This window comes from Pristiophorus japonicus, chromosome 19 (genome assembly GCF_044704955.1).
Source record: "Pristiophorus japonicus isolate sPriJap1 chromosome 19, sPriJap1.hap1, whole genome shotgun sequence".
NCBI lineage: Eukaryota > Metazoa > Chordata > Chondrichthyes > Pristiophoridae > Pristiophorus > Pristiophorus japonicus.
Window position 1 is genome coordinate 16,491,407 of NC_091995.1, and position 278,898 is coordinate 16,770,304.

The 278,898-nt window shown below is 46.6% G+C and overlaps 2 protein-coding genes across 6 annotated transcripts; one reads left to right on the forward strand and one right to left on the reverse strand.

Annotated features, from left to right (window-relative positions):
• The first annotated feature begins 26,147 nt into the window (after positions 1-26,147).
• LOC139229752 (protein PRRC2A-like) lies at positions 26,148-208,479 on the forward strand. Of its 5 annotated transcripts, none has more exons than XM_070861308.1 (35): positions 26,148-26,304; positions 84,094-84,269; positions 109,474-109,651; positions 113,625-113,745; positions 115,155-115,227; positions 125,641-125,784; positions 127,986-128,224; positions 131,029-131,114; positions 136,787-136,926; positions 141,858-141,948; positions 143,735-143,930; positions 145,631-145,726; positions 146,943-147,300; positions 147,888-148,060; positions 149,005-149,338; positions 151,141-151,327; positions 155,069-157,336; positions 161,183-161,397; positions 164,191-164,339; positions 165,465-165,633; positions 167,202-167,287; positions 168,418-168,654; positions 172,461-172,694; positions 177,637-177,723; positions 185,623-185,724; positions 189,051-189,222; positions 192,626-192,741; positions 194,089-194,225; positions 197,095-197,341; positions 199,082-199,189; positions 200,602-200,781; positions 200,898-200,995; positions 201,857-201,950; positions 204,971-205,174; positions 208,014-208,479. In XM_070861308.1, exons 2-35 carry the CDS (start codon positions 84,155-84,157, stop codon positions 208,230-208,232), a joined length of 7,653 nt encoding a protein of 2,550 aa, XP_070717409.1. In that variant the 5' UTR covers positions 26,148-26,304; positions 84,094-84,154; the 3' UTR covers positions 208,233-208,479. The 5 variants fall into 5 exon arrangements, with proteins under 5 accessions (XP_070717409.1, XP_070717410.1, XP_070717412.1 ...); XM_070861309.1 differs by having other exon boundaries at positions 84,097-84,269; XM_070861311.1 differs by lacking the exon at positions 204,971-205,174.
• Positions 208,480-223,098: 14,619 nt separating this feature from the next.
• On the reverse strand, positions 223,099-244,867 carry c19h6orf47 (chromosome 19 C6orf47 homolog). The gene is made up of 2 exons (XM_070862207.1): positions 243,979-244,867; positions 223,099-223,156 (listed from the first exon to the last, which is right to left on the reverse strand). Exon 1 carries the CDS (start codon positions 244,843-244,845, stop codon positions 244,087-244,089), a length of 759 nt encoding a protein of 252 aa, XP_070718308.1. The 5' UTR covers positions 244,846-244,867; the 3' UTR covers positions 223,099-223,156; positions 243,979-244,086.
• Positions 244,868-278,898: the final 34,031 nt, after the last annotated feature.

Consider the following 278,898-nt stretch of genomic DNA (forward strand, 5'->3'; position numbering starts at 1 on the left):
TTTTTGAGGGGGGGGGAGCAACCTGCGGCCATCTCAATTGAGATGGAAGAGGCACCGGGACCAAGTGGTGTACAGGTGGCGACGCCAAGGCGTAACATTTTGCCAACGCCGACCCCATGGAGGTCAGGTCAGCGGGGTGGGCAATCACCTACCATGGAGGGCCAGACTGAGAGCTTGCTATCCCTGTGCAGGGAGACAGCCGCAGTCGGTCGCGACCTTATCCTGGCTTTCGCGGGTTCCTCCGCAAACTGGAACCAGTTCTCCGCAAGCTGGAGCAAGTTCTCTGAGAACTGGAGCCAGTTTCCGAAAACCGGGAGCGAGTTCAGCACGAATTTCTCCAACTGGTCTTCTGTGCGATCACAGACAGCACGGGAGATGTCGGAGGCAATTCGTGAGCAACCAATACGCTCCGGCATGCGTTGTTGGCCGCACAGGGCGCTGCACCCCAAGGTGTCGTGTCAGCTCGCAGCGAGACCCCGAGCACGTACGCGAGTGCAGAGGACACTGTTCCTCCGGACTCGGAAGTCGAGCCTCAGGCTTCAACTTCCTCTCCTTCACCTCCACTATGGCAGGAAGTCTTGCCGTCCCACACTGCACAATGTCTTGGTGTTGGTCAGCGTCGATCAAAACGGGCGGGTGGGGTAAGAACATGGGGCGGGAAAGGACCTGGAGGGAAACGTGGCCACAGGTAGGGTGGGGGGGTTTGTTTAGCATTGTTTACTTGTTTAATTTTTGCATTGTTATTGTTAATTGTTATCGTTGTGTTATTGTTAATTGTTATCGTTATCACTATCGTTGTGTTCAATTCATTGGGATTTGAAGGGAAGGGTAGATTTGGGGCTGGGGGTGGTGGGTGGGGGGGGAGGGTGTTAGTTTTAAAGAAAATAGTTTTCTTCTTTGTTAAAAAAAAACCTTTAATTCAACAAATTTTTTTGTGCCTTCTCTCTTAGTTACATTAGTTAACAAATTTACAGTTGTCCATCCTTATTTGTTGATTCTTTTACTGTTGCAGTATTTTTCTTAAACTTTACTTAAAGTAACATTAATGCCGATGATAGACCAGTACAGGCAAGACAACAATGAGAACCCCACACAAATGAAACTTTTGATTAACCATAACTATAAATGAACATTTGAAAATCCACAATGATAGTTCATGCAAAGGGTTTATTAATTAGCTGCTGACGCAACAGCTTAGCGGCCATGTTACTGCCCCTGGCTACTGGTCTTCGGGAGGCAGGTGGTGGTTCCTGTGCTAGATCGCCAGGCTGATTGCGCTCCCCTAGTTCCTTGCCTGTGCCGTCTTCCGCCTCTTCCTCCTCTTCATCCTCGCCGGCTGGTTCTTCTGTCGCCCCTCCTTCTGGAGGTGGATCTGCAGCCCGATCTGGCATTACTTGTCCTCTTGTCCTCTTCTTATAGCTAGGTTATGCAGCATGCAACACACCACCATAAACTCTGCGACCTGGTCAGGATGGTGTTGTAGGCTGCCTCCAGAATGATCCAGGCATCTGACACGCTGCTTTAGGACTCCAATTGTCTTTTCAATGATGTTGCGAGTCGCTATGTGACTTTCATTATAACGTTTCTGTGCTTCAGTGACGGGATTACGCAGACGGGTCATCAGCCAACTGGCAAGGCCATATCCTTTATCCCCCAGCATCCAACCGTGACCTTCTGGCTAATTGACAAACAGGTCAGCGATAGCACTTTCACGAAGGATGTGCGCATCATGGATGCTGCCAGGAAATGTAGCATTTACTGTCAGAATTGTTTGATTGTGGTCGACAACAAGCTGCACATTTAGTGAGTGGAATCCCTCTCTGTTATGAAACACCTCCGCATTCTTTAAGGGTGTTTTCAGGGCAATGTGCATGCAGTCTATTGCTCCCTGCACCTTGGGGAAGTCTGCTATTCTCGAGAAACCCAAAGCCCTCTCAGTCTGTGCTTCCCTGGCCATTGGGAAGCTTATGAAGTCCATCCTGCGAACATAAAGGGCTTCAGTCACCTGTTGAATGCAGCAGTGTGTAGCGTGCTGAGAGATATGGCAGATGTCACCAGCTGAAGCCTGAAAAGATCCTGATGCGTAGAAGGCTAGGGCAGCAGTAACCTTCACCTCAACGGACAGTGTGGTTCTGATGGTGCTGGAAGATCACCCTTGACAAATTGGTATATCTCATCGATAACCTCCTTCCGGAATCACAGCCTCCTAAGACAAGCATTTTCAGACAAGTTAAGGTAAGATTGCTTTTCCAAGTTCCTTCGTTGGCTGTACGGTCTCCTCCACTGTCTTCGTCTCCGTCTACGCATTATTCTGCCACCTCTTCGATTGACCCTTTCAGTAGCCAGTGTGTGAGCAATTAATGGCAGGGAAAGCATAGGCCCCATATCACTATCAATAATTACTTTCACTAATTTAATATAATCTCTATACTCTATAATCACTGTATTCTGCACTCTCTGTACTCTCTACGCTGCATACCAGTCAATTTAATTGGCCCCAACAATATCAGTAAATCATTTCACTATGTAAAAGCTATTTCCAAAATAATGTCAATATATAAAACCTCTTTCCAAAATAACTTGATCATACCTCTTTATATACCCTGTTCCAATATTCTGAGTACAATTATCTTTAAATTAACTCTCTAAATAACTCACAACTATGCCTCCACCCTTCCTCCGATCTTCAAATTGGCGTCCGTAGTGCCCATTCTGACGGGACTGGACAGGATAGATGCAGGAAGAATGTTCCCGATGTTGGGGAAGTCCAGAACCAGGGGACATAGTCTTAGGATAAGGGATAGGCCATTTAGGACTGAGATGAGGAAAAACTTCTTCACTCAGAGAGTTGTTAACCTGTGGAATTCCCTGCCGCAGAGAGTTGTTGATGCCAGTTCACTGGATATAGTCAAGAGGGAGTTAGATATGGCCCTTACGGTTAAGGGGATCTAGGGGTATTGAGAGAAAGCAGGAAAGAGGTATGGAAGGAATGATCAGCCATGATCTTATTGAATGGCGGTGCAGGCTCGAAGGGCTGAATGGTCTACTCCTGCACCTATTTTCTATGTTTCTATGTTTCTATTTCCTTCTCTTAAGCCCAGTAAAAGCAACTATTTCTCAGCACTCTTTTGGGCCTTGCATCGGCCCAGCGAAGTGCATGCTAGGTGCCGAAACTTGGGTTGGGTGATCATTTGGACGATCATTTCACTGATCAAAGTGAAAACTTAGGCACCTGTTTTTCCAGCGATATATCTGGCCTAGTTTCCACTTTTTAGTCAAAATGGGCGATAGGGGTCCGTTTTGGGCGATAGATGGGCCATAGATGGGCGATGTGAAGTGGAAAGTCTAGCCCCTGTGTTTATCCTGAATTACGGTCATGGTACCAAGTGGGTTGCTGGCACTGTTTTGGCCAAGGGTTAAGGGAATAGGGTGTTTATAGTCAAACTGTTAATTGGCCAAACGTGCAGAAAGCATTTAGATCAGATTTACTGACAACCAGGAACGACCTGAAGAGGACATCACCAGCGACGATCCACCAACACACACCCAACCAGCAATCGACCTCGCTGTCAATCACGAGGATGAACCTACCATTCCTGACAGTCCGGTCAGACCAGTCACGGTGCAGTGCAGCAATGGTCCGGCCAACTCACACATGCCAGGGTTTGAACTTAGACAATCAACCAGGGAGCGAAGGGCTCCAGACCACCTCAACTTGTAAATAACTTGTACCGAAGACTTTGGGGCGGGGGGGCGGGGGGCGGGAGTGATGTTATGTATGTGACTATGTAATACTTGCCACCAGAGGGCGCGACTGTTGGAGTCGTAATGGTCACCTGCACATATGGGCAGGGCCAATGTCAAAGGTTGGCTGCCATGTTGTTTAGGCACCCTGGAGTTGTAATAAAGAAGACGAAGGTCACACTAAGTTTAGCTCACAGTACTCGGCCTCGTGGAGTTCTTCTGTACACAACAATGACCTCAGGACATCGCAAAGCACTTTACAGCCAACAAATTACTTTTTCGGAATGCAGTCACTGATGTAATGTGGGAAACGCAGCAGCCAATTTGCGCACAGCAAGCTCCCACAAACAGCAAGATGATAGTAACCAGGTCTTCTGTTTTTGTTATGTTGATTGAGGGATAAATATTGTCCCAGGACATTGGGAAGAACTCCTTCGAAATAGTAGCCGCGGGTTCTTTTCCGAACGCAGCCTCGGTTCAAAATCTCATCCAAAAAGCAGTACCTCCGACAGTGCAGCGCTGCCTCAGTGCTACGCTGGGAGATAAATTATGATATTTCATGGGATTTTTTTTGTTGTTGAAACTTCGGTTATAAGCAGGAAAATGTGAATGATTGTGAACAAAGCGGGGTTAAATTGGAATCGCCCTGTCCTCAGGAGAAATGCAGCTGAGAACAGACTAACGCTGCCTGCAAGAAAGCCCGTTTAGATTGCTTGATCACAGAATCGGCCATTCGCCCCATCGTATCTGTGCTCGTTGATGCGGTAATAAATCAGATAAGGATGTTACATTTTCGGCTTCTTTTTTCCTCTTTACTCTTGATATTTTGCTTGCTACTTTGCACTTGCCTTAAGTTTTGCTTGTTGGTCCGTGTGTGATACTCATTCTCACTTACGCTGTCGCCACTGTTGCACTTTTTGGATCTTTAGCCCTCTTTGCAAGAGTATACATATCAGGAAAGGATGAACAGGCTGGATCTCTTTTTTCTTGAAAACAGAAGGCTGAGGGGTGACCTAATTATGAATTAAAATTATGAAAGGTTTAGATAGAGTGGATGCAGAGAGAATGTTTCCACTTGTGGGGAAGAGCATAACTAGAGGCCATCAATATAAAATCGTCACCAAGAAATCCAATAGGGAATTCAGAAGAAACTTCTTTACCCAAACATAGAAACATAGAAACATAGAAAATAGGTGCAGGAGTAGGCCATTCGGCCCTTCTAGCCTGCACCGCCATTCAATGAGTTCATGGCTGAACATGCAACTTCAGTACCCCATTCCTGCTTTCTCGCCATACTCCTTCATCCCCCGAGTAGTAAGGACTTCATCTAACTCCTTTTTGAATATATTTAGTGAATTGGCCTCAACAACTTTCTGTGGTAGAGAATTCCACAGGTTCACCACTCTCTGGGTGAAGAAGTTTCTCCTCATCTCGTCCTAAATGGCTTACCCCTTATCCTTAGACTATGACCCCTGGTTCTGGACTTCCCCAACATTGGGAACATTCTTCCTGCATCTAACCTGTCTAAACCCTTCAGAATTTTAAACGTTTCTATGAGATCCACTCTAATTCTTCTGAACTCCAGTGAATACAAGCCCAGTTGATCCAGTCTTTCTTGATATGTCAGTCCCGCCATCCCGGGAATCAGTCTGCTAGACAAGCACATGAGGGAGAAGGGAATACAGGGTTTTGCTGATAGATTTAGATGAGGAAAGACAGGAGGAGGCTCGAGTGGAGCATTAACGGCAGCATGGACTGGTTGGGCCGAATGGCCTGTTTCTATGGCATATATCCTATGTAATCCTATGTAATCTTGACTGTTGAGGAACATTACTTTGGACGCTGGTCCGGCTCCCAAGCCTCCACAAGATCCTTCTTGCTTGCGAGGTGTCAGTTTTGGCATGGTGGAACGCACTCTTGTCTCTGAGTCGGAAGTTTGTGGGTTGACAGTCTCGCACCAGAGACACGTTCCCAGTGCAGTACTGATGGAGCGCTGCACTGTCAGAGGTGCTTTCTTTCGGATGAGGCCCCATTTGCTCTCTCGGGAGGATGTAAAAGATCCCATGGCACTATTTCGAACAAGAGCAGGGGAGTCATCCCCGGTGTTCTGGCCAATATTTGTCCCTCAAACAACATAACTAAAACAGATTATCTGGTCATTATCATTTGCTGTTTTTTTCATTCGTCCTGGGATGTGGGCGTCACGGGCAAGGCCAGCATTTATTGCCTATCCCTAATTGCCCTTGAGAAGGTGGTGGTGAGCCGCCTTCTTGGACTACTGCAGTCCGTGTGGTGAAAGTGCTCCCACAGTGCAATTAGCGACGGAGTTCCAGGATTGTGACCCAGCGACGTTGAGGGAACCAGCGATATACTTCCACGTCATGATGGTGATACGTCCTTACTGCACAGTATAAATGCACACGAGGCCCATGCTTGAGAGAAGGTCAGTCTGTGACCTGTCCTTTATTCCTTAGCACTCAAGTGATGAAGGTGGGTGGAGCTTCCCCTTTTATACCTGAAGGTCCAGGTTAGGAGTGTCTCCCACCTAGTGGTCATTGTTCTCACGGTGTACAACTTAGGTCAGTTTATACATGGGTTACAATGCTGGTTGAATACATGACATCACCTCCCCCCCGAAAGTCTTATTGGGATCACAGGTTGAGTCTCTCTGGTGGTTTACGCTCCCTTGTAGAGCGCCTGAGTTGGGGCTCCTGTTGTTGGGCGCTGGCCTGAGTGTCTGCTGTTTGCGGTGCCTCAGGCCTGTCCGGACTGCCCACAGTGACTGGGCTCTCCTCCCTTTGGTTCCGGTGTTCGGTCACCTGTGGTGGAGTGAACTCTATATCGTGTTCTTCCTCTGCTTCTTCTATGGGGTTGCTGAACCTCCTTTTTGTGTGATCCACATGTTTGCGGCAGATTTGTCCATTGGCAAGTTTAACTACCAGAATCCTATTTCCCTCTTTGGCAACCACAGTGCCTGCGAGCCATTTGGGCCCTGCAGCATAGTTGAGGACAAAAACAGGATCATTTACATCAATACATCGCACCCTCGCATTCCTGTCATGGTAGTGATATTGTGACTGGCGCCTGCTCGCGACAATTTCTTTCATGGTGGGGTGTATAAGGGATAATCGGGTTTTGAGCGTCCTTTTCATTAGTAGCTCTGCGGGTGGAACCCATGTGAGCGAGTGTGGTCGGGATCTATAGGCCAACAGGAGGCGTGATAAGCGGGTTTGTAGGGAACCCCCTTGGAATCTGAGCATCCCCTGTTTGATTATCTGCACTGCTCGTTCTGCCTGGCCGTTTGAGGCCGGCTTGAACGGTGCCGTTCTAACATGGTTAATTCCATTGCCTGCCATGAAGTCCTGGAATTCAGTGCTTGTGAAGCATGGGCCATTGTCGCTGACCAAGATGTCCGGTAGACCGTGGGCAGCGAACATTGCCCGTAGACTTTCTACCGTGGCAGAGGATGTGCTTGAATTTAAAATGTCACACTCGATCCATTTGGAGTAGGCGTATACTACAACCAAAAACATTTTCCCTTGACACAGTACCTCTCGTCTGTTCTGCTAGTGGCCATGCTCGCGTGGTTTAAATCCCAGTTTCTTGTCGCCATTGATACGTCCTTACTGCACAGTATAAATGCACACGAGGCCCATGCTTGAGAGAAGGTCAGTCTGTGACCTGTCCTTTATTCCTTAGCACTCAAGTGATGAAGGTGGGTGGAGCTTCCCCTTTTATACCTGAAGGTCCAGGTTAGCAGTGTCTCTCACCTAGTGGTCATTGTTCTCACGGTGTACAACTTAGGCCAGTTTATACATGGGTTACAATGCTGGTTGAATACATGACAGATGGTGTGTGACTTGGAGGGGACGTGGAGGTGGTGGTGTTCCCATGCACCCGCTTCCCTTGCCCTTCTAGTTGGCAGAGGTCGCGGGTTTGGGAGGTGTTGCCGAAGAAACCTCTACAAGATGCACTGCACTGTTTGTGGGAGATTGCTGTGCGCAGATTGGCTGCAGTTACTACACTTCAAAAGAAGAACTTAATTGGCTGTAAAGCGCTTTGGGATAGATAGATTTTTGGACTCTCGGGGAATCAAAAGATTTGCAGATCGGGCAGGAAAGTGGAGTTAAGGTCGACGATGAACATATTGAATGGCGGAGCAGGCTCGAGGGGTGATATAGCCTACTCCTGCTCCTATTTATTATGTCTTATGTTCTTATGAGGTCTTGAGGCTGTGAAAGCTACCATTGAAATGCAAGTCTTCCGTTTTTGTTGTTCACTTTTATCTCAGTCCTTCTCTGGTCACCACTACCCAATCAGACTCAACCGTCCCTTGGGTGAGTATCCATTGCAAATCGCTGGAGAAATACCACCAATGATGTCTTTGCAAGATCCTGCACATCCCCTGGGAGGACAGACGCACCAACATTAGTGTCCCCGATCAGGTCAACATCCCCAGCATTGAAGCATTGACCACTCTCGACCAGCTCGGCTGGGCGGGCCACATTGTTCACATGCCTGACACAAGACTTCCAAAGCAAGTGCCCTACTCGGAACTCCTACACGGCAAACGAGCCCCAAGTGGGCAAAGGAAATATTTCAAGGACACCCTCAAAGGCTCTTTGATAAAATGCAACATCCCCACCGACACCTGGGAGTCCCTGGCCAAAGACCGCCCTAGGTGGAGGAAGAGCATCCGGGAGGGCGCTGAGCACCTCGAGTCTCGTCGGCGAGAGCGTGCAGAAAACAAGCGCAGGCAGCGGACGGAGCGTGCGGCAAACCAGACTCCCCACCCACCCTTTCCTTCAACCACTGTCTGTCCCACCTGTGACAGAGACTGTAATTCCCGTATTGGACTGTACAGTCACCTAAGAACTAAGAAGCAAGTCTCCCTCGATTTCGAGGGACTGCCTATGATGATGATCCGTTGCAAATTTGACCAGATTGTATTTGGTTCTCGCTCCAGGTTATGATGCAAAATTGTGTGTGGCTGGCGAAAAGATCCAATCGGTGATGGGAGAATCATGGGTCGAGTGCTCAGTTTCCTGATGTGTGTGTGTGTGTGTTCCTGACTTGCCCCAAGAGCACTGAGGCGGGAAAGCCCAGCCCAGTTCTCCAGGCAGAGCCAGAGCTGAATAACCGCAGCTGCGTGTTATTGCCTTGCAGGCATCTTTCAATCTACCTTTGAAGTTCACAGGTGGCCCACACAGGCTCAGAATTGGAAAATCCTGCCTACGAAGGCTTTTTTTCTTCTTTTTCGAGGGGCTGGCTGCACCAGGAGCAGGTGTCAAGCAGAGAAAAGTTCCTGTCTTTATTTCAGACAACAATCTGAGAAATAGCTGGTGTTAATTTGGAAGCTGCCTCGTCCTACCAAAAAGAAAGACTTGCATTTATATAACGCCTTTCATGACCACCGGACGTCTCAAAGCGCTTTACAGCCAATGAAGTACTTTTGGAGTGTAGTCACTGTTGTAATGGGGGAAACGCAGCCGCCAATTTGTGCACAGCAAGCTCCCACAAACAGCAATGTGATAATGACCAGATAATGTTTTATTGTTATGTTGATTGAGGGATAAATTTTGGCCAGAATGGAGGCAGGCTGTCCACGCGAAAGCCAGACCATATAGTTTGATCTCAAAGTTCAGCAGATGAGGAGGCTCTGATGGAAGATAAATACAAAATCGGCACTGTCTAAAACTTGGCAGTGGGAGATGCTTGTCCTGGATCGATGCCAAACACGATGTCTGCTCGAGAATGACTCAGCTCTTTGAGGCATTAAGAAAGAACTTGCATGTATAAAGAGCTTTATCATTTCCTCAGGACATCCCAAATTGCTTCACAACCAATAAATGACCTCTGATGTGTTTCAAAATGCAACCCATTTTTTGTTTCTTTCGAAGAATAAATCCAACAACAATGCTTAGTACATTTGAGAATGAAATCATGCAGTTTCTCTGGCAGCTGGCGATACCGCAGTACCAGCTTTGGACCAAGGGGTCAAGTTGAAAATCTATGGCCCTTATTTTCGCCACAATTGTGCACCGTTTCTTGGCGTCCAAACGTTTTTGACGGGAAATACTCCCTTTCCAACTTCCGCCAATGTTTGGACGCCGCGCCGACTGTGGGGCGCCAGTTTTTTTTTTTTACCATGGCATTCTTTGGCGTCGACCCGAGTCAAAACGGGATCGGCGCAGTTTCTGTGCACTTAATCGATTTTGGCCGGCCACAATTTTTTTCAGTGCAGTGCACACTGGCCAAAAGCACCGCAAAAAAAATCTATCTGTGAATTTAAGGAATCGGCGTGGCGCACAAGAGGACAGGAGCAAGGCAATAAGAATACAAAATAATATGTTTTTTTTTTGCGCAGGCACCAAAAATCCAGCAAGTGGAAAATAGAGGCCCATCTCTGTCTCTCTAAGCTTAATACACTTTCTAACATTAGTAGAACATGAAACAAAAGTTACTATAGGTGTGCAATCAGTAGTTTCTCTATTTTGTCTCTCACATACACACACATCCTTTCTCTCTTTAAAACGATGCACAACCCATCTAGTAACAAAATCTGAATATAAATCTTTTTCTTTAATTTATTCGACATGATGTCGACATCACTGGCAAAACCAGCATTTATTGTCCATCCCTAATTGCCCTTGAGAAGGTGGTGGTGAGCCACCTTCTTGAACCGCTGCAGTCCGTGTGGTGAAGGTTCTCCCACAGTGCTGTTAGGGAGGGAGTTCCAGGATTTTGACCCAGAATCATAGAATCATAGAAACTTACAGCACGGAAGGAGGCCATTTCGGCCATTGTGTCCAGGCTGGCCGACAAAGAGCTATCGAGCCTAATCCCACTTTCCAGCTCTTGGTCCATAGCTTTGTAGGTTACGGCTCTTTAAATGCACATCCAAGTATCTTTTAAATGTGCTGAGGGTTCCTGCCTCTACCATCCTTTCAGGTAATGAGTTCTAGACCCCCACCACCCTCTGGGTGAGGAAATTTCCCCTCATATCTCTTCTAAAGCTCCGCCCCCCCCCCCCCCCCCGCAATTACTTTAAATCTATGCGCCCTGGTTGTTGATCCCGCTGCCAAGGGAAACAGGTCTTTCCTATCCACTCTAACCAGGTCCCTCATAATTTTATACACCTCAATCAGGTCTCCCCTTAGCCTCCTCTGTTCCAAAGAAAACTGACCAAGCATCTCCAATCTTTCCTCATTGACAAAATTCTCCAGTCCAGGCAACATTCTTGTAAATCTCCTCTGCACCCTTTCCATGCAATCACATCTTTCCTGTAATGTGGTGACCAGAACTTCACACAGTACTCCAGCTGCGGCCTAACCAGTGTTTTATACAGTTCAAGCATAACCTCCTTGCTCTTGTATTCCATGCCTCGACTAATAAAGGCACGTATTCCATATGCCTTCTTAACCACCTTATCTACCTGGCCTGCTACCTTCACGGATCTGTGGACCTGCACTCCAAGGTTCCTCTACACTTTTCAGTGTCGCACCACTTAATGTTTATTCCCTTGCCTTGTTTGACCTCCCCAAATGCATTACCTCACACTTATCCGGTTTGAATTCCATTTGCCACTGCTCTGCCCACCTGACTAGTACATTGATATCTTCCTGCAGTCTGCAGCTTTTTTCTTCATTATCAACCACACAGCCTATTTTAGTGTCATCTGCAAACTTCTTAATCATACCCCTAACATTTAAGCCCGTCATTGATATATACCACAAAAAGCAAGGGATCCAGCACTGAGCCCTGCAGAACCCCACTGGATACAGCCTTCCAGCCACAAAAACACTCATCAACCATCACCCTTTGCTTCCTGCCTCCAAGTCAATTTTGGATCCAACTTGCCACTTTACCCTGTATCCCATGGGCTATTACTTTCATGACCAGTCTGCCATGTGGGACCTTATCAAAGCTTTGCTAAAATCCATATACACTACATCATATACACTGCCCTCATCGACCCTCCTGGTTACCTCCTCGAAAAATTCATGCACCTGCTGCCCTTGTCCTTCTAGGTGGTAGAGGTCACAGGTTTGGGAGATGCTGCCGAAGAAGCCTTGGTGAGTTGCTGCAGTGCATCTTGTAGATGGTACACACTGCAGCCACAGTACGCCGATGGTGGAGGGAGTGAATGTTTAACGTGGTGGATGGGGTGCGAATCAAGCTCGCTGAATTGTCCTAGATGGTGTCGAGCTTCGTGAGTGTTGCTGGAACTGCACTCATCCAGGCACGTGGAGAATATTCCATCACACTTCTGACTTGTTACTTGTAGATGGTGGAAAGGCTTTGGGGAGTCAGGAGGTGAGTCACTCACCACAGAATACCCAGCCTCTGACCCGCTCTTGTAGCCAGAGTATTTATATGGCTGGTCCAGTTAAGTTTCCAGTCAATGGTGACCGCCAGGATGTTGGTGGTGGGGGATTCGGTGATGGTAATGCCATTGAATGTCAAGGAGAGGTGATTATATTCTCTCTTGTCGGAGATAGACATTGCCTGGCACTTGTTTGATGCAATAAGTATTTCAACAAAACAGTATCTTAATATATATATATAAATAGTATCTCAATAAATATTTTGAAATTCATCTGATAGTTTTCTTCAAATAATTTTGAAGAACTTTTGAGTAAAAGCTGCTGGATATTCCATTGTTACAGCTGACTGAATGGTACTGATGCAATCTGGGGAGTTGGCCAAACAGCCCATGCTCAGACAGCACAATCCAAATTCAGCAGTCACAACTCTAGGTAAAATTATCAAATCCAACCCCAGGCTTTTGTGAAGAGGCTGAGGCCTTCAAGTAAAATCTTAAAATAAGGCATTACAATATACAAAGGACAACACAATTCATAGAATCATGGACTAGTACAGCACAGGAGGCCATTCAGCCCATCGAGTCTGTGTCAGCTCTTTTGAAGAGCAAACCAGTCAGTCCCATTGGCCCCCCCACCTCCACCTCCCCGAGCTCTTTCCCCATATTCCTGCAATTGTTTCTGCTTCAAGTATTTATCCAATTCCCTTTTGAAGGCTACTATTGACTCTGCATCCACACCCTAATAGGTTGTGCATTCCAAATCCTAACCACTCGCTGTGTAAAATTGATAAATGTAACCATTTTGTCGGGAAATGTGAATCATTTATTTTGGACGTGAGAAGTTTCGGAGACAGAGAAAGAAAAAAAAGCAGAGAAAGAATATCCAGGGAACATTTTGAGCAATTTGTATGAGCCTGATTGTGTAGTCAGAGAGATGGGTTTACACAGACAAACCCCATTGTAAATGTGGACATCGAAATATATAGTAGAGAAAGTTGACCTACAGTATGACAAAAATGTAACAATATGGATGTGAAGTTGCACAGACAGGAGCTGCACGCAAATGTAAGTTTTTTTTTTAGTAGGTATAGATAGATAGTATGTGAACGAACAGAATAACGAGTGCAACGAATTTTAACTTATTTTGTTATCCTACTCATAGCATAGAAAATAACCTCACCACGACACTATCCTTATTAGGATTAAATGTATTTTTCTGACGAATAATCTCTGTGAGTCTAGTTGACATTACACTTCAGAAGAAAGTGCGCTGTCTCCCTCCCTCCCTCGCTCTATCTTCCTCCATCTCTCTCAGTGTCAGCTGTGGCTCAGTGGGTGCCACACATGACTCTGAGCCAGAAGGTTGTGGGTTCAAGTCCCATGCCAGGATTTTCAGCACATAAATCTAGGCTGACACTCCAGTGCAGTGCTGAGGGAGCACTGCACTGTCGGAGGTGCCGTCTTTCAGATGAGACATTAAACCGAGGCCCTGTCTGCTCTCAGGTGGATGTAAAAGATCCCATGGCACTATTTCGAAGATGAGTAGGGGAGTTATCCCCAGTGTACTGGCCAATATTAATCTCTCAATCAACGTAACAAAAAGCAGATTATCTGGTCATTGTGGGAGCTTGCTTGTGCTCAAGTTGGCTGCTGTGTTTCCCACATTACAACAGTGTCTGCACTTCAAAAGTACTTAGGATGGTCTTTAGCCAGGGACTCCCAGGTGTCGGTGTGGATGTTGGAAACCTAGCGCTTTGACCAACAACAACGTGCATTTATATAGCGACTTTAGCATAATAAAATATCCCAAGGCACTTCACAGGAATGATTATCAAACAAAATTTGACACACGAGCCACAGAAGGGAATATTAGGGCAGGTCAAAGAGGTAGGTTTTAAGGGGCGTCTTAAAGGAGGAAAGAGAGGCGGAGAGGTTTAGGGAGGGAATTCCAGGGTTCAGGGCCCAGGCAGCTGAAGGCACAGCCACCATTGGTGGGGCGATTAAAATTGGGGATGCACAAGAGGCCAGAATTGGAGCAGCTATTGGTCACCTGTCACAATATCTCCTTATTAGTGTCAAATTCTGTTTGATAATCACTCCTGTGATGCGCATTGGAACGTTTTACTATATTAAAGGCAAGTTATTGATAGGGGTCATGTGTTGTGCTTTGTTATTTTCTACGCGACGAGGAGCTTTTTGAAATAAATTGAAATTCACTGTAATCAGTATGCTGTATGAGTACATATTATTTGAAGAGAAATGAGTATGGTGATTTATAATTAGCGTCGTCATCAGTCTTCGGAAGACCGAAGAAACGTGGGGAAATGTGTGAGATTGTAGTATCCAGTTCACATAACGAGGGGTTATCATTATTGCAATGTATCGGGTCACACTATGATATGGCTAGATAAGGGGTAGTACAAGTAAACACCTAGACAGAAGAGACTGATGATGCAAAACTTGGGAGCATGAGTGCAAGGGAGGCATAGAAGGCAAATAGAAGGCAAGGTGGAGATAATGAAAGGAGAAAATGAAAGGGAAGTGGAAAGATAATACAAAGGGAGCGGGGGAGAAGATACAAGGAAAAAGTGGTAAAATGCAAGAAGTCAGGTGGGGAGGGGGCAGAATGCATGACTATGGGAAGAACCTGCATCCATGGAAAGGGCAGGGGTTAGAATTTATGTCAAATGGAAAAGATAGAAAGAACTTGCACCTTTCGTGGCCTCAGGATGTCGCAAAGTGCTTTTTGCACACTAAGGGAATCTAGGGATCTCAGGATAGGGCGGGGAAAGTGGAGTTGAGGCAGAAGATCAGCCATGACCTTGTTAGCCGACATTGTTAACGGTTCTCTCTCCTCAGGTACTGTTCCCCTCTCCTTCAAAACTTCTGTTATCACCCCTCTCCTCAACAAACCAACCCTTGACCCCACTTTGCTTGCTAGCTATTGTCAACCTCCCTTTCCTGTCCAAAGTACTTGAACGTGTTGTTGCCTCCCAAATCAGTGAACATCTTTCCATGAATTCAATGTTTGAATCCCTTCAATCTGGTTTTTGCCCCTACCACAGTACCTGTTATGTATGTATGCAGATCTTACCCAAATGTAAGACTTGCCACTAGGGGGCACACCTGTGGGAGACCTAAGGGTCACCTGTGCACCCTGGGGCAAGCAGGTATAAAAGGTGATTCACCATGCTGCTTCCTCACTCTGGAGTCTGAATAAAGAGACCAAGGTCACAACCTTGTGACAAAGGTAAACTATCCCTTCTCATCCTTCTGGACCTGTCTGCAGCCTGTGACACAGTTGACCACTCCATCCTCCTCCAATGCCTCTCCACCAATGCCCAGCTAGGTGGGACTGCACTCGCCTGGACGAGAGGGCGCCCAGGCCACGGGACAAGAAGGCGTCCAGACCACGGGACGAAGGTGCGTCCAGAACACGGGATGAGAGAGCATCCAGACCACGGGACGAGAGAGCGTCCAGATCGCGGAAGGTCACCGCAACGGAATGGAGGAATTCGTCGCCCAGCAAGGAAGACGACTGGGTTTGGGCCAAAGTAAAGGGGCGGTCGCGGTGAAGGCCAGGAACCCACTATGCTCAAATAAATTGCGTGCACCATGTAACCCTTGCGAGCGGACTTTCGCGGCCAACGATGTACCATTGTATGGGGTTGGGGGTACCTTACAACAAGCCAAAGTAGCGGGCGAACACCAACCGGTCGTATCTGTATCTGACAATGTACTTGTAACAAGTGATGTGTTATCACACGGGGTCGGGTGTGTTGTACAGCAAGCCAAATTATCGGGCGAACCCCAACCAGTTGTATATGTATGTAACAAAGTATTCATAGCAAGTGAGATGTTACCACACGGGATCGGGAGTGTTGTGCAGCAAGCAAAAGTAGCGGGCGAGCCCCAAACGATTGAACATGTATCAAATAAGTTAAACAAAGCAGCAGCCTGTGTTCACAGGACTAAAGAGACGTACCAAAGAGTGTCCCAATATGTGCTCGAGTCAGACAAGCTGCTCATCCCACAAGCTTGGGAGAGCAGAGGCACCATTATCGATGTGTTGTTTTGAGAATGTCCAACACTGTCTGTGCACTGTAACATGATCCGCCACGGGTCAAGCACAGAGAGCGGCACCTATGCTTTCAGTTGGCCACCGTTGCCCACCCCCGGGGTGGAAACGGCACAGCCTGCAGACACACTCGCAGTTGTGGAAGTGCTAGAAAGCGAGGGGTAAACCGTAACGGCCCTACAGCTTAGGACCTGGACCAGCCTACCAAAGGTGAACTGCCAGACGGGATGTGACAACCTATCCGCCGCTAGACCCATCCCAACGTTGCAAAGCAAGGCAGGGCGGCTACACACAGTCGGTGGTCCGTGTCGAAATCTCGACCTCCGAAAAAATGACTCCGACACTTTCAGCTCCGGCAGAAGTTTCTTTAATTTACTTGCTAGCAAGGGGCAGGTCACACTCAGTCAATGGCTAAGTGAACACCTCCGAAATGGTACAGTTTCACGAGATATTTATACAGTAAAACCCAAGTTATGGCCTCTCCCTGTGTATTGGCTCTGTCTCGCAGTCAGTGAATACAGATAAAGAGTTAATTACTACATCCTTGTCCTGACATGGTTTCCAGATATTTCCTTTTGTCAGGGTTATTAGTTGGCCAGCCGGCCATTACTCCATGAGAGTGTGGTAATGAGCTATTACCTGTCTTGCATTGTGTTAGGATTGTCCAGTTTCCGAGTCAGTTATCTTTTTGCATCAAATGGATGAGGTCTCTACAAGAGATAATGGCTGGTGGTTTGAGTACTTCGAAAAGGGTGGGGTGGAATGGAACTGGTGTCGTATAGACAACAGGAGAGCACCATTGGGTGGGGGGGGGGGTACTTGTCTCAGCATGACTTGTCTCCTAGCTGTCTGATGGCCATCAGCCATCTCAAACCAGGTTTAGCTGTTTATGCAAGCCGACTGCTTTTATGCAGAAAGTTCTGGAAGGACCAGGACTCCATTTTGTTATATATATTGCAAAGGGCACACAAATACCGTGTGGTATCAGCTTAGATAAAAAATACATTTCCACATCCGGGGCCCCCATACTACGGCCCAAGGTCCAAGGGGAACACCAGGCCTCCCGCCACTACCGAAACCTAGCACCACGCGTGTCACGGTCGACTCCCTACAGACCCGGCTATCCTGGGTGCTACGCAGTCACCAGACGGAATCACTCAGAACCGAGCCTTCCGTAGGCCATCAGTAGAGAATGTACCAGAATTTTACGGCCCCTCCACTCGACATCAGAATAAGTGATGTAGATCATGTTCAGGCCCCCAGTTGGTCCGCTAGCACCACATTAGCCAATGGGGGGAATAGAGTGTATGGGATGAAAACGGAGCGTTTGATTGTGAAACCATGTACCGGGCTAACGAGTAAAGCAGTTGGACAAGACCAAACTTCGAACGACAGATAACCAGGAACCACTGTGAAAGGACCTGGCCCCCAGCAACCCACTAACACGGTCAATTTCGCCGTCAACCTCGAGGATGAACCCACCATGTCAGGACTCCAACCCAGGCGATCGACCCGGGGGCGCGGGATGCCAGATCGCCTCAGCTTACAAATAACTTGCACAATAAGACTTTGGGGGGGGGAGTGCTGTTATGTGTGTGTGCAGACCTTACCCAAATGTAAGACTTGCCACTAGGGGGCACACCTGTGGGAGACCTAAGGATCACCTGTGCACCCTGGGGCAAGCAGGAATAAAAGGTGATTCACCATGCTGCTTCCTCACTCTGGAGTCTGAATAAAGAGACCAAGGTCACAACAGTTTGAGCTCGCGATATAGTCCTGTGAATTTCTTATGAACATAACAGTCCGAAACGGCTCTCATCAAAGTCACAAAAGACATCCTTTGTGACTGTGACAAAGGTAAACTATCTCTCCTCATCCTTCTGGATTCTGGACCTGTCTGCAGCCTTTGACACAGTTGACCACTCCATCCTCCTCCAACACCTCTCCACCAATGTCCAGCTAGGTGGGACTGCACTCGCCTGGTTCCATTCTTAACTATCTAATCATTGCCAGAAAATCTGCTGCAATGGCTTCTCTTCCCACTCCCCGCATTGTTACATCTGGTGTCCCCCAAGGATCTGTCCATGGTCCCCTCTTATTTCTCATCTATATGCTGCCCCTTGGCGATATCGTCCGAAAACACGGAATCAGTTTCCACATGTACGCAGACGACACCCAGCTCTGCCTTTCCACCACCTCTCTCGACCACTGCTTGTCAGATTGCTTGTCCGACATCCAGTACTGGATACTGGAGCAGAAATGTTCTCCAATTAAATATTGGGAAGACAGAAGCCATTATTTTTGGTCCCTGCCACAAACTGCGTTCCCTAAACACTGACTCCATCCCTTCCCGAGCATCAGTCTGAGGGTGAACAAGACTGTTCGCAACTGAGGTGTCACATTTGACCCTGAAATGAGTTTCCAGCCACATATCCGCGGCATAACTAAAACCGCCTTTTTCCACCTCCGTGACATTGCCCGCCTCTGCCCTGCCTCAGTTTTTCTGTTGCTGAAACCCTCATTCATGCCTCTAGACTTGACTACTCCAATTCACTCCTGGCCGGCCTTCCACATTCCACATTACGTAAACTTGAAGTCATGCAAAGTTCAGCAGGCCGTACACTAACCTGCACCGTCAAGATCACCCATCACCCCTGTGTTCGCTGACCTACATTGGCTCCCAGTTCATCAACACCTTGATTTAAAAATTCTCATCCTTGTTTACAAATCACTCCATGGACTTGCCCCTCCCTATCTCTGTAATCTTTTTCCATCTCACAACCCCACAAGATGTCTGCGCTCCTCAAATTCTGACCTCTTGAACATCCCTCATTATAACTGCTCAATCATGGGTGGATGTGCCTTCAGCTACCTGGGCCCTAAGCTCTGGAACTACCTCCCTAAACCTCTAGGCCTCTCTACCTCTCTTTCCACCTTTAAGATGCTCCATAAAACCTACCTCTACAAGCTTTTGGTCATCTGCCTTAATTTCTTCTTCTGTGGCTCGGTGTCAAATTTATCTGTTTGTCTTGTAACACTGTTGTGAAGCGCGTTGGGACATTTTACGACATTCATCATCATAGACAGTCCCTCAAAATCGAGGAAGACTTGCTTCCACTCTGAGAATGAGTCCTTAGGTGGCTGAACAGTCCAATGCAAGAGCCACAGTCCCTGCCACAGGTGGGACAGACAGGCGTTGAGGGTAAGGGAGGGTGGGACAGGTTTGCCGCACGTTCTTTCCACTGCCTGCGCTTGGTTTCTGCATGCATTCGGCGATAAGACTTGAGGCGCTCAGCGCCCTCCCGGATGCACTTCCTCCACTCAGGGCTGTCTTTGGCCAGAAACTCCCAGGTGTCGGTGGGGATGCCGCACTTTATCAGGGAGGCTTTGAGGGTGCCCTTGTAACGTTTCCTCTGTCCACCCTTGGCTCGTTTGCCATGAAGGAAACATAGAAACATAGAAAATAGTTGCAGGAACAAGCCATTCGGCCCTTCGAGGCTGCACCACCATTCAATATGATCATGGCTGATCATGCAACTTCAGTACCCACTCCTGCCTTCTCTCCATACCCTCTGATCCCTTTAGCCATAAGGGCCCCATCTAATTCCCTTTTGAATATATCCAAAGAACTGAAATCAACAACTTTCTGTGGTAGAGGATTCCATAGGTTCACAATTCGCTGGGTGAAAAAGTTTCTCCTCATCTCGGTCCTAAATGGCTTATCTCTTATGCTTAGACTGTGACCCCTGGTTCTGGACTTCCCAAACATTGGGAACATTCTTCCTGCATCTAACCTGTCCAATCCTGTCAGAATTTTATATGTTTCTATGAGATCCCCTCTCATTCTTCTAAATTCCAGTGAATATAAGCCTAGTCGATCCAGTTTTTCTTCATATGTCAGTCCTGCCATCCTGGGAATCAGTCTGGTGAACCTTCGCTGCACTCCATCAATAGCAAGAATGTCCTTCCTCAGATTAGGAGACCAAAACTGAGCACAATTCTCAAGGTGTGCTCTCACCAAGGCCCTGTACAACTGGTGCGAGACCTCCCTGCTCCTATACTCAAATCTTCTCGCTATGAAAGCCAACATGCCATTTGCTTTCTTAACTGCCTGCTGTACCTGCATGTCTACTTTCAATGACTGATGTACCATGACACCCAGGTCTCATTGCACCTCCCTTTTTCCTAATCTGTCACCATTCAGATAATAATCTGCCTTCCTGTTTTTGTCACCAAAGTGGATAACCTCACACTTATCCACATTATCCTGCATCTGCCATGCATTTTCCCACTCACCTAACCTGTCCAAGTCACCCTGCAGCCTCTTAGCATCCTCCTCACAGCTTACACTATCACCCAGCTTAGTGTCATCTGCAAACTTGGAGATATTACATTCAATTGCTTTGTCTAAATCATTAATAAATATTGTAAATATTGGGGTCCCAGCACTGAAGCTTGCGGTTCCTCACTAGTCATTGCCTGCCATTCTGAAAAGGACCTGTTTATTCCCACACTTTGCTTCCTGTCTGCCAACGAGTTCTCTATCCACGTCAATACATTACCCCCAATCCCATGTGCCTTAATTTTGCACACTAATCTCTTGTGCGGGACCTTGTAAAAAGCCTTTTGAAAGTCCAATTACACCACATCACTAGTTCTCCCTTTTCCACTCTACTAGGTACATCCTCAAAAAATTCTGGAAGATTTGTCAAGCATGATTTCCCTTTCATAAATACATGTTGACTTGGATCGATCCTGTCACTGCTTTCCAAATATGCTCCTATTACATCTTTAATAATTGATTCCAGCATTTTCCCCACTACCGATGTCAGGCTAACCGGTCGATAATTCCCTGTTTTCTCTCTCCCTCCTTTTTAAAAAAGTGGTGCTACATTAGCTACCCTCCAGTCCATAGGAACTGATCCAGAGTCGACAGACTGTTGGAAAATTATCACCAATGCATCCACTATTTCTAGGGCCACTTCCTTAAGTACTCTGGGATGCAGACTATCAGGCCCCGGGGATTTGTTGGCCTTCAATCCCATCAATTTCCTGAACACAATTTCCCGCCTAATAAGGATTTCCTTCAGTTCCTCCTTCTCTCTAGACCCTCGCTCCCCTAGTATTTCCGGAAGGTTATTCCTTTGTGAAGACAGAACCAAAGTATTTGTTCAACTGGTCTGCCATTTCTTTGTTCCCCATTATAAATTCACCCAAATCTGACTGCAAGGGACCTACGTTTTGTCTTCACTAATCTTTTTCTCTTCAACCCGTCAACCCTTCAAGTATCATTTGCCAGTCTATTCTAGCCAATTCACGTCTCATACCATCAAAGACTATCAGGCCATGGGGATTTATCAGCCTTCAATCCCATCAATTTTTGTAACACCATTTCCTGACTAATAACAATTTCCCTCAGTTCCCTCAGTTCCTCCTTCTCACTAGACCCTTAGTCCCCTATTATTTTTAGGAGGTTATTTGTGTCTTCCTTAGTGAAAACAGAATCAAAGTATTTGTTCAATTGGTCTGCCATTTCCTTGATCCCCATTATGAATTCACCTGATTATGACTGCAAGGGATCAAATTAGTCTTCACTAATCTTTTTCTCTTCACATATCTATAGAAGCTTTTGCAGTCAGTTTTTATGTTCCAGCAAGCTTCCTCTCATACTCTATTTTCCCCCTCCTAATTAAACCCTTAGTCCTCCGCTGCTGAATTCTAAATTTCTCCCAGTCCTTAGGTTTGCTGCTTTTTCTAGCCAATTTATATGCCTCTTCCTTGGATATAACACTATCCCTAATTTCCTTTGTTAGCCATGGTTGAGTCACCTTCCTCGTTTTATCTTTACGCGAGACAGGGATGTACAATTGTTGTAGTTCATCCATGTGATCTTTAAATGTCTGCCATTGCCTATCTACCATCAACCCTTTAAGTATCATTCGCCAGTTTATCCTACCCAATTCACGTCTCATACCATTGAAGTTACCTTTCTTTAAGTTCAGAACCATAATCTCTGAATTAACTGTGTCACTCTCCACCTTAATGAAAAATTCTACCCGATTATGGTCACTCTTCCCCAAGGGACTTCGCACGACAAGATTGTTAATTAATCCTCTCTCATTACACAAGACCCAGTCTAGGATGACCTGCTCTCTAGTTGGTTCCTCGACATATTGGTCTAGAAAACCATCCCTAATACACTCCAGGAAATCCTCCTCCACCGTATTGTTACCAGTTTGGTTAGCCCAATCTATATGTAGATTAAAGTCACCCATGATAACTGCTGTACCTTTATTGCATGCATCCCTCATTTCCTGTTTGGTGTCATCCCCAACCTCACTATTACTGGTTGGTGGCCTGTACACAACTCCCATCAGCGTTTTCTGCCCTTTGGTGTTTCGTAGCTCTACCAATATAGATTCCACATCATCCAAGCTAATGTCCTCCCTTACTATTGCGTTAATCTCCTCTTTAACCAGTAACGCTACCCCATCTCCTTTCCCTTTCTGTCTATCCTTCTTGAATATTGAATACCCCTGGATGTTGAGTTCCCAGTCTTGGTTACCCTGGAGCCACGTCTCCGTAATCCCAATTACATCATATCCGTTAACAGCTATCTGCGCAGTTAATTCATCCACTTTATTACGAATGCTCCTTGCATCGAGTTCCCAGTAGAGCGCTTGCTTTGGGAGTCTCGTGTCTGGCATGCAGACAATGTGGCCTGCCCAACGGAGCTGATGAAGTGTGGGCAGTGCTTCAATGCTGTGGATGTTGGCCTGGTCGAGGACGGTAATGTTGGTGCGTCTGTCCTCCCGGGGGATTTGTAGGATCTTGTGGAGGCATCATTGATGGTATTTCTCCAGTGACTTGAGGTGTCTGCTATACATGGTCCATGCCTCTGAGCCACACAGAAGGGCGGGTATTACTACAGCCCTGTAGACCATGAGCTTGGTGGTAGATTTGAGGGCCTGGTCTTTGAACACTCTTTTCCTCAGGTGGCTGAAGGCTGTGCTGGCGCACTGGAGGTGGTGTTGAATCTCCTCATCAATGTCTGTTTTTGTTGATAAGAGGCTCCCGAGGTACGGGAAACGGTTTACGTTGTCCAGGGCCGCGCCATGGATCTTGATGACTGGGGGGGAGTGCTGTGCGGCGAGGACAGGCTGGTGGAGGATCTTTGTCTTACGGATGTTTAGCGTAAGGCCCGTGCTTTCGTACCCCTCAGTAAATATGTTGACGATATCCTGGAGTTCAGCCTCTGAATGTGCGCAGATGCAGGCGTTGTCCATCTACTGTAACTTGATGCACAGAGGTTGGGAAACTTTTAAACAACTTGGGAAAAACTTTTAAACTTCAGGAGCAACTTTTAAACAATTTGGAGAAACATTTAAAACCTCTGGAGAAACTTTGAAACAACTTGGGAAAACTTTTAAAACTTTGGGAGAAACTTTTAAAACTTCTGGAGAAACTTTTAAACATTCTGGAGAAACTTTTAAACAACGTCAAGGAACATTTAAGAATTATTTTCTTTAAAAAATATATTTCACTAAGGAATTGAATACCCCATATTAACTAAGAAATAGTTTGGACTGTTTTATTAGTGCATTTTCAGTCATTTGAAACTGGATTACTACATTAAAGGTGCTATATAAATAAAAGTTATTTTTATTATTATGATATTGAATGGCAGGGCAGGCACAAGGGGCCGTAACTCCTCCTCCTGCTCCTATTTCTTATGTTCTTATGTTTACAGACAACAAAGAACTTTTGAACTATCGTTACTGTTATAATGTAGGAAACGTGGCAACCAATTTGCGCACAGCAAAATTCCACAAACAGCAATTTGACAATGAAAGAAAGAAAGACTTGCATTTATATAGTGCCTTTCATGATCACTGAACATCTGAAAGTGCTTTACAGCCAATGAAATACTTTTGGAGTGTAGTCACTGTTGGAATGTGGGAAATGCAGCAGTAAATTTGCACATATAAACAGCAATGTGATAATGACCAGATCATTTGATTTAGTGTTGTTAGTTGATAGTGATGAAGGAACAAGGCAGAGTACATGGCAATGGTGGGGGGTGGGTGGGGAGAGGGTGGGGAGCAGGGGAGGAGGATTGCAAAATGCTTGGGCAGGTAAGGGGGAAGAATGCATAATGAGGGAAAAGGAAGGGAATGCATGGCAAGGGGGGAAGTAAAAGGGGAAGAAAGAGGAGAAATTGAGAGAAGGGAGAGTGTTTGGTGCTGAAAGAAGGTGTAGAGTGGATTGCAGTCAAAGGGGAAGAGGGAAATTAAAACTCGATGGCAAGGAAAGGAAAAGGGAAAAAAGGCGGAAGCTGGGAGCAAGGCTCTGGGGGAAGGGGAGAAACTGGCAGCAATGCTTTGAGGGAAAGAGATGAGAAGCTGGGAATGGTTTTTGGTGTAGGGGAGAACTGTACAGGGTATTGGTGAGGCCACACCTGGAGTACTGCGTACAGTTTTGGTTTCCGTATTTATACTGCCATTGGAGGCTGTTCAGAGAAGATTCACTAGGTTGATTCTGGAGATGAGGGGGTTGACTTATGAGGCTAGGTTGAGTTGGCTGGGCCTATACACATTGGAATTCAGAAGAATGAGAGGTGATCTTATTGAAACATAAGATAATGAGGGGGCTCGACAAGGTGGATGCAGAGAAGATATTTCCACTCATAGGGGAAACTAAAACTAGGGGACATAGTTTTAGAATAAGGGGCTGCCCATTTAAAACTGAGATGAGGAGAAATTTCTTCTCTTAGAGGGTTGTAAATCTGTGGAATTCTCTGCCCAGAGAGCTGTGGAGAGTGGGTCATTGAATATATTTAAGGCGGAGATAGACAGATTTTTGAGCGATAAGGGAGTAAAGGGTTATGGGGAGCAGGTAGGGAAGTGGAGCTGAGTCCATGATCAGATCAGCCATGATCGTATTGAATGGTGGAGCAGGCTCGATGGGCCAAATGGCCTACGCCTGCTGCTATTTCTTGTGTTCATATGTTCTTATGTAGAAGAGCCAATTTGCGCACAGTAAGGTCCCACAAACAGCAATGTGATAATGACCAGATAATCTGTTTTAGTGATGTTGATCACAGAGAACTGTTGATGCCAGTTCGTTGGATATATTCAAGAGGAAGTTAGATGTGGCCCTTACGGCTAAAGGGATCAAGGGGTATGGAGAGAAAACAGGAAAGGGGTACTGAGGTGAATGATCAGCCATGATCTTATTCAATGGTGGTGCAGGCTCAAAGGGCCGAATGGCCTACTCCTGCACCTATTTTCTATGTTTCTATGTTGATTGAGGGATAAATATTGGCCAGGAGACTTCCCCTGCTCTTCTTCGAAATAGTGCTGTGGAATCTTTTACGTCCACCTGAGAGGGCAGATGGGGCCTCGGTTTGATGTCTCATCCGACAGTGCTGCGCTCGCTCTGCACTGCACTGGGAGTGTGTCAGCCTAGATTGTATGCTCAAGTCTCTGGAGCAATCTTCTGTCTACCCAAGAGCCCACGGAGCCATCTCCCACATGAGTCAGTGCTTTCATGACAAAAGCGAGGAAGTTAAAAAAATGAAAGAGGAAGTTCAAATTAAAAAAAATAAAAAGTTCATAGCTAGCACTTTAATCCTCCCACCAATAGAAGGCGACAAGCTGGCTTGGCCTTTTCTTTTCAAGCTTGCCAGCGCCTTCTTGTCCGCATGCGTGAATCTGGTCGGCTTTCAGTTGCCCCGCCCCGGGAGAGCACCCTCATTAAGCATAATATATGATAAGTAGATGCCGACGTCACGGAACGCTGTAATTCATGCCGACGGCGTTCCAAGGGTGAGGGGGGGGGGCGTGGCCGACGGCTACCTAATATATGCTTATCGGGCTGGCGCTCCATTGGTCGGCGGGCTGCCGCACTGAGAATAATTTATGTTAATGAGCGGGTCCGCCGTGGCCGTTAGGCAGCCGGGTATTTTTTTTAATTAGACAGCGGGGGAGGGGGGGGGGGAAACGAGCGAGAGAGTCGAGAAACAGAGAGCGGGGGGTGGGGGGGGGAAAGAGAGGCCGGAGAGATTAGAATCCGTCTCCATCCGGACTCTGTCGTCGCCTTATTTATTTTCTCGGATCAGTATTTCCGTAGTGTTGGCCCGGAGGAACGAGCCCGGGTGAGTATTGTCGGCCGATGGCCGCCGGTTTGACGGTTATTTGCCGAACTTTTGAATCCGGGGGCCGGGGAGGATCCGGGTTGTTGTCGGACGCCATTTTGTTGGAGGATGCCTCTCCCCGTCCAAAGCCCGTGTTGGCGAAATTAAAACCATCCCGGCCCAAGGAGGGTGACTTGAGACACGGAGAAAGAAGGCAGGCAGAGGGGGAAAGGGGAGGCTTCCCTCGCCTCCCAATGCAGGCCCTTAAAAATACATATATATATATATATATCAATAAATATAATCATATTACAAGAGGGAGGGGGGTGAAGGAGGTCAGGTCAGAATTTATACCCGGTTTAAACCCTCAAGGCCTGACTCAGGTGAATTATAAATAACCCCCATGTTATTGATTCTTTTACAAAATAATCATTCTGTGTCTTTAGCAAACTACTTATTTGAATTAAGTTATTTCCATCCCCCTCACTTATTTCGGTAGCAATATTTTTAGGCATTTTACTTATAACTTAATTTTTTTATTTATTTGGGTAGTAACATTTTATTTTATTTTTTTAGGCATTTTATTTATTTAATAACATTTAATTTGAATTTTTTTTCAGGCATTTTATTTATTTAGGTAGTACCATTCAATTGTTAGGTATTTTATTTGTTTTAGGTAGCATCACTTAATTTTTTAAAAACTTTTTTTAGGTACTAACTTTATTTTTTAGGCATTTTATTTATTTAGGTACTAACATTTATTTATTGTTAGGTAGTAACATTTAATATTTTCGGTAATTTATTTATTTAAGTTGTAACTTTTTTTAGGCATTTTATATATTTATTTAGACAGTATAACATTTTTTTGGGCAGACCAATTTTTTTGGTGTGATTTTTGAAAGTGGAAATATCTAGAGTTTGGATTAGTGGGTGAGGGAGAGTTTCTGTTTACACTGTTTTATGGGTGTCTCTGAATGTCCATAGACACCCTAGTGTAGAAATATAAACCTTTATTTATGCTGTTGCAGGCATACCCATTGGCATGTCATTTTAATGCCATGTTATAAATATACTAAGATACTTGAGCTCCTTTTATTTTAAACTCTTCTCTTTTTTAATGTTGTTTTGTCAGACACAGAAGGGAGAATTCAGTCATTGGAAGGGTTTTTGCATGTTTGAAATTTGGAGAACTGTATAGTTTTCTGGATTTTGAAAGAGGCTAGATTTTCTTCTGGTGTGTGTGTGTGTGACCCCTGATTGTTCACAATGGTGTGTGCGTTTGTGCTTATAGCTGCCCTCCCCAACTGTTTTGAGCTTTACTATTCCGTACTTATCACAGTTTTTCTAAGTGTTAGCGTATGGTCTGCTTCATTCTGTTTAAGGCTGGAGATTTTTTTTGTTACGATTTTTAATTTGTTCTTTATAAGGTAATTAGGGTTCATTATTGCTACTCCTAACTCTGGCTTGCACCTCTCCAGCATAGTTCACTGTCCTTTCTTCCACTGTGCACCTGTTCTGTGAAACTTCCTCCCGAAATCTCTCTGCCTGGACACACACTTCCTCTGCTTTGAAAGCTGTCTTCTATTGTTTTTTTTTCCCTCTGCCAAAGCCCCTATTTTTTTCCTCTCCCCTCAGTGTCCACCTTTCAGTAACGTGCTTTGAAACTTCTACACAAAGAGGGGTATAGAAATTGTAAGCTGTGTTAGCCACTACTGGGGCAATGTGTGCATAACCACTATAAAAAGGAATGCATATGCTGTGATAATACAAGATCATTTGAAAAGGTAAAAACTTGCATTTATTTGGCACTTTTGATGTCCTTGGGACGTCTGAACATGCTTTACAAGTAATTGCTTTTGGTGTGTAGTCATTGTCGTTTTGTAGGCAAATGCAACAGCTAGTTTTCCCATAGTATGATCTCAGAACAGCAATGAGATAAATGACAGGGTAATCGGCTTTGATGATGATGATGGAGGGATAAATATTAGCCAGGATGTCAGGAGAATTGCCCTGCTCGTTCTCGAATGTGCGCATAAAAGATCCCCCGCCACTAGGAACAGGCGGCGAGGTCCTCGTTTTAACGTTTCACCTGAAAGATGGCACCTGTCACAATCCAGCACTACTTCAGTACTGCACTGAAATGTCAACGTAGATTATGTGCTACGTGCTGGGGCTTGAAACCATGACCTTCTGACTCGGGCAAGAGTACTACTACCACCACTGAGCCAAGCTCCGACTAAATCCAAAGTCTTGATATTCCTTCTAGAATTTTTTGATTATTAAGAGTGTCTTGAAGCCGTGGTCCTTTGTCGTGCCAAGGAGTTGAAATTCTCTCCTGTGTTTACTGTTTTAGCAATGGATGTGGTTAATTGTAATTTGATGCCATCAGGGATCCTGATAGCAATGCTGGCACACTGTTTCTAATACCTGATGCATGTGCCTTTTCTCTTTCCCATTTCTCATTCCTCCCTGTGGTATTTGCATTAATATTTGAAAGAGTTTCTATCTCGTTGCAATCTAACTGAGGAATTATTTGACTAAACATGTCAAATAACATCTGCAGACTGCCACCTGGGTGTTAAGTCGTGAGCTAACTATTGAGCGAGGATTTCATAAAATATAATTAAGGCCACTGGGTTGCAATGACCGAATTCTGTTTATTGCAATGATTGTGAAATTTTAGTGACCTGTTGGAATTCTTGATTTGCAATTCAATTTATTTTTCCATAAAAACATAAGAGTACAGAGGAGATTTATGAAGGTGTTGCCAGGACCGGAGAATTTTAGCTATGAGGAAAGATTGGATAGGCTGGGGTTGTTTTCTTTGGAACCGAGGAAGCTGAGAGGAGACCTAATTGAGAGGCTCGGATAGAGTGGATAGAAAGGATCTGATTTCCTTAGCAGAGTGGTCAATAACCAGGGGCATAGATTTAAAGTAATTGATAGAAGGATTAGAGGGAGCTGAGGAGAACTTTTTTCACCCAGAGGGTGGTTGGGGGTCTGGAACTCACTGCCTGAAAGGGTGGTCGAGGCAGGAACCCTCACCACATTTAAAAAGTACTTGGGAATATGCTTGAAGTATTGTAACCTACAGGGCTACGCACCAAGAGCTGAAAAGTGGAATTGGGCTAGATAGATGACTCTTTTTCGGCTGGCACAGACACAGATGGCTTCCTTCTGTGCTGTAAACTTCTATGATGCTATGATAAAGAAATAGTGGTCTTGACTATCATCTACTTAAATTATTATTCCTTATAACCAGAGTTACTGGTTTAGTGACCATATAAGTCAAATTTTAGGATGTTTACATGTGCCTTGGAGATTCCAATCTGTCCATTTTTTCGATGAATGCAAGAAAAAGCACTGGTGTTGATTTGTGTAATGTTCTATATCCTGTATTCTACCACTCATTTAATAAGTCTTCACGCATTTAATATCCAGAAAGGCTGTCAGCCAAAAGGGGCTGATCTGCGAGAACCTTCATGGGCAAGGGGTTTCGTAATGCAGGTTGAAATCTTGAATTGTTGTTTTTTGTTTCGAGAGTAACGTTGCTTTGATTTTTTTTTCCCCCCAGATGGGATTGATTGTGTTTTCCTTGGTGTGGTGTGTGTGGTTTTGTAAAACTCTCTGGTTGTCTGACTCATCCTGGGCTGTGGAGGACTTGAATAGTTATTGTGATGTCACTATACAGGCCCTTTTTCTACATTGTACTGGCTGGAGAGAGGTGCCCAGGCCAGGGCGCAACACAAACTTCACCAAAGTTGCTTCTTGCTAATGTAAGTGAACCCAAAAGTTTCATGAACTTCAGCTGAGTTAAGTAGCTTCTTCAGCTCGAAGTGCAACTAGCCATTGAAGGTAGAAAATGGTGGTGAAGATTGTGTTAGTTGCTTGGGTAGTAGTTGTGAAATCTATTCATCGTTTCTGATTGAAGCAGACTCTCTCCATGCATCAGTTTACCTAGGTAAGCTTCAGTGTGAGTTCTAATTCTACTTTTTCTCGTCCTTGTACCCAGTGGCATGTGTTGAAGATTGTTGGGGTTTAGCCAGGGCAGTGACTGTCAAGGAAAGCACCATTGAATGACACTGTGCCTAAATACTACCAGTTTGGAGTTAGTGAGCTTGGCTTAACTGTGTTTTCTGCATTGCTATGTATACATTCATATAGTATAATTTTTCTTAACTGTGCTAAATTTAATTTGAAAAAAAAGTCCATTTCATATAAGTGTGCATAAATATATATGGCCCGAGCAGCAGTTTCTCATCCTTGACTCTTGTAGTTAAGATGTTGTAGAGGAGGGAGAGAGAGAGACTGCTTTAATATTTGGCTTCAGTCTGGCAAACTCTTATTAAAGCCAAGTTATGACAGAGAATTGAGTGTTTGAGGCTTAACCAGACTGTCCCAACCTCGGTGTCCTGTTTGACTCTGAGCTGAGCTTCCGACTCTATCCTCTTCGTCACTAAACCAACTCGCTTTCATCGCTGTAATGTCTCCATCCCTGTCTCAGCCTTGTTACCGCGACTCGACTATACCAATGCTCTGTTGGTCTGCCTCCTAACTCGCACCAGGTCCCATTCTCCCATCACCCCTGTGCTTGCTGACCTACATTGGCTCCTGGTCCAGCCACATGTCAACTTTAAAATTCTCATCCTTGTGTTCAACTCCTTTTGTGACCTCCACTGTCCCTATCTCTGTAACCTCCTTCAGTTCCACAACACTTAGAGATCTCTGCGTTCCTCCAATTTCTTTTGCCACACCTTTACAGAACATGCGTTCAGCTGTTCAGACCCCAAACACTGGAATGCCCTTCCTAAACCCCTCCGCCTCTCTACCTCTCTTTTTAAGACCCTCTTTAAAACCAACCCCTCTGGCCAAGCTTTTGGTAACCTGTCCTAATATCATCATATGTGACTCAATGGCAAATTTTGTCTGATATTCCCATGAAGCGCATTAAAGACGCTGTATAAATGCAAGTCGTGTGTATGTGCATAAATATGACATTTGATATTCTACTCTGTATTCGTACCAATCGCCTTTGAGGCTAACTTGAGATGATCTTGGCACATGGTGAATGATTCAGTCGAGCTTCCAAACATTCATGTATGTTCTGATTGCCATTTACTGTGGTATTTTCGGCAGGTTTCATTGTACCAATAACGGCAATCTTTCTGCTGTGTGGAGCTCATTGTATATTGTGACATGATCTCGGTATAAGTGCTTTAAGTGTGTATCTGGTCTTTGAATCTCTGCTCGCCAGTCTTGCATTTCGCATGGCTTGTGTTCATTTGCAGGATATCCTCCTTGAGTCTCACTATGTGACCTATGCCCATTGGTTACGGTGTCAGTTTCTGTTAATGTGAAAAGAAATCTGGTGTTTGGTTTTGGCAATTCCATATTTCCCCCTTCCAGAGTTCTTTGTCTTCTAAAGGCAAGTAACTTGTGCTTTGGTAGAGTTCCACAGCCACCTCCAGTTACTGGGCAGTTGGAGGAGGACAGTAAATAAGGCCTTTTCCTCATCGTCCACATCATGGGATCAAATTTAAAAACCGGGGTGGGTGGTCATTCTTCACGGGTAAATAGAAACATAGAAAGTAGGTGCAGAAGCAGGCATTCGGCCCGTCGAGCCTGCACCACCATTCAATATGATCATGGCTGATCATGCAACTTCAGTACCCCATTCCTGCTTTCTCTCCATACCCCCTGATCCCTTTAGCCGTAAGGGCAACATCTAACTCCCTTTTGAATATATCCAACGAATTGGACTCAACAACTTTCTGTGGCAGAGAACTCCACAGGTTCACAACTCTCTGGGTGAAAAAGTTTCTCTTCATCTCGGTCCTATATGGTTTACCCATTTTCCTTAGACTGTGACTCTGGTTCTGGACTTTCCCAACATCGGAAGCATTCTTCCTGCATCTAACCTGCCCAATCCCGTCAGAATTTTATATACTTCTATGAGATCCCCTCTCATTCTTCTAAATTCCAGTGAATAAAAGCCTAGTCGATCCAGTCTTTCTTCATATGTCAGTCCTGCCATCCCGGGAATCGGTGTGGTGCACCTTCACTGCACTCCATCAATAGCAAGAATGTTCTTCCTCAGATTAGGAGACCAAAACTGTGCACACTAAAGGTGTGGTCTCATCAAGGCCCTGTACAACTGCAGCAAGACCTCCCTGCTCCTATACTCAAATCCTCTCAATATGAAAGCTAGCATGCCATTTGCTTTCTTTACTGCCTGCTGTACCTGCATGCCCCATGTACCATGACACCCAGGTCTCATTGCACCGCCCCTTTTACTAATCTGCCGCCATTCAGATAATCTGCCTTCCTGTTTTTGCCACCAAAGTGGATAACCTCACACTTATCCACATTATACTGTATCTGCCATGCATTTGCCCACTTACCTAACCTGTCCAAGTCACCCTGCAGCCTCTTGGTATCCTCATCATAGCTCTCACTGCCACCCAGCTCAGTGTCATATGCAAACTTGGAGATATTACATTCAATTCCTTCGTCCGAATCATTAATGTATATTGTAAATAGCTGGGGTCCCAGCACTGAACCTTGCGGTACCCCACTAGTCACTGCCTGCCATTCTGAAAAGGACCCGTTTATTCCCACTCTTTGCTTCCTGTCTGCTAACCAGTTCTCTATCCACGTCAGTACATTACCCCCAATCCCATGAGCCTTAATTTTGCACACTAATCTCTTGTGTGGGACCTTGTCAAAAGCCTTTTGAAAGTTCAAATGCACCACATCCACTGGTGTTGGCATTGAGGTGTTGGCAGATATTATTCCATGTTGAACTCAGTAGTCAAAGCAAAGCCTAATCGTGCCCTCCACAGGACACGCATGTACTTTAAGCAAGGGTCACTTGATCATGTCAAGGCGAAGGATCCCTGGCCGATATCCTTTTCACCTAACTTAAGGATGCTGAAGCCGTCATAGCCACTCCGACAGGAGCCCCTGCTGAGATTGGCTTCCGTGGCATTCCGTGCGATTGAACCTGGGGCGTTCCTGATATCTGACTCTTATTGAGTTTTACTACGCCACGGTGCAGTTGCCAAATGAGCCTGAAGAATAGTAGCTTTCGCTCGCTTCTGGCAGGTTCTGTGTCAAATAGTCCTGTTGTATTACTGGAAAAGAGAAACTGAATCTAGAAATCTGAAATACTGGAAACATAGAGCAGGGCTTTCAGAATTTCAGGTGAGAACCTTTGTCAGAACTCTTGGTATAGATGATAATGCTGTGTTGGTGTTGGAATAGTGTCAATCAAGTTGTTACATGGGTATTGGTTTTGGCATTATCCTTGTAAAATAGTCATTTTTTTAAATCGTCGGGCAAAACAAACTGATTTTGGTCTGAAGTCACTAGTGAGAGTATATATTTGCATGAAATTGTCGAAACTGAAAGTGAGTGTAGGTTCGATATAAAGGTGCACAGCCCTCCAGTGGACTGACTCACCCAGTTGCTGCTTCCTGTTGTGTGTTTACAATTTCCCCTGTGAAATGAGGCTGATGGTTCTCACTCTGCCTGAATACTGAGACCTACTTCTCTGTTGCTAATGTTGGTGAGCAGAGGAAGCTGTTAATGATTCATCTGGTCAAGAACTGAATCTTTTGCTGTGCTTTTACTACACTTTTCTTTTATAGTCACAACAGCAACTTGCATTTACACAGCACCTTTAACGTAGTAAAAACGTCCCAAGGTACTCTGAGTAAAATGACTGAGAATGGATGTGCTGGGAAAAGATTCATGTCTGTAACAAGCTGGCATAGAATGGGGATTATCACTGGAATATTATAGGGGGCAATTAGATGCAATGTTTTACCACGTGGTTATTGGGCCAGATACTATAAAATTGAAATAAGTATTTGCAAAGGAAGATTGTGAAAGGATAGGGGGAAATGGGATTCAAGTAGGGTAGCTCCATTTGGAGAGTTAGCACAGATTGAGCCACAATGGCTTGAAGGATCTCCATTTAGTTCTCTAACTACTTAGATTCTATGTAGCCAGTTTACATGATTCATTTTGAACTTGTAAAATGGAGGACGCATTCCCTCATTCACCAGGGCCACTGGTTTATAAGTCACTGAATACGTCAAATTCTATTTTTATGATCGCGGCTTTTGCTGATCTTTTGGGGATTGCATTCACCATTTGGCCTGTTTACAATTAGGCCATGGGTTACCAAAGCGGATGCTGGAAATCTGATATAAAAACACAAAATGCTGGAAATACGCAACAGGTCAGGCAGCACCTGTGGAGAGAGAGAAACAGAGTTAATGTTTCCGGTCGATGCACTTTTGTCAGAACTGGAAAATGTTAATGTATGACAGGTTTTAAGCAAGTGCAGAGACAAGGAAAGTGTTGTGGGGAGGAAAGAATAAAAGGGCAGGTCGGTAATAGGGTTGAAGGCAGAAGAGATAAAATGACAAACGGTATGATAGTACAAAGCAAGAGGTGATGGTAATGAGACAAGTAAAGAAACAAAGTATAAGTCTAGAAGAGATGTAAAGGGGAATAGCAAAATCATCATCAGCTGCCCTCTGGGGAAAAAATGGGGGCAGAGGTTATGATCTGAAATTGTTGAATTCAATGATGGGTCCAGAAGGCTGTAAAGTGTCTAATTGAAAGCTGTTCCTTGAGCTTACGTTGAGCTTTATTGGAACGGTGTCATCATCATCATAGACAGTCCCTCGAAATCGAGGAAGACTTGCTTCCACTCCAAAAGTGAGTTCTCAAGTGACTGTACAGTCCAATACGGGAATTACAATCTCTCTCAGGTGGGACAGATAGTCGTTGAAGGAAAGGGTGGGTGGGGAGTCTGGTTTGCCGCACGTTCCTTCCGCTGCCTGTGCTTGTTTTCTGCATGCTCTCGTCGAGACTCGAGGTGCTCAGCGTCCTCCCGGATGCTCTTCCTCCACTTAGAGCGGTCTTTGGTCAGGGATTCCCAGGTGCCGGTGGGGATGTTGCACTTTATCAAGGAGGCTTTGAGGGTGTCCTTGAAACGTTTCATCTGTCCACCTGAGGATCGCTTGCCGTGCAGGAATTCCGAGTAGAGCGCTTGCTTTGGGAGTTGTGTCGGGCATGCAGACGATGTGGCCCACCCAACGGAGCTGGTCGAGTGTAGTCAGTGCTTCGATGTTGGCTTGATCGAGAACACCGACGTTGGTGCGTCTGTCCTCCCAGGGGATTTACAGGATCTTGCAGAGACATCGTTGTTGGTATTTCTCCAGCGATTTGAGGTGTCTACTGTATATGGTCCACGTCTCTGAGCCATACAGGAGGGTATCGCTACAGCCCTGTATACCATAAGCTTGGTGCCAGATTTGAGGGCCTGGTCTTCAAACACACTCTTCCTAAGGCGACCGAAGGCTGCGCTAGCGCATTGGAGGCAGTGTTGGACCTTGTCGTCTATGTCTGCCCTTGCTGATAGAAGATTACCGAGGTATGGCACGTGGTCCACGTTGTCCAAGGCCGAGCCATGGATTTTGATGACCAGGGAGCAGTGCTGTGTGGCGGGGTCAGGTTGGTGGAGGACCTTTGTCTTATGGATGTTTAGTGTAAGGCCCATGTTTTCGTACGCCTCAGTGAAGATGTTGATAATGGCTTGGAGTTCAGCCTTTGAATGTGTGCAGACGCAAGCGTTGTCTGTGTACTGTAGTTCGATGACCGAGGATGGGACAATCTTGAATCTAGCCTGGAGGCGACGAAGGTTGACCAGGTTCCCACTGGTTCTATAAGTTTAGTTCCACACCAGCAGCGAGCTTGTTGAGCGTAAAATGGAACATTGCAGCGAGGAAGATTGAGAAGAGGGTTGGTGTGATGACTCAGCCCTGCTTGACCCCTGTCCGGATGTGGATTTGATCTGTGGTGGACCCGTTGGTCAGGATCACGGCTTGCATGTCGTCGTGGAGCAGGTGGAGGATGGCGGCAAACCTTTGGGGGCAGCCGAAATGGAGGAGGACGCTCCATAGACCCTCGCAGTTAAGTGTCAAAGGCCTTTGTGAGGTCAAAGGCGGCCATATACAAGGGTTGGCGCTGTTCCCTGCATTTCTCTTGTAGTTGTCGCGCGGTGAAGATCATGTCCGTTGTACCCCGTAGTGGACGGAATCCACATTGTGACTCTGGAAGGAGCTCTTTAGCCACAGGGAGAAGACGGTTGAGGAGGATTCTAGTGATGACTTTCCCAGTGGCCGACAACAGGGAGATTCCTCTGTAGTTACCGCAGTCGGACTCGTCCCCTTTTTTAAAGGTGGTCACAATTACGGCATCTGAGATCTCCAGGCAACCACTCCTCCTTCCAGATGAGAGAGATGAGATCATGCATTCGCATCAATAATGCCTCTCCGCCATATTTTACTGCCTCAGCGGGGATTCCATCTGCTCCTGATGCCTTGTTCTTAAGCTGACTGGTGACCTCTTCTACCTTGTGCAGGGCTGGGATTTTGCCGAGATGGTGGCGAGTAGCATGCTGTGGAATGGAGGGCACTCGAGTCAAAGGCAAAGTCTCGATTACAAAGATCTTCGAAGTGCTCCTTCCAGTGGGCCTTGACTGCCACTGTCCTTGATGAATGACTTCCTGTTCTTGGCCAGCAGTGGGGTGGGGCCTTTGGTGCTTGGGCCGTAGGTGGACTTGACTGCGGTGAAGAATCCTCGCTCGTCATACCTGTCGGCCACCTGCTGAATCTCCTGTGCTGAATCTCCTGTGTTTTCTCCAGCCAATATCGATCCTTTAGGTCGCAGGAAGACCTTGGCCTTCAGCTGTCTGTAGAGCTGCTTTGCTGCTCCCGAGTTGGGTTGTTGCTTTAGGTTCAGAAATGTCCTGCGCTTGCGGTTTATTAGCTCCTGGATCTCCTGGTCATTCTCAAATAACCAGTCCTGGTGTTTCCTGGTTGAGTGACCGAGCGTCGCTTTGCAGGCACTGGTTATGGCGGCCTGTGGGCAAGCGCTGTGGGGACTCTGTGTCTCAAGGTCGCCAGGTTGGCAGCGAGGCGCTGGCTTTATAGGGCTCTCTTAGCTGGGAGTGCCCCGATGTTGATTTTTCTGCGGCATTGCTTCTGTTGCCGTCGTTGCTTTGGGGCTAAATTAATGTTAATGACGGAACAGATTAGGCGGTGGTCCGTCCAGCATTCGTCAGCTCCTGTCATAGCGCAGGTGATGCACATGTCCTTGCAATCCCTCACTCGAACGATGGCCATAGTTAAGCAGGTGCCAGTGCTTGGAGCGAGGGTGTTGCCATGATGCCTTGAACTTGTCCCTCTGGAAGAACAAGGTGTTGGTGATGACAAGGTCATGTTCTAGGTATTTTGTCAGGAGCAGGGTACCGCTGGAGTTGGTTTTCCCTAACCCCCCCTCTGCCGATCACGCCTCCCCAGAGGTCTGTGCCATTACCGACTGGCGTTGGATGGCGCCAAGCAGGATCAGTAAGAGGCTACATAAGGAGAGGTCAGTGGAGCGGAGAGTTAAAGTGACAGGTGACCGGAACCTCAGGGTCATGCTCACGGACTGAACGGAGGTGTTGAGCAAAGCCATCACCCAATCTGCGCTTGGTCTCCAGAATGTAGAGGAGACCGCATCGTTCCATGGGTTTGTATAGTGACTCAATTAGTCAAATTATGGTTTAAGTAAATGGAATGTGTTTCGGGGATCAAATCTCTCTCGTATCTCTTTTTTCATTGTTTTACTTCCTGAAGGTTTTACTTGGCTGCAGTACAGATCCGCAAATAGCAGCAGCCCTCTGGTGTCTCGCCAAAGCGGTGAGTCGTCATGTGAACCTAGGCAGTGAGTGTCAGTCGGCCAGTCTAATATGAGAAATAGGAGCAGGAGTCGGCCATTTGGCCCCTCGAGCCTGCTCTGCCATTCAATAAGATCATGGCTGATCTGATCATGGATTCGTGCCATTTCCCTGCCCGCTCCCCATAACCCTTGATTCCCTTATCACTCAAAAATATCTTTCTCTCCGCCTTAAATATATTCAATGACCCAGCCTCCACAGCTCTGGGCGGCAGAGAATTCCATAGATTTACAACCCTCGGAAGAAATTTCTCCTCATCTCAGTTTTAAATGGGCAGCCCCTTATTCTAAGACTATGGGCCCAAGTTTGCCCCCTCTGCGAGGTCAGAGTTCCATGAGATGTGCCGACTTTGTCAAACAGAAACGGCCCCGATTTCTTACCTCTGTATTCTCCCCATCGGTTCCAGATCTGTGGCCAGCGCGTCGGAACGCATGGTGGGCGGAGCCAGGTCCAGGCGCTGAAAGCAGTGCCGGGACCTCTGCACATGCGCGCTAGACTCTGTGTGCAGTAGCTCCTGGCGGGCCGTTTTTGCAAACGCACGCTGCAGGCTGTGGGAGGAGCCCGAAGCACGCCACCCCTAGCCCTGGCCGAATGGGTTCCTTCATCGGCGGCCAGAGTGTGCTCTGCAGGCTGTGTCAACTCTGACCTGATTGTAAAACTCCTGAAGATTTTCTGGGGGCCTGGGTTTGTAACTTTCGACCAGATGAACCGGGGATTCATGCGGGTGTTTGATGCTATACATCGGTCTAGACGTGCCAAAGTCTTACAGGATTCTGAAGGGGTTTGTGGACCATTGTCATCAGCAAGCGGTCATCACCAAAGCCCTCCCAAGATCAGTACCCCAAACGTGAAGTCAGGCCCTCTGTGAGCGAGGGCGGGAGTAAAATGTCGCGCAGGTAGCCCAGTAAGCGACCCCGACAGCAGTGACAGATGTCCTCCCTCCTCCCCCTCTTCCTCCTCTTTCCCCCCCCCCCCCCCCCCCCCCCCCTCCTTCCTTCCTTCCTTCCTTGATAGGGGATTCAATGGTGAGGGGAATAGATAGGCGTTTCTGCGGCCGCAACCGAGACTCCAGGATGGTATGTTGCCTCCCTGGTGCAAGGGTCAAGGATGTCTCGGAGCGGGTGCAGGACATTCTGAAATAGGAGGGAGAACAGCCAGTTGTCGTGGTGCACATTCGTACCAACGACAGGTTTAAAAAAAAGGGATGAGGTCCTACGAAACGAATTTAAGGAGCTAGGAGCTAAATTTAAAAAGTAGGACCTCAAAAGTAGTAATCTCGGGATTGCTACCAGTGCCACGTGCTAGTCAGAGTAGGAATCGCAGGATAGCGCAGATGAATACGTGGCTTGAGCAGTGGTGCAGCAGGGAGGGATTCAAATTCCTGGGGCATTGGAACCGGTTCTGGGGGAGGTGGGACCAGTACAAACCGGACGGTCTGCACCTGGGCAGGACCGGAACCAATGTCCTAGGGGGAGTGTTTGCTAGTGCTGTTGGGGAGGAGTTAAACTAATATGGAAGGGGGATGGGAACCAATGCAGGGAGACCGAGGGAGACAAAAAAGAGGCAAAAGCAAAAGACAGAAAGGAGATGAGTAAAAGTGGAGGGCAGAGAAACCCAAGGCAAAGAACAAAAAGGGCCACTACAGCAAAATTTTAAAAGGACAAAGGGTGTTAAAAAAACAAGCCTGAAGGCTTTGTGTCTTAATGCAAGGAGTATCCGCAATAAGGTGGATGAATTAACTGTGCAAATAGATGTTAACAAATATGATGTGATTGGGATTACGGAGACGTGGCTCCAGGATGATCAGGGCTGGGAACTCAACATCCAGGGGTATTCAACATTCAGGAAGGATAGAATAAAAGGAAAAGGAGGTGGGGTAGCATTGCTGGTTAAAAAGGGGATTAATGCAATAGTTAGGAAAGACATTAGCTTGGATGATGTGGAATCTATATGGGTAGAGCTGCAGAACACCAAAGGGCAAAAAAAGTTAGTGGGAGTTGTGTACAGACCTCCAAACAGTAGTAGTGATGTTGGGGAAAGGGCATCAAACAGGAAATTAGTGGGGAATGCAATAAAGGTGCAGCAGTTATAATGGGTGACTTTAATATGTACATAGATTGGGCTAGCCAAACTGGAAGCAATACGGTGGAGGAGGATTTCCTGGAGTGCATAAGGGATGGTTTTCTAGACCAATATGTTGAGGAACCAACTAGGGGGGAGGCCCCCTTAGACTGGGTGTTGTGTAATGAGAGAGGATTAATTAGCAATCTCATTGTGCGAGGCCCCTTGGGGAAGAGTGACCATAATATGGTGGAATTCTGCATTAGGATGGAGAATGAAACAGTTAATTCAGAGACCATGGTCCAGAACTTAAAGAAGGGTAACTTTGAAGGTATGAGGCATGAATTGGCTAGGATAGATTGGCGAATGATACTTAAGGGGTTGACTGGATGGGCAATGGCAGACATTTAGAGACCGCATGGATGAATTACAACAATTGTACATTCCTGTCTGGCGTAAAAATAAAAAAGGGAAGGTGGCTCAACCGTGGCTATCTCGGGAAATCAGGGATAGTATTAAAGCCAAGGAAGTGGCATACAAATTGGCCAGAAATAGCAGCGAACCTGGGGACTGGGAGAAATTTAGAACTCAGCAGAGGAGGACAAAGGGTTTGATTAGGGCAGGGAAAATGGAGTACGAGAAGAAGCTTGCAGGGAACATTAAGGCGGATTGCAAAAGTTTCTATAGGTTTGTAAAGAGAAAAAGGTTAGTAAAGACAAACGTAGGTCCCCTGCAGTCAGAATCAGGGGAAGTCATAATGGGGAACAAAGAAATGGCAGACCAATTGAACAAGTACTTTGGTTCGGTATTCACTAAGGAGGATACAAACAACCTTCCGGATATAAAAGGGGTCAGAGGGTCGAGTAAGGAGGAGGAACTGAGGTAAATCTTTATTAGTCGGGAAATTGTGTTGGGGAAATTGATGGGATTGAAGGCCAATAAATCCCCAGGGCCTGATGGACTGCCAGAGTACTTAAGGAGGTGGCCTTGGAAATAGCGGATGCATTGACAGTCATTTTCCAACATTCCATTGACTCTGGCTACCCTCCACTCGATAGGAACTGATCCAATATAACCCCACTTTTTTAAAAAAAAAAAGGAGGGAGAGAGAAAACAGGGAATTATAGACCAGTTAGCCTGACCTCAGTAGTGGGAAAATGATGGAATCAATTATTAAGGATGTCATAGCAGCGCATTTGGAAAATGGTGACATGATAGGTCCAAGTCAGCATGGATTTGTGAAAGGGAAATCATGCTTGACAAATCTTCTGGAATTTTTTGAGGATGTTTCCAGTAAAGTGGACAAAGGAGAACCAGTTGATGTGGTATATTTGGACTTTCAGAAGGCTTTCGACAAGATCCCACACAAGAGATTATTGTGCAAAGTTAAAGCACATGGGATTGGGGGTAGTGTGCTGACGTGGATTGAGAACTGGTTGTCAGACAGGAAGCAAAGAGTAGGAGTAAATGGGTACTTTTCAGAATGGCAGGCAGTGACTAGTGGGGTACCGCAAGGTTCTGTGCTGGTGCCCCAGCTGTTTACATTGTACATTAATGATTTAGACGAGGGGATTAAATGTAGTATCTCCAAATTTGCGGATGACACTAAGTTGGGTGGCAGTGTGAGCTGCGAGGAGGATGCTATGAGGCTGCAGAGTGACTTGGAAAGGTTAGGTGAGTGGGCAAATGCATGGCAGATGAAGTATAATGTGGATAAATGTGAGGTTATCCACTTTGGTGGTAAAAACAGAGAGACAGACTATTATCTGAATGGTGACAGGTTAGGAAAAGGGAAGGTGCAACGAGACCTGGGTGTCATGGTACATCAGTCATTGAAGGTTGGCATGCAGGTACAGCAGGCGGTTAAGAAAGCAAATGGCATGTTGGCCTTCATAGCGAGGGGATTTGAGTACAGGGGCAGGGAGGTGTTGCTACAGTTGTACAGGGCCTTGGTGAGGCCACACCTGAGTATTGTGTACAGTTTTGGTCTCCTAACTTGAGGAAGGACATTCTTGCTGTTGAGGGAGTGCAGCGAAGATTCACCAGACTGATTCCCGGGATGGTGGGACTGACCTATCAAGAAAGACTGGGCTTGTATTCACTGGAGTTCCGAAGAATGAGCGGGGACCTCATAGAAACGTTTAAAATTCTGACGGGTTTAGACAGGTTAGATGCAGGAAGAATGTTCCCAATGTTGGGGAAGTCCAGAACCAGGGGTCACAGTCTGAGGATAAGGGGTAAGCCATTTAGGACCGAGATGAGGAGAAACTTCTTCAGCCAGAGAGTGGTGAACCTGTGGAATTCTCTACCACAGAGAGTAGTTGAGGCCAATTCACTAAATATATTCAAAAGGGAGTTAGATGAAGTCCTTACTACTCGGGGGATCAAGGGGTATGGCGAGAAAGCAGGAAGGGGGTACTGAAGTTTCATGTTCAGCCATGAACTCATTGAATGGCGGTGCAGGCTAGAAGGGCTGAATGGCCTGCTCCTGCACCTATTTTCTATGTTCCTTCCTTCCTTCCTTCCTTCCTTCCTTTCCTCCTCCCCCCCCTTCCTTTCTTCCTCCCCCCCCCTCCTGCCCTTCCTTTCTTCCTCCCCCCCTTCCTTTCTTCCTCCCCCCCTTCCTTTCTTCCTCCCCCCCTTTCTTTCTTCCTCCCCCCCTTCCTTTCTTCCTCCCCCCCTTCCTTTCTTCCTCCCCCCCTTCCTTTCTTCCTCCCCCCCTTCCTTTCTTCCTCCCCCCCTTCCTTTCTTCCTCCCCCCCTTCCTTTCTTCCTCCCCCCCTTCCTTTCTTCCTCCCCCCCTTCCTTTCTTCCTCCCCCCCTTCCTTTCTTCCTCCCCCCCTTCCTTTCTTCCTCCCCCCCTTCCTTTCTTCCTCCCCCCCTTCCTTTCTTCCTCCCCCCCTTCCTTTCTTCCTCCCCCCCTTCCTTTCTTCCTCCCCCCCTTCCTTTCTTCCTCCCCCCCTTCCTTTCTTCCTCCCCCCCTTCCTTTCTTCCTCCCCCCCTTCCTTTCTTCCTCCCCCCCTTCCTTTCTTCCTCCCCCCTTCCTTTCTTCCTCCCCCCTTCCTTTCTTCCTCCCCCCTTCCTTTCTTCCTCCCCCCTTCCTTTCTTCCTCCCCCCTTCCTTTCTTCCTCCCCCCTTCCTTTCTTCCTCCCCCCCTTCCTTTCTTCCTCCCCCCCCTTCCTTTCTTCCTCCCCCCCCTTCCTTTCCTTTCTTCCTCCCCCCTTCCTTTCTTCCTCCCCCCCTTCCTTTCTTCCTCCCCCCCTTCCTTTCCTTTCTTCCCCCCCCCTTCCTTTCCTTTCTTCCTCCCCCCTTCCTTCCTTTCGCCCTCCTCCCCCCTTCCTTCCTTTCGCCCTCCTCCCCCCTTCCTTCCTTTCGCCCTCCTCCCCCCTTCCTTCCTTTCGCCCTCCTCCCCCCTTCCTTCCTTTCGCCCTCCTCCCCCCTTCCTTCCTTTCGCCCTCCTCCCCCCTTCCTTCCTTTCGCCCTCCTCCCCCCTTCCTTCCTTTCGCCCTCCTCCCCCCTTCCTTCCTTTCGCCCTCCTCCCCCCTTCCTTCCTTTCGCCCTCCTCCCCCCTTCCTTCCTTTCGCCCTCCTCCCCCCTTCCTTCCTTTCGCCCTCCTCCCCCCTTCCTTCCTTTCGCCCTCCTCCCCCCTTCCTTCCTTTCGCCCTCCTCCCCCCTTCCTTCCTTTCGCCCTCCTCCCCCCTTCCTTCCTTTCGCCCTCCTCCCCCCTTCCTTCCTTTCGCCCTCCTCCCCCCTTCCTTCCTTTCGCCCTCCTCCCCCCTTCCTTCCTTTCGCCCTCCTCCCCCCTTCCTTCCTTTCGCCCTCCTCCCCCCTTCCTTCCTTTCGCCCTCCTCCCCCCTTCCTTCCTTTCGCCCTCCTCCCCCCTTCCTTCCTTTCGCCCTCCTCCCCCCTTCCTTCCTTTCGCCCTCCTCCCCCCTTCCTTCCTTTCGCCCTCCTCCCCCCTTCCTTCCTTTCGCCCTCCTCCCCCCTTCCTTCCTTTCGCCCTCCTCCCCCCTTCCTTCCTTTCGCCCTCCTCCCCCCTTCCTTCCTTTCGCCCTCCTCCCCCCTTCCTTCCTTTCGCCCTCCTCCCCCCTTCCTTCCTTTCGCCCTCCTCCCCCCTTCCTTCCTTTCGCCCTCCTCCCCCCTTCCTTCCTTTCGCCCTCCTCCCCCCTTCCTTCCTTTCGCCCTCCTCCCCCCTTCCTTCCTTTCGCCCTCCTCCCCCCTTCCTTCCTTTCGCCCTCCTCCCCCCTTCCTTCCTTTCGCCCTCCTCCCCCCTTCCTTCCTTTCGCCCTCCTCCCCCCTTCCTTCCTTTCGCCCTCCTCCCCCCTTCCTTCCTTTCGCCCTCCTCCCCCCTTCCTTCCTTTCGCCCTCCTCCCCCCTTCCTTCCTTTCGCCCTCCTCCCCCCTTCCTTCCTTTCGCCCTCCTCCCCCCTTCCTTCCTTTCGCCCTCCTCCCCCCTTCCTTCCTTTCGCCCTCCTCCCCCCTTCCTTCCTTTCGCCCTCCTCCCCCCTTCCTTCCTTTCGCCCTCCTCCCCCCTTCCTTCCTTTCGCCCTCCTCCCCCCTTCCTTCCTTTCGCCCTCCTCCCCCCTTCCTTCCTTTCGCCCTCCTCCCCCCTTCCTTCCTTTCGCCCTCCTCCCCCCTTCCTTCCTTTCGCCCTCCTCCCCCCTTCCTTCCTTTCGCCCTCCTCCCCCCTTCCTTCCTTTCGCCCTCCTCCCCCCTTCCTTCCTTTCGCCCTCCTCCCCCCTTCCTTCCTTTCGCCCTCCTCCCCCCTTCCTTCCTTTCGCCCTCCTCCCCCCTTCCTTCCTTTCGCCCTCCTCCCCCCTTCCTTCCTTTCGCCCTCCTCCCCCCTTCCTTCCTTTCGCCCTCCTCCCCCCTTCCTTCCTTTCGCCCTCCTCCCCCCTTCCTTCCTTTCGCCCTCCTCCCCCCTTCCTTCCTTTCGCCCTCCTCCCCCCTTCCTTCCTTTCGCCCTCCTCCCCCCTTCCTTCCTTTCGCCCTCCTCCCCCCTTCCTTCCTTTCGCCCTCCTCCCCCCTTCCTTCCTTTCGCCCTCCTCCCCCCTTCCTTCCTTTCGCCCTCCTCCCCCCTTCCTTCCTTTCGCCCTCCTCCCCCCTTCCTTCCTTTCGCCCTCCTCCCCCCTTCCTTCCTTTCGCCCTCCTCCCCCCTTCCTTCCTTTCGCCCTCCTCCCCCCTTCCTTCCTTTCGCCCTCCTCCCCCCTTCCTTCCTTTCGCCCTCCTCCCCCCTTCCTTCCTTTCGCCCTCCTCCCCCCTTCCTTCCTTTCGCCCTCCTCCCCCCTTCCTTCCTTTCGCCCTCCTCCCCCCTTCCTTCCTTTCGCCCTCCTCCCCCCTTCCTTCCTTTCGCCCTCCTCCCCCCTTCCTTCCTTTCGCCCTCCTCCCCCCTTCCTTCCTTTCGCCCTCCTCCCCCCTTCCTTCCTTTCGCCCTCCTCCCCCCTTCCTTCCTTTCGCCCTCCTCCCCCCTTCCTTCCTTTCGCCCTCCTCCCCCCTTCCTTCCTTTCGCCCTCCTCCCCCCTTCCTTCCTTTCGCCCTCCTCCCCCCTTCCTTCCTTTCGCCCTCCTCCCCCCTTCCTTCCTTTCGCCCTCCTCCCCCCTTCCTTCCTTTCGCCCTCCTCCCCCCTTCCTTCCTTTCGCCCTCCTCCCCCCTTCCTTCCTTTCGCCCTCCTCCCCCCTTCCTTCCTTTCGCCCTCCTCCCCCCTTCCTTCCTTTCGCCCTCCTCCCCCCTTCCTTCCTTTCGCCCTCCTCCCCCCTTCCTTCCTTTCGCCCTCCTCCCCCCTTCCTTCCTTTCGCCCTCCTCCCCCCTTCCTTCCTTTCGCCCTCCTCCCCCCTTCCTTCCTTTCGCCCTCCTCCCCCCTTCCTTCCTTTCGCCCTCCTCCCCCCTTCCTTCCTTTCGCCCTCCTCCCCCCTTCCTTCCTTTCGCCCTCCTCCCCCCTTCCTTCCTTTCGCCCTCCTCCCCCCTTCCTTCCTTTCGCCCTCCTCCCCCCTTCCTTCCTTTCGCCCTCCTCCCCCCTTCCTTCCTTTCGCCCTCCTCCCCCCTTCCTTCCTTTCGCCCTCCTCCCCCCTTCCTTCCTTTCGCCCTCCTCCCCCCTTCCTTCCTTTCGCCCTCCTCCCCCCTTCCTTCCTTTCGCCCTCCTCCCCCCTTCCTTCCTTTCGCCCTCCTCCCCCCTTCCTTCCTTTCGCCCTCCTCCCCCCTTCCTTCCTTTCGCCCTCCTCCCCCCTTCCTTCCTTTCGCCCTCCTCCCCCCTTCCTTCCTTTCGCCCTCCTCCCCCCTTCCTTCCTTTCGCCCTCCTCCCCCCTTCCTTCCTTTCGCCCTCCTCCCCCTTCCTTCCTTTCGCCCTCCTCCCCCCTTCCTTCCTTTCGCCCTCCTCCCCCCTTCCTTCCTTTCGCCCTCCTCCCCCCTTCCTTCCTTTCGCCCTCCTCCCCCCTTCCTTCCTTTCGCCCTCCTCCCCCCTTCCTTCTTCCCTCTCCCCTGGCCAAATGGTGTCACTCATCGGAGGGGCAGCATTCTATTTTTTTATGTGTTATTGATTGCTTGCTTATCACTTTGGTCTTGGTGCTTTAGGTGCAGGGTTCCTTGTATTTTTATTAATTAATTGCTTATCACTTTTTGTGCTTTGTTTGGTGCTTGGTGGTGCTTTAAATGTAGTTACTTGCGCCGATTCCTTAACACTTGGTAAGGTTTTTCTGTGCAGACAGAAGTGGCAACGTACGCCGGCCTAAGTTAGTTTGGAGCAACTATTTGCTGGCCAAACATCTAAAACAGGGGTAAGTGACTGGGAACGCCCCTTTTGGGGAAAAAAACCTAACTCGCTCATGCTGGTGCAAATTAACTGGCAAGAATTGCAACCAAAAAGATAGTTCAGAAAAATCAAGTTGCTCCAAAAAAGAGCAACTCCTGGGGAAACTTCAGCCCTATGTTTTAATTTCCCCTATGAGTGGACCATAAAATGGTAGAATTCTTTATTAAGATGGAGAGTGACAGTTAATTCGGAAACTAGGGTCCTGAACTTAAGGAAAGGTAACTTCGACGGTATGAGGCGTGAATTGGCTGGAATAGACTGGCAAAGGATACTTAAAGGGTTGATGGTGGATAAGCAATGGCAAACATTTAAAGATCACATGGATGAACTTCAGCAATTGTACATCCTTGTCTGGAGCAAAAATAAAACTGGGAAGGTGGCTCAACCGTGGCTAACAAGGGAAATTAAGGATAATGTTAAAACCAAGGAAGAGGCATATAAATTGGCTAGAAAAAGTAACAAACCTGAGGACTGGGAGAAATTTAGAATTCAACAGAGGAGGACTAAGGGTTTAATTAAGAGGGGGAAAATAGAGTACGAGAGGAAGCTTGCAGGGAACATAAAAACTGACTGCAAAAGCTTCTATAAATATGTGAAGAGAAAAAGAAAAAAATGTAGGTTCCTTGCAGTCGGATTCAGGTGAATTTATAATGGGGATCAAAGAAATGGCAGATCAATTGAACAAATACTTTGGTTCTGTCTTCACGAAGGAAGACACAAATAACCTTCCGAATGTACTCTGGGACAGTGGGTCTAGTGAGAAGGAGGAACTGAAGGATATCCTTATTAGGCGGGAAATTGTGTTAGGGAAATTGATGGCATTGAAGGCTGATAAATCCCTGGGGCCTGATGGTCTGCGTCCCAGAGTACTCAAGGAAGTAGCCCTAGAAATAGTGGATGCATTAATCATTTTCCAACAGTCTTAGCATAAGGGATAGGCCATTTAGGACTGAGATGAGGAGAAACTTCTTCACTTAGAGTTGTTAAGCTGTGGAATTCCCTGCTGCAGAGAGTTGTTGATGCCAGTTCTTGGATATATTCAAGAGGGAGTTCGATATGGCTCTTACGGCTAAGGGGATCATGGAAAGAAAGCAGGAAAGGGGCACTGAGGGAATTATCAGCCATGATCTTATTGAATGGCGGTGCAGGCTCGAAGGGCCGAATGGCCTACTCCTGCACCTATTTTCTATGTTTCTAAATATCCTCTCTGCATCCACCTTGTCAAGCCCCCTCATTATCTTGTGTTTCAATAAGATCACACCTCATTCTTCTGAACTCCAGTGTGTATAGGCTGAACCTATCCTCATACGTCATCCCCCTCATCTCCGGAATCAACCTAGTGAACCTTCCCTGAACAGCCTCCAATGCAAGTATATCCTTCCTTGAATAGAGACCAAAACTGTACGCAGTACTCCAGGTATGGCCTGACCAATACCCTGTACAGTTGTAGCAGGACTTCTCTGCTTTTATAGGGTCCAATTTTGGCCATGACTTGCATCAATTTTTTTGCAGTAAATTGTTTTTTCTGGCGTAAGTTTAAAAAATGTCATTTCCCCCCAAAATTTGCTCCAGAGTAAGTCAATTAGGTTCGAATTTTTTTTTTAGTTCACTTTTTTTTCCAAAAGGGGGCGTTCCCAGACACTTGTGCCAGTTTTGGCCATTTATGCCACTTTGGCCAACTAAAACTTGCTCCAAATCGACTTAGGTCAGCGTATGTGGCCAGTTCTGAAAAAACATTGCGGCAGGATAGTACATTTAAAGCACCAAGACTTACAAAGCACTAAAAATAAGCATTCAATAACAAATAAAAATAGAAGAAAGCTGATAGGATCTGTACAAAGCACTAAACAAACCACAAAAAGAAATAATAACAAATAAATAAAAAAATAGAAGTCCTACCTTTATGCCAGAATTAGTTTTTTTTTAAGTTTCTCCCCCCCCCCCCCCCCCCCCCCCCCCCCCCCCCCCCCATCAAAACACTCTTTCTCTGCCCCCCCCCCCCCCCCCCCACCACAATCAAAACTCTTCTCACTAAACAAAGCACAGCCATCAATAAATAAAAAATAAAACTCAAGTCCCACCTTGGCCCGGGAAGTCAGCGGACAGGCCGGGGATAAGGTGCGGCGAACATCGGGGCGTCCCTTCGGCCAGGGATAGGAGCTGCGAGCATCGGGTCCTGCTCATAGCCCGCAGGACACGCTGGGAAGGCGAGAAGCATGCACGCAGACTTCACTGCGCATGTGCGCAGCTGCTGGCAGTGCTTTCTGCGCTGGCCTGTTGCTCCGCCCCCGCCCCCCCACTTCACTACCTACGCCACGCTGGGACACCAGAGACTCGGCAGAGCGGGCAGGATGGGGCCACTTTTTCGGTGCCATTTCCAGCGCGCAAAGTAAGCTCGGTGTGCTGAAAAAAGGGGTTGGGGGAAAATTGGGCCCATACTCTCCCCATTGCAATAAAGGCCATCAGTGAGGAACATCGCACCCAAGCTCGACCTCTATACACCTGCATTTTTGAGCAAAAGTCACTGGATAGTGGTTGATGCAGGGACCCTGGCTCTTATTCTCTCCTCCTTTTGGCCTTGAGGTTAATTATAGCACTGCTGCTGCTGCCCTGGCTGAAATGTGCCGATCTCAGCACACTCCAGGAAGATTCGAGATATTCCTGGTCTGTATCCTTTTACTTTTGGGTACTGTAGTTGTCAACTGAGCCAATTTGTAATATCTGTGGGTTTTTTAATTCAGAGATTAGACAAAGATGACAGTTTGAGCAGGAAGAATGCAGATAGACCTGAAGTGCTTTGTGAAAAGAAAATCCAGCCACTTAATTCTGTCAAGTATGATCAATGGCAAGAACAGTAGTGCTCAAATGCTTGTGATTTAAAAAAAAAAGTAAATGAAGGTTCAAGGAATAAAAGGGAGGGACTGTTTTGTAAAATGTGATGTTTCCTAACAGCTTGCCACACTACCTTTTTTGAAAGAATAGGTTTTTTAAAAAAAAATTCTGCAGTTGATTAAAGTCCCTGTGATGTATACACCGCCTCTGGCTCACTTACCAAACTGACTTGTCTTCATCTGGAACCAGCTGCTCAGATGGAAGATGATCCCGTGTTTGATTTCTGGTCTGTCTGCAGTCAGCTGATCTGAGGTGGGGTAGCACTTGAGGTGCGACAGGTAGGCTTCAACACCTTGTGTGATTGATGGATTTGTGTGTGTGTGTTGGGTGAGTTGGGATTACTCATTAGAGTTTAGAAGACTGAGAGGTGATCTTATTGAAACGTATAAGATTCTGAGGGGGCTTGATGGTAGATGCAGAGAGGATGTTTCCCTCAGTGGGGGAATCTAGAACTAGGGGGCATAGTTTCAGAATAAGGGGTTGCCCATTTAGAACAAAGATGAAGAGGAATTTCTTCCCTCTGAGGGTCATGAATCTTTGGAATTCTCTACCCCAGAGAGCTGTGAAGGCTGGGTCATTGAATATATATAAGGTGGAGATAGACAGACAGAATTTTGAATGATATGGGAATCGAGGGTTATGGGGAACAGGCAGGGAAGTGAAGTTGAGGCCAAGATCAGATCAGCCACGATCTTACTGAATGGCGGAGCAGGCTCGAGGGGCCAAATGGCCGCCTCCTCCTATTGCTTATGTTCTTATGATTTGAATTGGCTGTGATGCCCCAACAGTTTAATAGCCTGCTGATGCTGCTTAGCTCGCATACAGAATGGCAACAACAGACAGTGCTGAAGAATGGCAAGTTGGCTGAGATACTGGAGGGCATCTGGCACCCCTGGAACTATACCTCGGCATAAGTTGACACTTTCAGAAGGGGAGTTGAGAAAATTTACTTTAAAAGCTGTAAAGTTGTTTAGAGTTGGATCTCCAACACCTCTCCACCAATGTCCAGCTAGATGGGACTGTATTTGCCTGGTTCCATTCTTATCTATCTAATCATAACCAGAAAATTTCCGGCAATGGCTTCTCTTCCCACTCCCGCATCGTTACCTCTGGTGTCTCCCAAGGATCTATCCTTGGTCCCCTCTTATTTCTCATCTATATGCTGCCCCTTGGCGATATCATCCAAAAACACGGAGTCAGTTTCCACATGTACGCAGACGACACCCAGCTCTGCCTTTCCACCACCTCTCGACCCCTGCTTGGATCTAAATTGTCAGATTGCTTGTCCGACATCCAGTACTAGATGAGCAGAAATTTTCTCCAATTAAACATTGGGAAGACAGAAGCCATTATCTTTGGTCCCTGCTACAAACTGCGTTCCCTAAACACTGACTCCTTCACCCTCAGATTGGTGCTAGGGAGAGGGATGAAGACTGTTCGCAACCTAGGTGTCGTATTTGATCCTGAAATGAGTTTCCATCCACATTTCCGCGGCATAATTAAAACTGCCTTTTTCCACCTCTAACATTGCCAGCCTCCGCCCCTGTCTCAGCTCTTCTGCTGCTGAAACCCTCATTTATGCCTTTATTACCTCTAGACTTGACTACTACAACTCACTTCTGGCCGGCCTTCCACATTCCACACTACATAAACTTGAAGTTTTCCAAAACTCAGAAGCCCGTGTACTAACCCGCACCAAGTCGCGATCACCCATCACCCCTGTGCTTTCTGACCGACATTGGCTCCCAATTAAACAACGCCTCAATTTCAAAATTCTCATCCTTGTTTACAGATCACTCCATGGACTTGCCCTCCCTATCTCTGCAATCTTTTTCAGCTTCGCAGTCCCACAAGATGTCTGTGCTCCTCAAATTCTGGCCTCTTGAACATCCCTCATTATAACTGCTCAACATTGGTGGCTGTGCCTTCAGCTGCCTGGGCCCTAAGCTCCGGAACTCCCTCCCTAAACCTCTCTGCCTCTCTACCTCTCTACTTCCCTCTTCCTCCTTTAAGATGCTCATTAAAACATACCTCTTTAAACAAACTTTTGATCATCTGCTTTAATTTCTTCTGTAGCTCGGTGTCAAATTTGTCAGTTTGTCTAACACTTTTGTGAAGCGCCTTGTGAGGTTTTACTATGTTAAAGGTGCTATATACATAAAAGTTATTATTAATTATGTGCTGTATATATCATACTAGGTAACTAACACCCCTAACATAATAGAACACGAAAATGCACTTGTGTCTGAACTGATGGATGTGTTCAAAGCAGTTTGTAAACAACTTGTGCAAGAAGCCTCACGTGCCTGAAAGAATGGCACAATGAACATCTGTGTGTTGCCTTTGAAATGTATTGACTCGAACAGCAAACTGACCATCGACCCAGTTATGTGCACTGGCTGTGTTGCCTGCTTGTTTCACCCAGTTTAAAAGTTGCAGTCGCACAGTAGAGAATGGCTTTCACTGTTGTATGCTGGTTGACGTCAGTGGGTAAATGGACTGGCGGCATCTTGACTTTTTTTCCAATGACTTCTTTTCCTTATCTGCAGGCAGACAACTGAAGCTGTGCATTGTGGCACTGTCTTTAGATTAGAATTCCAGTTGCAGCTCTGAATTCAAAGCTATGATTTGCTGTGGGTGTGAATGGCCATAAGACATCTGTCCCGGATTTGAACATTGCGGTTAATACCTGGAAGGGAAGTGTTGGAATAGGGGTGGCAATCTCTGACTCTGGGTGTGATGTTCCTCACTGTAGACTGTGATGCTCACTGCCTATGATCATAGAATTTTATGGCACTGAAGAATCCATTTGGCCTGTCGTATTTGTATCGGCAGAAAGAGTTCTCCACCCTAATCCTGCTTTCCAGCTCTTGGTCTATAGCTCTGTAGGTTGTGGCACTTCAAGTGCATATTGAAGTATTTTTTAAATGTGATGACGGTTTCTGTCTCTACCACCCTTTCAGACAGCAAATTCCAGACCCCCACCTCTGGGTGAAACAAGTTCTTAATTCTCCTCTAATCCTTCCACTAATTACTTTAAATCTATCCCCCCTGATTATTGACCTCTCTGCTAAGAGAAATAGGTCCTTCCTATCCACTCTATCTAGGCCCCTCATAATTTTATCACAATTAAATCCCCCCCTTGGCTTCCTCTGTTCTCAAGAAAACAATCCCAGCCTATCCCATCTTCCCTAATGGCTAAAATTCTCCAGTCCTTGTAAATCTTCTCTGTACTTTCTCTAATGCAATCACATCTTTCAATTGGGAAATTATGGCTTGGCCTCTGCTTTATTTGTTTAAAGGCACCATATAAATGCATATTGTTGTTTTTAGGGTCATAGTTGGAAGTGGGGTGGGAATTAGACAGTGGCCATTTATCCTTGGGCAGAGGTTCTAATGTCATGGGAGCAGCATTTTCTACTGTGCGATTGCAAGTTTTAAATGGGTGAAACAAACTGGTATCTTGGCTTAATAATAGTTTGCAGTACAGAATCAGTGTACTTAGCTGGTTCCTTGGCATTCCAAAGTTAACACACTTTCACTATGCCATGTTCATGCAAGTGCCAAACCTCTTGCGGTTAATTACAAAGAAGGGTTGGAGAAGTTGGTTTATTTGCTATTTAGACGCAGGCATGAGGTGGCCTGCCTGCCCGTCCTATTTCCAGGTTGCTGCTGCCCTCCTATATTCAGGCTCTCGCCTTTCTTCTTTATCCCCTCTGCTGCTCGGTTAAGATCTTGGTAGAGTTGTAGGCAGAGGTGCTCAGCAAAAGTAATTCACTTGCTCAGATAGAAATAAAATCGGGTTGAATTGATGTCCAGCTTCCATTTGGCTGCCTCCTTCAGGCTGGTTAAAGTGGCAGAATCCTGGAAGCGGATGGCCAAACTCCCTGCACAGCAAGGATAGTGCTGGGTCTTGGTGGTAATGGCAGAGAGCAAGATATTGTCGAGAAAGCCATTCAGCCACCTTGGCTCATTCAACCAGAAAGAACCTACACCCCCCTCCATTATACTACTGAAATGTCTGCGAAAGAAAGACTTGCGTTTATATATTGTCATTCATGACCTCTGGACGTCCCAAAGCGTTTTACAGCCGTTGAAATACTCTTGAAATGTAGTCACCTGTTGCAATGTAGGAAACATGGCAGCCAATTTGCATGCTGCAAGCTCCCACGAGCAGCAATGTGATAATGACCAGATCATCTGTTTTAGTGATGTTGATTGAAGGATAAATATTGGCTGCCCGCAGTGTGTCTCTGTGTCTTTATCTCTCTGTCTGTCTGTCTGTTTGTCTGTGTGTCTCTCACTGTCTGTCAGTGTCTGTTTCTGACAGCGAGGAGGGGTGGAGTAGTGAGGGAGAGGGGGTGACAAGGGAGGGAGGGGATCAAGGGGGGGGGAGAGAGAGACACAGAGAGAGGAAGAAAGGAGAGGGAGGCTGAAAGGGCTGGGCCTGGCCGGGCCCAAGACTTCGAGCTTAGACTTACCGGATTGACAGGTAGGTGGCGTCAGGTCCGGGGGTCGGGAGATCGGTCGGGGGGGTGGGAGCGGGAGTCAAGTCGGGGGCGGGGAGCGGGAGTCGAGTCAGGTCGGGAGGAAGCAGGAGCTGGGCGTGGGAAGCAGCCTTATGCACGCAGCCCCAGTGAGGCCAATTGAGTGAGGCCATTCGGCCAGGGCTAGGGGCTGCGTGCTTCGGGCCCCTCCCACACAGTTTTGGGCGCCTGGAGCTACTGTGCATGCGCGCCCACTGTACCGCGCATGTGCAGAGATCCCGGCACTGTTTTCAGCGCAGGGACCTGGCTCCGCCCCCTGCAGCTCGTGCTGCGCCGCGCCGATGGCCAGAGGACCTGCAGGGAGCAGGAGAATCTGGAAGTTTTTTTTAGGCGCACTTTGTGGTACAGGTCGGGGCTGCGCCGTTCTAGGCGCGCGGCCCAAAACTTGGGCCCCTGGTAAGTAATGCATGGGCTGTAGTGTCTTGGGACATCCTGCGGTTCTGCTATATCAATAGAAGTTTGTTCTTTCTCTACCCCCTTGTTCTAGTGTCACGGTTTGTCATACTGTTATCTATTTACCGTTTACTATTTACTATCTTGTATGTGAACTTTTACGATTCTGTCACCTCTCGAATCTTTCCTCATAACTAAATCCTGAGACACTTGAGATGGGCCTTGTGGTTGTTTTGTGGACTGAATCCAGGATTATATGTTTTCCCTTGTGCTTCCATTCTTACTGGAAAACTGATGTTGGATCACAGAACAAGGATGAGAGTGACAAAAGTTAAAATGAAAGGAATAGTTCTTGTACACTTTTTACCTATTTCTTCAATTTGGTATTGTTTAAAATGTCTGACTGATTCATTGCAATTTCCAATTGGATCAAACAACTGTGTTCCCTGCTGGTTAGACCTGTTTACTCTGCCTAGGTAAAGGGGGTTGGGGAATCAGCCTGTCCCCTCTGCTGACTTCTGGCATTTCATACCCAGCTCTTGCCCTGTGCAGAAGTTATCCTTCTGTGTTCTGTTGTCGCTGAGCCACCCTTCCCCCACCTTCCCCTGCTAACTACATGGGCAGAGGAAACGTTACAAGGACACCCTCAAAGCCTCCCTGATAAAGTGCGACATCCCCATTGACACCTGGGAGTCCCTGAACAAAGACCGCCCCAAGTGGAGGAAGTGCATCCGGGAGGACGCTGAGCTCCTCGAGTATCGTCGCCGAGAGAATGAAGAAATCAAGCGCAGGCAGCAGAAGGAGCGTGCGGCAAACCAGGCTCCCTGCCCAACCTTCCCCTCAACCACTGTCTGTCCCACTGTGACCGAGACTGGTTCTCGTATTGGACTGTACAGCCACCTAAGAACTCATGCTAAGAGTGGAAGCAAGTCTTCCTCGAGGAACTGCCTATGATGATGATGATGATAGAATAACTGACATTAGACATACACTGTCATGTACCTGAGCGAAAACATCCTAATTAAATGTAATCATTTGGGAATTATGATTGAAATAGCTCACTCCCAAAGTTAAACCACATGCTCAGGTGAATTTCAAAACTCATAATCCTGCCGGGGAGAGGATTGGCTGGGACACTTGCTATTTGGACGATGTGCAGTCTTGATGTATGTTCATTATTACGAGCAAGGTGCTCTAATTAACATCACGTTAAGCCGTTCTGTATTCCATAGCTAGCCTGCCTCCAACTGCAAAGCCTTGGTAGCCATGTTCATTGCTGTACAGCCAAATAATATCTTGGTGATCTTGAAGATTATGAAGAGTTTCAGGTGAATGATGATTCATTATTTCCTCTTAGATGATAACGAGAAAAATAAATTTGAATGGGTATGGGGTGTAAGCAGGAGAGTAGGATTAGACACCGTGGACTGTGGGGGAAAAAGACTGCATGGCCTGTTTCTGTGCTACCATCTTAAATGTTGTGTGATCTCGAGTCATCTATACCAAGTTTAAGTTAGAGCCCTGGCTGGTTCATTGTGAGTGCCACTCAGTGACTACTGAGTGTATTGGTCTTGATTCGAAGCAACATTATTCTATATTATAAATGTGTTTTTTCTCCATTTTGGATTTCAATACTGTAATCCCAAACTACCGACTTCCCTCAAACCGGTTTAAACAATCTATCGTGTCCGAGAAGCCAGTGAAGCATTTGTTGTATGACTTCTTGCGTGACAGACTGGTTAAACCTTCCTTGCGTAAGCTGAAGTATTGGGGAGATTGAATTGCCATTAGTAAAGCCTCACGGTTGGCTGGTTTTAAGCTTGGTGCTGGATTGTATTACAGGCTTTCAGTGGTAGTGTTACACTGCTGTCTTTGGGCCCGTGTTGGTCTAATTGGCTTTGCAGCTCTTGATGCACGGTGGATTTTTTACTGAAAATCTCTCGACAAGTGGAAAAACAATATTGCAGATGCTAGAAACCTGGATTCACCACAGAAAAACACAGTTCACTCCGCATCTTTCGAGAGAACAGACAGTTAACATTTGGAGCTTGTACTTCAGAACTTAAGAGGCAAACAAGAATAATAGGATTTTTAAAAAGGGGGCAGAGGATGGGAAGATCGAGCAAACGCTGCGAAGGAGTATCGGAATGGTGGTTAGGTAATGTAACATCACTCTATCAAATAATGGAAAGAAATTATAGGGGACAAAAACCACAGGTCTGTGAATAGTTGAGGCACTAGGAGGCCCAAGGAAACATGAGAAAATGGAAGAGGTAGAAAATCTAAAAAAGCTGAGAATCAAATTTGGAATGAAAACAGATGATGCTGGCAAAGTACAGCAGTTCCAGGGTCAGCAGCTGTATGTTTTCCACTCAATTTTCTCCTTGTTACCAAACTCCCTAAGATGCTCGCTTGTGCAGGGGAGCAATTGTTCGGTGCTGGATACTCAATATCTCGCCTAAGTGGCCATTGTTCAGGTGCTGAGCCTTGGCAGGTTGTTCGTCCACGGGAAAGCATCACAACTGTGTCTGACCTTATCCTCACCAACTGCTCATGAACGAGCAAACTTTTAAAGTTGGACTTGTTGATCATGTCCAGGTTTGGGACTCCTGGCTGATTTTATTCCTTCCTTTTCAGTGCAGGGGCGCAGAGAGCAATTCAAGTGCCTCTACTGCACTCCCGTCTCGACCGAACCCGAGAATAACTACCTCAGCCCAGGCTAATAAGGGAACCTGTGATTGGTTAGTTTTCAGCTGGGGTGGCCGATCATCCTCTATGGTCCCTTATCCAAGTGGTCTTTCATCATGCACAACCCTCAGGGGTTAATATTGGCAGGCTATTTGACGGGTGGTCGTGGCAACCAAGCCCGATTTTTGCCCTTTCCTGATGTCCACATATAAACTCTGGTCATGAATAGAAGTGGGGAAGTTGGGCTGATTTTATATTTTTTTAAATCTCTAGCAAGCCCAGCGATTCTGCTGCCAATTATAGCTAGTGGCCTTACACTGCCATGGCTGAGATCAATAAACAGAGTCTGGTGTTTAAATCTGGAGCCTGGTTTTGTAAGGCTCAGTTTTCCACTAGGCAGTGTACTTTCCATCTAAGCTCTGGGGGAACAGTTTAAAAAGAATTTGATAAATCTTTAGTGCTGTTTTTTAAACCTTGGATAATGTTGTTGACTGGATAATGCTTCGGATTTTTGTGCCACTTTTAGCCCCGTTTTGAGTATCTGTCTAGTTTTAATTATTTTATCCCGTAATTACATTATAAAGTTACGAACAGAACCAGCAATGCCTGTGATTAGCTCCATTTTAAAAACAGTGCAGCAAATGGCTTGTTCATCAGTCAACCTGACCAGTTTCTTTCTGTTTCATTTTAATGCTAAAATTGATCTTCAGATCCATGTGCACAGTTGAACCACAGGGTTTCCAGTGCATCTATAGTCATAAAAATTAGATAGCCCAGTGCAGCAGCACTGTAATTCGTGTCCTTCTATTCTCACTTTCCTTCCCCCCCCCCCCCCCCATATCCCCCAACCAATGTGGTGCTTTGTGCCATTGATTATTTCAAGATGCTGCTTTCCGCTCGCTCTCGCTCTTTCTTGCTCTCCTCCCAAAAGTCCCTCTTCTCTATTGTCTTCCCTCAAAACAGAACTTTGGAAAAACAGGAATTCTGCACATTAAATCATGTAAATCCCAAAATACTGTTCCAGCTTTTAATTTAACTTTGCGCATTTCCACAATTTCCTCCTCCACCTCTTCCCAAGATGCTATTTTTTTTCCGTGTTATGGTTCTATGCTTGTGATAGCACCCTAAGTGGTTTTTCCATGAACCTCGATGGTGAGTGTCGACGTATCTTGGTCAAGGGCTGCAGATCGCATTCAAACCTGATTCAGTCCACTTGCACTTTCCATCAGGGGTCTTTGGCGAGTAATCAGGAGTGGGAGGTTTGGCTGTCTGTTACACTGTCCCTGTTTCAGGGATGCTGAGACTTATCACACCCCTGACTGCTCCCCAACTGAAAGTGGCTAACCGAGCACCGATAAGAGAGCAAACTTGGTATTACTTTGGTCCTGACGTTTTAATAATTATGCCTGTATAGCTCTATTGCCATGTCCAAGTTGTGCCGTTGGAAAGCACACATTTATAAAAGTGATTTTGCTACTTGTTCTTGGAGTGCCTCAGCTGCATTCACTTTGAAGCTGTACTTTTGAAGAAAGCTGTTTTATTTTTACCTGGCGCGATAAATGTTTGAAACCACTCACTCAGATATTTAAGCATTTAATGTACATGGCTTGTTTCTGCTGGAGAGAGGGAAGCTGCTGCAAGATTCATCCATAAATGGATCATATATGATAGCTTGGAGTGCCCCAAACGTTTAGATGATCGTGTAAACCACAAGAACAAAGCTTGAATGGTTTGCACGGTTATCTAAAGCCCAAGTGTTCTGACACATTCTCCAATATTTCAAGCACTTAGATGCTTTTTGGTGTCTTTTTTTTTTGTGCCTTTTCTTGAGCTTTCTCATCAGGTTAGTTTTCCATTCACTTGGCTGTAGCAACTGTTATGACCAGTATGTTATGATTTTTTTGTTTACGGTGGCATGAGATGTTTCATAGTATTCTATTCCTCAGACATGGATATAATTGGTATCTGAGGTGTGTTGAAGAAAAAAGACTTGCATTTATATAGTGCCTTTTAGGACATCCCAAATGCTTTACATCTATTGAAATACTTTTGGAGTGTAGTCACTGTTGTAATGTAGGAAACGCAGCAGCCAAATTGCGCACAGCCAGCTCCCACAAACAGGAATGAGAAAATGACCAAATAATCTATTTATAGTAATAAAAACAGAGTGCTGGAAATCCCAGCGGGTCAGGCAGCATCTGTGGTGAGACAAAGGGTCGTCGACCTGAAACGTTAACTGTTTTTCTCTCCACACATGTTGCCCCTGACCCGCTGAGATTTCCAGCATTCTCTGTTTTTATTTCAGATTCCAGCATCTGCAGTATTTTGCTTTTGTAATCTATTTATATTGGTTGGTTGAGGGATAAATATTGGCAGGACACCGGGGTATCTCCCTGCTCTTCAAAATAGTGCCAGGGGATCGTGTACGTCCAGTTGAGAGATCAAATGGGGCTTCTGTTTAGTGTCTCATCCGAAAGATAGTGCAGCAGCACTCCCTCAATATTGCACTGGAGTGTCAGCTGAGATTTTGTGCTCCAACCCCTGGAGTTGGCCTTGAGCCCACAACCTTCTGACTCAGAGGCGAGTGTGCTGCCAACTGAGCCATGTCTGCCCAATTTAACATTCTGGTATCAATGCAATTTTGCCTATAATGCGTTGAGCCCAATATGCTTTAATGTTGTGTTTCAGTATTACACCATTTTAAATTATTCCCACGACTCTCACAACCAGTGAGAGACCTATAACCACCCATCATTCTCACACTTTCACCGGACTTAACCCAAGTTTGGAAGGACAAAATCTTTAATTGTATTGCCAGATTTCACTATTGGAGTGGACAATATTTCACATGTCCATTGTTGGGCTATGCTAAGATCTCAGTGACCAGATGGTTACCACTCGCCAATATTGAGAAATTCCCTTGTTTTTAATAAAGCTTATAAACATTTGTATGAGAGATTTATAACCATCATAAGAACATAAGAAATAGAAGCAAGAGTAGGCCATACGCTCCGCCATTTAATATATGATCATGGCTGATCCGATCATGGACTCGGGTTCACTTCCCTGCCTGCTCCCCATTCCCTTATCAGTTCAGAAACTGTCTTTCTCTCTCTCTCTCTCTCTCTCTCTCTCTCTCTCTCTCTCTCTCTCTCTCTCTCTCTCTCTCTCTCTTATGAATGACCCAGCTTCCACAGTTCTCTGAGGCAGCGAATTCCACAGATTTACATGGTGAGCATTGATTTATGGTAGCTGCTTTCTGTCTGCAGTTGGCAGTGATATCCTGGCAGGTATTGGTTCAGATTCTACATCCTATTGATGTGCAATGATAGTTACACTGAAGCATATGTAGTTTCATTACAATTGCTATATGGATGCAGGCATGCCGAATCTTATCAGATTTTTTGCATTTTTCTATCCGCGAGGTACAGTTCCTTGAGCACTGAGTACATTCTTGTACCTTGCTCAAGTGACTAATCTTTGTGAGCCCAGTTGAGCTACTTGTCTGATGAGCATCATAGCCATCCTGTTATTGTCTGACTTCAACAGACTCAAAACTCCTGTTTACACAGCCTATAAATTAGCATTACCCTAGAACCCAGTATAAATGGTACCGTGTAAATATTCACTCCTATTCATTCCAATTGCACAGAATTCAAAAATGTCCCAACTCCTGATCTTGGTGCTAGTCTGACTTGTGTGTTGGGATCTTTTGTGAACAGCCTGGTAGTTCGCAACATATCTTAAATAGAGAAAGTACAAAATAATTGACTTAACTGTCCCTACATGCGCGCACCTTTAAAGCCTAAATGTCATCGACATAACCGATGACATTTGCTTGGTAAAGATCTAGTGCTTTATCATCCGGGTCCCAAAAGTGAGATTTCCATTGTAAGAGTTCAGATCGACATTCTAATTTATTTGTATCCATAATTTAGAACTGCTGATGGCTTCACTTTAAGAAGGACACAACTTTGGTACTGAACTATACATAACAAAAGAAATGGGAGCAGGAGTAGGCCGTACGGCCCCTTGAGCCTGCTCCGCTATTTAATGAGATCATGGCTGATCTTCGATCTCAACTCCACTTTCCTCCCCTATCTCCATATCCCTTGATTTCCCTAGACTCCAAAAATTTATCGATCTCTGTCTTGAATGTACTCAATGACACAGCATCCACAACCCTCTGGGGTAGAGAATTCTAAAGATTCAAAATCCTCTGTGTGAATACATTTCAGTCCTAAATTGCCCTATTCTGAGACTGTGGCCTAGTTCTAGACTCTCCAGCCAAGGGAAACAACCTCTCAGCATCTATCCTGTCAAGCCCCCTAAAAACTTTATACATTTTAATGAGATTGTTTCTCATTCATCTAAATTCAGAAAATATAGGCCCATTCTGCTCAATCTCTCCATGTAGGACAACCCTCATCCCAGGAATCAGTCTGGTGAACCTTCATTGCACTTCCTCTAAGGTGGATATATCTTTCCTTGTACACCATGCTCCTACAGCTTGAGAAGGTCCCAGGTTCCAACCCAGATCAGTGTTGAACTAGCTAATGTTAAAGGCAGTGGAAGGGGTGGGTAATTCAATTAGCTCACTGCCTGAGGTTGGGGAGAGAAAAATAATTTCTGTTCCCAATTTTGATCTGTCCACCGCCCCTTGCATCTGTACAAACATCAGGAGAGGATTGGATCAGGCTTGGATGTGATGTCCCCTACAGTTGGTTACCTTGATGACATTCTGTGTCTGACATATGAATCATTATCACGTGCTAGAAGAACCCTACCCCGCAAGGAATCATCGCCATATAGAAGGACAATCAGCAAGGGAAGGGGGCGAGTGAGCACTTGAGCAAAGTGCAGGAAGATGATCAGAACCATATGCCAGCACGTGTCTGTTCCTTCAGAAGAGAAGAGGAGAATTAGATTGAGCTGGGGGTGTGGTGGTGCCAAATATGTTCAACCATGAAAATAGTTTTGAGGGTGTTTTTCACCAAAATTCTTAACACCAGTGGCTGGGGATGCTCTATTCCGTGGATATGTGGTGATAATGGGAATTAAATATTTAATGTAATCATTGCAAGGTTACTTATTCTTCAGTGGATTATTGAAAAATAACACTGCACCTTACATACTATATGGTCAGACTGGAATAAATGGAAAGCGGTGCTGATGTCGCACAATGAGATTGCGGCTCATTCCTCTGTACAACCTGATAGGATGTCTTAGATCTTTCACCAAAGTGGCGAAGACACTGTATTTAAGGGGAACTACCATTTCAGTGATTCCTTTATATTCGTCCAGCTAGTGCTGTGACTTTCTTTGTCGTCTCCAGTAGAGTCTTTCTCAATTTCTTTCCACAGCTTCCTTACTTATACGCATCCTCAAAGGTATTTAACTTCTCTCTTCAATTTGTTATACTACTTGGCGCAGAGAAAATTAGTTGCCTGACTCGCCAGTTACAACCTGCAATCATTCTTTTCTCCCTGTACCCCTCAAACTGCCTGGCACGAGTTCACAGTAAGTCACTGGCAAAATCTAGTGTCAAAGACAGCCCCCTTTCAACTAGTGCTTTGCTGTGTGAAATGCCTGGAGCATGTTACTACTGCGAATGACAACCGATGAAACCCTACTGCACCGACGCTTCAGTTATCCGATCTCTCCCGAGGTAGCAATAGGAACTCTGTCGGTCTCTTGTCACTGGGCCAGGGAGAAGGAAATCAATCGGAAGTCATGCTCTGTGACTCGTGATCACTATCCGATGACATGGTGGTGCATGTGTGGACATGCACATTTCTTTTTGAATAGCGTAAGGACAAGATTGGACTTGACTATGGTGTTAGAATGTTATACAATCATGTAACATTCATAGTCTAGTTTGTGCATGAAAGGTGGCCACTTGGCTGAAGTAGCAGAGGACTGCTCATGTCCTTGGAACTGTGCCGCAGCTTGGGAGAGATGAAAATTGTATGCTGGAGGTAGAGGCTTGACGGGTGGCTTATCTAAGGGTAGAATTTTCTTGCTGTGTCTGTGGTTGCTGGCTTTAGCGATTTATGAACATGAATAAGCAATACGATCTCTTCGAGCCTGCCCTGCCATTCAGTAAGATCATGGCAGAACATCTATCTCAACTCCACTTTCTCACACTATCCCCATGTTCTTTGATTCCCTTAGTGTCCCAAAATCTATTGATCTCAGTCCTGAATACATTCAACGACTGAGCATCTACCCTTTGGGGTTGAGAATTCCTTTGAGAATTCACAATCCTTCGAGTGAAGAAATTTCTCCTCATCTCTACCCCTTTATACTGAGATGGTGCCCCTTAATTCTAAACTCTCCAGCCAGGGGAATCAACCTCTCAGCATCTAGCCTGTCAAACCTTCTAATGTTTGTTTAAAGGAACAGCCAATTATAAATGTGTTTGGGCTTTAAGTTCTGTTTTCTATTATGTTGGTGTCTGCTCCAAAACATTACTGATCTGCCATCAGCGGCAGCACAGAAAAATGGTATTGGACTCTTGTTGACATCCTTCTTGCGACACATTAAAAAAAAATCAGTATGTTGTAAGTGTAGTTTAAATACAGCTGAATGACATTCTTCATCCATAATTAGCTTGTGATCTTGAAAATTGGGCCTTTACTTGCAAAGGCCTGGGAATTAACTTTAATTATGAATCTATTCTTTCAGAAATGTTGAATTATCATTGTTAAAGTAATCCAGAATTGATTTACCGTGGTGATTCATTCGATGTGTAATGGAATATAGTTTAGCTGCTTGGAGTTTTGATTCCAAAATGGCAATCCTGGCAGTGTTGGGAAAGTGGGAGTTTCAGAGCAGCAACTTCATACAACTGATACCTGAAATGTTTGCCAGCCAGATCAGTTTAACAGTAGTACATCAATTGTCAAAAAGGATACCATTTATCAAAGCACATAGGTAGTGAGTTCTGAGCTAGGCTGATGTCCAGGTACCTGTGTGGCTAGCTAAGCTACATTTTGAGACTCTGGGACATCAGAAGGGAAGTTACTTTCTATCACATTGGACTTAAATGAACTTGCTTTGGGTGGGAGGGAGAGACTACACTGTCTTTTGGGTGGTGTGGAGGAGAAAAGTCAAATTTGGACACTCCAGCAACAGCTTTGCAATGTGGTCCCTTAACATTTGAGATCTAGATTTGAATCCAGCCCAGTGATCAGATGAAAATCTCAGTCCACCTTTCCGGCGTCATTTTTGAGCAAGGAGCTGCCTTGGCACTAAATTCCCCATCTCATTCAAGATTTTAAGAATACCTATTTTGGAAACTGGCACAATGAGGGCTTTCTTTTAAGCTCTAGGTGTCCATAGGGCAAGGTGACATGATAAGTCCAAGTCAGCATGGATTTGTGAAAGGGAAATCATGCTTGACAAATCTTCTGGAATTTTTTGAGGATGTTTCCAGTAGAGTGGACAAGGGAGAACCAGTTGATGTGGTATATTTGGACTTTCAGAAGGCTTTCGACAAGGTCCCACACAAGAGATTAATGTGCAAAGTTAAAGCACATGGGATTGGGGGTAGTGTGCTGACATGGATTGAGAACTGGTTGTCAGACAGGAAGCAAAGAGTAGGAGTAAATGGGTACTTTTCAGAATGGCAGGCAGTGACTAGTGGGGTACCGCAGGGTTCTGTGCTGGGGCCTCAGCTGTTTACACTGTACATTAATGATTTAGACGAGGGGAATAAATGTAGTATCTCCAAATTTGCGGACAGCACTAAGTTGGGTGGCAGTATGAGCTGCGAGGAGGATGCTATGAGGCTGCAGAGTGACTTGGATAGTTTAGGTGAGTGGGCAAATGCATGGCAGATGAAGTATAATGTGGATAAATGTGAGGTTATCCACTTTGGTGGTAAAAACAGAGAGACAGACTATTATCTGAATGGTGACAGATTAGGAAAAGGGGAGGTGCAACGAGACCTGGGTGTCATGGTACATCAGTCATTGAAGGTTGGCATGCAGGTACAGCAGGCGGTTGAGAAAGCAAATGGCATGTTGGCCTTCATAGCGAGGGGATTTGAGTACAGGGGCAGGGAGATGTTGCTACAGTTGTACAGGGCCTTGGTGAGGCCACACCTGAAGTACTGTGTACAGTTTTGGTCTCCTAACTTGAGGAAGGACATTCTTGCTATTGAGGGAATGCAGCGAAGGTTCACCAGACTGATTCCCGGGATGGTGGGACTGACCTATCAAGAAAGACTGGATCAACTGGGCTTGTATTCACTGGAGTTCAGAAGAATGAGAGGGGACCTCATAGAGACGTTTAAAATTCTAACGGGTTTAGACAGGTTGGATGCAGGAAGAATGTTCCCAATGTTGGGGGAAGTCCAGAACCAGGGGTCACAGTCTAAGGATAAGGGGTAAGCCATTTAGGACCGAGATGAGGAGAAACTTCTTCACCCAGAGAGTGGTGAACCTGTGGAATTCTCTATCACAGAAAGTGGTTGAGGCCAATTCACTAAATATATTCAAAAGGGAGTTAGATGAAGTCCTTACTACTCGGGGGATCAAGGGGTATGGCGAGAAAGCAGGAATGGGGTACTGAAGTTGCATGTTCAGCCATGAACTCATTGAATGGCGGTGCAGGCTAGAAGGGCCGAATGGCCTACTCCTGCACCTATTTTCTATGTTTCTATGTTAAGTTGAAAGACTAGATCAATCGATTACTGGTGTTGGTAAATTTAGATTTTAAGAAGCCAATAGAATATAGGAGTGAGCAGAGAAATTGAGTGAAGTGAGGAATTCTGTAGATTTTGGAGTTCTGAAGTTACATTCAAAGTATATTGTCATGAGCAGGTTTGAGGGAAGTCTGCTGCATATTTAATGCTGGCTTGGGTAATTCCAAGGTACCAGGCTAGCAACTCGGAGGTCATAAGTTCATATCTCACCATGGCAATATGTAATACTGTATTGAATTCAATAAATCTGGCAATTGACCCATTAAAACCCAGCTGATTGAGTATTGAATCGGCTGGATTTTTGCCTTTTGGGGTTTTTTGGCAAACTGTAGCGATATGTGAAAATTACTGTTTTCGCTGTGTTCCGATTTCAGGCCAAACTTTCAGCACTTGGTGTCTGCGCCAGGGAGGCATTGCACAAGCATTTGCGGCGCAGAAGCACGAGTTTGGCCAACTTTAGTGTGGGGCTGGGAGTGCTGCAAGGGAAGCCTTGGGAGGGGGAAAATTAAAAAAAAAACATTCCAAAAACATTACCAAGACCCTTAACTTAAAAAAAAAATGTAAAAATTAAAACTTTAACTTACCTGTTTTGCAGGTTTTCCTGCTTACCGCTGCTGGCAGGGCTGCACCGACAGGTTACCTGTCAGTGTTCTGGGCACGGCATATGAGCCGAAACGCTGATGGTAACTCAATCCACGTCATTACACGTCTGGCGCACCTCTCCCCGGCGGTATCTCCCATCGCCGCCGCAAACATGGAGCCGAGGATCCCGCCCGGGCTTTGTGTGACCGGGTTTTCACTGCGGAGGGTCAAAACGCAGCGAAAATCCGGTTGTACGCCAGCCGATTGCCTTTTGGAACTTGCACGTTTGTGTCATTCATGGAGGGAATCTGGTACTCCTCCCCAGTCTGGCCTGCTTGCAATGGCATTCCCATTCTTAAAGCCCTCAATAAATGCTGGCTGGTTCATGTCGCCCACGTCTCAATCACGTTTTAATACTCTAGCTCACTTGGTGGCTAGCACTGGGTGCCAAAAGCGATAAAATATACAGTCTATCTTAACCTCCCGGGGTAATATTAAGCGACCACCAAAAAATGTCTAAACTATAATGGGATCAGGAAGGAGAGCCTGAAATTCTTGACAATAGTCATATTGCTTACTTGTCGGCTGCCTCAAGGATTTTTCCCCTCCGAGGTTGAATTGTGCTGCTTTTTATGAAGTAGTAGAAATAATGTTGCAATGAGAGCTGGCAGAAATCGTCAAGCACAAATATTTTATTAAGTTCTTGATAAAGCAATTGTTTCTGTAGTTCACTTGCATATACAGATATTAGTTTGTCGTGGCAGTGTGATTCTTGGAATTCTTTTTTACTATCTGAACCGACTGCATGCCACATCATATATGTCATATAACTACACGGAGAGCTCTGCACCTGCCTCCAGAGACTGATCCACCTAAAGTTTGAATACACTAGAGGAGTGCAGCTGTTAGCAGAGCTGCAGTTCTCCCTCTGTCAGCGGGCTCTGCAGCGTAAAACGAGTCGCAGTTTGGGAACCTTGACGGCATCCTACGGATCTGCCATCAAGTTAAGACAGCCAGTTCTAGCAAGGAGAGCACATTGAGTCTCTGTTTTACATAGCGAAGCCCCACATCCCTGCAGAAACCAGCTGAGGAGAGAGTGGGACACGCGTGCTTTCCCAAACCAGAAGTGACACAGCTGGTCTTTTAAGATAGAGTTCTAAGATCTGGCCTGTGCACCCATTGAGGAAGGTTTGCTGTTTCTGTTTATCAATATAGTGGAATGCACACTACAATACACGTGCTTTCCATAGCATGGAGGCCATTGGGCTTGATAGCAAAGCAGCTTCTTGTAATTCATCAACAGACTCCCCACCACTTCTTTATAAAGCTGCTCGTATGCACGAAGGTGCTTGCTATAGCAGGCAAATATTTTGTTCAACTTTGTGCAAATGCTCATTTGATTCTGAAAATACTTCCATGTTGTAAAGAGTTTGACTAAAAGAAAAACTGTCAGTGTTTTAAGGGGGTGAGTATAATTCTTGTGCTGGTGGGATTCATCTGAACAATTGAGGGGGACTTGTAGGTTTTTACAGGTTCCAAACTGTACTTTGTATCTATGAGAGGATTGTTTTCTTTGAACCTAATAATTAAAACTTTTATCCACAATCATTCCTGCAAGAAAATACTTGCATTCATTATCAATTCTCTCAAATGTTTAAAAAATAATTCCGTGTAATGCATGGAGCTTTACAAATGCATTGACATTTATGTAGGCAACTACATCAATGAGATGAATGGGCGGTTAACTTTCTTTTTGACGGTATTGATGGAAGGACGGATGTTGCTCAGTACAAGAAGAGAACTCCCTGCTGTTCTTTGAATTAATACCTTAGAAATCCATCTGAAACACTGGAAGAGAAACAACTTTGGCTAAATGTTTCATCTGTAAGGACAGCATCTGACAGTGCAGCACTCATAAGAACATAAGAAACAGGAGTCGGTCATTCGTCCCTTCAATCTTGCTCCGCCGTTCCATAAGATCATGGCTGATCTTCGACCTCAACTCAACCTTCCCGCACTATCCCCATATCCCCATACTATCCAAAAATCTATTAATCTCTGCCTTGAATATACTCAACGACTGAGCATCCACAGCCCTCTGGGGTAAAGAATTCCAAAGATTCACAACCCTTTGAAGAAATCTCTTCTCATCTCAGTCGTAAATGGCCGACTATTTATTCTGAGACTCTGACCTTTGGTCCTAGATTCTCCAGCCAGGTGAAACATCCTCCGAACATCTACCTTGTCGTGCCCTGTAAGAATTTTACATATTTCAGTAAGATCACCTCTCATCATCTAAATTTGAGGGAATACAGAGCCAGTCTCCTCAGTCTCTCCCCATAGGTCAATTTCCCCCCCCCCCCCCCCCCCAAGGCATAGAAACATAGACAATAGGTGCAGGAGTAGGCCATTTGGCCTTTCGAACCTGCACCACCATTCAATAGGATCATGGCTGATCATTCACCTCAGTCCCCCTCTCCTGCTTTCTCTCCATACCCCTTGATCCCTTGAGCCATAAGGACCATATCTAACTCCATCTTGAATATATCTAATGAACTGGCCTCAACAACTTTCTGCGGTAGAGAATTCCACAGGTTAACAACTCGTGAGTGAAGAAGTTTCTCCTCATCTCGGTCCTAAATGGTGTACCCCTTATCCTTTAGACTTCTGGTTTTGGACTTCCCCAGTATCAGGAACATTCTTCCTGCCACTAACCTGTCCAATCCCGTTAGGGGATCTCACAGAAACATAAAATTCTCTCATTCATCTAAACTCCAGTGAACACAGGCCCAGTCGATCCAGTCTCTCATATGTCAGTCCTGCCATCCCAGGAATCAGTCTGGTGAACCTTCGCTGCACTCCATCAATAGCAAGAACATCCTTCCTCAGATTAGGAGACCAAAACTGAACACAATATACCAGGTGAGGCTTCACTAAGGCCCAGTACAACTGCAGTAAGACCTCCCTGTTCCTATACTCAAATCCCCTAGCTATGAAGGCCAACATGCCATTTGCCACCTTCACCGCCTGCTGTACCTGCATGCCAGCTTTCACTGACTGATGAACCATGACACCCAGGTCTCATTGCACCTCCCCTTTTCCTAATCTATTGCCATTCAGATAATATTCTGCCTTCGTGTTTTTGCCACCAAAGTGGATGACCTCACATTTATCCACATCATATTGCATTTGCTCACTCGCCTAACCTGTCCAAGTCACCCTGCAGCCTCTTAGCATCCTCCTCACAGCTCACACCGTCACCCAGCTTAGTGTCATCTGCAAACTTGGTGATATTACACTCAATTCCTTCATCTAAATCATTGATATATATTGTAAATAGCTGGGGTCCCAACACTGAACCCTGCGGCAGCCTGCCTGCCTGCTTGCCATTCTGAAAAGGACCTGTTTATCCCGACTCTCTGCTTCCTGTCTGCCAACCAGTTCTCTATCCACGTCAATACATTACCCCCCCAACACCATGTGCTTTAATTTTGCATACCAATCTCTTGTGTGGGACCTTGTCAAATGCCTTTTGAAAGTCCAAATACACCACATCCACTTGTTCTCCCTTGTCCACTCTACTAGTTACATCGTCATAAAAATTCGAGAAGATTTGTCAAGCATGATTTCCCTTTTATAAATCCATGCTGACTTGGACCGATCCTGTCAATGATTTCCAAATGTGCTGCTATTTCATCTTTAATAATTGATTCCAACATTTTCCCCACTACTGATGTCAGGCTAACCGGTCTATAATTATCTGTTTTCTCTCCCTTTTTTAAAAAGTGGTGTTACATTAGCTAGTCCATAGGAACTGATCCAGATTCGATAGACTGTTGGAAAATGATCACCAATGCATCCATTATTTCTAGGGCCACTTCGTTAAGTACTCTGGGATGCAGACTATCAGGCCCTGGGGATTTATCGGCCTTCAATCCCATCAATTTCCCAAACACAATTTCCCGTCTAATAAGGATTTCCTTCAGTTTCTCCTTCTCACTCGACCCTCGGCCCCCCTCGTATTTCTGGAAGGTATTTGCGTCTTCCTCCTTGAAGACCGAACCAAAGTATTTGTTCAACTCGCCCGCCATTTCTTTGTTCCCCATTATAAATTCACCTGAATCTGACTCATGGGACCTATGTTTGTCTTCACTAATCTTTTTCTTTTCACATATCTATTGAGGTTTTTGCAGGCAGTTTTTATGTTCCCAGCAAGCTTCCTCTCATACTCTATTATCCCCCTCCTAATTAATCCCTTTGTCCTCTGCTGAATTATAAAATTCTCCCAGTCCTCAAGTTTGCTGCTTTTTCTGGCCAATTTATATGCTTCTTCCCGAAATTTAACACTATCCTTAATTTCCCTCGTTAGCCACGGTTGAACTACCTTCCCCATTTTATTTTTTACTCCAGACAGGGATATAGAAACATAGAAAATAGGTGCAAGAGTAGGCCATTTAGCCCTTCGAGCCTGCACCGCCATTCAATAAGATCATGGCTGATCATTCATCTCAGTACCCCTTTCCTGCTTTCTCGCCATACCCCTTGATCCCTCTAGTAGTAAGGACGACATCTAACTCCTTTTTGAATATATTTAGTGAATTGGCCTGAACAACTTCCTGCGGTACAGAATTCCACAGGTTCACCACTCTCTGGGTGAAGAAGTTTCTCCTCATCTCGGACCTAAATGGCTTACCCCTTATCCTTAGACTGTGACCCCTGGTTCTGGACTTCCCCAACATTGGAAACATTCTTCCTGCATCTAACCTGTCTAAACCCGTCAGAATTTTAAACGTTTCCATGAGATCCCCTCTCATTCTTCTGAACTCCAGTGAATACAAGCCCAGTTGATCCAGTCTTTCTTAATATGTCAGTCCCATCATCCTGGGAATCAGTCTGGTGAACCTTCGCTGCACTCCCTCAATGGAAAGAATGTCCTTCCTCAAGTTAGGAGACCAAAGCTGTACACAATACTCCAGGTGTGGCCTCACCAAGGCCCTGTACAACTGTAGTAACACTTCCCTGCCCCTGTACTCAAATCCCCTTGCTATGAAGGCCAACATGCCATTTGCTTTCTTAACCGCCTGCTTTACCTGCATGCCAACCTTCAATGACTGATGTACCATGACACCCAGGTCTCGTTGCACCTGCCCTTTTCCTAATCTGTCACCATTCAGATAATAATCTGTCTCTTTTTACCACCCAAGTGGATAACCTCACATTTATCCACATTATACTTCATCTGCCATGCATTTGCCCACTCACCTAAACTATCCAAGTCACTCTGCAGCCTCATAGCACCCTCCTCGCAGCTCACACTGCCACCCAACTTAGTGTCATCTGCAAATTTGGAGATACTACATTTAATCCCCTCATCTAAATCATTAATGTACAATGTAAACAGCTGGGGCCCCAGCACAGAACCTTGCGGTACCCCACTAGTCACTGCCTGCCATTCTGACAAGTACCCATTTTCTCCTACTCTTTGCTTCCTGTCTGCTAAGCAGTTCTCAATCCACGTCAGCACACTACCCCCAATCCCATGTGCTTTAACTTTGCACATTAATCTCTTGTGTGGGACCTTGTCGAAAGCCTTCTGAAAGTCCAAATACACCACATTAACTGGTTCTCCCTTGTCCACTCTACTGGAAACATCCTCAAAAAATTCCAGAAGATTTGTCAAGCATGATGTCCCTTTCACAAATCCATGCTGACTTGGACCTATCATGTCACCTCTTTGCAAATGCGCTGCTATGACATCCTTAATAATTGATTCCATCATTTTACCCACTACCGATGTCAGGCTGACCGGTCTATAATTCCCTGTTTTCTCTCCCTCCTTTTTTTAAAAAGTGGGGTTACATTGGCTACTCTCCACTCCATAGGAACTGATCCAGTGTCTTTGGAATGTTGTAAAATAACTGTCACTGCATCCGCTATTTCCAAGGCCACCTCCTTAAGTACTCTGGGATGCAGTCCATCAGGCCCTGGGGATTTATCGGCCTTCAAATCCCATCAATTTCCCCAACACAATTTCCCAACTAATAAGGATTTTCCTCAGTTCCTCCTTCTTACTAGACCCTCTGACCCCTTTTATATCCGGAAGGTTGTTTATGTCCTCCTTAATGAATACCGAACCAAAGTACTTGTTCAATTGGTCTGCCAATTCTTTGTTCCCTGTTATGACGACCCCTGATTCTGACTGCAGGGGACCTACGTTTGTCTTTACTAACCTTTTTCTCTTTGCATATCTATAGAAGCTTTTGCAGTCCATCTTAATGTTCCCTGCAAGCTTCCTCTCATACTCTATTTTCCCTGCCCTAATCAAACCCTTTGTCCTCCTCTGCTGAGTTCTAAATTTCTCCCAGTCCCGGGTTCACTGCTATTTCTGGCCAATTTGTATGCCTCTTGGTTTTAACATTATCCTTAATTTCCCTTGTTAGCCACGGTTGAGCCACCTTCCCAGTTTTATTTTTACTCCAGACAGGGATGTACAATTGTTGAAGTTCATCCATGTGATCTTTAAATGTTTGCCATTGCCTATCCACCGTCAACCCTTTAAGTATCATTGGCCAGTCTATTCTAGCCAATTCACATCTCTCATACCATCGCAGTTACCTTTCCTTAAGTTCAGGACCCTAGTCTCTGAATTAACTGTGTCACTCTTCATAATGAAGAATTCTACCATATTATGGTTACTCTTCATTAAGACAAGACAAGACAAGATTGCTAATTAATCCCCTCTCATTACACAAGACCCAGTCTAGGATTGCCTGCTCTGTTATTGGTTCCTTGACATATTGATCTAAAAAACCATCCCTTACACACTCCAGGAAATCCTGCTCCACAGTACTGCTACCAGTTTGGTTAGCCCAATCTATATGTAGATTAAAGTCGCCCATGATAACTGCTGTACCCTTATTGCACGCATCCCTAATTTCCTGTTTGATGCCATCCCCAACCTCACTACTGCTGTTTGGTGGTCTGTACACAACTCCCACTATCGTTTTCTGCCCTTTGGTGTTTCGCAGCTCCTACCCATATAGATTCTACATCATCCACACTATGCCCTTCCTTACTATTGCGTTAGTCTCCTTTTAAGTAATAGCGCTACCCCACCTCCATTAAGCAAGAGCTTGCACCCTCAGGAGGAAAAAAGAAAAGGAACTTGCATTTATAAAGCACCTTTTACATACTTGGGAGGGTCCAACGAGTTCACAGCGAATGAAGTACTTTTGAAAACCTGGCAGTCAATTTGTACACCGCAATGCGATACAGCAATGCGATACATTGTGTTTCATGACGTTGGTTGAGGCATGAATGTTGGCCATGCACACCCCTGCTCCTCTTCTATATTGTGGCATGGAATCATAGAATCTTACAGCACAGGAGGTGGCCGTCGTGCCTGTGCCGGCTCTTTGAAAGAGCTGTCCAATTGGCCGAGGGCAACGGAGGCCATTGCCCATCCCTTGAAGGTGTTTGCCTATCTATTCTCTCCTGCATTCGCATATGGTACCTTGCTTTAACTTCTTATCAAAACGATGGCACGTGCACCACTCCCTCAGCACTGCAGTGAACTTGGATCATGTGCTGAATCCTTTTGGATGGGGATTGAGCCCATGACCTTCTGACTCTGAGGCGAGTCTGCTGCATCTGAACCAAAGCTGACACCTTAGGAGTGGGTGGGCAAAGATAGCATTTGATACTGTCGACCACTCCCATCTTTCTCCGCCATCTCTTGGCTGTGGAATACTTTGTAGCACTGCTTTAGCTTGGTTCCACCCCTGTCTGTCTCAATAGAGGCACTTCATCACTTTCAGAGGGTCAGAGGGTCTAGTAAGGAGGAGGAACTGAGGGAAATCTTTATTAGTCGAGAATTTGTGTTGGGGAAATTGATGGGATTGAAGGCCGATAAATCCCCAGGGCCTGATGGACTGCATCCCAGAGTACTTAAGGAGGTGGCCTTGGAAATAGCGGATGCATTGACAGTCATTTTCCAACATTCCATTGACTCTGGATCAGTTCCTATCGAGTGGAGGGTAGCCAATGTAACCCCACTTTTTAAAAAAGGAGGGAGAGAGAAAACAGAGAATTATAGACCGGTCAGCCTGACCTCAGTAGTGGGTAAAATGATGGAATCAATTATTAAGGATGTCATAGCAGTGCATTTGGAAAATGGTGACATGATAGGCCCAAGTCAGCATGGATTTGTGAAAGGGAAATCATGCTTGACAAACCTTCTGGAATTTTTTGAGGATGTTTTCAGTAAAGTGGACAAGAGAGAACCAGCTGATGTGGTATATTTGGACTTTCAGAAGGCTTTCGACAAGGTCCCACACAAGAGATTAATGTGCAAAGTTAAAGCACATGGGATTGGGGGTAGTGTGCTGACGTGGATTGAGAACTGGTTGGCAGACATGAGTAAATGGGTACTTTTCAGAATGGCAGGCAGTGACTAGTGGGGTACCGCAAGGTTCTGTGCTGGGGCCCCAGCTGTTTACATTGTACATTAATGATTTAGATGAGGGGATTAAATGTAGTATCTCCAAATTTGCGGATGACACTAAGTTGGGTGGCAGTGTGAGCTGCGAGGAGGATGCTATGAGGCTGCAGAGTGACTTGGATAGGTTAGGTGAGTGGGCAAATGCATGGCAGATGAAGTATAATGTGGATAAATGTGAGGTTATCCACTTTGGTGGTAAAAACAGAGAGACAGACTATTATCTGAATGGTGACAGGTTAGGAAAAGGAGAGGTGCAACGAGACCTGGGTGTCATGGTACATCAGTCATTGAAGGTTGGCATGCAGGTACGGCAGGCGGTTAAGAAAGCAAATGGCATGTTGGCCTTCATAGCGAGGGGATTTGAGTACAGGGGCAGGGAGGTGTTGCTACAGTTGTACAGGGCCTTGGTGAGGCCACACCTGAGTATTGTGTACAGTTTTGGTCTCCTAACTTGAGGAAGGACATTCTTGCTATTGAGGGAGTGCAGCGAAGATTCACCAGACTGATTCCCCGGGATGGTGGGACTGACCTATCAAGAAAGACTGGATCAACTGGGCTTGTATTCACTGGAGTTCAGAAGAATGAGAGGGGACCTCATAGAAACGTTTAAAATTCTGACTGGTTTAGACAGGTTAGATGCAGGAAGAATGTTCCCAATCTTGGGGAAGTCCAGAACCAGGGGTCACAGTCTAAGGATAAGGGGTAAGCCATTTAGGACCGAGATGAGGAGAAACTTCTTCACCCAGAGAGTGGTGAACCACAGAAAGTAGTTGAGGCCGATTCACTAAATATATTCAAAAGGGAGTTAGATGAAGTCCTTACTACTCGGGGGATCAAGGGGTATGGCGAGAAAGCAGGAATGGGGTACTGAAGTTGAATGTTCAGCCATGAACTCATTGAATGGCGGTGCAGGCTAGAAGGGCTGAATGGCCTACTCCTGCACCTATTTTCTATATTTCTATGTTCCGCTGGTGTTCCCCAAAGCTTCGTCCTTGGCTTGCTTGTTTTCCTGGCGTATATGCTGCCCCTCAGCAATAGCATTCATGGGCTTGAAGTCAGCTTTCACATGCATGCAGACGAACCAGCTTTGCGCCTCTCACCACTCTGGGCTCTTTGCAGACCATTTAGCTGCTCAGCAGTGCCTTGTCGATGTAGCGTACTGAATAAGGAGGAATTTCGATCCGACTATGCAGTGGTAACACCAAAACCAAGACATTCTGCTCTGTCGAAATCTCGTTCCTCAACACTCACGTCCTTCCTCTGTCAGTGGGTGCACACTTAGCGGCGTATTTGATGTTGAGCTTCGAAGCTTGTTTTCTTGCCATCACCAAACGCACATCTTTCTGCCTCTGCAGATGGGTGACATTGCCATCATACCTCACCACCTCCAACCTCCACTGAAATCGTTATCCACGCCATCATAATCAGAGTTTTTAAAGCATTTTTTAAATTATGGTTAAAAATAATTGTAACGTAGTGGGGTAGGGTTTTTAAAAATGTGTTTTTTAATTTAATTGTAATTTTGTATGTTTTTAAACTCTTGTGCCTGTAAAAGTAGGCTATACACCTGCTTTTGTCAGGCGCAAGAATTTTGAGGACATTTGCTGGGCAAGATATGGGTAAATCCTGAAATCGTGCCCTTGCAAAATGTTCTCGCACCTGACATGCGTTGGATCTGTCAAGCTCCTGCTTGACAGATTGGAAAAGCCGGTTTTCAGCACATGCGCATTGTGCGCTGAGAACTGGCTTTTGTGATGATGCCTTCTAGGTCCGTAGACACTCCGCACGGACCTGGGGAGGCCGGGGTTTCCAGTCCGATATTTGGGACAGACATCAGCGGTTGCGGAAATGTTTGTCTATACCCCTGACTATTGAATCCCCTGTAACAACTACGTGCCTCCGTGCAGTTCTTTGCCATGCCGCCCTGCTCTTGGCGTATCATCACCCACACTGAATACCAGTTAGTGAGTGCCGAACTCTCGGACTCCTGTTCTGCCAGCCTCGTACTACCCTGTTGGATGGCCACCCTCTCGCTGTCCTGAGCTCTGGCTGCAGGGTGAATAGCTGGAATGCATGTTCCTCGAAATTCTCAACCTCCCAAGTGGCCTGCAGTGATTCCAGCTGCTCCTCAAGCTTAGAAACTCTGAGTTTGAGCAGCCAGAGGCACTTCCTATCCCCATGGGACATCTGAAGTGTCCGGGAGCAGCATGTGGTGGCCCAGCCCAGAAATCGGCGCGGTCCGGGTCTGCACGACCATCGTCCATTAGAGGGAGCAGCGTGCTGAGGCATGCCACTCCAGGGAGCAGCGCGTGCTGCTGCAGGAGGGTGGCGGCTGCAAAGCCAGGTCGCTGATTGCAGTGCAGGCAGGCACAGCAGGAGCGGTGAAGGAGCGGCAAGGTTTGTAGAGGGAAGTGATCGGGGCCGAGGAGAGGCGTGAGTTTGGGGCCCAGAAAAGGCGCGGGCCCAGGGGCAGCAGGGGCCAGCCCACACTGCGATATGTGTGCGCAGTAGATCCATGTAGCAGAACTGGTCTCCGTCATCTTGGGTAATCTTGCCACTGGACCAAGATCTAGCTCTGTCAAGCCAGTGTGGTGGCTGGTGTGCAACAGCCACCACACGTTAACGTCCACACACAGGCATCTTCCATCCTTCAGGATGTAGTTCAGGATCTGGAACATCATTGAAACACCTGTGAACTCATCCCTTTTTGGAAGCAAGTCATCTTCACTTCGAGGGACTGCCTATGATGATGATAAATGTTGGAATCAATTATTAAAGATGAAATAGTAGCGCATTTGGAAAGCCGTGACTGGATCGGTCCAAGTCAGCAGGGATTTATTAAAGGGAAGGTACCAGTGGATTGGAAAGCAGCTAATGTAATGCCTCTGTTTTTAAAAAAAAAGGGGGGCAGACAAAAGGCAGGTATCTATAGGCTGGTTAGTTTAACATCTGTACTGGGGAAAATGCTTGAAGCTATCATTAAGGAAGAAATAGCGGGACATCTAGATAGGAATAGTGCAATCAATGGATTCATGAAGGGGAAATCATGTTTAACTAATTTACTGGAATTCTTTGAGGATATAACGAGCATGGTGGATAGAGGTGTACCGATGGATGTGGTGCATTTAGATTTCCAAAAGGCATTCGATAAGGTGCCACACAAAAGGTTACTGCAGAAGATAGAGGTACGCGGAGTCAGAGGAAATGTATTAGCATGGATCGAGAATTGGCTGGCTAACAGAAAGCAGAGAGTCGGGATAAATGGGTCCTTTTCGGGTTGGAAATCGGTGGTTAGTGGTGTGCCACAGGGATCGGTGCTGGGACCACAACTGTTTACAATATACATAGATGACCTGGAAGAGGGGACAGAGTGCAGTGCAACAAAATTTGCAGGTGACACAAAAGATTAGTGGGAAAGCAGGTTGTGTAGAGGACACAGAGGCTGCAAAGAGATTTAGATAGGTTAAGTGAATGGGCTAAGGTTTGGCAGATGGAATACAATGTCGGAAAATGTGAGGTCATCCACCTTGGGGGGGGAAAAAAAAACAGTAAAAGGGAATATTATTTAAATGGGGAGAAATTACAACATGCTGCAGTGCAGAGGGATCCCAAAAAGTTAGTTTGCAGGTGCAGCAGGTAATCAGGAAGGCGAATGGAATGTTGGCCTTCATGCGAGAGGGATGGAGTACAAAAGCAGGGAGGTCCTGCTGCAACTGTACAGGGTATTGGTGAGGCCGCACCTGGAGTACTGCGTGCAGTTTTGGTCACCTTACTTAAGGAAGGATATACTAGCCTTGGAGGGGTACAGAGACGAATCACTAGGCTGATTCCAGAGATGAGGGCGTTACCTTTTAATGATAGATTGAGTAGATTGGGTCTTTACTCGTTGGAGTTCAGAAGATGAGGGGTGATCTTATAGAAACATTTAAAATAATGAAAGGGATAGACAAGACAGAGGCAGCGAGGTTGTTTCCACTGGTCGGGGAGACTAGAACTAGGGGGCACAGCCTCAAAATACGGGGGAGCCAATTTAAAACCGAGTTGAGAAGGAATTTCTTCTCCCAGAGGGTTGTGAATCTGTGGAATTCTCTGCCCAAGGAAGCAGTTGAGGCTAGCTCATTCAATGTATTCAAATCACAGATAGATTTTTAACCAATAAGGGAATTAAGGGTTATGGGGAGCGGGCGGGTAAGTGGAGCTGAGTCCACTGCCAGATCAGCCATGATGATTTTGAATGGCGGAGCAGGCTCAAGGGGCTAATGGCCTACACCTGTTCCTAATTCTTATGTTTCTTATGTTGACAAATCTTCTGGAATTTTTTTGAGGATGTAACTAGTAGAGTGGACAAGGGAGAACCAGTGGATATGGTATATTTGGACTTTTCAAAAGGCTTTTGACAAGATCCCACACAAGAGATTGGTATGCAAAATTAAAGCACATGGTATTGGGGGTAATGTACTGACGTGGATAGAGAACTGGTTGGCAGACAGCAAGCAGAGAATCGGGAGAAACGGGTCCTTTTCAGAATGGCAGGCAGTGACTAATAGGGTGCCGCAAGGCTCAGTGCTGGGACCCCAGCTATTTACAATATACATCAAATGATTTAGATGAAGGAATTGAGTGTAATATCTCCCAAGTTTGCAGATGACACTAAGCTGAGTGGCGGTGTGAGCTGAGAGGAGGATGCTAAGAGGCTGCAGGGTAACTTGGACAGGTTAGGTTGTAGATACTGGATTCATTTCCCTTCAATCTGTTTCAGCGAATTCACTGACACACGAACACTTTTAGTCTTAGCAACATAAGACCTTTATTCTGTAGATACTCCGGCCGGGACCTGTTAAGATAAAGGGAACACTCTCGGTTCGAGCCTGTCCTCCCGTCTCTTGACAAGTCCCGTAACAGTACAAAAGCTCAACACTTATACATTGTTACAGCAGAACACATTTGAGTGACACTCAGTTTATACAATCATTGGTCGATTTCCCCCATAGCATACCCAATTGCGGGCTAACAACTCTCCAAATAGGGCGGGCTCCAGGGATGTGTTTACTGTTTCGATTGTCATCACATTTCCCTATTTTACGGCTGGTTATTAACAGCCCCTCGTCTGTCTCATGCCTGACTTTGCTTTTTCGCGTAACTCGTGTTTGACCACAACTCTGAGTAACCCCTTTTTGTGTCGACATTGCAAATATCTCAGTTTGACATTTTCTTTTAGCCATTTTCCCATGATTCCCATCCTTTTGCCACCTTCTTTAGCCATCTACCACTTTCGCAATCCTTTTTCACATTCTCGAGGTGAGTGGCAGATGCATTCTAATGTTGATAAGTGTGAGGTTATCCACTTTGATGGCAAAAACACAAAGGCAGAAAATTATCTGAATGGCAGATTAGGAAAAGGGGAGGTGCAACTAGACCTGGGTGTCATGGTACATCAGTCATTGAAAGTTGGCATGTGGGTACAGCAGGTGGTGAGAAGGCAAATGGTATGTTGGTCTTCATAGCTTGGGCATTTGAGTATAGGAGCAGGGGAGATCTTACTGCAGTTGTACAGGGCCTTGGTGAGGCCTCACCTGGAGTACTGTGTTCAGTTTTGGTGTCCTACTCTGAGGGAGGACGTTCTTGCTATTGAGGGAGTGCAGCGAAGGATCACCAAACTGATTCCCAGGATGGCAGGACTGACATACGAGGAGAGACTGGATCAACTGGGCCTGTATTCACTGGAGTTTAGAAGGATGAGAGGGGATCTCAGAAACATATAAAATTCTGACGGGACTGGATAGGTTAGATGCAGGAAGAATGTTCCCGATTTTGGAGAAGTCCAGAACCAGGGGACACAGTCTAAGGATAAGGGGTAAGCCATTTAGGACTGAAATGAGGAGAATCTTCACTCAGTTGTGAACCTGTGGAATTTCCTACCGCAGAGAGTTGTTGATGCCAGTTCATTGGATATATTCAAGAGGGAGTTCGATATGGCCCTTACGGCTAAAGGGATGAAGGGGTATGGAGAGAAAGCAGGAAAGGGGGACTGAGGTGAATGATCAGCCATGATCTTATTGAATGGTGGTGCAGACTCGAAGGGCCGAATGGCCTAATTCTGCACCTATTTTCTATGTTTCTGTGACTCGATTGACCAGTGCTCTCCTTGGGTCAGTCTGAGCCAGTGGCCAGGGAGGGACAATAATTTCAGTGGCGAAGGTATGGACTAAACACTGGATAATTCCATGTTCCTTTTAAATAGCTTTTATTTCTTTTCATTCGATTCTTTGTCTCCAGCACGCAGGCAATTGTAGATAAGGATCTGAATGCAGCTGCTTGGAAGAATGTCAATGATGGTGAGCTACAGGATTCTTAATTCTGTTGAAAAGTGTAAGGGTGCAGATTTGCACGTTGTTCCTCACTAGTTGATTGTCTTGGCAATAATTGCAGATTCTGGAATGCATTGCGTGCAAAGTGAAGGAAGCAGTTGCTTTGTGTGTGGGTGTGTGTGTGTTGTATCTGACTGAGCTTAACTAGTTCTGACTCTGCGAGATACAACTTCTGTCTGGTAGTGAACTCATTGTGTTGCAGCCTCCTAACTCCCTTTCATAGGGGGAGCGGAAGATGGCCACGGCTTAATTTGTAAGAAAAATTTTAAAATTTTGATGAACTGTGATGCTATTTTCCTTGTGCGCTGAGGGGTTAAATGTATTTTAAATTCTCTAAACTAAGGCAGTAGCGTCCTTTCCTGTTTTCACCAGTGTGTCTATTATGGTATTTACACGGAGCTTGTGTTAACCAGGATTCGCTGTCTGCCTGTTAAAATTCAAATTAGTATCTCTTACAAAAATGCCTGATTGTATTGGAGACCTAAAATAGGAGCAGGAGTAGGCCATTTGGCCTCTCAGGCCATTCAGTAAGATCATGGCTGATCTGACCATGGACTCGGCTCCACTTCCCTGCATGCTTCCCAAAACCCTTGACTCCCCTATCGTTCAGAAATCTGTCTATCTCCACCGTTAAATATATTCAATGACCCAGCCTCCACAGCTCTCCGGGGGTAGAGAATTCCCAAGATTCACAACCCTTTGAGAGAAGAAATTCCTCTTCATTTCTGGTTTAAATGGGCGACCCCTTATTCTGAAAATATGCCCCCAGTTCTAGATTTCCCCCACGAAGGGAAAAATCCTCTCTGCATCCAGCCTGTCAAGCTCCCTCAGAATCGTATACGGAGTGGGGAAAATGCTATGCCCTGCTTCCTCCCCTCTAGAAAAAGCTTACTTTTAACTTTTATATAAAAAGAAAATTGTTTAATTTTGGAAGGTGAATGCTGTAAGACAAGAATCAAATCAAAGCTGGGAGAGCCCTACAATTTAACTTTTTATTTTCTTTGGCAGCCTGCAATTTGTCTAATTGACTATGATGAATGGCACTGTGTTTCCATATGGCAACCGAACTTCGATGTCTTGTGTAAACCATTGAGAGTGAGAGATATATGCCCATTGACATGCATACTTCCCAAATTGCCCATTTAATTGTTTCTAATGAGTCATGTGGCCAGTCACTTCACGTACCTCCCAACAGAGTGAATTTAATTCTTTCCCCCCACCCCCCCCCCCCCCCCCACCTCTCCCCGAGTACAAAATATTCTAAATGAGATTTTCTGATTAAGGTGACAGTATTTTTTATCGATCTCCGTTCAAGTTACATCTACAGTTGTGCTGAACGCGAAGTATGCAGGATTGGGGTTGGGCTTTGCTTCTGCAAGGGGGTCGAAACCCAGAGTTGCCAGCTGCAATTGCAGAGTCGCTTTGAAGCCATGATGTTGCACTCGACGGTCACGGAAGCTATGTAGAACAAAAGGGGTGGGTGTGGTACTTGTGGCAATTTGAGTACTTTTCATTACTGAGGTGTCTGTTTCTGTGCTGTAAATATAATAAATTTATGTGGTGTGGAAATGTGCAACACTCAGGGACTCCTTATAGTATACCTTGACTTGATTTTAAAATGATTTATTTAAATGTGGACCTTTTTGTGTGAACCCATTTGGTTTTCTTCTAATGCTTTGCAACCAAAGTGCAGAATAAAGCATGAAGAATTGTGTTGAATCTGCCTGGAAAAAAAAATGACAGTATTGGGAATTTGATATATCGGGTTGGTATAAAAATATAGGAGAAACTCTTCCCTTGAAGATTAAATGGATGGGCTGACTGACTTCCTAATTCCAGTGTGGTAATGCCCTGTACGACGATCAGGGATTCAAGCCTCTATTTTATTGTTAAATGTAGGACCTTAGTGTGAGACCTAGCATGAAACTTCTCGACAACTTATTTGGCCATTTGCACCCAAGCTGTCTCGAAATTATTTTAAATTATATCTTTATTTACTCTCCTTTCTTTTACTCCCCCGGCATTAGTCTTTGCCAGAGCACAGGTCATGTGTCATGAAATTTCCATGTGGTTTTTCATGTCTTGGGAAGTGTCAGCAGACTATATCACCAGGGGTGTGGGGTCTTGTGGTCCATCTCTATCTGAAGTCCACACATGCATGCTTGCCAGCAAGAATCACTAGGCAGTGGCCCTGGCTGATTTTCTCTCCTTTCCTTTCCATATCCCAGGGCAGCTGTAATCCTAGTACGCTTACTATACCACCCAGCTGGTTGAGATCAGGTAACTCAGCGCAACCCCGGAATTTAACCTCGGATTCTCCTAATCTGTACAGCGCCGTCCGTATCGCACTTGTTTTAAGCACGAAACTGTCGGGTATGCTTAACTGAATACTGTTAACCAGTGAGCGAATGTTCACAGCTAACTTCTCGGTAGCAGATCTGAGTATAAACTCCTTTCCTTTTTCTTCAGAAGGAGGCACGTTTCAAGGGGTGCCTAAAGGAACCACCGTACTCAATGACCTTCCAGCGAGATGTCAGATCGTTTGGGGCAAACTGCAAAGGGAAAGGATGGAAAAACCAAGTACTCGTCGCTCAACCTGTTTGATACTTACAAAGGAAAGTCCTTAGAAACTCAGAAACCCGCAGGTAATCCAAGAGGGGCACAGTACTCTGATTATTAATGACGCCTGTAACGACTCGTTCTTGCCCAACTTTGTGTTCGTGTTTATTTCTGTGACCGACTGAGATTAGACAAATCATCCATCTAGTTAATCTAATCTTGTCATTAGACTATCTTCAAGTAATAGTTTACTATCATTTAAGCCAATGCAATTTTGGTCCACTACAGAGTGTTCTCTACCCTGCAGTCCTGAAGGTCCTTCCCATGAAGTGTGGTGCAGCTAAATCGAATCCTGATAGAGAGGTTTAGGGAGGGAATTCCAGAGCTTGGGGTCCAGGCCGCTGAAGGCACGCCAGACGATATCAGCTAATTTTGGTCCATAATAGAAATAAAAGCTGGCACCTTTTTGTTCTGTATACCATGTGATGTCTTGCTATCGGTGTTAGATCCACATCGATGCCTGTCATTGCATGGCTCATTACTAGCCAATCCCTCTCCCATGCTTTTGTAGCATATTTTGTGCTTTGAGACCAGTTGTTGCATCATTGTGGGCTGATACCAACCATAAGGAGCTGTGGGATGAGGACCATTGGAGTGATACCAATAGTGAGACATGCAGGAGGACAGAGTTGTCAGTAGGATTTAAGTTAAGTGTAAATGTGGCTGTCGAAATTTTCGCACTATGTCCACTTAAGTTGTCAGAAACACCTAATAAAAAACAGAAATTGCTAGAATATTCAGCAGGTCAGGCAGCATCTGTGAGGAGAGAAACGGAGTTAACGTTTCAAGTCGAATACCTTTTCGTCAGAACACTAATTTAGTTGCACTTTCAAATATTGGTTGTGTCTGGAGAGAGCATTTTGAGCTGTATATAACAAGGTTGAAGTTCTGGTGGGAATAATTCATGGTAGTAAGTTCGTAGTATTATAGAAAAGTGTATTGGCACAACTTCAAAGTATATTGGATTTCTTTTTTCTTTCTGTTAGCATATTGGTAACAATACACTGAATAAACCTAGTGACACACCGAAGAAAATGAATGAGCGTTTGTATAGTAAATGGCTTGAAAGAAACACCAACATCAGCTGAATGGTGTGTATTGAGGAAATGTGCACAGCACTGCATTGAATACATTGTCAAGTGTTCAGTCTCTGCTTCTCTCACTTCGTTTTGACTGTTTCCTCATTTTTTAAATTAAAGGCACTTTTTGATACATGATGACATTGACTTCTACATATGTTGATGACCGACAGTACCTTGCCTTCGTAACCATGTTAAGCATTGATTGCAATTAATCGGTGGAGCATATAGTTGTCGAGTTCTATCCTTGCCCAACAGCTGCTCATTTTCCAGCACGAGTCACTGTATCCATCAGGAACGGGAATCTTCGCTGATAAATTTTTCCCCCATTCCTTTTTCCAAAACTATGACGTTGCAGCAAATTGTAATGCTGCAGCTGTTGCCTTTGCTGAGCCCAAAGATGGATGCTGCAACCTTCCTAGTCAGTGTGGCTCAGTTTTCCAGTGTACAGTGGCTACTTTGTCTGCATTGCAAGAGCCATTGTGGTCTATAAGCCTCATTGGTTCTGGAATTAAAAACCAAAAATGCTGGAAATCTCAGTGGGTCAGGCAGCATCTGTGGAGGGAGAAACAGAGTTAACGTTTCAGGTCGATGGCCCTTCGTCAGAACTGGTAATAGTTTGAAATGTAACAGATTCTTAAGGAAGTGCTGGGGGCCTGAAAAGGGGAGGGCGGTGGGGGTGGGGGGAGAAAAGAACAAAAGGGAAGGTCTGTGATAGGATGGAAGGCATAAGAGATTTGAGAGACACGGGATGATGGGCCAACTTGAGATAGTAATAGCACAAGTTAGGAAACAAAAGATGAGTCTAGATAGGGTGTGAATGGCAGAATAATTACTAGCTGCCATGGAAAATAGAGAAATAAAAAAGGGGGGTGGGGGGAGTTTTTTTTTAAAGTGAGGAAAGTGAACAAAATGTGGGCAGGGGTTATGATCTGAAATTGTTGACCTCGATGTTGAATTTGGAAGGCTGTAAAGTGCCTAAATGTCTCCATTCTGTAATTTATAGTGGGTAACTCCCATTTTCTTTTACGAAATGTGAGCAAGAAACCCCAAAATTATAAACCTGTTGGTTTAATGTCTGTTGTGGGGATGTTATTGGAATCTACAATTAAGGACGGTGACTGACCACTTAAAAGAAATTTGAGCTGATTAGAGAGAGCCAACATGGCTACGTCATGTCTAACTAACCTAATTGAATTTTTTGAGAAAGTAACTAAAGTAGTCGACGGGGGAATGTCTATGGATGTAGTTTATATGGACCTCCAGAAAGCATGAGATAAGATTCCACAAAAGAGACTGTTAAAGTTAAAACTCATAGAATTGAAGTCAAATCATTGACCTGGTTAGGAGATTGGTTAGGCAGTAGAAGACAGTGTAGAGATAATGGATACTCAAATTGGAAGTGACTAGTGGTTTCCCATTAGTGCTGGGGCTCATCTATTCATTATATTTATGACTTGGATAATGATTGAGAGCCATATTCCAAATTTGTCAATGACACAAAGATTGGTGGTATAGTTACTAGTGTAGAAGGGAACATAAAGGTACAAAGAGGTATTGATAGATTAAGTGAGTGGGCAAAACTCTGGCAGATGGATTTCAACACAGTTAAGTGTGAGGTCATCTATTTTGGACCAAAAAGTGATAGATCTGAGTTTGTTAAAATAGTGATCAGCTAGAATAGTGGAGGTCCAAATAAATTGCACATGGATCACTAAAATGTAGTGGTGTATACAAAAAAATAATCAAAAAGATTAATGGCATTTTAGCATTTATATAAGTAAGAACATAAGAATTAGGAACAGGAGTAGGCCATCTAGCCCCTCGAGCCTGTTCCGCCATTCAACAAGATCATGGCTAATCTGGCCGTGGACTCAGCTCCGCTTACCCGCCCGCTCCCCGTAACCCTTAATTCCCTTATTGGTTAAAAATATCTATCTGTGACTTGAATACATTCAATGAGCTAGCCTCAACTGCTTCCTTGGGCAGAGAATTTCACAAATTCACAACCCTCTGGGAGAAGAAATTCCTTCTCAGCTCGGTTTTAAATTGGCTCCCCCGTATTTTGAGGCTGTGCCCCCTAGTTCTAGTCTCCCCGACCAGTGGAAACAACCTCTCTGCCTCTATCTTGTCGATCCCTTTCATTATTTTAAATGTTTCTATAAGATCACCCCTCATCCTTCTGGACTCCAACGAGTAAAGACCCAGTCTACTCAATCTATCATTAAAAGGTAACCCCCTCATCTCCGGAATCAGCCTCGTGAATCGTCTCTGTACCCCCTCCAAAGCTAGTATATCCTTCCTTAAGTAAGGTGACCAAAATTGCATGCAGTACTCCAGGTGCGGCCTCACCAATACCCTATACAGTTGCAGAAGGACCTCCCTGCTTTTGTACTCCAACCCTCTCGCAATGAAGGCCAACATTCCATTCACCTTCCTGATTATTTGCTGCACCTGCAAACTAACCTTTTGGGATTCATGCACAAGGAACTCAAAAGAGTTTCATGCACAAGGAACCCCAGGTCCCTCTCCACCGCAGCATGTTGTAATTTCTCCCCATTCAAATAATATTCCCTTTTATTGTTTTTTTTTTTCCCCAAGGTGGATGACCTCACACTTTCCGACATTGTATTCCATCTGCCAAACCTTAGCCCATTCGCTTAACCTATCTAAATCTCTTTGTAGCCTTTCTGTGTCCTCTACACAACCTGCTTTCCCACTAATCTTTGTCATCTGCAAATTTTGTTACACTACACTCTGTCCCCTCTTCCAGGTCATCTATGTATATTGTAAACAGTTGTGGTCCCAGCACCGATCCCTGTGGCACACCACTAACCACCGATATCCAATTCGAAAAGGACCCATTTATCCCGACTCTCTGCTTTCTGTTCGCCAGCCAATTCTCGATCCATGCTAATACATTTCCTCTGACTCCGCGTACCTTTATCTTCTGCAGTAACCTTTTGTGTGGCACCTTATCGAATGCTTTTTGAAAATCTAAATACACCACATCCATCGGTACACCTCCATCCACCATGCTCGTTATATCCTCAAAGAATTCCAGTAAATTAGTTAAACATGATTTCCCTTTCAGGGCTGGAATATAATGGGGAGGAAGTTTTGATAACAGCTATACAAAGCCCTGGTTAGACCACATCTGGAGTACTAAACTGTTCTGGGTAATGCATCTTAGAAACTATATATTGGGCTTGGAAAGAATACAGCACAGATTCACCAGAATGTTACCAGGGCTCCCAAGATTTTGTTTTTTTAATCGATTTTGGGATATGGGCGGCGTAGGCAAGGCCAGCATTTATTGTCCATCAGTGATTTCCCTTGAGAAGGTGGTGGTGAGCCATCGCCTTGAACCGCTGCAGTCTGTGTGGTGAAGGTACTCCCACAGTGCTGTTAGGGAGGGGGTTCCAAGATTTTAATCCAGCGACAATGAAGGACATATTTCCAAGTCAGAATAGTGTGTGGCTTGGAAGGGAACGTGGAGGTGATGGTGTTCCCATGCACCTGCTATCCTTGTCCTTCTAGATGGTAGAGGTCACGGGTTTGGGAGGTGCTGCCAAAGAAGCCTTGGCGAGTTGCTGCAGTGCATCTTGTAGACGGTACACTGCAGCCACGGTACAGTGTTGGAGGGAGTGAATGTTTAAGGTGGTGGATTGGGTGCCAATCAAGCGGCCTGCCATGTCCTGGATAGTGTCAAGCTTCTTGAGTGTTGTTGGAGCTGCACTCATCCAGGCAAATGGAGAGTATTCCATCCCACTCCTGACATGTACATTGTAAATCTTAGAAAGGCTTTAGGGAGCCGGGAGGTGAGGCACTTGCCGCAGAATACCCAGCCTCTGACCTGCTATTGTTGCCACAGTATTCATGTGGCTGGTCTAGTTGAGTTTCTGGTCAATGGTGATCCCCAGGATGTTGATCGTGGGGGATTCGGTGATGGTAATGCCGTTGAATGTCATTGGGCAGTGGTTAGACTCTCGCTTGGAGATGGTCATTGCCTGGCATTTGTGTGGTGTGAATGTTACTTGCCACTTATCAGCCAAGACTGTCGTCCACGTCTTGTTGCGTGCGGGCATGGACTGCTTTATTATCTGGGGAGTTGCGAATGGCACCGAACACTGTGCAGTCATCAGTGAACATCCGCACTTCTGACCTCATGATTGAGGGAAGGTCATTGATGAAGCAGCTGAAGATTTTTGGGGCTGTGATGATTGGCTTCCAACCACTGCAACCATCTTTCTTTGTACTAGGTATGACTCCAGCCAGTGGAGAGTTTTGCCCCTGATTCCCATTGACTTAAATTTTACTTTGACTTCTTGATGTTACACTCTGTCAAATGCTGCCTTGATGTCAAGGGCAGTTACTCTTGCCTCACTTCTGGAGTTTAGCTCTTTTAGAACATAAGAACATAAGAATTAGGAACAGGAGTAGGCCATCTAGCCCTTCGAGCCTGCTCAGCCATTCAACAAGATCATGGCTGATCTGGCCGTGGACTCAGCTTCACTTACCCGCCTGCTCCCCGTAACCCTTAATTCCCTTATTGGTTAAAAATCTATCTATTTGTGATTTGAATACATTCAATGAGCTAGCCTCAACTGCTTCCTTGGGCAGAGAATTCCACCGATTCACAACCCTCTGGGAGAAGAAATTCCTTCTCAACTCGGTTTTAAATTGGCTCCCCCGTATTTTGATGCTGTGCCCCCTAGTTCTAGTCTCCCCGACCAGTGGAAACAACCTCTCTGCCTCTATCTTGTCGATCCCTTTCATTATTTTAAATGTTTCTATAAGATCACCCCTCATCCTTCTGAACTCCAACGAGTAAAGACCCAGTCTACTCAATCTATCATCATAAGGTAACCCCCTCATCTCCGGAATCAGCCGAGTGAATCGTCTCTACCCCCGGCAAAGCTAGTATATCATTCCGCAATACTCCAGGTGCGGCCTCACCAATACCCTATACAGTTGCAGCAGGACCTCCCTGCTTTTGTACTCCATCCCTCTCGCAATGAAGGCCAACATTCCATTCGCCTTCCTGATTACCTGCTGCACCTGCAAACTAACTTTTTGGGATTCATGCACAAGGACCCCCAGGTCCCTCTGCACCGCAGCATGTTGTAATTTCTCCCCATTCAAATAATAATCCCTTTTACTGTTTTTTTTTTTTCCCCAAGGTGGATGACCTCACACTTTCCGACATTGTATTCCATCTGCCAAACCATTCGCTTAACCTGTCTAAATCTCTGCAGCCTCTCTCTGTCCTCTACACAACCCACTTTCCCACTAATCTTTGTCCCTGCTTGGACCAAGGCTGTAATGAGGTCTGGAGCAGAGTGGTTGTGACTGAACCCAAACTGGGCATCAGTGAGCAGATTATGGGAGTGTAAGTGCTGCTTGATAGCACTGTTGACGAGACCTTCCATCATTTTGCTGATGATTTGACAGTAGACTGATGGGGTGGTAATTGGCCGGATTGAATTTGTCCTGTTTTTATTTTTGGAACAGGAAATACCTAGATAATTTTCCACATTGTCGGCAGATGCCAGTGCTGTAGCTGTACTGGAACAGCTTAGCTAGAAGTGCGGCAAGTTCTCGGGCACAACTCTTAAGCATGACAGTCGGGATGTTGATGAGGCCCATAGCCTTTGCTGTATCCAGTGTGCTTAGCCTTTTCTTTGTCACATGGAGTGAATCGAATTGGCTGAAGACCGGCTTCTGTGATGGTGAGGACCTCATGAGGAGGCCGAGCTGGATCATCCGCTTGGCACTTCTAGCTAAAGATGGTTGCAAGCGCTTCTGCTTTGTCTTTTGCACTCGTGTGCTGGGTTCCGCCATCATTGAGGACTGGGATGTTCGTGGCGCCTCCTCCATCCGTTAGTTGTTTAATGGTTCACCACCATTAACGATGTGACAAGACTGCAGAGCTTTGATCTGATCTAATGATTGTGGCATTGCTTAGCTCTGTCTATAGCATGCTGGTTCTGCTGTTTAGCATGCATGTAGTCCTGTGTTGCAGCTCCCTCAGGTTGGCACCTCATTTTTAGATATGCCTGGTGTTGCTCCTGGAATGCTTTTCTGCACTCATTGAACCAGGGTTGGTCCCCCTGGCTTCATGGTAATTGTAGAGTGAGGTATATGCCGGGCCATGAGGTTAAATTATGAGCAGAAATTACATAAACTAGGCTTGTATTCCCTGGAATATAGGTTTTGATTTTGAATGACAGAGAGTGGGGGGGGCGGGAGAGTGGGGGGGGCGGGAGAGTGGGGGGGGCGGGAGAGTGGGGGGGGCGGGAGAGTGGGGGGGGCGGGAGAGTGGGGGGGGGCGGGAGAGTGGGGGGGGCGGGAGAGTGGGGGGGGGCGGGAGAGTGGGGGGGGGCGGGAGAGTGGGGGGGGGCGGGAGAGTGGGGGGGGGCGGGAGAGTGGGGGGGGGCGGGAGAGTGGGGGGGGCGGGAGAGTGGGGGGGGCGGGAGAGTGGGGGGGGCGGGAGAGTGGGGGGGGCGGGAGAGTGGGGGGGGCGGGAGAGTGGGGGGGGCGGGAGAGTGGGGGGGGCGGGAGAGTGGGGGGGGCGGGAGAGTGGGGGGGGCGGGAGAGTGGGGGGGGCGGGAGAGTGGGGGGGGGCGGGAGAGTGGGGGGGGCGGGAGAGTGGGGGGGGCGGGAGAGTGGGGGGGGCGGGAGAGTGGGGGGGGCGGGAGAGTGGGGGGGGCGGGAGAGTGGGGGGGGCGGGAGAGTGGGGGGGGGCGGGAGAGTGGGGGGGGCGGGAGAGTGGGGGGGGCGGGAGAGTGGGGGGGGCGGGAGAGTGGGGGGGCGGGAGTCTAGGACAAGGAAGCATAACCTTAATGTTGGGACATTCAGAAGAGAAATTAGGAAGCACTTCTTCGTGCAAAGGGTAGTAGAAGTGTGGAACCCCACTCCCACAGAAAGTCGCAGTCCCTGGAATTGAGGAAGACTTGCTGCCACTCCTAAAGTGAGTTCTTTGGTGGCTGAACAGTCCAATACGAGAGCCACAGACTCTGTCACAGGTGGGACAGATTGTCGTTGAGGGAAGGGGTGGGTGGGACTGGTTTACCACACGCTCTTTCCGTTGCTTGCGCTTGATTTCTGCATGCTCTCGCCGTTGAGACTCAAGTGCTCAACGCCCTCCCGGATGCACTTTCTCCACTTAGGGCGGTCTTTGGCCAGGGACTCCCAGGTGTCAGTGGTGATGTCGCACTTTATCAGGGAGACTTTGAGGGCGTCCTTGTAACGTTTCCGCTGCCCACCTTTCATCTCGTTTGCCGTGAAGGAGCTCTGCATAGAGCACTTGCTTTGCGAGTCTCGTGTCTGGCATGTGAATTATGTGGCTTGCCCAGCCAAGCTGATCGAGTGTGGTCAGTGCTTCAATGCTGGAGATGTTATCCTGGACGAGGACACTGATGTTGGTGCGCCTGCCCTCCCAGGGAATTTGTAGGATCTTGCGGAGACATTGTTGGTGATATATCTCCAGCGACTTGAGGTGTCTTCTGTACATCGTCCATGCCTCTGAGCCATACAGCAAGGCGGGTATTATTACAGCCATGTAGACCATGGTGGTAAATTTGAGGGCCTGGTCTCGAACACACTTTTTCCTCAGGAAGCCAAGGCTGCACAGGCGCACTGGAGGCGGTGCTGTATCTCCGTATCAACGTCTGCTTTTGTTGATAAGAGGCTCCCGAGGTATGGGAAATGGTCCACGTTGTCGAGGGCCGTGCCGTGGATCTTGATGACTGAGGGGCAGTGCTGTGCAGCGAGGACAGACTGGTGGAGGACCTTTGTCTTATGGATGTTTTGCGTAAGGCCCATGCTTTCGTATGCCTCAGTAAATGCATCGACTATATCCTGGAGTTCAGCCTCAATGTGCGCAGACGCAGGCGTGGTCCGCATACTGTAGCTCAGTGACAGAAGTTGGGGTGATCTTGAACCTGGCCTGGAGGCGGTGTAGGTTAAACAGCTTCCCACTGGTTCTGTAGTTTAGTTCCACTCCAGCGGAGAGCTTGTTGACTGCGAGGTGGAGTATGGCAGCGAGGAAGATTGAGAAGAGGGTTGGAGTGATGACGCAGCCCTTTTTGACCCCGGTCCAGACGTGGATTGGGTCTGTAATGGATCCGTTAGTAAGGATCACGGCCTACATGTCGTCGTGGAGCAGGCGAAGGATGTTGATAAACTTTTGGGGGCATCCGAAACGGAGGAGGACGCTCCATAGAACCTCACAGTTGACAGTGTCAAAGGCCTTTGTAAGTTTGAAAAGGCAATGTATAAGGGCTGGCGCTGCTCCCTGCATTTTTCCTGCAGCTGTCGCGCTGCCAAGATCATGTCCGTTTCCCGGAGGGGATGAAATCCGCACTGTGACTCCGGGAGGAGCTCCTCGGCCACAGGGAAAAGATGGTTGAGGAAAACTCTAGCGACAACTTTCCCAGGGGCTGATAGAGAGATTCCCCTGTAATTGCCGTAGTCGGACTTGTCCCTTTTTTAAAGATGGTCACAATCACTATCTCTGAGATCTCCCGGAATGCTCTCGTCCCTCCAGATGAGAGAGATGAGGTCATGTATCCACGCCAACAGCGCTTCTCCGCCATTCTTTAGCGCCTCAGCAGGGATTTCATCCGTTCCCGTAGCCTTGTTGTTCTTGAGCTGTTTTATGACTTTTCCAACCTCGTGCAATGTTGGGGTTTCACTGAGGTGGTAGTGGGTCGCATGCTGCAGGATGGAGTCAAGAACACTCGAGTCAAAGGCAGAGTCTCGATTGAAGAGACCTTCGAAGTGCTCCTTCCAGCGGGCCCTGACAGCCTCAGTGTCCTTGATTAGTGTTTCCCCGTTCTTGGCTAGCAGTGGGGTGGGGCCTTGAGAGATTGGACCGTAGGTGACCTTGACTGCGATGAAGAATCCTTGCACGTCATGACTGTCGGCCAGTTGTTGTATCTCCTGTACTTTCTCCATCCACCACCTGTTCTTTAGGTCCCGGGTTTTTTGTTGGATCTCAGCCTTGAGCCGCCTGTAATGTTGCTTTGCTGCTCCCGAGTTGGGTTGTTGCTTGAGGCTCAAATGCTCTGCGCTTGCGATCTGTTAGTTCTTGGATCTCCTGATCATTCTCGTCAAACCAGTCCTGGTGTTTTCTGTTTGAGTGACCAAGTGTCTCTTCACAGGCACTAGTTATGGAAGCCTGAAGGGCAGACCAAGCGCTGTGGGCATTCAGCATCTCTGTCATCAAGGCACGCCAGGTTAGCTGTGAGCCACTGGCTGTATCGGGCTCTCTTAGCTGGGTGTTTAAGCGCCCCGGCATTGATTTTTTTGCGGCACTGCTTCTGCTGTCCCTTCCGCTTTGGGGCTATGTTAATGTCAATGATGGATCGGATTAGGCGATGGTCCGTCCAGCAGTCGTCAGCTCCTGTCATGGCGCGGGTGATGCGCACATCCTTGCAATCCCTGGCTCGGACGATGAAATAATGGAGCAGGTGCCAGTGTTTGGACCGAGGGTATGCCACGATGCCTTATATTTGTTCCTCTGGCGGAACAAGGTGTTGGTGATAAGTTCACGTTCTAGACATTTTGTTAGGAGTAGGGTACCGCTGGAGTTGGCTTTCCCTACCCCTTTTCTGCCAATCACACCTCCCCAGAGGGCTGTGTCTTTGCTGACCCTGGCGTTGAAGTCACCGAGGAGGATCAATTTGTCGCCCGTGGGGATGCGGGACAGGAATGTTTCGAGGTTGGAATAAAAACCGCTTTGGTCTCATCCGTTGCATTGAGTGTTGGGACGTACGCACTGATGACTGTGCGCATTGGTTCCGGGTTAGGGTGAGTCGAAGAGTCATGAGGTGTTTGTTAACTCTGCAGGGGGAGTCTTTGAGGCGGTTGACCAGCTCATTTTTGATGGCGAAGCCGACTCCATGAAGGCGGCGTTCTTTCTCTGGTTTTCCTTTCCAGAAAAAGGTGTAACCTCCATCTTGATCCTTGAGATGGCCTTCCGCTGCCTGCCGGGTCTCGTTTAGGGCGGCGATGTCTATGTCAAAGCATCTAAGTTCCTGGGCAACTATGGCAGTGAGGTTTTTCGGCTTGTCGCTGTTGGAGTTGTCCAAGAAGGTCCTGACGTTCCAGGTACTGAACTTCATGTTGACGAAGTGGAAGAAGTGTGGAACCCTCTCTCAAAGTAGATGCTAGCTCAATCAATACTTTTGTATCTGAGATTGATAGATTTTTGCTAGCCAAGAGATATGGAGCTAAAGCGAGTAAATGGAGTTGGGATGCTAATCAGCTGTGATCTAATTGAATGACAGACCGGCCCGAGGGGCTGAATGGCTTACTCCTGTTCCTATGGATCTTTAGTTGTAGAGGGCCCAAATTCCCTCTTTGCTCTCCGTCTCTGCTTTAGTTTCTCTGGCCCCAAGTTTCCACATGATTTGCTCCTGATTTTTAGGAGCAACTGGTGGAGAACGGAGTATCTTAGAAATCGCAATTCACCACATTTTAAGTTTTCTGCAGTTCTAGTCATGTAGAACAGTTTCACTTTTGAACAGAATTTTTTTTCAAAAGGGGGCGTGTCCTGCCACTGACACCTGATTTGAAAGTTTCCACAGTGAAAACGTACTCCAAACTAACTTAGAATGGAGCAAGTGAAGATTTTTGTAGGTCTGAAAAAACCTTGTCTACACATTAAAAAATCAGGTTACAAATTAGGCGTCCAGAACGAGGTGGGGCAGGGGGGGGGGAAAGGGAAGTCATTACATTCTACAATAAATCCTTAGTTATACTTATACAAATATTATACAAATAATTCCAACCTGAATAAAAATTTATAAGCAAAGAAAAGATTAAATAAACCATGTTCCTACCATGTGAGAAGGCTGCAGGAAGCCTCAAGTTGAGGCAGCCATTCCCGACGGCAGGGTGGGGGAGGCAGGGAGGAGGCAGCCGTTCCCGACGGCGGTGGGGGGGGGGGGAGGAGGCAGGGAGGAAGCAGCCGTTCCCGACGGCAGGGGTGGGGGGAATGAGGGGGCAGTGAAGAGGCAGCCGTTCCCGACGGCAGCGCGGGGGAGGCAGGGAGGAGGCAGCCGTTCCCGACGGCAGGGGGGGGGGCGAAAAACGGGCGCCCAGCTCAGAGGGGTGCCTGTTTTGCCACGTGTGGAAACTTGGGGCCTCTATCTTCCTCCTCCCACCCCTCTTCCCCCGAAGTAGAGTGTGGCACTGACTACATGCAAAGGAATTAGTTTAAGCATTTGCAGACTTGGCCCAGCCATTGTTGCTGCCCATCTATACTATACTGCAGTGCACAACATAGTTCAAATTTTATCCATTTGTGCAGCTGCTCTAATCTTGCTGTTTACATTCAATGCACACAGTTCACTGTGTATATACGCAGCTCAGTATAAATTTGTTGGGCCGCACCCTGTTGTGATAACACATTCAGCTGCAGGTATATGCCTGCTTTCTTACTGCAGTGGGATCCAGTTATGAATCTGGACGTAAGTACTTTAACTTCAAGGAAAAGGGGAAGTTGGCAACAGCTCCCAGTGGACCGCTCCAGAGCAACAATGCTGAAGGTCAAGGAGAGGGTCGGCAACAGCGACTGGAGCAGTCAGTTGGAAGAGGAGGAAATATAAATACTTTTTTTTTAAAGTGAGTGTTGCTCTTAATGCTGTGTGGTATTAAATCAAGCTGACCAATAGATGTCTGATTTGATCTCCAGTCTGTGCTGTGCTAATCTCAACTAGGGCTGGAATTAGTCTCCATATCCCTGGTTTAGGGAGAGGAAAAATTAGCCACGGTTCCTGCTTCTGATTGATGTGCATTGAACCCGCCATTAATTTCTTCTTCTTTAAATGCCTTTTAACACCAAGGTCTTTTCATAATGGGGCACTTCTGACCGGTGGGAATCACTCCAGTGCTGGTTTGCTCTGCTTTTTAAATCCATGATTTAAAAAAAGTCTATTACTGCAGTTATGAGCCTGGAAACTTAAACCAGTTCTGCACCTGTTAGTTTAAAAATTTTGTGCCAAGTTGAATTATATAATTACTGGAGAGTCGGGTATGTTTGCACTTGAACGCCTCATGTCAGCATGAAGCACCCCTGGATTTGGGTTACAGTGCAGTCGATACCTGCAGCCCCCTTCTCTCGTCCAAAGTTGAGATGCATCCCCTTTTTTAAAATGTATTCGTTCATATGGTGTGGGCATCACTGGCAAGACCAGCATTAATTGCCTTGGAAAAAGTGGTGGTGAGTCGCCTTTTGAACCATTGTTCTTTGTACCGGTTTGGTACACCTGAAGGGCTTGCTGGGGTCATTTCAGCAGGCAGCTAAGAGTCAACCAAATTGCGACGGGCCCGGAGTCTCTCATAGGCCAGAGCAGGTAAGAACAGCAGATTTCCTTCCCTAAAGAACATAAGTGAACCAGATAGGTTTTTACGACAATCCGCTAGTTTCATGGTCACCATTACTGTCACTAGCTTTTTATTCCAAATTAATTTAACATGCTGCACGAAGATGGACGTCTCCATTTCCCACGCTAGCTTGTGAATGAGAGAAATCAGTCCAGTGTTGCAGTTTTCTTCTATGGCTAACACCCCATTAAAATTCAAACTGGGAACATAAAAACTGACTGCAAAAGCTTCTATAGATATGTGAAGAGAAAAAGATTAATGACGACAAATGTCGGTCCCTTGCAGTCAGAATCAGGTGAATTTATAATGGGGAACAAAGAAATAGCAGACCATTTGAACAAATACTTTGGTTCTGTCTTCACGAAGGAAGACACAAATAACCTTCCAGAAATACTAAGGGACTGAGGGTCCAGTGAGAAGGAGGAACTCAAGGAAATCCTTATTAGTCAGGAAATTGTGTTAGGAAAATGGATGAGATTGAAGGCCGATAAATCCCCAGGGCCTGATAGTCTGCATCACAGACTACTTAAGGAAGTGGCCCTAGAAATAGTGGATGTATTGGTGATTTTCCAACAGTCTATCTACTCTGGATCAGTTCCTATGGACTGGAGGATAGCAAATGTAACACCACTTTTTTTTAAAAAAGGATGCAGAGTGTAAACGGATATTTATAGACTGGTTAGCCTGACATCGGTAGTGGGGGAAATGTTGGAATCAATTATTTAACATGGAAACCTAGAAAATAGGTGCAGGAGTAGGCTATTTGGCCCTTCGAGCCTGCACCACCATTCAATAAAATCATGGCTGATCATTCCCTCAGTACCCCTTTCCTGCTTTCTCGCCATACCCCTTGATCCCCTTAGCCGCGAGGGCCACATCTAACTCCCTCTTGAATATATCCAATGAACTGGCATCAACAACACTCTGCGGCAGGGAATTCCACAGGTTAACAACTCTGAGTGAAGAAGTTTCACCTCATCTCAGTCCTAAATGGCCTATCCCTTATCCTAAGACTATGTCCCCTGGTTCTGGACTTCCCCAACATCAGGAACATTCTTCCCGCATCTAACCTGTCCAGTCCCGTCAGAATCTTATACGTTTCTATGAGATCCCTTCTCATCCTTCTAAACTCCAGTGAATAAATGCCCAGTCGATCTAGTCTCTCTCATTTGACAGTCCAGCCATCCCTGGAATCAGTCTGGTGAACCCTCGCTGCACTCCCTCAATAGCAAGAACGTCCTTCCTCAGATTAGGAGACCAAAACAGTACACAATATTCCAGGTGAGGCCTCACTAAGGCCCTGTACAATTGCAGTAAGACCTCCCTGCTCCTATACTCAAATCCCCTAGCTATGAAGGCCAACACACCATTTGCCGCCTTCACCGCCTGCTGTATCTGCATGCCCACTTTCAGTGACTGATGAACCATGACACCCAGATCTCGTTGCACCTCCCCTTTTCCTAATCTGCCGCCATCCAGATAATCTGCCTTTGTGTTTTTGCCCCCAAAATGAATAATCTCACATTTATCCACATTATACTGCATTTGTCATGCATTTGCCCACTCACCTAACCTGTCCGTCACCCAGCAGCCTCTTGGCGTCCTCCTCACAGCTCACACCGCCACCCAGTTTAGTGTCATCCGCAAACTTGGAGATATTACACTCAATTCCTTCGTCTAAATCGTTAATGTATATTGTAAAGAGCTGGGGTCCCAGCACTGAGCCCTGCGGCACTCCACTAGTCACTGCCTGCCATTCTGAAAAGGACCCGTTTATCCCGACTCTCTGCTTCCTGTCTGCCAACGAGTTCTCTATCCACATCAGTACATTACCCCCAATACCATGCACTTTGCTTTTGCACAGCAATCTCTTGTACGGGACCTTGTCAAAAGCCTTTTGAAAGTCCAAATATATCTCACTCCACTGGTTCTCCCTTGTCCACTCTGCTAGTTACATCCTCAAAAAATTCCAGTAGATTCACCAAGCTTGATTTCCCTTTCATAAATCCATGCTGACTTGGTCCGCTCCTATCACTGCTTTCCAAATGTGCTGCTATTTCATCCTTAATGATTGACTCCAACATTTTCCCCACTACTGATGTCAGGCTAACCGGTCTATAATTACCTGTTTTCTCTCTTCCCTCCTTCTTTAAAAAGTGGTGTTACATTAGCTACCCTCCAGTCCATAGGAACTGATCCAGAGTCGATAGACTGTTGGAAAATGATCACCAATGCATCCACTATTTCTAGGGCCACTTCCTTAAGTACTCTGGGATGCAGACTATCAGGCCCCGGGGATTTATCGGCCTTCAATCCCATCAACTTCCCTAACACAATTTCCCGTCTAATAAGGATATCCTTCAGTTCCTCCTTCTCACTAGACCCTCGGTCCCCTAGTACAATCGGAAGGTTATTTGTGTCTTCCTTCGTGAAGACAGAACCAAAGTATTTGTTCAACTGGTCTGCCATTTCTTTATTCACGATTATAAATTCACCTGAATCCGACTGCAAGAGACCTACGTTTGTCTTCACTAATCTTTTTCTCTTCACATTTATAGAAGCTTTGGCAGTGAGTTTTTATGTTCCCTGCAAGCTTCCTCTCATACTCTATTTTCCCTCTCTTAATTAAACCCTTAGTCTTCCTCTGTTGAATTCTAAATTTCTTCCAGTCCTCAGGTTTGTTGCTTTTTCTAGCCAAATTATATGCCTCTTCCTTGGCTTTAACACTATCCTTAATTTCCCTTGTTAGCCACCTTCCCTGTTTTATTTTTACTCCAGACAGGATGTACAATTGCTGAAGTTCATCCATGTGACCTTTAAATGTTTGCCATTGCTTATCCACCATTAACCCTTTAAGTATCCTTTGCCAGTCTATTCTAGGCAATTCACGCCTCATACCATCGAAGTTACCTTACCTCGAGTTCAGGACCCTAGTTTCCGAATTAACTGTCATTCTCCAACTTAATAAAGAATTCTACCATATTGTCACTCTTCCCCAAGGGGCTTCGCACAACAAGATTGATAATTAGTCCTTTCTCATTACACATCACCCAGTCTGGGATGGCCAGCTCTCTAGTTGGTTCCTCGTCATATTGGTCTAGAAAACCATCCCTAATACACTCCAGGAAATCCTCCTCCACCAGTTTGGTTAGCCCAATCAATATGTAGGTTAAAGTCGCCCATGATAACTGCTGTACCTTTATTGCACACATCCCTTATTTCTTGTTTGATGTTGTCCCCAACCTCATTACTATTGTTTGGTGGTCTGTACACAACTCCCACTAGCGTTTTCTGCCCTTTGGAATTTCACAGCTCCACTCATACCGATTCCACATCATCCAGGCTAATGTCCCTCTTTACTATTGCATTAATTTCCTCTTCAACCAGCAACACCACCCTGCCTCCTTTTTCTTTGTCTATCCTTCCTAAATGCTGAATACCCTTGGATGTTGAGTTCGCAGCCTTGGTCACCCTGGAGCCATGTCTCCGTGATACCAATGACATCATACCTGTTAACTGCTATCTGCGCAGTTAACTTGTCCACCTTATTCCGAATACTCCTCGCATTGAGGCACAGAACCTTCAGGCTTGTCTTTTTAACGCACTTTGCCCCTTTTGGAATTTTGCTGTAATGTGGCCCTTTTTGTTTTTTGCCTTGGGTTTCTCTGCCCTGCACTTTTACTATTCTCCTTTCTATCTTTTGCTTCTGACTCCATTTTATTTCCCTCTGTCTCCCTGCATAGGTTCCCATCCCCCTGCCATATTAACTCCTCCCCAACAGCACTAGCAAACACTCCCCCTAGGACATTGGTTCCAGTCCTACCCAGGTGAAGACCATCCGGTTTGGACTGGTCCCCCCCCGCCCCCCCCCCCAGAACCGGTTCCAGTGCCCCAGGAATTGAAGCAAAGGCCACATCTATCTCCGTCTTGAATATATCCAATGAACTGTCATTAACAACTCTCTGCGGTAGGGAATTCCACAGGTTAACAACTGAGTGAAGAAGTTTCTCATTTCAGTCCTAAATGGCTTACCCCTTATCCTTAGATTGTGTCCCCTGGTTCTGGACTTCCCCAACATCGGGAACATTCTTCCTGCATCCAACCTGTCCAGTCCCGTCAGAATTTTATATGCTTCTATGAGATCCCCTCTCATCCTTCTAAACTCCAGTGAATACAGGCCCAGTCGATCCAGTCTCTCCTGATATGTCAGTCCTGCCATCCCGGGAGTCAGTCTGGTGAACCTTCGCTGCATTCCCTCAATAGCAAGAACGTCCTTCCTCAGATTAGGAAACCAAAACTGAACACTCTATTCCTGGTGTACAACTGCAGCAAGACCTCCCTGCTGCTATACTCAAATCCCCTAGCTATGAAGACCAACATACCATTTGCTGCCTTCACCGTCAGCTGTACCTGCATGCCAACTTTCAATGACTAATGTACCATGACACCCAGGTCTCATTGCACCTCCCCTTTTCCTAAAGATGAAATAGCAGCGCATTTGGAAAGCAGTGAACGGATCGGTCCAAATCAGCATGGATTTATGAAAGGGAAATCGTGCTTGACAAATCTTCTAGAATTTTTTGAGGGTGTAACTACTAGAGTGGACAAGGGAGAACCAGTGGATGTGGTGTATTTGGACTTTCAAAGGGCTTTTGACAAGTTCCCATCAAAAGAGATTAGTGCAAAATTAAAGCACATGGTATTGGGGGTAATGTATTGACGTGGATAGAGAACTAGTTGGCAGGCAGGAAGCAGAGTCGGGATAAACGGGTCCTTTTCAGAATGGCAGGCAGTGACTAGTGGGCTGCCGCAGGGTTCAGTGCTGGGACCCCAGCTATTTACAATATACATCAATGATTTAAATTAAGGAATTGAATGTAATATCTCTAAGTTTGCAGATGACACTAAGCTGGGTGGTGGTGTGAGCTGAGGAGGATGCTAAGAGGCTGCAGGGTGACTTGGACAGGTTAGCTGAGTGGGCAAATGCATAACAGATGCAGTATAATGTGGATAAATGTGAGGTTATCCACTTTGGTGGTTAAAAACAGGAAGGCAGAATATTATCTGAATGGCGACAGATTAGGAAAACGAGGTGCAACGAGACCTGAGTGTCATGGTACATCAGTCGTTGAAAGTTGGTATGCAGGTAGAGCAGGCGGTGAAGAAGGCAAATGGTCTGTTGGCCTTCATAGCTTGGGGATTTGAGTATAGGAGCAGGGAGGTCTTGCTGCAGTTGTACAGGGTCTTGGTGAGGCCTCACCTGGAATACTGTGTTCAGTTTTGATGATCTAATCTGAGGAAGGACGATCTTGCTGTTGAGGGAGTGCAGCAAAGGTTCACTGGACTGATTCCCAGGATGGCAGGACTGGCATATGAGGAGAGACTGGATTGACTGGGCCTGTATTCACTGGAGTTTGGAAAAATGAGGGGCTCTCATAGAAACATAGAAAATTCTGATGGGATTGGACAGGTTAGAGGCAGGAAGAATGTTCCCGATGTTGGGGGAAGTCCAGAACCAGGGGTCACAGTCTTGAGGATAAGGGGTATGTCATTTAGGACTGAGATGAGGAGAAACTACTTCACTCAAAGTTGTGAACCTGTGGAATTCTCTACCGCAGAAAGTTGTTAGATATATTCAAGAGGGAGTTAGATATGGCCATTACAGCTAAAGGGATCAAGGGGTATGGAGAGAAAGCAGGAAAGGAGTACTGAGGTGAATGATCAGCCATGATCTTATTGACTGGTGGTGCAAGCTCGAAGGGCCGAATGGCCTACTCCTGCACCTATTTTCTATGTTTCTATGCCCCAAAAGTCATTTCATGTGGGGTCACTCCAATGGCACCTCCAACAGTGCAGCACTCCCTGAGCACTGAACTAGTGTGTCAGCAGTGGCTCAGTGGGTAGCACCATCACCTCTGAGTCAGAAGGTTGTTGGTTCAAGTGCCACGCAGGAGACTTGAACACAAAAATTTAGACTGACACTCTCAGTGCTGTGCTGAGGGAGCGCTGCACTGTCGGAGGTGCTGTCTTTAGGATGAGACGTTAAACCGATGCCGAGTCTGCTCTCTAGTGGACGTGTTTCTGACAAGATTTCTCCCCGGTGTCCTGGCCAATATTTATCCCTAAACCAACAGATTAACTGGTCATTTTCACATTGCTTTTTATGGGAGCTTGTTGTGCACAAATTGGCTGCCACGTTTCCTACATTACAACAGTGACTACACTTCAAAAATACTTCATTGGCAGTAAAGCGCTTTGGGATGTCCTGAGCTCATGAAAGGCACTATATAAATGTAAGTTCTTTCTTTTACTTGTATGCAGCAGACATGGACAACTTTCACCACTGAGCTGAGAGCCGAACTGCTACCCAATTCCCAGAAATGAAGTGTCTTTTAACTGGTGTAATTTGATATTCCAGTTTGGTTTTCTGCACGAGTTTGCCCAGACTGCTCGTGGGTGGTTCGAGAGCTGCGGGCCAGGAGGTTGTCTGTCTCTACCCTGGCTAGTGGGAAGAGGGAAGTATTTTAAACAGAATATTTAAATTAAAATTGGCCCCGTTTTGTCCATGGGTAATAGGATTCATTTTCACTCCAATCATTTTCCTGTGACCTGCTGTATCATTGAAATAAGACTATTTTGTAAGGAAAACTTGGAAATAACAAGATGTCCGTCTGGTCTTCATTGGAAAACTGGGAAACTATAAACCTTTTTCTATTCTGTATCTATTACACACGCCTGTATAGCTGGAAAATTACTGCCTGAATTGCTATATAGCCCTGTTAATTTGTAGCCCATGAGCAATTCACTTTATACTGTTGGGACTTGCATGGTATTTATGACACAAAATAGCAGGTGTCTGGGACTGTGTCCAGGGCCATAACTCACTCAGCCATCTGTTACTGTTGTATTATAAAGTTCACACTAGTGTTGTAATTTTAAATTTATTAGGTTTATAATCTTTCTCTTCCCCTTCTCTGTTCTTCCCGCCCCCCCGCCCCTTCCCTTTCATTTTATGAATCATCATCTTTCAGGCAGGCTGTGCCTCATTCACTAACTTGTTGTTGTTTGGTGCTTGTCCTCTTCCTGAAGACCTGTCGAAGAAAGCTCAATCTGTTTTGCTTTCTTCCCTGCTCCCCATGTCTTGGTTAGTAAATGACCCACGTGGCGTGGTATCAAACCTCACAGGCCAGAGGATTGCAAGTCCGTACTGAGTTTGTTGATCTCACCCGAGAGTAGCAGTGGGTATTGCAATTGGACTCTGCTTCATGGCTAATGAGGGAGAGGGGATTTTTAAAACGCTTCTTTGTCCCTGCAATGACTCCTTCTGAAAAATGTACAAATGTGTGGGCAGTGGGTAAGGCCTCAATCTGTTATAATGAGCAAATCTCTTGCTTCTGTATTGGCTGGCTGTATGCCTGCAAGCATTTACACTTTCAGGAGAGGAGAAAAACAAGGTTAAATTAATAGCCTTGTATGCTGCCCAGAATATATGGGACGATGCCTGGTGTAATAAACAGGAGTTTCATTTATAAGAACATAAGAAATATGAACAGGAGTAGGCCATATGGCCCCTCGAGCCTGCTTGGCCATTCAATAAGATCATAGCTGATCTGATCATGGACTCAGCTCCACTTCCCCGCCCGCTCCTCAAAACTGCTTATCCCCTTATCGTTTAAGAAACTGTTTATTTCTGTTTTAAATTTATTCAATGTCCCAGCTTCCAAAGTTCTGAGGCAGCAAATTCCGTAGATTTATAACCCTCAGAAGAAATTTCTCCTCATCTGTTTTAAATGGGCGGCCCCTTATTCGAAGATTGTGCCTTCTCGTTCTATTCTCCTCCATCAGTGGAAACATCCTCTCTGCGTCTACCTTGTCAAGCCCCCCCCCCCATAATCTTATATGTTTCGATAAGATCACCTCATTCTTCTGAATTCCAATGAGTAGAGGCCCAACTTACTCGACCTTACCTCATAAGTCAACCCCCTCATTCCCGAATCAACCTAGTGAACCTTCTCTGAACTGCCTCCAAAGCAATTATATCCTTTTGTAAATATGGAAACCAAAACTGCATGCAGTATTCCAGGTGTGGCCTCACCAATACCTTATATAGCTATAGTAAGAGTTCCCTGCTTTTATACTCCATCCCCTTTGCAATAAAGACCAAGATACCATTGGCCTTCCTGATCACTTGCTGTACCTGCATACTATCCTTTTATGTTTCATGCACAAGTACTCCCAGGTCCCGCTGTACTGCGGCATTTTGCAATCTTTCTCCATTTAAATAATAACTTGCTCTTTGATTTTTTTTTTCGCCAAAGACCTCACACTTTCCAACATTATACTCCATCTGCCAAATTTTGGCTCACTCACTTAACCTGTCTGTCCTTTTGCAGATTTTTTGTGTCCTCCTCACACATTGCTTTTCCTCCCATCTTTGTATCGTCAGCAAACTTGGCCACGTTAAACTCAGTCCCTTTTTCCAAGTCGTTAATATCGATTGTAAATAGTTGGAGTCGCAGCACTGATCCCTGCGGGACTCCACTAGTTACTGGTTGCTAACCAGAGAATGAACCATTTATCCCGACTCTCTGTTAGTTAGCCAATCCTCTATCCATGCTAATATATTACCCCCAACCCTGTGAACTTTTATCTTGTGCAGTAACCTTTTATGTGGCACCTTGTCAAATGCCTTCTGGCAGGCCAAATACACCACATCCACTGGTTCCCCCTTATCCACCCTGTTCCATCCTCAAAGAATTCCAGCAGATTTGTCAAACATGACTTCCCCTTTATAAATCCATGCTGACTGTGCCTGACCGAATTTTGCTTTTCCAAATGTCTGGCTACTGCTTCTGTAATAATGGACTCCAATATTCTCCCAGCCACAGATGTTAGGCTAACTGGTCTATAGTTTCCTGCTTTTTGTCTGCCTCCTTTTTTAAATAAGGGCGTTACATTTGCAGTTTTCCAATCTGCTGGGACCTCCCCAGAATCCAGGGAATTTGGGTAAATTACAACCAATGCATCCACAATCCGTGCCGCTACTTCTCTTAAGACCCGAGGATACAAGCCATCCGATTCAGGGGATTTATCTGCCTTTAGTACCATTATCTTACTGAGTACCATCTCCTTAGTCATTGTGTTAAGTTCCCCCCCCCCCCCCACTCCCTCATAGCCCCTAGACTATCAGAATATTGTTGGTGTCCTCTACCATAAAGACTGATACAAAATATTTGTCCAGAGTTTCTGCCATCTCCATGTTCCCTATTACTAGTTCCCCATTACTAGTTCCCCAGTCTCGTCCTTTAAGGGACCAACATTTACTTTAGCCACCCTTTTCCTTTTTATATACCTGTAGAAACTCTTGCTATCTGTTTTTATATTTTGTGTTAGTTTACTGTCATAGTTTATCTTCCCTTAATCATTTTTTTAGTCATTCTTTGGTGGCTTTTAAAAGTTTCCCAGTCTTCTGTCCTTCCACTCATTTTGGCCACTTTGTATGCCCTTGTTTTTAATTGGATACAGTCCTTTATTTCTTTAGTTAGCCGCAGATGGCTATCTTTTCATTTACACCCTTTCCTCCTCACTGGAATATATTTTTCTTGAGAGTTGTGAAATATTTCTAACTGTACACCACTGTTCATCAATCGTCCTACACTTCAATCTATTTTCCCAGTCCACTCCCCAACTCTGCCCTCATACCTTCATAGTCTTCTTTATTTAAGCTTAGTACGCTGGTTAGAGATCCAACTTTCTCACCCTCCATCTGAATTTGAAATTCAATCATACTATGATCATTCATTCTGAGGGGATCCTTTACTAGGAGATTGTTTATTAATCCTGTCTCATTACACAGGACTAGATCTAAGATAGTCTGTCCCCTGGTTGGTTCTATTATATTGCATCCTACCGCATTTCAAAGAGTGTCTCCTGCAATTAATGATTTTAAGTCTAATGGCTGTTTTACAGGTAAACGTACAGCCATTTTGCTTACAGCAGTAATCCTAAACTAAAGAATGGGATGAATGACCAATTAATCTGTTTTTGGTTGTGGTAGTTGAGGGGTAGATGTTGATCAGGAGCGCTCCTTGCTGTTCAAGTAGGGGACTGAATGTGCCAGACAAGCAGAGCCCTAATTTAACATCTCCTCTGGAGCAGGCATCTTCAACAATGGAGTATTGGCCTGGATTATGTGTTCCAGGTTCTGGAATGGGGCTTGAAGCCATAGCTATCCAGAGGAGAGTCCTACCAATTAAGCCACTTTTATAATAAATTATAACTGTCACTAATCATTGTTATCACAGGGCTGCAAGTAGGGTTGGATACCTTCCTGGAGGTGAGATTTCATCCATCTCTTCTCTACCCTCTACCATTGGTCTACCATCATGTCTGTCCTCACGGCACACTGCCTTCCCAAGCTGATTGAGAAACAAACAGGCACTTCATTAACCGAATGGATGATTCTTAACTTCAGTCAAATAATCCCTTTTTTCCTTTCATCTCCAGCGTTTTTATATAATTGAAGTGTTCAAATAATTTTTTTTAAAACCTGGCAATGTTTTTAATGTTCTGATAAATTTTCTCCAGGATTGCTCACTGCAGATCAATCTTCAATTCCTGGAGACTCCAGGACAGTCCTGGAGGGTTGGCAACCTTAGCTGCAGCAGGCAGCCATTCCATTCTACCCGTGTGCCTACACAACGCTCACTGCACTTCAAAGAAAGTAATTGTATGTGAAGTCATTTAGAGAGTTGAGAGTCATGATAAAGTACTCAGTGCATTTTTTTTTAAACCTGACTTCCGTGCAGCTGTATCGTGAGGCTGGAAGAGTGCCCTGATGTGAATGGACACACAAAGCAATGTCTTTAATCAGCTGAGTTATTGGTTCCTTGTGTTGCTAATGTCTCTGAAACCAGTGCAGACCCAAAATTGTTGACACAATTTTGCTTTCATTTTATTTTGCCTTGTCTGGTCTGGATAAGTCGTGTGATTGGCTTGGTGTGTTTTTTTTTTAGTTCTGTGACTGTGTGTTTCTAATGCTTTAATCGCTCAATCTGATATTCTGTGGTGTAGTTCTGCTCCTTGAACCCTTTCAGTGCCAGTCAGTTCAGGGTGGCTTTTAAGTTCCCCAGGAAAATAAGACCATTCTGAAAGGAGAAAAGGTGTTTTAGGCTAAAGGCAGTCTCCACTATCCGAGGATTTTTGAAGGGTTTCACCAGTGCAGCATTTCTGTTCTGCAATTAATTGCCCCCCCCCCCCCTCTCGTGCCAGGCAAGTGTCTGCTTTCTTGCCCAAGTGTACATACTCATCCCAAACCCAGGATCAAAGCTGAGTCACTCCCACTCTCCGGGGGAGTAATTGAGACTTTTTAAAAAGTCGACAGAAAAAAAAAGAGGGGATTTTGGGTTGTTTGTAACTCCATTTTAAAAGGAGCCCATATGTTCCACTGCCGTTTGTTTGTTGTTTGAACGTACTCGCCATTAACCAACTGAGTAAAGGTGGTGCCCATATGGCTCAGTTGTGCCTTGTGTTTTAGTGGTTAGAGCTGGAGACCATTAGTGCAGATTAATATTCTGTGCAGCTCTGAGCTTTTGTAATTCCTTTCATTTTCCCAGAGAGATTCGTTTTAGGACATTATGTCTTTGCGCTCCATTTCCATTGCAATAATTTCTCTGAGAGGCAGCTGTTCTGAGATTGCTTACATTTTGTCTTTCTTTGTTTCCCCCCCCCCCCCCCCCCCCCACCTCTTTGCCAGTCACCGCACGTCATGGATTGCAGAGTCTCGGTAAAGTTGCCGCAGCTCGGCGCATGCCACCCCCTGCAAACCTGCCAAGTTTAAAAGCAGAAAATAAAGGCAATGACCCCAATATTTCATTAGTACCAAAAGACGGAACAGGATGGGCAAGCAAGCAAGAATCGCAAGACCAAAAGAGGTAAGCGTTTTGGACATGTACGTTACCGCAGAACCTCTGGATCGGAGGCTGCGCTATTGTTTTTGTAACGCTAATAATGCACTTTTATTGATATTCTGTAACCACGGTTTCCAGTACTATTTAGTCTTCAAATTATATTAGAATCTTACCACCAGCTTATCCACCTTGTGCAGACAGTGGACAAGGATGGGAGCAGATGATGGAACAGGAGACGCTCTAGGATCAGGGAAAGAACAATAGGCCCATTGAGGCCACCTCTCTTTGATCAACCCCACTCACAATCTTATCACCATGTCTCTCATTTCCTTCTCTGCATAAAGGTATCTAATTGCCTCTAATGTACTGTCTGCTTCACTGGCCTCTCTGGTTTACTTTTTCACTCTGAGCAATAGTTTTGCAGAATACGTTTGTTGTCACACATACTCCTGACTAATTAATTTTTAATTTGTGTTGTCTGATATATAACCTCTTTGGCATGGTGAACAGTTTGCTTGCATTGGTTCCCTTCGTAATCTTGAAAGCTTCGGTTGCGTGTGTGAAATCCAGATATTTCTGACTTGTATCTGGTTCATCTTTGCATTTCTCCTCCGCCCATTCATTTTCATGAGTCTTCATCTCTGTCTGTTTCTGCTTATGTTTCTAGTTAGTCTTGATTTCCTGTTCAAAATAAGCAGTTGTCAGGTCCTGGAATGAGACATGATGAATTTAACTTTCATTTGGTTTAAATTTGTAAACGGCAAATTTTAAACATTCATTTACGGGATGGGATGTGGGTGTTGCTGGCGAGGCCAGCATTTTTTTGCCCATCATCGATTGCCCTTGAGAAGATGGTGGTGAGCCGCCGCCTTGAACCGCTGCGGTCCGTGTGGTGAAGGTGCTTCCACAGTGCTGTTACATAGAATGTTCCAGGATTTTGACCCAGCGGCGATGAAGGAACAGCCGATGTATTTCCAAGTCAGGATGGTGCGTGACTTGGAGGCGGTTGTTCCCATGCGCCTTGTCCTTCTAGGTGGTAGAGATCATGGGTTTGGGAGATGCTATGAAAGAAGCCTTGGCGACAAGTTTCCCCAATTTTGTTTTCGCGTGTGGCGCAGCCCATTTGAGTTGTGTGTGAAATTTCACACTTTAAAAAGCATAGAGGTGCAGCATCGAGGGAAGTTGCTTGGTAAGTTGCTGCAAATTTTGGACTGATATCAGGAAATGTTTCTTCACAAACGCACTGATTAATACATGAATTGGGCTCCTGAATAAGGCAATGGAGGTGATAAAGCCCTGGATGCTGCAATGGAAAAATTTGCGTCATTCTGGTCGGATGAGCTAAACTCGGCCAAATAGCATTCCTCGTCCATAATTGATCTTTTAAATAAGCATTTGCTTGATACTTACAAATTCCTCCCTGCTGTTGTTACCATTTGTTTTAAACATTTCGGTGATACAGGTGTAGTGTTGGAAATACGGACTACGGGACCGATCGGTGGCAGGGTCGTCCGGAATCCGTAACATGTTCCAGAATCCGGACCCGTTGACCCTGCCGACATCGGGGCCCCGCCGCTGCCCAACCTTGGGCCTCCTCCCCAGCCCGCCCGAACGGCTCAGCCATGGTGGGGTCCCTTCCTCCTTTCTGATGTTCCGGAAATGCCCGAACCTGGGCTCGTGTGTGTCCGGATTCATGACATCAGAAAGACGATCAAAAGCCCGGAATCCGAAACGGCCTCGGTCCCGAGGATTCCGGATTCTCGACGCTGCGCCTGTATTCTTTGCTATTTTAACAAAGTCAGCAATCGCATCTATTTTGAACAGCTTCATTAAGATAGCAAGCAGGACAATTTCACTTGTTGATGCATTCCTTTAAAAGTTTACATACTGTAAAATTGCTGCCCCTTAATATATCTTGGTACTGTTTAGAGTCACTCGGGTCTAATTCTCCCAGTTAAAATTCTTAACTGTTCTTGTTGTTTTATGTTAGCAATGTGCCATCAGTGGTACATGCACAACGTGCTCCTGATATATGTTGCACTTAACAATATAAAGGTGCAAATTCTGAATATCGAATGTCAACTCAAGACACATTCTACTAATCTATGAGCTGCCACCAAGTATGGAATGCTACACAAAAAATTATCACTATTACTTTGTAAGTCTCTGCTTTATCACTTTTAATTGAACTATCTGCTTAAACATCCTGAATGATCAACTGTATTTGGGAGAGTAGGTTCAGAATATGGCAGAAATGCTGAAAGACCACCTGCAGGCACTTTCTCTGGGCAAATTTGTGTGTGTCAACATGAACTGGCAAGTATCTATGCTGATCCCTTGCCACTGCGCTAGAATTCTATTGGGGATTTGAGGATGAAATGATTTTACAGGTGATGTGGCCATTTCCTCTGCGATTCTTTTAAATGTTGTTTCTTTGTTAAAGCTATTTATGGTCTTAGATTTGCTGGGTGGCAAGTGTATATTGCTTTTTGTGGGGGAAATGCATTTTTTTTTAAATCACTGCTGATGTTTAAAGTCTTGTGATGTACATCCAGTATGCTTCCCTACTGCAAGTTTGGTGCACCATTAACGGGGCAAGCGACTGGTTATCGTTCAAAAACCTGCATTTTTGCTGCCTCCGGGACTTTTTATGCAAATCCTCCCAGTATGAGAGGTTTGTTGTGGTATACTGCATTATGTCAAAACATTTGCGCCTCTATTTATGCCATTGCCATCTCTGCCCTCTTCTGTTTGGCACACTAGCAAATGGAGCGATAGCGGAAATTTAAAAAAAAATCAAATCTTTGTAACTCTTAAAATGCAGTCCAGGGTGTTTCAGTTGCAGCAAAAACCAAATTCCACCCAATCACACCTGAATAGTACCATGCTTTAAATTGATGCAATCGATGTCTGTACTTAATCCTTTTTCAGATGCTGGCTGAGAAGATTGGAGGTCCTTTTTTTGTTCTTTTGTTCTATTTTACATAATTCTAATTGGGTTAATTGGCCTGAAGTTTATATGGCAATTTTTAAGCATATTGCTTGTATTCGGACATCCATTTGATGAAAAAGGTGGGCAAAAATCACCTTGCTTATATCCTGTGCTGACTTTTTTTTATTAGTTTCCCACTCAGGACTGCGTTTTTTTTCTGCCCCATTTAATTCATACATGGTTCGTTCATGGTTGATTTGTGCAGCTCAGTTTATTTTCACTACAAAGTCCGTAGGACTGGCCTTGCTGAATAAAGTGGGGAAGTGCTATAACGAGCAGTTGTGGAAGCAAACCTGCAGCTGTGCATGCAATCATTTAATCTGATCAAACTACCGGTGCTGCAGCTTGGGTTTTCTGCTTTGTTCTCCATCCATTCGTGGAGGTTTTCTGGTGTGATGGCATGACTGAATTCAATCATTTTGTTGGGAGGGAGTGAGGTAGAAAAGAAATGATCAATAGCCCAAGGGGAAGAATTAAAAAAAACATATGCTTTTTGTTTTACATTTAAAATGTTTCCACCAGCAGCCATGCTTGTATTATCTGTTTCTGTTTTTAACAGTAAGACTCTGGTCACTGTCCCTCTGTATTTGGAGCAACATGCAAATTCAGTGTCCTACACACTCTTCCTCCTCCCTTTGCCCTAACCTGTGAAATTAAGTCTCCTCAAACTGAATTGATTTTTTGAATTTACGTCAAAACTGTGAAACACTTCACCTCCCTCCTTTTCTGCTACAAGGCTTTTAACCCCCCAAACTTGGCATTGCCTTATTACTAAAGGACTTTCCCCATCTTTTCTTTTCTTTTCAATCTTGGTAACTTTTTAAAAATTGAGGAGGAAGGAGAATGTAGTTCTTGGCCGTTCTCCTTCCTCCTCAATTTTTTTTTAAAGTACCGTCATTTCTCGTAATAATGTGTTTTTTTCCCCCCTGTAGTACAATTTTGAGTGGTAAAGTTTGTGGTGGGCGAAAATCTGTTCAGCGTTTCAGCTTTGTCACTTTTTTTCAGTACCGATGCATCGACACCTCAGCAGCCGGAATCGCAGCTGCTGCCGGCTTCACAGACGTCTGGCTCCAGTCAGCCGAAACGTCCAGTGGCAGCAACAGCAGTGGTAGCAGCTCCACCGGAGGTAGGTGGTGCTTGTGGCTCGCTTTGGGACATCCCAACAACACCTTGTTTAATATTTGTTTGATAAAATGGAGATGGTCTTTTTCAAAAAAGGTGGTGAGCTTGGCTCAGGTGATTGCAAGTTTAAACCCTGTACCAGAATTTGAGCCCCCAGCCTAGGCTGATGCTCCAGTGTGTGATGGGGAAGTGCTGAGTCATTGGGAGGTGTCATGCTTGTGATGAGATGTTGAATTGAGGTTTTGTCTGCCTGTTTTGGTGGTTTGGATGGATATCCAAAGGCCCACAGCAAAGAAACGCACTTTTTTTGGCCAATATTTATAGAATCAGAAATTTACAGCACAGAAGGAGGCCATTTCGGCCCATCGTGTCCGTGCCGGCCGACAATGAGCTATCCAGCCTAATCCCACTTTCCACCTCTTGGTCCGTAGCTCGTAGGTTACTTCAAGTGCACATTCAAGTACTTTTTAACTGTGGTGACGGTTTCTGTCTCTACCACCCTTTCAGGCTGAGAGTTCCAGACCCCCACCCTCTGCGTGAAAAAGAAAATTGCTTTTTTGAAAAAAATGGTTAACTGGTCCTTCACCTCTTGTCTCTCTGAGACATTGCTGATGCAGAATGGTGCAGCATTTGCCTAGCTAACAGTCACTGCACTTGCCCCTACCTCCTCATTTAAAAAAAATAATATTATGCTCCCTCTTTGGCACCTTCCTTGGAGAGGGTGGAAAGGAGATTTATAAGAATGATACCAGGGATGAGGGACTTCAGTTATGTGGGGAGACTAGAGAAGCTGTGATTATTCTCCTTGGAGCAGAGAAGGTTGAGGGAAAATGTAATAGGTGTTCAAAGATAGAGTAAATAAAGAGAAACTGTTTCCACTGGCGGGAGGGTCATTAACCAGAGGACACCGATTTAATATAATTGGCAAAAGAACCAGGAGAGAGATGAGAATTTTGTTTACGCAGCGAGTTGTTACGATCTGGAAGCAAATTCAATAGTAACTTTCAAAATGGAATTGGATATATACTGGGAAAGGCAAAATTTATATGGTATGGGGAAAGTGGAGGAGGGAGACTAATTAAATAGCTCTTTCAAAGAGCAGGCACGATGGGTCGACCATCTTCCTCTGTGCTGTAAGATTCTGTGAAATCCCAAAATAGTCCCTGATTATCTATCGATCTCTTTTTTTTTTCCCCCACCCCCTCCGACCAATTGTTACTCTTTCTGGTTGCATCTCTGGCTATCTGCTCAGCTGTTGCTGCAGTCTGCGAGCAAATAGCCAGTCTTGTCAACTCCGACACGTTGAAAGGGCCTGTGATGTTTGAGTAAACTGCATTGTAAGAAGGCAGCCAAAAACAATTGTGCAAGAAGTTGAGTAAATAGCCAACGTATTTGTTTCTCTGTTAAATGCAGGCCACCCCTTCAGCACAAGGCGGAACAAAATCCTGGGCACAGGCGAGCGTTACACATGGTGCACAAGGAGATGGTGAGTTCAAATCAACCTGCCAAAATTCTATGTGTAAGTTGAGTGATTAGTAACTGGTGGTGGTGGACATACAATTCTGCTGTACATCTTGGCAGTGTGTTAAATATTTTGGTTTTCCAATGGAGGTGCTGGTAATTGAGAATTGAAGATTCCACTTTGTTAGCCCATCTTTAGAGTTGTTTGACATCAGATTTTGACCGAGTTCCTCAGCTAGGAGATAGCAGGAAAAGTTTATGGCAGCACGGTGTAGCATTGTGCATTGTTGAAGTGTCTCCATGTGCTGTACTGCGTGTTATTCGAGGGCAATTGTTTCCATTTCCACCCTCATGCCCATAATTCAACAAATTAAGGTAAGTGTTTGTGCTGCAGGCCTTTGCCCATAATGAATAGGGCAAGACTTGCTGAAGCTGATATCCGTACAATTGAGAGATTGTGATGGACTTGTAATCTCATTGAGGGTTGGATTTAAACGAGGTCCCTTTTATAGATGGAAGGACATTTGTTGTTTGAGAATTCCATGCTCAACGTGCTGGGAATGCATCACTTTCCAATTTGACACTCCTAGGTCAGGTACAGAACAGTGACAATGCAGGGCAAAGCTCTTATATTCTGCCCGAGTCATGTTTCCCTCAGCCTTGTAAGATCATCTTCTATTATGCCACTTTTCCATTTCCCTCAGCCGCTTTTGAGTGAGGTCGGAACTGGTACTGATTTTGTGTTCGATGGATATGAACCTTGGTCCCAGAAGTAAACAATCTAAGCCACTGCGCCACCTAATCCAAGAAATGAAAGATTGTTTAACCCAATTTGTGCATCTCGGTATTTCTTTTAAACAAGAAATAGTAACCCTGAAATTATGATCAGATACTATTGTGATGTCATAATGTTGTGGCCTGATTGGCTGGTTTTACTATAGTGGCGATGTTGCCTGGTGTACAGGTGAGTACTATTTAAAAAAAAAACGACTTTCGCATTCAAATAAATACAGTTCCATCAGACTTGTTCAGAAAGAATATCTAATATTAAGGCTTGACCTCTCATTGAGCCTGCATGTTTATTTAAAAAAGAATCCAAGATCTAATCTGACGGCTAACACATCGAATATTGAGGCCTGGCCCTGTGTTGAGACTGCATGTTAATAATAAAATTTTAAAAATCATCTAACTATATAGTTCAGTCTGAAGAAACTTGCATACTGGTTTGAGGCCTTGTCTTCCACTGTTTAAATTTTTTTTCAAATTTGAATTCATAACTATTGGTTGGTATTTGGAAAAGTGGTCCAACTGTGACTAATAAGATAAAGATAGTATTAAATCAAAGGAAGAGGCTTATAATTTTGTCAAAATGGGCAGTAAGCCTGAGGATTAGGAGGATTTTAGAATTCACCAAAACAGGTGAAAATTGATAAAGGGAAAATAGAATGAGAGTAAACTAGCAAGAGACAGAAAAATAGACCGTAAAAGTTTCTATAGGTATGTAAAATGGAAAAGATTAGCGAAAATAAATGTGGGTCCCTTACAGCTGAGACAGGAGAAATTATAATAGGGAAATGTCAGAAAAATTAAACAAATACTTAGTGTCTGTCTTCATGGAAGAAGACGCAAAAATCTTTCGGAAATAGTGGAGAACCAAGGGTCCAGCGAGAATGCGGAACTGAAAGAAATTAGTATTAGTACAAAAATAGTACTGGAGAAATTAATGCGACTGAAAGCTGATAAATCCCCTAGAACTGATGACCTACATCCTAGGGTTTTGAAAGAGGTGGCTATAGAGATAGTGGATGCATTGGTTGTCGTCATCCAAGATTCCATAGATTCTATGAAAGTTCCTGCGGATTGGAAAGTAGCAAATGTAACCCGGCTATTTTTTTTAAAAAGGAGGGAGGGAACTACAGACCAGTTAGCCTGACATCAGTAGTAGGGAAAATGCTCGAATCTATTAAGGACGTGGTAACAGGCACTTACAAAATAATAATGGCCCAGAAATCCCGGTTTTTCCTTCCCGCGGGCGTTCGAATAGATTATTGATAAAAGATGCCCACCTACTTGAAGCTGCTGCGGCCACGCGAGATCCCGGTCCTGAGGCCTCTCCTGACTGCACGTCATAGCGCATGTGCAGACCTGGAGCTTGGAGTCCTCTGGCTCTGGGCAACGAATCAGGTGTATATTCTCATTCTCCGTAAGTTGGAGTTCCCATTATTATGAATGAGAATATACACCACCCCACCCCCCCTACCCCAAACACTAATAACCAATAATAAAAGATAGAAAAAATGCACAACATTTTTATTAATTTAAATTAGTTATTTATGTATTTTTAAAAAATATATATATTTCTGATTTTTTTGTCTTTTTAATTATGGTTTAAAATAAACTTGCCGTAATGGGGAGGATTTTTAACAATAACGTGTTTTAAAAATTTTATTTTGCAATGATTTTAAAACTCTTATGCCTGTAAATGTAGGCTATGCGCCTGTTTTTTTATCAGGCGCAAGAGTTTTGAGGACATTTGCTGCCCTTGCAAATGTCCTCGCTCCCGATATGCACGAGATCTGTCGAGCCAGAAACTTGACAGATCGGAAAAGCCGGTTTTCAGCGCATAGAAACATAGAAAATAGGTGCAGGAGTAGGCTATTCGGCCCTTTGAGCCTGCACTACCATTCAGTAAGATCATGGCTGATCATTCCCTCAGTACCCCTTTCCTGCTTTCTCTCCATACCCCTTGATCCCTTTAGCCGTAAGGGCCATATCTAACTCCCTCTTGAATATATCCAATGAACTGGTATCAACAACTCTCTGCGGTAGGAAATTCCACAGGTTAACAACTCCGAAGAAGTTTCTCCCCATCTCAGTCCTAAATGGCTTACCCCTTATCCTAAGACTGTGTCCCCTGGTTCTGGACTTCCCCATCATTGGGAACATTCTTCCTGCATCTTTAACCTGTCCAGTCCCGTCAGAATCTGTTAGGTTTCTATGAGATCCCCTCATCCTTCTAAACTCCAGTGTGTAAAGGCCCAGTTGATCCAGTCTCTCATGTCAGTCCAACCATCCCAGGAATCAGTCTGGTGAACCTTCGCTGCACTCCCTCAGTAGCAAGAACGTCCTTCCTCAGATTAGGAGACCAAAACTAAACTCAATATTCCAGGTGAGGCCTCACCAAGGCTCTGTACAACTGCAGTAAGACCTCCCTGCTCCTATACTCAAATCCCCGAGCAATGAAGGCCAACATACCATTTGCCGCCTTCACCGCCAGCTGTACCTGCATGCCAACTTTCATTGACTGATGAACCATGACACCCAGGTCTCATTGCACCTCCCCTTTTACTAATCTGCTGACATTCAGATAATCTACCTTCGTGTTTTTGCCCCCAAAGTGGATAACCTCTCATTTATCCACATTATACTGCATCTGCCATACATTTGCCCACTCACCTAACCTGTCCAAGTCACCCTGCAGCCTAATGGCGTCCTCCTCACAGCGCTCACCGTCACCCAGTTTAGTGTCATCTGCAAACTTGGAGATATTACACTCAATTCCTTCATCTAAATCATTAATGTATATTGTAAATAGCTGGGGTCCCAGCACTGAGCCCTGTGGCACCCCACTAGTCACTGGCTGCCATTCTGAAAAGGACCCATTTATCCCGACTCTCTGCTTCCTGTCTGCCAACCAGTTCTCTATCCATGTCAGTACATTACCCCCAATACCATGTGCTTTGATTTTGCACATCAATCTCTTGCGTGGAACCTTGTCAAAGGCCTTTTGAAAGTCCAAGTACACCAAATCCACTCTACTAGTTACATCCTCAAAAAATTCCAGAAAATTTGTCAAACATGATTTTCCTTTCATAAATCCACACTGACTTGGACCCGACCCTATCACTGCTTTCCAAATGCATTGCTATTTCATCTTTAATAATTGATTCCAACATTTTCCTCACTACTGATGTTAGGCTAACTGGTTTATAATTACCAGTTTTCTCTCTCCCTCCTTTCTTCAAAAGTGGTGTTACATTAGCTACCCTCCAGTCCATAGGAACTGATCCAGAGTCGATAGACTATTGGAAAATAATCACCAATGTATCCACTATTTCTATGGCCGCTTCCTTAGTCTGCATCCCAGAGTACTTATCAGGCCTCGGGGATTTATTGGCCTTCAATCCCATCAATTTCCCGAACACAATTTCCCGTCTAATAAGGATATCCTCAGTTCCTCCTCCTCACTAGACCCTGGTCCCCTAGTACTTCCAGAAGGTTATTTGTGTCTTCCTTCGTGAAGACAGAACCAAAGTATTTGTTCAACTGGTCTGCCATTTCTTTGTTCCCCATTATACATTCACCTGAATCTGACTGCAAGGGATCTACATTTGTCTTCACTAATCTTTTTCCCTTCACATATCTATAGAAGCTTTTGCAGTCAGTTTTTATGTTCCTAGCAAGCTTGCTCTCATACTCTATTTCCCCCTCCTAATTAAACCCTTTGTCCTCCTCTCCTGAATTCTAAATTTCTCCCAGTTCTCAGGCCTGCTGCTTTTTCTGGCCAATTTATATGCCTCTTCCTTGGATTTAACACTATCTTTAATTTCCCTTGTTAGCCACGGTTGAGCCACCTTCCCCGTTTTATTTTTACTCCAGACAAGGATGTACAATTGTTGAAGTTCATCTATGTGATCTTTAAATATTTGCCATTGCCTATCCACCATCAACCCTTTAAATATAATTTGTCAGTCTATTCTAGCTAATTCACGCCTCATACCATCGAAGTTACCTTTCCTTAAGTTCAGGACCCTAGTCTCTGAATTAACTGTGTCACTCTCCAGCTTAATAAAGAATTCTACCATATTATGGTCACTCTTCCCCAAGGGGCCTCGCACAACAAGATTGCTAATTAGTCCTTTCTCAATACACAACACCCAGTCTAGGATGGCCAGCCCTCTAGTTGGTTCCGCAACAAATTGGTCTAGAAAACCATCCCTAATACACTGCAGGAAATCCTCCTCCACCGTATTGCTACCAGTTTGGTTAACCCAATCTATATGTAGATTAATGTCGCCCATGATAACTGCTGTACCTTTATTGCACGTGTCCCTAATTTCTTGTTTGATGCTGTCCCCAACCTCACTACTACTGTTTGGTGGTCTGTACACAACTCCCACTGGTGTTTTCTGCCCTTTGGTATTCCGCAGCTCCACCCACACATCATCCAAGCTCATGCCCCTCCTTACTATTGTGTTAATTTCCTCTTTAACGAGCAACGCTACCCCACCTCCTTTTCCTTTCTCTCTATCCTTCCTGAATGTTGAATACTCCTGGATGTTGAGTTCCCAGCCTTGGTCAACCTGGAGCCATGTCTCCGTGATGCCAATTATATCATCATTTAATTGTTGCCTGTAATTCGTCCACCTTATTACGAATACTCCTCGCATTGAGGCACGGAGCCTTCAGGCTTGTCTTTTTAACACACTTTGCCCTTTTGGAATTTTGCTGAATTGTGCCCCCTTTTGATTTTTGCCTTGGGTTTCTCTGCACTCCACTTTTACTTTTCTTCATTCTATCTTTTGCTTCTGCCCCATTCTACTTCCTTTTGTCTCCTTGCATAGGTTCCCATCCCCCTGCCATATTAGTTTAACTCCTCCCCAATAGCACTAGCAAACACTCCCCCTAGGACATTGGTTCCGGTCCTGCCCAGGTGCATACCATCCGGTTTGTACTGGTCCCACCTTCCCCAGAACCGGTTCCAATGTCCCAAGAATTTGAATCCCTCCCTTCTGCACCACTCCTCAAGCCACTTATTCATCTGAGTTATCCTGCGATCCCTACTCTGACTAGCACGTGGCACTGTTAGCAATCCTGAGATTGCTACCTTTTGAGGTCCTACTTTTTCATTTAATTCCTAGCTCCCTAAATTCATCTTGTAGGACCTCATCCCGTTTTATACCTATACCGTTCGTACCTATATGTACCACGACAACTGACTGTTCACCCTCCCGCTCCAAAATGTCCTGCAACGCTCCTTGACCCTTGCACCAGGGAGGCAACATACTATCTTGGAGTCTCGATTGTGGCTGCAGAAACATCTATCTATTCCCCTTACAATACAATCCCTTGCCACTATAGCTCTCCCACTCTTTTTCTTGCCCTCCTGTGCAGCAGAGCCACCCACGGTGCCATGGACTTTGGCTGTTGCTTCCCCTGATGAGTCTTCCTTCCCCCCCCCCCCCCCAAAACGGTGTATCTGTTTTGGAGTGGGATGACTGCAGGGACCTCTGCACTACCTTCTTTCCACTGCTGTTCCTGTTGGTCATCCATTCCCTATCTGTCTGTGTAACCTTTACCTGTGGTCTGACCAACTCACTAAACGTGCTATGCACGATATCCTCAGCATCGTGGATGCCACAGAATGAATCCACCCGCAGCTCCAGTGCCGCAGTCCGGTCTGTCAGGAACTGCAGCAAGACACACTTCCCGCACGTGTAGTCGTCAAGGACACTGGAAGCGTCCGAGTTCCCACATAGCACAGAAGGAGCATAACACGTGTCCGAGCTCTCCTGCCATAACTTAACTTAATTTGGCAACAACAATGATAACGGTTACCTACTGATAAGGAAAAGAAAAACTACTCACCAATCACTTACCCTCTTGCCTGTGATGTCATCTTTCGATTTCTTTCTACTTTGTTTACCTTCTGCTCCTGCTGCAGCTGCACCAGCTGGCCTTTTATAGGCCTTTCCGGACTCCCGCCTTTCCAAACTCCTCGAGTGTGGGCCTTTTATAGACTTCTCCGACGCTGCTCCCCGGACTCCCGCCTCTCCGAGCTGAAAACCGGCTTTTCCGATGCCTTTCTGGATCTGTAGAAACTCCATACGGACCTGGGGAGGCCGGGATTTCAGGCCATTAGAATTGGGCAGAGTCAATATGGATTTGTGAAAGGAAAATCATGTTTGCCAAATCTGAGATTTTTGAGGTTGTAATCAGTAGAATAGATGGGGGGAAGTCAGTGGATGTGTATTTTGATTTTCAGAGGCATTTGATAAGAGGTTATTGAACAAAATTAGGGCTCATGGGATGAGGATAATATACTAGAATGGATTGAGGATTGGTTAACTGATAGAAATCAGAGTAGGAATAAATGAGTCCTTTTCAGGTTGGCAGACTGTAACTCGTGGTGTATAGTTAAGGATCAGTGCTTGGGCCTCAGCTATTCACAATCTATATCAATGATTTGGATGAGGGGACCAAATGTAATATACCCAAGTTTGCTGCTGATGTAAAACTAGGTGGGAATGTGAGGAGGATGCAGAGACTCCAAGGGGATATAGAGAGGCTAAGAGAATATGCAAGAAATGGGAAATGGAATATAATGTGGTTATTCACTTTGGTAGAAAAAATAGAAAAACAGTGCATTATTTAAACGGTGAGAGATTTTGTGTTCAGAGGGACCTGGGTGACCTTGTACACGAATCACAAAGTTCGCATGCAGGTACAGCAAGTAATTAAGAAAGCAAATGGTATGTTGGCCTTTATTACAAGAGGATTTGAATATAAGAGTAAAGATATCGTACTGCAATTATATAGGGCCCTGGTGAGACCACACTTGGAGTATTGTGTACAGTTTTGGTAGAAGAATATACTTGGTATAGAGGGAGTGCAATGGAGGTTCACCAGACTGATTCCTGGATGGTGGGAATATCCCATGAGGAGAGATTGAGTAGACTAGGCCTATATTCTCTAGAGTTTAGAAGAATGAGAGGTGATCTTATTGAAACATACAAAATTCTTGAAGCTTGATAGGGTAGATGCAGGGAGGATGTTTCCCCTACTGGGGAGTCTAGAACCAGGGGTCACAGTCTCAGAATAAGGGGTCAGCCATTTAGGACTGATGAGAAATGTCTTCACTCAGCGGGTGGTAAATCTTTGGAATTCTCTGCTCCAAAGGGCTGTGTGTGGGTGCTCAGCTGTTAAGTATATTCCAGACAGAGATCAATAGATTTTTGAATATTAAGGGGATCGAGGGATATGGGGATAGAGCAGGAAAGTAGAGTTGAGGTAGTAGATCAGCCATGATCTTATTGAATGGCAGAGTAGGCTCGAGAGGCTGAATGACTTACTCCTGCTCCTAATTCTTATGTTCTTGTGTTCTTATTTGCACTGCCTCAGACTGACTTCATTTTATATGTGTCAACTCTGCTTGCTCTCATCTGGCTCAGCAGGTTGTGGGTTGAGGCCCTGCATCAGGACTTGCAAGCATAATCTGGCAGACACGTCAATGTATTGTTGGAGGGGCTGTCCTTTGGGTGATGCACAAAGCAGATGGAATCCCCGCTGAGGCACTAAAGTATGGCGGAGAGGCACTACTGGTGCGAATGCATAACCTTTCTCATCTGTACGGAGAATGCATGCCTGGAAATCTGAGATGCCGTAATCGTGACCATCTTTAAAATAGGGGAAATGTCCTACTGCGGCAACTGCAGAGGAATCTCCCTGTTGCCGGCCACTAGGCAAGTCATCGCTAGAATGCTCCTCAACCGTCTTCTCCCTGTGGCTGAAGAGCTCCTCCAAGAGTCACAATGCGGATTCCGCCCACTACGGGGTACAACGGTCATGATTTCATGGCGCGACAACTGCAAGAGAAATGCAGGGAACAGCACCAACCCTAGTCGCCTTTGATCTTACAAAGGCCTTTGACAGTGTTACCTGCAAGAGACTATGGAGCGTCCTCCTTTTCGGCTGTCCCCAAAAGTTTGTCGTCATTCTCTGCCTGCTCCACGGCGACATGCAAGCACTGATCCTGACCAACGGATCCACCATAGACCCAATCCATGTCTGGACCGGGGTCAAGCAAGGCTGCGTCATCACGCCAACCCTCATCTCGATCTTCCTTGCTGCAATGCTTGCGCTCAATATTCTCCCCGCTGGAGTGGAACTAAACTATAGAACCAGTGGGAACCTGTTCAACCTTCGTCGTCTCCAGGCTAGATCCAAGACCGTTCCATCCTCTGTCATCGAACAACAGTACACGGATGTGCGCAGACGCAAGTGTCATTCAGAGGCTGAACTCCCAAGTCATCGTCAACGTCTTCACCAAGGCGTACGAAAGTACGGGTTGTAGACTAAACATCCGTAAAACAAAGGACCTCCACCAACCTGACCCACCTCCAGTGTGCCACCGCAGCCTTCGGTCGCCTGAGGAAGAGGGTGTTCAAAGACCAGGACCTCGAATCTGGCACCAAGCTTATGGTCTAGAGGGCTGTAGTGATACCCACCCTCCTATATGGCTGACGTGGACCATATGCAGTAGATGCTTCAAATTGTTGGAGAAATACTACCAACATTGTCTCCACAAAATCCTGCCAATCCCCTGGGAGGATACACGCACCAACGTCTCTGTTCTCAATCAGGCCAACCTCCCCAGCATTGAAGCACTGACCACACTCTACCGGCTCTGTTGGGCGGGCCACATTGTCCGCATGCCCGACACGAGAGTCCCAAAGCAAATGCTCTACTCTGAACTCCTACACGGCAAGCGATCCCCAGGTGGGCAGAGGAAATGTTTCAAGGATGTCTTCAAAGCCTCCTTGATAAAGTGCAACATCCCCACCGACACCTGGGAATCCCTAGCCAAAGATCACCCTAAGTGGAGGACAAGCATCTGGGAGGGCACTGAACACCTCGAGTCTCGTCGCCGAGAGCATGTAGAAAACAAGCACAGGCAGCGGAAGGAGCGTGCGGCAAACCAGACTCCCCCACCCACCCGTTCCTTCAATGACTATCCCACCACTGACAGAGACTGTAATTCCCGTATTGGACTGTACAGTCACCTGAGAACTGAGTGGAAGCAAGTCTTCCTCGATCTCAAGAGACTTCCCATGATGATGATGATGATGATGCACAAGCCGAGGTGCAACCTTCCTATTGTGTGTGGTTGAAGATTCCCTGGCACTACTTGAAGAGCAAGGAGCTCTTGTGTCCTCGGCAATATTCCTCCCTCATCAGAGTGTAAAACTAAATGTCAATTGATTATCTGCCTCCTTGCCATTTGTTAAAAATTGCTGGTGTAATGAGACATTGGGAAATGTAACGGCCATTACAGTTTTTACAGTGCACTGCCTGAAAGGGTGCTGGAAGCAAATTCAATGGTAATTTTCAAAAGGGAATTGGATAAATACTTGAAAGGGAAAACATTATAGGTCTGTGGGGAAAGAGCAGGGAAGTGGGACTAATTGGATATCTCTACCAAAGAGCCAGTTCAGGATTGAACGACCGAATGGCCTCTTTCTGTGCGGTATCGTTCTATGATTCTATAAAGAGGATCACTGCGTAAAGTGCTTTGAGAAATTTTAACTTGAAAGGAACTTGTCTGCTGGAATGGGTGCCTCACTTGGAATGATTTTTAATGGAAACCTCTTGTGTTCAGGTGGAAAGGGATCAAACCAACAGTCGCCATTCTCTCGCGAGGAATTTCCAACCCTGCAAGCGGCTGGAGATCAGGACAAAGTTGGCAGAGAAAGGGACATTGCAGATCAGTCGTATGGGCCAGGACCAAGCCTCCGCCCTCAAAGTAAGATGGGTTTTGTAGTTGTATCATTTTTTTGGTTTGAAGTATGGACAAAGTGTGAAATTTTTATGTTTCAACTACAGAGGATCTCCAAACCATTTTTTAATACTGCGGCATTGGTCACGCGGAGTAACGTGGTCTTCTCTAAAACTTATAATTGCTTATAATACATGAGATGATGTGGTTTGGGACAGCAATCAAAGCCACTGGGTGTCCTCCAGTTCTTCGCCAGGATTATTCATGTGTGACCCTTGAAGAGGAGTGTTGGCAGGCTACTCGACTGCAAGAGCGGTGCAGCCATATTCACTCCCGTCTTCATGTAGAGTTCACACAGACCTTCACTTTACAGAAGGGATCACTGGTTATGTCAGGAAGAACTTCGTTACCCAAAGTGCAGTGAAAATCTGGAACACTCTCCATCAAAGCCGTTGAGGTTGGGGTTCAGTTGGAAATGACAAAACTGATATTTACTTTATTAAGGATATTAATGGTTACGGAACCAATGCAGGTAAATGGAGTTAAGATACAGGTCAGCCATAATCTAATTGAATGGAGGAACAGGCTGAATAGCCTACTCTGTTCCTATATTAGTGATCGGGAACAAGAATATGGATTCTCCGCCCCCCCCCCCCCCCCGCCCCAAACGACACTCCTCCAGGGGACACTCAAAACAATTGCAGCATTCCTACTGACCTCCTAGCTGAAATCATCTAACTATACACAGACAGGGGCGGAAAAGAGTTTTTAAAATAAAATGTCAGCTGCTTCGTCCATTGATTTCAAACGGCAGCAAATTTTTTTTTTTAATCCAGGTGGTTATTAACGTTTCTCCCACACTCTTCCAAGTTCCCTACAAGATAAATTTGTTTTTGGGATGTGGGTAACACTGGCAAGGCTGCATTTATTGCCCACCCCCAAGTTGCCCTGAGAAGGTACTGGTGGGCCGCCTTCAGTACCTGCTCCAGTTCTTCTGTTTTGATGTTCCCAGATGATGGGCGGATAATTTCACCCCTTGGCCGTGTGCTCTCAGAAACGGCGTTTATTTTAATTTTTGAATGGCAACTCTGGCAGCAGTAGAGAGAGAAAATAAAAAGCTTTAAATGCTAGAGATCTGAAATAAGTTGGAAATATCCATCACGTCTAGCAGCATCTGGAAGATGGACTAAAGTTTTGGTGCAGACATTCCATCTGAACAGGGGTTAGATTGACACTGTAAATATTAACGTCTCTCCTTTATCGAAGCCAACTGATCTTTATATTTCAAACACCATTTTTATTTTGAACTCTACTAGCATTTGACCACACCGAGAGAAAATAAAAGATTGTCATGTCCCAGCCAGCTTGTACTTATAACATGCTGGTCAGGTGGCCACGTAGCCTCTGGCTTTGGGGCCTCGTGGATTTATTTCAGAAGTGAATCATGACTACTTTAAAAGTTAGAACTCTGATCTTTTAGAGTAAGCCATTATTAGAGAGGCCTGAAATTACTGTTTGTCTGTCAAGATGGGCAACAGATGTAAGTGTACTAATTATATGGTAGGGGGAAATGTTAGATCAGTATAAATGCGTTCAAATTTCACACAGCTTTCCCTTCTTGATGTTGGTTTCCTTTGTGTCTTATTAAAAAGAAATATGTTGGTACCAATGTTCCTAAAACAATGAGGAAACAAGAGTTTCATGGAGTAGTAGAATCAATGGGTTCTCCTCTACACCGAGCTGCTGTTCTTGGGCAAGCCACCCAGGAAAGGCACTGCGCTGAAGCAAGGTGCTGCACAGGACACTCGAGGAAAACAAGAGACACCAGTCATGCTCTGGCTGTCTATCATGTGACTAAAGATCTGATTACTTACCTGGCCTCTTGGTATTCTTGCCCCTGGCGGGTGGGTGGGGGGAGCCATCCAGAGTTCCTGATGGACTTGGGTGTGAAGTTCAGTCAAATAGCTTGCTCCCTCTAAAAGATGGGCTCCCATGAAGAATGATTACTTTGGTGAGGTACTGGAGGCTGCTGACACCCACCCATAACCTCAGAATTCAGCGTGAATCTATGCCATCGGGAGAGTCGGGAAGGACTGTTTGTACCAAAAAAACTTGCTCCATTTAACAGAGGAGTGTGTAATCTATGCACTTTGAATCTTGCTCTGTAATGCGTGAATTCTGTAAGATGTGCTATTTAATATTTCTCCTCCTTCTTCTTCCCCCCACAGATGTGACCAGCTGGAGGGAGGGTGGTGGGCGGAACTTGGGTGCTCCGGGTGGCTCTTTGATCGAGGGGGAAACCAAAGAGCTAAGCCCAGAAGAAGCAGCAAGCTCTATAGCATCCTCAGCCGACCAGAAGGTGACTGCAAGGATGGCCGATCAACCACCTAGACCAGGGGTCGGTGTGCCGCAGCAGGCAGTTCCCCAGCCATACCCTCCACCATACAGGGGGATGATGCCGGCTTTTGTAAGTAACCAAGATCTTGAAGGGAGGAGAACTGGAGGAAAACGGTGCAGATGTCTTTTGTTAGTTTATTCAATCTGCCATTGCCTCCATTGCATCTGAAAACTAACATGATACTTAATCGCATTTGAACTCCTGGAACCTATTTCTGTTGTTCAATTGTACTTTAATACTCCAAATATCCTAAACCTGGGTGGCAAATTTAATAGTGTCTGCTGCCAACAAACCAGAAGCTGTGCAGAAGAATTCTGTGCCTAAATGTTAACTTTCATAAGCAGATAGAAATGCCAATTTAACTTTTAATATAAATTTTATTTTTGGCTCCGTTCAGCAGCGCATAAATGTTAACTTATTGATCTTATTGAAATGTATAAAGTTATGAGGGGGCTTGACAGGGTACATGCAGAGAGGATGTTTCCCCTCGTGGGGGAATCTAGAACTAGGGGGCATATTTTTAGAATAAGGGGTCGCCCATTTAAAACTTAAATGAGGAATTTCTTCTGATGGTCGTGAATCTTTGGAATTCTCTGCCCTAGAGAGCTGTGGAGGCTGGATCATTGAATATATTTAAAGTGGAGGTAGACAGATTTTTGAACGATGGGGGTATCTAGGGTTATCTAGGGTTATGGGGAGCAGGCAGGGAAGTGGAGTTGAGGCCAAAATCAGATCAGCTATGATCTTACTGAATGGCGGAGCAGGCTCGAGGGGCCAAATGGCCTACTCCTGCTCCTATTTCTTTTGTAATGTTCTTTTCCTGGCACGGCTCAGTTCGGCAGCAGCGATCTCTCTTCCACACTCCCTCCCCTCCATTTCTCTCTCTCCAATCTGAGAGAAGTCTGGCAAGAACAACCAAAAAAGACCACTGGAACGGCACATGCACAACTTAATTTCGTCGGCAGCAGTCGTGTCCCAAGTTTAATTGCTGAACTGCTGAGTGTGGTACAGTCGTATAGACAGGGTGATCTCTGGTTCCATCACAGGCCGTGCTGAGTCAGCTGACCCAGGCTGGATTACCAGTCGAGGTGCTGCAGTTGGTCTCAGGTTAACACAAGGGTGGGAGAACCCAAGTTGCTGCTGAAATTGGGGGGTGGTGGTGTAAGAGGGGGGTAAATAAACATAATGCCGCTTAACTACTACTAATTCGAACAAAATCACCAAGGAGTATGTGATATCTTAGTGCTTTGCAAAATTTTATCTCATTCTTTACTAAAACTGTTTTAACGCATATTTTAAGACTGATACATTACAATTTCTCGCTTGTGCGTTAGAGTTTCAGCCTTACTCATGGGGTGTAAATCTATCACACAGCTTTTCATAATGTGTCCTCTATTTAATAAGGCTTTTTTGTCTCGTAGAGAGTGACTTGTGTCTTGCAATTCCAGCTGTAGCTTTAAGGATCAGTTTACTTTTAGTGATCGAATTCCCCCAGTAAATAACATCATTGTTTAAACGCCTCAACTTTTTTGCATGTAATGGAAAACTTGTCGAATGTAACAACTGCCCTTCAACTCTACACTGTCTTACCAGAGCTCCTTAACTGGAGCAGCTCGGTACTTTTGACTTTGACAGGGTATTGGTCAGTTTTATTACTTAGAAAAAAACCTAGATGGAGGTCCAACGCCACAATGTTGTACATGATCATGGTTGTGCAGTAGCAAAGAAGGGTGAGTTAAGTGAGAAAGTAATGGTTAAAAACCGACATCTGATTGTCACGTGAGCATGCCAGGAAATCCATGGAGGGGCGGCTCATGGTTTTAAGCTCTGGTGGATAAAGTTCCAATGTTGGCCTTTCTGCTGATGAACTCGCTTCCAAAATTTTATCTTTTTAATTGAAATACTGAGGTAAAGGGTAAAGACCATGGCACCAAGCTTGAAAAGAATAGAAAGACGCTCGGGTAAATCAAGAAGTTGAGGCTTCAGTGATGCCGAGCTTGAATTTAAGAAGTTGTATATTGTAGGGAGGAAAGTCGAGCGAGGTAAGAAATTCCACAGCTCTGAGTTGGAGAGGGTGCTGTTCTTAGCTGCTGTAGTAACTTCACTTCCCCTTTTGAAAATATCAGAGGGATTGCACTAGGTCTCTGCCTGAGAATATATTGCATGTTGGCTGTTCTTTGTTCACTTTGAGACTGGACCACAAAAATGCCAGCACAGCTGGAGATTAGCTCCACACAAAGGAATGATTGGGCTACTTGTGAGTGTTTTCAGCACTTGATGTACCTTTTCATCTGTGACTGATCAAAATTTAAACAAGTAAAGTTGAGAATGAGGGCTGTCCCAGGTGTCTGCCCTTGTAGCTTTGAACTACCTTGCGTGTTAGCTTAAATCAGCTCTCAATACAGTATACGGGCCTCCAGGTCAGAATGTGGTCGGGTCTCGTCTCGTGGCATTGAGCACAAAGAGACGTCCGTGCAATATTGGGGGAGTGCTGCTTTGTGAAAAGTGCAAAATGCCATGGTGGTTCAGGTGAACATTAAGGATTGTGACATTGTTTTAAAGACCAGAGGGTTCTGATGTCTGAAACACATTCCTGCCTCAATCATTGCCATCAAAAACAAATGAACTAGTACATTGTTCATCTTGTGCACAAAATGGCTGTTGTGCTTCCTTCTATACCAGTAATTGCACTTCAAATTAAGTGCGTCTGATGCATTTTGGAATGTCTGAGATGTGACAAGACTATACAAAAGCAAATGATTTTCTTTTGAAGTACTGAGATAATGGTTGCCTTTTTATCTGGCCTGAGGGTTTTAAAAAAGTAACTCAACCTCTTTTGATCCCTGTCTGTTTAATTTTTTTACTATTTTCAGATGTATTCCCCCTATTGTGGTTTACCGTTTCCTACACCTTACGGACCACAGGGACCATACAGATACCCACCACCCGATGCCAGCAAGTAAGTTTTCTCTGACTAAAGGGCCGATTGTAGTTGCAGACACAGAAGGCAAAGTAGTCACTCCTAGAAATCGAAACTTTGCAGCTTGGAGCTTTTATGTATTGGTGTCAGCCTTGTCTCGGTGATGTCACTCTCGTATCGGAGTCAAACTTATAGGTTCAAGCCCCACTCCAGACACTTGAGCACATAACGACTGACATTTCAGTGCCGTACTGAGGGATTGCTGCACCGTTTTTCAGATGAGATGTTAAACTGAGCTGCTGGCTACTCTCTCAGTTAGACGTAAAAGATCCCATGTGACAATTCGAAGAGCAGCAGATGAGTTCTCCTGGTGTCCAGGCCGAAGTTATCCCTCAACCATCATCACGAAAAACCGATTATCTGATCATTTTCTGTTTTTGGGACCTTGCTATGCTATGTTTCTCGCACCACAACTATACTTCAACTATATTTCGTACTTTGTGATGTCCTAAAAGGTGCTTTATAAGTTCTTTGCTGACTGTCCTTTTACAGCTTATTAATTACCATATTTTTATAAACACAATTTCTAAATTTGCAAGTGGCACCAAACTGTCAATACTGAGGAGGACTGCAATAAATGACAGGGGGACATGAATAAAATTTCAGAATGGGCATATAGTTGGCAAATTAAGTTCAACACTGATAAATGTGAGGTATTATATTTTGGTAGGAAGAATAGGATGGTCACTTATTACTTGGAGGGTGCGAGTCTAGGTGGGGGAGAGGAACAAAGGGATCTCTGAGTACAAATACACACATCACAAAGTTGCGACACAGGTTAGCAAGGCCATTTTAAAAAAAAAAGCAAGCCAAGCACTAGGGTTTATTTCTAGAGGTATAGAATTGAAAAATAAGGAAGTTATGCTGAAGCTGTATCGAACCTTGGTTAGACCACACTTGGAGTATTGCGTACAGTTTTGGTCGCCATATTATAAAAAGGGTATAGAGGCGCTGGAGTGGGTGCAGAGAAGATTTACAAGGATGATGCCAGAAATGTAAGGATATACATATCGTGGTCAGGAACAGGAGGGTGTGACTACATGTGAGGCAGGTATGAGGACCCAGGATGTAGCATTGGAGGAGCCTCAGCCCTTGCACTTATCCAACAGATACTAGATTCTTGCTCCCTGTTTGGCCGAGGGTAGGGACTGCAGGGAGGATGAGCAAACTGACAACAGCACCGTGGTACAAGTGGGGAGAGTAAAAAGAAATGTGATAGTGGTAGGGGACAGTAGTTAGGGGGATAGATACTATTCTCTGCAGCCGAGAGCGTGAGTCCCAAAGCCGAAGGCTATGTTGCCTGCCCGGTGCCAGGGTTAAGGACATGTCCTCTGGGCTGGAGAGGAACTTGGAGTGGGAAGGGAAAGATCCAGTTGTCGTGGTCCACGTAGGTACTAATGACATAACTAGGGCAAAGAAAGAGGTTCTGCTGAGGGAGTGTGAACACTAGGGGCTAAATTAAAAAACAGAACCACAAAGGTAATAATTTCTGGATTACTACCTGAGCCACGAGCAAATTTGCATAGGGTAAATAAGATCAGAGGGATGAACGCGTGGCTCAAAGATTGTTGTGGGAGAAATGGGTTTCAATTCATAGGGCACTGGTACCAGTACTAGGGTAAGAGGGAGCTGTTCCGTTGGGACGGGCTTCACTTGAACCAAGCTGGGGCCAGTGTCCTGGAGAATCGAATAACTAGGACTGTAGGTAGGGCTTTTAAACTAAATAGTGGTGGGGAGGGATCCAATGAGTGGAAATGTAAAAAGAGAAAGGAGAAAGCAAAAGTGTAGGGTAGCAATAGGGATAATAACCAAGAGTGTGACGGGAAGGGACAGAGAGTATACACAAGACAAAATTAAAAGCTCTATATCTGAACGCATGCAGCATTCGTAACAGATAGATGAGTTCATGGCACAAGTAGAAATAAATGGGTATGATCTGATTGCTATTACAGAGACCTGGTTGCAAGGTGACCAATGATGGGAACTGAATATTCTGGGGTATTTGCCATTTTGTAAGGATAGGCAGAAAGGAAAAGGAGGTGGGGTAGCTCTGTTAATAAGGGATAAGATCAGTGCAGTAGTGAGAAATGATATTGGCTCAGAAGATCAAGATATAGAATCTGTGGGTGGAGTTGAGAAATAATAAGGGTAGGAAGTCACTGGTGGGTGTGGTCTATAGGCCCCCAAACAGTAGCCACACTGTAGGACAGAGTATAAATGAAGAAATAATAAAGACTTAAGAAAAGTACAGCAATAATCATGGCTGATTTTAATCTTCATATTGATTGGACAAATCATGCGGGATGGTTTCTTGGAACAATACGTTGTGGAACCAACCAGGGAACAGACTATTTTAGATCTGGTAATGTGTAACGAGGCTGGATTGATTCATGATCTCGTAGTGAAGGATCCTCTTGGGAAGAGTAATCATGGCATGGTGGAATTTCAAATTCAATTTGAGAGTGAGAAAGCTAGTTCTCAAACTAGTGACCTGAACTTAAATAAAGGTAATTACAAAGGTATGAAGGCAGAGCTGGTTAAAATGAACTGGAAAATATATAAAAGGGTAGAATGTAGAAAAGCAGTGGCAAACATTTAAGGACATATTTCATAAATCTCAGCAAAAATATATTCCAGAAAGAAAGACTAAGAGAAGGATGAACCATCTGTGGCTGACAAAGTAAAGGATGGTATCAATTTGAAAACAAAGGCATACAATGTTGCGAAGAACAGTGGGAGGCCATAGGATTGGGACATTTTTAGAAACTAACAAAGGGGACTAAAAAAAAATGATAGTGAAGATAGCTTATGAGAGTAAACTAACAAGAAATATAAAAACAGACTAAGAACTTCTACAGTTATATAAAAAGGAAGAGAGTAGCCAAAGTAAACATTGGTCCCTTACAGGATGAGAATGGGGAATTAATAATGGGAAACCGAGAAATGGCGGTGACTGAACAAATATTTCCATCTGTCTTCACGGTAGAAGACACTAAAAGCATCCCAATAATTGATAATCAAGGGGCTAATGGTAGGGGGTGGGGAACTTAAAACAATCACCATCACTGGAGGAAAAATTACTTGGCAAACTAATGGGATTAATGGTGGACACGTCTCCTGAACCTGATGGCCTGCATCCTAGGGTCTTAAAAGAGGTGGCTGCAGAGATAGTGGATGCATTGGTTGTAAGCTACCAAAATTCCCTGGATTCTGGAGAGGTCCCAGCGAACTGGAAAATTGCAAATGTAACGCCCCTATTTAAGAAAGGAGGGAGACGGAAAGCAGGAAACTATAGACCAGTTAGCTGAACATCTGTCATTGAGAAAATGCTGGAGTCCATCATTAAAGAAGCAGGACATTTAGAAAATCATAATGCAGTCAAGCAGAGTCGGCATGGTTTTATGAACGGGAAATCACGTTTGATAAATTTGCTCGAGTTCTTTGAGAATGTAACGAGCAGGGTGGATAAAGGGGAACCAGTAGATATTGTGTATTTGGATTTCGAGAAAACATTCGAAAAGGTGCCACATAAGTTACGTCACAAGATGAGAGCTCACTGGGTTGGGGTGACATATTAGCGTGGATAGAGGATTGGTTAACTAACAAAAGCAGATAGTCTGGATATATGGGTCATTTTCAGGTTAGCAAACTGTAACCAGTGGGGTGCCACAGGGATCAGTGCTGGGGCCTCAACTATTTACAATTTATATTAATGACTTGGATAAAGGGACCGAGTGTAATATAGCCAAATTTTCTGATGATGCAAAGATATGTGGGAAAGCAAGTTGTAAGGAGGATGAAAATAATCTACAAAGTGATATAGATAGGCAAAGTGAGTGGGCAAAAATTTGGCAGATGGAGTATAATATGGGAAAATGTGAGGTTATCCACTTTGGTAGGAAAAATAAAAAAGCAAATTATTATTTAAATGGGGAGAGATTTCAAAATGCTGAGGTACAAAGGGATGTGGGGGTCCTTTTACATGAAACACAAAGTTAGCATGCAGGTTCAGCAAGTAATTAGGAAGGTAAATGGAATGTTGGTCTTTATTGCAAGGGGGAGAGAGTATAAATGTACCTAAGTCCTGCTTCAACTGTACAGGGTATTGGTAAGACCACACCTGGAGTACTGCATACAGTTTTGGTCTTATTTAAGGAAGGAAATAGTTGCACTGGAGGCAGTTCAGAGAAGGTTCACTAGGTTGACTCCTGAGATGAAGGGATTGTCATGAACGCAGGTTGGGCTTACACTCATTGGAATTTAGGATACTTCGAGGTGATCTTATTGAAATGTTTAAGATTCTGAGGGGGCTTGACAGGGTAGATGCAGAGAGGATGTTTCCCCTCATGGGGGAATCTAGAACTAGTGCATAGTTTCAGAATACAGGGTCGCCCATTTAAAATAGAAATGAGGAGGAATTTCTTCTCTCAGGGTTGTGAATCTTTGGAATTATCTACACCAGAGAGCAGTGGAGGCTGGGTCATTGAATGTATTTAAGGTGGATAGGCAGATTTTTGAAAGATGAGAGAGTCAAGGGTTATGGGGAGTGGGTGAGAAAGTGGAGTTGAGGCCAGGATCAGATCAGCCATGATCTTATTGAATGGCTGAGCAGGCTCAAGGGGCCAAATGGCCGACGACTCCTATTTCTTATGGAAAGGATGATCAGGCTGGTTCTCTTTTCTCCAAGAAGAAGGCTGAGGGGGTGACCTAATTGAGGTCTTGAAAATGACGAAAGGTTTTGATAGAGTGGATACAGAGAGAATGTTTCCACTTGTGGGGATGAGCATAACAATATCAGATAGTCACCAAGAAATCCAATAGGGAATTCAGAAGAAAGTTCTTTACATAGAAACATAGAAAATAGGTGCCAGTTTGGTTAAAATTTCCCCCTCTTTCTGTTCTTTCTCTCCCTGTTTTCCCCCCCTCTCAAAATCCATAGTCTTTTTCCATGGATTTCATTTAAGCATAGAAATGCATAGAATTTATAGTACAGAAACGCGCCATTCGGCCCAACTGATTCCTCCGCTCTGCACAAATGAGCACACGTGCTGCTGCTGATAAATTCTTGGCTTAATTTCAGTTTCGAGCATTGAAATCTGGCCGCCGTGTTAAAGAAACCATTAAATGATGAAAGTGGTTCAGTAGGCAGTTGCGATCATGTGATATTGAGCCATACAGACTAGAAAAGTCCCAGGTTAAGTTTCCTGCATCTGTGTAGCCAGGCCGACTGGGGTGGATAAAGCACGGAGAAGTGCCCTTGAATGGAATGGGGATCATCCTTCAGTCCCATTCCTGGTTTGTTATATAGTGATGGTGTACAGGCATGGTTGAGTGTGGACATAGATGTTGGAATAGGGCTTTGTTCCTGATGCGCTTACACCAGAGTAGCCTGCCATTAATCACAGTCTGGGAACATAGAGGAAAAACTTATCACTTGGGTGAGATACTGGAGAATTACCAACTGTACCCTGGCATCACGCAGCAATTAAAACTAGGGGAGAAAACTGGAAACCAAAATACTTGTACAAGGAGAATCTTGAATGCGGGTCCTTGTGGATTTGAACGGAATTAGTATTAATCTGATGGTGATCTTGCTTTATATATTTAACTGCGAATAAAATAATGGACACATTGTCTGAATTTCTACATAGGTTTCCTCGTGTTCCCGGACCTCGACTGTCTCAACATCCAACACGGATGCCCGAAGCAGTGAAAAGACCCTCCATCCTCAAACAGGACGACTTGAAAGAGTTTGATGAGCTTGAAAACGAGACTGATGATGGATGGGCAGGTAACTTTCCAAGGACTGGAAGCAAATCAACTGTTGCTCCCTTCATAGAAACATAGAAAATAGGTGCAGAAGTAGGCCATTCGGCCCTTCGAGCCTGTACCACCATTCAATAAGATCATGGCTGATCATTCACCTCCGTACCCCTTTCCTGCTTTCTCTCCATACCCCTTGATCGCTTTAGCCGTAAGGGCCATATCTAACTCCCTCTTGAATATATCCAACGAACTGGCATCAACAATACTGCGGCAGAGAATTCCATAGGTTAACAACTCTCTGAGTGAAGAAGTTTCTCCTCATCTCAGTCCTAAATGGCTTGCCCCTTATCCTTAGACTATGTCCTCTGGTTCTGGACTTCCCCAACATCAGGAACATTATTCCTGCATCTGACCTTTCCAGTCCCGTCAGAATTTTATGTTTCTATGAGATCCCCTCTCATCCTTCTAAACTCCAGTTAATACAGGTCCAGTCGATCCAGTCTCTCCTCATATGTCAGTCCTGCCATCCCGGGAATCAGTCTGGTGAACCTTCGCTGCACTCCCTCAATAGCAAGAATGTCCTTCCTCAGATTAGGAGACCAAAACTGAACACAATATTCCAGGTAAGGCCTCACCAAGGCCCTGTGCAACTGCAGTAAGACCTCCCTGCTCCTATACTCAAATCCCCTAGCTATGAAGGCCAACATACCATTTGCTGCCTTCACCGCCTGCTGTACCTGCATGCCAACTTTCAATGACTGATGTACCATGACACCCAGATCTCATTGCACCTCCCCTTTTCCTAATCTGCTGCCATTCAGAATATTCTGCCTTCCTGTTTTTGCCCCCAAAGTGGATAACATCACATTTATCCACATTATACTGCATAAGCCATGCGTTTGCCCACTCGCCTAACCTGTCCAAGTCACCCAGCAGCCTCTTGGCGTCCTCCTCACAGCTCACACCGCCACCCAGCTTAGTGTCGTCTACAAACTTGGAGATATAACACTCAATTCCTTCATCCAAATCATTAATGTATATTGTAAATAGCTGGAGTCCCAGCACTGAGCCCTGCGGCACCCCACTAGTCACTGCCTGCCATTCTGAAAAGGACCCGTTTATCCCGACTCTCTTGGTTCCTATCTGCCAACCAGCTCTCTATCCACGTCAGTACATTACCCCAATACCATGTGCCTTAATTTTGCACACCAATCTCGTGTTGGACCTTGTCAAAAGCCTTTCGAAAGTCCAAATACACCACATCCACTGGTTCTCCCCTGTCCACTCTACTGGTTACATCCTCACAAAATTCTAGAAGATTTGTCAAGCATGATATCCCTTTCATAAATCCATGCTGATTTGGACCGATCCTGTCACTGCTTTCCAAATGCGCTGCTATTTCATCTTTAATAATTGATTCCAACATTTTCCCCACTACTGATGTTAGGCTAACTGGTTTATAATTACCAGTTTTCTCTCTCCCTCCTTTCTTCAAAAGTGGTGTTACATTAGCTACCCTCCAGTCCATAGGAATTGATCCAGTTTCGATAGACTGTTGGAAAATGATCACCAATGCATCCACTATTTCTAGGGCCACTTCCTTAGGTATTCTGGAATGCAGACTATCAGACCCCGGGTGCTTATCGGCCTTCAATTCCATCAATTTCCCTAACACATTTCCCGCCTAGTAAGGATTTCCTTCAGTTCCTCCTTCTCACTGGACCCTCGGTCCCTTAGTATTCCCGGAAGGTTATTTGTCATCCCTCGTGAAGACAGAACCAAAGTATTTGGTCAACTGATCCGCCATTTCTTTGTTCCCTATTATAAATTCACCTGAATCTGACTGCAAGAGCCCTACGTTTGTCTTCACCAATCTTTTTCTCTTCACATATCTATAGAAGCTTTTTCAGGCAGTTTTTATGTTCCCAGCAAGCTTCCTCTCATACTCTATTTTCCCCCTCCTAATTAAACCCTTTGTTGTCCTCTGCTGAATTATAAAATTCTCCCAGTCCTCAGGTTTGCTGCTTTTTCTGGCCAATTTATATGCCTCTTCCTTGGATTTAACACTCCTTAATTTCCCTTGTTAGCCACAGTTGAGCCACCTTCCCTGTTTTTTTTTTACTCCAGACAGGGATGTGCAATTGTTGAAGTTCATCCATGTGATCTTTAAATGTTTGCCATTGCCTATCTACCGTCGACCCTTTAAGTATCATTCGCCAGTCTATTCTTGTTAATTCACGTCTCATACCATCGAAGTTACCTTTCCTTAAGTTCAGGACCCGAGTCTCTGAATTAACTGTTTCACTCTCCATCTTCAAGAATTCTACCATATTCTGGTCACTCTTTCCCAAGGGGCCTCGCACAACAAGATTGCTAATTAGTCCTTTCTCATTACACATCACCCAGTCTAGGATGGCCAGCCCTTTAGTTTGTTCCTCAACATATTGGTCTAGAAAACCATCCCTAATACACTCCAGGAAATCCTCCTCCTCCGCATTGCTACCAGTTTGGTTAGCCCAGTCAATATGTAGATTAAAGTCGCCCATGATGACTGCTGTACCTTTATTGCACGCATCCCTAATTTCTTGTTTGATGCTGTCCCCAACCTCACTACTGCTGTTTGGTGGTCTGTACAGAACTCCCATTTTTACTTCATTTTAATATTGGGCAACCATCAGATCCGTAGAAATTTCAGTTTCCTGTACCAGCTCATATTTAAGCTTTTAGCTCATAAACCATGAGACTGAGACACATACTTGCATAGGTTTATTATTGTATAGTGCTGGGTGGGAGTACCATTTATTATTACATTATCATCCATAAACTTCTGAAGTCCTTCATATGTTATTTAAGCCATTCATTCTGTTGGCTCTTTTTATCACTTTCCTTCCTTCCCTCAGTTTCTGTCCAATTTCAATTTCTTTACGTTTCTTTCTGACTCTTCTACTTGCTCTAACTTTAAGAGCTGCTTAATTTCTTCCTTCTGCCCCGCACCATTTGATTTTGGAGATGGGAACTGTGTCCTTATTGGTTGAGAACTATTTTTTTAGTGGCTGGTGTGTTTTCAAATTTGACTTGATGGAGGCCAGATTGGTGGCTCACTTGCTTTTATGCATCAAACACAAAACGGGCTGTGCCACCAAGTAGACTCGTCGGTAGCCCCCAAAGGCTGACAGCAGAGAAACTTTTTTTCTGTAGCGCTTGAAGGGTCACGTTGTGGCCTGTTGCATTGGAAGCTGTATTCTACGTATTCCATGCACACTAGCAGTGCCTGCAGGATTTACCCAGAACTGGCAGCAGTTCGTACATGACTCAAGAGGGGAAAATGATGCTTGTAGTGAAACTGCATTCATCAGGACGAGAGAACATCTTTGTGCAATGATTGCGATGTTACTGGCTCATAGTCATCATAGGCAGTCCCTCAAAATCGAGGAAGACCTGCTTCCACTCTAAAAGTGAGTTCTTAGGTGACTGTACAGTCCAATGCGGGAATTACAGTCTGTCACAGGCAGTTGAAGGAAAGGGTGGATGGGGAGCCTGGTCTGCTGCATGCTCCTTCCAGGGAAACTCATTCTCCTGGGTGGAAAGGTGGAGGGAGTTTATGTTGTTGGTGGGGGGTGGGAACTGCGCAGTTAACTCTCATAAGAACATAAGAATTCTGAACAGGAGTAGGCCATCTAGCCCCTCGAGCCTGCTCTGCCATTCAAAAAGATCATGGCTGATCTGGCCGTGGACTCAGCTCCACTTACCCACCCGCTCCCCATAATCCTTAATTTCCTTATTGGTTAAAAAATCTATCTATCTGTGATTTGAATACATTCAATGAGCTAGCCTCAACTGCTTCCTTGGGCAGAGAATTCCACAGATTCACAACCTTCTGGGAGAAGAAATTCCTTCTCAGCTCAGTTTTAAATTGGCTCCCCTGTATTTTGAGGCTGTGCCCCCTAGTTCTAGTCTCCCTGACTAGTGGAAACAACCTCTCTGCCTCTATCTTGTCTATCCCTTTCATTATTTTAAATGTTTCTATAAGATCACCCCTCATCCTTCTGAACTCCAACGAGTAAAGACCCAGTCTACTCAATCTATCATCATAAGGTAACCCCCTCATCTCCGGAATCAGCCTAGTGAATCGTCTCTGTACCCCCTCCAAGGCTAGTATATCCTTCTTTAAGTAAGGTGACCAAAACTGCACGCAGTACTCCAGGTGCGGCCTCACCAATGCCCTGTACAGTTGCAGCAGGACCTCCCTGCTTTTGTACTCCATCCCTCTTGCAATGAAGGCCAACATTCCATTTGCCTTCCTGCACCTGCAAACTAACTTTTTGGGATTCATGCACAAGGACCCCCAGGTCCCTCTGCACTGCAGCATGTTGTAATTTCTCCCCATTCAAATAATATTCCCTTTTACTGTTTTTTTTTCCCAAGGTGGATGACCTCACATTTTCCGACATTGTATTCCATCTGCCAAACCTTAGCCCATTCGTTTAACCTATCTAAATCTCTTGGCAGCCTCTCTGTGTCCTCTACACAACCCGCTTTCCCACTAATCTTTGTGTAATCTGCAAATTTTGTTACACTACACTCTGTCCCCTCTTCCAGGTCATCTATATATATTGTAAACAGTTGTGGCCCCAGCACCGATCCCTGTGGCACACCACTAACCACCGATTTCCAACCCGAAAAGGACCCATTTATCCCGACTCTCTGCTTTCTGTTAGCCAGACAATTCTCGATCCATGCTAATACATTTCCTCTGACTCCACGTACCTTTATCTTCTGCAGTAACCTTTTGTGTGGCACCTTATCAAATGCCTTTTGGAAATCTAAATACACCACATCCATCGGTACACCTTTATCATTACATGGCTTGAACTTGACCAGGAATAACAATTGTGAAACTGGGAATCGGCCATTCTGCTTGTTCCACTTTGTTAATGTGCATCTTTACTTCTGCAGGAGCACACGAGGAAATAGACTACACTGAAAAGCTAAAATTCAGTGATGACGAAGATGACGACGATGCCGAAAAGGGGAAATCTGATAACAGGTCAGTGCGAGAGAAACATTAGTCAATCCCAGTGATTACAAAAAAAGTATAGTATTTGGAGGAAATGGCTTTTAACACTTCGTTATTGCAGTCCGAGGCCATTAGAGGGAGCAACGGAACGGGCCCGGCCCGGCCCGGAAATCGGTGCAGTCCCCACCTGCAAGACCATCAGCAGGCCGGTTCATTCAGAGGGAGTCATGTGTGGCGGCATGCCACTGCAGGGAGCAGCGCGTGCTGCTGCAGGAGAGTGACAGCTGTGAAGAGGGCATCTGGATTTGGAGGAATCCAGGTTGCTGATTTGGAGTGCGGCCAGGTACAGTTGGAGCGACGAGGTCGGGGCGGAGGAGTGGCGAGAGCTCGTAGAGGGACGTGATCAGGGCCCAGGAGAGATGTGCATTTGTGGCCTAGAAGAGGCAAGGGCCCAGGGGCAGAATGGGCCAACCCACGCTGCGATATGTGTGTGTATGAGGTCCGTGCAGCAGAGCTGGTCTCCAGTCGTCTTGGGTAATCCATTCCACTGGACCAAGACCTAGCTCTGTCAAGCCCGTGTGGTGGCGGGTATGCAATGGCCACCACACATTTTATTTATAAAAAAAATTTTAAATCCACGCACTGGCATCTTCCATCCTTCAATATGCAGTTCGGGACCTGGAATATCATGTGCTTCATTGAAACGCCTGTGAACTCATCCCTTTTTGGCGTGGAAGCAAGTCATTCTCGTTTCGAGGGACCACCGCTGATGATTTTAAATTGTAGTTCGTCTTTAATTTGTAAGCTCTTATATTGAACTTATACTCGATGCAAAAGCAACATACTGCGGATGTTGGAAATCTGAAATAAAAACAAAATGCTGGAAATACTCAGCAGGTCAGGCAGCCTCTGTGGAGAGAGAAACAGAGTTAATGTTTCAGCTCGATGACCTTGCACCGGAACTGTACTCTCTAATTGTATAGGATTTAGATGTAATCTCAACCCCATATATATAAATCTGATTGAAATCTTTTACAAAGAAACTAGTTTGATTAATAAAGTGCATTGCACTAAAGCATGGGTGTTTGTCCAGTAAACTAGACAAACTGTTTGCCCAAACAAAACCTGTTTTTTTTCTTTTCTTTGATTTTTGGCTGGACAAGCTGGGTTCTCCAAACTCTTTGTGCACAACTAGGGTAATTTCATTTCCTTTTTCTCTACTCTCCCGCCTTCCCCTTCTATAGATATGTATTGATGCTGTTGAGCGTGGTCAGTGCTTCAATGCTGATAGCCTGAGCAAGAACACTGACGTTGGTGCATCTGTCTTCCCAGTGGATTTGCAGAATCTTGCAGAGGCAGCACTGGTGGTACTTGTCCAGCGGTTTGAGATATCTGCTGTATATAGTCCAAGTCTCTGAGCCATAAGACCATAAGCTTGGTGCCAGATTTAAGGTCCTGGTCATCAAACATTCTCTTCCTCAGGCTCCTCACCCACCCTTTCCTGTGACAGAGACTGTAATTCCCGCATTGGACTGTACAGCCACCTAAGAACTCACTTTTAGAGTGGAAGCAAGTCTTCCTTGATTTTAAGGGACTGCCTATGATGATTATTAATGCTGTGCGCTCCAAACCACTACAACCCTGCTCTCCCAGCTTTGGCTTTTTGGTTTGTGTTCTGTTCTGCATCCGAGTATGACCATTCCGGTGTTTTGGTCGCTTGATTTATAAATGCTTTATGGCATTCGAGTAGCCCTGATGCAAACTTGTGCAAGATTGCAGTGAGTGCGGCTGAAAATTATGATCATCTTTTGTACAGGGACGGCCAGTTGAGTCGGCCTGATCGGCAAGAGTTGCGCAGCTCTGAGAACAGGAAGGAGACCCCCTCGGAGGAGCAGTCGTCTGTCAAAGCGGCTAGGGGTGAAGGTCCAGCCCCTGCCCAGACAGAACTGGGGCCAACTGGAGCCCAACCGCCCAGAGTTTCAGCCAGCTGGGGTCCTGCTGTGGATTATCAGGTACATGGCCAAGAGAACCCTTATCATTCACATTTTCTTTTGTTCATTGTTTGCCAATCTTTGGGGGGTTTTCCAAGATGCGTAATCTTAGTAAATGGGACCAAAGGCTTCATCTCGTCTTGTTCTCCTACAGATGATTTGTTTGAAACTAATTTGACTGGAATTGCATTATAGTTGAAGTACCTGTTGGGATAAACTTTGATTTCGCCAATGGTAGATTAAAGCCGTGTATTTGTTTGACATTTTGTTCCACAGGCATTTAGGTCATGTTTGAATTCTGCCATCAGATATTAACCAGAATGTAAGGGTCATTTGTGAAATGGGTTTGGGTAGTCCAATCTATTTGCTAAAGATTGTGGGTACGAGGATGAAGCTATCACTAAAGCAGCACCTACTTGGAGTGCTGGTATTGGAATTGGTACAGTAATGGGGGGGGAATACCTGTTTGGGTCGAGGTGCGTTGTTGGGCAGGGTAGACAGTGCAAAACTCGCAACGAAAATAATTTCTGTGCTGATTTTTGCTTTTAACCAGCGTGGCACTTCTGCTTTACCATTGGGGGAACCATTTTGCAGATAGCTGTGTCGTAACTACCTGCTTGAGGCTAGTTTTCCAGGCCGGATGTGACAAGTGAGGGGGCGTCACTTCTGGCGATCTGGAGGAAGGTGTTATCTGCTAGGTGACAGGTTATTTATCAAATAAGCATGTTTAAGTGCCTCAGTACTTTGACGAGCTGTCCATTTTATTCACTTTCCATATACCAATGCTCTGAGCTTGATTGTCTCGTCGAAATGTATTAATTCTCTCTGATGGCCTTGTAAGCTAAATGCAGCACAGTGTGGTTCTGAGTCAAGACCAGAGTGCGCAGGTTGGATTCTTAGTCTGCACTGAGTCAGCTGAACCACAACCAGGGCAGCGGTTTGAGTGCTGCAATTGACCTCCGTGCCAAAGAGGGAAAAGATGCATCCACTTGCTTTCAAGTGACCCCACCTCCCCCCTTAGCGCATTTGTAGATGTCTGAGGAGTATGAGACTGAGTTGCTCTCCGAGGTCAAGTAGTCTGCTAACACTTGCTGTCCTGGCTAACAAATGAAGATTAACCACTTGGCAAGGTACTGAAGGGCAACTGGTTGTTGTGTAACTAGCTGTACCCCAGTATTGGCCAACTGGTGTAAAAATAAAAAGCCCTATCCGTCTCATTGCAGTATCCATGCAGGTCCACTGATGCAGACAAGTGACTGTCTCCATGTAGCATCTTCTCCGATTCCTTAAAATGCAGGTTTCTGCAGTACTCTATCTGGCCTGGATATGCCTAAAGGGACCGTGTCTAGAGAGCTTCATTATATCTAACCTGAGCTGGGAGTGTTGGATGAGAAATGTAGAGGGAGCCTTACTCCGACGGGACTGTTTGATTCTGGCACAATGTTTGAAATGGAACGCGCTCCGTCAGCAGTGCAGAAATCCAAGAAAAATTATGACACAATAGTTTAATTCACCACTTGTTCTGATTTTTGCTCATTATTTCTGGTTATCATGCAAAGGATTTTAGCTACACAGTCTGCTTTTAAATCTACCTCCTCTTCTTCCTCACCACCCCGTCTCTTTCTTCCAACAACCCCCCCCCCCCCCCCCCCCCCCTTTCTAATGTCCACTACTGGGGTAAAAATCCTAATATTTTAAACTCAGTAACTATGTCTTTTTAGGGTCGAAGAACAGGCATGGGCTCACCTCACGAGCATCAGGTAGCTCAAGGGCCGTACAGCATCTACAGGCAGGCCGCTTCCCCCAGCATGCATCAGGTTTGTAGGGTTAGCAATAGGTGACGACACATGACTGACGATTCAAGTTACAAAAAGGAGTGCCTTGGTTTAAAGTTAAAAGTGGCTTTACCTCGTCTTCTCATTTGAGAGATACTGAGGTGAGGGAGCCACGGTCCATAGTCCAGGACATGGTTAGAGAGAAACTGTGTCCAGTATCTGGAAAACTCAACCAGATGCAGGGGTGTCACTGAGAAAATTAATGTTGTTGGTAGCCACAGGTTGCCCTCCTCCGAGATCCTAGGTCGAGCACTTAGCCATTCGTGGATAGGGAGGTGTCTTTTTGAGGCTGTAATCTCTTGTAAGGGATTGACTAGATCTGGCCCCTCACTGCCAGGTAGCCTTGTGATAATAGCACAGCAAGAGTGTCTTAGAGAATTTCCATTTGAAGGCTCTGGGGGCTGCAACTTTAGACTGCCCTATGAGCCTGTCCAAAGCCTTGGGAAAGTGCACCACCGGTTGGGTAATCTTGAATCAGCAGATGAGTAAACATTAAAAAGTTTTAAATAAGTATTTTTATCTTTTTCTCTCTCCCCCTTGTTCTCCTTTCCCTCCCCCTCCGTTTGTGTTCACTCTGTCCCTCACCCTTTCCTTTAATGTTTTTTGTTCATTTAGGCACATGCTGTGTGCACCATTTTCCTCCTCCTATGAGCAGCATGGCCTGGGTTAGTAATATCTCCACAGGTACTGCTCTGCATGTGTTTCTGCCATGCCAGTCCTGACTCTGCCCAATATTGTCTGGACCTGACTGGTAGTTGTCTCGTGCAACTCCCTCCCGGTTCTGATGTCTGCGTCACACCAGAAGCATTGACCCATCTTTCTCTTTGCTGGTCAGGCTCTGCATTACCAGCATTTTTCTGTGTCCATTTTTAATGTATAGTTTTTTTTTGTCACTGCCTCCTCTATCATCTAAGGTCTTGCGACTAAAGCTGTCTGGATTCAGTGCCGCCTTCAGTTCCTGTGTTGATGGAATGAACTTAATCACTATATTAGCAAGACTGCTTGAATCCTTCTGCAATTAAGCTTGGTGTTTTAACGCAGGCAATCTGTGCAGTGGGGTGGGGGAAAGCAGGCAGTGTGCTCAGGCTGTGAGCCCGCAGTAATCCTGTGCAGGGCTTCTAATCCAGGCCAGCGCGCGTGGACCTCCCTGGAGTGGCAATTCTGACGGGAGGTTTCCCCCTTTTTTCCCACTTTGCAGGCTGCAGTTCCCCAGGACAAAACCAACCTCGCCCTGGCCAATCAAAAGGCGCCTGTGGGCGAAGACGAGGACGAGGCCTGGCGCCAGCGGCGCAAGCAGTCCTCCACCGAGATCTCGGCTGCCGTGGAGCGGGCGCGGAAGCGGCGCGAGGAGGAGGAGCGTCGCATGCAGGAGGAGCGGCGGGCCGCCTGCGCCGAGAAGCTGAAGCGCCTCGACGAGAAGTTTGGCGCCTCGGAGAAGCGGCAGAAGTCCGAGCAGGAGAAGGAGGAGGCGTCGGAGGAAAAGGAGAACGAAGAGCCCGTCGCCTCCAACAAACGGCAGCGAACGGCCAGCAGCAGCAGCTTTGAAATGGCACAAGGTATTTAATTTTTATTCTTTTTTTTTTAAAAAAAAAAGCACTTGCCAATTCAAGGGTGAACGAGCTTTCTGTTTCCGTTTCCCCCTCTCTGGGTCCCACGCGCTGTTACCCAATCGAGAACGTAAGTGACTGCTCCTGTCCTATCGTGGTGCGTGCAAGTTGCTCATGGTCTATTTAATTTCTCTCCCTCCAAGAGCAGGCTGCTATTCTGCCACTCGACAATCTGGCGAAAATTGGCCGCATGAGAGAAATGAAGGCATGTTTGCTTTTTCCATTTTTAACAAAATGGCTCTTTAGCATCGAACCTGGCTACTGTACACCATTGTGCAGGTTACGCACCCCCCCCCCCCCCCCCCCCCCCCAGTCCTGTTGGACTGGAAGTACCTTGTGTGAGCAAGAATGCTCGGCCTTGATTTGCTGGGGTACCTGTGCAGGTAATTTGTCTCCCATTTCGCAGCCTACTGGGCTCCATCCAATGGCTGCTTGCTGCAAGCATGGGACGCGCCCGAACGTCCCAGAAAGGGCCAGACTGGAAGAGTTTGGGTACAATGCCAATTTTGTTTTTTCTTTGCCTTTTTGCTTTCCAGCTGAGCCCCCACCTCCTCCTGAAAAGGAAACTGTTGAAGTGAAAGAGGAGGCAGGGGCGGTGAGAGTTGAGTCAAAGGTAGAAGCAGTGGTACCCGGGAGACAACCGCAAGCTTCCCAGGGCTACTCCAAGTACCAGAAGTCGTTGCCACCCAGGTTTCAAAGACAGCAGCAGGTAAGCTTTCTGCGGTCTAGCCGTCACAAGCAAACACTTCCTTCCTGAAGTAAGGCAGTGTGCAAATGCTTCGCACTGCAACGTGGTTGGCTGTAATGGAGCAATTTACATGGAGAACCGCTTGACCTCCTTTTTTTTTTAATCTTCTAGTGTTTTTAATGAATTGCCCATAGCCACTGCCCATGCACGGTTAGTTAATGAAGAATATGTGGATTTTTATGGCTCCATGTGGTGATTTTACACTCATAATTTGTATATAGCTATCCTCTACTCACTGCATTTTGCTGGAGAAATCACCCTGCTTTTATCAGGAGACGTTGCTTTAATTTTGGTCATAAGTTCTGTTCGCTGTAGTTTGTAGGGACACTTTTTTTTTTAATTTAAAAAAAAGACTCTGTAGACTGTTTGCTGCGAGTCCTGCCCCGCCTCAACTCTGACAGTGGTGTCAATAGACACTCTGGATTTTTATATATACAAGTTAGGAGAGACTTCAAATACTTGCTCTGCAGCCATCTAATAGCTAGAGCCTGCCACTACAGTGATAGTTGACATAGCCAGACCTAATTGGAAGAAAAGTGTGATCAGAAAGTAATGTCTGTGAACAGGATGTGCTGTGCAAGATTTTTAACTGATCTTGAAGACCAATTTGCCGACCCAGAAGACCTCTTGGAATGTGCAAGTATGATAATCAAGTGAGATCAAGCATTAGGCTTGGTTGTGATGCCTCCTGCAGTCAACTAGCCCACTGACTCTCGCTGTCCAAATTGGTGCACGAAGGATGGTCTGTTGAACCAGGTGGGTGGGGTGGGGTGGGGGGGTTCCCCACAAGCCTCGGAACCATAGCTCTGCAGCCTCCTTTTAAGGATGGGGATGGTACAAAGTTTTAAAGAGTTTTTAAGTTGCACCGAAGCAATGCGGCATTTTTGTTTTATTTTGAAATTCAGGAGCAGCTTCTTAAACAGCAGCAGCAGTGGCAGCAGCAGCAGCAACACCAACAACAGCAGCAGCACCACCACCAGCAGCATCAGTCTTCCCAGCAGGTCCCTCCGCAGCAGCAGCCGCCACAGCCGCAACCACTTGCGATGGCCCCGTCAGTGCCCATGCACCCACAGCAGCAGAAGCCCATGTACCCGGGTTCCATCGGCCGCCCGCCGCCGCCACCCATGCCCCCAATGGGCTACGACCCGCGCTGGATGATGATGCCGCCGTACATGGATCCTCGCATGATGCAAGGCAGACCCCCTATTGACTACTTCCCGCCTGGCGTTCATCCTTCTGGTAAGTGGTGACTCTGGTCCCGTCCCCCCGTCCCCCCCGTCCCCCCAAAAAATTTGCTTGCTCTCCCAACTTTTTTTTTAAATGCAGGATTCAGCCAGCAGATTGCACTCAGAAACTTGTCGCTGGGTGCCGAACTGAACTAAATTGCTCCCTCCCATGGATACCACGTTTGCATCGAGGAAATTTACGAGGATGTTGTTGGGAGTAGAGAATCTTAGCTACGAGGAACGATTGGATAGGCTGGGTTTGCTTTCCCTGGAACAGAGGTGGCTGAGGGAGACTTTTATTTGGGGGTATAAAATTGAGGGGCTGAGATAAAGTGGGTAGAAAGGGCCTATTTCCCTTAGATGGGGCAAAAACCCGGAGGCATAGATTTAACGTAATTGGTAGAAGGTTTAGAGGGGATTTGAGGGGACATTTCTTCACCAAGAGGGCTGAAGGGGGTCTGAAAATCACTGCCTAAAAAGTGTGGTAGAGATAGAAACCCACACTCCATTTAAAAAGTACTTGGATGTACAGTTGAAGTGCCGTAACCTACAGGGCTACGGACCAAGAGCTGGAAAGTGGGATTAGGCTGGTGGATAACTCTTTGTTGGCCGGCACGGACATGATGGGTCGAAATGGCCTCCTTCCATGCTGTAAATTTCTATGATTCTATGAAACAGCTTGTGCTGCAAGTGATCCTGCAGTGGCTGCTGGTTATTCCGAATTTGCCAAGTCTTAATGTGCAGCTTCCAAAAGGCAGAAACATGACTTCATATTTCTGGCTGCGGGCTTTCCTCAAAAGTCTGCGGGGGAGAGTGGGGGGGGGGGGGGGGGGTGGTGCCAGGTCCCCTTTCAGCCATGTGCAAACCTTGTTAGTCCACAGTCAGCACAGCATGGCCCCACTGGTAGTCTCTTACATTGGCTGGCAATGATGCTTTGCCTTCAGAAATTAAAAAATGACTACATCACAGTTGACGTTCTGCGCCCCTGTAATATGAAAATGGTGGAAATGTAAGCAAAAGCTGCCATTCACTAAAGGTTTGCTCCACTTACTTAGGACTGCAAAAGTAATCTGTTTGGCAGTCATGCAATTGAAATTACAGCATGTGAAGCGAATTCCCAGTAAAATCTGCCCCTCCTTTAAAGCCTTCTGATTTCTAAAGAAGAATCTTTGTACACGTCCCGCATGCAGGTTCCTGGGCTATGACTGTTCATCTGACAGTGTGTTCAAAATGCCCTCTATCAGACTTTTTTCTCAGATAGCAGGTTCTTAAAGTTGATGCGAAGCCATGAATGCTGGAAGATATGATTCATCAATAAACATCTGGCCATGAGAGTTAAACGGGCAGTCCCATAGTCGGATTATATATATTCAAAAGGGAGTTAGATGAAGTTCTTACTACTAGGGGGATCAAGAGGTATGGCGAGAAAGCAGGAATGGGGTACTGAAGTTGCATGTTCAGCCATGAACTCATTGAATGGCGGTGCAGGCTAGAAGGGCCGAATGGCCTACTCCTGCACCTATTTTCTATGTTTGTTTCTATTAGATGCTTGTTTCAGCATGCAGAGGGGAAGGATAGCTGTATAAATTCCCTGTGGAATTGTCAGCTGAATCTGGTAAATGGAGGGGAGAATATCTGGATGGTTTCAGCTTATTGGTCCCTGTAGTGTTGAAAACTGCCCTTTAAACTCTGCCAGTTTAACATACAGACCTTGAAGTGTCCACTTTTTAACTAAACGGTTTGTTCTCTTGTGTAAATTGGCATCCCGTTGGAGCAGGATGACTACATCTACACTAATGGTTCTTTTCTTTTTAGGTTTACTGGCTCGTGAGCGTTCAGACAGTGGTGGTTCTGGATCTGAACCCTTTGACCGACACCCTTCAAGGGGTACGCCCCCTATTGACCCCAAGTTGGCCTGGGCTGGCGATGTGTTCCCGTCAGCAGAAATGCGGCCTTTGGCTTCACCGATAAGACTGCACGAGGAGGATGACAAAGGCTTGAGGTCTGTTCAGATATGCCTTGTATGTGGAGTCGTTTTTTAAAAATAAAAGTACTACTTGACAGTGGGTGAATGCAGCGCGTGTGAAACCGAGCCATACGAATCAGAAGGTCCCAGGCCTGTGGTCCATTAACTGATCTCTGTTGGAGCTCAGCACTTAGATTGAGCGTGTCTAGACTACGGGGGAGAGGGGCTGCATAAAGGAATAGTCAAAGGTCTCCACTCCTGATCATTATCTAATAGCTCCAGAATTGCCGGCTGTGTCGTCAGCTTCCCGGAGCACTAAGCTATGGAATTCCCTCCCTAACTCTCTCCGCCTCTCTAAATTTCTCTCCTCCTTTAAGGTGCTCCATAAAACCTACCTCTAAGACCAAGTCTCCTGTCCTACTGTCTCTTTGTGGCTCGATGTCATATTTTATTTGCCAATGCTCCCATGAAGCGCCGTGAGATGTTTTACTACGCCGAAGGCAGTATAATAAATGCATGTTGTAGCGATCCCTGGTAGAATATGTGGATGTCAGTGATTAAGGACGGTTACAGGCTCACCTGTGGTGCCCCAAATGGTTGAATATCATGCCAACAGTTGCCATCAAGGATTTCATACGAGAAAGTCATTTGAAGGGCCTCCGATGCCTGTGGAACTGCGCAGAGGCAGGAGTACGCATCTTCAGGAGTGGAGTGAAAATTAGGGGACGGGAGGCTGGCTAATGTATTTTCAAGGATGACTTGCATTAAGAGAAGCTGCCCGCATTCAGTATCTCCCTTCATTTTATGAAAGCTACTTCACTTTTCCATGCGTTATCCTGAAAGGGAATTCACCACTTCAAAGCACCAAAATGCAATTATTTGTTTTCTTGTCGGCTGTGGGTAATTTGATCCCAAACCCGCAACCTCTACCACCTACAAGGACAAGGGCAACAGGGAACAACATCACCTGAGTCGCTCACGCCATCCTGCCTTGGAAATATATCACCGTTCCTTCATCGTCACTGGGTCAAAGCCCTGGAACTTCCTCCCTAACAGCACTGTGGGAGCGCCGCCATCATCATCACAGGTAGTCCCTCGAAATCGAGGAAGACTGCTTCCACTCTAAAAGTGAGTGTTCAGGTGACTGTACAGTCCAATGCTGGAATTACAGTCACTAACAAGTGGGGCAGACAGTGATTGAGGGAAAGGGTGGATGGGGAGTCTGGTTTGCCGCACGCTCCTTCCGCTGTCTGCGCTTGATTTTTGCATGCTCTCGGCGATGAGACTCGAGGTGCTCAGCGCCCTGCGCCCTCCCAGATGCTCTTCCTCCACTTTGGGCAGTCTTGGGCCAGAGACTCCCAGGTGTCGGTTGGGGATGTTGCATTTTATCAAGAAGGCTTTGAGGGTACCCTTGAAACATTTCCTCTGCCCACCTGGGGCTCGCTTGCCACACAAACTGCAGCAGTTCAAGAAGGCAGGTCACTACCACCACCTCGAGGGCAATTGGGGATGGGCAATAAATCCTGGCCTAGCCAGCGACGTCTAAATCCCGTAAATGATTTTTTTTTAAATTGTTGCTGCTTTGCAAAGAAATGGCAAAATCATATCTAGCCATAAGATGCATCCTGGCCAAAAATTATTTTGTTTAAAGCTACTAATCACACTACCCTAGTCCAGAAATTGTGCCCATACTTGTGAAATTATTTTGGCATTTCAGGAGAGACCTTGTCCGTTTAGAACCATAGAAGTATAAAGCACAGTAGTTTACAGCACAGAATGAGGCCATTCGGCCTATTTTGTCTGTATCGGCTCTTGGCCAGAGTAATCCTAAACTAATCCCGCTGCCTTATACTCCCCCATAGCCCTGCATTTTCCTCTGCTTCAAATATTCATCTCTTACTTTAATAGGTGAAATGGTCCCTGCCCCAACTAGAAAGAAAGTCTTGCATTTATATAGCGCCTTTTACAACCACCAGACGTCCCAAAGTGCTTCACATTGAAGTGTAGTCACTGTTGTAATGTAGGAAACGCATCAGCCAAATTGCACATAGCAAGCTCCCACAAACAGCAATGTGATCATGACCAGATCATCTGTATTAGTGATGTTGATTGAGGGATAGGTCTAGGGCACCAGGGAGAATTCCCCTGCTCCCCTTCGAAATCGTGCCATGGGATCTTTTGCGTCCTCCTGAGCGAGCAGACAGAGCCTCGGTTTAATGTCTCATCCGAAAGACTGCACTTCCGACAGTGCTGCACTCCCTCGGCACTGCACTGGAGTGTCCGCCTACATTTATGTGCTCAAGTTCCTGGAGTGGGACTTGAACCCAAACGTTTGGGCTCAGAGGCGAGGGTGCTACCCGCTGAGCCACAACTACTCCCTGTGACAGCTTTTTAAAAATATATCAAAAATATAAAGCAATTTCTACTAACCTTGATCTCTTAAATGGCTATTTTAAAACCATTAGCCATCATTGCTGACTCGTCATCTGGGGAAATAGTCCTTCTTTGTTTAGCTTATCAAAATCCTTCATAATTTTAGGATTTTGTTTAGATCTCTTTCCTTTCTCTGCTGCAATGGAAACAGCCCCAGTAACTCCAGTTTATTTTAAATGAACTGCCTCTGGTGAAATAGTGGGTCGCAAAAAGCGTCTTATGAACATTAAGGGTTCTGTATGCTAACGTTACAATAATGTAATTTCTAGGTTCTGATGCTAATTATGGCAATTTAAAGATTCCCTATTCACGGTTGCCTTGTGCAGTTCCAAAAATAGGTAGATTTTAACCGACATCTTCCCTGTCCCCAAACCAGGGCTCGGTGGTTCACTGCAGTTTGGTTGCTGAATCATAAAGACCTTGGGAGGTTGCAAATTTGATGCTGAGCCAGCAGATCCCAGCCAAGGCAACAATAGTGGAAGTACTGAGATGGAGTGGGGGGAAAAGTGCCTGCTTCTATTGGAAATTTTGTTTCATGTGAACTTTGGGAGAAGATAGCACTGGGGTTTGGCTGTGATATCCAGCGCACCCATACCCCACTTTCCAAGTTGCAAACAGACTGCCGGCACTCTCTGTTTAATCTTCCATGAGGAACGTTTAGTTGGGTGAAGGCTGTCAGCAGCTGTTGATCTGACCATTGGCATGAGTCAGCGTGCTGAAGAGAAGGGGGGAAAGGCATATCTGAGTATAGCGTCATAACATAAGCATTAGGAGTAGAATTCGGCCCCATCCCCATATCCCTTGATTCCCTTAATATCCAAAAATCTATCGATCCCAGTCTTGAATATACTCAACGACTGAGCATCCACAGCCCTCTGGTGGAAAATTCCAAAGATTCACCAGCCTCTGAGTGAAGAAATTCCTCATTTCAGTCCTAAATGGCTGACCCTTTAGTCTGAGACTGTGACCCCTGGTTCTAGATGCTCCAGAAACATCCTCCCTGCATCTACCCTGTCAAGCCCTGTAAGAATTTTGTATGTTTCAATGCGATCACCTCTCATTCTTCTAAACTCTAGAGAATATAGGCCTAGTCTACTCAATCTCTCCTCATAGGACAATCTAGGACAATCCCCCCCATCCCAGGAATCAGTCTGGTGAACCTTCGTTGCACTTGCTCTTTGGCAAGTATATCCTTCTTTAAGTTAGGAGATGAAAACTGTACACAGTACTCCAGGTGTGATCTCCCCAGGGCCCTATATAATTGCATTAAGATATCTTTATATTGTGCAATATAACATTGGTGACAATATCTGTTCCTCATTGGCTATTATTTTATTCACACAGAAGTGAAACCCCACCAGTCCGACACAGAGACGCAGGGCCCCCTCAATCCTTCATGAGTGGCCTCCAGCAGGTTTCAGAAAGTGGGCCTCGGCATGTTGCCCAGATGCAGCGATATCCACTGGTAGAACGCCTAGATGAGCAGCGACAGACCTCCTGGCAAAATTCGCTGCCCAGCGTCCAGGCAGAGCTGGGGAGAGACCGGCGGGTCGAGATGTCTGCCCAGCTCCAGCATTCGCATTCGCAGCGCAAGGCGGACCAGGAGTCCATGTCGTTGCGCAGGGAAGCCGTTCAGCTGCAGCACGAAGACAAAAAGGTCGAACCACTCGTCATGCACGTGTCTCGAGAATCCGGCCAGCTTTCCACCAGCGTGAAGAAGGCCGGGCCCCACGCTCAAGCGCTGGAGCTCCTGCAACACAAGGAAGACCACTCCGCCAAAGAGAACAAGCAGGACGAGAGCAGGAAAGGAGACAAACCCAATCGCCAGGACATGCACAGAGCCCAGCGGAAGGAATCCAAGACGGAAACCCGTTGGGGTCCGCGGCCGGGCAGTAAAAATCGTGACGAGATGGGGGACAAACCGGCCCGGAGAGCTGGCCCCATCAAAAAGCCGATACTCAAGGACATGAAGAGAGAAGAAAGTGAACAGGAAATGGAGAAGGGAAAGCCTGCTTCGGGAGAGAAAACTGTTGTCAAAGGGAAGGACAAGCCGCAGGAATCCAAATTTGAGCTCGACCCTTCCAAGCAAGATTCTTCATCCAGTTTGAAAGTGAGCCAGCCTGGCCCTTCTATGTCTGCCTCCAATAAGCCTTTGTCAGGCCCTTCTGTTTCCAACATGCAGGACGACCGAGGCAAGGCGAAACCCACGGGAAAGGATCAGAGGCCTGAGAAAATGAAGCCGTCCAAGCCTCCGCCGAAGGACTTCAACAGCGGCCCTCCGCCCCCTCGGCGCAACAGAGATCGGGATCATTCGTTTGACCGCAACTACTCTGGGCGAGGTAGGGGCAGGGGGCGCGGCGAATTCTTCTCGCGGGGCAGAGGCTACCGGGGTGCCTACGGCGGACGGGGACGAGGCGGCCGGGGCCGCAGCAGGGAGTTCCGGGGCTACCGGGAGCCCGTGTACAGGACGGACGAGGGCGGCCCCAAGGGCTCCTTCCGGCCCAGAAACCCCAGCGAGACGCGCAGCGAAGGCTCCGAGTACGAAGAGATCCCGAAGCGGCGCCGCCAGAGGGGTTCCGAGACCGGTAGCGAGACGCACGAGAGCGCCAGCGACGTGGCTCACTCCGACAAGGAGGTCTCCTCCAACTCCAAAGAGCCATCGAAAGAGTTCAGGAATTCCGATCAAGGCCGGACAGACAAGAGGAACCGGTCCGAACCCCCCAAGTTTGGGGATAAAATGCCTCCCCGGCTGAGTGACTCTTCTCGTGGCAGGATCTTCACCCCACGCGGCGTGCCGTCCAGGCGAGGCCGCGGAGGTATGCCCCGAGGCGGAGGCGGAGGCGGAGGCGGTGGTGGTGGTGGTGGTGGTGGTGGCCGCCCTCAGCAAGGTGGCTGGTGTCCACCTTCCAAGATGTCCCCTCCCAAGAAGCAGCCCTCCAAAGAACAGATGAAAGCCCCTGAAAACAGGCCCCCCGACGTCCCGCCAAGCAAAGAAATTGAGAAGAGCCTACCCGATAAGCCACCGCTGCCAATCGGCGACCCAGTCATGCCTGAGGGGCAGCCTCACCGGCTGGAGAGACCCATCGATAGACCGCCGAGGAGACGGCGTCACGGGCGCGCCCAGCAGCAGGACAAGCCGCCGCGGTTCCGCCGCCTGAAGCAAGAGCGGGAAGTGGCCGCCAGAATGAACGGAGAAAGGAACCCTTTCCCAGCCGAACCCTTGCCGCCGAACCCCCCTCCCAACCCGCAAACCGAAGAGATCAAAGAAGTCATGCGGACCGCGGCCGGCACCAAATCCCCGGACCTGTCCAACCAGAACTCTGACCAGGCCAACGAAGAATGGGAGACCGCGTCCGAAAGCAGCGACTTCACGGAGAGGCGGGACAAGGACGGCGTCTTCATGAAAAATGCCCCCGGAGGCATCAAGTCGATCGATCCCAACTCTGCCCAGAAGAAGGAGTCGTCCAAACGCAGTTTCTCCAGCCAGAGACCAGGGATGGACCGGCAGAATCGGCGCTCGAATCCGGGAGATTCCAGTGGCAAAGGCAACCGCAATAGCGCCGGGTCTGTCAGGAATGAGAAACGCAACTGGCCATCACCAAAGAATAGGAGGTATGTGAATAGGGATAAGGGAATCGAGGGATATGGGGATCGGGTGGGAAGGTGGAGTTGAGGTAGGTCAGCCGTGATCTTATTGAATGGTGGATCAGGCTCGAGGGGCCATATGGCCGATTCCTATTTCTAATGCTCTTAACATCCTGTGCGCTCTCAGAAGGGGAAAATGCAGGGAGCTTGGATGGGGCTGCTGCAATTACTATTGGTTCCCTGGGATAGGGAGGGATTGAAGAATCTGTTGGGATTGCTGCTGTTAATGTCTGTCCAGTGATCCCTGAGGTAAACTGTATTCTGTTAAATTTACAGCAGTTATGGAAAAGCACAAAGATATTCCGGGAGTAAAAGATTTCAATTGGGGAAAAGCTCATTTTTCTAGGCTCAGATGGGATTTAGCCAAAGTGGGCTGGAAACTGCTACTTGAAGGTAAATCCGTGAGAAAGTCAAGGAGGGGATCCTGAGGGTTCGGAGCAAGTATGTTAAAGAAAAAGGGTGGGATTAACGAATCTAGAGCCCCCTGCTGCAGGGTAGGATAAAGAAAGAAAGGGAGGCTTATGACAGAAACCCTAGAGGAGTATAGAAAGTGCAGTGGTGGAATTAAAAAGAATATTAGGAAAGCAAAGAGAGAGCATGAAAAAATGTTAGCAAGTAAAATTGAGGAAAACCCAAAGATGTTTTATAAATAGATTAAGAGCAAGAGGTTAACCAGGGAAAGAGTGGGGCCTATTAGAGACCGTGGGCCATGACTTGCTCCAATTTTTTTGGAGTAAGTTGTTTTTTCTGGCGCAAGTTGAAAAACGCCATTTTCTCCAATAAACTTGCTCCAGAATAACTTGGGTACGATTTTTTCCCAACTACTTACGCCAGTTTTGGCAATTTATGCCACTTTGGCCAGCTAAAACTTGCTCCAAATCGGATTAGGTCAGCGTATGTGGCCAGCTCTGACAAACATTGCGGGCAGTGAAGCAAGCAATGTACATTAGTACATCAGCGGACATTAGGGGAGGGATAGGGAAGAGAACTGGGTTGGGGGGGGGTGGGCGGGGGAAGAGGCGAAACAAAAGTAGTACATTTGGACCATGCACAAAAAGTAATAAGCAATTAATTAGCACACAAAAAAATAGAAGGAATCCTGCACCTAAAGCACTAAGACCAAAGTAATAAGCAATCAATCAATAAATAATAAATAAAAAATAGAAGTCCTACCTTAGGGACCGCAGCGGGCCGCCGATGAGGGAACCCATTCGGCCAGGGCTAGGGACAGTGTGCTTTGGGCCCCTCCCACACAGCCTGCAGCGCGCATTTGCAGAAACGGCCTGCCAGGAGCTACTGCACATGCGCGCAGACTCTAGTGCGCATGTGCAGAGGTCCTGGCACTGTTTTCAGCGCTGGGACCTGGCTCTGCCCCCAATCCATTGGGCCACGCTGCGCCACGACTGAGGAGAGGCTGGGGAGTGGCCAGAATACAGACGTCTTTTTTCGGCGCGCTTGGAGGTGGACAAAAGCGGCACACCTCAGGTGAGGGCGCCAGAAAAAGGGGTTAGGGAAATTTGAGCCGCATAAAGATAATGTGTGTGTGGAGGTAGAAGACGTGGGTATGGTTCTTAATGAATACTTTGCGTTTGTTTTCAAAAAGAGAGGAGCGATGCAGACATTGCAATCGGGAGAGGAGGAGTGTGAAATATTAGATGAAATAAGCATAGTGAGAGAGGAAGTATTAAGGGGCTTAGCAGCTTTGAAAGTGGATAAATAGCCAGGCCCAAATGAAATGTATCCCAGGCTAAGAGAAGCAAAAAAGGAAATAGCAAAAACTCTTGACCATCATTTTCCAATCCTCTCAGGCTACAGGTGTGGTGCCAGAGGACTGGAGGATGGCTAATATACATGAATGGTCTAGACTTGAATATAGAGGGGGTATGTTTAAGAAGTTTGCAGATGATACTAAAATCGGTTGTCTGGTTGATAATGAAGAAGAAAGCTGCGGACTGCGGGAAGATATCAATGAACTGGTCAGGTGGGCAGAATAGTGGCAAATGGAATTCAATCCGAAGTTTAAGGTAATGCATTTGAGAAGGGATAACAAGGCAAGGGAATACACATTAAATGATAGCACACTGAAAAGTGTAAAGGAACAAAGGGACCTGGGAGTGCATGTCCACAGATCCCTGAAGGTAGCAGGCCAAGTCGATAAGGTGGTTAAGAAGGCATGTGGAATACTTGCCTTTATTAGCCGAGGCATAGAATATCAGGAGGTTATGCTTGAACTGTATAAAACACTAGTTAGGCCACAGCTTAGAGTACTCTGTGCAGTTCTGGTCACCACATTACAGGAAAGATGTGATTGCACTTGAGAGTGTTCAGAGGAGATTGACGAGAATGTTGCCTGGCCTGGAGAATTTTAGCTATGAGGAAAGATTGGATAGGCTGGGTTTGTTTTCTGTGGAACAGATGAGGCTGAGGGAAGATTTAATTGAGGTGTATAAAATTATGAGGGGCCCAGATAGAGTGGATTAAGAAGGACCTATTTCCCATCATCATCATCATAGGCCGTCCCTCGAAGCGAGGATGACTTGCTTCCACGCCAAAAAGAGATGTGTTCACAGGTGTTTCAATGAAGGACCTAATATTCCAGATCCTGAACTACATCTTTGAGGCTGGAAGATGCCTGTGCTTGGATTTTTTAACGTGTGGTGGCTGATGCACACCAGCCACCACACAGGCTTGACAGAGCTAGGTCTTGGTCCAGTGGCAAGGATTGACCATGATGACTGGAGACCAGCTCTGCTGCATGGACCTAGTGCGCGCACATATCACAGTGTGGGCTGGCCTGTGCTGCCCCTGGGCCCTTGCCCCTTCTGGGCCCCAGACTCCTGCCTCTCCTGGGCCCCGGTCACTTCCCTCTACGGACTCTTGCCGCTCCTTCGCCCTTCCTGCTGTGCCTGCCCGCACTGCAATCAGCGACCTGACTTCGCAGCCTCCGCCCTCCTGCAGTGGTATGCCGCCGCACGCAGCTCCCTCTGATGGCCCCGGCCTGCTGATGGTCTTGCAGTCCGGGGCCGGGCAGCCACGCACTGCTCCCTCTAATGCAGCCTTTCAATTGCAGTAATTCCTCTTCAATTTCCCTTAGCAGGGGGTCAACAACCAGGGGGCATAAATTTAAAGTAATTGGTAGAAGGTTTAGAAGAGATATGAGGGGAGCTTTCTTCGCTGAGGGTTGTGGGGGTCTGGAATTCACTGACTGAAACCCTCACTATATTTAAAAAGTACTTGGATGTGCACTTAAAGTGCCATAACCTACAAGAAAGTGGGATTAGGCTGGATAGCTCTTTGAACGCCGGCGCAGACATGATGGGCCGACAAGGCCTCCTTTCGTGTAAATTTCTATGATTTCTATGTATGTGACCTTCAAGTAAGGGCGGAATTGCATTGATCATGATCCCCCTCCACGAAAGAATATTTGCTGACGCTTAACTAGATAAATATTTGAAGGAAATTACTATGCAGGACAGCGGGATTAATTTTGGATTTCTTTAGCAAAGAACTGGCGAGTGTTTGGTCGCCATGATGGGTCGAGTGTTTCCTTTTGTTCTGTAAGCATATGTAATTCTGAGAGTGTACGCTTACCTGTTGGTAATGGCCTCTTGAGAGAGGTACTGCAGGTTGCTCAATGTCTATGAAACCATATCTCTGCATGAATCAACTACTGAAAGCAGGGGAAGATTAATATATCTTTACAATGCCTACCAGGTGGGAGAATTTATGGGGCGGTTTAGCTTTCTGTAAACATGGGAGATGAGGGAATAATGCAGTGCCATTTGTAAAGAGTTTGCACTTTCTACTTGGCAGGCCAGTGGAAGAACGGGCGCCTCCTCTCCCTTCCGCCCTTCCTCAGAATGCCAGCGCCGTGTTCAGAGTAGACAGGATCATCCCCAGCGATTCTGCTGCCATCCAGAAAGCCATTGCGGAAGTCAACAGCCGGCACAAGGAGCGCAGGCTGGTGCCTGGCAAAGCCAAGGAGAAGAGCGACATGCTGACACAATTTGATCTAAACAATTATGCAAGTAAGTCCAGGAGTAATGTTCTGTGACTGAGTGTGTTGAGCAGCTGTGTTTTGGTTTGAGGTTAATTCTGAACGTGCCCGCAACAGTGAACCTTTTGGAACCAGCCTATATTGTACGATTATACCAGTACTCGGCTGTTGATTACCATTTGATAAATGATGTGGTTCGATCGCAATCATTCAAATATTCAGTAGCCGAGTAAAGCAGGACCAAGTATGGAAATGAGCCATTCGGACTAGGAACGGCCCAAGTTTGAGCCCTGGTTCTGTGGTGAACTACTGATTTCCACCAGGATGGTGGTAGGTTACTACAAGTTGGCCTCTGAGCCCAACCCCCTGATTATTAAGGAGTGGGGGGAGGGTTGTGGGAATAAGCTAGACGATTAGCCAGCTGACAATTACCTGGGAAGTGAGGCCACTGCCTTGCATGGAATTGTACCCCAGAAACATAGAAACATAGAAAATAGGTGCAGGAGTAGGCCATTCGGCCCTTCTAGCCTGCACCGCCATTCAATGAGTTCATGGCTGAACATTCAACTTCAGTACCCCATTCCTGCTTTCTTCAACTTCAGTACCCCATTCCTGCTCGGGTGCGCATGTGGCTGCTCAGTAATCTGAAAGCTCCCATGTCGGCTGCTCACCGGCATTTTCAGTGTCAATCCCGCGCATGGTATTAAACGAAACAGTCTGCGCAGAACAAAGTGCAGCTTACAGGGAACATTGCCCAGAACGGGTTGGCATCTTTAGGAAAGAAGAAATTATGAAACAAATAAATGATTAGTTCAAATATTCTTTTGAATAGGGGTAGTTGGTTGATGCAACATTTGTGTCTCCCTGACAACACTTGCTGCTTGAAGAATGGCAAAATGGAAATTGCTCACAGCAGCTCCACAGTCTCCTATCTGTTCAGTTATCAAAGCTTCGCTCTTGTGCTTGAGCTCATCTGACCCTGAGACGAGATTACTGCGGTGTTATCTCCTGCAGTTAGAGTTTAATGGGTATTCAACAAAGCAGATCAGGCTCCTGCTCTTTCTGCATTGATTGCTCTGAACGAGAGTGCTATGTTCAGATATGATCCCAATAATTGGAAGATGTGGAAGGTCATCCATTCATTATGTTGTGATCTCCACTTTGAAACTAAATGCAATTAGATTCTTTCAGCTTTACGTTTTTATCGCACTTGCATTTATAGTGTGTAGTAATGAGGGAATAGTAGCATAATGGTTGTTACTGGACTAGTTATCCAGTTGCCTGGACTAATGATCCGGAGATGTGACCGCTGTGGAATTTAAATTCAGTTCATTAACTAAATCTGGAATTTAAAAGCTGGTATCAGTAATCGAGACCACCGTATTGTCAAAAACCCATCTAATCTTCTTACCTGGTCTGGCCTCCATGAGACCCCTTGCCTGGTCTGGCCTCCATGAGACCCCTTGCCTGGTCTGGCCTCCATGTGACCCCTTACCTGGTCTGGCCTCCATGTGACCCCTTACCTGGTCTGGCCTCCATGTGACCCCTTACCTGGTCTGGCCTCCATGTTACCCCTTACCTGGTCTGGCCTCCATGTGACCCCTTACCTGGTCTGGCCTCCATGTGACCCCTTACCTGGTCTGGCCTCCATGTGACTCCAGCCCCACAGCAATGTGGTTGACTCTTAACCGCCCTCTTAAAATGGTGCAGCAAGCCACCCAGTTGCACCAAACTACTAGCAGTTCAAGAAGGTAGCTCACCACCACCTTCTCGAGGGCAATCGGGGATGGGCAATAAATGCCCTGCCTCGCTAGCGACGCCCACATCCCATGAACAAGTGGGGAAAATAGTATCCCATTGAACCATATCTCATGCTTCTCACACTTGCTTACTTTGGATCTGTTATTGAGGACAAATGCAGAAGGCATTGTGTGGCATCAACTGTCACGAGTCGCTAGGATTTTCCAATTTCTAAATCTCCACCAGAACCTCCACTCCAAGCAGGCTAGACCTTGGTTTAATATCTTGTTCAAAGGACAGCACATATCAATACTGCACTGGAAAGTTGGCCCAGGTTATGCACACAACCCCTGATTGGAACCCACCATCATAGAATAGTACAGCACAGAAGGAGGCCATTCGACTCATCAAGTCTGTGCCGGCCCTTTCGAAGAGTAATCCAGTTCGTCCCTCTGGCTCTTTCTGTAGAATCTTCTCACCCAGGGTATTAATCAGCCAGGCTGACGCCATTCAGTTTAATTTCTATGTAGTGCAAAGTCTACAATGTTACATGCTGTTTCATCCTGATGTGAAAGAAAGAACTTGCATTTATACAGTGCCTTTCACTGTTGTAATGTAGGCAAAAGCGGCAGTCAATTTACACAGTGAAATCCATAAGCAGACAGATGACCAGATAATCTATTTTAGTGCTGTTGGTTGAGGGACATATGTTGGTTAAGACACTGGGAGAACTGCCCTGCTCTTAGAGTAGTTCCTTGTGATCTTTCATGCCCTCACAGCACCTCTGACAGTGCGGCTCCAGTGCTGCACTGAAGTATCGGCCGAGGTTATGTGCTCAAGTAGAGAGGGGCTTATACCCATGACCTTCTGAGTGAGTTGACAGTGTGCCAAGGCTGGCTGGTATATCGTGCATGTTTCTAAGCTGCCACGCTATTAGTAATCTGCATCATGTTGGTGTGTCTTGGTCCCCTCTTCCCTCCTGCCGATATGATTTTCTATTCCATAGAATCATTGAACAGCACAGAAGGCCCATCGAGTCTGCACCGGATTTTGTTGAAAATAAATATTTTGTTCCACTTCCTAGGTGTGGTGATCATTGATGATCACCCTGCAGTTTCTGCAGATGATGAGACCATATCTCCCTTAAACGACGGCTTCACCCGCGTCCTTTCAAAGCGGCAGAAGAGAATCCTGGACGACGAGCGCCGCAAAAAGGAAGAGCACCTGCTCCAGGTAACTGCCGCGCGACGATCTCTTGTCAGCAGTGCAGCCTGTGTATAAAAATAAATCTCGAGAACTGCCGATGGTGGACGTACTCGGTGATTTAGTGAGTAAAAGACACTCGAAGGTGGCTGAGGTCAAGGTCATGATTGGCTGTTAATGCACTCCATGGTGAAGTAGAAACAACACCCACCATCTAGACTGAAGTGTGAGGAATGAGCACTCGGGTAGGTACTGGAAGGGCTGCCAGTGTTTGAAATCGTATCCTCGAATAAATCAGGGCTTCAGGAAATTTGGAGGCTGGGAGGATCCAGTTAGTGATCTATTTCTGCCAAGTTTGAAGGAGATTCTAGAGGTGGCCTTGCTACTTGGAGCATTGTTGTTCTTTGGTCTGAAACCTAGTTGTAGTACATATTAGTGCTCCTTGCCATGGAGTTGGTAAACTATTTAAGAAAGGCAACAGAGCGTCAAAGTTTTTTTTACCTGAAGCTGCTTCATGGCACAGGGTAGCCACAGAGGAGAACTGGTGGAGACCAAGATGATGGTTGCGGGCATAGAGGAACAAGAATACAGACAGGTTTAATTAAAACAAATGGGAAATAGCTGCTTCTTGCCCTCCTCCTCCTGCACCCCCCCACCCCCCCCCCCTTCCGCAGCGCTGCCCTGTGGTTGTTTAAGTGCTCTGGAGTATAATCCTAGGAGCGCATACTTTATTTTCCCCCCCACCACCGCCCTTACCTAGCAGCACATGAGACTGAGAGATTGTGAGGGGGCAGCGAACAAGACATTTGTACCATGGCGCAATACTCTACTACCTTGTTGCCACACAACATAACAGCGTAAAACTTGCTGCAGTAGATTATCTGGACCTCCTGGTTGAATCTGGAACTGGCAGATGACAGTGAAGGTGTTGAGTAGAACCGGAAACCTTATGAGTGGAGTAGATTGTCTGCATTATCCCGCTGCTGCTTGCCAGTGGGATGGCAGGTCTGTGATTGCTAGCTGAGTTTGAGAAGTGAGGAGGGGAGTAGTCATGCAGCAGGCAGTAAGGCTACATAATATTCAGAGTAATACCTGTGCTGGATAGCTCATGGTAATTGATTCTCCCTAACGCGTGCCATGCTTTTCATTCACCAGAAGGCTGTTAAAATCTGCGCGATGGATACTTTGCATCCTTCATTACCCGGCTTCCCCAAAAAGCAGTCGAAGAAGGTGACCCTTTCAAACATCGAGCCTGAAGAGAGCTGCAAGGGTCAGACGAACGCAACTGATCTGGGAACCCAGATTTGGAACACCACGCATTCCGGTACGTCACTCTGCAGTGCGAATAGGAAGGTAACGCGAGGGCGTGGATATGAAGTCTTTATTTTGTTTTTAAATCAAAATTTCTCCCACGGTACATGTAGAAACCTGTAAGTGCTGAAATTCTGAAGAGGGAAGTACCATCTGGCTAGGGCAAGTTATTTGTCAGCGCACAGCATCCTAAGCATTTCTTTGCTTGCTGAGCGGAGCTTGAATTCCGGCTGAAATGCCCCAGTTTTACATTAAAACATCTTTGGTGCATCTTGTCCTATAGTGAATAAAAATGACAGAAGATCTACTTAAAATGGCTGTAGGAAATCTCCAGATTTGGCTTGGGGTTGCGTCAGGAAAAAAATGAGCCAGGGTTTCAGTTCCCCATAAATCATTGTGTTTGACCTTGATTGCCCCCACCCAATAACCTCAATGTTTTTTGCCTCCATTCCCACGTGAAGAATGGCCACTTGAGTAAGGTTGCTAAGAGCTGTTTGCATTGATGGATCGACAGTCCATCATGCATCTGAGCCATCACTAAAGGTGTGATATTGTTTTTGAATGGAGATCCTTGCAGCGTTTGGCACTGAACAAATGTCATTTGGGGGTTTTGGTCTTCCCCTGTGTCCTGGATCAAGTCTCTAGTCCGATGGAAGTTTATAGCACAGGAGGAAGCCGTTTGGTTATTATTCCTGTGCCAGGTCTTTGCAATCCAAAACTGATTCCACTTGTACGCTGTTGGGAATTAAATTTTACAGTGAAGACTGGATTGTCAGCTCTGGCTCTGGGTAGCGCGCACTCCTTCAAGTCAGAAGATTGTGGCTTCAAGTCCCATTCTGGAGACGTGAGTGTGAAATCTAGACTTTTGGATGACACGTTAAACCGAGGCCCCATCTGCGCTCTCAAGTGGATGTAAAACAAATGGCGTTATTTCAAAGATGAACAGGGGAGTTCTCCCTGCTGTACTGGCCAATATTTATCCCTCAACCAACATCACTAAAACAGATTATCACATTGCTGTTTGCGGGTCCTTGTGCACAAATTGGATGCCGCCTTTCCTATGTTACAACAGTGACTACACTTCAAAAATAACTTAATTGGCTGAAAAACACTTTAGGATGTCCTGGAGCCATGAAAGACGCTATATAAATGCAAGATCTTTCTTTTCTAATGACGCTTACCTTCCCTCCCTTGGTGATACTCGAAGTTGGCAGGTACTGGATACTTGGCAGCTACGGCTGCAGCTGACTTGCAAATGCAGCCCAGTGCCAACAAAAGGCTCAATCCCTTTAGAAGTGGCATTAAAGACCTTATGTGACCTGATCAAGCCCACAGCGCGTAGAGGCTGTATCTAATGTGCATTAAAGATGCAAAGCAGCAGTCAAAAAAGCAACCAGAAGCCTCCAACTCCTCGGGTCTTGCTTGTGGATAATGACTAGTTTTTAATGTGTGTGTGTGTGTGTGGGGCCTTTTTTGATCAGGAATCTATTTTTTCTTGGTACCAAGTCCCTTGTGGCTTTTTTCTCTTAAAAAATAAATGAATAAATAAATAATGATTTTCCCCCCACCCCAATCTTACAGTTGGCTCCCTGAGTCCTCCAGCAGCCTCGGGTCTGGATACTTGGATCAAACCTCTGAATGTCTTTGCGGAGGCAGCCAGTGCTGAGGTAAGAAACGTTCCCCAAACTCTTGGCGGTCACACGCGAACCTGCTACAATTCCTTGTTCTGACTTGCGATCGTATTTCTGGAGTAATCTGCAGACGCAAGCACGTATCTGATTTTTCTGCAACCCGAATGATTAGCGCAGGCAAGGTAGATGGTGGGCGACCCCTTCAGGTTGTTTCAATGGGGCTGCTTAGCGTATACCATGTGAGGTGCTGAGCAGGCATTGACCCGGGTTCGAGCTCCGCTGATGTGGAAAATGACCAAAGGAAAGCACTGAAGCACCTAACTGCATTTGGCACCTCCCAGCTATGGCAGTACCTAGGAGCAGCCTATGCATTTGTCCCCCTCAGCTGTAGACCGATCTCCCATCTGCTTGCTTCGGTAGATGTTAAAGATCCTGATCCCGCGAATCGCAGACCGACAAAGAGCATGCTTCGCAATGTTTCATTGCTTCTCCCGACAACTCGTAAGTGCGGACCTATAAACCAGAAGGAGCCATATTCGGTTTCCCTGCCCCACCACCCCACCCCCACCCCCCTTTTTTTTTTTTACATTCCATTTCCCAACGTCGGTGGTGAATGAGCTGAACTCCGCTGGGGAGGCAGGAAAGGTGCTTCAGTTGATCTTGGAGCCTCTGGCTGAGGAGGGAGGAAATCGGCCAGGGTTCCTGCTTCTGGTCACTATTCAGTGGCCCTTGCTGCAAAGTGTGAGTGTTTAGATGTCAGGTGGAGAAATGAGGTTTCCCCCCATCCCTCCCAATCCCTACCCTTTTAAAAGGTTGAACAGCCTGCTGGCACTCACTGTCTAGGCTCACGCATGGAGAATGGTCACTTGAGCAAGGTATTGGAGAGCAACTGGCTTCCACGCAATGATACCCCACAAGGAACCAACATCTTCAGGAGGGGAAGAAAGTGTCACAGTAGACTTTGATTTGCTTTTAGAAATGCTGCTCCAGTCCTTGAAGGGTTAATTAGCTTTGCCAGTGGGACTGCTGATGCCTAAAGGAACTGGCCATGATGTACTGCTGCCTAGAAAAAGGTAAGGAGTTAGTGCCGTGCACTCTAAAAGGACAGTGTAGTTTATGTATTTTGATTAAACTACAGCGTGTATCTCTCTGCCCTTTGTTTCAAGGCCAGCCAGACTGACAGTGGGGTGGATTTGAGCAGCGACTGTCAGGTCTCATCAACCAGTTCCTCGCAGCGTAGTTCTCCAGACGGCAGCCTGAAAACCGACACCGGGGAGCGTGTTGGGCTTATTAACCGGATCGGCACAAAAGTGGTCGAGATGCGATCGGCAGAAAACCAGCTCCCAGAACCCAAAGAGCAGAGACAGAGACCTGCTAGGACAGGAGCGCTGAAAGAAAATAAGGTATAGCACTTGCTCTCATGACTTGGCCTTATTGACCAGCTTGTCTGCTACACAGCACCTCCCCTGAAGGTGCTTATTCTACTGGTCACCAGCCACTTGGTAGCGTCCTTCCTTCTGTTTCTCTCTCGTTCCCCCATCCCCGGTAGCCATTCTTCTTGTGTGACCCTAAACAGTGAGCTTCAGCAGGCTATTTTCTGAGGAGAGGGAATCACAGTCATTCTGATACAGTTCTTACCATAGGTGTGTGTGGGTGTGCACTCTTACTTTCTATTTAGAGTCTGCATAGAGCGATTTGGAGCCACAGTTCTGGCCGATTATTTCTGTGCCCCCACCCCAAGCTGTAATCAAATATAGGACCTATTTTGTGTGATGCAGGACAATGTTAAAAAAGAAAAAGAAAATAAATGCCTCCACATAGGTTTGGGGGAAAGTGTGGAGGGTTAAACCTCATTAACCATAGGGTGTGAAGAATTTCTCGGTGTGTTGATAAGTGGCATCATGTGGTGGGACCTTGGGTTTTGATGTTCAGACAACGTGACGAAGCAATTAATGCTAATAGAATGCCAGAACATATAGCCAGAACTATTGATCTGCGGAAGTTATGCAAAAGTTTTCAAACCACTCACGTAATAATTTCTGGTCACCGTGCCATTAAAAAAAGATGTGTGTATTGTCAGGTGTATCTACATCAGCTGCTGGTCCTCTAGCAATTCTTGCATTGGAGGCAGTTCAGAGAAGGTTCACTAGGTTGATTCCTGAGATGGAGATTGTCTTATGAAGAAAGGTTGGGTCTATACTCATTGGAATTTAGAAGAATGAGAGGTGACCTTACTGAAATGTATAGGATTCTGAGGGGGGTGGATGCAGAGAGGATGTTTCCCCTCGTGGGGAAATCTAGAACTAGGGGGCATAGTTTCAGAATAAGGGGTCGCTCATTTAAAACGGAGATGAAGAGGAGTTTCTTCTGAGGTGTGTGAATCTGTGGAATTCTCTACCCCAGAGAGCTTTGGAGGCTGGGTCATTGAATAGATTTCTGGTGGAAATAGACAGATTTTTGAACGTTAGGGGAGTCGAGGGTTATGGGGAGCGGGCAGGGAAGTGGAGTTGAGGCCAAAATCAGATCAGCCATGATCTTATTGAATGGCGGAGCAGGCTTCAGGGGCCAAATGGCCTCCTGCTCCTGTTTCTTATGTTGTCCTTGTCCTTGTGTTTAAATCCCTTTATGGCCATACCTCTCTCTATCTTTGTAACTTCTTCCAGTCCTACTAACCTCTCAGTACTCTCGGTTCTTCTGACTCTGGCCTCTCGTGCATCTCCATCTCCTACCCCAACATTGGCAGCAGTGCCTTCAGCTGCCAAGGCCCTATGTTCTGGAATCCCTCCCTAAAACCCTCTTCTCTGTGTCCGCCTCCCTCTCCTGCTTAAAACCCACCTCTTCAACCAAATATTTGGTTGCATTCCCCCCTCCCACAACTATTCATTTGGCTTGATGTCCATTTTTTTGGATGATGTCTCTCTCAAGCAGCTTGGTGCATTTTTCTACATTAAAGGTGAACTATAAATGCAAGTTGTAAAAGCTTAGAACTGCTATCCATATGAACTCCTTTCACTCAATGATAAATGCTAGGTCAGTTAATAAAGGCAAACGCATTTGGTTTTATGTGAAGCTGGAGCTAGGATTCTCGATGTATGAGAGTCGATGAAGAAAAGTGTTTATAATATCTGCAGATGGGTGGCATGGGGGTGTTTCTTTTCATGGGTGGAGGGGGAAGTACATAGTGATGGCTAACAGCAAATTGTAATGAAGAACAGGCTCTCAAGGATGAACAGTGGAGAAATTACAGAATCATAGAATGGTTACACCACAGAAGGCGGCCATTCAACCAGTCAAGCCCGTGCCAACACTCTGCAAGAGTACTTCAACTAGTCCCACTCCCCTGCTCTTTCCCCGTAGCCCTGCAAAAAAAAAAAAAATCCTTTATTATGGTATTTAATTAACTACATGTTTACATGCATTGTGGCCCTTTCAAAAGACGATCTGATACTAATAATTCTCCCTTGGCTGTGAATTTGAGTTATGCCCCATTCAAAATTCTTTGAGAATTATGGGGTGGGAGGGGCTGTGAAAGAGACAAATTGAGCACTGTCCAGACTTTACACCTTCCATCTCCTTTTAACATAAGGATTTTGCTTGGCTCTGTATAGGGGCAAATTTTAAAAAGCATGTTGCGGAAATGATGGTTCTGATATCGAGCAAATATGGATCAATTATTTCAAGCCGAATTGCTTGAAGTCCACCCATAATCCTTGAGCATTTTTCTCCCAACTACATTTAACACGTGGATTTCAAATGCAACTTTTTTGAGTAAGCAGTGGCTCGTGATGGTGCTGCTTTGCTGCTGCTCAGAGCCCTGCTGGTGCGGTTCATCTGTGCATTGATGCATTTATGAACTCCGCCGACATCAGGGACTGAGTTGGCCATGTGCCAGAAGCTAAGGTACAGCTGGCTCTGTCTTGTCAAAATACATAATTATGTGACCAGTCTAGCAATAAATTACGGTTGAGTTCTGGTGTACAGTGGCTCAGCTAATGAACTTCCAGGATTAGGGAATGTGTTTTCTCATTGGCCAAGTCTTAATACTGGTACTGGAAAGGGAGATGATTCCAGCTTGCTGCAATTGGATTTGTTTTCCCTTCGCTATTCACCCCCTCCTCTCCTGAAGGTGCTACACCTGCTCTTGACACTTCTCCATGGCCACCAGAGCTTCCCTGGTATCTTACACATTGTCATTCTTGATTTAAATGTATTGCGGGTAGGACTATCTCTCTGGGTGACATCAGAGGTAAAACATGGTCCTTTCCTTCATCCAGTGTCGGTGCAGGTGCCGTTTTCTTTACAGCAGGGTTCACTTCACAGTGGAAGCCCTTGCTGATTTCTCTTCCTAGCCAGCCCAAGTGTCGCCGAGGCTGATGGTCGCACACTGAAGGCAGCAAGTTCAACATGTATAAGTCCACTCCACGCAAAATTCTATCCCATTCTATAAATGGACTCCGATGCATATATTTTTAATAATGTTATATATTAGATGTTAAATACAGTTTGTATGCATTACCTGGTTGCTTTTTATAAGTGTTTAAGCTGCATGCAATATTTTTAAGTGGGGAGCAAGAATTAGGACTCTGTTTCCACTTGTGGTCATGCCACCGAGGTACGTATGGGTTTTCTGAGGGGTCTTGTTTACATCCCCCAAGCAGTCTTTTATTTTTCTTGTGCACTGTTCTTTGTGTCGAGGATTCCGCTCCTGAATAACTGGTTTGATTCTAAAGTAGTGATCTTTGGAGAGTGCTGCTGACTGGTAGGATTAGCTAAGTTCTGCACAAACTTGGCTCGAGAAGCCTTCTGTGTCTCTCCCAGGGAGGCTGGCAACTGTATTGTGCTCCTCTTGCGGACTGAGCAGGAAGCTACAATGGCGCAGGCTTGCAAACTAAACTTTAACTGACTGGGTTACTTATTTCACCGTTGCAGTCTCTTCCTGGCGATTAGAAGCATTTTGTACTGAAAAACTGGAATATTCAACCATTTCAATTTAGCAAAATAAATAATGGGGCACGGTGGGAATTTAGTGCTTTAAAAACATTGAATTATTAAATAATTTGGAATGATTTACTTTTAATTAAGAGGAGTAGATTGTAGTGCATAACATTTTTGGCGTAATATTTTTGTGTAAGTTCTTAGTTCTAATGCTAGGACAGATTAATTCTTTGTCTTCTATAAACCATCCATTAAAAGTCTGTGTTTCATCTAGTTTCAGGAGTCTGCCAGCGAGTTGAGTAAAGAGCACAAACCTGGACCAATAGGAAATGAGCGTTCACTGAAAAATAAAAAGGCAAGAGAAGGACAGCATAAGGAGAGTCCCGAGGGGGGTGCAAAGGCTGTTGGCTTTTCTATAAGCAGCAGGCCGAAATCCAAGCCTGATCCGGTCTTGCTCCTGGAGACAGAAGTCGCTGTACCACCTATCCAGTTTGGTGTGAGCGCACAGGTGAGTCATCGCCTTGGAGACTTGGGGCCCGAAATTCAGTACCCCACCTTTTTGTGGCCATTAGTGGCAAAATTTTTTCGTGGCTGGGCCACCCTATATTCAACTCCAAAAGTGAACAAATGGGTTCCAGCGCTAATGAAACCTTCCAAAGTGGATTTTTCAGCGGTGTAGCTGTATTAATTTGAGCTTTATGATTACTGAGAAGTTCAGCATGCAGGTAAAGGATTCTAATGAGCGGGTTTGCAGCAAGGCCCTGAGGGGAGGAAGGAGTCTGGCAGGATGGCTGGTGTAAGAGGTGCAAGGAGAGCCATCAGGTTCACTCATATGGAGCTGGAGACACTGTATGGACGGTGTGGAGGACAGCGAAGAATACTGTCTCCTGACGGGAGACCTGGCAGACTGCCAGTACAAAATGCATGGAGGGAGATTGCAAGGGAGGTGTTGGGCACCTCCATATATGTGATGACGCAACCGCCCAGTGAGTGCTGGTCAGTCTGCACCCGGCCTTCCAGGGTGGCAATGGGCTGACTCCTGGCAATGGGCTGACTCCTAGCTCTGGGGTGACAGTGATCCTCGGCCTCCTCCTCCTCCTCCTCCTGCGCCGCCTCCTCCTCCTCCTGCGCCGCCTCCTCCTCCTCCTGCGCCGCCTCCTCCTCCTCCTGCGCCGCCTCCTCCTCCTCCTGCGCCGCCTCCTCCTCCTCCTGCGCCGCCTCCTCCTCCTCCTGCGCCGCCTCCTCCTCCTCCTGCGCCGCCTCCTCCTCCTCCTGCGCCGCCTCCTCCTCCTCCTGCGCCGCCTCCTCCTCCTCCTGCGCCGCCTCCTCCTCCTCCTGCGCCGCCTCCTCCTCCTCCTGCGCCGCCTCCTCCTCCTCCTGCGCCGCCTCCTCCTCCTCCTGCGCCGCCTCCTCCTCCTCCTGCGCCGCCTCCTCCTCCTCCTGCGCCGCCTCCTCCTCCTCCTGCGCCGCCTCCTCCTCCTCCTGCGCCGCCTCCTCCTCCTCCTGCGCCGCCTCCTCCTCCTCCTGCGCCGCCTCCTCCTCCTCCTGCGCCGCCTCCTCCTCCTCCTGCGCCGCCTCCTCCTCCTCCTGCGCCGCCTCCTCCTCCTCCTGCGCCGCCTCCTCCTCCTCCTGCGCCGCCTCCTCCTCCTCCTGCGCCTCCTCCTCCTCCTCCTGCGCCGCCTCCTCCTCCTCCTGCGCCGCCTCCTCCTCCTCCTGCGCCGCCTCCTCCTCCTCCTGCGCCGCCTCCTCCTCCTCCTGCGCCGCCTCCTCCTCCTCCTGCGCCGCCTCCTCCTCCTCCTGCGCCGCCTCCTCCTCCTCCTGCGCCGCCTCCTCCTCCTCCTCCTGCGCCGCCTCCTCCTCCTCCTCCTGCGCCGCCTCCTCCTCCTCCTCCTGCCCGCCGCCTCCTCCTCCTCCTCCTGCGCCTCCTCCTCCTCCTCCTGCGCCCCGCCTCCCTCCTCCTCCTCCTGCGCCGCCTCCTCCTCCTCCTGCGCCGCCTCCTCCTCCTCCTGCGCCGCCTCCTGCCTCCTCCTCTCCTGCGCCGCCTCCTCCTCCTCCTCCTGCGCCGCCTCCTCCTCCTCCTGCGCCGCCTCCTCCTCCTCCTGCGCCGCCTCCTCCTCCTCCTCCTGCCGCCTCCTCCTCCTCCTCCTCCTCCTGCGCCGCCTCCTCCTCCTCCTCCTGCGCCGCCCTCTCCTCCTCCTCCTGCCGCCTCCTCCTCCTCCTCCTGCCGCCTCCCTCCTCCTCCTGCGCCTCCTCCTCCTCCTCCTCCTGCGCCGCCTCCTCCTCTCCTCCTCCCTCCTGCGCCGCCTCCTCCTCCTCCTGCGCCGCCTCCTCCTCCCTCCTGCGCCTGCCCTCCTCCCTCCTCCTCCTGCGCCGCCTCCTCCTCCTCCTCCTCCTGCGCCGCCTCCTCCTCCTCCTCCTCCTCCTCCTGCGCTCGCTCCTCCTCCTCCTCCTGCCCGCCTCCTCCTCCTCCTGCGCCGCCTCCTCCTCCTCCTGCGCCTCCTCCTCTGCCTCCTCCTCCTCCTCCTGCGCCTCCTCCTCCTCCTCCTCCTCCGCCTCCTCCTCCTCCTCCTCCTCCTCCTCCTCCTGCGCCTCCTCCCTCCTCCCTCCTCCTGGCGCCTCCTCCTCCTCCTGCGCCTCCTCCTCCTCCTCCTCCTCCTCTGCCCTCCTCCCTCCTCCTCCTCCTCCTCCTCCTCCTCCTCCTGCGCCGCCTCCTCCTCCTCCTCCTCCTGCGCCGCCCTCCTCCTCCTCCTCCTGCCCCCTCCTCCTCCTCCCTCCTCCTGCGCCGCCTCCTCCTCCTCCTCCTGCGCCGCCTCCTCCTCCTCCTCCTCCTGCGCCTCCTCCTCCTCCTCCTCCTCCTGCGCCTCCTCCTCCTCCTCCTCCTCCTGCGCCTCCTCCCTCCTCTCCCTCCTGCCCTCCTCCTCCTCCTCCTCCTCCTGCGCCGCCTCCTCCCTCCTCCTCCTCCTGCGCCGCCTCCTCCTCCTCCCTCCTGCGCCGCCTCCTCCTCCTCCTGCGCCGCCTCCTCCTCCTCCTGCGCCGCCTCCTCCTCCTCCTCCTCCTGCGCCGCCTCCTCCTCCTCCTGCGCCGCCTCCTCCTCCTCCTGCGCCGCCTCCTCCTCCTCCTCCTCCTCCTCCTCCTCCTCCTCCTCTCCTGCGCCGCCTCCTCCTCCTCCTCCTCCTCCTGCGCCGCCTCCTCCTCCTCCTGCGCCGCCTCCTCCTCCTCCTGCGCCGCCTCCTCCTCCTCCTCCTCCTCCTCCTCCTCCTGCGCCGCCTCCTCCTCCTCCTCCTCCTCCTCCTGCGCCGCCTCCTCCTCCTCCTGCGCCGCCTCCTCCTCCTCCTGCGCCGCCGCCTCCTCCTCCTGCGCCTCCTCATGATGGCCAGGTTGTGCAGCGTGCAGCAGACCACGACCAAGATGTAGACCCATTGAGGAGATACTGCAAGGTGCCACCAGAGTGGTCCAGGCACTGGAACCTCAGCTTAAGGATGCGAATGCACTGACCTGGTAGCACAATGAGCGTCATTGTAAGCATGCTCTGGTGCTGTCCTGGGGTTCCGCGGTGGAGTGAGCTGCCAAGTGTTCAGGGGATGCCCTTGACCCCAAGCAGCCAACCGCAATCCTGATTCGGCCCGATGAAGACGGCGGGCACACTGGTCTGACACAGAATGAACGAATCATGGTGCTGCCTCCCTTGCCTGCTGTCTGTCTGCACGGTGCTGACGCCGACACCATCTCCTGCGTGCCACCCTGCTTCTGAGCAGGTGTACAAGGTGTTGCCCTCCCAACATTCCTCCCATCCTCGGTGAACCATGCCAAGCAGGTCTCTGCAGCCACAGGACTCCACTAAAGAGTCAGACCTGAAAGTTGTACAAAAGTCTGTACAAACCTCTGAGCAGCACTCAGCAGGTTGGATGGAGTCAAAACAATTAATTAAACAATGGATGCTGTAATCTTAAATAAAAACAGTAAAATTAATAAAACTATTCCCTACCAAAGGGCCCCCATCGCGGCAATACTCCAGCGGTGTCCCGTTCGAGCACCGACTCGAATACCTTGCGGGGGCACTGCTGGGAAAAGGCCTACCTTTTTGCAGCTGAAAATCCCTATCCTGTTGGCTTTCCAGCGGCCCACATACTGCAGGGCTCTCCGCTGGAATGTCTCCTTTACAGCGGCTTCACCGTGCCGTTTCCAGCGGAAGTGCACACCGCTCAAATCCCTTCAGGATATGGCTCAGGGAGGGAAAATCATCCGAATGCGGCGGCCGATTGATTTTTTTTTCGGTCGCCTGCCCAAACTCCGCGGTAACAGTCCTTTCAGCCCCTTGATTTTTAAATTGTCAAGTTCAGAGTCTGTTGACCTTGGATCCTAGTTCAATTTGAAATCATTGACAGGTAGAACCAAGTCGACAACAACTGTCACTTCTATAGTGCTCCTCAAAGTGCTTTTAGGAGTAAAGTGAAGAAGGGAAAAGGAGGAAGAATGGGGAATAGGGGCATCGGCTGAGTTGAACAGTGTTTTTGAGGAGCCTTTCGAAACCGGAGAGATCTAGGACAGGGCTTCCAGAGGGAAAAGGCATAAGAACTGAAAAGCCCATTCACGCTGAAGTCAAGAAAATGGGAGAATGAATAATAATGTCAGGATCATGGCTGAATTGTCTTACCTGCCTTGGTTTGTTTAGACTGAAGGTTTAGTAAACTTGCTGAAAGACAAGGTTAAGGTAACATTCTGTTCTCCAGATACAAGGATGATTCATCTCTGCTTGGTAGCTGATGCATACTGTGAGGTTGCCCATTTTTTCCAGCTCGCTCCACCAACATATTTTGTGCATCAATTTGGCCCTGTTGGTCAGAGGTGTCCAACACCCAAGATTTAAGTGCATAAGCCTGGGTGAGTGCTGTATTTCCAGATGTGCCATCTATCTGGTCCTGTAGTAGTTGAAGATCCCAGGGCACTATTCAAAAAGCAATGATTGGTCCTGTTAGAAACAGCAATTTGAGAGACGGGATGAGGCTGATTACGGTGAGAAAAAAATAACATGCTGTTGGCGCATTATTATGGAGTCACGAGGAAAGTTGTTGGAAATGTTACCATCTGGGGAAGATTTGATGGATCAGCCGGCAGGGAACTAATGTGGGCCACGTGATGTGCTGGAACAGACTGATGTAACCTGAGAGGCAGATACAATCCACTTGTACAGCGGCTGCAGATTGTGAAGTGCTGTGGTCTCCAATTCCAGAGCAGTGACCCTCCATACGGAGACAGAAATTGCTATTGAGATAGCAGACGGTCCCAAATGTTTTCCCTGTTTTCATATAGCTTGGGGAAAGTGCTATATTTTTGCTAAGTTGATATAAAGGAGAGACTGACAGTTTTTTTTCAATTACCAAAAGAACCATTTTTTGAATTTCAGTAAGCCTCAGATGATTCATTGTGCTTCTGTGCCTCTTCCTTTTCAGGATTCTGATTTCAGTCTGGCTGTGAGTACCTTGCCCAGATCCACGAGTTCACCGCCCAACACCCTGCAGAACACCACCAACAATGATGTAAGTATTGTCTGATCTGCAAACCTCATTTACACATCCTTTGTAATTCCTTGCTGACAGTGCTACTTCATAAGCTACCATCCCCCACACTAACATTTGGATTGCCTGCGATCACAAGAACACACAAAATAGGAGCAGGAGTGGACCATTTGACCCCTCAAGCCTGCTCCGCCATTTAATAAGATCATGGTTGATCTGGTCATGGACTCAGTTCCACTTCTCTGCCTGCCTCCCCATAACACCTTATTCCCTTATCGCTCAAAAATCTATCTACCTCCTCCTTAAATATGTTCAAAGACCCAGCCTCCACACCTCTCTGACGCAGTGAATTCCACAGATTTACAGCCCTCAGAGAAGAAATTCCTCCTCATCTCAGTTTTAAATGGACGGCCCCTTATTCTAAGACACTGCCCCCTAGTTTTAGTTTCCCCCATGAGTGGAAATATGCTCTGCATCTATCTTGTCCAGCACTCTCATTATCTTGTATGTTTCGATAAGATCACCCCTCATTCTTCTGAACTCCAATGAGTATAAACCCAATCTATATTTAGGACGGTTCGAAGATTCATCGTCCAGATAAGAGGCGGTTTTAGCGATGTCAATGAGGAACTGGCACAGGATATCTGTGTGACTCAAACTATCGAAGTGCCCAACCTTAAAACTGTCTAAAATTTCAATCTAGAACCCCTCTCTGTATCATCATAGGAAGTCTCTCAAAATCGAGGAATACTTGCTTCCCCACACAAAGTGAGTTCTCAGATGGCTGTACAGTGTGATGTGGGAATTACAGTCTCTAACAGTTGGGGCAGATAGTGGTTGAAGAAAAGGTGGGGTGGGGGGCCTGGTTTTCCCCATGCTCCTTCTGTTGGCTACACTTGGTTTCTGCATGCTCTCGGCGACGAGACTCTAGGTGCTCAGAGCCCTCCCGGTGCTCTTCCTCCACTTTGGCCAGGGATTCCCAGGTGCCGGTGGGGATGTAACACTTTTGAGGGTGTCCTTGAAGCGTTTCCTCTGCCCACCTGGGGCTTGCTTGCCATGTAGGAGTTCTGAGCAGAGCACTTGCTTAGGGAGTCTCGTGTCGGACATACGTGTTGACTTGTGATGGCGCAGTTGCTAAGACACTGCACATTGTCAATCTGAACCATACAGGCCTAGAAGGTTTCACTCTCTGACCTTATGAGCTGGAGTAGCAGTAGGGGAGGGCACTACAGTTAGCCTCTGCACGACCTGGACTCGTGAGGGAAGTGAAAGGAGAAAAACGGCAAGGATTCCTACTGAAAGTGCACACTTGAGCTGAGGGCATGATCAGCTGCCAAACATCAAGTAGCCTTCCAGTGCGTCAACCTTCAGGAAACTAAAGGAGTTGGGGAGAGGGGAAAAACTTGCAATTGTCCACCGTCCATTACTTCGTATTTGCAGATTCGTTTACACCCAAAGAAAGATTTGCATTTATATAGCACCTTTCACAACCACAGGATGTTCCAAAGTGTTTTGTAGTCATTGAATTACTTTTGGAGTGTAGTCACTATTGTAATGTGGGAAACGCGGCAGCCAATTTGTGCACAGCAAACTCCCAAAAGCAGCAATGTGATAATGACCAGATAATTTTTTTAATGTTAATTGAGGGATAAATATTGCCCAGCACACCAGGGATAATTCCCCTGCTCTTCGAAATAGTGCCAAGGGATCTTTTAGGGGATGGGCGACCAACAGGAAGAGCAGTGGAAGGAAGGTAGTGCAGAGGTCCCCTGCAGTCATCCCCCTCAAACAGATACACCGTTTTGGGTACTGCTGGGTGGGATGACTCATCAGGAGGGGGCAGCAGCAGCCAAGTCCATGGCACCGTGGGTGGCTCTGCTGCACAGGAGGGCAGGAAAAAGAGTGGGAGAGCTATAGGGGAATCTGTTGTAAGGGGACTAGATGCATGTTTCTGCGGCCGCAGTCGAGACTCCAGGATGGTATGTTGCCTCCCTGGTGCAAGGGTCAAGGATGTCTCGGAGCGGTTGCAGGACATTTTGGAGGGGGAGGGTGAACAGCCAGTTGTTCTGGTGCATATAGGTATCAACGATATAGGCAAAAAAACGGGATGAGGTCCAACAAGCTGAATTTAGGGAGCTAGGCGTTAAATTAAAAAGTAGGACCTCAAAGGTAGTAATCTCAGGATTGCTACCAGTGCCACGTGCTAGTCAGAGTAGGAATCGCAGGATAGCTCAGATGAATACGTGGCTTGAGGAGTGGTGCAGAAGGGAGGAATTCAAATTCCTGGGACATTGGAACCGGTTCTGGGGGAGGTGGGACCAGTACAAACCGGACGGTCATCTGGGCAGGACTGGAACCAATATCCCAGGGGGAGTGTTTGCTAATGCTGTTGGGAGGGGTTAAACTAATGCAGGGAGACAGAGGGAAGTAGAATGGGGGCAGAACCAAAAGATAGAAAGAAGAAAAGTAAAAGTGGAGGGCAGAGAAACCCAAGGCAGAAATCAAAAAGAGCCACATTACAGCAAAATTCTAAAGGGGCAAAATGTGTTGAAAAGACAAGCCTGAAGGCTCTGTGCCTCAATGCGAGGAGTATTCGTAATAAGGTGGACAAATTAACTGTACAGGCAGCAATTAATGAAGATGATATAATTGGCATCACGGAGACATGGCTCCAGGGTGACCAAGGCTGGGAACTCAACATCCAGGGGTATTCAACATTCAGGAAGGATAGACAGAAAGGAAAAGGAGGTGAGGTGGGATAGCATTGATGGTTAATGAGGAAATTAATGCAATAGTGAGGAAGGACATTAGTTTGGGTGGAGCTGCGGAATACCAAAGAGCAGAAAATGCTAGTGAGAGTTGTGTACAGACCACCAAACAGTAGTAGTGAGGTTGGGGACAGCATCAAACAAAACATTAGGGATGCGTGCAATAAAGGTACAGCAGTTATCATGGGCGACTTTAATCTGCATACACATTGGGCAAACCAAACTGGTAGCAATACGGTGGAGGAGGATTTCCTGGAGTGTAATAAGGATGATTTTCTAGACCAATATGTCGAGGAACCAACTAGACGGCTGGCCATTCTAGACTGGGTGATGTGCAATGAGAAAGGACTAATTAGCAATCTTGTGCGAGGCCCCTTGGGGAAGAGTGACCATAATATGGTAGAATTCTTTATTAAGGTGGAGAGTGGCACAGTTAATTCAGAGACTAGGGTCCTGAACTTAAGGAAAGGTAACTTCGATGCTATGAGACATGAATTAGCTAAAATAGACTGGCGAATGATACTTAAAGGGTTGACGGTAGATAGGCAATGGCAAACATGTAAAGATCACATGGATGAACTTCAACAATTGTACATCCCTGTCTGGAGTAAAAATAAAACTGGGAAGATGACTCAACCGTGACAAAGGAAATTAAGGATAATGTTAAATCCAAGGAAGAGGCATATAAATTGGCCAGAAAAAGCATCAAACCTGAGGAGAACTGGGAGAAATTTAGAATTCAGCAGAGGAGGACAAAGGGTTTAATTAGGATGGGGAAAATAGTGAGAGGAAGCTTGCCTGGAACATAAAAACTGACTGCAAAAGCTTCTATAAATATGTGAAGAGAAAAAGATTAGTGAAGAAAAACGTAGGTCCCTTGCAGTCAGATTCAGGTGAATTTATAATGGAGAACAAAGAAATGGCAGACCAGTTGAACAAATACTTTGGTTCTGTCTTCATGAAGGAAGACACAAATAACCTTCCGGAAATACTAGGGGACTGAGGGTCTTGTAAGAAGGAGGAACTGAAGGAAATCCTTATTCGGCGGGAAATTGATGGGATTGAAGGCCGATAAATCCCCGGGTCCTGATAGTCTGCATCCCAGAGTACTTAAGGAAGTGGCCCTAGAAATAGTGGATGTATTGGTGATCATTTACCAACAATCTATCAACTCTGGATCAGTTCCTTGGAACTGGAGGGTAGCTAATGTAACACCACTTTTTTAAAAAGGAGGAATAGAGAAAACGGGGAATTATAGACTAGTTAGCCTGACATCAGTAGTGGGGACAATGTTGGAATCAATTATTAAAGCTGAAATAGCAGCGCATTTGAAAAGCAGTGACAGGATCAGTCCAAGTCAGCATGGATTTATGAAGGGGAAATCATGCTTGACAAATCTTCTGGAATTTTTTGAGGATGTAACTAGTGGAGTGGACAAGGGAGAACCAGTGGATGTGGTGTATTTGGACTTTCAAAAAGCTTTTGACAAGGACCCACACAAGAGATTGGTGTGCAAAATTAAAGCACATGGTATTGTGGGGGTATTGTACTGACGTGGATAGAGAACTGGTTGGCAGACAGGAAGCAGAGTGTCGGGATAAACTGGTCCTTTTCAGAATGACAGGCAGTTACTAGTGGGGTGCCACAGGCTTAGTGCTGGGACCCCAGCTATTTACAATATACATTAATGATTTAGATGAAGGAACTGAGTGTAATATCTCCCAAGTTTGCAGGTGGCGGTGTGAGCTGTGAGGAGGACGCTAAAAGTCTGTAGGGTGACTTAGACAGGTTGGGTGAGTGAGCAGATGCAGTATAATGTGGATAAATATGAGGTAATCCACTTTGAGGGCAAAAACATGAAGGCAGAATATTATCTGAATGGCAGCAGATTAGGAAAATGGGAGGTGCAATGAGACCTGGGTGTCATGGTACATCAGTCATTGAAAGTTGGCATGCAGATACAGCAAGCGGTGAAGAAGGCAAATGGTATGTTGGCCTTCATAGCTAGGGGATTTGAGTATAGGAGCAGGAAGGTCTTACTGCAGTTGTATGGGGCCTTGGTGAGGCCTCACCTGGAATATTGTGTTCAGTTTTAGTCTCCTAATCTGAGGAAGTTCTTGCTATTGAGGGAGTGCAGCGAAGGTTCCCCAGACTGATTCCTGGGATGGCAGGACTGACATATGAGGAGAGACTGGATCGACTGGGCCTGTATTCACTGGAGTTTAGAAGGATGAGAGGGGATCTCCATAGAAACATATAAAATTCTGACGGGACTGGACAGGTTAGATGCAGGAAGAATGTTCCCGATGTTGAAGTCCAGAACCGGGGACACAGTCTAAGAATAAGGGGTAAGCCATTTAGAACTGAGATGAGGAGAAACTTCTTCCCACAGAGTTGTTAACCTGTGGAATTCCCTACTGCAGAGTGTTGATGCCAGTTCATTGGATATATTCAAGAGAGAGCTAGATATGACCCTTATGGCTAAAGGGATCAAGGGATATGGAGAGAAAATAGGAAAGGTGTACTGAGTTGAATGATCAGCCATGATCTTATTGAATGGTGGTGCAGGCTCGAAGGGCCAAATGGCCTACTCCTGCACCTATTTTCTATGTTTCTATGTTTACGTCCATCCGAGAGAGCAGACGGGGCCTCAGTTTAACGTCTCATCCGAAAGACCGCACCTCCGACAGTGCAGCAATCCCTCAGCACTGCACTGGCGTGTCAGCCTCGATTTGTGTGTTCAAGTCCCTGGAGTGGGACTTGAACCCACAACCTTCTGACTCCGAGGCGAGTGTGCTGCCCACTGAGCACAGCTGAGTGAAGATTGTGAATGGCTGCCAATGTCCTTAGCCACATGGGATTTTTACCTTATGCTATGCGCACGTTCTGCTACATATTTTGAGTAGGATTTCATTTTTTTGTTCGTTTCTGTTTTGCGAAACAATGTAAGGAATATTGGTTGGCTAGCAAATGGTTCTGAGGCATCAAACCCTGTTAGCAGGAGCTCTTGAGGAATAGGTTATCTGAGAGGGCTTTAACACCTCATCCGAAAGATGGCACCTGGCTTAAAAATCATTGAGAATTGAATTCTTTTCCCCTCTTTTTCCTGAAGAAGCTATGTCTTGCAGGGATCTGTTTGCATAGCCAACAATTGCATTCAGGTGCTTTGGCAAATATTCATCCAATTCTTCTTTCAGCTTGGAGAATGGGTCTTGATGGGCTATTATTAGAGTGTGGAACCCAATCTTGTCTTGACTCAGTGCCCACAAAAGTTCACTTTGGAGCAGGAACCTTGGCTTTTATTCTTCCAGCCCCCCCCCCCCCCTCCAATCCCAAACACTGTGGAACTGAGGCCAATTGCAGTAACCCTATCACTGCACCCCATTGCTAACCCAGAACTTTGGGCTTTACTGGTCTTGCTGTATGCTATTTTTACAAACTGGACCAGGAGCTGTGGTGTTTTTTTTTAAATGTGCATATACTTTTGAGTTCTGCTCATTTTGGAGTAGAGGGTGATGATTGTGCCGCTGGTGACCACTGCAGAAGTGTAGGTGAAGAGCCAACATCCACGGAGGTTGAAGGGAGCAGGAGTGAAGATGTGGTAGTTGGGTGTTGCCAAGCTTGGGTTTCAGCAGCCTGCAGATTATAGGAGAAAGGAAAGCCCAAGGCCAGTATGGAGCTGAACGGTTCCTGGTCTCGAGGGTGGGGGTTGAATTAAAGTCAGAAATGGAACCAAAATTGCTGCCTTTTTTTTTTGGAAACATTTTCAGTTCTGGAAATACTGACAGTAAATATCATAAAGGGATTTTCTGATGGGGCCATTTAATTAAAATTAAGGGAGGTTGGCAGCAATAAACTGGTTCCCCTGTTTGCACTGCTGAATCTGGCTCCCATTTACCAGGCAGCAGATTAATACACCCACAAAGCAAGTTGTTTACAATTCTGCTACCTGGAACAGGGAGTCGGATTTAATATAAGCGAAAATAAATTCCTTTGTAAAAGCAGCTATAATCTCTGCAGAAGAACAGGTTAATCTGTTCATGATTTTCCCACTTCCCCTTTTATGTCACTTGCTCCTCTAGATCCTGCTCTCCAGCTGTCGCCAAATTGATCTGGCATCATTAAACGAGCAAAGTGTGGCTTTCAAGATGTCAAAACTAGCGGATTAACTGCCAGGTTAAACGCTTGCAGGGTACAGCCCCTTTCTGATGTAAATACTGGGCCTGCAGTGGTCTAGACAGGCAAGCTTCCAGAATTCCTGGCTAATTGCAATGGCTGCAGTAATTACAAGTAATTGTTCTGGTTGTATCGGCACACTACGAGCCCGTTCCCCCTCAGGCAGGAGTCTATTGTGAAGCCAGCCCTCGGGCACAATGGGTTAATGTGACCAGTGTACTTTTTTATCAACAATAAGACTACTTTTCTGTTGGGTTTAGTGAGGTGTCGGGGCCACCAGCCCCCAAATTGGAGGGGCTTGGTTATCGGGCGGCAATTCCAAAGCACCTCACTAAGCACATTGTAAAGGCACTTCTTATATTAGCCAATGTTTATTCCCGCTTCCAACACTTGCACTGCTAAATCCGGCCCCTTTATCCCAACGACAGACTGGTAGACCCATTTGATGGGGAACAGGGAGCCGAATTTATTGATGCGGGTGCCTCAATCTGAATTAAAACATGTAAAAGAAAATGCTTCACAAGGATATTGCACCAAACGTCCGCTATCCCTAAATAACAATGATTCTGTACGTGTTTAAAAAGTCATGGGTGAAAAATATAGTGCTGTTCAGTGAGAAGCAACAGGTAAAGGATTTACTAGTAGTTTTAATGCATATCTCCGATAATTCTATTATGTAAACCTGTGCAAATAGTGTTTTGCAGTGGTGAAAATGTAACACTTTATCTGCAGTGAGTGAAGACCTTTTTCCTATTTTAGTTGCACTGCTCTCGGTTATTTTCCCCATCTGTTTCCCTGCTTTAAGATGCTTATTCCTGCTGAGCTGCAAATCCATCGTATGCGACATCACCCAAGTGGCCATTCTTCATGCGTCAGCCTAGAGTATAGGTGGGCTGCTGGATCACATGGGATATCAGTCGGCTCATTATTTTATCAGGGGGTGGGGTATTGATTTTTCTTGTGTTGTCCTTCCCAGGTGCCTTCAGCTGCCCCACTGCCAGTCCCCACCATTGAGACCCCACCACAGGACAGTGAGATGGCTCCTGTATCTCTCCCCAGCAATGAGTTGACTCTCAAGGTAGGATTTCTGACTCACTGTTGACTAGAATGGAAAATCAGTTCTACTAGGCTAAGTCGCTAGTCAGGAATTAAAGAGAAATTTGGATCAGTGCCTTTTTAAAACATAGCCTGAAAACATTTGATAAATTTATGGTCTAACTTTGTGCCAGTTACATGGCCTTAGGGAAACAATCGTGAACCTTTTTGTTTTTAAATGTGTGTCCAGCTACCTTTTAAACCGGTACAGAAATGTGTTTGAGTCTGCAGTTCTACTTACGGAGAAACCACACCCCCACTGCCGGGTTAAGCTGCATGCCCAGTATGGAGTGTGCACACTCTTCCCTTCGGGGCACATTCCCCTTACCATAGTTTAAAGAACATAGTTCCATGTTGGCAGAGCCACAGTTTAGGCCCTCCCTCCACTAAGTGTGCACAGGAGTAGTGCTCGAGTTTGACCAGCTTGCCAGAGCAGATTACTGACAAGCTTCCCACAGCTGCTCCAGCTATCGAACCATTCCTTTTAGGGTTTGGGGCTTCCTTCTGAAGGTGGGTGGAAAGAAACCCAGCCCTGAATGACACATTCCACTAGTGGGCTTGATCATCAAAAGTGCCCAGGAATGCGGTGAACCTGTCTGGCCTCGGGTATCCGGCTGCCAAGTCTACACACTTGCAGTTGGCTAGGTTCTAAGCTTCTGCTACCAATCGTATTATTTTAGAGCCACCTTGACACTTGACAGACACTTCCTGGGGAGCATGGCCACTACTCGGCAGCAAGACAAGCGATGAGCCTGGGTTTGAGCCCCTGCAAGATGGATAGCAGATGCTAGGATATTTGTGAGTGGGGTAGTGCACACAGCGCAATTCACCATAAAACCTGGAGCGCCATCTTCCTGATTCCAGCATGGGCATTTGCCGTTAGAGTGGGTCTAGAGTTTTATCGGCATCTGTTTGCCTTTCTGCAATCTAATCGTGGTAGGTACCAAGCCCCGGATGTGTGAGCAAGCGTTTCTTATACCCGGCCTTCAGGTAATGTAGACCAGCTGCTATTGCCCCATGTTTTCTAGCTGGCTGCACAATGAACATTGCCTTCCGTGTAGCAGAAGGTTGGTCGTGCCAGCCGCCTTGATGTCCTGGATATTAACGGTACAGTGCTCACCATCCACTGCTTAATCAAAGACCTTGTGATGGGGGAGAGGAGGGGGCCTGCAAGTCATGAGGTTCTTCAGGGAATATGATAAAAGTTCTAGTTGCTCCTCTTAAACCATCGGTCTATGCATAGTGTTTCTGGTGTAACTGCTGATTTTTACTTTCATTCCTCGGTGCAAACAGCATTGACCCAGAAAAGCAGGTACAAGCAACCTTTTAGAATTTTACAGCATGGGAAGTGACCATTCAGCCCATCACACCTGTTCCTGCTCTCTGAAAGCCATATTCCCTTTTCAAATGTTTCCTTTTCAAATGGTTATCCACTTCCCTTTTTTTTTTAAATTAAGAAAACTGTTGTAGATTCTGCTTCCACTGGGGTTCTGGTAGGGCATTCCATGTGCTTAAAGCTTTTTTAAATTAAAAAAAAAAAAAAATTGTGAACCATGGTTCTTGTGATTTGAATTTTTGCTCTCCAGTTATCAATCTGCTGACTGGTGGAAGTAGTTTTCCCCTACTTACCTTATTGAAACCGCACATAGTTTTGAAAATGAGGGCTCTGAAATTCCCGGAGCCTTGTTCCACTGCTGGAAGTGCGGTGAGGTTGGAGTTCCAGCTGCGAGTCTGATCTAATATTTACCCCAGCCTGTTGCTTTTTACAGATTCTTGCTGGCTGCTCTTAATAAACCCGTATCTTTCTAAGTGAGTATTTATCCCTCCCTCCGGCCCATGTTATGGCCCTGAGAACCTTGCCCATTACTGATGTTAGGCTTACTGATCTATAGTTATCTGGTTTATCCCTTTCTCCCTTCTTGAAAAGAGATGTTTCATAGAAACGTTTAAAATTCTGACGGGTTTGGACAGGTTGGATGCAGGAAGAATGTTCCCAATGTTGGGGAAGTCCAGAACCAGGAGTCACAGTCTAAGGATAAGGGGTAAGCCATTTAGGACCGAGATGAGGAGAAACTTCTTCACCCAGAGAGTGGTGAACCTGTGGAATTCTCTACCACAGAAAGTAGTTGAGGCCAATTCACTAAATATATTCAAAAGGGAGTTAGATGAAGTCCTTACTACTCGGGGGATCAAGGGGTATGGCGTGAAAGCAGGAAGGAGGTACTGAAGTTTCATGTTCAGCCATGAACTCATTGAATAGCGGTGCAGGCTAGAAGGGCTGAATGGCCTGCTCCTGCACCTATTTTCTATGTTTCTATGTAAACCTCCCAGTCCGCCATTTCCTCCGCCTTCCCTCAGCATTCTAGGATGCAAGTCATCAAGAACTCGTGCCTTTTACACTGAGTGCCACCATTAGTTTTCAGCGCTACTTTTATCTGTAGTTATTCTCCTCTTGTACTCTGCCACACTTCCATGCAAACCAAGGTAACATACTTGCTCAGTATTTCCGCCATGCCTTCGTCCTGCATAAGATTTCCATTTTCATCTGATCGCCTACTCTTGTTTTTTTTAAACTATTTTAATTTTTATATACATAACTTGCTAGTCATTCTTTATATACCCTCTCTTAGCCTTTTGTTCCACTTTATTTTCCATACTCCATGTTATTAGGCTTAGATTTCGCACCTACCTCTAATTTTTACTTCAATTTTAACTTCCCTGCTTTTGCGATACTACCTTTTATTTCATGTGGCTTATACCCTGAGCGCCCCCGGTTTGTAAGTTTCCCATTTTGTCCACAGTCTTGCATTGTTGAAAGATTGATAATGGGCCCTGATCTAGTCCTACAAGTTTATCCCCCCACCTCAACCCCCCTCACCCTCCCTCACCCTCACACACTCCCTCCCACACCTTGAAGAAAGACATGCAGCTAGCTCAGTGCAAAGTTACCCGTAAAAAGGCATTCCTGACCAGATACCAATGCAGTGAGGAAGGAAAAATCTCACTTAACCCAGTGCACTGTGGGATGCACTTATTTGTGGATGCTGTTAATTTATCACCTCAAACTGTCCGTACCACTAACACCTCGCTCTATTGTCAAATCATTATCTCCAGGTACAATCCCAAGTTTGGAAGACCGAATCTATAGTTGCACCACCGGGCGTTTTCCACAATTTTCCACATCCACCTTTGCCCTTTAAGGAAATCCTAGTGACGGCGCTGGGCCGGCTTTAACCGTGCTAGCTGCGATACAGTTTTAACGCGGCTAGTAGTATCCATCTTTGCTGATCTTTCTCTTTTCCTCCTCAGATGGAGTCCGCTCGCAAAGCTTGGGAGAAATCGCCGGGTGTCACAGAAAAAAATGTCGCTGCTAGCATGACCATCGCCAACGTGCCCGAGATTACTGGCGGCTACCATTCTTTTGTCACCTCAATACCAGCAATACCTGTGGCCTCTGTGGCACCATCTGCCACCCTCTCAGGTTCAGTGTCTCAGTACTTTGATGTAAAATCTCCTTCAAATCTGCTGTCGTCACCCCTCTCAAAAAACGCAACCCTTGACCCCACTTTGCTTGCTAGCCATCGCCCCAACTCCAATCTCCCTTTCCTTTCCAAAGTACTTTTACGTGTTGTCGCCTCCCAAATCCGTGACCATCTTTCCATGAATTCAATGTTTGAATCCCTTCAATCTGGTTTTTGCCCCTGCCACAGTATCGAAACGGCTCTCATCAAAGTCACACATGACATCCTTTGTGACTGTGACAAAGGTAAACTAACCCTCCTCGTTCTTCTGGACCTGTCTGCAGCCTTTGACACAGTTGACCACTCCATCCTCCTCCAACGCCTCTCCACCATCGTCCAGCTGGGTGGGACTGCACTCGTCTGGTTCCATGCTTATCTATCTAATAGTAGCCAGAAAAATCACCTGCAATGGCTTCTCTTCCCAGTCCCGCATCGTTATCTCTGGTGTCCTCCCAAGGATCTATCCTTGGCCCCCTCCTTTTTCTCATCTATATGCTGCCCCTTGGCGACATCATCTGAAAACACGGAGTCCGTTTCCACATGTACGCTGACGACAACCAGCTCTACCTCTCCATCACTCCTCTCGATCCCTACTTGGTATCTAACTTGTTAGTCTGCTTGTCCGACATCCAGTACTGGATGAACAGAAATTTTCTCCAATTAAGTATTGGAAAGACAGAAGCCATCATCTTTGGTCCCCACCACAAACTGCGTTCCCTAACCACTGACTCCATCCCTTTACCTAGCATCTATCTGAGGCTGAACCAGACTGTTCTCGCAACCTAGGCGTCATATTCGATCCTGAAATGAGTTTCCGGCCCCACATCCGCGGCACAACTAAAACCGTCTTTTTGCACCACCATAACATTGCCCACCTCTGTCTCAGCTCTTCTGCTGCTGAAACCCTCATCCATGCCTTTGTTACCTCTAGACAACTACTCCAACACACTTCTGGCTGACCTCCCACAATCTACACTACGTAAACTTGAGGTCATCCAAAACTCAGCAGCCTGTGTCCTAACTCACACCAAGTCACGATCACCCATCACCCCTGTGCTTTCTGATCTACACTGGCTCCTGGTTAAACAACGCCTCGATTTCAAAATTCTCATCCTCGTGTACAAATCCCTCCATGGCCTCGCCCCTCCCTATCTCTGTAATCTTTTTCAGCCTCAACCCCACACGTTGTCTGCGCTCCTCAAATTCTGCCCTCTTGAACATCCGATTATAACTGCTCAACCATCGGTGGCCGTGCCTTCACCTGCCTGGGCCCTAATCTCCGGAACTCCCTCCCTAAACCTCACCATCTCTCTAGCTCTCTTTCCTCCTTTTAAGATGCTCCTTAAACCCTACCTCTTTAACCAAGCTTTTGGTCAGCTGCCTTAATTTCTGTGGCTCGGTGTCAAATTTATCTGTTTGTCTGTAACACAGTTGTGAAGCGCCTTGGGACATTTTATTACGTAAAGGTGCTATATAGATAAAAGTTGTTGTACTGCAGATACTACTCCCTTCCCCCTGCCCCTTACCTGTGCGCGAACTCTCTCCCCTATCTGCTCCCTGCCCACTTGTTCTCCCTCTTCCTGCTCCCGCTTTCTTTTCCTGTGCTTCTTATTCCACTTACCACCCCCCCCTCCACCCCACCCCTTCAGTTGTCCTCGCACTGTGTTGGGTGTTTTTTATTTCCTTGGTTTTTCTGATGATGCCTCAATTTGTCTCCTCAGCACGTCACTTCTACCATTTAACCATCTCCTGTTCTCTACTTAAACATTATACAGCTTTCTTTTTCCGTGTGTGTCCTCGGTTTGTTTTTTTTTATTACTTCCCCCCCCCCTTCCCTGTTTCGTTACTTTTTCAATGCTCTTTATCTGTTTAAAAAATAAAATTTGTTCTGAAGGAGGGCCCTAAGCCTAAAAATATCTATTTGACTTGTTACCTCCAAGGATGCTGCCTAAACTGCTGAGTCGCTTTAACGTTTGCTGATTTTTTGATTTCCAGCCTGTGATATTTTGCTTTTGTTTGTTTTTGGGGAGGATGCGTTGATTGTTTTTCCCACCTCTTTTCTCTTGTATGAGCCAATGAATACTGATCTATAATTTACTACCTCACCCATGTGTGAACCCTGATGGATAGAAAGACTTGCATTTCTACAGTGCCTTTCACAACCTCAGGACGTCCCAAAGAACTTTACAACCAACAGTTTTGAAGTGTAGTCACTATTGTGGTGTAGGAAACATGGCCCCCAGCAAGGTCCCACATACGGCAATGACCAGAAAATCTGTGTGTGATGTTGGTTGAGGGATAAATACTGGCCACAAGACCGGGACGAACTCCCCTGCTCTTCTTCGAAATAGTGGCATGGGGCCTTTTACGTCCACCCAAGAGGGCAGACGTGGCCTCGGTTTAGCGTCTTGTGGAAAGACTGCACCTTCGACAGTGCAGCACTCCCTCGGTAGTGCAATGGGAGTGTCGGCCTGGATTTTGCGTTCAACTCCCTAGCGTGGGGCTTGATCCCACGGCCATTTGACTCCGAGGTGAGAGTGCTACCCATTGAGCCACGACTAGTGTGTATCAGAAGGATTTTTAGTGGTGGGGCATCAGAGCCCAGCCTGACCTTGTCCACATGTGCAATTTTCCAGCATGGATCCCAGCATTTTTCTGCCTTCCTAGCCCGAGTTGAATTGTAGCACCCCCCCTGCTGTCTCCCCAGATGAGCCAAGGAAACTTCCAGGGATGCCACCTGGGACTTTCTTGGACTGGAAGGCTCAGTTGCTCACTGAGCGAACTAAACAATCAGGGAGGAACCTATTTAAAAACTCAATACAAATTCTTCAGACGCCTTTTGAACAACTTGTTCATTTATTTAAAAAAAATCTAATTTGTCAATGGCAAAATCACGTTTCCACAGTTGTGATGGGATCGGATACAGTCAAGTGATTATACCATTTGTTTATATAGTGCAGCAGCACCATCTGCTGGTAGAAAATGTTCCTGTAGAAACAGCTTGGTTTCTTTAAAGTAGACTCATTTTTTTATATAAAATGCTTCTTCCTTGTATAGAGAAGGGAAATTGTATTGTTGGCTTCCCAGTGTATGCAATTGCTATATTCCCTGCCAAACCCGTCATCTTAATTTACTTGTACAAAACAAGAATTAATTACATTGATGTAGACTCTGTAATTGAGCTGAGCCTGAGGGTTTCTTGAGAGGTTTAACCACTGTGTTTGGTCTTTCGCATCTCTTCACGGCTCCCTACAATGTCAGAATTTAATTTACAGAGCTTGTGTGTTCTCACTGATCGAGAGAACACCTAGCTATTTGATTGTTTTTTTTTAAATGTATTGATATTTTTCCTGCCCCCTACAGCACCAAGTGGCCAGATTCCACCTTGCTACCTGGAAAGTCATTTCTATGGAAACCAACATCGCGGAATGCCTCCCTCCATCTCCCAGCATCAGGCGTTCCAGTCTGGACTCTCGCGGGTAAGAGCTTCGTAATCCACGATTGTGTTGTGTGTTTTGCTGCGTGCAGTTGCCAGTGTGGCCCTGGTGCTGCTGCCAGGCCATCAGATGTATTGAGAGACTCTGGGGCAGGTTTCAGCTTTCTCGTTCAAAGGATTTCGTCCTTGCAACCACGTGCTTTTGTAATGAAAAGATAAAGAAAGATGTGCATTTATGCAGAGCCTTTCATGACCTCAGGTCATCCCAAAGTGCTTTACAGCCAATGAAGTACTTTTGAAGTGTAGTTACTGTTATAATGTAGGAAATGCAGCCGCCAATTTGCGCACCGCAAGCTCCCACAAATAACAATGTGATAATGAGCAGACAAACTGTTTTTTTTTTAGTGATGTTGGTTGAGTTATAAATATTGGCCAGGACAATGGGGGAGAACTCCCGAGCTTTACAATCTTTTGCACCCACCTGAAAGGGCAGATAGGGTCGCGGTTAAACATCTCATCTGAAAGATGGCATCTCCGACAGTGCAGTGCTCCCTCAATATTGGAATTATCGCCCTTGAATTTTGCTCAATTCGCTGGATGTGTGATGTGAATATGCGACCAATGTTATTTAAAATGTTATTTTCGGTGGGCGACCAATCAAAATACTGCGCATATGCTCTGTTTTTCCTGTTTAAAAGTCGGTGAGCCGGCTGCAGAGCACTGCACGGCCGCACAACTTACAGGTAACATTGCCCGCAGGCTTCTGATTCCGCGGCAAGAGTGCTCCGTGCACTGCCACTTGCTCCCATCATGCAGGTCTTGCGTGCGTGCACACACACGTTAAGCTTGCCAGAATAGTCGGGGCCTGGGGTCTGTGCATATCCTTTTCCTTTTAAACTGGGTCTGCCCCAGCCCCAGCCCCAGTCCCAAACTCCAGTGTTAGCAGATCTGATGGGTTTCACTGTGTGCAGGGCACTACAACTGAAGCTGATCCTGTTCATGCCCGACGGCGCACTTTCTGGGAGGGGTGGGGGTGCGGTCACTGGACGATCAGGAGCAGGTTTTCTCATTGATTTATCTCTCGTCAGCCCATGGGCTACCGAGGCCAATTGTCGCCCCTCTACTGCTTCCCTACAGTCCAGTGATCAAACCTGGAGCCTTCATGGTCTAGTTTGCTATCACAATGGGTTTAACCTGTGTTAATAAGCAGTGACGTAACCAGGACTCAGAATTGTTGGCCCAGTTTGTTAGAACAACTCGTGAAGACATTGTCGACGAATATTCCATGCTCTTCAATGTTTCCTTTTTCTTTTTTTAAAAAAAATGCACTTTCAAGCAGCTGAACCAGAAAAGAGGCTGAATTGTTACAAATTATTCTGTTGTATCGCAGGCGATGCCGACCCAGCAGATCACGCTTCCTCTTCACACTCCTCTTCAGGGCCAGACCCAGGTCTCTGCTCTTGGCCTCCGACAAGGGACACCAGTCTCCCAAACACAGGATATATTCAGTTCCCTCCAGTCTTTCAGGTAAGGCTTTTCTCGTCATTGCAGTAAGTGCCTCGGAATAAGAGCAAAGACCACTAAGTTCAACGGGTCTTCCCCTTTTTAAATAGCCTTTAAACGTGTCACTGATCTGATTCTTACAGGGCTTGACAGGGTAAATGCAGGGAGGATGTTTCCCGTGGGGAGTCTAGAACACGGAGTCACAGTCTCAGAATAAGGGGTCGGCCATTTAGAATTGAGTTCACTCAGAAGGTGATGAATCTTTTGAATTCTCTACCCCAGAGGGCTGTGGAGGCTCAGTCTTTGAGTATATTCAAAACATAGATCGATAGATTTTTGAATATTAAGGGAATCAATGGATATGGGGATAGTGCAGGAAAGTGGAGTTGAGGTAGAAGATCAGCCATGATATTGAATGGCAGGGCAGGCTCGAGGGACCAGAGCTCACATTGTAATTCCTTAATGCAATTTTATCCTGTGTTCAATTGTACTGGCCCTCCTTTTATTGCATTCAGTATAAACAAGTTAGTCAGCTTAATGTTAAGGACACTACTTCAGTATTTTACATTAGAAATGATGGCTTCGAGAATAGAATTAAAAATTATAAACGCGAAGTAGCGATTTCTAGCTGTGAAAATGCACAAAATGCATTGCAAAATTGAAATAATGCATTTAAAGGGAAGGTAGATAAGTACATGAGAGTGAAAGGAATAGGGGGATATGCTAGTAGGGTGGGAGGAGTCTCGTGTGGAACATAAACATTGCCATCGACCATTTAGGCCAAATGGCCATTTTCTGTGCCCGAGCGCTGACCTCTCATCTTTCTCCAATTTCTCTCTGATCTTCTCTGCAAGCTCACCCTGTCCATGTGACCCACTTCCTGCTCCTTTGACCCTATTCCCACCATACTGCTGACCACCCAACATCCGTTTGTGGCTCCCATGTTAGCTGACATTGTTAATGGTTCTCTTCAGGTACTGTCCCCCTTTCCCTCAAATCTTTTGTCTTCCATCCTCTCAAAAAAAGAAACATGCCTCGATCCCTCCATCCTTGCAAACTACTATCCCATCTCCAACCTCCCTTTCCTCTCCAAAGTCCTTGAACGTTATGTTGCCTCCCAAATCCATGCCCATCTCTCCTGCAAAATTCAGTGTTTGAATCCCTCCAATCCGATCTCCATGCCTGCCACTGTACCGAAATGGCTCTCGTCAAAGTCACAAATTACATCCTTTGTAACTGAAAAAGACAAACTATCCTTCCTCGTCCTTCTTAACTTGTCTCTAGCCTTTGACACGGTTGACCACTCTTTCCTTCTCTAGTCAGAGAATCGCCTGCAACAGCTTCTCATCCCACTCCTGCATCGTTGCCTGTGGTGTCCCTCAAGGATCTATCCTTGGCCCCTTTCTATATCTCATCTACATGTTGCCAAAAATGCAGCAACATCTGAAAACACAATGTCAGTTTCCACATGTACGCTGATGACACCCAGCTGTACCTCACTACCACTTCTCTCGACCCCGCCACGGTCTCTAAATTGTCAGACTGCTTGTCTGACATCCAGTTCTGGATGAGCAGAAATTTTCTCCAATTGAATATTGGGAAGACCGAAGCCATTGTTTTCGGTCCCCACCACAAACTCTGTTCCATAGCAGCTGACTCCATCCCTCTCCCCAACTTCTGTCTTGGGCTCAACCAGGCTGTACGCAACCTTGGTGTCACATTTGACCCTGCAGTGAGCTTTTGACCACATATTCGCAGTTATAACTAAGACCGCCTTTTTCCACCTCTGTAACATTGTCCATCTCTGCCCTTGCCTCAGCTCATCCGCTGCTGAAGCCATCATCCATGCCTTTGTTACCTCCTAGACTTGAGTATTCCACTCCTGGCTGACTTCCCACATTCTGCCCTACGTAAACTAGAGGTGATCCAAAACTCGGCTGCCCGTATCCTAACTCATACCAAGTCCCGCTCATCCGCTGACCTATATTGGCTCCCAGTTGAGCAATGCCTCGATTTCAAAATTCATTTCTCATCCTGGTTTTCAAATCCCTCCATGGCCTTGGCCCTCCCTATCTCTTAATTTCCTCCAGTCGCACAACCCCCCCCCCCCGCCCGAGATGTCTGCGCTCCTCTAATTCTGCCCTCTTGAGCATCCCTGATAATATTCGCTCAATCATTGGTGGCCGTGCCTTCTGCTGCTCAGGCTCTAAGCTCAGGAATTCCCTGCCTAAATCTCTCCATTTCCAAGATGCTCCTTAAAACCTATCTCTTTGACCAAGCTTTTGGTCACCTGTGCTAATTTCTCCTTGTGTGGCTCGGTGTCAAATTGTTTTCTCATAATACTCCTGTGAAGCGCCTTGGGACATTTCACTACATTAACGGCGCTATATAGATACAAGTTAATGTTTTTTGTTGTAAATGCGACATAAAATATGGCTTAACGTTCGCCCCACATACTGTTCCAGTCAGTGATGTGCCCGAAGATAAATGTGCCTGGTTTTATTAATCCTCACGCTGTGGGGACTTTTTTTCCTTCGCTGTTTCCCTCCAATATCCCAAGGTTCCTGAACCTGACCAGTAAATGGACCATCTTGTCATACAGGCGCAATTTCAAATTGGCACAGCCTGCTCACAGATGTGGTTGAAAAAAAAATTGCGATTTTTGAGCCGGCATAGATGGCTATCCTGAGATTTGGTACCCAACAAAAGATAAAAGTTGTTTGTAGTTGCTGATTCATGGGAATGAGGTGCGATGGACCATTTTATAAAATGCAGGATACAAATGCTACAGCTCCCATTATTTGAGGTGGGTTCAATGTATTTGCATTTCCGCAGCCTGTGTTGTATGCTAGTGAATGTCTCAAAGTATGCATCTGTCGGTTCTATTTGCCAGGTCCCAACAGCTGTATCTGCAGCCTGGACTCTCTCCTCCCTCTGCAGCCATGGTGCAAGGCTCTACACTGATATCTGGGGGACCAGTAAAAGGCCAATATGTTGGCTTTTCAGCAGTGCAGGCTGGGGAGGTAGCAAAGGCTCAGGCGGGATTGCCCTACCAGCAGGCAGCTTGCACCCCACCAATGTCAGTCATCTACAACACGCAGCTGGGCAACTCCCAGCTCATCGACTCTCAGCTGATACAGGTAAGGAGGGGCCTATATTAGAGGGGTGATCACCAATGTTCCAATTAAACTCCGCAGCCGCGCAGTGCTCTAGGGGTCCCACACAGATGGTGAGCTAACTTTTCAATTGGAAAAAACTGCGTGTGCGTGGAATTTTGAATCGGCTGTGCGGCCCAAAAAGAATTACAGGGAACAATGCCCATTGTCAGTATCTGAAGAACATTTAGAACGGTTCCTTCCCAAATTTAGTATATTCAAGGCTGAGGTATAGAATTTTAGACCTTGGGGGAATCGAGTGATGTGGGGATCGTGCAGGAAGGTGGAGTTGAGGTAGATGATCAGCCATGATCTCATTGAATAGCGGAGCAGGCTCGAGGGGCCCTATGACCTACTCCTGGTCCTAATTCTTATGTTCCCCTTTTTCACAGATCTAGTCCCTTTCAGTCACCGTCCAATTCCACGGGTCTCTTCCCTCCTTACTCCTAACGTATAAACACTTTACCCTAACACCTGAGCCCACTCCCCATAGAGAACAGTTTGACTGGATCAACTTTCTCCAGCTCCTCGCCATCCTGAAAACAAGCCAACCACGGAAAAATGGCTGAAAATAACAATTTACATCTCTCTATGGGAGCGAGGAGGTATAAAAGATGCTATAATGGGGCAGTTGTCTTATGAATTAGAGCCTGGTAGTGTAGAAGAACCAGCAGCAATGGCATAGAGCAGATTTCCCCATAGACTGATGCCGATTCCAGCAACCCTGGCCTCAGTGAGTGATGTGAAGTCCTGCAGCCAGTCTTCAACAACGGGCCTGGGAGGAAGAGGAGGAGGTTGTGTCAGTCATTCCCATCTCAGCCGTTTGTCTTTCCCGTCTTCACCCCATCAAACATCCATCTAAATAACAAGATATTTTTAAACAAAAGTAGCCCTGATTTTTTTTTTAAATACTTCCTCAGTTGATAGGTTCCCCACCTAGTCTGGAACTGAGCCATACAGGTCAAGAAGGTCCCAGATTTCACCCCTGACTTGTGCTGAGTTAACTGATCTCCACCAGGGTTTTGGCAGAGGTGCTGCAAGTAACTGTGATGCCATTGAGAAGGTGAGGGGACAAATTGACCATGGTTACCACCAATGTTCCCTATAAATTTATTGGCACGTGGCCTCTTTAAGGGGCATTTGCATTGAAAAGCCGGCTGCGTGGGATCTCTGGAGCGCCGTGCAGCTTGGCGAGCAATGGTGAGGTCAAGAAGGTCACAGATTTCACCCCTGGCTATTTTGCAGCAGGGATCGCAGGATGGTGAGCAGGAAGAGGATCGCTGGCCACCTTGGTTTTATTCCTCTCTGCTCCCTAGCATAATGAGCACAGCGATGGGGTCCCAACATGACTGTGTTCATCGAATTCAGCACAGAACGGAGACTGAACCTTTCCTCCCCTGTATTGGTTACACTCTCTAGGTTATGCATTTACCCACTGAGCCATTGGGTAGCTTGAATGGTGTAATTCTTATTAAAAAAAAAGTGTGCCAGTGCAGCCTCTTTCCTTCCACCACAGACAACCATGGAAAGGAACCTCATTTTTATATCCATGTAGCTCAGCCTTTTGAAGAAGAGATTGTACCTGGAGCGGGTAACATTGTCCTCTCTACGCAGCTGAAGTGCACGTTTGATTTGACTGCATACATTTGCTGGGTTGTGTAGCATTATACAGGAATCGCCCAGATAATTCATGTTGTGTGCTAACGTGACTGACCTTTCCGACAGATGAGGCAAGGCTTAGCCCAGCCATCGGACTTCTATTCCTCTCCACTGCAGCAGCCCAGTCAGAGCAACTACTTTGCAGCACCGATGTCCAGTGGCCCACTCCACCAGGTAATTCTCGACAGTGAGTTTTACTGATACTACTTGCTGGTGGGGCCAGCGGGGGGGGCGAAATCTACTTAAACGTTGCTTGAAAATCAAACTATTAAACTGGCTAAATTTTAAACCCCCTGAAGACTATTGCAGGTCAAAAGGATTTGCGATCTAAAGTAAGTAGATGTGAGAAGCAGCACCTTTGATCATGCCACCATTTTAAAGCATGTGACACAACAAGTTATTTGTGAAGTGCACTTATTTGAGGCAAACGCAGCAGCCCTCTACACCAGGACTGCCCCACAACAACAACTTCAATTTATATCGTGCCTTTAAGGTAGTAAAACATCCGAAGATACTTCACAGTATTTGATACCGAGCCCCACAAAGACAGACTACGACATTGGTCAAAGAGGCCGATTTTAAGGAACGTCTGTAAGGAGGAGAGAGAGAGAGAGAGAGAGGCGGAGGCGGAGGGGCTTGGGGAGGGAATTTCAGAGTTCGGGGCCTTGGCAACTAAAGGCCACAGCAATGAGTTGAATAACCAGTTAAACCGTTCTTTTGGCTGTGTTGTTTGAGGAAAACAAATTGGCCCGGATAGCTCCGTGCCCCATTTTGAACAATGCTACAGGATATGATCCACCTGAAAAGGCACATGGAGAGGAGAGCCTTGGTTAAAATCTCTCCTAAAAGACAGCTGTCCTGACAATGCAGCACTCATCCCTATTGCACTGGGGACGACGGCCCAGATTATGCGCTCAGATCCTCAAATATAACTCGCGTGAATGTTAGTAAAGTTGAATATGTTTAGGTTTTTTTAATTCTTTCATGGGATGTGGGCATCACTGGCAAGGCCCATCCCTAATTGCCCTTAAGAAGGTGGTGGTGAACTGCCGCCTTGAACCGCTGCAGTCTAGGCCTTGCTAGGCCTTTTCAGAGGACAGTTGAGTCGACATATTGCTGTGGGTCTGGAGTCACACATATGCCAGACTAGGCAAGGACGGCAGATTTCCTTCCCTAAAGGACATTAGTGAACCAGATGGGTTTTAACACAAATCCAGTAAGTTCATGGTAACCATTACTGACACCGGCTTTTATTCCAGAGTTATTTAACGAACTGAATTTAAATTCCCCAGCTGCCATCGTGGGACTTGAACTCGTTTCTCTGGATCATGCCCTGGCCTCTGGATCACTCATCCAGTAACATAACTGCAATGTTACCGTTCTGTTAATGGTTTGCCATTGCTTATTTGAAAACCAAAAATGGTATTGTAAGTCAGACAGATACTGGGGCTGATTACCTACCTAACCAGAATCTTTCACAACTTTGCAATGGGATCCTCGATCTTGAAGCAGCCCTTTATTTTTTGTTTACTTTGAGACTTTTGCCTCTATATCTGTGCTCATTTAAGACTTGCGTTTCTCGACAGATGTTAGTCCCAATGTTGGGCTCCCAGTTGTCTGTCCCTGGCTTTGGGTCCATGCAGCAGCCCCTGGTGCAACTTCCGCAGTCTCTGCATCATTCGCAGGCGCAAACTGTCCCTCAGGGGCCCCCCCGAAGAATCCTTCACTCCAGCTTTCACACCGCTGCACCTACTCTAGGAAGGGAGGTAAAAAAACCAAATAAACCTTTTAACTTTTTAAGTGCTTCAAATTTCAAGTTATGTTTGCAGCCTTGTACAATAGTTACAGTATATATTAACTGAAAAACTCCTTTTTAATGCAGGTTAACCCAGTGGATCCTAAGACATATCTCTTGGACAGGAAAATGAATCCGTCTGCCGGGGCACTTGGTTACACTGTCCCATCACCTGCAATGTTCAGGTGAGCAATTGGAGTGACCTCATTTAGATTTTAGGATTCATACAGGACCTCAATTTGTTCCTGTTTTCAGTACTAAAATTTGTAACAAGCTTTTAAAGTAATTCACAAAACTATAAAGGAATTGGTGCTTGATCCAGTCTATGATGATAAATGTCCTGGTGCAGTACTAAGCTTATGCAGACAGCAGGTCCCAGCTTTGGGGCAGTAGAGAAGAATCAGCTGAGGTACCTGCTTCTGATGACTGGAAATCCAGTGGCCTCAGCTTGAAAACACACGCTGGGCAGATTGTCGGACAAAAAGTTACATTGCCATTGATATGCCAGGCCTTCAGTGTGGGCAAGATCCTGCTGTGAAGCAGCACGCAGTCGAATAACGTGCCAACGCACCATCTCGGCTTGCACACACTGACATTTCCCACAGGACCATCTCGGTGAAAGCGCCATTAGCAGAAGAGGAGGAAAAGGAGAGAAGTTGGGCGCTTTTTTTTTAAACGCACTTCAAGTTTGCAGTCCATACCCCAGCACTGCCCCTACAATTCTAACATGGAGATAAATGCGGTGAGGAAGGCCATTTGGCACTTTCGCTTCGTTCTTGCATTGAATGCTGCTGTCCCACCAGATCGGCATTGTCCTACTTTCTGTGATTCCAGAGTTTTTACTATCCTACCCAGTAACCATTCCAAGTCATCAGTCCTGGACTTTACGGGGCAGCTTTTAGTTTTCATGCACGTGGGGCTGTTGGATCACTGGAGTGTGGTGAATACAGGGAGGGACACACACACACACCCTGACAAAGCCTGCTGTGTATACCCACGTGCAGGTGAGAACGCATTGCCTAACTTTTTCTCTTGTGTTTTCCCAGGCCTGGCGCGACGAGTCCCAGGGGAAAGTCTCCAGGACCAGCCCAGTGTGGCATCAATCCCTTGCCGTATTTCAGAGGGAACATGTCACAGCAGGTAAGGTTTTTTTTTGGTATGTGTTCCCTCTTGATTTATGAAGTCAACGGAGAGTAATATCGGGCATGGGGTGTAAAACCGGCATTCTACCCAATCCTGTGGGATTCCCGCCCGGCGCATCAGGTTAAAATCATCTCCAAAGACTCATTGCGTTGTCTTGTACTCTCAACTCATTCTATCCCAGGAGCTCGAAACTTCGAAACTTCCTTCAGAATCTTCCCTTCCTCCTCGGGGCTGCAGTCTTTTGAAAGCCAATGTTTGCATTACCTAACCATGACTTGTTGATTTGCATTGTCTTTAAATTTGCCACGCTCTCCGCTGTGGGTCAATAGCCTTCACCTTGGCTTTTCAGTAACAATAAACTGTGAGCTCCCGTGGAGCGGATTCCTCCAGGTGAGTAAATGCTAGGTGCCAAATGCAAGCACTGTTGAATTCTGCCTGAACCGCACTGGCCTTTAAGCTGTGGCTGTAGCTATACTGGTGATCTCAGTCCGATACAAGTTGTTATTTTGCAAGACAGCCCTCTTTCCCCATTCCAAATTTTACTCCTAAAGTAGCAACCCCCAGCCAACAAGACCACTAAATTAATCAGGGTTATTTGCTTAAATCTTTATTCTGCATTCCTCCTGGCTTCTGCACAGCCAAATGAACTAACCCCAGTGTACTCTCCCACAGACACCATGCAAAATCTACAGCGAAAGTGATGTATCAGCACGTATACGCTTTAAAACTGGGGTTTAAAGACCCTAGTCAAATGCTAACCTTTTGTATACACGGCCACTTTGAACTGTAAGGTTCTCCAGGGCAGCTGTTGGTGTTATCCTGCACCCACCTTGCACCCCTTTGCAATCAGGGCGCATTAACTGATTGACATGAGCAGCCTCTGTTTTATATTCATCACGCTTTTATCCAGCTTGACTTCCAGTAATTCTCACATCTGGCAACGCACGCAAGGCATTGACCCAGCTCATTATCGGGTAGTCCCTGAGCTCGAGCCAGCATCTCTCGACATGGCTGGGATACCTCAAACACCCTGGTTGTTTACTGTTTGCTGTTGGACCAGGTTGGGAGGTCTGTGGAAGAAACAAATTATCGCCAGGCTCCTGCTAGCTATCTATTGACCCCTGCTATGCACGTGTGGAAGCTGGGTCAGGACAGGATCAAACTCAGCTGTGGTGCTTTACAAAGGTCGAATGACCTGCCGTTTGATGTCTAGGTTCAAAACTGAAGGGACATTTAGTGCAGATGGGAGCAGGAAGTTGCATTGGGGCATAGACAGATTAAGCGAGTAGGCAGAATTATAGCAACTGGAGTTTAATGTGTGAGGTCACCTACTTTGAACATGAGAAAGAAAATAATACTCAGCTGGAGTATTTAATTTTGCGCCCCACATTTGAGGAAGGATGTCAGTGCCTTGGAGAGAGTGCAAAAGACGTTTAGTAGAACGGCACCAGGGATGAGGGACTTAACGAAGCTGGGGTTCTCCTCAGAGCATTGAAGGTTAAGAGGAACTCATGAACGGTTTTTATTGAGTAAAAAGGAAGAAGCTGTTTCCAGTGACGGGAGGGTCAATAGCCAGAGGATGCAGATCTAAGGTGATTGGCAAAAGGACCAGAGACGATTTGAGGAAACACTTTTTTTTTTTACAGTGAGTTGTTGTGATCTGAACTGCACGGCCTGAAAGGGTGATGGAAGCAGATTCAGTGGTAACACTCGAGAACTGAATAAAGACTTGAAGGGAAAAAACCTACAAGGTTATGGGGAACGAGTATGGGGTTAATTGGATAGCTCTACCAAAATTCCAACATATACACGATGGGCCAAATTGCCTCCTGTGCTGTATCATTCTATGAGAAGCTAAGAACTATAGCGCAGCAAAGGGATTTAGGCGTCCAAGTACATATCATTTAAAGCTAGTGAACAGGTACAAAAAGCAATCTCAAAATCTACTGGCACGTTGGCTAATATCTCTGGGCTGGATTACAAAGGGGACAAAGTGATACTTTCAGTAGTATAGAGTGGCCATAGTATTCAGTAGTAAAGACTCCCCCCTGCGGGGCTAACTCCTGTCTCCTGACGCTTCGACTTGCCCTGTCCCGGACCCAGTGCGCTACAGTCATCAGTGCTTACGCCCCAGCACTCGATGCCCCAATACCCCACCCCCCCCCCCCCCCAATCTTTCCCTTTGACACACACAATTATTTAGTGCTTTTAGAAGATGGAAAGAAAATTGGAGCTGGGAGAGGGAAATTACTTTCAGTAGAACTTCCTTTGGTGCAGGCTCCATCAAGGACAGGAACATGGATGAGCCCAGTAAATGAACCCACCATCGGTGCGGCAACTCGTATTCCACACGCAAGAGAAGCCGCAACAACATTACCAGGATGGGGGAATCAAAGTCCAATGTGAAAGCGTTATATTAAACAGATCTCGCTGTCGTTTTTAATGGGGTATGGTAGATTTTAAAAGGAGCTGCCATGTTCAGAAAGAGCTGAAAGACATTTAAGCATTTTTAAAGTGTTATGATTTGTGAATGGAGTGAAGGGGACCTCTCCTGGGTAAATGCAAGTGAGCTGAAGTATGTACAAATAAGGTGATCGAGAAGAACAAGTCTCTTGACAGACCAGCTCAAACCCTGTTAAATTGGCTTTTTTCTACACCGATGCATCATTGTAAGCCTGGGTGCTTCATTTCTAAATTCCTCACTGCCACATGTTAATAATTGCTGGTCGATACTACTTTAAGGCAGCCAGCTGTTTTAAAATTAAACATTGGCGCGTGTTTGATAAAGTTCTGCTCTAATTCAATTGGGAGGGGTTTTTAAGAAAAGGTAAAAAAAAAAGTCCTGTAAACTTCCTTACTGCTCACAGCTTGAACTTATCCATACAGTTGGAATCTCAAGATTAAGGTGTGATTTTTGGCAATGCAGAATTAGTAAGAGTTTTTTTTGTAAGTTTTTGAAATGTCGCAGCCCAGAGTGAGTGGGAGCAGAGCCTGGTAAATGTCTGCTTTGCTCTCAGATGCCATCTTACGCCAGCTCGAAGGTGCGATCGCGACCGTACCATGGTGCAAGCCATGCAGCGCCACTTCACGACCCCCTAATCCAAGCGGCTCGGAACACCTATCTCCCGCCCTGCCCATTCCTGCCGACCAGAGTCCCCTCTGGACCAACCGATGGGCTCCTTCCACCCAAAGCAGCCAAGGAAACTGACGAAGACGCTAAGGTACGAGGTGGGGGGGTGGGCGGGCGTGCGTGGTGAGGAACATTAAATGTGCTACTTGCAACACGCCCACAACCTGCCTCCTTGTTGAGATAGAGATTCAATCTGCCAGCACAGTGCTGCCACGGGGCTTATTTAATGTAGATGCACCAGTACTTTATAGAAAAAATGAAACTGGAGTCGGTATGTTTTAAGGGTAGACGCGTGATTTGTGTGGTACACTATTGGCTTAAATTACATTGCTCACCAGTCACAGTGCTGTAACTACCAGTACTTCATTCTCTTCATAATGCTCTCTCCAGGCACTACTTGATTCTGGAAGGACCCAATCTATAATTGCTCTGTCAGGTTTCTCCCCCCCCCCCACCACTGTTCAAGTGGCCACAGTTGCAGTGCATCAGTTATGAGATGAGACTTGAGAAACTAGAACTCTTCGAATTAAAACTGAAAGGTGAAGAGGCATTCTTAGGTGTTCAGAAGATTTTGATAAAGTCGAGGAAGGAATTTATTTTTGCTCGTCAATGAATTGGTAATTCAGATCATTACCAAAAGAACAGAGGAGAATTTGAAACCTGTAAGATTCGTAGGAAATAGTGCAGGAGCAGGCCCTTCAAGCCTGCACCGCCATCCAATATGATCATGGCTGATCATGCAACCTCAGTACCCCACCCCTGCCTTCTCTCCATACCACCTGATCCCTTTAGCCGTACGGGCCACATCTAACTCCCTTTTGAATATATCCAACGAACTGGACTCAACTTTCTGTGGCAAAGAATTCCACAGGTTCTGAGGGAGATTGACCAGGTATATGCTGAGAGATTGTTTCCTCTGGCTGGAGAGTCTAGGACGAGGGGGTATAGTCTCAGGATAAGACTGAGATGAGGATGAATTTCTTCAAACAGAGGGTTGTGAATCTTTGGAATTCTCTACCCCAAAGGGCTGTGGATGCTCAGTTGTTGAGTATATTCAGAGCTGAGATGGATAGATTTTTGCGCTCCTGAGGAATCAAGGGATACGGCGGGAAAGTGGAGTTGAGGTGGAAGGTTACCCGTGATCTTACTGACTGGCGGAGCAGGCTCAAAGCCGAATGGCTGACGACTCCTAATTCTTATATTCATGTTAGGACCAGAAATTTCTACCAGAAATAACGGTGGAAGCAGAATCCACAATAGTTTTAGAAAGGGAAGTAAATATGTCTTTTTTTTTTTAAAGAAATTTAACATCATGTGGGGGTAAGGGTAGGGGAATGGGACTGAGTGGAAAGGTATTTCGATAACACACGTGACAGGCCAAATGCTGTCATTCTTTGATTCTAATGTATGAACATATTTCACGGCAAACATAATCCTGGCAAACGCTTTGCAACCACTTACTCCGAACCTTGCAAGCACTTAGCTTACTAGTGGTGTGTTTTTGTTAGGTGGCACAATGCATCACCAAAATAAATGTCACCACAAAGATGCAAGTCATTGGTTGACACTTGTGATCTGCCCGTGCTGAGTCCCCTCAGTGCCAGTGCTGAATGTGGGAGGGCACGCAGCAGGTAGGGAGGTGCAATTGCCTGGGTCCCACACCCGTGGTCCTCCCTCCAGCAGCAGGAGAGCTATCGGCCCACATCGGGGGTAGTGTGGGTTGTGGAGCGAGAGCGCCATTCAGTCAAGAATATTGTCAGTCTTTCTCTTTGTTTGATCCAATGGAGTAATTTTTCAAAACTGCACATTTTTCTTTGAGGGTTGGATTTATTGCAGCTTAAATAGAAATGTTTTCATTAGCATTGTTCTCCCTAAATTTTCTCCCATTTATGAAGACTCTGATTTATCTGGGGGTTCAGTTGGAGGTTACCAGATGCCCTCTGTTAGGGTTGTTCAAGTAGGCTTTCTTTATGTGGGGGCTTTGCGTGTTCTTGCCTGATGTCCACGTGCATGCACTTTCTAACGAGCATCACAGGATTGTGGATCAGGATTAGGAGCTCTGGCATCCCCAAGGGACACTGCTCCTGGCTGGCTGAGCACAGACCAGGTATCAAACCTGGCACCTTCTGGTCTGCATGGTTCTGTATCCGACCAGGCCTCAAACCACTGGGATGTCGGAGGAAGCTGTCAAGCAGGCGTGTCTTATTTTTCACATTTGAATGTAGTGCCTGTGTTGTGTTTAACCAACCTTTTAGTCTTTACAGGTGGAAATGGGGGTCTGCTCTTTAAGGGATATCACAGCTGTTCTTCGGGTTTATTTTTAAGTTTGAAAGAACAATGGATAAATTCAGCATTTTAAAAATATATATTATATATATATATTATATATATAATATATATTATGTCTGTCCTCTGCTGATTATATTTGTAACATTTGTGAAACTGGGGCAGTTTAGCTTTGGATTGTGTGAACTGGTCTTGGCAAATATGTAGGTTCAGTTCCTAGGGACTCTGCATGAACGCATTGCATGTTACAGTCATGTTTCCAATCTTGACAACTAGCGACCCTGCCCCCCCACCCCTCCCCCCGCTAGAATGCACGTTTATAGACATTGGGTTTGGCAGTGATGCCCTTCACAGTTGAATATCCTGCAGACACTCGCTGTCTAGGATCACTTAAGTGAGGTACTATGTGGCTGCTAGCCCCCATACAACTGTGCACCAGTAAGAGATGATAATTTAAATCACACTTATTTTTTTTTAAGTAATTTTGGGAAAATACTCAAGTACTGCTTCCATTTCCTTTATACCCACCCCCTTCAAGAGATTAATGGGCCCCTAGTTTCTGACGAATACCAGCATGCTGTGTGCATGGCCGAATTGCGTGCCGTCACGATAAACTCTGCTTTTTGTTTTTAATTTCCTGCCAGGCAAAGCAGCGGGCAGAGGTGCTGCAGAGCACGCAAAGGTTCTTCGAGCGAGTGATGATCCCCCGCAGCGGCAACGCCGGCCCGCCCCCTGCCAAGGAGCACCAGGACGGAGAGAGCGCGCCACCACACAAGGACGAGAAATCTTCGGGCAACACCAAGCCGGTGCGGACGGGGCCCATCAAGCCCCAGAGCATTAAGCCACAGGATGAGAAACTGTAACGAATGGCCGGAGACTGCAGCCTCTCCAAACTGAAAAGATCTACATCGAAGGGGGTTTATTTGTCTGTCTCAAAGGAATATGGCTTTAAAAAAAAGAAAGACGAAACATTACTGATTTCAGTGGACTACACGAGTTGTTTTGCAAAAAAAGAAAAGAGAGCCATCTCCAGCGATAACTGGATTGAGAGTGAAGCTGAACTGGGAGGAAGGAATGGGGGAAGGAAGAGGGTAAAAGTCCTTTTTTTTTTAAGAAAAGAGAGAGGTCTAGATTTCTCTACCATAATGAAGCATTCATCTTATTGGTAACTAGTAAGTCCTTGTAGATCCACTTAATAAATGCCAATCCCTTATAAGGCAGCTGCTTTCTTTGTTGAGGGACAAAGCATATAATGACTAGAACTGGTTTGAACACAAGGTGTTTAGAATAAGAGGGCCACTTGATGAGTCGAGCATTTCAAAAGTAATGCAGACAGATCTCTGTAGCTTCTGTCTTGTCTATGTTACAAAAAAAAACGGTTGTGAATGTTTGTAAATAGTGGTAGATGGGTACAAATGACCATTTGCGTTACTGTTTTTACTCTGTGGCCATCACGCTGTTGAGATGCAAGTTTGGCGGTGCTGAGCAACGTAATACACTCCAGATCAACAAAATGTCTGTCTTTCTTTTCCTCTCTTTCCCTTCCCCCCCCCCCACCCCAATCCCAGTTTTACAAATATACTGTGGCTTTTTTTTTTTACATTCAGTTTGTTGGGTTATTTTTTTTCTCCCCTGGTGGATGCTCTCTGTTGTCAGTATCGCCAAAGCGCAGACATCAATCGTCGCAAAGGCTTCAAAAGAGTTTAACATTAACTATTTCAAATACAGTACTACTCGCGCGAGCACAAAATAAAAAAAAAACACTGGTGGTTATACAACAGTGTCACATGCTGTCCTCGAACCCAGGTCTTCCCTTTTGCAGGCTGTGGCATCAGATTTGCAACTATGAGTTGGGAGAGCGCAGGATTATTTTCCATGCCCTTCCCCCCCCCCCCCCCCCCCCCCCTCCTCCTCCCTTTCCAATACTTGACTACCAGGAGAATGTGGTTTAGTTACAGGTTCTGTGAACTGAAAGTGTATGGGGGGGTGCAGTAGGGAATCATTTTCTAAGCTACTGTCCATGATGACGAGCATCCTCACCAAACATGGCCTTCGAAGCCATCACGTCCCGAGTGTAGTCCATAGAGCGGCGGTGCTCAAACCACCGGTCGGAAACTACTCAAAAGTCGTAAAATTCGTCACGGGTGCCTGTACCGATCGGCACAAATCACTGAGTAGTTTGGGGTGTCTGTAATCCGTTGCATAGATGGGGGAGGGGGGTGGAAGAATTGTGTACACTACAGCATTTAATGGATTGTTCCCTGTAGCAGTCTGTGCTGATCACCCAGTTGCTATCCAGAATCTGATATATGCTATACAATCTTCCAGTCTCTGCCTCAAGAGTTTTCTTTGTTTCTTTTTGAGGGCAAGGAAGGGAGGACAAAGCTTGAGGTTTTCGGATATCTGGAAGCTGCGGGTCGGAATAAATGCTCTTCAAAGAAGTGTTTGAAACACCAAACTAAAACGCAATTATTTTTCGCGGTGATCTCCTTTTTCTGTGTGGTTGTTACACTCATGCAGCCTGGAGGTGGGGGTAAAATACTACAGTTGGTTAATACTTGGACGGATAAGTTGCTAACTAGTGATTTTGAAAAGTAACATTACGAGTAAACTGGGAGAGATTTTCTTTTTGGTGGGAGCTGCTGCTTACAGGTGTGCACAGCCTGTGCTCCCCTTAACAAGTAGTTATGAACCCGCCTGCTCTATTTGGAATAGTTAAGGGGGTTGGGGGTGGACATAAAGAGCATTTGTAAGGACCAGGCCCACTGCTGTAAAGACCCCTTGCCCAACTTGAATGGCTGCTGCAAGGAAAATGACCTGTTTTGTGAATTCAACCCTTTTCAGTCGGAGATTCATGACGCTGGAAAGTACATCTTGTGTGTACTTCTTGAAGTTAGTCTAGTTAATTGAGGAAATCCATACCACTGACTCCTTTTTGATTTAGGGAAAAAAAATATATATTAAAACATTTTTTTATAATGGAGGGGGGGTGTGTGAGGTGCATCTTTCTATTGAATGGGACAACTGGGTGGGGTGTGGAATTGGTTCGAAAATGATGTCTGTGGATGGGGAAGTACTAGGTCCTCAATGGTGACACGTGTAGCCCTGTAAGTTCTCAGTACAGTATCATGGCAACTCAGTGGGGTTAAATAAGTGAATACTACACAGGAACAAGAAACCGGTAATGCAAAAGGTAGGAGCAAGTCATCACTTTGGGGATTTTGTTCCCCTTTTATATGGCAGTTTGGAATTGTGACAGGGCTATATCGACTTTTCAGAATAAATAGTACAGGGTTTTAAATGACTCTCAAACTGCATAGTATGTTGCTGTGCAATATTGCTTGTTTTGTGCCCTGAGTGCACATTTTTGTATGAATCTCCTACTGAACAATATTCCAAAAGAAACACAGGGGTGAGTTTCTGTCTTTTAAAGAATCGATCGGGAGATAATGCTCAGGATGTCGTCTTCCCTTTTGCGCCGCACACCAGCCTAAATCCAAAACCAATTTCTCGGCCGCCTTCAGCTGAATTCGGGGAGATTGTCTTTACCTTTCCAGGCATATCCCTCGATGGGGAACTGCTGGCTCTTGGGAGCCTGTTCGCGCCTTTTTTTTTTGCATGTCGCTTCTCCTGCTGTGACACCTCAAAGGTTCGGCAAAGGAGTGTGCTACCCAATCCTGCAGCTCCCACCCGCATCTTCATCGGGCCAGCAGCACACCGGAATGTCTACTCCCTCTTGCCTGCTGTTTTGAGGGCAGAGACGTTGAGTGCCTGGATATCCTCAATTCATACTACTTAGAATTATGGGCGGGGGGGGGAAAAGAGTTCATTATATTTCCATCTTGGCCAACATTACGAGACACCTTTTTTTAAAGATTTCTGCAGCAGTACGCCAAGACCTGGGTAACCTATATCCAAGCTCAGAGTGCAGATACAATTCGTAGGTGACAAAAACAGCACACGTTCCTTCCTCACTTAACGCTGCTTTTTTAAATTTAAAGTTACTGCAATTCATCATTGCTTGGTAATTTTTATTTTAAGGTATTATTGCAATAATCCAAAGCACCTGGCACAACTACTGCAATGCTCATTACGGAAATACGATGCTTGTCGGAGCTGACGTACTTGTTAAGACTGCAGGTAAGGAGGTGAGATTGCAAAAATCTGAGCCACTGCTTCAGAATGTGCGTCAGACCTGCCTTTGCAAAGTCCAGGGCGGAAATAGCAGTAAACTATTTAAGATATAATATAATGCCAACGAGTGACTCTGGGGTGTATTTCAATCTGGGGGTTTAGATCCGTAAAAGTGTTCACATACGCATGCTAGTCATCCAAAACGTTGCTAACTGATCGAATGACCGCCTCCGTCTTTCAGCCAAGTTCCCGGGTTAACGCGGGGCAGAACACACGGGACGACCAGTTTTCCGCCAAGTCCTCCGTCGGCTCCAGTTTAAAACCGAAGTAACCCAACGGCTCCACAGTGTGAAATGCAAGGGGATTCAAAAGGCCAGTCCGCATTTGTACCACTCTATCGCTATTTGTAAACTTTTCATGTTCAAATAAAAAAAGGGAGGGGGGGAGGGAGGAAATGCAAACAAAGGAGAGGGGGGGAATGGGGAAGGGAAGCGATCCTTCTTTTGGTGATTGTGTGTGACCTCATTTGTGACGGGCCAGAATTGTTCTGTGAAGTTTCACTAGTTGAAAAGCTCTCTGCTGCCTCGTTTACCTGGCTCCAGTTTCATGTACTGTCACACAGTGTAATTTATAATCCTAATAAAAACTGGCTGTTCCTAGGGCTGCAGCAAACTCGCTCCTCAATATTTTAAATTGCAGCTTTCTTATTTTTTTCCATGTAAAAAAAAAAAAAATTAGAGGTGACCAACAGCAATACACAAAGCACTGACGACTGGCCCTTGGATTGCTTCTTCCACAGCCCACGTTACTTCTGTCTATCGTGGACTCAAACCCCCACCCCGTTTAATCTCCTTCACAAAGGTTTTGTATCAACACTCCTTGATTCCCCAGTGGCAAGCAAGCAAATCGACAGAATTCGTCCATCCCTGTATCTTCACTCGGGACTCCACACAATGTTCAGGCCTGCTCCACCATTCAATAAGAGCACAGCTGATTTTCTACCTCAACTTCGCCTTCCCTATACCCACTTCCCTTGATTCCCTTAGTATCCAAAAATCTATCAATCACTGTCTTGTGTTTATTCAATGATTAAGCATCCTCAGCCCCCTCGTGTAGAGGTTCACAACCCTGTGAGTGAAGAAACTAATCCTCATCTCAGTTCTAAATGGCCGCACCTGAGACTGAACCGTTTTCTAGACTGCCCAGCCAGGGGGAACATCCGCACTGTCAAGCCCCTTAAGATTTTTACATGTTTCAATGAGATCACCTCATTCTTCAAATCTCTAGGTAATGCAGGCCTAGTCTGCTCAATCTCTCCTCATAGGATAATCCCACCATCCCAGGTATCAGTCTGGTGAACCTCTGTTGCATTTCCTCTAATGCAGGTATATCCTTGGGTAAGGAGACCAAAACTATACAATACTCCAGGTTCGGTCTCACCAAGGCCCTATATAATTGCAGTAAGATGTCTTTACTCTTACTCCAATCCTTTTGTAATAAAGGCTAACATATTCTTCCCTCAGTAGCTGTCTCCTGTGGGAATATAGGATTGTCCCAGCCTCAACTATCCCTATAACCTAGAATTCTATTTCCATCCAAGAATTCATCCAGTTCCTTTTTAGAAGAGTTGACAGCCTCAACCTTGCCAATTGCTTCTTCGGAGTCTGCCTGGCACACGTTACTTGGCAAGGAGGTAGCGAGTACTTTGAAGCTTACTTGAAGCTTGTTCATTTTGGCCCCATGCCCCCTCCTGTTCTTCTTCGGCGGTCCCTCGAATCAAGGGTGACTTGCTTCCACGCCAAAAAGGGATGAGTTCATGGGGTGTTTCTACGAAGGACCTAATATTCCAAGCCGAAACTGCGTATTGAAGGGTGGAAGATGCCTGTGCATGGATTTTTTTTAACGTGTGGTGGCCGTTGCACACCAGCCACTGCACGGGCTTGACAGAGCTAGGTCTTGGTCCAGTAGCATGGATTAACTAAGATGACTGGAGACCAGCTCTGCTGCATGAAGCTAGCGTGCACATATATTGCAGTGTGGGCTGGCCTGTGCTTTTTCTGGGCCTCGAACTCCCGCCTCTCCTGAGCCCCGATTACATCACTCTGCAAGCCACTCCTGCTGTACCTGCCCGTGCTCCAATCACCAACCTGGGTTATGGTGACGTCCAATCCAGTAGCTCTTTTCAAAGTTGTTGCCCTCCCGGACTGGCTCGCGCATGCGCTCTAGTACAGTGCTTCCTCTTCAGTCACAAAGCTTGCCTACTTCTACATCATCTGCCTCTCTAACCCAAGACCTTTACTGCCTGACATGAGCTAAAGCCTGTCAGTCTTTCTGTGACTTGAGTCCCAGTATCATTCTCACACAAAAACAAAACACTGATGCTGAAAATCTGAAATAAAAACAGAAAATGGTTAAAAAAAAAACGCTCAGCAGGTCAGGCAGCATCTGTAGCGAGAGAAACCGAGTTAATGGTGCAGGTTGATAATCTTTCATTAGTCCCAACAGCTCTGATGAAAGATCATTGAACTGAAACGCTATCTCTCTTTCTCTCCACAGATGCTGCGTGACCTGCTGGGTGGTCTCCTAGTCTTATATTTGCATGAATATAGAAGATTAAGGGATGATCTAATAGAGATGTTTAAGACGATTAAACAATTTGATAGGGTAGAGGGAAACTTTCCTCTGGTGAGGAGACTCCAGAACAAGGGAACATAACCTTAAAATTAGAGCCAGGCCATTTAGGGGTGATGTCAGGTAGCACTTCACACAAACGGTAAAGGAAATCTGGAACTCTGCCCCAAAAAGCTATTGAGACTGAGGGTTGAAATGAAAATGTCAAAACTGAGATTGATTTTGTTAGGCGCGATACTAAGGGTTATGGAGTTAAGATACAGATCAGCCATGGTCTAATTGAATGGTGGTACAGGCTCGAGGGGCTAAATAGCCTAATCCTGTTCCCATGAGTATTTTCCAGCATTATCTCAGAATCATTCTCTCCTCTCATTCCAATGCATCTGTCATTTTGAAAATAGGATTTCCAAAGCTGCAAGCATTGTTCCAAAAGACAGGTTGCATTGAAAGTACATGCTAGCGAACATGTATGTGGATGAAATCTGCTGTTTGCTCGAGGTTAACACTTAAAATGTTTAAATCAAGGTACATTTTATTTGTATGAACTTTTTAGATTTTGCAACAAAGATAATAGTCATTGACTATTTTGTATGGGAGAGTGCCACTCTCTGAAATTTAGGTGTGCTGAAAGTGAAAAGTATTCACTTAACTGCAGAAAAGATTTACGAGAATGATCCCAGGGATGAGGGACTTCAGTTACGTGGATAGACTGGGAAACTGGGGTGGTACTCCTTAGAGTAGAGTAGAGAGGGGATTTGATAGAGGTGTTCAAAATCATGAGGGGTCTGGACAGAGTCGATGGACACTGTTCCCATTGGCGGAAGGGTTGAGAACCAGAGGGCACAGATTTAAAGTGATTGGTAATAGAACAAAGGCGACGTAAGAAAAAAACTTTTTTCCTCTACGAGTAGTTAGGATCTGGAATGTACTGCCTGAAAAGGTGGTAGAGGCAGACTCAATCGCGGCTTTTAAAGGGGAATTGGATAAGTACCTGAGAGAAAATAATTTTCATGGCTATGAGGAAAGGACGGGGGAGTGGGACTAGCTGAAGTTCTCTTGCAGAGAGCTGGAACGGGCTCGATGGGCCGAATAGCCTCCTCCCATGCTGTAACCATTCTATGATGTGTTTTATGGCTGTTTTTAAATAATCACCTTCCTGCATCACATTCTTTCCAACGTGTGAGCACATCTCCCTCACAGAGCAATCCTTTCATATTTAAGCCAATGTCCCATGAAGCCACCTTATGTAAGCGGGACTTTATTTGAAGGGGTAGAAGGAGGACTTCAGTAATCCTGCCAAATTCCAGCTGTATTTTCTGTTTGGAATTTTTGAGAAAAGCTGTGCAATCTTTGGAAGCCACAACCCAACTCATGGTGCCTTTGTCGACTTGGGATTTGACCCACCTCGCACGTGTACTTAATAGCCCATCGACCAGAGGGACGCAGAATAACTCCAGGGTCAATGTCCTGAAGAGCTTTGTGCTGCGTGGGTAGATGGACTTCGCTTTTATACTGAGCCTCCCTCGTTTCCTGTTGGCAGCAGTGTGTTGTGTTGCACCAGGTAACTGTTTGTGTGTTTTGGCCCAGTACAGCTGCTGCTCAAGCTTTTGGTACTCCAACCCTTTCTATTGTCCAACTGCTGGAAGAAGATGCAGAGCTCGTTCGTGCCAAGTGGGAAGCTTTCACAATCCAGTTTTATTTTTTAAACAAGGGCACCGAGGAAGATCATAGAAAGTAAATTCCAACTTTTCTAAAGAAAGAACTTGCATTTCTATAGCGCCTTCCTTGACCTCGGTGCGTCCCAAAGCGATTTACAGTCAGTGATGTACTTTTGAATTGTAGTCACTGTTGTAATGTAGGAAGCGCGGCAGCCAATGTTTGCACAGCAAGCTCCCACAAACAGCAATGTGATAAATGACCGGATCATTTTTTTTTTAGTGATGTTGACTGAGGGATAAGTATCGGCTAAGATGCGGGGGTGAATTTCCCTGAACTACTTTGAAATAAGCACGTAGGAAATAGGAGCAGGAGTAGGCCATACAGCCCCTCGAGCCTGTTCCGCCAATTAATATGAAGATGGCTGATCCGATCATGGACTCGGGTCCACTTCCCTGCCCGCTCCCCATAACCCCTTATTCCCTTATCCGTTAAGAAACTGTCTATCTGTCTTAAATTTATTCAATGACCCAGCTTTCACAGCTCTTTGAAGCAGTGAATTCACAGATTTACAACCTTCTGAAAAGAAATTCCTCCCTCATCTCAGTTTTAAATGGGTGGCCTCTTAGTCTAAGATTATGCCCCCTAGTTCTAGTCTCCCCTATCAGTGGAAACATCCTCTCTGCATCTACCTTGTCAAGCCCCCTCATAATCTCATTCTTCTGAATTCCAATGAGTAGAGGCCCAACCTACTCAACCTTTCCTCATAAGTCAACCCCCTCATCTCCGGAATCAACCGAGTGAACCTTCTCTGAACTGCTTCCAAAGCAAGTATATCCTTTCTTAAATATGGAAACCAAAACTGTACACAGTATTCCAGGTGTGGCCTCACCAATACCCTGTATAACTGTAGCAAGACTTCCCTGCTTTTATACTCTATCCCCTTTGCAATAAAGGCCAAGATTCCATTGGCCTTCCTGATCACTTGCTGGACTTGCATACTAACCTTTTCTGTTTCTTGCACCAGGTCCCACTGTACTGCAACACTTGACATATTTTCTCCATTTAAATAATAACTTGCTCTTTGATTTTTTTTCTGCCAAAGTGCATAATTTCTCTCACTGCTCCATCTGCCAAATTTTTGCCCACTTACTCAGCCTGTCTATCCTTTTGCAGGTTTTTTTGTGTCCTCACATTGCTTTTCGTCCCATCTTTGGATCATCAGCAAACTTGGCTACATTACACTCTGTCCCGTCATCCAAGTGATTAATATAGATTGTAAATAGTTGGGGTCCCAGTACTGATCCCTGCGGTACCCCACTAGTTACTGATTGCCAACCCGAGAATGAATCATTTATCCTGATGCTCTGTTTTCTGTTAGTTAGCTAATCCTCTATCCATGCTAATGTATTACCCTCAACCCTGTGAACTTTTATCTTGTACAGTAACCTTTTATGTGGTACCTTGTCAAATGCTGTCTGGAAGTCCACATCCACTGGTTCCCCTTTATCCACCTTGTTCGTTACATCCTCAAAGAATTCCAGCAAATTTGTCAAGAATAAATCATGCTTACTCTGCCTGATTGAATTATGCTTTTCCAAATGTCCTGCTACTGCTTTAATAATAGGCTCCAACATCTTCCCAACGCAGATGTTAGGCTAATTGGTCTATAGTTTCCTGCTTTTTGTCTGCCTCCTTTTTTAAATAGGGGTGTTACATTTGCAGTTTTCCAATCTGCAGGGACCTCCCCAGTATCCAGAGAATTTTGGTAAATTACAACCAATGCGTCTACTATCCCTGCTGCTACTTCCCTTCAGACCCTAGGATGCAAGCCATCCGGTCCATGGGATTTATCCACCTTTAGTCCTGCCTTTATCTTACTGAGTACCACCTCCTTAGTGATTGTGTATGTTGCTCCCCCCCCCCCCCCCCCCCCTCCTATAGCCCCTTGACTATCCACTGTTGGGATATTTTTAGTGTCCTTTACTGTAAAGACTGATACAAAATATTTGTTCAGAGTTTCTGCCATCTCCATGTTCCCCATCACTAATTCCCCGGTCTCATCCTCTAAAGGACCAACATTTACTTTAGCCACTCTTTTCCTTTTTATATACCTGCAGAAACTCTTGCTATCTGTTTTTAAATGTTGTGCTAGTTTACTTTCATAGTCTTATCTTCCCTTTCTTAATCATTTTTTGAGTCATTGCTGGCTTTTAAAAGCTTTCAATCTTCTGTCCTCTCACTAGTTTTAACCACTTTGTATGCCCTTATTTTTAATTGGATACCATTCTTTAGTTAGCCACAGATGGCTATCTTTTCTTTTACACCCTTTCCTCCTTACTGGAATATATTTTTCGTGAGAGTTATGAAATATCTCCTTAAATGTACACCACTGCTCATCAACTGTCTGACATTTTAATGTCAGCAGCCAATTTTTGCACAGCAAGCTCCCACAAATAGCAATGTGATAAATGAGCAGATCTTTTTTAGTGATGTTTATTGAGGAATAAATATCGGCTGAGATGCAGGGGTGAACTCCCCTGCGCTACTTTGAAATAGTGGCGTGAGATTTGTTTTGTGTCCAACCGAAAACACGGTGCCACAGTTTAATGTCCTATTTGAAAGATGGCACCTCAAACAGTGCATCACTGCCTCAGTACTGTAACTGGGAGTTTCCGCCTAGATTTTTGTGCTCAAGTCTCTGGTGTGGGGCTCGAACCCACGACCTTCTGACTGAGAGGCGAGAGTGCTGTCCACTGAGCCACAGCTGAGATGTTCCCACCCACCAGTGAGTTCATCTTTACTCCCTTCTTACAACTGTGGACAGAATAGTGAGGTGCCACACTATTGGCTGGGCCTTGCAGGCAGAATGCAGCTTATCGAAAAATCACGTGCACTGCCAGTGACTGCTTGCTGTGCATTTGACATCGATGGAAAATCGGGCAGCCTCAATCCTCGGGAACATACTCGCACAACTGGTTATGGTCCCAATGGCTCAGTAACTAAACACGCTGGCCTGTATGGAATTGAGCCTTGCAGTCCAAGAATATCCTAGGTTTGGAGCTGATTAATTGATGTAAACAGGATGGTATTTGTGCCAAGCCTGCACTGTATATGTAGATTGGTAGGAGGGGGAGAAATCAGCCAGGGTTCTTAACACTGATCATCCAGTTGTATTTTTTGTTGGGTGGATATTTGCTCTACAGTAAAAGAAAGACTTGCATTTATATAGCGCCTTTCACGACCATTGGACGCCTCAAAGCGTTTTGCAGCCAATGAAGTACTTTGAGTGTAGTCGTAGTTATAATGTGGGAAACGTGGCAGCCAATTTGGGCACAGTAAGCTCCCACAAATAGGAATGTGATGATTGACCAGATAATGTTTTGTTATGTTGATTGAAAAAGAGCAGGAGAGTTATCCCCAATATCCTGACCAATATTTATTCCTCAGAGTGCCATGGACTCTTTTACATCCACCTGACAGGGGCGAAGGGGCCTTGGTTTAATGTCTCATCCGAAAGACAGCACCTCCGACAGTGCAGTGCTCCCTCAGCACAGCACTGGAGTGTTCAAGTGCCTGGACTGGGACTTATACCTACAACCTTCTGACTCAGAATCGTGTGTACTGCCCACTGTGCCACGGCTGAAATTTGTACAATGGCAGTACAACAAAAATGAAAGGTATTCCTGTGCTGGTCATCAATCATCTGTACCACCATCACATCTACCTTACCCAGCTCATTGCAGATTTGAGGAACCTGAATGAAGCAAAGAATGAACAACACACGTTTATATAATGTCACAAAATATCCCAAGGTACTTCACAGGAACGTTTTCAAACATAATTTGACACTGAGCCAAATGAGCTATTAGGAAAGGTGACCTAATGTTTGATTTGAATAGGTCAGTTTTAAAGAACGTCTTAAAGGAGGAGGGAATGGTTTAGGGAGGGAATTCCAGAGCTTGGGGCCTAGGCAGCTGAAGGCCTAGTCACCCATGGTGAAAATCGGGGAGGCTGGAGGAGCACAGAGATCACGGAGGGTTGTAGGTCAGGAGGAGATTAAAGATAGGAAGGCCATGGAGGGATTTGAAAACAGATGAGAATTTTAAAATCAAGGCGTTGCGGTAATATACGAGGGTGTGTATGCCCATGGGATGCTACATCATCAAATGACCAGAGTCTTAAGAGAGGCTTTGAACCAGACCGTGCTGGATGGTTGATCTTATTTGAGACTCTCAGTTTCACCCTTTCAGCTCGAAAGCTATTTCGATAGCCTGGCTACTGATGGCTTTAATGCTTCATTAGTGGTGTGGTAATGGAGTGTAGTGACATGCTCGGGACTTAGTCCCATCCTTTCTGTAAGGCAGCGATGTATTTTTGGTGCTGGGGCCATTTGAACGTGACTATCCCTTCCCCGCATCTTGTAGGTGCCCAACTACACAGGACAGGGTTACTTTATATTTAATAGCTGAACTGCATTCAAAGAACGATGGAAGTAGCTCTCATTTGGTAATGGTCGTGTGTATATAAAACCCTGCAGACTGATCCCTGGTGTGTGCTGAGATAGCTGGGGGAGCTGTACTTAGCCACAGTGTCAGCGGGGGACGGGGTGACACCGAGCCACTTAAGGAGATAGAACAGATGACCAGAAGCTTGGTCCAAGAGGTAGGTTTTAAGCAGCATCTTAAAAGGAGGGGAGAGACACCGAGAGGCTCAAGGAGGGAATTCCAGAGCTTTGGGTCTGCAGCTGAAGGCACGGCTGCCAATGGTGGAACGATGGAAAATCCGGGATGCGCGAGGCCAGAATTGCAGGAGCGCAGAGATCTCGAAGGGCTTTAGGGCTGGACAAAGTTTCAACCAACATTGAACACTAGCAAAGAAAAAGGATTTCAAGATTGAGAAAGGAACTAGGTCAAACGTGGAGAGTTGAAGAGGGAAAAATCATTAAATTGTATATATGTGTGATATATGTATGTGTGTGTGTGTCGATATATATATCCACACACAGGCGCATATATAAATAAGTATATATTATATATATCGCACATATATTTACATATATACAATTTAATGATTTTTCCCTCTTCAACTCTCCACGTTTGACCTAGTTCCTTTCTCAATCTTGAAATCCTTTTTCTTTGCTAGTGTTCAATGTTGGTTGAAACTTTGTGTGTCTCTCTGTCCACATATATGTTTGTGGCTAAAAGGGGAAGGGTTTGTTTCTGGATCTTCTGCTGTCTAATACATTACAGTACAGGATTGAGTTACAGCTGTTGCTTTGACTATAACTTGACAACCCAATGCAAATACCTCCAATTCCCAATACCATCCAACACCTGTTCACACTGCTTCAAATACCATCTTCCCTGCTTTAATCTCCCCCGGCCCTTATTACAAGGGGAGCTGCAGTACAACAGTGAAGCAGTTTAGGCTTCAGTTGTAGAGTGTTTCCGTTAGATCCCAGCTGAAGCACTGTGTTCAGTTCTGGTCACTGCCCCTCTGGAAGGATATATTGGCCTTGGAGTGGGTGCGGCACAGATTAACCAGAATAAGACTGGGGCTTAGAGGGTTAAATTATGAGGATAGGTTGCAGACATGTGGGTTGTAGTCCCTCACATTTGGCAGTTTGAGGGGTGATCTAGTCCAGGTGTTTAAAAGGATTCGGTTAGAGTAGATACAGAGTAACTATCGGCTCTGGTGGGGGAATCAAAGCAAGAGGACATAAACGTAACATTGTAGTTAAGCCATGCAGGAATGAAATCAGGAAATGCTTTTTTCACACAGGGTAGTGAAAATCTGGAACCCTCTTTTACCCCCAAAAGGCTGTGAATGCTGGAGGTCAAATTTTCAAATCTGTGATTGATAGATTTCTTTGATTGGTGAGATTATCCAGGGACATGGATCAAAGGCGGGTAAATAGAGTTGAGGTGCAGCTCTGACGTGATCTCACTGAATGGCGGAATAGGCTGAATGGCCCCCTCCTAATATAAGAAATAGCAGTATTTGGCCCCTCGCGTCTGCTCCGCCATTTAATACAATCATGTCTGATCTGATCATGGACTCGGGTCCACTTCCCTGCTCGCTCTCCATAATCCTGTTGCCATCTACATACAAAAACATTTTGCACGGGAGGTGAATTTTAGTTTATTTTACTCATCACTGAGTTTTTCTGATTTCTATACCGGGGGTGGTGGTTAGCTAACACTGAGGAAGAACGCAACATAATACAAGAAGATATTGAAAAACTTGCACTTTGGTCGGAAAACTAAAAACATCACCTGCACCTTTAGAAAATAAGAACTGAATGAGGTCAAAGAGCAAAGGAATCTACAGATACAGGTGAAAAAAATCATTAAAAGCTGCATCGCAGGTCAGCAAAGCAACTAAAAATGCTAACAGAACACTGGGATTTATTTCTCGGGGTATAGAATTCAAAAGTAGTGAAGTTCTGTAAACCTTGTATAGGACCCTGGTCAGCCCACATTTGGAACACTGCACAGTCCTGCTCTCCATACTATAAAAAGGACATAGAAGCCCTGGAGAAAGTGCAAAAAAGACTTACAAGGATAGAGAGGTTGTAGCTATCGGGAAAGATTTAACAGGTTGGGAATCCTTCCTTTAGAAAAGAGAAGTCTTCGAGGTGATCTAATAGAGGTCTTTAAAATTATGAATGGGTTGGACAGGGTAGATGTGGAGAAAATGTTTCCACTTGTGGGAGAATCCAAAACTAGGGGCCATAAATACAAGATAGTTACTAATAAATCCAATAACAAGAAAAAGACTTGCATTTATATAGCGTCTTTCACAACCACCGGCCATCTCAGTGCTTCGCAGTCAATGAAGTACTTTTGGAGTGTAGTCACTGTTGTAATGTGGGAAACTTGGCAGCCAATTTGAGCACAGCAACAAACAGCAATGCGATAATGACCAGATCATCTGTTTTTTTATGATGTTGATTGAGGGATAAATATTGGCCCAGGACACCAGGAATAACACCGCTACTCTTTATCAAAATAGCGCCATGGGATCTTTTACATCCACCTGAGAGAGCAGACGGGGCCTCAGTTTAACGTCTCATCAGAAAGAGGGCACTTCTGACATTCAGCACTCCCTCAGCACTGCACTGGAGTGTCAGCTTAGATTTATGTGCTCAAATCTCCGGAGTGGGATTTGTACCCACAACAGTCTGACTCGGAAGCGAGTGTGCTGCCCACTGATCCACGGCTGACATTTGTACAATGGCAATCAATCAATCATCTTAGGCAGACCCTCAGAATTGAGGTTTTCCTGAGCTGGTCATCAATCATTTGCACCACCATCACATCTACCTGTACCCAGCTCATTGCTTCATCCAGGTTCCTCAAATCTGCAAAAAATGAACAACGCGCATTTATATAACATCACAAAATACCCCAAGGTGCTTCACAGGAACGTTATCAAATAAAATTTGACACCAAGCCATATGAGCTATTAGGAAAGGTGATCTAAAGCTTGATTGAATGGGTCGGTTTTAAGGAACATCTTAAAGGAGGAGGGAAAAGTTTAGGGAGGGAATTCCAGGCAGCTGAAGGCATAGCCACCCATGGAATCAAGAGCAAGAGGACAGAAACTTAAAATTGTAGCTAGGCCATGTGGGAGTGAAATCAGGAAACACACTTTTTTCTCAGAGGGATGTGGAAATTTGGAATCCTCTTTCCCCCAAAAAGGCTGTGAATGCTGGAGGTCAATTCAAATTTTCAAAGACTGTGATTGATAGATCTTTTGATGGGTAAGGTTATGGAGTAAATGGAATTGAGGTGCAGCTCTGCCGTGATCTCACTGAATGGCGGAACAGGCTCGATGGACTGAATGGCGGAACAGGCTCGATGGGCTGAATGGCCGACTCCTGTCGCCATCTACATACAAAAACATTTTGCACGGGAGGTGAATTTTAAATTATTTTACTCCTCGCTGAGCTACAAATAAGTTCTTCTGATTTCTATACCGGGGGTGTGTTTTTTTTTAAGCTAACACTGAGGAAGAATGCAACATAATACAGGAAAATATTGGAAAACTTGTAGGCTGGGTGGTTAAGTGGCAAATGAACTTTAGCAAAGATAAATGCGAGGTGATGCACTTTGGTAGGAAAACTAGAAACATCACCTGCACCTTAGAAAATAAGAACTGAACGGGGTCAAAGAGCAAAGGGATCTACGAATACAGGTGAAAAAAATCATTAAAAGCAGCATCACAGGTCAGCAAAGCAACTAAAAATCCCGACAGAACATTGGGATTTATTTCTAGGGGTATAGAATTCAAAAGTAGTGAAGTTCTGTAAACCTTGTATCGGACCCTGGTCTGCCCACATTTGGAACACTGTGCACAGTCCTGCTCTCCATACTATAAAAAGGACATAGAAGCCCTGGAGAAAGTGCAAAAAAGATTTACAAGGATAGTACCAGAATAGAGAGGTTGTAGCTATCGTGAATGATTGAACAGGTTGGCGATTCTTCCTTTAGAAAAGAGAAGTCTGGAGGTGACCTAATAGATGTCTTTAAAATTATGAATGGGTTGGACAGGGTAGATGTGGAGAGAACGTTTCCACTTGTGGGAGAATCCAAAACTAGGGGCCATAAATACAAGATAGTTACTAATAAATCCAATAACAAGAAAAAGACTTGCATTTATATAGCATCTTTCATGACCACCGGACGTCTCAGAGCGCTTTGCAGCCAATGAAGTACTTTTGGAGTGTAGTCACTGTTGTAATGTAGGAAACGTGGCAGCCAATTTGAGCACAGCATGCTCCCACAAACAGTAATGTGATAATGAGCAGATCATCTGTGTTATTATGTTGATTGAGGGATAAATATTGGCCCAGGACACCGGGGATAACTCCCCTGCTCTTCTTCGAAAGAGTGCCATGGATGTTTTACATCCACCTGAGAGGGCAGACGGGACCTCAGTTTAACGTCTCATCCGAAAGACGGCATCTCCGACAGTGCAGCACTCCCTCAGCACTGTACTGGAGTGTCAGACTAGATTAATGTGCATAAGTCTCTCAAGTGGATCTTGAACCCACAACTTCTGGCTCAGAGGCAGGTGTGCTACCCACTGAGCCACAGCTGACACTACAGGGGATTAAGGAGAAATATATTTACTCAGAGTGGGTGGTTAGAATATGAAACACGCTACCACAGGAAGCTTAGAGGCTTTCAAAAGGAATCTCGATGAGTACATAAGAGGAATGTGAATAGAAAGATAAGCTGAAAGTCTGAAATGCTAGGGAACTAAGGGTCTAGTGAGCAAGAGGCATTAAAGGAAATGATTCTTAGTAAGAAAATAGTGCTGGAGAAACTAATGGGACTGAAGGCACATAAATCCCCAGGGCCTGATGATCTGCATCCCAGAATACTAAAAGAGGTAACCATGGAAATAGTAGATGCATTGGTTATCATCTTCCCAAATTCTATAGATTATGGAACAGTTCCTGCAGATTGGAGGGTGGCAAATGTAACCCCACTATTTAAAAAAGGTGGGAGAGAGAAAACAGGGAGCTACAGACCGGTTAGCCTGACATCAGTAGTAGGGAAAATGATGGAGTCTATTATAAATGATGTGACAACGGCACACTTAGATAATATCAACGGGATTAAACAAAGTCAACATGAATTTATGAAAGGAAAATCATGTTTGACAAACCTACTGGAGTTTTTTGAGGATGTAACTGATAGAATACATAAGGGAGAACCAGTGGATGTAGTGTATTTTGATTTTCAGGAATTTTGATAAAGTCCCACATAAGAGGTGACTGTGCAATATTAAAACACATAGAATTGGGGTAATGTATTGGCATGGATTGAAAATTGGTTAACTGACAGGAAACAGAGTAGGAATAAACTGGTCTTTTTCAGGGTGACGGGCAGTGACTAGTGGAGTATCACAGGGACCAGTGTTTGGGCCCCAGCTATTCACAATATATATATAAATGATTTGGATGAGGGAACCAAATGTAAGAGAAACATAGAAAATAGGTGCAGGAGTAGGCCATTCAGCCCTTCGAGCCTGCACCACTATTCAATAAGATCATGGCTGATCATTCACCTCAGTACCCCCTTTCCTGCTTTCTCTCCATACCCCTTGATCCCTTTAGCTGTAAGGGCCATATCTAACTCCCTCTTGAATAGATCCAATGAACTGTTATCAACAGCTCTCTGCATTAGGGAATTCCACAGGTTAACAACTTTCTGAGTGAAGAAGTTTCTCCTCATCTCAGTCCCAAATGGCTTATTCCTTGTGTCCCCTGGTTTTGGACTTTCCCAACATCAGGAACATTCTTCCTGCATCTAACCTGTTCGGTCCTGTCAGAATTTTATAAGTTTCTATGAGATCCCCTCTCATCCTTCTAAACTCCAGTGAATACAGGCCCAGTCGATCCAGTCTGTCCTCATATGTCAGTCCTGCCATCCCGGGAATCAGTCTGGTGAACCTTCGCTGCACTCTCTCAATAGCAAGAATGTCCTTCCTCAGATTAGAAGACCAAAACTGAATGCAATATTCCAGGTGAAGCCTCACCAAGGCCCTGTACAACTGCAGTAAGACCTCCCTGCTCCTATACTCAAATCCCCTAGCTATGAAGGCCAACATACCATTTTCCTTCTTCATCGCCTGCTGTACCTGCATGCCAACTTTCAATGACTGATGAACCATGACACCCAGGTCTCGCTGCACCTCCCCTTTTCCTAATCTGCCGCCATTCAGATAATATTCTGCCTTCGTGTTTTTGTCACCAAAGTGGATAACCTCACATTTATCCACATTATACTGCATCTGCCATGCATTTGCCCACACACCTAACATGTCCAAGTCACCCTGCAGCCTCTTAGCGTCCTCCTCACAGCTCACACTGCCACCCAGCTTAGTGTCATCTGCAAACTTGGAGATATTACACTCAATTCCTTCATCTAAATCATTAATGTATATTGTAAATAGCTGGGGTCCCAGCACTGAGCCCTGTGGCACCCCACTAGTCACTGCCTGTCATTCTGAAAAGGAACCGTTTATCCTGATTCTCTGTTTCCTGTCTGCCAACCAGTTCTCTATCCACGTCAGTACATTACCCCCAATACCATGTGCTTTAATTTTGCACACCAATCTCTTGTGTGGGACCCTGACAAAAGCCTTTTGAAAGTCCAAATAAACCACATCGACTGGTTCTCCCTTGTCCACTCTACTAGTTACATCCTCAAAAAATTCTAGAAGATTTGTCAAGCATGATTTCCCTTTCATAAATCCATGCTGACTTGGACCGATCCTGTCACTGCTTTTCAAATGCGCTGCTATTTCATCTTTAATAATTGATTTCAACATTTTCCCCACTACTGATGTCAGGCTAACCGGTCTATAATTACCCATTTTCTTTCTCCCTCCTTTTTTAAAAAGTGGGGTTACATTCGCTTGCTGACGACACAAAACTAGGTGGGATTGTGAGTTGAGGAGGATAAAAAGATGCTGCAAGGCAATTTAGATAGATTGAGTGAGTGGGCAAACACATGGCAGATGCAGTATAACATGGATAAATGTGAAGTTATCCACTTCGGTAGGAAAAATATAAGGACAAAGTACTATTTAAATGATGATGGCTTGGGAAGTGTCGATTTACAGAGGGACCTGGGTTTCCTTGTACACCAGTCATTGAAAGCAAACATGCAGGTGCAGCAAGCAGTTTGGAAGGCAAATGGTATGTTGGCCTTCATTGCAAGGATTTGAGTACAGGAGCAAGGATGTCTTACTGCTATTATTCATGGCCTTGGTGAAACTGCACCTCGAGTATTGTGTGCAGTTTTGGTCTCCTTACTTAAGAAAGGATATACATGCCATAGAGGAAGTGTAGCGAAGGTTCACCAGACTGATTCCTGGGATGGCAGGACTGCCGAATGAGGAGAGATTGGGTCGACTAGGCCTGTATTCACGAGAATTTAGAAGAATGAGAGGGGATCTCATTGAAACGTATAAAATTCTGACTGGGTTGGATAGACTGGATGCGGGAGGATGTTTCCCCTGGCTGGGAAGTCTAGACCAAGGGGTCACAGTCTCAGGATACGGGGTAGGAAATTTAGGACTGAGATGAAGAGAAATGTTTTCACTCAGAGGGTGGTGAACCTGTAGAATTCTTTACCACAGAAGGCTGTGGAGGCCAAGTCACTGAATATATTTAAGAGAGATATAGATAGATTTCTAGAAACAAAAGGCATCAAGGGGTATGCCTTTTTCTTTTTCTTAGCAGTAAGAAACATTTGGCGTTGTTACCAATTAAGTTAATCTAAGGGGTAAGCCATGGCAGGAGTGCCCAGACCAGTGTCATGCTCCTCCTCTGCTATGTGGGTAATCAAGGACACAACAAGTGTCCCTGACAATTACATGTGCAGGAAGTGTATCCAGCTGCAGCTCGTGACAGACCGCATTGCGGCACTGGAGCTGCGCATGGACTCTGGAGCATCCGTGATGCGGAGGATGTCGTGAATAGCACGTTTAGTGAGTTGGTCACACCACATGTAAACATTACACAGCCAGATAGGGAATAGGTGACCATCAGGAGCAGTGGAAGGAAGGTAGTGCAGGGGTCCTCCGCGTTCATCTCCCTCCAAAACAGATACACCACCTTGAGTACTGTTGGGGGAGATGACTCATCAGGGGAAGGCAGCAGCAGCCAAGTCCATGGCACCAGGGGTGGCTCTGCTGCACAGGAGGGCAGCAAAAAGAGGGGAGAGCTATAGTGATAGGGGATTCGATTGTAAGGGGAATAGATAGGTGTTTTTTGCGGCTGCAAACGAGACTCCAGGACGGTATGTTGCCTTCCTGGTGCAAGAGTCAAGGATGTCTCGGAATGGCTACAGCGCATTCTGGAGGGGGAGGGTGAACAGCCAGTTGTGGTGGTGCATATAGGTACCAACTTTATAGGTAAAAAAACGGGATGAGGTCCTACAAGCTGAATTTAGGGAGCTAGGAGTTAAATTAAAAAGTAGGACCTCAAAGGTAGTAATCTCAGGATTGTTACCAGTGCCACGTGTTAGTCAGAGTAGGAATTGCAGGATAGCTCAGATGAATACGTGGCTTGAGGAATGGTGCAAGGTGGAGGGATTCAAATTCCTGGGACATTGGAACAGGTTCTGGGGAGGTGGGACCAGTACAAACCGGACGGCCTGCACCTGGGCAGGACCGGAACCGATGTCCTAGGTGGAGTGTTTGCTGGTGCTGTTGGGGAGGGTTTAAACTAAAATGGCAGGGGGATGGGAATCTATACAGGGAGACAGAGGGAAGTAAAAAGGGGGCAGAAGCAAAAGGTAGGAAGGAGAAAAGCAAGAGTGGAGGGCAGAGAAATCAATGGCAAAAATCAAAAAGAGCCACATTACAACATAATTCTAAAAGGATAAAGAATGCTAAAAAAACAAGGCTGAAGGCTCTGAGACTCAATGCGAGGAGCATTCATAGAAACATAGAAAATAGATGCAGGAGTGGATCATTCGGCCCTTCGAGCCTGCACCACCATTCAATAAGATCATGGCTGATCATTCCCTCACTACCCCTTTCCTGTTTTCTCTCCATACCCCTTGATCCCTTTAGCCGTAAGGGCCATATCTAACTCCCTCTTGAATATATCGAACGAACTGGCATCAATAACTCTCTGCGGTAGAGAATTCCACGGGTTAACAACTCTCTGAGTGAAGAGGTTTCTCCTCATCTCAGTCCTAAATGGCCTACCCCTTATCCTTAGACTTTATTCCCTGGTTCTGGACTTCCCCAACATCGGGAACATTATTCCTGCATCTAACCTGTCCAGTCCCATCAGAATTTTATATGTTTCTATGAGATCCCCTCTCATTCTGCTAAACTCCAGTGAATAAAGGCCCAGTCGATTGCGTCTCTCCTCATAGGTCAGTCCTGCCATCCCGGGAATCAATCTGGTGAACCTTCGCTGTACTCCCTCAATAGCAAGAACATCCTTCCTCAGATTAGGAGACCAAAACTGAACACAATATTCCAGGTGCGGCCTCACCAAGATTCAGAAAGCAGTTAAAAAAGCTTACGAGATCCTGCGCTTCATAAATGGAGGCATAGAGTAAAGAAGCAAGGAAGTTATGATAAACCTGTATAAAACACTGGTTCGTTCTCAACTGGAGTATTGTGTCCAATTCTGGGCACCGCACTTTAGGAAAGATGTGAAGGCCTTCGAGAGGGTGCAGAAAAGATTTTCAAGAATGATTCCAGGGCCGAGGGAATTCTGTTACATGGCTAGACTGGAGAAAATATTTGCAGGGCTACAGGAAAAGGGCAGGGGAGTGGGACTAGCTGAAGTGCTTGTGCAGATAGCCGGCACGGGCTCGACAGGCCAAATCGCCTCTTTCTGTGCTGTAACCGTTCTATGATTCTATGCTGAGGGACAAAGAATAGAAGGGGGAAAATGGAGGAGATAACAGCTGAGACTGTCTGGCCTCCTCCGATTAGGGTACATCACCTGTGGCACTTCCACCTTCCATGCAGTCGCTGGCTCTGCTTATACCCTCAAAGCCATTTACATACAGGATGCATAGGAACAGGAATCGGCCATTCAGCCCCTCGAATCCGGTTCCGTGATCTGTACCTCGACTCCATTTGAGAATTTGATCCACATTCGTTCATACCCTTACCCATGTGATCGAGGGTACTCGTCATCGCTGGGGAGCCACTTCAGGCTGGGACTGGCATCGGGTGGGCTTACGGAAGTTTCGAAGCCCCTCTTTGGCCTCTGCGAGGCTGGGTCCTGCAAGCACTGGCACAGTGACGAGATCAGAAAAAACATTGTTGCCCCTCCTGTTGCTAACCCTTAATCATTGGGATGTTTGTGCCTATATTAGGATCAACACAGTTCATGGCATCTGAGGTTTTATTAACTGGTAAGAGAAACACCTTAAGCCACCGGGCATGTGGGCTGTGATCTGGTTCTTGTCTAGTTGTGTTTGGGGGAGTGTGTGTGCATAAATGTGTAAGTAAGTGTGTATCTGTCTGTAAATAAGTGTATGTAAGTATTTTTTTTATTCGTTCATGGGCTGTGGGCATTGCTGGCAAGTCCGGCATTTATTGCCCATCCCTAACTGCCCTTGAGAAGGTGGTGGTGAGCCGACTTCTTGAACCGCTGCAGTCCCGTGTGGTGAAGGTGCTCCCACAGAGCTGTTAGGGAGGGAGTTCCAGGATTGTGACCCAGCGCCGTTGAAGGAACGGCCGATATATTTCCAACTCAGGATGGTGTGTGACTTGGAGGGGAATATGGAGGTGATGGTGTTCCCGTGCACCTGCTGCCCTTGCCCTTCTAGGTCGCGGGTTTGGGAGGTGCTGCCGAAGAAGCCTTGGTGAGCTGCTGCAGTGCATCTTGTAGATGGTGCACACTGCAGCCACGGTGCGCCGGTGGTGGAGAGAGTGAATGTTTAAGGTGGTGGATGGGTTGCCGATCAAGCGGGCTGCTTTGTCCTGGATGGTGTCGAGCTTCTTGAGTGTTGTTGGAGCTGCACTCATCCAGGCAAGTGGAGAGTGTTCCATCACACTCCTGACTTGTGCCTTGTAGGTGGTGGAAAAGATTTGGGGAGTCGGGAGGTGAAGTCACAAGTATGTGTGTGTGCAAGTAAGTGTGTGCGTGTGTGTAAATAAGTGTGCGTGTGTGTGTGTGTGTGTAAGGTAGTGTGTGTAAGAATATGTGTGCGTGAGTGTATAAGTGTGTAAGTATGTGCATTTAAGTCTGCATGTGTGCAAGTGTGCATGCAAGTGGGTGAATGTGTGTATGTGATAAAGACATTGGGGGTGATGAGGCTCCACTGAATGAGATGTGCCTGCCTCCCTCAGCAACTATGCTGCCAAGTACAAATGATCGGAGCAACAGGGAATTACTGCACCATAGACTCTGCCAGGAGGTTAATGCTAAATAAGGGGACTGATCCTGCACAATTTATACTCTGCCAATTGGAGAGTCAACCCCAAACAGAATAAAGGAACAGGAAGTACATGAATAAATATAAAAGTGAAGTAAAAACACCTTCTGATCTGACTAATGGAAGTTCCCCAACTGCTAGAGATTGATTGCTATGTTCAGTCAACTAATCCATTACAACAACTTGCCTATATATAGCACTTTTAATGCAGTAAAACGTCCAAAAGACGGTGAACAGGAGTGACTATCAGACAAAAACTGACTGAGCCATCAAAGAGGTAGATTTTAAGGAGAATCTTAAAGGAGAAGAGAGCGAGGTGGAGAGGTTTACAGTGGGAATTTCAGAGCTAAGGGCCCAGATAACTGAAGGCACGGCCGCCAATGGCTGGGCAATAAAAATCAGGAATGCACAAAAGGCCAGAATTGGAATCATGACACTATCGGGATGGTCGAAGGTGAACTAGATGGGACCATTTTCTAGCAATCCCCCTGTCTCTCTCACATGCACACAAACTGCATCATATATACAATACACACACATCATCACATACATACTATCAACAAATGCACAGGTTTGTATATATAAAAGATCTTCCCTGTGGCTCCAGGGAGCGAGCACACTATGATCAGAGATCAGAGAGATTGAGAAGCTGGGAGTGTCCTCCTTGGAGCAGAGAGGATCGAGGGGAAACCTAACCGAGGTATTCAAAATGTTGAGTTGTTTTGATAGAGCAAGTGGAGAGAAACTGTTCCCTCTGGCAAGTGGGTTGGTAGCCAGAGGCCACGGATTTAAAATAAGAGAGGGGAAATTAGAAGAATTTTCCCTAAACCTCTCTGCCTCACTTTCCTCCTTTAAGACGCTCCTTAAAACCTACCTCTTTTCAAAGCTTTTGGTCAGTTGCTGTAATTTTTTATGTGGCTCGGTGTCAAATTGATTTGTTTCGTCTTATAACACTGCTGTGAAGCGCCTTGGGACTTTTACTATGTTAAAGGCGCTATATAATTACAAGTTGTTGCTATTGTTGTTATGATCTGGAACGCACCATCTGAAAGGGTGGTGGAAGCAGATTCCATGGGAGCTTTCAAAAGGCAATTGGACACGTACTTGAAGAGGACTAATTTTCAGGGTTGTGGGGAAAAGCTGGGGTGTGGGACTACATTGGACAGCTCTTTCAAAGAGTCAGCACAGGCAAGGCGGGCCGAATGGCGGCCTCCTGCGCTGTATGGGTCTATGATCCGAGTCTCCCTCAGAACATAAGAAATAGGAGCAGGAGTAGGCCATATGGCCACTCGAGACTGCTCCGCCATTCAATGAGATCATGGCTGATCTGATCCTGGCCTCAGCTCCACTTCCCCGCCCTCTCCCCATAACCCTTGACTCTCCAGTAGTTCAAAAATCTGTCTATCCCCACCTTAAATAAATTCAATGACCCAGGCTCCACAGCTCTCTGGGGTAGAGAATTCGACAGATTCACAACCCTCCGAGAAGAAATTCCTCCTCATCTCCATCTTAAATGAGCGACCCCTTATTCAGAAACTATGCCCCCTAGTTCCAGATTCCCCCACGTGAGGAAACATCCTCTCTCCATCTACCTTATCAAGCCCCCTCAGAATCTTATATGTTTCAATAAGATCACCTCTCATTCTTCCAAACACCAATGAGTACAGGCTCAAACTGCTCAATTTTTCTTCATAAGATAACCCTTTCATCTCAGGAATCAACCTCGTGAACGTTCTCTGAACTGCCTCCAATGCAAGTATATCCTTCCTTAAATACGGAGACCAAAACTGTATGCAATACTCCAGGTGTGGCCTCACCAATACGCTGTACAGTTGCAGCAAGTCTTCTCTGCTTTTATACTCTATCCGCCTTGCAATAAAAAGGTCAACATTCCATTTGCCTTCCTACTTACTTGCTGTACCTGCGTACTAACTGTTTGTGTTTCATATACGAGGGCACCCAGATCCCTCTGTACCGCAGCATTCTGTCGTCTCTCTCCATTTAAATCATATTGTGCTTTTCTACTCTTTTCAGTTCTGGTTAGGAGATAGTTCATGTGCATCGCTCCTGTGTTGTGGCTCCAACACGCTGAGGTTTTGGCCCTGCTTCCTGTGCAGTTTACAAATATGCTCTGAAGGTTAACCTTAAGAGTCACCTCAAAATAACACAGACTCCACCCCGACGCAGTCCAAAGCTTATTTGTCTACCCTCACCCAGCACAAATTGACTGATTCCGGGCATCGTTACACCCCGATGAGCCTGTCGGAGGCCAGGTTCACCCAAACCTGCTTAACTGGATAGGAAAGCTAAAAACTTCCGCGAATTACACAGGAGAGCTGTCAGCACCCTTCAGAAAGACAGGTGAACGGTTACAGTGGGGGGTTGGAGTGGCTCTAACCAGCATTCTGCCTTAAGTGAAAGAACAGGACTAGTCAGGAGCAACACTATCACCAGAGATACTGTGTTTAAAAAATGTTTTAATATATTTATTGTGAACCGTCAGTTCTTGTGCTGGTAAATATATTACTGTCACAGTGCCTTGATACAGACAGCGATATCCAACTGTATGGAAGCCACGGTTCAAACGACTGTTACACTGACATCATCAAGTCACCCTGCTCCTGAACGGTTTTGACAAGAGTAAATAAGAAGAAACTATTCCCACTGTCGGGAGGGTCAGTAACCAGAGGAGACACAGATTTGAGCTGATTGGTAAAACAAAGAGGTGACATGGGAGGGGCAAAAAATGACGCGAGTTGTTTGTGATCTGGAATGCACTGCCTGAAAAGGGCGGTGGAAGCAGATTCAATAGTAACTTTCTAAAGGGAATTGGATAAATACTTGAAAAGGAAAACATTTTTGCAGGGCTCTGGGGTGGGGGGGGGGGGGGGGCGAGGGGGACCAATTAAATCGCTCTTTCAAAGAGCCGTCACAGGCACGATTGGCCGAAAGATCTCCTTCTGCGTTGTATCACTCTATGATTCCTCTGCCTGGTTGCAACCATCCTCACTCACACCTTTACACCTGGCTCATTTCACTGATCGCACTCGAAGCAATGGATCCGATTAGGTTTGTGGTATTCTTAATACTCGCCTGTTCCCCAACCCTCCATACAAATGTCACTGGGTGCAGTAGCATAGTGGTAATCTTACTGGATTCGCTGATCCAGCGTGGTGCCTGGACTAATGATCTGGAGACAAGGGTTCAATCCTCCCACGGCAGCTGGGGGAATTTAAATTCAGTTAAAATAAATCTGGAATGAAAAGCTAGCGTCAGTAATGGTGACCAGGGATTGTCGTAAATACCCATCTGGTTCACTAATGTCCTTTAGGGAACGAAATCTGCCGTCCTTACCCCAGTCTGGCCAATACGTGACTCCAGACCCACAGCAGCAATGTGCTTGGCTCTTAACTGCCATCTTAAAATGGCCTAGCGAGGCACTCTGTTGCATGAGGCGGCTCACACCACCTTCTCGAGGGCAATTCGGGATGGGCAATAAATGCTGGCCTTGCCTACATCACTGTGAACAAATTTTTTTTAAAAATGTGTGCGCTTCAGAATTTTTTTTAAGTGGTCTCTCTCACCCGCTCATCACTGAATAAAATCCAATGCAAAGAGGAAGGCTCTTTACACCAGGCTAATGGCAGGTTCAAATGATTCGGTGGCGTTTCAACACAAGTCGAAAATCCTTTATGGTGAATCCCAGTCACAGGCCGGGGAGCTCCTAGCTTCTGCGCTCACCCATCTCCACCGATCCACTTGACCAGAGGCAGCACCGCCCGGCCATCGAGTGGGGCAGCGGAGAAACCCACAGCCAACGACTCTCCGAGTCGGCCGTATGACGGGGATTAGAAGAGGGGGTGGGGGAAGAGAAGGGCACCAGATGGCGAGCAAGAGTGACAATCCTAGCTGAATTTATTTCCCCCCCCCCCCAAACCATAGAGGTTTACAGAACAGGAGGCCCTTCGGCCCATTGTATCAGTGCTAGGGCAATTCCTAAAACTAATCCCACTTACTCACTCTCCGTAGTCCACTTTCCCCTTAAAAGATGCAAACGCCTCTGCCACAACCACTCCCGGTGGCAGCATATTGCAGCGCTCCATCAACCCTGCTTTAGAGTTGGAACAGACATCTCTTCTGTTCCCCTTTCTCTTAGTCGCGATTTAAAATAAATGACCCTGGTCATAGAACTCAGGGGGGAGGGACCTTAAAATTAGAGGTAGGCCGTTGGTGGCAAAAACAGGAAGGCAGAATATTATCTGAATGGTGACAGATTAGGAAAAGGGGGGGTGCAATGAGACCTGGATGTCATGGTACATCAGTCATTGAAAGTTGGTGTGCAGGTACAGCAGGCGGTGAAGGTGGCAAATGGCATGTTGGCCTTCGTAGCAAGAGGATTTGAGTATAGGAGCAGGGAGGTCTTACTGCAGATGGACAGGGCCTTGGTGAGGCCACACCTTGAATATTGTGTTCAGTTTTGGTCTCCTAACTTGAGGAAGGACATTCTTGCTATTGAGGGAGTGCAGCGAAGGTTCACCAGACTGATTCCCGGGATGGCAGGACTGACATATGAAGAGAGACTGGATCGTCTAGGCTTATATTCACTGGAATTTAGAAGAATGAGAGGGGATCTCATAGAAACATATAAAATTCTGACGAGATTGGACAGGTTAGATGCAGGAAGAATGTTCCCAATGTTGGGGAAGTCCAGAACCAGGATAAGGATAAGGGGTAAGCCATTTAGGACCAAGGTGAGGAGAAACTGCTTCACTCAGAGAATTGTGAACCTGTGGAATTCTCTACCACAGAAAGTTGTTGAGGCCAGTTCGTTGGATATATTCAAAAGGGAGTTAGATGTGGCCCTTACGGCTAAAGGGATCAAGGGGTACGGAGAGAAAGTAGGAATGGGATACTGAAGTTGCATGATCAGCCATGATAATATTGAATGGTGGTGCAGGCTCGAAGGGCCGAATGGCCTACTCCTACATCTATTCTCTATGTTTCTATGTTTCAGGGACCTTCTTCACACAAATGGTCTGTAGAAATCTGGAATACTTTCTTCCCCCAAAAAGCTGTTGAAGCTGCAGGGGGAGGGGGGGGGTTGGGGGGCGGTCAAGCCTGAGATTGAAATGTTGTTAGACAAGTGTATTAAGGTTACGGAACCAAGGCGAATAAATGGCGTTAAGATGCAGATCAGCCATGATCTAATTGAAGGCGGAACAGGCTCGAGAAGCTGAATGGCCTCCTCCTGCTCCTATGATGTGCAAGGTCACTGCCTTTCTCGATCAAAAGAAATAGTTTATCCTTATTCAAACCCTTCATAATTAAAAAAAAAACACTATTTAATCTCGTTTTAGTCTTTTCTGCGTTAGTGGAGATACTCGCCACTGTCTCAAGACTCTCCTCATAAGTATTGCTTCCCCTCGCGCCCCGAGACCAGGTGGCTCAGCGCAGACTGAAGAGAGAGCCCAGTTCCCCCACCTGGTCTGCCCCTTACTGCTCCCCTCACACAACGTGTATTTACTCACTTATCATTTTTATTTAAAATCAGAATAAAATATGACCAATTCATGTGCCACAACATTCCCAAGCCGGAGTAAATACGACTTTACTCAGTGCTCTGCCTCCTCACAAACCTGACAATAACAAAGTTAGTGGTTTAATTGATTCCAAAATAGCTTCACAGTCTAGGGTTGCCAACCCTCCAGGAATTGAAAAAAAAGACTTGCATTTATATAGCGCCTTTCACGACCACTGGATGACTGAAAGCGCTTTGCAGCCAATGAAGTACATTTGGAGTGTAGTTACTTTGTAATGTACGAAATGCACACAGCAAGCTCCCACAAACAGCAATCTGATATTGACCAGATCCTCTGTTTTAGCAATGTTGATTGAAAGATAAATATTGGCCAGGACACCGGGGATAACTGTCCTGCGCTTCTTCGAAATAGTGCCCATGGGACCTTTTACGTCCCCGAGAGAGCAGGTGGGGCCTCGGTTGAACGTCTTTGTCTGAAAGACGGCACCTCCAACAGAGCAGCACTCCCTCAGCACTGCACTGGACTGTCAGCCTGGATTTTTATGTTCAAGTCCTTGGGGTGGGATTTGAAGATTTAGCTGCGAGCAACAGCCACGAGAAAAGAAAACACGAAAGTAATAAAAAATATTGGAGACGGGGGGATAAAGGCTATTTGACTGAGCGGTTGGTCATGTGATGAAACCTCCAGGAATCTGTACAAACACAGAGTTGGCAACCCTACTTCACACAAAGGTATCCCGTCACGAACGGAGGTTAGTTTCCCCCGCCCAAGTCAGAAACAGTCAGTAATAAATATAATCATCGTCACAGTTCTGCCTCACACCAACAGGTCAGCAGAAAGCCCAGGTGGGGAAATGGCGGTAAGGGGTCAGAGGCAAAAGCCCACCCAACTTGCTCCGTAGCGTCTCAGCAACCGTTGCACAATCCAACCCAGAGGTGCTGCTCCCTGTGACTGGCATTCTCTCTATTTCCCTGCTGCTGATGGCCATGGGTTTGTTGTAAGTGGGCTTGGCCTCTGGGTAGCAAAGGGCCATGGCAGAACAAAACCCCAAAGATTCAATTTAGTCCACTGTGGGCCGACAGCAAAGCAAGAAAGACTTGGATTTATATAGCGCCTTTCACGACCACCGGATGTCTCAAAGCACTTTACAGCCGAAGAAATACTTTTGAAGTGTAGTCACTGTTTGCGCACAAGCACAGTCCCACAAACAGCAAAGTGATAACGGCCAGATAATCTGTTTTAGTGATGATGATTGAGGGATCAATATTGGCCCAGGACACCCGGGATAATTCCCCTCCTCTTGTTCGAAATGGTGCCGTGGGATCTTTTACAGCAGACAGGGCCTCAGTTTAGCGTCTCATCCGAAAGATGGTACGCCCAACAGTGCAGTGTTCCCTCAGCGCTGCAGTGAAGTGTCAGCCTACCACTCAAGACCCCGGAGTGGGACTTGAACCCACAATCTTCTGACCCACTGAGGCGAGTGTGCTACCCACTGAGCCACAGCTGACACCGAGAGTGCGCGAGCGAGCGAGCCTGGGAACTTACTCCTCATATCTGACTGCCTTTGCCGCCAGCTTTTGAACCTACTGCTGCTGCATCAGGCCAAGGCCCGCCCACTCTCGTCAGCCATATTCCGAGAGGGTTTCATCACATGACCTTCCCACCCGCCAACTGTTTCCCGGCACCATGCCGCCATTGGCCCACCCAACACGTCCATCATTTGGCGGCGCTCCGGCCAATCGGAAAGGGAGAAGACCCGATCGGATGCATTGAGGGCAATGGAGAACAATGTCAGGGCTGGTGGGGGGGTAGGGGGGGAGGGGGGGGGGGGGCGCAATCATATAAAATTGAGGTTAATTTTAACCTGACACACTTGTCGGGAAACTGATGGGATGGTGGACAACACTGGTTTTACAATCCTGCCCCGATTTTACTCTATTGAAGTTACGGAGAGTAATACCGGACAGGGTGTAAAACCAGTGTTTCACCCAACCCCGTGGCACTCCTATCTGCAGCGTTAGGTTATGGAGTCTACTGGCAGCTTGGGGTCGCTCTATTCTGTCTTGTACTCACAATATATTTTGTTGTTAACGTAAATCCATTTGTTCAGGACGAGACGGGTTTAACTTGCGGTCAATGGGTTAGGTACAGCACGGGTTAGATACAGAGTAAAGCTCCCTCTACACTGTCCCATCACGCACTCCCAGGGCAGGTACAGCACGGGTTAGATACAGAGTAAAGCTCCCTCTGCACTGTCCCATCAAACACTCCCAGGGCAGATACAGCATGGGTTAGATACAGAGTAAAGTTCTCTCTACACTGTCCCATCAAACACTCCCAGGGCAGGTACAGCACGGGTTAGATACAGAGTAAAGCTCCCTCGACACTGTCCCATCAAACACTCCCAGGGCAGGTACAGCACGGGGTTAGATACAGAGTAAATCTTCCTCTACACTGTCCCATCAAACACTCCCAGGGCAGGTACAGCACGGGTTAGATACAGAGTAAAGCTCCCTCGACACTGTCTCTATACTTGTCAGGTACTGATTCTTGGCTGCACTATCTTAAGCTCTTATTTTTAAATAAATTCAATGCAGGCAGGAATGTAACACGAACCCTTGATGAATTTGCTACAAATAAACCAGGAAGGACATTAAACCTTATGTCCCAATTAGGGGGGAGTGGTGCTGTGGGCCCTTCCTCACTGGGAACCAGACTGTGGCTACCCCAAATTCTACCTTCAATGTAAGGATCTCCCATCCAGCTCAGTCAAACCTCACCATGACCTCGGCCATTAACATTCTAAGACCACACCATTGCAAACCTTGCTCTAGCTCCGTGTTCCCCATTTTGCCACCTTTGGTTTTTTTATACGCCTCCACACATGAGCAGGAAGTATGCAGGCAAGACTACACCAAGCTCTTCCATAACATTAGATTTAAAAAGCCAAATTCTATCTCCAATCTTTTTAAACACGAGAGGAGAAACATATAATGCCAGATTCGCACAATAAAAAACTATTCACGTGATATAAACAAGTGATCAACACTCGATTAGATTCCAGCCTGTAACTCCCTCCTGGGTATCCATTATTTTATATATAAATCCTCTGAACCCCTTGATTAGATTACAGCCTGTACCTCATTCCCGGCTTTCCGTTATTCTATATATAAACCATCATAATCTCTTATAGTTAGATTCAATATTTGTAATATGTATTGTGTCAGTAGTTGCAGGAGATTGCTGAGAGTGTGTCAGTATTTCAGGGGGTACCCAGGAGTGCGTCAGCACAGGTGAGACGTCCGAAATCTGGAAACCTTGGGACCAAGGCTGTTCCGGATTCTGGGTATTTCAGAACGTCTTTGCCTGGGTTGAGGTAGATAGGGTAGGGGAGCGGTCAGTTGGGTCGAGGCCAACAAGGTGGGGGGGGGGGGGGGGGGGGGAGTCAACTGTGCCGGGGGGGGGGGGGGGAGGTTGAGCTGAGGAGCAGGGGGGGGGGGGGGCGGCGGCGAGGTCAGGCCCTGGCCAGGGTAGGTCGGGCCGAGGCGGGGATGGTTGCGCGGCTAAGGCAGGGAGAGTCTGGATTTCGGAACATTTTCCGGTTTCCGGACGACCCCGCCGTGGGTCAGCCCGGTGTCCAGATTCCGAAACTCCGGATTTTGGATGTCGCACCTGTATTTGCAGGGGACCCCCGGTATTGCGTCAGTATTTGCAGGGGACCCCGGGAGTGTGTCAGTATTTGCAGGGGACCCTCGGAGTGTGTCTTTGCAGGGAGTCCCCAGGAGTGTGTGTCAGTATTTGCAGGGGACCCCCGGAGTGTGTCAGTATTTGCAGGGGACCCCCGGAGTGTGTCTTTGCAGGGAGTCCCCAGGAGTGTGTGTCAGTATTTGCAGGGGACCCCCGGAGTGTGTCAGTATTTGCAGGGGACCCCCGGAGTGTGTCTTTGCAGGGAGTCCCCGGGAGTGCGTCACTATTTGCAGAGAGTCCCCAGGAGTCTGCTCCTCCAGCCCTCCGATGCTCACCCGTGCTCCCTACCCCCGATCTGAACCGACCCCCAGTCGGTCCCCACATCCCCTCCTCTGGCAATCCCCATGCTCTTCCACCACCCCACCCTCCCTCCCTCTCCCCCACGTGATCCCGCCCTCCCTCCTGAGGCCTAGTGCCACAGGCCTTCCGGCCCACAGGCAGCCAGCCTCTCAATCTGGCTGGCTTTGGGTGGAAATCAGCAGTTTCCAATGCAAATCAAGCCCTGCCATTAAAAGCGCTCTCCTGGTTTTCCCGACCGCTCCCAACCTGCCTCTGGATTAAAATTCAGGCCTAAATGTCTCTGAGGCGACAGGGCCCTGCCGGTTGTTATAAGTTGACAATTCTGGAACCTCAAGCAAGCGATTTCCCTCCCACAGCGCTGGCAGCAATATTTCTCCTCTGCCTCCTGCCCACTTGCTATCCTGAGGGCAGGGATTCAGGCTGGGGGGACAGTTCCCTTGAGGGTAGCATTCAGCCCAGCTGTGTCTGGTGTGTTCCATGCCCCAAATCGCCAATCTTGGGTTGGACTGAGGGTCCATTACAGGCCCGAATACCACACCGCCACCCCCCCCCCCCCCCCAACCCCATCACCCTTCAATTCCGAGCACATACCCAGGTGGTAAAACACACTGGCCTTTCCCCGAGCTGCAAATTCTGGTGGTGGGCCCGTGTTTTTATTACGTTGCATCACACGGAGCTGCCCCCACCCCACCCCACATGGATGTCTACCACACTCAAGAGCTCCTCCACACACAGACCTCCACCACGGACCTCCCCCACACACGCGGAGCTCCCCCACACACGCGGAGCTCTCCACCAGTTTAAATGGGGGGTGGGGAGGAACGATTTCCGGGCCTGGGGATCCCCTGGACGCAGTGAGTTTAGGATGGGCCGAGTTCAAGCCGTGCACTCCACCCCGCGACGATATTCCCGTACTCCCGGAATATCGTCCAAGCGATCCTATAGATCTCCCCCTTCCCTGCGGCCCCACCGCCACCCGGGCCTAGGAACAGGAAAGTCTGCCCTGCAAATCAGGAGAAGTAGGGGGGGGTTACAGCGTTAATCCCCTGGGAGCCAGGATATCATGGTCAGCTGAGAGAGATTTACAGAACAAAGACGCAATTTGTTTCTCAGCATCCTTGAGTAGACAAGCATTCATGAGATTTGATTTTTTTTTTTACACAAACACCCTTCAAGTGCTGGAAATCGGAAATGGAAATAGAAAGTTCTGGAAAGACACAGCAGGAGTGGTAGAGAGGAAAGGGCGGGTTAACGTGTCCGGACGAGCCCCACGGTCGGGTCTGATGGAAGGATCGACATCCAGCACATTATCCCACCTGTCCCTCTTTTCGGACATGCTGCCGGGTAGTTCCAGAACTTTTCACAGTCAAATACCTCCTCGCCAGCTGGGGAAACTTTAATTTCTGTTCAGTCCCTTCCCAGACTGCGAACGCAACACGGCGCACTCCAAGGCCGGTGACACGATTCCCGGTGGCACCTGGTCGAAAACGGCTCAGTAAAAACACAGCCAGGCTCAGAACACTAGCTCGGTACCAAGTTCAGAATCAGTTCTGAATCCAATACAACTTCACTGGTAAATAAATACAATCTAAGGGGGGGGGGGGTAAATGAAAACCAGCCGAACCCAGTGTCAAAAATAAACAATTACAAAAATGAGCAGCCTGTAAATATACTTCAATGCTGATTTTCAAGTTTTAAACAAGAGACAGGGAAATGCAGAAAAAGGTTTCGCTGTCCTGACGCTTTGCTCAGTCAATTACCTCCCCGTGTTGTGTGGCTGGGCAAATGCTCGCCTCACCCCACACCCACTCCAAATCAAACTGGCCTCCTTGGAACCTACTGACGGCGGGGTAACAGCGCGCGCGGGGACACCAGCTATTCGGCAAGGGGGAGCAGCGCAGTCACACGCTCCTCGGAATCTACCGACGGCGGGGCAACAGCGCGCGCGGGGGCACCAGCTATTCGGCAAGGGGGAGCAGCGCAGTCACACGCTCCTCGGAATCTACCGACGGCGGGGTAACAGCGCGCGCGGGGACACCAGCTATTCGGCAAGGGGGAAGCAGCGTAGTCACACGCTCCTCGGAATCAACTGACGCCGGGGTAACAGTGCGCGCGGGACACCAGCTATTCGGCAAGGGGGGGGGGGGAACACCGCAGTCACATTGTCCTCCTCCAATACCCGCACACTTTCACGGAATCAGAAAGCATCCGGTTTCCTGCCCCCAGCCCAACCGCCCTTCACCCGAATGTAACAAGGTCGATGTCAACTGCAGCGTCCCTCCTCCTCCTCATCCCCCCCCACCCCCAACATCCAAACCCCTGCGGAATCCCGCTAGGCCCAGCGCGGATTGAATGAACCAGGCCCTTTTTTGATCTGCGTGGCTCAGTCACACGGGGGCGAGTTAATCTCTCTCCCCCCCGACCAATCAGGAGGGCTTGCCAAGCACGATGGCTACCACGGCGGTACCCCTTTAAATACCCCGCCTTGGCTTCGAGACCCGACGATGGTACGTGCAGAAATCTTACATCTTAACTTTTTTTTAAATTACAAAGTCGTCTGCCCCATACAAAATTGTGTGTGTGCGTGTGCGCGCTCACACATGTTGAAAGACACTTACTTAAGTGAAACAGAATTCTCTTAAAAAAATATTGCAGTGAGTCACCTTAAAAGGAGTCACATTAGTTTTTGTTTGTCCTTTGAAAGAAGTAAGTTTTCAGCCCCACACACACACACACACAGGCCTGGGATCATGTCCCTGTGCATGTTGTCATCAGGGGCCTGATGGTGCTATGGAGTCCTCCAGGTCCTTCGTTTCCACCTCGAGGTCCACCTTCTCCTGGTGCTGGATGCTCACTCCGAGGACCATAAGTTGCACCCCGCCGAAGAGCAGTGCCAACTGCACCATGTAGGTCTGCACCAGCCAGAGAACCAGTGCCATCCCGTAACAGACCACCAGGAACAGGGCCATCCCGTGAAGCCAGAGCTTGGCCAAGCCCCGGAGGCCCAGCACATCCAGGGCCATGCGGAAGACAGGGGAGGCCAGGCAGAGGAAGCCCACCACAAACATGTCGAAGAGATGCCGGATAAAGTTGAAGGAGATCTCAAAGTGCTCGGGGGCTTCGCATCTCCTGGTGGGAGCCTCACCTCCTGGTGCTCCTTGAGGTCCCACAGCCACCTCCTCCTCCGCCTCCTTCTCCTCTTGCTTCGCCTCCTCTTCCTCGTCCTTCCTCCCCAGATGTTGGAGGTCCACCTCATCCAACTTGACCTCTTGTTCCAGTTGGCTCCTGTCCGCCTTGATCCTCCTCCTCAGCCAGCGCAGCGAAGGCTTGAGCCAGCCCAGAGCTCGGGCCAGCAGAGCAGCCAAGTTGGGGACGAGCCTCAGCAGCCAGCGAGCCCTCTTCATCCTGGGAGAAGTACTTGCAACCGCGCCGCCCTGGGCGACAGTCTCCGCTGGGCTGCCCCGCTCCGCCGCCGCCCGCACCGCGGTGTTCCCCATGAAAGTAACCAGGAGAAATGCGGCCAAACTCATGCAGGGGGAAGAGGAGGGGGGGGCGGGGGGGAACTAGCAGAGGGGGGAAAGAGAGGAAAAAAAACAAGAAAAAGGAAGAGAGGGGAAACAGCTGGGTCCTTCCTTTCTCCAACCCTCCCCGCTTTCGGGAAATTCTTCCTGACGTTGTGAAAGGAGGGACCAGACGGCAACGTAAGAAGCTCATGTTACACATCATTATCATAGGCATACACTGTGGCCAAGGTTTGCAACATTTGCCGAGTGCAGGCGAAATTGACATCCCAAGGCACGGCCGAAATTAACCACTGGGTGGGGCTGGAGTGGAAGAGGCGGAGAGTGAGTCACTTTCCCTGCAGCCGACTGGGAGTCCTATCCACCCCGCTCCTCCCCCCCCCCCCCCCCACACATACACCCTTTCTCCAAACTCAGCGCAAGAGGCCCATTGCACCTTTGCAGGCTCTTTGGGGGAAAAAGCAAGACTTGCATTTATATAGCGCCTTTCACGACCACCGGACGTCTCAAAAGCGCTTTACAGTCAATGAAGTACTTTCCGTGAGTGCGGTCGCTGTTGTCATGTAGGGAAAGTTGGCAGCCAGTGTGTGCACAGCAAGCTCCCACAGACAGCAATGTGATCATAACATAAGAAATAGGAGCAGGATTAGGTCATTCAGCCCATCGAGCCTGATCCGCCATTCAATAAGATCATGGCTGATCTGATCATGGACTCAGCTCCCGTTCCCTGCCCGCTCCCCATAACCCTTTACTCCCTCATTGCTCAAAAATCTGTCTATCTCCGCCTTAAATATATTCAATGACCCAGCCTCCACAGCTTTCTGGGACAGAGAATTCCATAGATTTACAACCCTCTGAGAGAAGAAATTTCTCCTCATCTCAGTTTTGAATGGGCAGCCCTTTATTCTAAAACTATGTCCCCTAGTTTTAGTTTCCCCTATGAGTGGAAATATCCTCTCTGCATCCACCTTGTTAAGCCCCCTCATTACCTTATATGTTTCGATAAGATCACCTCACTTTCTTCTGAACAGATCATCTGTGTTTTTGTTATGTTGATTGAAGGAGAACTCCCCTCGCTCTTCTTCGACATAGTGCCATGGGATCTTTTACATTCACCCAAGAGAGCAGACGGGGCCTCGTTTTCAAGTCTCATCCAAAAGACGGCACCTCCGACAGTGCTGCACTCCCTCAGCACTGCACTGGGAGTGTCAGCCTAGATTTATGTGCTCAAGTTCCTGGAGTGCGACTTGAACCCACAACCTTCTGACTCAGAGGTGAGTATGCTGCCCACTGAGCCACAGCTGTAAAAGCCTTCCACTTTGTCCCATTCTTCATATAGAAATAAGTTGCATTTATATAGCCATTTTCATGACCTCAGGATGGCCCAAAGTGCCTTACAGCCAAGGAAGTACTTTTGGCAGGGGGAGGGGGGCGCTGCAGTCACTGTTGTGATTTAGGGAAACACAGACAGTAAATTTGCGCACGGCAAGCTCCTAATAATGAGATAAATGACCAGTTAAGCTGTTTTAATGAGATAGTTGATTGAGGGATAAATATTGGCCAGGATACCAGGGATAACTCTCCTGCTCTTCTTCGAAATAGTGCCATTCGATCTTTTACATCCACCTGAGAGAGCAGACAGGGCCTCAGTTTAACATCTCATCTGAAAGACAGCACCACAGACAGTGTAGCACTCCCTCAGCACTGCACTGGAGTGTCAGCCAGGATTATATGCTCAAGTCCCTGGAGCCACAACCCTCTGACTCAGAGGCAAGAGGCAAGACCTGAGCCATAGCTGACGGCTAAGTGTTCCCTTTTATTCTTTGCTCAACTATTTATTCCCTTCCCTTTCACAAGCTGAGGCAATCATCTGTAGCATTGCAGAAAGTCAAACAAGGCCCATGGTGAAGTGAGGGTTAGAGGGCAGGAGATCATTGGAACAGGTCATGCAGAAGGAATTAAAACCACATTCAACAGGATTGTGGGATTCCTTGTGGCCCAGGGAGCCATTGACTGTGCACATGTGGTCACGAGAGCTCCTCATTTAGATGCAGAGGTGTTCAGGAACAGGAAGGTATTCCGTTTCTGTCCTTATTTTTATATAATAGTTAGATTTTATATTATCATTCAGGTTTACAATTAAATATCGAAGTCTATGGCAGTGTGAGACTTGTCTCGACTGGTAAGGCAGGTAAGGGATTTGTAGAGTCACTGGAAGATTGTTTTATGAGTCAGTTTTACAATATGTGTTAGCTGTGACTCAATGGGTAGCACCCTCTCACCTCTGAGCCAGAAGGTGGTGGGTTCAAGTCCCACTGCAGAGACTTGAGCACAAAAGTCCAGGCTGACTCTCCAGTGCATTGCTGAGGGAGTGCCGCACTGTTGGAGGTGCCGTCGTTTAAGTGAGATGTTAAACCGAGGCCCCATTTGCCCTCTCAGGTGCACGTAAAAGATTCCACGGCCACTATTTTGAAGAGAAGCAGGGGAGTTCTCCCCGGTATCCTGGGCCAATATTTATCCCTCTATCAACATCACTTAAAACAGATTATATGGTCATTATCACATTGCTGTTTGTGGGAGCCTGCTGTGCATAATTTGGCTGCTGCATTTCCTACATTACAAAAGTGACCATACTCCAAAAAGTTCAGAATTGGTTGTAAAGCTCTTTGGGACGGTCTGAGGTTGTGTATGTCTTTTTTATAAAAGCATCAGAAATAGCTTTATTGCTATAATAGAGGGACCTACATTTATCCAGTGCCTTGTCATAGCTCTAATATTACAAACCACTTCATATACAATATGCGAAGAGCAGTAACTGTTCCGTGGGCGAACACACAAACAGCGATGTGATCAATACCCAATTAATCCGGGTTTAGGGTCAGCGGAGGGAGGAATATTGGAGGAGTGCAGAGATCTCTCGGCATTCTCGTGCTGGAGGGGAATACAAAGATAGGGAGGGGTTGAGGCCGAGCGCTGGAGGAGGATACAGAGTTGGGGAGGGGGTGAGGCCCAGGGCTGGAGGAGGACACAGAGATGGGAAGGGGGTGAGGCCCAGGGCTGGAGGAGGATCCAGAGATAGGGAGAGGAGGTTGAAGCCGTGTGCTGGAGGAGGATACAGAGATAGGGAGGGGTTGAGGCCGAACGCTGGAGGAGGATACAGAAATGGGAAGGGGGTGAGGCCCAGGGCTGGAGGAGGATCCAGAGATAGGGAGAGGAGGTTGAAACCGTGTACTGGAGGAGGATACAGGGATGGGGAGGGGTTGAGGCCCAGGGCTGGAGGAGGACACAGAGATGGGGAGTGGGGTGAGGCCATGGAGAGATTTGACAGGGAAGGATGAGAATTTTAAAATCGAGGCGTTGATGGACCGGGAGCCATCAGTGAGCACAGAGGGGGAGGATTGGTGAACGGAACTTGGTGTGAGTCAGGAAACGGGCAGCCGAGTTTTGGATGAGCTGAAGCTTACAGAGGGTGGAAGATGGGAGGCCGGTCAGGAGAGCGCAGGAATATTCGAGTCTGGAGGTGACAAAAACACAATTTTATATTAAAAATCTGGTTAAAAAGAAAGACATGTTCTCCCAGCATGGCACGAGGAGTCAACACAGTGAGCAGCTGAGGGAATAAATAGCAAGGGTCCCAAGTTTTTTCACAATGTAACTATTTGCACTGCACATTTTTTGACCGACAGGTGACAAGCCTCGCCCCCTGTCAAGCTCCACCCCCCCTCCTGGCCCGAATCATTCCATATACGTGATGCCAAGAAGCCAAACCTGAGGCTCCGAATCTTTCCCCCTCAGCAGTCCTGGGCCCAATGGCGAGAGAGAGGCTGGGAGTCAGGGGGCAGAGGCTGAGGGGTGAGAGAGAGAGGCTGGGGGGAGAGTGAGAGAGAGACTGGGGGGAGAGAGAGAGAGAGAGAGAGACTGGGGGTCAGGGGGAGAGGTGAGGGGTGAGAGAGAGAGGCTGGGGGTCAGGGGGGAGAGGCTGAGGGGTGAGAGAGAGAAGCTGGGGAGAGAGAGAGACTGGGGGTCAGGGGGCAGAGGCTGAGGGGTGAGAGAGAGAGGCTGGGGAGAGAGAGAGAGAGAGAGGCTGGGGAGAGAGAGAGAGAGAGGCTGGGGGAAGAGAGAGAGGCTGGGGGATGAGAGAGAGAGAGAGGCTGGGGAGAGAGAGAGAGAGGCTGGGGAGAGAGAGAGAGGCTGGGGAGAGAGAGAGAGGCTGGGGAGAGAGAGGCTGGGGGAAGAGAGAGAGGCTGGGGGAGAGAGAGGCTGGGGAGAGAGAGAGAGAGATGCTGGGGACGAGATAGAGAGGCTGGGGAGAGAGAGAGGCTGGAGTGGGGGAGAGTGAGAGAGGCTGGGGGGAGAGTGAGAGAGGCTGGGGAGGAGAGAGAGAGGCTGGGGTGGGGGAAAGAGAGGCTGGGAGGGGAGAGAGAGAGGCTGGGAGGAGAGAGAGAGAGAGAGGCTGGAGGGAGAGAGAGAGAGAGAGGCTGGGGGGGAAAGAGAGGCTGGGGGGGTAAAGGGAGGCTGGGGGGAGAGAGAGAGAGGATGGGGGGGGTAAAGAGAGGCTAGGGGGGTAAAGAGAGGCTGGGGGGGAGAGAGAGAGGCTGGAGGGGAGAGAGAGAGGCTGGGGGGGAGAGAGAGAGGCTGGGGAGTAAAGAGAGCTGGGGGGGGGGGGAGAGAGAGGCTGGGGGAGGAGAGAGACTGGAGGGAGAGAGAGAGAGGCTGGAGGGAGAGAGAGAGAGAGGCTGGAGGGAGAGAGATAGAGGCTTGGTGGGAGAGAGAGATTGGGGGGGGAGGCGGGAAAGAGGCTGAGGGGTGAGAGAGAGAGGCTGGGGGGGAGGGTAAGAGAGAGAGATACGGTTGGGGGAGGCTGGTGCAAAGAGAGGGAACTCAGGGAAGACGGATCACGTTCTTTCAACCCCCTACAAGGAATATCATTGGAGTGGATGATATCCAGAAGTCATGGCACAGTCACTATCCATTTCATACCCAATAAACCTGTTAACAATCCATTCACAATGCCTGCCCCATTTATGGTTGGGTATGGGGTGCGGTGGGGGGGGGGGGGGGCACAGGATGCACTTGCGCTGTGGTAAGGCACTTCAGCTGTGGGAGGCATGCACTTGGACTGGGGTAAGGCACTTCGGCTGCGGGTGGGTTGTACTTGGACTTGGTTAAGGCACTTCGGCCGTGGGAGGCATGCACTTGGACTGGGGTGAGGCACTTTAGCTGGCCCTTGGATTCTTCTGGGGAGCTCTGTCCTCTGTCGCTTCAGGAAGTCAAAGTGGATCAAGTTACAATTTGCAAAGTCAGTGAGACCTTGGGCTGGGCGGTTCCAGTGACACATTCTTGTAAAACATCAGGTTATGGCTTATCCTCTAAGGGAACCAATCAGAAACAAAGTGTGGAGCATGTTGGCCATTTTGGCAGTATAAATAAATGCATCCGGTTTTTAACCCCTGTTTCTCTGCGGAGTTTGCCCATTTCGAGCAGGAAGGCAATAAATCATGTCTCTAACCCAGGGCTGAGAAGGCAATATCAGTGAGAAAGGAAGGGAAATTCACGCGGGATAACCCCATGAAAATAATGGTTCAAACAATATCCACTGGGACAGCATGATTATCAATGGAGTGAAGCACGTTGTGCCAGAAGAATTGATCCAAAGTGCACAAGTCTAAAGTGTAATTAATTGTGTAGTCACATCTTATCAGGTATCTTTCTGAGAAGCTCGAAATTAGTCAGAAAGTGAAATCTCGCTTTTGAGGGACTGGGTGGTGCAGTGGGTCACACACTGTCCTTTCCCCCTCTGGGACTGGGTGGTGCAGTGGGTCACACACTGTCCTTTCCCCCTCTGGGACTGGGTGGTGCAGTGGGTCGGACACTGTCCTTTTACCTCTGGGACTGGGTGGTACAGTGGGTCACACACTGTCCTTTCCCCCTCTGGGACTGGGTGGTGCAGTGGGTCACACACTGTCCTTTCCCCCTCTGGGACTGGGTGGTGCAGCAGGTCATACACTGTCCTTTCCCCCTCTGGGACTGGGTGGTGCAGTGGGCCACACACTGTCCTTTCCCCCTCTGGGACTGGATGGTGCAGTGGGTCACACACTGTCCTTTCCCCCTCTGGGACTGGGTGGTGCAGTGGGTCACACACTGTCCTTTCCCCCTCTGGGACTGGGTGGTGCAGTGGGTCACACACTGTCCTTTCCCCCTCTGGGACTGGATGGTGCAGTGGGTCACACACTGTCCTTTCCCCCTCTGGGACTGGATGGTGCAGTGGGTCAGACACTGTTCTTTCCCCCTCTGGGACTGGCTGGTGCAGTGGGTCACACACTGTCCTTTCCCCCTCTGGGACTGGGTGGTGCAGTGGGTCACACACTGTCCTTTCCCCCTCTGGGACTGGATGGTGCAGTGGGTCACACACTGTCCTTTCCCCCTCTGGGACTGGATGGTGCAGTGGGTCACACACTGTCCTTTCCCCCTCTGGGACTGGATGGTGCAGTGGGCCACACACTGTCCTTTCTCCCTCTGGGACTGGGTGGTGCAGCGCCTCCCATCAAAGTGGCAAATTACATCTTTTGTGACTGTGACAAAGTAAAACTAGCCACCCTCGTTCTTCTCGACCTATCTGTAGCCTTTGACACGGTTGACCACTCCATCTTACTGCCTCTCCACCATCGAACAGCTGGTTTCATTCTTATCTATCTGGTTGTGGCCAAAGAATCATCTGTAATGGCTTCTCTTCCATAACACCCCACCCCCGCACCCCAGCACCCTGCATCATTAACTCTGGTATCCCCTAAAGATCTGTCCTTGTCCCTCTCCTATTTCTCATCCAAATGCTGCCCCTTGGCGATATCATCCGAAAACACAGCGTCAGTTTCCACATGTATGCTGACAATACTCAGCTCTGCCCCACTACCACTTCTCTCGACCCCTGCTTGGTTCTAAATTGTCAGACGACTTGTCCGACATCCAGCACTGGATGAGCAGAAATTTCCTCCAATTAAATATTGGGAAGACCGAAGCCATTGGCTTTGGTCCCCGCCACAAACTGCACTTTTTTAACCACTGACTCCATCCCTCCACCTAGCATCTATCTGAGGGTGAACAAAACTCAGCAGCCCGTGTCCTAACTCGCACCAAGTCCCATTCACCATTACCCCTGTATTCGCTGACCTACATTGGCTCCCGGTTAATCAATGCCTCGATTTCAAAATTCTCATCCTTGTTTACAAATGCCTCCATGGCCCTCGCCCCTCCTTATCTCTAATCTCTTTCAGCCTCACAACCTCCCCCCCCACCCCAACCCCCCCCCCCACCCCTCCCTGAGATATCTGCGGTCCTGAAATTCTGTCCTCTTGAGCATCCCTGATTGTAACTGCTCAACCATCGGTGGCCGTGCCTTCAGCTGCCTTGGCCCCACGCTCTGGAAATCCCTCCCTAAACCTCTCTACCTCTCTTTCCTCCTTTAAGACGCTCCTTAAAACCTACCTCTTTGACCAAGTTTTGATTATAGAATCATAGAAATTTGAAGCTCAGAAGGAGTCTATTTTGGCCCATCATGTCTACACCGGCCGTCCAAGAGCTATCCAGCCTAATGCCACTTTCCAGCCCTTGGTCCGTCGCCTTGTAGGTTACGGCACTTCAAGTGCGCATCCAAGTAGTTTTTAAAAGTGATGAGGTTTTCTGCCTCTACCACCCTTTCAGGCAGTGAGTTCCAGACCCCCACCACCCTCTGGATGAAAATGTTTCCCCTCAAATCCCCTTTAAACCTCCTACCAATTATTTTAAATCTAAGCCCCCTGGTTGTTGCCCCCTCTGCTAAGGGAAATATCCACTGTATCATCTGCCGTAATTTCTTCTTATGTGGCTCAGAGTCAAATTTATATTTTTGTCTTATAACACTCCTGTGACGCGCCTTGGGATATTTTACTACATTAAAGGCGCTATATAAATACAAGTTGTTGTAGTAAAGCACCTCGGGGCCCCTGGTGGTCTTGAAAGGCGCTATACAAATGCATGTCTTCCTTTTCTTTTTTCAGTTTATAAAAGAGTCCACAAGGAGAGAAAGCATCTTGGATTTGATTACGAGTAATCGGAGCTATCAAAAATCTCCAATGTACAGTTGGGTGAGGCTTTAAGTATCAGAATGTGATCATATTTTACTTTACAAGAATTGGAGAGGTTACTAAAAACCCAAGGAGATTTGCTGAATTTTAAGAGGACCACCTTTATGCGCTTGAGAAATCTTGATAGATGGCCCTAGATGGCTCGGAGAGTGGCAGAACAGTGCGGTTCCTTTAAGATTGTTAATGCAATGGACCAATGCATATCCATACAAAGCAAAAGGACCAAGGGGTACTTACACTGGGGTACGGTAGCATAGTGGTTATGTTAATAGATTAGTAAGGCCAGTGGGCCTTATAAACTGCGGTGCGAGTCCAAATCTCCAATGTGACGGTTTGTGAATTTGAACTCAGTTGATTAAATAAATCTGATTAATTAAAAAGCTGGTATCAGTAATGGTGACTATTGTTGCAAAAAACCCAACTCGTTCACTAATGCCACTTCAGGGAAGGAAATCTCCCGTCCTTACCCAGTCTGGCCTATATGTGACTCCAGACCCACAACAATGTGGTTGGACCTTTAATTACTCTCTGAAAAGGCCGAGCGAGCCATTGAGTTGTCACCGCTACCATCTCCATGCTATCGACGTCTGCGAGTGAATTTCACAGAAGCTTAAAGCCACCTGGTTGATGAGACCTCTAAAAAAATTAATAAAGAAGAGAGGGGGCGAGGAAAACCAATTAAGGCAATGAAGGAAATGGCCAAGTTTTAAGATGGAAACAAATGCAAAATACTGCAGATGCTGGAATCTGGAATAAAAACAGAAAATGCGGGAAATCTCAACAGGTCAGGTAGCAGCTGTGGAGGGAAAAGCAGAGTTAACCGTTCGGGTCGATGACCCTTCAACGGATGAATTCAATACCAAAAGGCTCACCTGTGAAAGTGTGACTGGGTGATAACAAGCTGCAAAAGTGCTAAATAAGGTTTTTGTTATGTATTTAACCCCTTGTAACCTGCATCACACCTGACTACCAGAGGGCCTACCTGTTGGAGTCCCAAGGGATCCAAGCATCCCTTGGGAGCACAGTATATAAGCAGGCCACCCACAAGGTACCTGCACTCTGGAATCTTATTAAAAGAGCTAAGGTCACACATGCTCATTACACACAGTACTCAGTCTGACCATTTATTATGAGTGTAACAGTTTTTTTTGCCTCAATTTTTACCAAGGATAGAATTATAGAACCATAGAAATTTGCGGCACAGAAGGAGGCCATTCGGCCCATCGTGTGTGTGCCGACTGGTAACTTGTCTGATCCTATCTGGGAAGAGCACGAGAGGGCGTTGCAGAGGTGAGTTGTAAAATTGCAAATGTAAAGCCCCTATTTAAAAAAGGAGGCAGACAAAAAGCAGGAAACTGTAGACCAGTTAGCCTAACATCTGTGGTTGGGAAGATGTTGGAGTCCATTATTAAAGAAGCAGTAGCAGGCCATTTGGAAAAGCATAATTCAGTCAGGCAGAGTCAGCATGGATTTATGAAGGGGAAGTCATGTTTGACAAATTTGCTAGAATCCTTTGAGGATGTAGCAGACAGGGTGGATAAAGGGGAACCAGTGGATGTGGTGTATTTGGACTTCCAGAAGGCATTTGACAAGGTGCCACATAAAAGGTTACTGCACAAGATAAAAGTTCACGGGGTTGGGGGTAATATATTAGCATGGATAGGGGATTGGCTAACTATCAGAAAACAGAGAGTCGGGATAAATTCTCGGGTTGGCAATCAGTAACCAGTGGGGTGCTGCAGAGATCAGTGCTGGGAACCCAACTATTTACAATCTATATTAACGACTTGGAGGAAGGGACTGAGTGTAACGTAGCCAAGTTTGCTGACAATACAAAGATGGGAGGAAAAGCAATTGTGTGAGGATGACACAAAAAATCTGCAAAAGGACATAGACAGGCTAAGTGAGTGGGCAAAAATTTGGCAGATGGAGTATAATGTTGGAAAGTGTGAGGTCATGCACTTTGGCAGAACAAATCAAAGAGCAAGTTATTATTTAAATGGAGAAAAATTGCAAAGTGCTGCAGTACAGCAGGACCTGGGGGTATTTGTGCATGAAACACAAAAGGATAGTATGCAGGTACAGCAAGTGATCAGGAAGGCCAATGGTATCTTGGCCTTTATTGCAAAGGGGATGGAGTATAAAAGCAGGGAAATCTTGCTGCAGTTGTACAGGGTATTGGTGAGGCCACACCTGGAATACTACATACAGTTTTGGTTTCCATATTTACGAAAGGATATACTTGCTTTGGAGGCAGTTCAGAGAAGGTTCACAAAGTTGATTCCGGAGATGAGGGGGTTGACTTATGAGGAAAGGTTGAGAAGGTTAGGCCTCTACTCATTGGAATTCAGAAGAATGAGAAGTGATCTTAGCGAAACGTATAAGATTAAGAAGAGGTTGACAAGGTGGATGCAGAGAGGATGTTTCCACTGATAGGGGAGACTAGAACTAGAGGGCATACTCTTAGAATAAGGGGCCACCCATTTAAATCTGAGATGAGGAGAAATTTCTTCTCTCAGAGGGTTGTGGATCTGTGGAATTCGCTGCCTCAGAGAGCTGTGGAAGCTGGGATATTGAATAAATTTAAGACAGAAATAGACAGTTTCTTAAAAGATAAGGGAATAAGGGGTTATGGAGAGTGGGCAGGGAAGCAGACTGGAGTCCATGATCGGATCAGTCATGATCATATTAAATGGCGGAGCAGGCTCGAGGGGCCGAATGGCCTACTCCTGCTCCTATTTCTTATGTTCTTATGTTCTGTCTGCATGGTTGCTGAACAGCTGTTCAATCTTAAGGTGAATAAATCTTAGGGGCCCAATAAGATCCGAGGATCCTTAAGGAAATAAGGGAGGAAACTGCAGGAACGCTGCCACAAATTCTCCAGCAATCGCTGAATACTGGAGAGGTGCCTGGGGGACTGAGGAAAGGCAGCTGTTACTTCTATGATTAAAAATTGTGTAACAAACGTGACCCAGGAAGCTACAAACCAATGAATTTGATGTCTATTGTGGGTAAAGTTATGAAAACCCTTATGAAAGATAAGATCACGGAGCATCTGGATAGAAATAAAATCATTTTAAAAAAAGAAAAAAGACTTGCATTTATATAGCGCCTTTCACAACCACCGGATGTCTCAAAGCACTTTACAACCAATTATTATTTTTATGGGGCGTAGTCACTGTTGTAATGTGGGAAATACAGCAGCCAACTTGCGCACAGCAAGCTCCCACAAACAGCAATGTGACAATGACCAGATAATTTTTGTTGTGTTGATTGAGGGATAAATATTGGCCAGGACACCGGGGATTACTCCCCTGTTCTTCTCCGAAATAGTGCTGCGGGATCTTTTACGTCCACCTGAGAGGGCAAACGGGGCCTCGGTTTAACATCTCGTCTAAAAGACGGCACCTCCGACAGTGCAGCACTCCCTCAGCGCTGCACTGGAGTGTCAGCCTAGATTTATGTGCTCAAATCCCTGGAGTGGGACTGGAACCCACAACCTTCTGACTCAGAGGCAAGTGTGGGACCCACTGAGCCACAGCTGACACGATGTACATGAATCGTGTTGTTAAAAAGGCACACGGGATCCTTGGCTTTATTAACAGCAGCATAGAGAACACAAACCAAGAAAGTTGTACTGAACCTTTATAAAGCACTGGTTAGGCCTCAGCTGGTCTATCGTGTCCAATCCCGGGCATCGCACTTTAAGAAAGGCTGTCACGGCCTCAGAGAGAGTGCAGAGGAGATTTACTAGAATGGTACCGGGTACGAAAGACTCCAGTTATATGGAGAAACTGGGGTTTTCTCCTTAGAGCAGTGAAGGTTAAGGGAGATTTGATAGAGGTGTTCAAAAATCATGAAGGGTTTTGATCGAGTAAATTAGGACAAACTTTTTCCAGTGGCAGAAGGGTCGGTAACTATAGGACGTTGATTACAGGTAATTGGCAAAAGAGACAGAGGTGACATGAGGAGAAAAAAATGACACAGCGAGTTGTTTTGATCTGGAACGCGCCGCCCGAAAGGGCGGTGGAAGCAGATTCAGTAGTAACTTTCAAAAGGGAATTGGATAAATACTTGAAAAGGAAAAATTTGCAGGGCTATGGGGAAAGAATGGGGGGGTTGGGGGGTGGGACTAATTGAACAGGTCTTTCAAAGAGCCAGCACAGGCCCGATAGGCTGAATGGTCTCCTTCTGTACTGTATCATTCTATGATTCTATGAAGATAGCCAACATGAGTTCATAAAGGGGAGGTCTTGGCAATGTAACTTACTGTTCCTCTAATTCTGCCCTCTTGAGCATTCCCTGATTATAACCACTCAACCATTGGTGGCCGTGCCTTCTGTTGCCTAGGCCCCAAGCTCTGGAACTCCCTGCCTAAACCTCTCTACCTCTCTTTTCTCCATCATGATGCTCCTTAAAACCTACCTCTTTGACCAAGCTTTTGGTCGTCAGCGCTAATTTCCACTTATGCGGCTCGGTGTCAAATTTTTTATCTCATAATATTCCTGTGAAGCGCCTTGGGATGTTTCAGTACATTAAAGGCGCTATATAAATACAAGTTGTTGTTGTTGTATTTCTTTGTTGTTGTGATAAAGGAGCTTGACAGGGGTATCGCAGTGGATTTGGTGTATTGGAATTTCAGGAAGGCCTTTGATACAGTTCCCCTGGATAGGCTGGTACTGAAAATAATGAAAGCGGTAATCAGTGGAAATACTTTACAGTGGATATATAATTGGTTGACTGATTGAATCTTGAAGGTGGTGGTACAGGGATTGTCATCAGGCTGGGAGAATGTTACATGTGGGTCCCACATGGGTCTGCTTTGGGACCTATCAGTGTCAGTTGTGGCTCAGTGGGTAGCACACTTGCCTCTGCATCAGAAGGTTGTGGGTACAAAAATCTAAGCTGACACTCCAGTGCAGGGCTGAGGGAGTGCTGTGCTGTTGGAGGAGTTGTTTTTCAGATGAGACGCTGAACCGAGGCCCTGTCTGCTCTCTGAAGTGAAAGGAGAAGATCCCATGGCCACTATTTCGAAGAATAACAGTTCCAGCCCAAGAGTGCCAGCGTGACAAAGACACCCAGCTTATATACAGGTGACCAAGCACACATGCCGCATGCGTACAGCTCGATGACCTCTGACCGCGTCGCCCTCTGGTGTTTGGTGACCCCCAAGCATTAATACATAACAACCCGGGAGGAGCCTGCGATTCCGGTGGGGAGGTCTTCTCTTCCTGCACTGCCCTCCAGGTTCCCACGCAGAAGGTGCATTCACGTATGACTGCTCAACCAATCAGGTACAGTATTCTCAATTAATAGCAATGGGAATCCAAGTCAGCATGGATTTATGAAAGTGAAATCATGCTTGACAAATCTTCTGGAATTTTTTGAGGATGTAACTAGTAGAGTGGACACGGAAGAACCATTGGATGTGGTTTATTTGGACTTTCAAAAGGTTTTTGACAAGGTCCCACACAAGAGGTTGGTGTGCAAAATCAAAGCACATGGTATTGGGGGTAATGTACTGACGTGGATAGAGAACTGGTTGGCAGACAGGAAGCAGAGAGTCTGGATAAACGGGTCCTTTTCAGAATGGCAGGCAGTGACTAGTGGAGTGCCGCAGGGCTCAGTGCTGGGACCCCAGCTGTTTACAATATACATTAATGATTTAGATGAAGGAATTGAGTGTAATATCTCCAAATTTGCAGATGACACTAAGCTGGGTGGCGGTGTGAGCTGTGAGGAGGATGCTAAGAGGCTGCAGGGTGACTTGGACAGGTTAGGCGTGTGGGCAAATACATGGCAGATGCAGTATAATGTGGATAAATGTGAGGTTATCCACTTTGGGGGCAAAAACACGAAGGCAGAATATTATCTGAATGGTGGCAGATTAGGAAAAGGGGAGGTGCAGCGAGACCTAGGTGTCATGGTTCATCAGTCATTGAAAGTTGGCATGCAGGTACAGCAGGCGGTGAAGAAGGCAAATGGTATGTTGGCCTTCATAGCTAGGGGATTTGTGTATAGGAGCAGGGAGGTCTTACTGCAGTTGTACAGGGCCTTGGTGAGGCCCCACCTGGAATATTATGTACAGTTTTGGTCTCCTAATCTGAGGAAGGACGTTCTTGCTATTGAGGGAGTGCAGCGAAGGTTCACCAGACTGATTCCAGGGATGGCTGGACTGTCATATGAGGAGAGACTGGATCAACTGGGCCTTTATTCACTGGCGTTTAGAAGGATGAGAGGGGATCTCATAGAAACATATGAGATTCTGATGGGACTGGACAGGTTAGATGTGGGAAGAATGTTCTCAATGTTGGGAAAATCCAGAACCAGGGGACATAGTTTTAGGATAAGGGGTAGGCCATTTAGGACTGAGATGAGGAGAAACTTCTTCACTCAGAGAGTTGTTGACCTGTGGAATTCCCTGCCGCAGAGAGTTGTTGATGCCAGTTCATTGGGTATATTCAAAAGGGAGTTAGATATGGCTCTTACGGTTCAGGGGATCAAGGGGTATGGAGAGAAAGCAGGAAAGGGGTACTGAAGGAATGATCAGCCATGATCTTATTGAATGGCGATGCAGGCTCGAAGGGCCGAATGGCCTACTCCTGCACCTATTTGCTATGTTTCTATGTTTTTAAAATTTTATTTTATTTATTTTTTATGTTGTAAGTGAGTTTTAAGACTCTTATGCCTGTAAAAGTAAGCTAAGCGCCTGCTTTTATCAGGTGCAAGAGTTTTGAGGACATTTGCTCGGCAAGCTATGGGTAAATACTGCAATCTTGTCCATGCAAATGTCCTCGCTCCTGATATGCAGCTTGACAGATTGGAAAAGCCGGTTTTCAGCGCATGTGTATTGTAAACATTCAGTACAGACCTGGGGAGGCCGGGATTTCTGGGCCAACAAGTTGAAGCTATGGTAACAATGCTCTGAGGCAGTGAGTAAAGCAAATCAGATACTGGGATGTATTGAAAAGTCAACAGTACACTGCCATAGTGAGGTAATCCACTTTATAAATCATTGATGCGGCAGCATTTGAAACACTGTGTACAGTTCGCAGTACAAAAGGGACGTTGCAGAAAATTGCTAGGATACAGAAGACAGCAACTCGAATGCTGGAGGGAATTTGGAGGATCAGCCTATGAGGAGTGGTTATATAATTGGGGCATATCCTCACCGGAAAAGGGACGTTGAGCAGTGATATCATTGCTGTTTTTCCGTACTCTGAAGGAACTAGGTAATGTAGACGATGACAAGGAATGTAGGAGCAGGAGGAGGCCATTCAGCCCCTTGAGCCTGCTCCGCCATTCAGTCAGTTCATGATCGATCCATCCCTCAATGCCATTTACCCCACCCCACCCCACAGCTCCATATCCCTTGATACCCTAACCTAACAACTGTGGTTCATGGGGTTAATCTCACATTGCAGAAAATCGCACACCATCTTTGAAGATAACCGACAGGCCTGAACCTAGTACTGCACTGATGCGTGAGTACCGTTGGTTCTGTGGATCAAGGCTAAGTAACAAACACGTGAAGCACTGGCAGATAAAGCAAGGTGCAACTGCGAGCCCAAACCCATGGTATGGGCTGTATAATATGGTTTAGATTGTGTGATATTTCTATCAGTGTGTAATAAATTCTTCTTTATTAGGCAGTCCCTCAGAGTCGAGTTCTAAAGTGACTGATGAGCCCAATCGGGACCTACAGGTGGGAAAGATGGTGGTTGAAGGGACGGGTGGGTGAGGTGCCTGATCTGTCATACGCACCTTCCGCTGATGTACTTGGCTTTTGCGTACTCCCAATGAAGAATCTCAAGGTGGTCGGCACTTTCTCAGATGCTTCTCCTCCACTTTGAGCGGTCTTGGACCAAGGATTCCCAAGAGTCAGTGGGGATGTTACAGTTTTTCAAGGAGGCTTTGAGAGTGTCTTTGAAGCGTTTGCTCTGCCTCCCTGGGACTTGCTTGCCATCAAGTAGCTCAGAGTAGAGTGCTTGTTTTGGGAATCTAGTATCGGGCATGTGGACGATGTAGTCTCGTGACATATACAACAACAACTTGTATTTATATAGCACCTTTAATATAGCAAAACACCCCAAGGCGCTTCACAGGAGTATTATGAGACAAACAAAATTTACACCGAGCCACATAAGGAGAAATTAGGGCAGGTGACCATAAGCTTGGTCAAAGATATAGGTTTTTAAGAAGTGTCTTAAAGGAGGAAAGAGAGGTAGAGAGGCGGGGAGGTTTAGGCAGAGAATTCCAGAGCTTGGAGCCCAGACAACAGAAGGCACGGCCACCGATGGTTGAGCAATTATAATCAGGGATGCCCAGGAGAACAGAATTAGAGGAGCGCAGACATCTCGGGGGGGGGGGTTGTGGGGCTGGAGGAGATTACAGAGATAGGGAGGGGCGAGGCCATGGATGAGAATTTTGAAATCGAAGTGTTGCTTAACCGGGAGCCAATGTAGGTCAGCGAGCACAGGGGTGATTGGTGAGCGGAACTTGGTGCGAGTTAGGACATGGGCAGCCGAGTTTTGGATGACCTGAAGTTTACGTAGGGTAGAATGTGGGAGGCCAGCCAGGAGTGGTCAGGTCTCGAGTTAACGAAGGCATGGATGAGGGTTTCAGCAGTGGATGAGCTAAGGCAAGGGGCAGAGACAGGCGATGCTACAGAGGTGGAAATAGACGGTCTTAGTGCATATGTGGCCAGAAGCTCATTTCAGGGTCATATATGACACCAAGGTGTACAAGCTGTACACAAGCTATATACAATGTGTACATGCAATAGAATGCCCACCATATGCAATTTCTCAGATGTGTAACATGTGAAAGCCATGGGATATACACAGTATAGGATGTACGAAATTTACAGACTCTGAATATGTAATATATGCAAGCTGTAAGATGTGTGTTATAAAGAAGCTGTAGGATAAATAGTTATATATGTATACTTGTATTTACTCTGTACAGCCACCAGAGGGCTCATCCCCTGGAGTTCTAAGGGATCTCATAATCTCTTGGGAGCACAGGTATTTCAGGAGGCTTCACAGGTTGGAGAGGCACTCTGCAGACCTGCAATAAAAGACTAAGGTCACACTTTACTTTGAGCTCACAGTGTTCAGTCTGACTCTTTCACCACACACAACAACTGGTGATGACATACAGATAGCGAACCCAAAGATGCAGAGAACAGTGGGCATCCTGGAGAAATTCTCGGAGGGAGGTGATTGGGAAACTTTTGTGGAGCGACTCGACCAATACTTCGTGGCCAACGAGCTAGATGGGCAAGAGAGCGCTGCCAAATGAAAGGCGATCCTCCTCACAGTCTGTGGGGCACCAAAGTATGGCCTCATGATGAATCTGCTCACTCCAGCGAAACCCACAGAGAAATCGTACGACAATTTGTGCACACTGGTCCGAGAGCATTTGAACCCGAAGGAAAGCGTTCTGATGGCCAGTTCTACACCTACAAAAGGTCTGAAGGCCAGGAAGCTGAGCTAAGACGCCTTGCAGGACATTGCGAATTTGAAGGACATTTGGAGCACATGCTCAGAGACTTTTCCATACTTGGCATTGGCCACGATACCATACTTCACAAACTTTTGACTGTAGAGACCCCAACCTTGAGTAAGGCCATAGCGATAGCCCAGGCATTCATTGCCACCAGTGACAATACGAAGCAAATCTCTCAGCACACAAGTGCTGCTACAAGTACTGTGAAAAAAGTGATGTTGTTTTCGAATCGTAATGTACAGGGCCGGTCACACATACCTGCAGCTACATGTCTGCAGATGTCTCAGAATCCACTATCAAGGGTGATGAATGCAAGGCCATTAACACCTTGTTGGCGCTGCGGGGGTGATCATCGTTTTCATTCATGCCGATTCAAAGAGTACGTTTGCAAGGGACAATGGGACACCTCCAACGAATGTGCAGGAGAGCTGCAAAGCTTGTTAAACCTGCAAATCACCATATTGCAGAGGAGGACAGATCCACAGAGGATCATGATGACCCAAAGCCTCAGATCGAGGAGGCAGAGGTACATGGGGTGCACACATTCACCACGAATTGTCCGCCGATAATGCTGAATGTTGAACTAAATGGACTCCCGGTGTCAATGGAGCTGGACACGGGAGTGAGCCAGTCCATCATGGGCAAAAAGACTTTCGAAAGGTTGTGGTGCAACACGGCCTCAAGGCCAATCTTAACTCCAGTTCGCACGAAACTAAGAACTTACACAAAATAACTGATTCCTGTAATCGGCAGTGCTACTGTAAAGGTCTCCTACGATGGAGCGTTGCACAAGCTACCACTCTGGGTGGTACCGGGCGATGGTCCCACGCTGCTCGGTAGGAGCTGGCTGGGAAAGATACGCTGGAACTGGGATGATGTCCGAGCACTATCGCCCGCTGACGACACTTTGTGTGCCCAGGTCTTAAACAAATTTCTTTCGCTGTTCGCACCAGGCATCGGGAAATTCCAAGGAACAGAAGTGCAGATCCACCTAATTCCGGGGACGCGACCCATCCATCACAAGGCGAGAGCAGTACTGTACATGATGAGAGAAAGGGTAGAGATCGAGCTAGACTGGCTGCAAAGAGAGGGCAACATTTCCCCGATCGAGTTCAACGAGTGGGCCAGTCCTACTGTCCCAGTTCTCAAGGGAGACGGCACCGTCAGAATCTGTGGCGATTACAAAGTAACTATCAATCGTTTCTCCCTGCAGGACCAATACCCACTACCAAAGGCCGACAACCTCTTTGCAACGCTGGCGGGAGGAAAGACGTTCACGAAGCTGGATCTGACTTCAGTCTATATGACGCAAGAACTGAAGGAATCATCGCAGGCCCTCACCTGCATTAACACGTACAAAGGTCTTTTTGTTTATAACAGATGCCCATTTGGAATCCGATTGGCAGCGGCGATATTCCAGAGATACATGGAAAGCTTACTGAAGTAGGTCCCACACACCGTGATCTTCCAGGACGATATCTTGGTCACAGGTCGGAACACAGTCAAGCATCTGCAGAACCTGGAGGAGCTTCTTAGTCGACTCAACCGCATGGCGCTCAGGTTAAAACGCTCGAAGTGTGTTTTCCTGGCGTCTGAAGTGGAGTTCCTGGGAAGGAGGATTGCGGCGGACGGCATCAGGCCCACCAACGCGAAGGCGGAGGCAATCGAGAACGCACCGAGGCCACAGAACATGACGGAGCTGCGATTGTTTCTGGAACTCCTGAACTACTTTGGTAACTTCTTACCGGGACTCAGCACACTGTTAGAACCACTACATGTCTTACTACGAAAAGAGGACGAATGGATTTGGGGCAAAAGCCAAGAAAATGCCTTTGTAAAAGCGAGAAAATTGTTATGCTCAAACAAATTGCTTGTGTTGTATGATCCATGTAAGCGTTTGGTACTAGCATGTGATATGGCGTCGGGTGTGTATTGCAACAAGCCAATGATTTTGGAAACTGCAAGTGGTTGCTTATGCATCCAGGAGCCTGTCTAAGGCTGAGAGAATCTACAGCATGATTGAGAAAGAAGCGTTAGCGTGTGTCTATGGGGTAAAGAAAATGCATCAATACCTGTTTGGGCTAAAATTCGAATTGGAAACTGACCAAAAGTCACTTATATCCCTGTTTTCCTAGAGTAAAGGGATAAATACCAACGCATCGGTCCGGATCCAGAGATGGGCGCTCACATTGTCCGCATATAACTACGCCATCCGCCACAGGCCAAGCACAGAAAACTGCGCCGATGCTCTCAGTAGGCTGTCATTGCCCACCATGGGGGTGGAAATGACGCAGCCCGCAGGTCTAGCCATGGTTATGGAAGCATTTGAGAGTGAGCAATCACCTGTCACTGCCCAGCAGATCAAAACCTGGACAAGCCAGGACCCCTTATTATCTCTAGTCAAAAGCTGTGTGCTTCACAGGAGCTGGTCCAGTGTCCCAGTGGAAATGCAGGAAGAGATAAAGCCATTCCAGCGGCGCAAAGATGAAATGTCTATACAGGCAGACTGCCTTCTGTGGGGCAATCGAGTAATGGTCCCCAAGAAGGGCAGAGACACCTTCATCAATGACCTCCACAGTACCCACCAAGGCATCGTAATGATGAAAGCGATAGCCAGATCCCACGTGTGGTGGCCCGGTGTTGATGCGGACTTAGAGTCCTGCGTTCACACATGTAATACATGCTCGCAGTAAAGCAATGTACCCAGGGAGGCGCTGCTAAGTTTATGGCCTTGGCCTCCAAACCGTGGTCTAGGGTACACGTCGACTATGCAGGCCTGTTCTTGGGTAAAATGTTGTAGATGCGTACTCCAAGTGGATTGAATGTGAGATAATGTCGGCTAGCAAGTCCGCTACCACTACTGAAAGCCTGCGGGCCATGTTTGCCACACACAGCCTACCCAATGTCCTGGTGAGCGACAACGGGCCATGTTTTACCAGTGCTGAGTTCAAAGAATTCATGACCCGTAACGGGATCAAACATGTCACATCTGCCTCGTTTAAACCAGCGTCCAATGGTCAGGCAGAGAGAGCAGTGCAAACCACCAAGCAAGGCTTGAAGAGGGTAACTGAAGGCTCACTGCAGACTCGCCTATCCTGAGTCCTGCTTAGCTACCGCACGAGACCCCACTCACTCACTGGGATTCCACCTGCTGAACTGCCCATGGAAAGGGCACTAAAGACAAGGCTCTCGTTAGTTCACCCTGATCTACATGAACAGGTAGAGAGCAGGCGACTTCAACAAAGTGCATACCATGACAGCGCAAATGTGTCACGCGAGATTGAAATCAATGATCCTGTATTGGTATTAAATTATGGACAAGGTCCCAAGTGACTTCCCGGCACTGTCGTGGCCAAAGACGGGAGCAGGGTGTTTCGGGTCAAACTTTCAAACTTTTGGTGGTAAAAACAGAGAGACAGACTATTATCTGAATGGTGACAGATTAGGAAAAGGGGAGATGCAACGAGACCTGGGTGTCATGGTACATCAGTCATTGAAGGTTGGCATGCAGGTACAGCAGGCGGTTAAGAAAGCAAATGGCATGCTGGCCTTCATAGCGAGGGGATTTGAGTACAGGGGCAGGGAAGTGTTACTACAGTTGTACAGGGCCTTGTTGAGGCCACACCTGGAGTATTGTGTACAGTTTTGGTCTCCTAACTTTAGGAAGGACATTCTTGCTATTGAGGGAGTGCAGCAAAGGTTCACCAGACTGATTCCCGGGATGGCAGGACTGACATATCAAGAAAGACTGGATCAACAGGGCTTATATTCACTGGAGTTCAGAAGAATGAGAGGTGATCTCATAGAAACGTTTAAAATTCTGACGGGTTTAGACAGGTTAGATGCAGGAAGAATGTTCCCAATGTTGGGGAAGTCCAGAACCAGGGGTCACAGTCGAAGGATAAGGGGTAAGCCATTTAGGACCGAGATGAGGAGAAACTTCTTCACCCGGAGAGTGGTGAACCTGTGGAATTCTCTACCACAGGAAGTTGTTGAGGCCAATTCACTAAATATATTCAAAAAGGAGTTAGGTGTAGTCCTTACTACTCGGGGGATCAAGGGGTATGGCGAGAAAGCAGGAATGGGGTACTGAAGTTGCATGTTCAGCCATGAACTCATTGAATGGCGGTGCAGGCTAGAAGGGCCGAATGGCCTACTCCTGCACCTATTTTCTATGTTTCTATGTTTCTATGTTTCTATGACTCATTCACCGGAAACACTTGGACCAAATCAAACTTAGATTCACGGACTATCCTGAGCAACCCACTTTGGACCTTACCTTTTTTGATCCCCCAACACACACACCAGTGGCAACCGGCACCACGGTTGACCACGAAGCAGAACCCATCATCCACAGCAGCCCAGTAGAACCCAACACACCAGGCAGCCCAGCAAGGCCAGCTGCACAGCAGCCCAGCGAGGGCCCAACAAATGATTCAACAACACCAGCTTTCACACCGAGACGATCAACCAGGGCAAGAAGGGCCCCAGATCGACTCACATTGTAAATATTACATTATTGACTCTGCGGGGGAGTGTTGTTATATATGTATATTGTATTTACTCTCTATAACCACCAGAGGGCTCATCCCCTGGAGTCCCAAGGGATCCCATAATCCCTTGGGAGCACAGGTATTTAAGGAGGCTTCACAGGTTGGAGAGGCACTCTGGAGACCTACAATAAAAGACTACGGTCACACTTTACTTTGAGCTCACAGTATTCAGTCTGACTCTTTCTCCATACACAACATATACAAACCATGGGATGTGTGATATATACAAGTAATGAATGGGTGTGGCCGTGGCTCAGTGGGCAGCACCCTCCCACCTCCAAATTCTGAAGGTTGTGGTTTCAAGTCCCACTCCAGAGACCTGAGCACAAAATCTAGGCTGACACTCCCCAGTGCAGTGCTGAGGAGAGGTGCCATCCTTCAGCATGAGACATTAAATCCTCTCAGGTGGATGTAAATGATCCCATGGCACTAATTTGAAGAAGAGCTGGGGAGTTATCTCTGGTATCCTTTGTCAATATTTAACCCTCAAACAACATCACTAAGAAACAGATTATCTGCCCATTATCCCATTGCTGTTTGTGGGAGTTTGGTGCGCTGGCATATTTCCTAATCACAACAGAACAAGCTGTTTAGAAGTACTTTCTTGGTTGTAAAACACATGTGACACACTCCAGGCTATGAGACAGACTCCAGCCTATGAAGAAATTACGTAGAATTACATTTGCAACATAGAAACAGGCCATTCAGCATAACTGGTCCATGCTGATGTTTATGCTCCAATGAGCCTCCTCTCACTCTACTTCATCTAACTTAATCAGCATAACAATCTATTCCTTTCTCCCTCATGTGCTATGTAGCTTCCCATTACATGCATCTCTACTATTCGCCTCAACTACTCCATGTGGTATCAAGTTGCATATTCTAACCACTCTGCGTAATGAAGTTTCTTTGTATTCCTTCTTGGATTTATTGGTGACTATCGTCTAGTTATGGTGCCTAATTTGGGACTGTCCCAGCAATGGAAATATCCTTCCCTGCATTTACCCTATCAAACTTATTCATCATTTTTAAATAACACTATTAGGGAAAAGAATTGCTAGCTATGGAGAATGGGCAGTAAAGTGGGATTAAATGGATATCTCTACCAAAGGCACGATGGGCCGAATGTGACACACTCCGGCCTGTCTTTTATCCTGTGTGTGACACACTTCTTTGCCTTTGTTACCTCTAGATTTGACTACTTCAATTCAGTTCTGGCCAGCCTCCCATCTTCCACCTTAAACTCATCCAAAACCCAGCTGCCCATGTCCTAACTCACTCCAAGTCCCGTTCACCCATTACCCATTGTGCTCGCTGACCTGCATGGTCTCCCAGTCCAGCAAGGCCGCGATTTCAAAATTATCATCCTTGTGTACAAATCCTTCCATAGCATCGCCTCTCACCCGATCTCTCTAACCTCCTTATGACACAAAGATTAGTGGGAAAGCGGATTGTGTAGAAGACACAGAGAGGCTGCAAAGAGATTTAGATAAGTTAAGCGAATGGGCTAAGGTTTGGCAGATGGAATACAATGTCGGAAAGTGTGAGGTCATCCACCTTGGAAAAAAAGAACAGTAAAAGGGAATATTATTTGAATGGGGAGAAATTACAACATGCTGCGGTGCAGAGGGACCTGGGGGTCGTTGTGCATGAAACTCTTTTGGAGTCGTTGTGCATGAAACTCTTTTTGAATCCCAAAAAGTTAGTTTGCAGGTGCAGCAGGTAATCAGGAAGGCGAATGGAATGTTGGCCTTCATTGCGAGAGGGATGGAGTACAAAAGCAGGGAGGTCCTGCTGCAACTGTATAGGGTATTGGTGAGGCCGCACCTGGAGTACTGCGTGCAGTTTTGGTCACCTTACTTAAGGAAGGATATACTAGCTTTGGAGGGGGTACAGAGACGATTCACTAGGCTGATTCCGGAGATGAGGGGGTTTCCTTATGATGATAGATTGAGTAGACTGGGTCTTTACTCGTTGGAGTTCAGAAGGATGAGGGGTGATCTTATAGAAACATTTAAAATAATGAAAGGGATAGACAAGATGGAGGCAGAGAGGTTGTTTCCACTGGTCGGGGAGACTAGAACTAGGGGGCACAGCCTCAAAATTTAAAACCGAGTTGAGAAGGAATTTCTTCTCCCAGAGGGTTGTGAATCTGTGGAATTCTCTGCCCAAGGAAGCAGTTGAGGCTAGCTCATTGAATGTATTCAAATCACAGATCGATAGATTTTTAACCAATAAGGGAATTAAGGGTTACGGGGAGCGGGCGGGTAAGTGGAGCTGAGTCCACGGACAGATCAGCCATGATCTTGTTGAATGGCGGAGCAGGCTCGGGGGGCTAGATGGCATACTCCGGTTCCTAATTCTTATGTTCTTATGTAGACCTACAACCCCCCCCCGAGAGCTCTGTGCTCCTCCAATTCTGGCCTGTTGCTCGCCCCCGATTTTAACGTTCCACCACTGGCGGTCGTGTCTTCAACTGTCTGGGCCCCGAGCTCTGGAATTCCCACCCTAAACCTCTCTGTCCTCCTTTGAGACGCACTTAAAACCTAATAATTTGACCAAGCTTTTGGTCACCTTCCCTAATAACTCCTTATGCGGCTTAGTGTCAATTTTGGTTGAAAAGGATTCTGTGTTGGGATGCTTCACTATGTTAAAGGTGCTATATAAATGTAAGTTGTTGTTGGCTTGTTTCATCCTGTGTGAGATACATTCCGCCCTCTATCTTATGTGTGTCAGCTGGGGCTCAGTTGGTAGCATACTCTGAGTCAGAAGGTTGTGGGCAAGTGACTACACTTCAAAAGTACTTAATTGGCTGTAAAGCGCTTTGAGACGTCCTGTGGTCGTGAAAGGCGTGATATAAATGCACGTCTTTCTTTTTATCCTGTGTGTGACGCTCCACCCCGTGTGTTAACTTGCGGTGTGATGCGCTCCAGCCCTGGTTCCTGTGGCTGCCAGGTGCATCACGGGACGGTTTCTTGCCCCAAGCTTGTTAGTGAATCCTCGGAAGACTGAAATACATTTTAAGAGTAAGGCGTGGGATAATTGCGGATGCTCCAGCGTACAATTTGAACAGGAGTCGATCAGTATCAGGTCCCAACAGCAGCAGAGGGGACCCCACCCCTCCCAGGCTGCTCATCGCTGCCAACCTCCACACCCAGCAGGAAGAGCTGAGGCCCTGTGGCAGAAACTCTGACAAGTGTGTTTTGTTGTCTTCTTAAATAATTTAAGGAAATAATGTAGAACAAAAGCTCTGATACGTCCTTACTATACAGTATAAATGCACACAAGGCCCATGCGTGAGAGAAGGTCATTCTGTGACCTGTCCTTTATTCCTCAGCACTCAAGTGATGGAAGTGGGTGGAGCTTCCCCTTTTATATCTGAAGGTCCAGGTTAGGAGTGTCTCCCACAAGTTCACCACCTAGTGGTCAGTGTTCTCACACAGTGTACAACTTAGGTCAGATTATACATGGGTTACATTGCTGGTTGAATACATGACAAGCTCATGAAAGGCCTGTCAGTGTTCACTTGTCCCAGACACTGTTTTTGGACCAGACAGTAGTCAGTGGGCTGCCCCATAATTGGCCTGTTTTAAAACCAACCGTTAAAAGTCCTGTTTTCAAAAAAGAGCCATGACTTGCGGGGGGGTTATAGAAAATAAAGCCCACTGTGGATAAAAAAATAAAGTTTTTTTCTTGCATCTGGCACCAGCGACTTTTCTTCCCCCAGAATTAGGGGTTGCCAACTCTAGTTGGGCGTATTCCTGGAGGTCTCGTCACATGACCCTCCTGCCTCTGACCGCCCCGCCCCCGCACCCCCGTCATTGGTCACCCGAGGTGTCCATGTCCATCTTCGCGACGCACAGCCTCCCCAAGCCCTCGGAAAGCAAATGATCTGATTGGATGATTCTTGACGGTCAGTCATACAGCCATTTGTCAGTTGTTTTTATCAGTCGCAAACAGAAGAGGTCCAACAAGATTTTTTAAAACCTCAGTTTTTTTCAACGCCCATGTGAATTTTCTCACCCAGGTGTTGCTCACATCCTGAAGATCAGTCGTTTTATTCCTGGACACCCCATGGCAATCCGCAAAGAGGTTGGCGACCCTACCCAGAATTGGCAAACTTTTCCCGTGTTTTCCCCCCTACTCCCACCCCTGAAAAATGACTACATTATTCACTCAATGGAGAATATGAGGAACAGGAGGAGGCCATTCAGCTCATCGAACCTGATCCGGTGCTCAGTGAGATCATGGCTGATCTGTATCTTAACTCCACCTACCTGCCTTGGCTCTGTAACCCTTAATACCCTTGCCTTGCAAATTGAGTGGGGGGAGGGGGTTGGGCACATCTTTATGTGACGCAGATCAGTGCTTCATGCAAAAAACCAGATCATTTCCTACATTACAACAGCGACTACACTTCAAAAAGTACTTAATTGGCTGTAAAGCTCTTTGGGATGGACGGTGGCCGTCAAAGGTGCTATATAAATGCAAGACTTTCTTTTCTTTTCCATTGGTTTATTTTTTCATGCTTTCAATCATCCTAGGCCCCTTCCTCTGACCGGCTTTGGACTTGATCAAGACCGGGCACCTATTGCCAGTCACTGTTCTGATACAGAGTACATAAGAAATAGGAGCAGGAGTAGGCCATACAGCCCCTTCAGCCTGCTCCGCCATTTAATATGATCATGGCTGATCCCATCATGGACTCCCGTCCACTTCCTTGCCCGCTCCACATAATCCCTTATCGATCAATGACCCAGCTTCCATATCTCTCTGAAACAGAGAATTCCACAGATTTACAACCCTCAGAGAAGAAATTTATCCTCATCTCAGTTTTAAATGGGCGGCCCCTTAATCTAAGATTATGCGCCCTAGTTCTAGTCTCCCCTATCAGTGGTTACATCCTCTCTGCATCCACCTTGCCAAGTTCCCTCATAATCTTATACGTTTCGATAAGACATCTCTCATTCTTCTGAACTCCAGTGAGTAGAGGCCCAACCTACTCAACCTTTCCTCATGAGTCAACCTCCTCATCTCTGGAATCAACCTAGTCATCATCATAGGCGGTCCCTCGAAACAAGGATGACTTGCTTCCACGCCAAAAAAGGATGAGTTCACAGGTGTTTCAATGAAGGACCTAATATTCCAGGTCCTGAACTACATAGTGTAGGGTGGGTGTAGTTCCTAGTGAACCTTCTCTGAACTACCTCCAAAGCAAGTATATCCTTTCTTAAATATGGTAACCAAAACTGTACGCAGTACTCCAGGTGTGGCCTCACCAATACCCTGTATAACTGTAGCAAGACTTCCCTGCTTTTATACTCCATCCCCTTTGCAATAAAGGCCAAGATTCCATTGGCCTTCCTGATCACTAGCTGTACCTGCAGACTATCCTTTTACTAGCTTCAGGGGATGGGATAGATGCAACCACTGGAGGGAGGGAGGGGGTAAGACACCAGGCCATGGACCCGCCTCTAAATTTTTATTGGATGGGTTATGGCCCCCTCTCCAGATTAGCTCCCGATCGCCACCCTTTCACCACACTCAGCAAAACCATGCATTTCTATAGCGCCTTTCACGACATCCAAGAGCAGGGGTTCTCAACATTTTTGCTTGAGGTCTCCCTCCCCTTCCCGTGATATAGAAATTCCATGGAAGCCCCTGTAACACAAATACTTTTTCTGTATAAAAATTCTCTCAGCGCTGCTCCCACTCACCATGTTGCTGTCCCAGCACTGCAGAAAATACTGGCCCCCTGCCCATCCCACTCCCTCTTTCCCTCCACACGAGCCCCAATCACCTGATTCCCAGTCTCCCTCTTTCCCCCGTAACTCCCTCACTGACTGTTCCCAGTGCGTCAGGCGGTCCCAAGTTTCTGCTTGGCTGCCAATCAAACAGCCTGTCCCCGCCCACCATCTCCAATATTTGACTGACGTACAATGAAAATGGAAAAACACAATTTTTATACAGGCCCGTATGATTGTTGCCCCCAAATTGCTCGCGGCAGTGTCTAGATTAATGTTTTATTTCTGGCGACTCAAGGACAAACATTATGCTTGAACTGTGTACAATGCTGGTTAGGCCACAGCTGGAGTACTGCGTGCAGTTCTGGTCACCACATTACAGGAAAGTTGTGATTACACTGGAGAGGATGCGGAGGAGATTTACGAGGATGGTGTCTGGACTGGAGAGTTTTAACTATAAGGAAAGATTGGACAGGCTGGGGTTGTTTTCGTTGGGTCAGAGGAGGCTGAGGGGAGATTTAATGGAGGCGTATAAAATTATGAGGGGCCTGGATAGGATGGACCTGTTTCCCTCAGCAGAGGGGGTCAATAACCAGAGGGTATAGATTTAAAGTATTTGGTAGAAGGATTAGAGAGATGAGGAAAACACATTTCACCCAGAGACCTGGGTGGGGGAAGGGGGGGGAGTTGAGGTCTGGAACTCACTGCCTGAAAGGGTGGTAGCGGCAGAAACCCTCATCACATTTAAAAAGTACTTGGACCTACGGATCTAGTGCTGGAAGGTGGGATTAGGCTGGGTTGCTCTTTTTCAACCGGCGCGTACACATTGAGCCAAATTGCCTCCTTCTGTGTCGTAATTTTTCTCTGATTCTATGACTGGAGGCCAACCTGGGTCTGAACAATCGGGTCTGCCTGCGATGCCCTGCTTGGTAGAGCAAGACTGACAACACTCAAGATACAGGCTCGCAGGTGAAGAATGAATGAGGTTAGACAGCAAAGGGCAGCCAGCAAGCTTGTAACTACACCACAGCGTGAATCAACACTCCTACTGACATCTGTCGGCTAATCAGAAGTTTCCGATGTTGTGCAAAGTTAAAAGCGCAGAGGCTTTCGGTCGCGACTCTAGATGTCGAATCAGTTGGACTTAAGAAATAGGAGCAAGAGTACGCCATATGGCCCCTCGAGCCTGCTCCATCATTCGTTAAGATCATGGCTGATCATCGACCTCAACTCCTCTTTCCCGTCCGATCCCCAGATCCCTTGATTCCCCTCTTCTCCAAAAATCTATCTCAGCCTTGAATATATTCAGAGACTCAGCATCCTGGGGGAGATAATTCCAAAGATTCACAACCCTCCGATTGAAATTCCTCTTCATCTCAGTCTTAAATGCCTTCCCCTTATCCTGAGACTGTACCCCCTAGTTCTAGACTCCCCAGCCAGGGGAAACAACCTCTCAGCATCTACCCTGTCAATCCCCCTCAGAATCCTGTATGTTTCAATGAGATTACCTGTCATTCTTCTAAACCCCAGAGAGTACAGGCCCAATCTACACAATCGCTCATCATAGGACAGATCTCTCATCCCAGGAATCAATCTAGTGAGCCTCCGTTTTACCGTCTCCCAAGTATAATCCTTCCTTAGATAAGGAGACCAAAACTGTGCACACTACTCCAGCTGTGGTCTCACCAAGGCCCTGTACAATTGTAGCAAGACTTCCTTACTCTTTTACTCCAACCTCCTTGCAATAAAGGACAGCATGCCGTTTGCCTCCCTTATTGCTTGTTGTACCTGCACGCTAGCTTTCTGCATTTCTTGTACAAGGGACACCCAAATCTCTCTGCACACCAACACTGAAGTTTCTCACCAGTTAAAAAACATTCTGTTCTTTCTGCTGTGTAGGTGGTTCCAGCAGCACTCTGCCAGGTTGTAGTGCAACTGTTTGCCCAGCCAGCTCGCTTAACAGCGGGGCCGAGCGAGAGGAGAGCAGAGGATGGAGAGCTCGAGCCGCAGAATCTGCACTCAGCGACCGCCATCTCTCTCCCATCTCAGTGAGTGGGGGTTCGGCCTGGGCAGAGCGACAGCTGTTGCCATCATTCGGTAGGGGAAAGCAGAGGGTCCGTGACAGTGCCAGAGTCACCTGTTTCCTTTGCTCGATTCAATCTTTACGCGACCGCATATATTTTTTAAAATCCCATTTGTTATTTATGGCAGACCCCTGCTTGGGAACCCGTCCCAAAAGCAATTTACCACCAACCAAGTGTACTTTTTGAAGTGTAGTCACTGTTGTAATGTAGTAAACGTGCCAGCCAATTTGCGCACAGCAAGCTCCCACAAACAACAATGTGATAACAATTGTTTTTTTTTTTAAATTGATATTGGTTAAGGGATAACTATCAGCTGTGGCTCAGTGGGTAGCACTCACATGGTCGTAAAAGATCCCATGGCACTATTTCAAAGTTAGCCGAACATCTATGGTTGGGAAAATGTTGGAGTCCATTATTAAAGAAGCAGTAGCAGGACATTTGGAAAAGCAAAATTCGATCAGGCAGTCAGCATGGATTTATGAAGGGGAAGTCACGTTTGACAAATTTGCTGCAATTCTTTGAGGATGTAACAGGGTGGATAAAGGGGAACTAGTGGATGTGGTGTATTTGGACTTCCAGAAGGCATTTGACAAGGTGCCACATAAAAGGTTACTGCACGAGATAAAAGTTCACAAGGTTGGGGGTAAAATATTAGCATGGATAGAGGATGGGCTAACAGAAAACAGAGAGTCGGGATAAATGGTTCATTCTCAGGTTGGCAATCAGTAACTAGTGGGGTGCCGCAAGGATCAGTGCTGGGACCCCAACTATTTACAATCTATATTAACGACTTGGAGGAAGGGGCCGAGTGTAACGTAGCCAAGTTTGCTGACGATACAAAGATGGGAAGAAAAGCAATGTGTGAGGAGGACACAAAAATCCTGCAAAAGGACATAGACAGGCTAAGTGAGTGGGCAAAAATTTGGCAGATGGAGTATGATATTGGAAAGTGTGAGGTCAAGCACTTTGGCAGAAAACAAAATTGAGGAGCAAGTTATTATTTAAATAGAGAAAAATTGCAAAGTGCTGCAGTACTGGTGCACGAAACAAAAGGTTAGTATGCAGGTACAGCAAGTGATCAGGAAGGCCAATGGAATCTTGTCCATTATTGCAAAGGAGATGGAGTATAAAAGCAGGGAAGTCTTGCTATATAAAGCCTTGCAGCGAGTATTTTCTTTCCCTTACAGGCTGCTGCTCAGTTAATCGGCAGGCTGGAACAATGAGCAAAAGAAACCTTTTACAGAGCGTTTATGAGGCTGTGGAATTCACTGCGGTCGACGTCAAAACGCCACCTCCATTCAAGAATAGATCGGTACATGAAAGTGTCAGGACAAGTTGATAAGGCTGTTAAAACAGCACACTGGTTCCTGGGCTTCATAAATAGAAACCTACAAAATGAAGTCATGTTAAACCTTTATAAATCACTGGAGCATTGTGTTCAATTCGAGGTAGGATGTCAAGGCCTTGGAGAGGGTGCAGAGATTTACTAGAATGGTTCCAGGGATAAATGACTTCAGTGGCAGGAGGGTCAGTAACCAGAGGCCACAGATGTAATATCATTGGCAAATTAACCAGAGAGAAGAAGAAATATGTAGATGGAGTGAATGGTTATGATCAGGAAAGCACTGAATTGGTACCCCACCCACCACCTTAAACATTCACATCCTCCACCATCGGTGTAACGCGGCTGCAGTGTGTACCATCTACAAGATACACTGCAGCAACTCGCCAAGGATTCAACAGCACCTCCCAAACCTCTACCACCTCATCATCATAGGCAGTCCTTCGAATCAAAGATGACTTGCTTCCACACCGAAAAGTGATGAGTTCACAGGTGTTTCAATGAAGGACCTAATATTCCTGGTCCCGAACTACATGTTGAAGGGTGGAAGATGCCTGTGCGTGGATTTTTTTAACGTGTGGTGGCCGTTGCACACCAGTCACTACATGGGCTTGACAGAGCTCGGTCTTGGCACCAGTGGCATGGATTAACCAAGACGACTGGAGACCAGCTCTGCTGCATGGACCTAGTGCGCACACGTATCAGTGCGAACTGGTCCATGCTCCAGCTGGGCCCTCGCCTCAGAGTGTAATATAAAGAGACAGGGTGTAGTGTAATATACAGAGACCGGGTGTAGTGTAATAATATACAGAGACAGGGTCTAGTGCAATAATAACTGAGGCAGGACCTAGTTATCAAATTCATAGCCAGTCTCTCGGAATCAAGGAAGACTTGTTTCCACTCCTTTGGTGGCTGAACAGTCCCACTACAACAGCCACAGACTCTATTACAGGTGGGACATAGTCGTTGAGGGAAGGGGTGGGTGGGACTGGTTTGTCGCACTCTCTTTCTGCTGCCTGCGCTTGATTTCTGCATGCGCTTGTTGTTGAGACTCGAGGTACTCAGCGCCCTCTCAGATGCACTTACTCCACTTAGGGAGGTCTTGGGTCTGAGACTCAGTGGGGATGTCGCACTTTATCAGGGATGCTTTGAGGTTGTCCTTGTAGTGTTTCCGCTGCCCACCTTTGGCTCATTTGCCGTGAACGAGCTCAGAGTAGAGTACTTGCTTTGGGAGTCTCGTGTCCGGCATGCGAACTATGTGGCCTGCCCAGCGGAGCTAATCGTGTGGTCAGTGCTTCAATGCTGGGGATGCTAACTTGGATGAGGACGTTGATGTTGGTGCGCCTGTCCTCCCAGGGGATTTGTAGGATCTTGCGGAGACATCGTTGGTGATATTTCTCCAGCAACTTGAGGCGTCTCTACATTGTCCATGTCTCTGAGCCATACAGGAGGGCAGGTATTACTACAGCCTTGTAGACCATGAACTTGGTGGCAGTTATGAGGGCTTGGTCTTCAAACACTCTTTTCCTTAGGCGGCCAAAGGCTGCACTGGAGGCAGTGTTGGATCTCGTCGTCGATGCCTGCTCTTGTTGATAGGGGGCTGCCGAGATAAGGGAAGTGGTCCACGTTGTCCAGGGCTGCACCATGGATCTTGATGACTGGGATGGGGGGCAGTGCTGTGCGGTGAGGACACGCTGGTGGAGGACCTGTCTTACAATAGTTTAGCATAAGACCTATGCTTTTGTACGCCTCAGTAAATATGTTGACTATGGCCTGGAGTTCAGCCTTGTATGTGCGCAGACGCAGTCCTCGTACTGTAGCTCGATGACAGAGATTGGGGTGGTCTTGGACGTGGTGAAGGTTGAACAGCTTCCCACTGGTTCTGTAGTTTAGTTCCACTCCAGCGGGGAGCTTGTTAGCAGCGAGAAATATCAAGAGGGTCGGGGCGATGACGCAACCCCATTTGACCCTGGTCCAGATGTGGATTGGGCCTGTGATGGATCCGTTGGTGAGGATCACAGGCTGCATGTCATCATGAAGCAGGCGGAGTATGGCGACGAACTTTTGGGGGCAGCCGAAACAGTGGACGCCGCTCCACAGACCCTTGCAGTTGAGTGTCAAAGGCCTTTGTAAAGTCAAAGGCGGCCATGTATAAGTATAGTGTAATTTCGACCAGGTCTAATGCATTAATAACTGAAGCAGGGTCCAGTGTATTATACTATGGATCATGCTCACTCCAAATATGAGACTTGGCAGGTACATTACCTTCCAATGGATTACACATTCAAGCTGTACCCACCACCAGTACTATAGCTCACACATTGGTCATTAGACCATACCATTCCAAATACAATTTAAATAAGGTTCCCCTCTAACAACCCAATTTTTTTGAAGTTGTTTTTTTCTGGCATAAGTTAGAAAATGCCATTTCCCCCAAAAAGATTTACTCCAGAGCAAGTCAGTTACAAACGATTTTTTTTTAAAAAAGGTCAGTTTTTTTCCCTCCAACCCAGACACTTATGCCAGCAAAAATGTATCCAACTCCACTTAGATCAGGCTATGTGACCAGCTCTGAAAAACCCAGCAGGCAGTTAAGAAAAACCAGCGCACATTCAGCAGACATTAGGGCACGGAACTGGAGAGGACCTCAACAACCAAGCAGCAAACATTAAGGAAAAATTCAAACCAAAATACAAAAAAAAAGAAAAT

Excerpts from the sequence above, each read along its gene's own strand:
- LOC139229752 (XM_070861308.1), top strand. The coding sequence starts at position 84,155 with ATGTCAGATCGTTTGGGGCAAACTGCAAAGGGAAAGGATGGAAAAACC. Across the intron at positions 143,931-145,630 it reads GTCCTGCTGTGGATTATCAG|GGTCGAAGAACAGGCATGGG; the intron begins GTACATGGCCAA and ends ATGTCTTTTTAG. Across the intron at positions 172,695-177,636 it reads AGTTTGGTGTGAGCGCACAG|GATTCTGATTTCAGTCTGGC; the intron begins GTGAGTCATCGC and ends CTTCCTTTTCAG.
- c19h6orf47 (XM_070862207.1), bottom strand. The coding sequence starts at position 244,845 with ATGAGTTTGGCCGCATTTCTCCTGGTTACTTTCATGGGGAACACCGCG.